This window comes from Mustela lutreola, chromosome 13 (assembly GCF_030435805.1).
Source record: "Mustela lutreola isolate mMusLut2 chromosome 13, mMusLut2.pri, whole genome shotgun sequence".
NCBI classification, from domain to species: domain Eukaryota; kingdom Metazoa; phylum Chordata; class Mammalia; order Carnivora; family Mustelidae; genus Mustela; species Mustela lutreola.
The window spans coordinates 53,941,618-54,229,975 of NC_081302.1; the positions used below are offsets into that span (position 1 = coordinate 53,941,618).

Sequence of the window (288,358 nt, forward strand, 5' to 3'; positions counted from 1 at the left end):
GGCAGCCCGTCCCCGGGAACGCCTGCTCGCGTCGGCCGGGCCGCCCGGTGCCCGTGACCACCCGGCGGCAGCTTTCGGTTCCGCGCCTTATAAGGCCTGACAGGGGGGTCACGTGCGTCCCGGGCCGCCCGCTGGGAGGTGGGGGCGGCGGGGGGAGGGGCGGGAAGCGGGGAGGAAAAGGGGAGGGAGCCGGGGGCGGAGGAAGGAGCGAGGGGCGGATTCTGTGGCCGTGGGAGGCGGTGGCAGCGGCGGCGGGGAGCGGACCGCTCGGAGCTGGACCGAGGACGAGGAGGTGGAGGAGGAGGAGGAGGAAGGGACCGGCGCGGGGGCGGGAGAGCGCAGCGCGGCGGAAGCCGGAGACGGCGGGAGGGCCGGTGGCTGGCCCCCGGCAGGAGCCGGGGCGGCGGCGGCGGCGGCGGCGGCGGCGGCCGAGAGGACCGCGGCGAGGGAAGCGCATCCAGCGGCCCCGGCTGCGGCGGCGGGGGCCCGGGTGCCCGCGCCCGGGGGGCCGGCGGGCGCGGGCGGCGCGATGGAGCCGCAGCACGTGCGCCCCGCGCCCGGCGCCCGCAGCCCGGCCTGGGAGGAACCGGTGGGTACAGCGCCCGCGCCCACCCCCTCCCACTTCTCCTCTGCTCCCCCCCGCCCGGGCCGGGTTCCGTTCAGGAAATGGCCCGGGATGAGGTCCCCAGCTGCTTCCCAGCCGGGGCAGCGCTTCCTCCGCCGCCCGGGCTCCTCCTCGCGCGCCGCCCGGAGCGCCTTTGTCCGGCCAGCCGAGGCGCTCCCGGAGGGGCCGCTGGTGAACCGCTGACGACGGCCCTCGGAGGACCGTTTCCTTTGCTTCATCGACTCCTCAACTTTTGACTTGATTTTAGAGCACGGAGGGTAGGAGGAGGGAGAGGAGAATCCCTGACTCTGGGGGCAGCGTGCGGGCTAGGAGGAGACAGCTCTAGCCTCCCGAGACCGCGCCCTGGCAGGCACCTGGGCGCACAGGTTCCCAAGGACCGCGGCGATCACAGGCTGCGGGCGGCTGGGACCCTGGAGCCACGCCTCCTGCTAGCGGCTACGGCCCCGGGGTTCAAGGGTTTTGCCCGGGATGAAGCGGGGAGCTAACCTCGATCTCATGCACATGCCACCCAGAGGCTGGGTCATTTCAGGGACCGAGAGGAGCGTGTGCGTGTGTTTTGCGTGTGTGAGGATAAGGAGGAAGAGATCGGGGGGCTTTGGATTTGTTCCCGCAAACTCCTCCAACTTCCTTCTCTCTTCCAACTCAGACAGTCAGAACCATCTCACATCCCTCCAGGGATTCTACCCCGGAATCCCCGTCTCACTCAGAGCTCTGTAATCCTGTGTGGGCTGCCTTTTCCTTGGCATCGAATTTTGGCTCTCCACGCCCTGCCTCGATGTTTGCTACTCCGTCCTGGTTGAAATTCTTGAACCTGTCTGGAAACCCTCGTCCAAAATTTCTGGCCTCACCCGTGTTCTGTTCAACATGTTCGGATGTTCTTTTCCCAGGGACTCTGCGTGTCTGCTCAGACTGGCCCTCTGCCTGTTAAGAGTTTCTAGGTCAGGTGTCAGGCTTGGTTCTCCTTTTTCTTTTCGAGTAGGTACACTCTAGGCTCCTTTGCCCAAATGCATTTCTCTGCCTCTTGTTTCCCGACCTTTCAAAAGTGTCCTTGGACTCTGACCCATCTGTATCTGCAGCTGTCTTTGCTTTTGCAAATTTGAACATGTTGTTAGGTTGCCCATCTGCTCCTATTTCTTCTATTGTGGTTATCACTGGGGATTAAATTGTTCTTGAAACTAAAACTACAATTCTGTTTTGAAGTTTAAATCAAAGATCACTGAGAACTAAATTCATTGACCTGGTTTTGTTACTTTTTTTTTTTTTTAAGCTTTAAACGTTCCTATATGAAGTCCCTTTTGAACCCAGATGCTTTAAGCCAACACCAATCACAGTGAAAAATGCCCTGTTATATAGTATTTTTCAGAACTACTTCATGCCTAGAAAAATAGAGAAAAAGTTTAATGTTGCCTTACTTCAGGTGACAAAAATGAAAGTGCTCGTTTATTTGCCTTTAAAACCAGAGCCCTAACAGAAATGTGTGAATGAACTGTGATGCTTTCTCCAGACTGCAGAACTCTCCTTAAAAAAATTGGTTTTATTTTCTTTAAACACTGAAGGCCTTTTTATTCACTCCACAGAGATTTTATCCCTCACCTACTGTGTTCCAGGACTTTTGGATATAGCAGTTAACCCAAACACGAATCCTTGCATCTTCACAGAGCATACATTCTTAACAGAATGCCTTGTTTCATATATGTTAAGAGTTGAAATTCAGACAGTTAAAAAAAAAATCTTCAGAGATCTCATGTATGTGGCACAAAATGATACTTTGACCAAGTGATTTTATTTGCAAACCTGTGGTCATATGGGTATGTCTAATTCTAAGAATTCTCATTTAAGTTCCTAAAAAAAGTGTAACCCAAGTTACTGAAAAGTGGCATAGACAAGAAACAAGGTGATAAATTGGGGGGGGGGGGGAGAATGCTTAAATGTTAATTTAAGTATTTGAATCGGAGGGAGGAAATATCAGCTTTGTCTAAACATGTTTTGAAAGGACACAAAATCCATCAAAATCAGGAATTCTGAACTTATCTTGGGTCAATGAGCCCTTTAAGAATCTAACCAGAGTTGGGGCACCTGGGTGGCTCAGTGGGTTAAAGAATCTAACCAAAGCTATGGCGTCTCTCCACACAACGTATCTATGCAACACGCATATAAGAATAATAATAAAATTTCAGGCGGGTCAGAATTCCTGAAGCCCAGTTGGCTAAGAACATCTGCTTTGACTAGGAGTCCATTTGGCAGTTATTGAAAATCTACTGTCTGATTTCAAATATCAAAAATTTTAATACTTTACCATAAAAGTATACTCCTTTATATTTATAATAAGAATATTTAATATTGAATAGGAAATATTCACAACACATAGACCCTGAATTATTCCTTATTGTGTATAAAGACATACCTATAAGGATTTATTCTCTTTGTTCTTTTTTGATGAAACCTAAAACATGATGATACGATTCTACCTAGAACTGTTCAGACAGATGAGTAAACATAATCTCAGGAACAGATGCTGAATAGTAGTAAAGAGAACAGAACTTCTGGCTTGCAATGTACCCATGTCTGGAGCTGAGGGTCAGCTACCGGGCTTCATGACATTCTTTGTATTTGGAGATAAAATGAAGTTATTGAGTTAAGTGAGGGCATTTAAATAAACAGTTAGTCTTATCATTACCCCAGCTAGGGCATCAGGCCTAAAAGAAGATAAATGTTAGCATTCGGGCTTCTGTGTATTTTCCTTAATACTAGCTTTGGGATGTAATCAAATCCGTGGGCAGAGAGGCATTACCTAAATTCCTAATCAATACAAAAATATTTTGGTGGTGGGAGGGAAGACATTTAGGGAAATAACCCTTACTCATAGATGATGTCCTAGGGTAGGGGTGGGGAGATGGGTAGCTTGAATTCCAGCCCAAACTCAGAAACTGTGGGAGTATTTACAAAGCAGACCTCAGACAGTGACACTAGGACATTAGGGTACATTTTACTTACTAAAACTTGTTTTTTATTTCCATATGGTTTTTATCTACTTGGCTTTGATGGAATGATTCAAAACTAATAGAAAATTAGCAAGGGAGGATTTTCAAAGGAAAAGGGGCCAAAATATAAATGATAGGTTACAAGCATATTTGTGCATTAGGCCTAGATGACAAAAGGTTTTTTGCCTCAGGTACAGGGATGCCCCTAGGTACATGTAGCTGCTATCATGATGAATCTAAAATCTCTTATTCAAGTAACAACCCAGAAAATTTTGATGGAGTAAAGTTTTGAATGTTAAATTTCAAATATATAACAGATAGTATATTGTGGAAGTAGTTATAAAGTTTGAATGAAAGCAGACCTGTACTTATTCAGCCTGCAGTGTTCTTTGCATGGTTCCCATTGACTAGGAGTATGAGTCCTAGAATGTTACTGTTTGAAAGTCCAACTTGGGTTTTTCAGTACACAAGTATAGAGTTCTACGTATTTGTGATATAGTGTTTAACATAAAAGCATAGACCATAAGGGACTTAAAGGTTGCAAATGGATATTAAACTTTTGTGTTATAGGTAATGATCAATAAGAAGACTATAATTTAAAATATCCATGTGAATATGTGAATGCTAATATTCACAAAGTTGGTATCAGAATGAGAATTGGCTGTAATTTATACATCTTCAGAGTAATAATTTTTCCTTCTTTAAATGGGGCAGAAAGCCCTATAAAGTAGAAACCTAATTTAGTGGTAGCTCCTATTTCCATTTCATCCCAAATGCAGTGTTTCCATGGCTTATGTCCAAGTTTTTAATAGCGTGTTTGTGATATGTTATGTACCAAACAAAGATTTCAGAGTAACTGTAATAAATACGTAAGACTCCTCTAAGAAATTATTTGAATAAAGTCTAAAAACACCAAGTAAGGTAAAAGTCAAGGGAATCTTGTAAATTGAAGAAATAATGTAATATGCCACATATTTGAAATTTGTTTCAGTTGCCATTCTGAGCTACATTAAAATGGTTGAAAATATGGCACTCTTGACATTGCTATTATATTTTTAGCAGAAATGAAGTGCATTGCAGGTATATGATATACAGATTGGATATTCATTCTGGAAACTTCTAATTTACAGATAAGAACTGAAAAGAATCTAATGGATCAGGTACTTTACATTAGGTATTACTTGAAACAGTCTCCTCAGAAGAGGTAATTAAAGAAAAGAGGGTTTTCATGAACTGCCTTTTGAGGGAAATGAAGTGACATTCCTTCATTTGCCTACACACTGTTTTCACTCTGAGCATTCTATGTGCTAGGGAAACTGTAGAGCAGGGATAATTTATTTAGCATGAGTAGGCTAAGACTGGCTGTGCTTTCAAAGTCACAACCAAGTTTTAGAACTCGTTATAGGAGTCTTTGAAGAGCAGGTACAACTGAGGTTAAGTTTTTAATGGAGTATAAATACCTTCACTTTGAGGTATTAATTGCCCAGCTCTTGCACATGAAACACTTCTAAGGTATCTTTCAGCAGTCAGTGTCTGAATCAGAATGAGAAATGTATTCAGCCCTCTTCTTCAGATCTCAGGATGGGCATGGGTGTTCAACAATGTGTTTCAGTTTAATCACTCTATCTGGACTCAGGAACATGTTACTATATAAAATTTGAAAGCCTAAAGTGTGAATACAAACATAATAATTGACAAACTAACTTTTGTTGCATGGTGTGCTGAAGTGAATAGAATATTAGCATAGTGATCACCTGATTTTGACTTTGGTCCTAACTCATGATTAGGGCCTCACCATCATTAAAGGAGAGGTCTGAACTGGGTTTATTCTTTCAAAAGGCCCTTTGCTAAGTGTTCTTATCTACACTGACAAACCATTGGACTCATCAGTGACCAGACAGGTTGGGCTGAAGGCCGTTACTTTGGTTATTTTTCTCTTAAAGAATTCCCTTCACAACAATATGTTCTATGTAGATCTAGAATCACATATTTACAAAACCACAAGGGCTCTTAAAAGTTTAATTTGCCTAGCTCCTTACCTTCCTAAAGAGGACAACAGAAGCTGGAGAAGTAGCTTCCATCAGTTAGTATTTCAAGGCAGCAATCTCCTGTCTTTGAAGATTCAAACAGGCACATTTTACATTTTAATCAGCAATGCGGATATATAGTATCGGGATTGAATATTGTTTCGTCTAACCTCTTCGAACTGTTAATTTTGACATAGCAATCAAATTAGTGTTGAGAGTAAGATTACAACTGAAAAGAAACAAAACTCCAATAGAATGCTAGTTTGGAGGACCCTTAAAGGTCATGTCAGCTGAAAAAGTAGAAGGTCATATCAACTGAAAAACTAGGAACGGGGACTGAAGGACACGAACACGCAGAAGAGATTAAGTGCTTTACTGAAGTGTGAAGAGTCTCCACTGTCTGGCGGGGACTTTTTGCCCTACTTAAAAACACAGCTAAGTTTAGAGTTCTCCGTGGATGACAAGAGGAATCTGTCATCTTAGTATCTTCTCCCCCAAGCCCTCCCACACCTACATGGGTTCTTTGGCGCTCAGCGTGCACACCCCGCCAAGAGGCTGCTGTTTCCAAGTGCCGGCTTAGCCCTCTCGCTGGGGGCGAGTTGTGAGCGGTGGCCGCAGCCTGTTGATCGCATTTCCTCCCGCTCTGGTCCGGGTTAGGGAGTGGCTCTCCCAGGACCTCCAGTGTTTTCGTGCTCGGGCAAGGGTGTTCACATGGTCTCGGTGCATTGTTTTCTTCCAGGCAGTCTCGGCGGGCGCTTCAGTTTAGACATTTATTTTGCATTCTGTGGTCTCGGGCCGTGTGTACTCTCTTGTTTCTGCGCTCTCTCCACGCCCTTCCCAGTTTCCTGTTAGCCAAAGGGATCGCTCTTTCTGAACGAAAAGTTCTCAGAGCGGAGTGGAACCTCCCGGAAAATGCTCTTCTCTTCCGTGTGCGCCGGATGGCGGTGGGGGTGGGCCAGAAACTAAGCGCCGCGGTCGGGATTGCTGAGAGGACCCAAACCCCGAGGCAGAGGCGGGAGAGGTACGGTTCAGCCGAGATGCGCTGAGGGGTCGTGAGACAGACGAGGGGCAGCGCCCAGCCATCTGGGGAGGCGGAACTGCTTTGATTCAGTGGGAACTGTGCGGCGAGGCCCAAGGTTCTGGAGAGATTCTAGGTCTGGGGGTGGCAGGGTGTACCCAAGGGAGCCGGGAGGAAGCTGTAGGTTCCCTTTCTACTCCAGGGGCCGTCCTTGCCCTGTGAGCCAAGGGAGGGAGCTTAGCCCCTGCCCGACTCGCGCGGCTGGGCTGCGGAGGTTTCCTGCCCACCCCCTATCCCCCCGGTCCATCCTAGGGACCCCAGGCTCCCGGGGGAAGTAGTAGGTCGCCCCGGTCCCTCTGTCACTCCCATCCTCTCTACCCGTGCAGGTCGTATTCTGGGTCAGGAACCCCGTAACATCCCGAGGCTGGGCACACAGGGGTCCCAAGCGGGCGGGGGTCCGCGTCTCCTGTGCCCCACTGCCCTCGCTGCTCTGGAGCTGGGTAGAGGGGCTTGGAGGGCCGCGGCTGGGAGGGCGTCTGATGCCCCGCGCCCCTTCGCCTGCGGGGGCGGCTGGGGGAGCGGAAGATGGCGGCTGCGGCCCGGCGCGGGGCTCTGGGCCCGGCTCGGACCGAGCGCACCCACTGACCGCCGCTGCCGCCCCCGCCGGGCGGTGCTGTGTCCCCACAGGAGTCGGAAAGGATGGCCGGGGCCAGCGGTCAGCACCACCCTCCGGGCGCCGCGGGAGGAGCGGCCGCCGGAGCCGGCGCTGCGGTCACCCCCGCCGCTGCGTCGGCGGGGCCCGGAGACGATTCCTCTGACAGCGAAGCGGAGCAAGAGGGACCCCAGAAACTGATCCGCAAAGTGTCCACCTCGGGGCAGATCCGGACCAAGGTGAGGCGAGCCCTCGGGCAGCGCGGAAGGCGGGAGGCTTCGGGGCGGGGAAGAGGAGCGAGGGCGCCTGGGGTGCTCTGAGCGCACGCCGGAGATCCCGGGAACGTGGGGCGCAAGGTGAGGGCGGGGCCTGACCCGGGGGCGGGGCCGGCGGGAGCTGGACCGCCGCGCGGCGGGAAGGGATTCCCGGGCCGGCACCGGAGGCCGCCAGGGTGGGCTCCCCGGGGCTGGCGGCTGCGTTGGGGGAGCAGGGAACGAGCGGCTCGGCGGGAGCGTGGGAAAATGTTGAAGCGCTCTGGAGAGTTCCCACCCAGGGAACTTAAAAGGACTGTTTTATTTTTTTGTCCTCCCTGAGTGCGGTGGTTGGGTGGAGTATGTGCCTTGCATAGGGAGCCCGGTGCAGGCCGACCAGCCAGAGATGCAAAACGCGCCCCCCCTTCCCTTCCCGTGGGCAGCCGCTGTCTCCTCCCCAGGACCACTCTGAAAGGATGGGTGGGGAGATGACAGCAGACAGCCGCCTTACCTCCCGCTGCCATTTGGAAGGCAGAAGTCCAGGCGCGACGCCTGTGTAAATGATGCTGGCGGTTGAACACCCTGCGTGACACATCAGCAAGCCAGGCTTTTGAGTAGTGGGTTCCTGCTCAGCGCGGGGTTCAGATCTTAACAGCCACGGTTATCTTAACGAAGATTAACCGCCTTGTGTAATATGTGCTGTTACTCGTGTGTCTGTAGCAGATGCTTTTGAGAGCTCAAAGTTGAAGAGTTTTAAATAGATCTTGGGCATATACGTAGGAAATGCTTACCACACTGAAGGGTTATTTATATTTTAAAGTTTTCATCGTACTTTAAAACACATCGTACTTTTGAAGTCTGTTAATCACTGGGGTACTTTAAGGAGGTTATTTGAAGAGAACCAATGAAATTACTGGGCTTGTGTGCTCTCATTAAAAGTAAATCTGTAAAAGTTAATTTTATACTTAGTTTTATGAGAATTCGTTTTTTAAGATCAATGGACTCCTATGAGAGTAGAACTTTTATTACATGTTTATGAAATCATGTTTTTTTTTAAGCCTGTATCCTTATTTTCTAGAATAAATAGAGGTAAGCACATGCAAGTGGTAACAAGATGCCCTTAGCAAAGAGTCAAAGATTGCTTCTGTCATTTTTTTAACTGCCCACTGTAACTAATTTTAATAGTGACATTTCTTCATTTAATAAAAACCGTGATAACTTAAGGATTTGGATTTAATATGTTTTTAGAAGATTAAGGCTAAACAAGATAGTGACTTTCTTTTTTTTTTTAAAGATTTTATTTATTTATTTGACAGAGAGATCACAAGTAGGCAGAGAGGCAGGCAGAGAGAGAGAGAGAGAGAGAGAGGAGGAAGCAGGCTTCCCGCTGAGCAGAGAGCCAGACTGGGACTGGATCCCAGGACCCTGAGATCGTGACCTGAGCTGAAGGCAGCGGCTCAACCCACTGAGCCACCCAGGCGCCCCAAGATAGTGACTTTCTAACAGTGCCTTTAACATCTGAAATCTCAATTTTAAAAAAGTTCATGAAACTGTGTTACTAGTGAACAAAATGGCAGGTTTAAAAAGTGGCATAGTTTTTAGATTCTTATGCAATGGTTAAAATTCCATGCAAAACGTATCAAAATTTACCAGTACATTTATAATGCTTGAAAGAAAATTTGGAGATGGCTCTAATTTGAATTAAGTTAAAGAACAAATTTGAGGGGGTACAATTAAAATTTGTAGGTCTCATGAATTCATGGTAATAGCTAAGTTTATATATTTTAAATTTTATATTATCTATGGTTTGGGGTAAGGCATGTTTTTAAGACTAAGAATAAATTTTTAAAGTTCATTTATTATTGGTTTTCCATTTAGCTTTCTAATAAAAATATTTAGCACAGGTTTTTTTCCCCCATGATTAGAGATAGTGATCATTAAATGAAATATTTCTTAAATTTCACAAGATGTATTGAATTTCAGAAGTCCTGCATTTTATACTAACTCATACAAGTGCATGTAACTTCATCAGCATTTTCATACATGAACAGCTGAGATCCAGGCCTAAAACTCCTGAGTCGGGTGAGCCTCAGCCTTTCTGTGTGCCCCTCCCACCTCCATCCAGACTGTATATATATGCTACAGATTTCATCAGTTACATCTCTTTATCACACATATTGATTCTCAGGGAAGAGAGCTAGTGCAGTAAGAGGATTAATAAAGTGAGAACTGCTAAATACAATACTGGTTCCTAGCCTGTATTAAATTTCCTAAATTTAATACCAGTTCAATTATGGTCCAGGTAAGAGTTAAGGGAGAAGATCTTTTAGAAAAAGACTGTGCTTGCTTGATCATCTCCACAGATGTCTAGAGGAGAATGAGACCAGGACTAGCCCAAGAGCTAGTGGGTTTTGAGACAGAAAGCAGTTCTGGGACCCTTAGGTGGCTCAGTTGGTTAAGCCTCTGGCTCTTGATTTGCACTCAATGTGGAAGTGATCTCAGGGTCATGAGATGGGATGTGATCTCAGGGTCATGAGATCCAGCCCTGTGTAGGGCTCAGCACTCAGTACGGAGTCTGCTGGAGATTCTCTCTCTCCTTCTTCCTTTGCTCCTACCCTGCTCATGCACGCGTGCTCTCTAAATAAATAAATAAATCTTTAAAAAAGAAATAAAAATATTTATTAACTGAATAATGTATATATTATACAGTTATATATAATGCTTCATATATATAGGTATTATTAAAACATGTTATTTATTTTGGTTTCCTTTAAGAGCCTTATGATCATGAAGTTGTCTGGTTAGTTTAAGGTTTGGGATTAAAAAGGCCACCAAAGTAATTACCTTATTTAAAGTGTTCTTTGTTGTAAATGCTGGTTTGTGTTTTAAATAATTTGAATAATCTTAAACTAATTGTGGCATGTGGAGAGTATCCAGGTACTTCTTAACTGAAATAAGTATCGTGCGCCCGTAATAAGATATTGAACAGTGTGAGAGGCTATTCAGTGATGGGAGGGTATTCTGTGAAAAGTCAAATCTCCCTCTCACTCCAGACCTTCTAGTCTCCATCGCAGAGGCAATTGTTGGCATTTTTCTTGGTATACTTCCAGAAAATGTCTATGAATGTACATATGTTTCTTTAAAAAGTACAAGTGGGAACATTCTGTGCACAATGCTGTGTCTTGTTTGGAGTTTGAATATCATCATTTCCCTAATGGTGTGTACACATCTACCTCATTCTTTTTAATGGTGGGGAAGTATTCCATTATGGTAGGTTGAACTACATGAATTTGTGAGGTCAGTAGGTCAGAAATGGTCAAGAGTAGGTCAAAAATGGCCAAGGGCCTGGGAGGTCTGGGAAATGGGAAGACGTTGTTGAAAAGGTGCAAACGTTCAATTCTAGAATGAATAAGTTCTGGGAATCTAATGGGCAGCATAGTGACTATAGCTAACAATACTGTATTGTATCCTTGAAATTTGCTGAGAATAGATCTTAAGCATTCCTACTTTTTAAAGAAGATTTTGTTTATTTATTTATTAGAAAGAGAGAGAGAGGAAAGAGAGAGAGAGCTGGGGGGGGGTAGAGGGAGAAGGGAGAGAGAATCTTGAGCAGACTCGCCACTGGGCACAGAGCCCGACTTGGGGAGATCACGACCTGAGTCAAAATCAAGAGTCAGATGCTTAACTGACTGAGCCTCCCAGGCACCCCTAGATTTAAAGCATCCTTAAACACGAGCACAAGCACACACACATTAATTGAGGTGCTTGCTGGTTATGTTAATTAACCTAATTGTGGTAATTATTTCACATTATGTATGTCTATCAAATTATTACATTGTATACTTTAAATATAATTTTGTTTGTCAATTATATCTCCACAAAGCTGGGAAGAAGTGGTTGAATGTGGGAAATTTCATATGGTTCGGCCTAACCTGATAGATTATCATTTAATTACCTCATTCTTTATGGACCTTCTCTGTGGAAGTTCTCTATGGTTATTTTAGGACAACACTAATCTCAGTTTTGTTTATTTGTTTTGCAGTGGAGATGATGACTTTATTTATTTATTTTTATTTTTTTGACGGGAAGTTGGATTTATTGGTGGGCATGAATTTGACGGGAGGGGGTAGTGCCAAGGTTCTCAGGAGTGCAGAGCCTTCCATTTGTCCAAGGGATCATAGTTAGGGATGTATTTGACCCCACAGCCATCTGGGATAAGCCGCTTTTCAGCCATGTCTTCAAATTAATCCACATTGAACTTAGTAAAGCCCCACTTCTTAGAGATGTGGCTCTTCTGGCGGCCAGGGAACTTGAACTTGGCCCTGTGTAAGGCCTCAATGACATGCTCCTTGTTCTGCATCTTGGTACGGATGGACATGATGACTTGGCCAATGTGGACCCTGGCTATTGTGCCCTGGGGCTTTCCAAAGGTACCCTGCATACCTACCTGCAACCTAAATTGGAAATAGCCATGAGGTCAGACCCCGCATCCACCCAAAGGGCTGTCTCTAAGGTCCCTTAGGGCAATCCATATAATCAACAGGCTGCATATACTACCGAGCAGGCTAATTATGATGACTTTTAAAGTAAAAAATAAGACTGGCATGCTTTTTCTTTTTTTTTTAAAGATTTTATTTATTTATTTATTTGACAGAGATACACAGAGCGAGAGAGGGAATACAAGCAAGGGGAGTGGGAGAGGAAGAAGCAGGCTTCCTGCCGTACAGGGAGCCCGATATGGGGCTCGATCCCAGGATGCTGGGATCATGACCTGAGCCGAAGGCAGAGGCTTAACCCACTGAGCCACCCAGGAGCCCCAAGACTGGCATGCTTTTAAAATTAATCTGATTTAATAATGAAATTCTCCCATACATTTTAGTATCCTCCTCACATCCCCACTTTGTATACTCTTTGTTCTCCTTTTCATTTTTTTCTTGTTTCTTTGCCCTTGTTGTGTACTATTTTTTTCACTTTTTCCTTTCTCTGTATCAGCTAAGTAGAATTTTGGGTAGTCTCAGCTAGCTACTTGGGTGTTAAACAGTAGATAATTTTATGGCTGACTCCGTTTCCCCAAAGGAAACAAAAATTCTTTACTTAAAAAAGTGGAAATGGTGCCGATGTGAGAAAGCCAATGGGAGCTATAATTCATTCCATCTCGTCCTCTCTCCTTATTGTTAGCTCTTATTCCTAATTCTTAGTTCTATCTTAAGGAGGAGGTTGATTTTACATTCAGATTTACCATTAGAGAAAATTTTGCAGATATTTGTTAAGGACAAGACTTTCTGAAACAGCATTAATATAAACTCAGACCACCTTGGTTTTGAACATGAATGTGAAAGAAGCTTGTTTTGTGCGCTTTTTTTTGCCCGATGGATACTGTTGGCCCATGAATACAGGGACTGGCTGGAGGATTCTCGGTCAGATTTGCAGACTGAGATTGTTCAACCATCGTAAGCCACATGGTATCAACAAAGGAGCCATCTCTGACTTTTTCTGACAATGACTCATCTCCGCCAAGGTCTTAAAGCTTCATGTGTCAAAAATATCTCCTAATTAGGTTTACTGTGCTCTCATTGATCTGGCATTTCTATGTATTCTTACAGTTAATTTGGAATACTGATGGGTCTTTCTTTTTATGGGTCTCTAAATTTAGGTAACACATACCTAACCCCCTAAATGATATTCGGAACTTTGCAACATTATATCTGGGTTAAGACATTTCTTTAAGCACAGTAACAAAATAGTCATCACAATCTTCAGTTTGTACCTCGGTTTTACTTTAACATGAAAGTTGTATAAATAAATTCTTGTGCCTTTATGGTAAGGCACTATATGGAAATATTGATTTGTATTTTTCCCTGCTTAATGAGATGCAGTTGGTGCAACTAAAACATTATCTTTCACCGTAACTGTAGTTAGAGTAGTCTAGGGAAGAAATGCTCAGCATTTTTCAAATTGTAGGTGGGAGCCCATTAGTGGGCCATGATAGTTTACACCAACATTCGAAACAGACAGAATAGATTAGAAACTATTACTCAAAACTTTTAACCATAATTCTGAATGGAATTTTTGGATGGGGTAGTGATCCAAATATGAGGAGAAGCAGAAACATGGCCAGAAGATTGTTAAGAAATGAGAATAAAATAATATTGATAGGTTTTTTGTACAGAAGCTCAATATGATATGAGAGGCGAGTAGGAATGTTAGTATTTTGCCAGGTGTGAGCAGGAAGGTATTTTGAATAATAAGAATAATTAACATTCATCTAGGGCAGAACTTGGTGAACTTTTTCTGTAGAGGTTCAGAGAGTAAAGTCTTAAGCTTTGTGGGACATGAAATCTATGTCAAAATTACTCAGCTCTACCGTTGTCATGTGAAAGCAGCCATAGATAATCCTTTTTTTTTTTTTCCCGAAGATTTTATTTATTTATTTGACAGAGAGATCACAAGTAGGCAGGGAGGCAGGCAGAGAGAGAGGGGGAAGCAGGCTCCCTGCTGAGAAGAGAGCCCGATGGAGGGCTTGATCCCAGGACTCTGGGATCATGACCCAAGCTGAAGGCAGAGGCTTAACCCACTGAGCCACCCTGGCGCCCCATCCATTGACAATCCTTAAGTGAATAAGTGGTGTGGTAACACTTTAAGGACATGAAATTTGAATTTCATATAGTTTTCAGGTATTAACAAATACTCTTTATCTTCTTTTTTTTTTTTTTTTTTAAAGCCATTTGAACTTGTGAAAACCTTCGTAACTGATGGGCTATACAAAATCAGGTAGCCAGAACATGGCCCATACATTTGGCTGGTGGGCCATAGTTTTCTTTTCTTTTCTTTTCTTTTTTTTTTTAAGATTTTTATTTATTTGACAGACAGACCACAAGTGGGCAGAGAGGCAGGCAAAAAGAGAGGAGGAGGAGGCAGGCTCCCTGCTGAGTGATCGATGTGAGGCTCGATCCCAGGACCCTGGGATCATGACCTGAGCCGAAGGCAGAGGCTTTAACCACTGAGCCACCCAGGCGCCCCGGGCCATAGTTTTCTGACCCCTGTTCTAGATGGTGGAAAACGGTACAGTTTGGTTTGCAACGCACTGCAAAGTTAAGGTGCTGCTCAATGCTCTCGGCATTTAAGGGACCAAATAAAGCTAGATTTCAATCCATTTAAAAATCTCATCTTTGTAGAACATTTTATTTTTAGCTTGGTTTGCGTCTTTGCTTCCATTTTAATGTGAACTAAATATAGACTGGAAACTCTGAGTCCTGGTACAGTTAATACATGGTATAACAGCTTTCTTTCCATTTTGATTACAAGTTAAACATGATATTCCATTATTAAAGATAAGAGACACAATAAATAATTTACTAAACCTTTACATCTAACTGAAGATGCCTAATTTGAAAGTATCTAAATTTAGAAAGCTCTTGCTTAGTTTAAGGTTGCATGTTTGCTGTTGTGGTAGGAGTGACAAAAGGTTATATGACACGACCATTGTCAACCACCCAGGGCTCCTTTCTGTTTCCAGGGGACAGGGTTTCACTCCTATTGGATGTGTTAGGCTTTCCTTACTCAGGAAATGTGTTTACAAGCAAAGGTTTTAATTAAAGAGAGTTTGTTTTATATCTAAGAACAGACCTTCAAAAAAGGCCGTAACATGTTAGTACATTATTTTCCCTTGGCAAATTTGTGTGGTTTTGCTGGGTATCGCGTATATTTCTCCATGAATATTTAGTCACTTGGAACACTTATATTTTTGATTTGGTTAAGTGGCTTAAAATGACCAGTAACCGTTATTGATAACAGTCTTAATTTAGGATTCAGTGCTCGTTGTTTCTGCTTCAGGTAGTCTTTTTTTTTTCAAATGAACGTATATGGTAATAATCTCCCCTCCCCATGCTCTTTGTTATGAGGATATTTGGAAGACTATTAGGCTCTTGTTTTATACCAAAAAAATATGATTAACTTTATCATGCATGGAGTTGGAATTTCTAACCTTCTCCCTGTGCCGTTTGAGTCCCATGACTTTTTCAGACCACCAACATGTGATTTACTATAATAAATCTTTATGTATAGGCTTGGGGCATTTATGTCAGAAATTTTAAAATACATTTCTACTTAGCATTTTATTGTTTACAGAGCAGTTTCTGTAACTGAATGAACTGAATAAACAGGAGCTTATGTAACAGTTCTGCAAAATTACCTAAATTTTACAAATCATAAATCCAAGACTCAGTTTGGTATCTGCTGAGTAAATGGCAGGCTGGAACTCAAAAGCGAGAATTTGTTACCATTATTCCCTGGCACAGTGGACCCAATGGTAGGTTCCAGACTCCTTTTTGCAGGAGTTCCATCAGCGTTTCGGTTTGAAGCCTTACCTCTACAGGGTACAGGCACGGATGGGGGCCGGCTGTCTCCACTTCCCTTCCCCACTCCACGCTTCCCCTGTCCCTGCCCTTCTCCTCTCTCTATCCCTTCCTCCCCCTTCCTGCCCTGCCCTTCATCCGTCTTTTTAGTCTGTAAGTATATCTCTCACCAAGGTTATGGATTTTATAATGTCTTTTTGCATCCGAATCCCACATTTGTTGTGACACGTTTAAGAGTGTGTGTTTGCAAAGTAAATTTCTGAATAAAACATTTCAGCTGAAATTTCTCCTGATTTTAATTCCTGTTAGCAAAATCGTGGAATCACTTTGAAAAACATCTTTAGAAGGACTAAGTTAGAAGAAATGCTTTTAGGTAGCTAACTCTTCAAGTAGGCTTTCAAAGAAAACTGTTAGTTTCACTTCCATAAGGTAAGATGCTATTTTTAAAAGGTCATGATATAGTGTTAAAAAGAATTATATAAGGTAATTTTTCATGTGGCCCATTAAAACACAGTTGAGGAAAAGGTATACATAGAATTTATTTTTAACTAGTTAAGAGATGAAAATGACATTTGGGGTGCCATTTTCTCCATCTACCTATTTTATTTAAAAGAGAAATTTTGCCAAGCTGTATACCTGAGCAGGCATACTGTTTTGATTTGGATTACTTATGTAAACTCATAGAGTACTTTAAAGTTACAACAGAGGTGCGTGGATGACTCAGTCAGTTAAGTTACTGATTCAGGTCATAGTCTCAGGGTCATGAGTTTGAGCCCTGCTTTAGGCTCAGCACTGAGTGTGGAGCCTGCTTCCGATTCTCTCTCTCCCTCTCCCTAGGCCATGTTCATTCTTGCTCTCTCTCTAAAAAAAAAAATTATAATATTAAAGTAATGTTATAATATAATGTTAGATATCATTAATATATAATAAATATAAATTTTATATATGCTTACATATATAAATACATATAATGTGTATTATAGATGCTATATGAACATAGTATATAATTATAATGTTCTGTGAACATGTTATATGCATGTTACATATATGAACATATCTCTGTAATTTGTGAAGCAGAATGGCAAAGCAAGCAGCCCTGAATCCAGTGTAAGAACCAGGATATTTCCAGGCCCCTATATCGACCCGGTTGCTCCTTCTCTTTTTTATTCCTTTGTTGCCCCTCAGTTCATTCAAAAAGATATGTATGGTGTTTCCAAGCACCTTCATAGGTGCTGGGGATTGAGCAATAAACAAAATAGACAAAAACCTCTGCCTTCTTGGAGTTCACATTGTAATGCAGGCAGAAGTTATAAACTCATAAATATGTAAACTGTGTCACATATTAGGAGGTAGGAAGTGCTGTAGAGAAAAAACATGAGTGGGGGTGGGGTTGGAAGGGGAAAGGTCTTCCTGAGAAGGTGACATCTGAGCAAAGATCTTGAGGGAATGGATCACGGACTTCTGAGGGAAAAGCAATGTAGGCAAAAGGAACAGCAGATGCAAAGATCAAGAGACAGAAGCTGTGATAAGGAGAGGGATCAGTGCGACTGAAGTTGGGGGTGGTGGGAGTCAGGGGAAGCAGGGAGAAAGTTGGAAGTAGGTAAACATTGTCAATAGTAAAGTGGTACTATAGAGAAGAGTTCTTAGCTTGGGGTTCATGCATTCCATAGCATGGATGGGCTTTGGAGGGCTCCCCGCATTTTATATCTGTATATACACCCCTCAGAAGACTGAAACCATTGATTTGTAAAAGGGAATTGCAGGACGGACCATAAATGATGGATGAAAAAAAATACACATAACACTGTAACCAAGAGTTGTTGTGGCCATTTGAAGACATGCTACAGTGGGGGGTGGGTTCAGTGAAATGAATCATCTTGAGTGGGATAGGATAGCAAAGTTCCTTTCAGGAGTTAGTAGTATTGGGTTTGTATCTTGGCTCTTTCGGGTCCTACTAGGGGACCTTAGTCATGTTACTTAATGTGACAGAGAATGCTGTGCCCATCAGGTTCTATTTCTACTGTTCTTCCTGGTCCTCTGTTGGACTTCGTTTCCCCCTGCAGATAGGTGGGGTTACGTGACTGAGTTCAGGCCAGGGAAATATGGATGAGAGTGACGTTTGTTGTTTGGCTTCTGAAGCGTTTTATGGGACTCTGTGTTTTGTCTCTTCTCTCACCTGCCATCTAGATGTAGATTATCTAGTGAGAGGAGCTTGGATCCTTGAATGGAGCCTCTTTGCTTCTGTCCCTAAACCTCACTGGTCACATTGGATGGTGACACTAGAAGGAAATAGACCTTTACTGTGTTAAGCCTCTGAGATTTGGGCATTGTTTGCTGTATCAGTTAGCATACTGTGACCAATATAGTTCATTTCTGTGAAGGCCAGGGTTCTCATTTACGGAAGGGATATAGTGATTTTTGCCTCATAGGGTAAGTAGGTAATGAAAGATAAAGAAATACACCATATGCTTCTATATCCTTGATTTTTATAATTATTTTTTAAAATTAAAAAAAATTATTTTTGAAAATTGATATAAAATCTGGATAACTCAATTATTCACAATACATGTATTTCCTAAATAACTTAATCAGTAGGGTATATAGACTGCTGTTCTTTGTTGGCTTTTTAAAAGACTTGATAAAACTATTATGTTCTATAGACCATTATTTTATCATTAAAAATAAAATGTCACATCTGGGTGGCTCAGTGGGTTAAAGCCTCTGCCTTAAGCTCAGGTCATGATCTCAGGGTCCTGGGATTGAGCCTCCCATCAGGCTCTCTGCTCAGCAGGGAGCCTGCTTCCCCCTCTCTCTCTCCGCCTGCTTCTCTGCCTACTTGTGATCTCTGTCTGTCAAATAAATAAATAGAATCTTAAAATAAAGTAAAATAAAATGTCTTTGCTACCATAAAGGGCCTTATGGATGTGTGAAAACTCACATTGCAGGAGCAATGAGGGTAAGCTTACCCTACGTGATGATTTTAGCTAGGGTTAGTCTTGTTTCTAGAGTAATGTTATGTTATACATGTCTTATGAAAAAATCCTGTAGTAGGAATGAGTGACCACTTAGAATTGATAGTGGAAATAATTGGCCTGGTAGGCTTTTAGGTGCTTTTGTGGCCAAGTCTACTTTACCCTGGAATGTTCTTCCACACTCTCCCTGTCTCCTTAAGTCCTATTTACTCCTCAGTGCACACAATCTGGCTTTTGCCCCAATCATTTTATGACAACGTCTTTTGCAAAGGTCACTACCACCTAATTGCTAAAAAATCCGGTGGTCTCCTTTTAGTTTTCACTCAACTGTATTTTGTGCCAGTTTTGATGCTGTTGACCATTTTTCTCACATCTTTCCCTTTTGTTTTCAAGGTTTGAATTTGTCTTATCTTTCTTATTAGCTTTTTACTGCCTGTCCGTCTCTAGCCCTGACTCCTTTGGCTAATGCTAAATGTTTTTGTTTCCTAGGATTCTTACTCTAAGTCTGTTTGCCTCTGTCTTAGTTAATGTGATCGATTCGATTAGACTTGTCCTACCAGCTGTACCAGTCTTTGCCTAGCCTGTGTTCTTTCCTGAGACCTGGACCTGTATCTCCTTTGCCTACGAGTGCTGACTCTAGTTAGAGACCTCTAGCCATCTCAGTCTTGACATTCTCAAACCCAACAGGTATGTTCACGGTCACCGCACCTACGAGGCACATTTTGCTTCACTACTTTTATATCCTAAAGGATTTGCCTTGTAGTTAACTTTGACTGTTTATCTTGCTGATCATCTTCATTAACTCATTTGCTGTCCATAAAAATGCATTCAGAGTCTACTGCGGCTGGCAGGGCTCCATATGGGGCAACACAGCCCCCTTCCTCATGGAGCTCAGTCAGCAGTCACCAAGTGTAGTCAGTTCTGTTTTGTTATATGTTACCTCATTTAATCTTCATAACAAAGCTGTTAAGTAGGTAGGTATAACTATTATATTCGTTTTAGAAATGAGGAATCCAAGGATTAGAAAGTAACTTGGAGGTTGCACAGCTCTCCAGGGACTGGTCTGATGCCTGGTTTCAATCTATGATGATATACTGTCCCTTTGTCTACTGGGTGTGTTTGTTGTGAATTCATCCATTTCCTTTTTTTTCTATTGCTACTTACCCTAACTTCATTAGACCTGCAAAATTTATCACTTCGATGTTTACAGTGGATTTCCTTTTTGGTCCACTGCCAGAGTTCTCTCTAAGAGAGGGACATATGATCATAACACATTTTGTATGAATCTTAGACATTGCCCATTGCTAGCGGAATAAAGTCTAAATTTCTTAGCATAGCTTAGTAGGTCTTTCTCAGTTTGATAGTAAAATAACGTAAAAAATCCTACTTATTAGATCTTACATTCTATCAAAGGAGTAGTTAATACCCATATAAACAAATGTATGAAGATGTTCCTAAGCATAATGAAGGAAAATAAGACAGAGTAAAGGGGGAGGGAGTGATGGGGTGTGGTATATGTGTGTGTGGATAGTATTTGGGTTGACTAGGTCCAGGAAGGACTCTCTTGGGTGAAGTGATTTTGAACAGAGATCTGAATGAAGTGACATGAACTATGCAGATATCTGGTGTTGGAACGTACCAGGCAGAGTCAGGGCCCTGGTATTCCAGTTGTGTTTTCTGTCACTGTCAAACTTTTCTCTGTTCCCAAAGTAAGGCAGGTACTGTTGTATCTCCACGTGTTTTCATGTCATATTCCGTCAACCCAAAATGTTCCTTTTCCCCCCTATTTCTCTGCCTGATTTATTTATCTATTTATTTAATTTTTTAAAAAAGATTTTATTTATTTATTTGAGAGAGAGAGAGAGAAAGCAGGAGCATGGAGAGGGGCAGAGGGAGAAGCAGGCTCCCCGCTGAGCAGGGAGATTATGACCTGAGATTATGACCTGAGCCAAAGGTAGACGCTTAACCAACTGAACTACCCAAGTGCCCCTGCCTGATTTATTTCTATGTACTATTATTTCCCAACATTTCTGAAAACATTTGAAGTGATTTATGTTCAATATTGTGTATCAAGCTTAGGTAAAATATAGATAGGACTATGAGACCAAGAATGTTAGTAGGTTAGTCTATAAAGCAGAGTGTCTGTGTCCTTCCTATCTACCTACCTATCTATCTATCTATCTACCATCTATCTATTGTTAAAGATGACTTATTAATTTGTCCCCAAGCTTCCTGGTAGCCAAAGCAACAAGATCATTTACAAAATTTTATTGTCAGAGAAAAAAATGTTTTTCTAGGTCCCAAAGGAAATGTGTCTGTCTGTTAGTCGTCCATGTTGGGGGGGTGGTCACTGAAGGATGAAGTTGATGCTTCCATCACCAATATGTGGGGCAGGATGGGATCTCATGCAAACCTGATCTGGAAGCAGAATCATTTATCTGGAGGGTGCAGTAGATTCGGAAGGAGGTGCTTTTGGGAAGCTCTTTTCTGATTATTTCAGTTTTCTTCATGGAATAAGAAGCTAGATCATCCCCTGAGAATAAGATGGGGGGAGAGGATCTTAGAGATCTGGGAGAGAGGAAAAGGTGTGTAATAGGAGAATTAAATAGGAGAATAGGAGAATGGAGTAGGCATGCAGGGTAAATATCAGGAGGCATTTTAGGCACACCTGAGGCAGGTGACCATGAATTGAAGATAAACACTGTCACCCTGGCTGTGGGACCATGTTCAACTACATGGCTGTAGGCACAGAATAAATAGAGAACTGGGTTAAATCAGGGTTATGATTTGGTTAAATAAGTATGGCAGAGCAAGAGGGGATAGGGAGATTGAGGGTTGACACAGGGGAGGGTTTACAATGACAAGCTCTGGGATTTATGTTGGGTAAAGAATGAGCACTCGAGGTGTCTTCAGAAGTGACTATGGGACCAAATAGCTAAGGAAGGGTAAAAGAGAAAATCATTGCAAAGAATTAAATTTAGGCACTCAAATTAAAGAGGAAGAGAGAAAGAAAACAAAGTCTACTAAAAAACTGTAGAGTTCTGGGGCACCTGGGTGGCTCAGTGGGTTAAGCCGCTGCCTTCGGCTCAGGTCATGATCTCAGGGTCCTGGGATCGAGTCCCGCATTGGGCTCTCTGCTCAGCAGGGAGCCTGCTTCCCTGTCTCTCTCTCTGCCTGCCTCTCCGTCTACTTGTGATTTCTCTCTGTCAAATAAATAAATAAATAAAAATCTTTAAAAAAAAAAAACTGTAGAGTTCGAATTCTTTTATTTAAAATTTTTTAAGAGAGGGAGGTGGGAGGGGTAGAGGAAGAAGGAGAGAGAGAATCTTAAGCAGGCTCCATGCTCAGTGCAGGGCTGGACTAGGGGCTCAGTTTCACAACCCTGAGATCATGACCTGAGCCAAAATCAAAGTCAGACACTTAACTGACTGAGCCACCCAGGTAGCCCTAGTTTTAATTATTTTAAGTATGCTTTACAGATGCATTAATAATAGGTTTTGCTAGGGGAAATCTCTGGATCATGTATGTATAGCTGAGGTCTCTTCATTAGTAAAACACAAAGAATATTTTACTCAGAACATGAGAATAGTTCCTCAAAGAAATAAATGGATCTGGGTTGGAATTTAAAACAACAACAATATACAAATGAAAACTTAACGTGCATTAAGTAACACATGAGTCCTAATTCTAGTCCTTACTGGTTAAGTCAGGACCCTCTCCAAGTTTGAGTTTTCTCATATTTAAATTCTCATAAGGTTCTTGTGAGGATTGAAGAGATACAGTCCTTAGCTCAGTGCCTGGCACACAGGAAGTGGCAATAAATGTTAGCCACATAGTCAAGAATCTTGAGGGGCACCTGGGTGGCTCAGTCAGTTAAGTGTCTGCCTTGGGCTCAGGTTGTGATCCCAGGGTCCTGGGATTGAGCGGGGAGCCTGCTTCTCCTCTGCTCATGATCTCTCACTCTCTCTTTCTTGCTTTCAAATAAATATATAAATAAATTAAATCTTAAAAAAAGAAAAAAAGGATCTTGAGGTGAAGGGCACTCTTTCTGAAAGGTGCTTTTGTACTTAGAAGTATGCAAGGGAGCGAGTTGCCGGTGAAATCTTCAGTCATAGTGAAAATCCCTGTGCGTAGCCTGCCTTTGGCAGGCCCAGAGTCTAAGCTGCGTAATTGTAAGCCTTTTTGAAGGTTGATAAGGGGATGGAGACGTTCTCATAGATCTAGCTAAGACTCTACAGTAGGAAGGGAAGAATGTTGAAAGAAATTCAACTTTTCCCTGGTAACACTGTTACCTCAACATCATCTATATATATCACGACAGTTCTAAATTATTACTGTTCAAGCATTCATGGTCCTTCCCCTCCTCCTCTTCCTCCTCCTCTTCTTCTTTTTTAAGATTTTATTTTTATATAATCTCTGCACACAACATGGGACTTGAACTCACAACCCCAAGATCAAGAGTTGCATGCTCTACCAACTGAACCAGCCAGAATCCCCTCCCCTTCTCTTCTTAAAGAGGAAGCATTCTAACACATTCCATCAGTTCCTTCATTCTCCTTTGTTATGGAATATGATGGTGGATTTAATGAGGGGGCAGGAAAATGCTCATTCTGTGACATTATTCCCTTCAGGATCCCAGTATGTGTGGTGTAATTGAGAAGCTGGAATGAACAGGGGAAGTCACATGCTCTGACTTTCCTGTCAAGGCAAACTGTGAACATGCATGAGACATTCCCTGGGAAATATTTAGATGAAGGGGAAGGACTTGCTCCCACATGAGCAAGTAAGAGAAACAGAAGTACAATATGGATTATGGTCATCACTGTGACCCCATGTATACCTATAGGCTGATAAGGCCTAGGAACTTGAGGTGTAGTTTAATTAACCATCTATATAGTTCGAGCACATGATATATAAAACATTTAAGTTATAAAGCAGTTGGACACTCATGTTCATAGCAGCATTATTCACAAGAGCCAAAAAGTAGAAGCAACTCCAATGTCCATTGACCGTCGAATAAAAACAAAACAAAACATGGGATATACATGCGATTGGCTCAAAAAAGGAAAGAATTCTGACACCTGCTACAACATGGATAAACTTTGAGGACATTATGCTAAGTAAAATAAACCAGCTACAAAAGAACGTGTGATTTCACTTAGATGAGGTCCTGAAAGTAGTCAATTTCAGAAATACAGAAAGCAGGACGGTGGTTGCCAGAGGCTTGAGGGGGATCAGGGAAGGGGGAGTTAGTGTTTAATGGGTACAGAGCTTCAGTTTTGCAAGCTGAAAACAATTCTGTGGTTGGATAGTGGCTATGGTTGCACAGCCATGGGAATGTACTTAATGCTAGTGACCTGCATACTTAAACATGGTTAAGATGGTAAGTTTTATGTTAAGGGCATTCTACCATAGTTAAAAGCAATGATAAAGTAGGCTTCATAGGAATGGCCCACTGTAAACTCAAATAGTATTACAAGATTTTTTTAGTGCGATAAAAATGAAAAATAAGTTTAAGACATGCAGAATATCAGGAAAACAATGGAAACATCAAGAAAACTGAAACTTTGCTGAGATGCAGAATGAATCTGGATGAATGCTCCAAGTTTTATCAAGTTTACTTTTCAAATTTACATAATTACAAATACATTTGCTATTTGAATTTGGGCTAACTCACTAAAATGATCTAAAAGGTGTTAAAATAATATATGTCGAAAAGGAAGAGTAACAAGGGGTACCTAGCCAAGCAGATGTCATTAAAGTAACAAAGCTACAAAAATAATGAATGTGGCTTTGATATGGGAATAAATTGAAAGATAAATGGAACAGAATAAAATGTTCAGAAACTTACCTATAAATAAATAAGAATATAGTTTATAATAATGGTAATATTTCAAGTGGGGGGAAAATGTATTACTCAATAATTCCTCTTAAGGCAACTGGTTCACCATTTAGTCAAAAAAATTGGAAGCCCGATTCTTACCTCACATTATGGGCTACATACTTTCTAGATAGGATAAAGATCAAATTTACAATAAACAAATTGTAAAAGTACTAGAATAAATATAGGTAAGTAATTGCATAGTATCAGGCTTGGAAAGAATTTTAAAATGTGACACTAAAGAAGAGAATATAAAGTGAGAGCTTGTGGAATTCTGACATATTGAAACTCACCATAAACTAAGTGACAAGGCGGGGCACCTGGGTGGCTTAGTTGGTTGGGCATCTGCCTTTGGCTTGGGTCTTGGTCCCCGGGTCCTGGGATTGGGCCCCTGCATCGGGCTCCCTGCTCCCCTCTCCCTCTCCCACTGCTTGTGTTCCCTCTCTCTCTGTGTCTCTCTCTGTCAAATTAATAAAATTTAAAAAAAAAAAAAACAACAACAAAGTGACAAGGCAAATAATTTCTCAAACCTCTTCAGTGTTTAGCCAGAAAGATTATTTCTCATTTTTTGTTTATGATACAAATGTCCAATAATAAGGAACTGCTTAAATTAATTATGCTGTATCTATATAAAAAATTCCATCAGGTATGTGGCACCTTTCGGGCAGTTGACGTTCAGTAGATACTAAGAGTGTAGATAGGTGAACAAATTAACTTTAGCATCATCTTGACATGGAAGGTACTCCCATATATGGGCAGAAGAGGAGATTGTAGTATGTATAGACTCTGGGCCTCAGGAAGGGACATATCAGAGACATAGTGGTTTCTCACTATATTATAGAATTATGAGTATTTGCTCTTTTCTTATTTCTTTATTTTTATTTTAATTCCAGTTAGTTACCATACGGTATTATATTAATTTCAGGTGTACAGTACAGTGAGTCAGCACTTCCATACAATACCCTGTGCTCATCTCAACAAGTACACTCCTTAATCCCCATCACTTATTTAACTCATCAGTTTGTTTTCTGTAATTAAGTCTGTTTCTTGATTTTTCTCTTTCTCTCTTATTTTTTCCCTTTGCTTGCTTGCTTTGTTTCTTAAATTCCACATATGAGTGAAATCATGTAGTATATATCTTTCTGAGATTTTGCTTAGCGTTGTTCTCTCTAGTTTCACCCATGTCATTGCAAATGACAAGATTCTAATCTTTTTTATGGTTGAATAATAACATATATATAACATAATATATAACATATATAAAATGTAACAAAATATAAATAAAATAAAAGTAAAATAAGTATATAATATTTATATTAAAATAAAAAAGGTAAATAATAAAATAAAAAATAAAATAAAAATAAATAATAATAAAATATAAAACATAATATATAACATATATAAAATATTATATATATATCACATCTTTATCCATTCATTTACCCATTATTTATCCATTATAAAATATTATACATATGTATATCTCATATCTTCTTTATCCATTTACCAATCAATGGACACTTGGGCTACTTACATTTCTTGGCTATATTATAAATGATGCCCCCAATAAACACAGGGGTGCATATATCCCTTCGAGTTAGTGTTCTTGTATTCTTTGAGTAAATACTCTGTGATTGTTGGATCATGAGTCACTTCTATTTTAACTTTTTGAGGAACCACTGTACTGTTTTCCACATTGGCTGCACCAGTTTGCATTCCCACCAACAGTGCATGAGGGTTCCTTTTTCTCCGCATTCTCACCAACACCTGTTGCTTCTAGTATTATTGACTTTAGCCATTCTGACAGGTATGGGGTGATATCTCATTGTAGTTTTGATTTGCATTTCCCTGATGATAAGTGCTGATGAGCATCTTTGCATGTGTCTGTTGGCCATCTGGATGTCTTCTTTGCAGAAATGACTATTCATGTCTTCTGCCTATTTTTAAGTTGGATTATTTGGTTTTTTTGGTGTTGAGTTGCATAACATTTTTATTGGATGCTAACCCTTTATCAGATATATCATTTGCAAACATCTCCTCCCATTCCATAGGTTTTCTTTTAGTTTTGTTGATTGTTTCCTTTGCTGTGCAGAAGATTTTTATTTTCATGTAGTCCCAACAGTTTATTTTTGTTTTTGTTTCCTTTGCCTCAGGAGACATACCTAGAAAGAAGTTGCTACGGCCAATGTCAAAGAAGTTACTGCCCATGTTCTCTTCTAAGATTTTTATGGTTTCAGGTCTCACACTTAGGTCTTTAATGCATTTTGAATTTATTTTAGTGTATGGTGTAAAAAAAAGTGGTCCGTTTTCATTCTTTTGTATGTTGGTGTCCAGTTTCCCAGCACCACGTGTTGAAGAAACCGTCTTTTTCTTATTGGGTATTAATTGACCGTGTAGTTGTGGGTTCATCTCCGGGTTTTCTATTCTGTTCTATTGATCTAGGTGTCTATTTTTGTACCAGTACCATACTGTTTTGATGACTGTAACTTTGTAGTGTAACTTTAAGTCCAGAATTGTGAGGCCTCCAGCTTTGCTTTTGTTTTTCAAGATTGATTTGGCTATTTGGGGTTTTTTGTGGTTCCATACAAATTTTAGGATTGTCTGTTCTAAATCTGTGAAAAGTGCTGTTGGTATTTTGGTAGGAATTGCATTTAATGTATAGATTGCTTTGGTTACTATAGATATTTTATCAGTATTTGTTCTTCCAATCCATGAGCATGGAATGTCTTTCTGTTTCTTTATGTTGTCTTCAGATCCTTTCATCAATGTTTTACAGATTTCAGCGTACTGGTCTTTCACCTCATTGGTCATGTTTACTCCTGTGTATCTTATTATTTTTGGTGGTATTGTAAATGGGATTGTTTCCTTAATTTCTCTTTCTGCTGCTTCATTATTGGTGTGTAGAAATGCAACAGATTGTTGGATGTTGATTTTGTATCCTGTAAATCTACTGAATTAATCAGTTCTAGCGTTTTTTTGGTAAAGTCTCTTAGATTTTCATGATATAGACTATAATGTCATTGGTAGATGGTGCAAGTTTTACTCCTTCCTTGACAATATGGATGCCTTTCATTTCTTTCTGTTGTCTGATTGGTGTGGCTAGGACTCCAGTGCTTTGTTGAATAGAAGTGGTGGGAGTGCACATCCTTGTCTTATTCCTGACCTTAGGGTGAAAGCACTCAGTTTTTCCTCATTAAGGATGCAAGCTGTAGATTTTTCATAGATGGCCTTTATGATGTTGATGTATGCTCCCTCTAAACCTACTTTGTTGAGGGTTTTTCTTGTTTATTTCTATTTTCAGTTCTGTTTTACAGGTTACCTGTTGGCTTTTGCAGTAAGAAAAACCTTTAGTTTTTAAATTTGGATTTATCTCATTACAGAAAAATGCAAAGAGAAATTTTGAATTTTTTACACCAAAGGAATTCAAATACCAATGTCTTTGTATTAATAAAACATCTGATAATTAGGTGGTATACTTCATATTTATAGAGGTGGATTAAACATTTCTGTAGGAATAGTCCAAGATAGATGGTATCACCCACCTAGACTATACATTATTTTTTCTGATTCCATATAAAGGAATAATCAAATAATAATTCAATAATTTATCATTTGTATAAAGGCAAAAACAAAAAATACTCCCTACTGGTATGATCTGTATTTATTGATGTGATTATTATTAGGATGTTATTGAGATGTTAGAAGCTGAAAGTCTATATAACCTAATTTTTCTAAAAAGTAAAAGGTTAAATATTGATAATAAAACCAGTAGCCTCTAAGACAGATTGTTGAAATTTGCCATATTTGTAAATAGAATAATATGGTTTATAAGCTGAACTTACCTTCAGACTGACTTTGGTTTTTAATTTGTTTCTTTAATAAATTAAATATTAATGTAAAAATCTTTATAATGAAAAGCCTTGGCTCTTGGTAACATTTCTAAAACTTAACTGGACAAAAGTTTTTAGTAAACTGGAATGTATTACTACTACTATTACTGCATAACTATTACTATTAGTAATGTATTGATGGAATACTAACAGGAACTAGTTTGATAAAATGTACCTCTTCTGTGACACATTCTGTTCTTTCAGCCCCTGGAACTGTATCAGCACATCTACTAGAAATTTTTTTGTATGCAAAAAACCATTGGAATGTATTTTGACACAATAGGACAAGATATATGACCCCAGCCAGTGATGATATATGTCCCATGACCAATAGTGAAATGCTGCTTTTGCATCACTGTGAGGTTAGAAGTCATACCTTCTGATGTTCAGCATTATTTAGTGCAGCTTGCTGGTGCTATTGTGTGACACAGCACAACATTTAATACAGTTCTTCACACAAGAAACAATGCTACATGCATATGCTTAACATTGTTTTGGGTGGATCCTCCTTATTCACGGATTCTGTATTTGCTAATTCATTTGTAACTCCAAAATCAGTACTTGCCGTGCTTTTGTGGTCACTGGTGGACATGTGTAGAGTGGGGAAAAATCTGAGTTGCTGCATGAACTTGTCACCAGCTGGGGTTGATCCAGGTGACTGTCTGTCTTCCCCCATAGTAGATAAGTGACCTTTTTGTGGTCTGTTTATGGAGACGGTTTTCACATTTTTATGCTCTCTGGTGGTGATCTTGCTGTTTAAAACTGGCCCCAAGCCTAGTCCTGAAATGCTTTCTAGAGTTTGTAAAATTAAGAAGGTCATACGTGCCTTAAGGAATAAATTGTTATCTAAGCTTTCTTGAAGTGTGAGTTCAAGTGCTATTGGCATGGGTTCAATGTTAGTGGATCAACAACAGATACTAAACAGGGTGTAAAACAGGGCTAGGTATTGATTAGTTGATGGAAAGGCTCACAAGAACTTAGCCCTGCATTTCCCCTAGGAGTTTTGGTTCAGTACTCACTAATTCAGTATTCACAGAGACTTTTTTTAGTTTCTTGAGTTTTGGGGTATCTTTTTATTGTTGTTCTATTCAGGTTTTTGTTTTTGTTTTGTTTTTTTAAGATTTTATTTCTTTTTGGGACGCCTGGGTGGCTCAGTTGGTTAAGCAGCTGCCTTCGGCTCAGGTCATGATCCCAGCGTCCTGGGTTCGAGTCCCACATCGGGCTCCTTGCTCAGCAGGGAGCCTGCTTCTCCCTCTGTCTCTGCCTGCCATTCTGTCTGCCTGTGCTCGCTCTCGCTCCCTCTCTCTCTCTGACAAATAAATAAAATCTTTAAAAAAAAAAAAAAAAAAAAAGATTTTATTTCTTTTTTTGACAGAGAGAGACACAGTGAGATTGGGAACACAAGCAGGGGAAGTGGGGGAGGAAGAAGCAGACTTCTGGCTGAGCAGGGAGCCCAATGCAGGGCTTGATCCCAGTACCCTGATATCATGACCTGAGCCAAAGGCAGATGCTTCATGACTGAGCCATCCAGGTGCCCTCAGTTTTGTTTTATTTAAATAATTATATTGAATCTCCCTGATGGCTAGTGATGATGAACATTTTTTCATGTGTCTGATAACCATTTGTGTGTCTTCATTGGAGAATGTCTGTTCATATCTTCTGCCCAATTTTTATGTGATTGTCTATTTTGTGTGTGTTGAGTTTGAGGAGCTCTTTATAGATCCTGGATATCAACCTTTTGTCTGTACTGTCATTAACAAATATCTTCTCCCATTCCGTGGGTTGCCTCTTTGTTTTGTTGACTGTTTCCTTTGCTGTGCAGGAGATTTTGATCTTGATGAAGTCCCAAAAGTTCATTTTTGCTTTTGTTTCCTTTGCCTTTGGAGACATATCTTGAAAGAAGTTGCTGTGGCTGATATCGAAGAGATTACTGCCTATGTTCTCCTCTAGGATTCTGATGGATTCCTGTCTCACACTGAGGTCTTTTATCCATTTTGAGTTTATCTTTGTGTACAGTGTAAGAGAATGGTCGAGTTTCATTCTTCTACATATAGTGCCCAGTTTTCCCAGCACCATTTATTGAAGAGACTGTCTTTTTTCCACTGTATATTTTTTCCTGTTTTGTCGAAGATTATTTGACATAGAGTTGAGGGTCCATATCTGGGCTCTCTACTCTGTTCCACTGGTCTATGTGTCTGTTTTTATGCCAGTACCATGCTGTCTTGGTGATCACAGCTTTGTAGTAAAGCTTGAAATCAGGTAATGTGATGCCCCTAGTTTTGTTTTGAGATATAATGGCATAAAATACTATGTTAACTTTAGATATGCAACATAATGGTTCAATATCTATAGATATTGCAAAATGATCACAGTAAGTGTGGTTGGTGTCCATCACCATACATAGTTACAAATATTTTATTCTTGTGATGAGGACTTTTAAGATTTACTCTACTAGCAAGTTTCAAATATGCAATTTAGTATTATTAACTACAATCACCCTGCTGTATATTATATACCCATGACTTATTTATTTTATAGCTGGATGTTTGTACCTTTGGACCCCTTTTACCCATTTTATAATCCCCCCCCATAACCCCACCCCAGCCTTTGGCACCTGTCTGTTTCTTGTATCTACAAGTCTGGGGATTTTGTTACTGTATTTCTTAGTTTCCACATATAAATGGGATCATATGGTATTTGTTGCTTTTCTCTGTCTGACCTTTCACTTAGCATAAGGCCCTCAAGTTCCATCCATGTTGTCACAAATGGCAAGATTTCTTTCATTTTTTAATGGCTGAGTAATATTGCATTGTATGTACATATACCACATCTTCTTTATCTCTTCATCCACTGATGGACATCTAGGTTGTTTCCATGTTTTGGCTATTGTAAGTCAGGCTGCAGTGAACATGGAGCTGGGTGTATCTTTTTGAGTTAGTGTTTTCATTTTCTTCAGATTAAATACCAAGAAGTGAAATTTCTGGATCATATGGTAGTTCTATTTTTATTTTTTTGAGGAACCTCTGTGTTTTACGTAGTGACTGCACCATGTTATAGTCCCATCACAACTTCACCAAAAAAAGGTTATTGGGCTTTTTTTTTTTTCCTTTTTGATAATGGCTATTCTAACAGATAGGAGATGATATCTCATTGTGCTTTTGATTTGCATTTTCCTGATGTTTGTGATGTTGCACACCTTTTCACATACCTGCTGGCTATGTGTAGGTCTTCTTTGAAAAAATGTCTATTTTGTTTGTTTGTTTTGATATTGAGTTTCTTGAGTTCTTTATATATTTTGGACATAAACTCCATATCAAATGTATGATTTGCAACTGTTTTTCATTTTTCATTTTTCTGCCTTTTCATTTTGTTAATGATTTCCTTGACTCTACAGATAGTTTTTAGTTTGATCTAGTCCCATTTGGTTCTTTTTGCTCCTGTTGCATTTGTTTTTGGTGTCAGCCTCCCAAAAATAATCGCCAAGACCGATGTCAAGGAACTGACCATCAGGGAATTTTCTTTTAAGAGTTTTATGGTTTTAGGTCTTACATTCAAGTCTTTAATTGATTTTGGGTTAATTTTTATGTATGTTGTAAGGAAATGGTCCAGTTTCATTTTTTTTTTACATGTGGTTGTTCAGGTTTTTTAGCAACATTTACTGAAGAGATTGTCCTCTCCTCAGCGGATATTCATGGCTCCTTTGTTGTAAATCAATTGACCAAATGTGTGTGGGTTTACTTCTGGGCTCTCTATTCTGTTCCATTGATCTGTGTGTCTGTTTTTATGCCAGTACCATACGGTTTTGCTTGCTATAGTTTTGTAATATAGTTTGGAAGCAGGGAGCATGATGCCTCCAGCTTTCTTCTTTCTCTAGGTTGCCTTGGCTTTATGGTATCATTTGTTGCTCCCGCAACAAGTTTATAGAGCATAGCTACTGAGAATAATAGCAATCGTCTGTATATGAAACTATTTCAAAGGAAAAATAACATTGATTTCTAAGTTTTTCTTTTCAAAGAAGACTAAAACGGTCTGTAAAATTCAATTTAGGAAATGATTCTACAAGAAAACATCTATTAAAAGACTTAACTTTGTTGAGTTTCTTCTTTTTATTCGTCAGGAGAAAAGAGTTATCAAAGACTTTTAAATACTTTTTATTATTCATGAAAGCAGAGTCAATATTTGAGTTGAAACCAATCACTTCCGAACCCATCAAATCAGAATAGTATACCCCAAAATCTGTTCTGTCAGAAGAGAAACTAGTTTAAGTTTTGATTTCAAATCGTTTAAAAAAAATTTTTTTGATGGTAGAACACAGAATTACCCATTTCATTAAGATGACCCATTTTTCCCTACACCAAACACATATTTGACTTTGAGATAATCTGTTCATGTGATAGAAAAAATGGCTTTTATCCCAGAAAGACCATAAAAGCTTGAAATGACAAATAGATTCCATTTTGTGTTTGTGAACACCAACAATTTACATTAGTTCTTAATCTTTGGGTTTAATTATTAATTATTGCTACAATTGATCCAACAATTAATAATACATTTCTTGCTTCTGTGTTGATTTAATTTAAAAGGAACAGCTCTGAGATGAGAGATATTCTTAGAGACAGAAGGATGTGGTTTACTTTTATTTTTATCAGTTACATTTATTTCCTTTTCCCTGTTGTAATCACTCTTCTGGGATCACCATTCACTGAGTTTATGAAATAGATTCCCAAAATGATCTTTAAAAATAGGGGCTGTATTTTGCTTCTAGGCATTCATATTGCTTAATGTCTGAATTATTTAAAAAAAACACCTTGTTATGAGGTCTCTTTCCATATGAAGTTTATATTTGAAGAATTAATAAGCAGGTATGTTGAAATGCTGATTTAATACAATTGCTCTTACCTTTGAGGCAGTAAAGTGTTGTGGTTAAGAACATGGGCTTTGGTTTTTGAGAAAGATCTAGTCTTAAATTCCATTTGTCTAACTTACTGTCTAGGTGACATAGTGGGAATTTACTTAATCTCTCTAAAGCAGACTGACCTGTAGAATTGGGAAAATAGTACTCCCTACCTTACAGAGTTTTGAGGATTTAAATGAGATACTATGAGTATTAGAGAATGGTTGGAACATAACTGATACTCAGTAGAGGTCAGTTATATTAATATTAAAAGAAATAGATAATATACCATAGCAAGTTTGATGATTAAAATAAAATCAGCATCTAAAAAAAATTTTACTCTGTAATGGTCAAAGGAAAAAAGTTTACCTTGCAAGGAAACATAGATTTGCTCATTGTCATCAGATAATGGCAACTCATTAGTTCTGCTTAAAGTAATTTCTAAATTTACTGGATTGTGAAATCTCATTATGAAAGCATTGATAGGGCAGTGTCTTTTTGGAGTTTTGTTTATTTCAACAACTTACAGAACATAGTGTTTTTAACCAATGACTTTTTAAACAAAGGAAAAGGTCTCTTTAACTAATAAGATTCCCTTCCTTTCCGCAGATGTCCCTTCAGTGAGACCTGCCCCAGGAATGCTTTCCAAAATTGCAGATCTCTACTCAAGGCTGGCATGCTTCAGTTTCTTTCCTTTTTTCCTTTCCCCTCATCACTGGTCACCATCCTATACCTATATAGTATGTTTAATTCTCTATTGTCCTTCTTCTAACACTAGAATAAAAAGTCCCTGGGGGCAGGGATATTTGGTTTTCCCCCTGCTCTATCTCCAGTACCTAGAATACTGCCTTTTAGAAAGTTATTGCCTAAAAAGTCTTTGTTGAATGAATAAGGGAACCGTTCTAGTTTTGAGAAATTCTTTTATATATTTTAGTTGTGGTGGTACTATTCATCCTTCCCTTCAAAATCTCTGTGATAGGAATAACTCAATTTTAGACTAGTATCCTGCCCAATAGATACTCAGTATTTTATGTAACAAGGTATGCAGCTTGCTAATACGCTAATACTTTTTCTTTGCCACTTATTAAGGATTCATTCTGTGCTGGGGATATAAGATTAGTAGAAAACAGTCCCTTCTTGTAGGGGATTGGATGGGCAGACACCTTGTATACAAATATATGTGGTAATGGATGCAGGCTGTAAAAGAGGCAAGCATAGAGGGCGCTGGTTGCTTGCGGGCAGATGGGAAGACTTCCCGGGAAGGCCATATTGAACTGAGCCTTGAAGAATGAGTACAGGAAGTCAGGCCCCAGGGAAGAAATGCATCCTGGCAAGATTCAACTGCACAATGGCTTTTTCTTCTGGTCCTCTGCTATATGAGTACTTTGCTACCCTCACTTTAAAACATACTTTTCTGTGTGTGTCCACTGGATTCAGTGAACTTTTTTTCAGTTGTTCTTATAGAAATTACCACGACACTTTGATTAGACTGTCTACAACAGGAAAGACTAATCAGAAAATTTAGAAAGTTCTGTTTATACTTTATTATGGCCTAATACATGTTTTGGAAGTAATGATTTTTCTTTTCATTATAGTTGTTATGGTCTTAAGGTACGTAGAAAACAATCACAGTTGAAGGGTGCTGATTTATCTTCCTTTTTTGTGTTTTGGACATAGGAGATTATTACTGAGTTAAGTGTGTTCTCTAAGGAGTAATGAAGCCATATTAAGTAATTCTTCAGAATCTGATTTTTGCCATGATTACACCTTATTATTCTTAGTTTCATGTCTTCGATAAGGTCACCACATTTACCAAAACTTCATCCTGAGGATGGTTAAAGTTCAGCTGTCTCACTCAAAAATCAGCTGTGAAAAGCACTAGATTTTATCTGCCCTTTCTTCTTTTCATAAATTAAACAAAGGAAATATTGGCAAACTCTTTATTTATTGTGACATATTAAAATAAGTATTAAGATGACCCTGGAAGCAGTCCATATTTTGAAAAGGGGGAAAAAAAGGCATCTCTGCCCTACCTTGGCATATGAACCATAACGTATCTGTGTATCCACTAACTCAGGTCATGTTCCAAACAGGCTGTCTCCACTACCCATCCATCTACTGTCCCCCTAACACCCTGAATATAGGTACTATTTATGCACTGGAATTACAAAGATTAATAAAACACATCTTTGTATTAACTATTCACTATCTGGTATAGTTTTCTCATGTTGAATAATACTGAAAAAGTTCTAATAAATGCATGGTTTGATTTAACAGAACAAGTTGTGAAAAACGAAATAGCACATTGGATAGTAGATGCCACACTGGAAAGGAGTGGTAGCTGGTACTCTGTTTCATATCCAACAGTAGAGCAATAGTGCATCATAATGGATCTTTCCTGGGTTTTTAAGGCATAGGGACCCTTCTGCCTCTTACATGTACTGGTTGTATGCCAGTAGGTGAGTTAATGAATATCTTCAAGCCTCAGTTTTCTCATTTTCAAATTAAGATGAGTAGATCACTCCATGGAGTTGTTACAAGGATTAAATGGAATAAGATGGGAAAGTGAGCTTCAGCTCGCAGCATGTCTCTTTTGAACTCTTTCCTGCATTAGATCCTATTTCTGCAATTGGTTACGCTGATGTTACATTTACTAGTGGTGTTCGAAAGTGTGGCACTCCAGTTTGGCAACACATCTAGAATATTCATTTTCAGGCTGGCAGGTTTGTAGTGGTTATGCTGTGACATTGTTTCTCACTGTTCTAAAGCAAAAGAATTTTATAGCTAAAATATTTACTTGATCATAGAAGTGTATCTCTTGGGGCTGAGGACATCAATGAAAGTGAGATCTAAGTGTAAAAGTGCAGTAAGTACTTGGCTGACCTTCCACGCTCATTCTTTTTGCACCCTTGTTAATCTGTAAATAAGATCCTGTCATTCTTGTCCCTTAATTTGTAAATCTTGCAGAAGTCCCTTTGAAATTGGGCCCATAACACATCTGTCAACTAGTCTGCATTGCTTCTGCCTGCTGTTTAGACTACCTGCATGTTATTTATTAATGTCTGTGGGTTGCTGGAGCCACTCACTGAAATTTAGGGAGGGGCGATGCGAAGCTGGGGACTCTTTTGGTCCTCTTGCAGTGCTGGCTGTTCATTTGATCGCTGTGGTTACCCCAAGAGCACCTGCTGCTACTGTCCCTGAAGCTTCTTTCTATTGTTTTCTATTTTCGGGATGCTGTCTACATTTTTTACTCACTGTCACCTCGGATCCACCGGCAGTAGCTATTTCTGTCCTTGGATTTGTATGCTCCTAATTGAAGCTCCCTATTTTTCTTTTTGAAGGCTCTCCATCTCTTGAACAATTTTAGACAACGTACAATACAGCCAGCTTTGAATCTTCTAACATAATAGCTTTTTCCTTTTAACATGAGCCCACGTTCAGTGGGATTCCATTTTTCACTTTGGATCATCACACGTAATCCTCTTATAACCTTTCTCTGGAAATTGCAGATGGTGTTTGTAAATATTGCATGCATGGTTTTTTGTAAATAAACTTCTCAAAATTTAGTCTGTGATTTAAAAACAAAACAAAACAAGTCTCTAGCCTCTAAGACATAACTTAAAAAAATTACTTGACTGGTAAAATTATTATTCATGCTCTTGAGAGGAAGATAGTTCAATCTTTCATTGGCCCGTAGAATAAAAGTATTACTGCTGTAGACCCCATGTGTCTCCCCCAAGTTCATATGTTGAAACCTGATTCTCAGTGTGATGGTATTTGGAGATGGGACCTTTGGGAGGGGCTTAGGTAGGAAGGGTGGAGCCCTCATGAATAAGGTTAGCGCCTTTATAAAAGAGGCTCTAGAGAGCTCCCTCACTGCTGCCCCTCTGCCGTGTGAGAACTTGGTAAAAATATATCCATTATGAACCGGGAAGCCTGCCATCACTAGACACCGAATCTGCCAGTGCTCTGATGTTAGACTTCCCAGCCTCTGTTGTTTATAAGCTCCCCCAGTTTATGGTATTTTGTTAGAGTAGCATGAAAGGAATAAGACAATTACTATATAGCAAAAAGAATTCCATGCTTATATTTGGATGTATAATCTGTGCTAACGTAGTAGTTTATTTTCTGTTCCCTGTCATGGAAACTTTCTGCACTGGCCTTTTGGACAATGACCAGCTGGAGAAAGAAGAGGAATATCAACCTCCAGCATAAAGCTGGAAGGGGAAAGACATAATATTTATATCAGTAAAGTGTTTTGTAAGAAAACATGATGACTTTTTTTACTGCTCATTTTCTAGAAATCTTACTGCTATTCATGCTGAGCGTACCCAGGCTTTCTCTGATGGTGACTCTATTTCTGTTTTCTGTGACCATAACATTTTAACATATAATGTTGAGAATTTGATTATCTTTTCATAAGTAAGTTATACCTCTTTTCTAAGAATTTGTAAGCAACAGAATATTGGTTTAAAGTATGTGCCATTTGGGGGCGCCTGGGTGGGTCAGTGGGTTAAAAAACTCTGCCTTAGGCTCAGGTCATGATCTCAGGGTCCTGGGATGGAGCCATGCACCGGGCTCTCTGCTCAGCGGGGAGCCTGCTTTCTCCCCCTCTCTGCCTTCTTCTCTGCCTTCCTTTCTTCCTGCCTCTCTGCCAACTTGTGATCTCTCTCTCTCTCTCTGTCAAATAAATAAATAAAATCTTAAAAAAAAAAATAAAGTATGTGCCATTTGGATGTGACAGTATGGTTCCTCCAAGGAAAACAGCTAAGTCCTGCTAATTAAAGGAAATTGAGGGGCACCTGGTTGGCTCAGTTGGTTAAGCAGCTGCCTTCAGCTCAGGTCATGTATCCAGGGTCCTGGGATGGAGTCCTGCATTGGGCTTCTTGGTCAGTGGAGAGCCTACTTCTCCCTGTGCCTGCTGCTCTCCCTGCTTGTGCTTTTTCTCTCACTCTCTGACAAATAAATAAAATCTTAAAAAAAAAAAAGGTTGATAATAGCTCTAGTTTCTGTAGTATTGGCAAAGAAGCTATTGGTATTAGATTGTTTTCTGTGTATGTGTGTTTGTAGTTTTTTTTTTTTTTTTTTTTTTTTTGGTGGCTTCTAGCTTAAGACTTTTATTCTGGGGTGCCTGGGTGGCTCAGTGGGTTAAAGCCTCTGCCTTCGGCTCCAGTCATGTTCCCAGGGTCCTGGGATCGAGCCCTGCATCGGGCTCTCTGCTCAGCAGGAGCCTTCTTCTCCCCCTCTCTCTCTGCCTGCCTCTCTGCCTACTTGTGATCTCTGTCTGTCAAATAAATAAATAAAATCTTAAAAAAAAAAATGCTGCATTCTTTGCAGTTTTTTTTTTAAAAAAAGGAAAAGACTTTTATTCTGTTAAAAGTTCTCAAAGTTTTTTCTTCCTTTTATACAATATAGAATTATGCACCACTTTCTCTTTCTCCACAGTGTTTATTCACTCCCTTTGGCAACTCAGTTCAGATCTTCTTGGTGCTTTTAAATTGCTTGTATTTGCAATAATCCCTCCACTTGACCATTTAATAAATTCAGTAACATAGCCATTGAGAAACTGAACAGTGTATAGACAGACTTCAGTATTCTGCCCGTATTGTGAATTGAACATGTCTAAAAATAATGACTATTTTTTTTATGTAGTTTAACTTACCATTTTATTAATACTTAAAAAGATGATGTTACAGACTTCAGCTTAGGGAAAGTCTATGGTTAGGGCCTTTAAAAGCTTGCATGGATCTTTACTATTGATTATTACTGGTGGCACTTGGCTTTATGTTTCAATACTGAAAGAACGAAATCATTTACTCAAGAAATAAAAAGGTATTTTAATATTCATACAAGGAATGATATATGAGTTTCTGAAAATTGTTTATTTGAAACAGTTGAAATTGGAAAGCAACTTTTCACTGTCCTTGGCCCTGTCCTTGAACTTTTATCTAACTAATGGAAATGTTATGGTGGTTTAGGTCATCCTATTTAGAAATATCTTAGGGTACTTTGACTTTTGCTTCAAGGCACTCATCTGCTGTTATGGCTAAAGGAAATAGAAAGTCCTGCTGACCGTCCAGATTTAAATGTTATTTAGTTCTATTTCAACCAGATCCGATTAGGATAAAAATATCTAGCTATAGTATGGGCTACAAGGGTAGTTTGGGATTATTGCATCTGGATCCTAAGTGGTTTTCCTGATTTCAGCCTTGGTTCCCTATAATCCTATTTCTACTCTACAGCTAAAATGAGATACTTATTTCTTTAAAGGAGAAATATTTGGGGGGAAAGGAATTTAGAAAGTAAAAGGGAATAGCCTTTCATATGCTACCATCCAGAATGCAACACCATAAACGTTTTGTCGTGTTTGCTTCCATATTTTTTATTTGCTTGAACGAAAATCACTGAATTGTTTTTGCAAAAATAAATATAATAACTGCTATTGTAAAGAATCAAAAAAGTGCTGTATCCTCAAGGTTTCAATGCAGTAAACAAAACATTCTGGGTATTTTAAATAGAGAGAGATTTAATTCTAGGAATAGGGGCCTCACCAAATTCCCCAGAGGTTGGGGGAGTACAAATCAGAGGCCACCAGTGGACTGTCCATGTTCTGGTGCCATCCAGGGGTCAGGAGGCTGACTCTGTTCCTGGAAACACATCTTTTGCTGTCACAGCTGTCTCTTACCTGCAAATACTTTCAAGAATGGCTCATGGATATATATTTTTTCATTCTTTTGGTTTGAGAATGTCTGTCTCTTGTCAATATACACGAATAATTTGGTTGAATGTCATATTCTTGAGTCCCAGTCCCATTTTCCTTCCCTCCAAATTTTGTTCCATTGTCTTCTGACTTTTTTATTTTGGAAAAATCTGAGAACAGCCTGATTTTTCCACATTGCCTTTTCTAGTGATTCTTTCTTTATCCTTGAAGTTAAATAATGGCTTAGTTTTCCCTATACCTAAATAGAACAACTATTATTTAATCATGTAATTTAGATTTCTTTATCCTCACCTATTGGTGCTCTCTATCTTTATGTTTTTTGACATAGCACATCCCATATAATAGCTAATGTTTCTCAGATCAAATGTAAGAAGATTAAGGAAGACTTTTAACTTTTCAGTTCCACATTTAGTTTAGACCTTATGAGATGCTGGGTTTCTCACCGTATTGGTGGATGAGCAGTTTTTGAATGACATGAGTTTCTGTCCTCTAGAATAGAAGGTTGGAATGGGTGACCCTTAAGTTCCTTCCTAGCCTGGATAGTCCTTAATTAGTACTTTTTGACTTCCAGTATTAGCCCATACCTGGCAGTTTCATCATATTCCGGTGAAATCCTTTGGTAATTATGTTTGATGTAATAAAAATGAATGAACTAATTCCAGTTCTTGAAAATCATTTAAAAATGAATTTCTGGATCAACTCATCTTTCAGAAATTTCCTTTAAGAGTTTTAGATTCTGGGAAGACTCCTGAACTTGATGATTGTTGTTCATGCTGGATCTGCAGTACTAAGTTGTAACAGAATCTTTTATTTCTTCCCACCCTACATTGTTTTTTTGAAGTCTGAAAGCTCCAGATTTGTGAGCATTTTCTATTAAGTAGACCCATTTTGGTTATTACTTAAATTTTCCTCAGAAAATTTTATTCCCAAGTGTTTTATCTGAATTTTATATATTATAGCTTTATGTAAGATTTTATTTGGGGAAAAAAAAATGGCTTTCTTGAATTGAACAGCTTAGTACCATGAATCTAGTTCATATCCCTTTACAATGAGCAAACTAGGAATCAGTGAAGTAGCCAAGGATTAGGAACAGCCTGTTCCTAATTGTTATGCTTCTTAAGCCACATAGTGCTGGAAAACAAAAGCTCAAATCATTCTTCATTAAAAATTTGTCATTTTATATACATATCTTTAAATTCTAGACATATATATATTTTAAATAATGACTATAGTATTTGCCAAATGGATTTTCTAATTTAATCATTCTTTCTGTATTTATTAGTTGCCATTCTACTAAGGAAATACTTTCTCTTCTTTCCATCTGTTTTTAAATTTATTTTTGTGTATGTCAGTATGGACTCATGACTTCCTATTGTGCTCGATGGGGTCTGTGCCATTACTGTTACTTATTTCCATGCCTGAATTCTTAGATCTTCCAATAGGAGCTCTCTCAGGTTAGTTTCTCTATTCTTCTGATATGTCCACATCATTCTTAAGCACTTCTCTACTTTCTGGCATAATGAAATATCCTAGAGTTATGTTCTTTCCTTTCCCTAGCCTTGAAATAAGCCCTTTCTGCAAGAAGGCCTAAGTTCCTTTAAAAGGAGCATAGAATTTAGAAATCAAGATCTGAGTATTAGTGGCAGTTTACATCATACTTATTTCTATATCTCTTCCTATTGAAAACCATAGTGTCACTCTGGTATTCTTAATTTCAGTCCAGCACTACAAGTTTTGTTCAGGTTTTCTCCCTTTTCGGAGAATGGGAAACCTGGCTCCCATTATCCTAAGTATATTTACTTAATAGATCAGTGACATTTTTAAGACTCTTTCACTTAGCAGATGATACTTTATATGGAGAACCCAAAAGACTCCACCCCCATACTACTAGAACTCATACAGCAATTCAGTAATGTGGCAGGATACAAAATCAATGTACAGAAATCTGTTGCTTTCTTATACACTAACAATGAAAATACAGAAAGGGAAATTAGAGAATCGATTCCATTTACTATAGCACCAAGAACCATAAGATACCTTGGAATAAACTTAATCAAAGAGGTGAAGGATCTGTACTCGAGGAACTACAGAACATTCATGAAAGAAATTGAAGAAGACACAAAAAGATTGGAAGACCATTCCATGCTCATGGATCGGAAGAATAAACATTGTTAAAATGTCTATACTGGGGACGCCTGGGTGGCTCAGTTGGTTGAGCCGCTGCTTTCGGCTCAGGTCATGATTCCAAGGTCCTGGGATCGAGTCCCACATCGGGCTCCTTGCTCGGTGGGGAGCCTGCTTCTCTCGTCGCTGCCTCTGCCTGCCTCTCTGCCTGCTTGTGTGTACTCTCTATCTCTGGCAAATAAATAAAAATCTTTAAAAAAAAAATGTCTATACTGCCTAGAGCAATCTATACTTTCAGTGCCATCCCGATCAAAATTTCACCAGCATTTTTCAAAGAGCTGGAACAAACAGTTCTAAAATTTGTATGGAACAGGAAGAGACCCCTAATTGCTAAGGAAATGTTGAAAAAGAAAAACAAAACTGGAGGCATCACGTTGCCTGATTTCAAGCTTTACTACAAAGCAGTGATAACCAAGACAGCATGATACTGGTACAAAAACAGACACATAGACCAGTGGAACAGAGTAGAGAGCCCAGATATGGACCTGCAACTCTATGGTCAACTAATCTTCAACAAAGCAGAAAAAAATATACAGTGGAAAAAAGAGAGTCTCTTCAAAAAATGGTGCTGGGAAAATTGGACAGCTATGTGTAGTAGAATGAAACTCGACCATTCTCTTACACCATACACAAAGATAGACTTGAAATAAAAGACCTCAACATGAGGCAGGACTCCATCAAAATCCTAGAGGAGAACATAGGCTGTAACCTCTTCGCCATCGGCCACAGCAACTTCTTTCAAGATGCTTCTCCAAAGGCAAAGGAAACAAAAGCGAAAATGAACTTTTGGGACTTCATCAAGATCAAAGCTTCTGCACGGCAAAGGAAATGGTCAACAAAACAAAGAGACAACCCACAGAATGGGAAAAGATACTCACAAATGACAGTACATACAAAGGGCTGATATCTAAGATTTATAAAGAACTCCTCAAACTCAGCACACACAAAACAGATAATCACATCAGAAAATGGGCAGAAGACATGAACAAACATTTCTCCAAAGAAGACATACAAATGGCTAATGACACATGAAAAAATGTTCATCATCATTAGCCATCAGGGAGATTCAAATCAAAATGACATTGAGATACCACCTTACACCAGTTAGAATAGCCAAAATTAACAAGACAGTAAACAAGTGTTGGAGAGGATGTGGAAAAATGGGAACCCTCTTACACTGTTGGTGGGAATGCAAGTTGGTGCAGCCACTTTGGAAAACAATGTGGAGATTCCTTAAGAAATTAAAAATAGAGTTACCCCGGGGCGCCTGGGTGGCACTGTGGGTTAAGCCTCTACCTTCGGCTCAGGTCATGATCCCAGGATCCTGGGATCAAGCCCCGCATCGGGCTCTCTGCTCAGCAGGGAGCCTGCTTCCTCCAATCTCTCTCTGCCTGCCTCTCTGCCTACTTGTGATCTCTATCAAATAAATAAATAAAATCTTTAAAAAAAAATAGAGTTACCCCATTACTCTGCAATTGCACTACTGGGTATTTACCCCAAAGATACAGATGTAGTGAAAAGAAGGGCCATCTGTACCCCAATGTTCAGTCGCCAACTGTGGGAAGAACCAAGATGCCCTTCAACGGATGAATGGATAAAGAAGATATGGTCCATATATACAATGGAATATTATGCCTCCATCAGAAGGGATGAATACTCAACTTTTGTATCAACATGGACGGGACTGGAAGAGATTATGCTTATGAAATAAGTCAAGTGGAGAGAGTCAGTTATCATAAGGTTTCAATTACTTGTGGAGCATAAGAAATAACACAGAGGACACTGGAAGATGGAGAGGAGAAGGGAGTTGGGGGAAATTGGAGGGGGAGACAAACCATGAGAGACTGTGGGCTCTGAGAAACAAACTGAGGGTTTTGGAGGGGAGAGAGGTGAGGGGATGGGTGAGCCTGGTGGTGGTTATTATGGAGGGTGCATATTGCGTGGAGCACTGGGTATGGTGCATAAACGATGAATTTTGGAACACTGAAAAAAATTAAAAAAAAAAAAAAAAGACACTGGTTTCCCTGGACTCACAGTACCATCTCACCTAGTGTTTTTGCTGCTGCCTGGCAGGGGGCACCCTCTGGGAGGGGTTTGGGAACCGGCCTTGCCCCGCTCAGGGACTCCCCAGCAGAGGTTAGGCAGGGTGGTTAGCTCACTTGCCTGCAGTGGCCAGGGTACAGATAGTGCCCAGCGCTCTCCCCTATAGGGTATTCTGTGGTCTCTATGGCTGCCCAGAGCAAGATTGAGAATCCGTGGCTGGCACATGAACCCGCCCTCTTCTTTTTGCAGACCCCATTTCCTTTCCTCACTTAATTCTTTACTCTTGCTGCCTTGGGCTCGCTGTTTTCTAGGGTGTCTGAGCTAGGTAGGTAAGATAGACAGCTTTCTGTGTCTTTAAAAGCTAAGGAAAATATTGAAAACAAAACAAGAAAAAAAAAAAAGAGAGAGAGAGAGAGAACCAGAAAGTGGGAGAAATTAAAAACAAACCAGAAACCTGTTATGTTTTTTCAAGAATTATACCAAGTAAGAAATAAAGCCGGAGTTAAGTGTTACACCCAGCTTTAAGGAGCATCAAGGACACAGAGGGAAACAGCCTGGGCCCTCCAGATAAATGCAGTGACCACAGCAGAGGACCAAATACAAGAGCAGATTAAGGTGAAGCCATTTTAGGAACTGATACCCAAATTTTAGCAATGATCTTTACGTAGTGATAGATCTCCTTGACACCCATACTTATGTAAATATATTAATATAAAAAAAGACATTTATACATATGTGAACTTTATATGTTTATAAATGTTTGCACCAAAATGATTTAAGAAGTAAGAAAAAAATTTTGTATTATTTATTCGCAGGTATATCTTAGAAGTTCTTTGCGGTTTTATTGCTGTCCAAACAGAAACAGTACAATCTGTTCTTTTTTTCTTTGCTACCACATTGTAGGAAATGATCCCATCTGCTATTCAGTGTTGTATATAAGAGTGCTTGCGTGTTTTTAGTTTAGGTGTAAATATTTAAAACTACCAGGATTTTTTTCAGGAAGTTATTCACAATAGCCTCATTCATCTTAAAGGGTTTTACTATTTAAAAAAAGTTGATACTAATGTTAGCTTTATACGGTCATAAGAAGATGTAGTTACCTTGAAAAATATATGTTACTGTATTTGAGTTTTAACATAGTAGGGGATTGCCTATATTCTTTTCACTTTGAGCAAACATTAAAATAACCTTTATGGTTATATTTGACCCAACCAATATATTCTTAGAATAAATTTTACAGTTAACAATATCCTGTATAGGCTCTGGAGAGATAGCTAAGGATTCGATTTGTTTATTTCTCAAACTAGTAGTTTAAACATGCTAGATTTCTGTTTCCTGCAATATACCTATAATAATTTGGGTTGGTAGCAAAATGATGGGACTTTATATTTGCCTAGGTTCTGAGTATAACAGAGAAGTATTGCAAACAGATGTTTGTGGTCAAAGTAATCCTGTATTCTTAACCCAGTGAAAATTTTCATAATGCTTGCTCTTTGTTAATATAAAATAACCTTCAATCCCATAAATGGATATTGTGTAAGCACTCTGGACTTCTGTTTACTATTTTTGCTCATGGTACTTTATCCTGCTATTTTTATCCCTACTTTTAAATATCCAGTAGTCATCCATTTTGAGCTAGTGATCCATTTTATGAATTTTACATATGATGCAACATAAGGAAAAAAATACAAATTTAGGTTATATTAGTGGATGTGGTAGGCTGAAATGATGAAAGTGTTAGCTGAGACAGGCTCTGTCACAAACTGAAAAATAGCTGGTGTATACTGACCAACATTATATTTATAAAGCATATGGGACCTTTGAGACTATAACAACTATTTGTAAATCAGTATTACATTTCATATTTGTAAAACATATATGAACAAAATAGTCTCAAAAATTCTCTTCTTACATCCTCTACTCCCTCAAAATAATGGACATCCTTCCTCCATAACCTTCCCAGGATGGCCATGGCTCCATGGAACACGCTTTGAGATGTATTGATATAGGGCAAAGTACAGTGATTGTGATCTGGAGCTTGTGGCAATAGATAGTTTGAAAGTTCTGACTGTTCTCAAAATAGAAGCAATGAGGCTGTTAGGATGCAGTGAACATCTTGAAATGTTAAAAGAAATGATCAAAGATGGAAGTTTTGCAGCAGAGCTGTCTTTTATATGTATGGAATGGATGTTTTGGGGGAAAAATGTAAAGTAAAACTAACATTTTCAAAGAAATGAAACAGTGCCAGGATTTAAGATTGTGAAACAGAGTTGTATGCTTTTTGGGGGATTTTTTGAGGCTAGCGAAGGCAGAGTTTTTAAATTGTTTCTATTCTTGAAAAATCCAGATATCTGGTTACTAGATATATCTAAAGTCCATAGTTTGAGTTATGCCTTTCCTGTATAAATTTCTGTGACACTTAAGAAATAACTTTCCAAAGACATTGACTACACACTATGTGTATGTGTGATGTCTGTATCTTTATCTCACCCATTAGACTTTCAGCTTGTTAAAAGAACAATAAGAACAATGACAGTTTATGCATCTTTGTATCAACCTTAATGCCTAAAACATTGCCCTAGATATAGTCAGATAGTCAATAAATGTTTATTAATGAATGAATAAGTGGAAGAATCTCTCCTGCCATTTCTCTTACTTTGCAGTCTCCACAGTATTGAAATACAAAGATAGGACTGAAAACTACAATAACTTTGTTGTTACACAGTCAACCAGAAGATTGCTGTTTTACTTTTCTTTCTTTTTTTTTTTTTAAAGATTTTATTTATTTATTCGACAGACAGAAATCACAAGTAGGCAGAAAGGCACGCAGAGAGAGAGGAGGGGAAGCAGGCTCCCTGCTGAGCAGTTAGCCCGATGCAGGGCTTGAACCCAGGACCCTGGGATCACGACCTGAGCTGAAAGCAGAGGCTTTAACCCACTGAGCCACACAGGTGCCCCTGTAGTTTTACTTTTCAATGTTTGTATCCACTGAGGAAAGAGTTGTTCTAATATATATTTTCCCAACTATAATTTTCTACCTGAAGCAACCATTAGTTATCGTATGTTCCTTTTTTTTTTTTTTTAAGATATAATTATTTGAAAGAGAGAGACAGAGCAATCAGGGGTAGAGGGAGAGGGAGACAGACAGACTCCCACTGAGCATGGAGCCTGATATGGGGCTCCATCCCAGGACCCTGAGACCATGACCTGAGTCAAAATCAAGAGTCAGATGCTTTACTGACTGAGTCCCCCAGGCTCCCCTATAGTAGGTTCTTTTAAAATTGGTTTGATACAAACAGATGTTTAAAGAGATGAAAAATTAGACAACAATGAGAAAATAGTTTGCCTTCTGCCATGATGGAGTAACAGAGACTATCTGCCTTAAATAACCATACTAAATAGTGGTTTTTAGATAATAGATAGCACATGTCAGTGATCCCTTAGAGAAAGGGGGAGGATGGGCTGTGTGGAAATCAAGATGTGAGCCCTATGATTGCTCCAACTTAATGCCTAAAGAGAGTTTCCAGACCACAGTGCTGGTGGGGGGGGGGGGACCCAAAGAATGTTCTTTATTCTTGCTAAGTTGATGAAGTAGAATTCAGAGTTTGAGGAGGGGTTAGAATTTGTGTGGAAAAATACTGAAGAGGTGAGAGCTGCACAGAGAAAAAGCTGTAGAGATCTGTTGAATCCTCCTGAGTTTTTGGTGCAGAACTAGTCATTGCCTGTATAGGAGAATACTATCTGAGGAAAGAAATACCAGAAAGGAGTAGGCAAAACAATTTTCAGAGCTCATACAGAGCTGAGTAGCTCTGTATAAACTACTCATACACAGTAGTTATTTTCTCACTGGAGAGAGTGAAAGATGTGAACATCAGATGTTCTGAACATAAAGAACATCAGGTAGAATCATCAGAAGGATATTGCCTCAGTAATGGAGACTAGCCCTAAGCTTTAGGTTATTCTGGTCATGCCATAATAAAGCTAACAAGTCAGGCTCAAATTAATTTATTTGTGTTCTACTATAAAGCCCAATGATAGTTAAAGGAATACAATGAATTCCAGATCTCAGTGACACAATTCATAATCACCAACATCTAATAAAAAATTATGAGGCATACAAAAGCTGGAAAATTGGACCTTTAAACAGGAGAAAAAGTAATAGAAACTGAATTACATATGGAAGAGATGATAGAGTTAGCCAATAATCATTAAAACAATTATTATAAGTATACTTCATTTGTTTAAGGAGGTACAGGAAAACATGAGCATGATGAGAAGAGGAATGGAAAATACAAAAAAGGACTCACATTCAACTTCTGGTATGAGAAATACAATATCTTAAATGAAAAAGATACCAAGTGGGCTTAACAACAGATTAGATACTGTAGAAGAAAAGATTAGTGAATTTGAAGATCCAGCCTTAAATATCTCATACAAATCAAAGTAAAAAATTGATGCTTTGCTCATTTTTTTTTCAATGAGCTGTGGGATAACATCACACCTAAAACACATGTATAATTGGAATCCCAATAGGAGAGCAAGAAAGAAGAGAAACGGAGAATGTATTCGAAGAAACAATGGCCACAATTTTTCCAAATTTGATGAAAACTAAATGTACGGATCCAGGAAGCTCAATCAACCCCAAGCAGAAGAATCATAAAGAAAATGGCACCAAGACACATTAAGATAAACTTGCTAAAAACCAGTGGCATGGAGAAAATCCTAAAAGCAGCCAGAGAAAAAAGACAAATTATATGTGGAACAAAGAAAAGTGTCACAGCAGAACTCAACAGAAACCATGGTAGCCAGAAGACAATGGAGTGACATCTTTAAATTGCTGAAAGGAAAAACCTGTTAATCTAGAATTATATGCCCAGAAAAAATATTTTTCAAAACTGATGGTAAAAGGAAGACTTTCAGACAAATAAATACTGAGAAAATTCATTACCAAGACACCTACAGTGAAAGAAATATTAAAGGAAGCTCTCAGAGTGCCTGGGTGGCTCAGTCAGTAAAGCAGCTGCCTTCAGCTCAGGTCATGACCCCAGAGCCCTGGGATGGAGCCATGCGTCGGGCTCCCTTCTTGACAGGGAGTCTACTTCTCCCTCAGCCCCTTTTATCCCTACTCATTTTCACTTGCACTCTTCTGTCTCTCAAATAAATAAATAAAATCATAAAAAAAAAATAATAAAGGAAGCTTTCCAAGCAAAAGAAAAATAGGATCAGAAAAAACTAATAGTGTGTTGTGGAGCTTATAACATATGTGGAAAAAAAAGAAATGTAAGATATCAGAAATGAGAGGGGATTGGAGGGAACTGGATGCTTACTATTATGAGATTCTTTTTTTTTTAATTGAAGATTTTTATTTCTTTATTTTAGAGACAGAGAGAGAATCAGGGGTGGGGGGAGGCACACAGGGAAGGGAAAAAAGCAGAGTCTCTGCTGAGTAGAGAGCCCACCACAGGCCTCATCCCAAGACCCTGAGATAATGATCTGAGCTGAAATCAAGAGTTGAATGCTCAGCTGACTTGACCCACCCAGGCATCCCAAACCATTGTGGGATTTTTACACTGAACATGAAAAGAAATTGAGTGTGCACTGATAAAGATGTATATAGTAAACAATAGAGAAGCCACTTTAAAAAATACAAAACACTGAGCAACAGACACATAGGGACTCCTGGGTGGCTCAGTTGGTTAAGCTGCTGCCTTCAGCTCAGGTAATGATCCCAGGGTCCTAGGATCGAGTCCCACATGGGGCTCCTTGCTCAGTGGGGAGTCTGCTTCTCCTTCTGCCTCTGCCTGCCACTCTGTCTGCTTGTGCTCTCTCTCTCTGACAAATAAATAAGTAAGATCTTTTTAAAAAGATCTTTAAAAAAAAAGTAACAGACACATAACCAATAAGCCAATAACAGAGATTAAATTGAATGCTAAAAAAGATATTCATTTAATTTCAAAGAAGGCAAGAAAAAAGAAGGAAAAGTGGCAAAGGACAGGCGAGACCAATCAAAACAAATAGGAAGATGGTAGATTTAAACCTAATCATATTGATAATGACATTAAATGTAAATGTTCTAAATACTCTCTTTTGGTTACTGGATAAATAAGCACAGTCCAATTATTCACTGTTAGAAACCTGCTTTAAATATAAAGATACAAATATGTGAAATGTAAAAGAACGGGAGAAGATGTACCATGCAAATATTAATCAAAAGATGGCTAGAGGTGTTATATTAATATCAGACAAAATAGACTTGAGAACAAGGGCTGTTATAAGGGGTAAAAGGTACTTATAATAAAGTGGTCCATTCATTAAGAAGATCTAAAACTCCTAAATGTGTATGGAGTTAATAACAGGTTTAAAATAAATGAAACAAAAACGAATCTGAATGGAGAAATGGCCAAATTTACAAATCTATTTAGAAATGTCAACACCCCTTTCCCAGTAACTGCTGGAACAAGTAGAAAACCATTAAGGATACTGTGACTTGACTTCCACTGTTCATCAACCTGATCTAACAGAAATTTGTAGAGCACTCCATCCAACAACAGTAGAATACCCATTCTTTTCAAATATATTTCCCAAGATAGACCATAGTCTGTATAATAGTCAAGTCACAATAAATGTAATATCTTGGGTTTTGACTGCTGTAACAAATTACGAAAAATGTAGTAGCTTAAAACAACACAATTTTATTCCCTTACAGTTCTGGAGGTCTTACGTCCAGAATGGGTTTCACTGGGTTAAAATTAAAACTGTTGGCAAGGCTCTGCTCCTTCTGGAGGCTAGTCTAAAGGAGAATCTGTTTCCTTGCCTTTTCTAGCTTCTAGAAGCCATCCATAATGGCTGCAATGTTTGGGTGAGTTTTTACTCACAGTGCGATCTCTTTGATTCTGTTTTCGACTGCCCTCTTCCACTTAGAAGGACGCTTGTGATTATATAAGGCCCACCTTGATAATCTGGGATACTCTCTCCAGTTTAAGGTCAGCTGCTAAATAAATTTAATTCCATTTGAAATCTTAATTCCCCTTTGCCATGGAAGGTAACATATTTCCAGGTTCTGGCTGGTAATTAAATGTGAAACTTATTAAAGGGGAGCATTATTCCGCCTACTACATTTAAAATGATTGAGATCATGTTAAGTATATTTTCTGGCCACAAGGTAATTAAATTAGAAAAAAATATCAACACATTTGAGGGTCCACACTGTATCTTGGAAGCTAGGGCCATTGCTGGCACATAGCTGGAGTTGAACATGTATTTGTTAAGTGAATGAATGTTAAGTATTTAGTGAGATAATAAATGTTTCCTGAACCCAATACATTGAACAGATATCTTTGTGTGCTTTAGAAAGAAAGCTGTTTTATTTTTTTAAAGATTTTATTTATTTATTTATTTGAGAGAGAGAGAGAGCATGAGGTAGGGAGAGGAGCAAAGGGAGAGGGACAGCAGGCACTGCTCTGAGTGCGGAGCCCAAGGCAGGGTTCAGTCATGACCTGAGCCTCAGTGCGGAGGCCAACAAGGGGTTCAGTCGTGACCTGAGACAAAATCCAGAGTCGGATGCTTAACCCACTGAGTCACAGGTGCCCCCCCCCCAAATAATCTGTTTTAAATCATATGACTAAGTTAAAGGAAAAGGAAAAAATGCTATCTCTGTAAATACAAAAGAAATATTAAAAAAAATTCAGAACAGTCTTTAAAGATTTTATAAACAAATACACTTTATTTGCAAACATGGTATGCAAAAAGATGAACATTTTGAGAAAGAAGTTCCATGTACATTGCTGAACTTTAGCACATGTGCTGTTAAGCAAAACGCCCAGCATTAAGTCCTTAATATTCATTTTGGGAAAATATGAGCACAGATTTAATAGCACAGCACAGATTCAATAAATTAAGGTCACCTGACTCAGCCGTTCTTCTTACATTTAGAAAAAACCTGCCAGATTGTTACATTCTTGTATAACCTTCTTTGTCTTCCCACATTTCCACGGGTGGTTCATGATGTTGCAAAATGCTGTGAAACTGCAGTTCTAGTGTCTTCTAATGAGTGTCAGTTTTTCTCTGCTTCTTTCCCTAGACAGTAGGGCACAGTGGGAAGAGAGCAGGCTTGTCTTTGAGTTCTGTCACTTCACACTGCGCACGTCCCTTCAACGGTCAGACTTCATTTAGCTTATTTGTAAACTAGGCCAGTAATGCCTGGTTTGTTGTGTGGTCAGTAAAGGAAGGTACAGGAAAGCACCACAAAGACGTGGTAGGATATTGGTAAATTTCTTCAGTCATAATGATAAATCAATGTTTTTTGGTGAAAAAGCACTGGAGTTGAAATTTTGCCTCCTCCAGTTATCAGTTGTTTGAATGTGGGCAGGAGCCTTCTTCACTCTTCTGAAGTGAGTAACTAATACCTGCCGCATAAAGAATTATACCTACCTCATAAATTTTAAGAATTAAAGGTGACACGTAGGAAGCGTTCAGTAAACTTCAATTATAAAATGATTTTTTAAAGTACCTATAGACATGAAATCAACTCAAAATGGAATAAAGACTTGAACTTAAGATGTGAAATCATAAAACTTCTAGAAGAAAACATAGGTAGTAAACTCCTTGATGTTAGCCTTGGCTGTAATTTTTTTTATTAAATGCTGAAAGCAAGGCAACAAAAGCAAAAATAAATAAATGGAAATACATCACACTTGAAAAGCTCTGTACAGCAAAGGAAACCATCAACATAATGAAAAGGCATCCTACTGAGTGGGAAAGAACATTTTCAAATCATATATCTGATAAGGGGTTAATATCCAAAACATATATAAAACTCATACAGCTCAGTAGGAAAAAAGCCCAAACAATCTGATTGAAAAATGGCCAGAGGGATGGCGCCTGGGTGGCTCAGTAGGTTGAGCATCTGACTCCTGGTTTTGTCTCAGGACATGATCTCAGGGCCATGAGTGGAGCTTTGGGTCCACTTCTGTACTCAGCAGGGAGTCTGCTTCTCTTCCTCTCCTTCTGCCCCACCCCTGCTCACACACACACACACACACACACACACACACACTCACTCTCTGTCTCTCTCTCTGTCTCCCTAAAATCAATTAATCAATCAATCAATCAATCAGTCTTTTAAAAAGATGGGCAGAGGAATTGAATAGACATTTTCCCAAAGAATACATAGGAATGGCCAACAGGTGCATGAATAGGTACTCAAATCACTCATCAACAGGGGAATGCAAACGAAAAGCACAGTGAAATATCGCCTCACACCTGTTAGGAGGATGATTATAAAAAAGATAAGAGATAAGGAGCGTTGGTGAGGATGTGGCGAAATTGGAATTCTTGTGCACTGATGATGGGAATGTAAGATGGCGCAGCCGTTATGGGAAACAGTATATAGTTCCTCAAGAAATTAAAATAGAATTACCACGTGATCCAGCAATTTCACTGAAAGAACTGAAAGCAGGGTCTCAAGAATATTCATAGAGGTATTATTCACAGTAGCCAAAAGATGGAAACCCTCCAAATGTCAGTCAAGGAAGGAAATTCTAACACATGTGATAACATGGATAAACTCTGAAGACAGTATGTTCAGTGAAGTAAGCCAATCAGAAAAAGAAAAAAATTTTATGATTTCGCTTACATGAGCTACCTGGAGTCATTAAATTTCTAGACACAGAAAGTAAAGTGGTCGCCAGGGGCTGGGCGTGAGAAGAGGTTGGGGGATTGTTTAAAGGATGTAGAGTTTCAGTTTTGCAAGCTTGAAAAGAACTCTGGAGATTGGCTGTACGACAATGTAAGCGTAACTCTCCTGACCAAACTGTGCACTTAAAAATGGCTAAGACGGGGTGGGGGCACCTGGGTAGCTCAGTTGGTTAGCCAACTGCCTTCAGCTCAGATCATGATCCTGGAGTCCCTGGATTGAGTCCCACATAGGACTCCCTGCTCGGCGGGGGGTCTGCTTCTCCCTCTGACTCCTCCCCTCTCATTCTCTCTCTCTCTCAACTATATAAATAAAATCTTTTTTAAAAAAATGGCTAAGATGGTCAGTTCTGTGGTATGTGTATTTGACCCAAATTTTTTTAGAAAAACTTACAAAAATTGCATAAAGGTGCTTGTTAAAATAGTGCTCAGAAAGAACTGCTCTGATTTGGTTGTACTTCTAGATTTCAGGCAGCTTTAGAAATCAAAAATTGAGTCAGAAATGCTCAAAAGATGAATACCGTATTCTTCTTTAAATATACATTTCCAAATCATAGGGTAGAGTTGGGTTTGGAGATGTAGAATTTAGTGTGGGTCTGTGAAAAGCATCACAAAGTTCGTAGGGATTTGTCCTGATCTCTCTCTAGTAGGAGTTCTTTCCATTTTCATGGTTCATAAAGGGTTTGTATTTTTCCTTCCTGTTTCTCACAGGCCCGAATCTTGAGGGTCATGAGTCATGAACTGAGTGCTTTCAGCTGGATAGAGTTAAGGGATGCATATACAATGTGGTACCATGTCAGAATTTCTGGAAAAAGGAGATTTAAATTTTTGCACAAATGGCTGCCAGATTTCACGTTCAGAATTAACTTTGTTTTATGCAAAGCCCATATGTTGTGTTACGCAGTGTCAGAAAGACAGACTGATGGACAGATTCCCACCCCTGTATGTCATGCATCATAGCTACCACTCCTTTGTTTCCTTATAGGGTTTTAGCAATTGTGTTTTAACAGAAAAGCATAGAAAGGTAGCAGAAAGCAAAGAGATAGTGTGAAGTGTGCCAGTTGGCTCCCTGACTTGCAAAAGCCCTTGACATATAGGTAGAACACAGGGCAAAGTGGGGAGAAGGAGGGAAGTCTGGGGAGCAGGACATCACCGAAGGATGGGAAAGGGGCATGGAAGGACAAGCTGCTTTCCTAAGACACATCACCTGCTTCACAGTTGTTCTCTCTTTCAACTGTGAAAGATGTTAGTACAGTACTTTCTTACATACAGCAGCTGCTCAATAAATGCTGACTACTTTTACTGAGTGCTTCATAACTATGGGAGGAGCAAATTCAATGTTGGAGTTAGGAATTGTGTTTTTCACTTGCATTATTAGAACACTGATGATTAGTCATTTTTTATTACTCTGATTTTCTTCCATAGTCTCTCATTTCAGAGAAAAAGTTAAAGATACTTATTCTAGGTATCTGGGTGGCTCAGTCAGTTAAGCGTCTGCCTTCGGCTCAGGTCATGATCTCAGAGTCCTGGGATGGAGCCCCGCATCGGGCTCCCTACTCAGTGGGACGCCTGCTTCTCCCTCTCCTACTCCCCCTGCTTGTGTTCTCTCTCATGCTGTCTCTTTCTGACAAATAAATAAATAAAAATCTTTAAAAACAACAAAAAAGACATTCTGTTTTTCTTAGACCGAATTTAAAATTTTACTGTATTTCTGATGATCTACATATGAAAGTATTTATATCTATATATTGAACTTCCATAAAACAGTATTTGATTTGATCCCTGTGAATAACCATTGACCTAAATATTGTCATAATTAACATAGTTTAGTTAATTGACTGGTAACTATGTGTGGTTGGTAATCTGGTTTAAAAAATGTTATGTTTGTTTTATCCAAATTTCTGTCTAAATTTAGAGAGCAGAGCATTTGCAAATGTCCATTTGAAGTTATGTCATGTCCCTGTTGCATTTTCTTAATAGAGTTTTAAATTTTTTATTTTATGAATAATTTTGTTTTGGCTTATGTAAATCTAGTAGTTTTAGGTCAGAAGCAATTTTTGAGAGACTTCAAATTCAGCTCTGATTCCATTTATGTGGTAAACGTTTTACGATCATTCCAGACTGGCCTAGTTTATTCCATCAATGACTTTGAATAGTTTTTATTCAAAAAGTAATGCATTGCACATTCTGTGGTCCTTGGGTGAATTAGCAGGATACATAAAATTGCTGCCCAGCTGGGAGACAGTGTTCCTGGTACCTGCCCGAGGACTGTTTGAAAGGGGAGGTATCATTTGAGGTGGGGTGGAGGGAACCACATGGAAAAGAAGAATGTGCAAAGATTATTCAAGGACTCATGATGAGTCTGAGTACATAGGAGGAGAGGCTCCTGGGCAGGTGGGTTTCCATGTCTGAAGATGGTTCTGTTTTTCTATCACATAGGTTGGTGGTTTGGCTGAGTTTCGAATTCTACTTTGGAAGCCATTTTCCCCTCAGAACACTGAAGACATGGTTCCCCTATCTTGTAGTTTCCAGAAATGAGAAATTCTTTACAACTTGGATCTTTGATGCTTTGTGTGCCTTTCATCTCCTTTATTTTTGGAAGCTTCTGGGAAGTTCACTTTTCCTCAGGAATCTGAAACTTCACAGCAATATTCACATGGGTTTATTTTCATCCATTGTGTGGGCTTTTTGTATGCCCTTTCAGTTCTGAGAAATTGGCTTGAATTACCTCTTCTCTTTTGTTTTCTCTGTTCTTTTTTGGGGGGGAATTTTTATGAACTTGGTGCTAGACCTTCTCCACTTATCCCTCATCCCATTTTCCTCTTCCCCTTACCTATCCCATTTCCCAGCTTTTCATCTTTTCGTCCTGCTTTCTGGGAAATTTTCTCAACTCCATTTTCCATCTCTTCCACCAAATTTTCTGTCTCCTTAGATAGCTAGATAGACAGACAGACACATATACACATAATTCAATGCCACATTTTATAATAGACTTAAATGCTATGAAAGGTCACAGTAGAGGAAAATCCATCTTGGCCGACACACAACAAAGAGATGCTTCATCTCTGGACATCCTTTTGTAACAAAGGCTTATTTAAAACTCATCTTCTCATCCATACTGATTCACATAGCCATGGAGTTGTGAGTAACCGTAAAGATGCCGAGTTCACCAGTTCTTTCTCGGTTGATTCCAACCCACAGCTTCCCACTAAGTACTTGCCCTGTTTCTGCTTGCATATCACAGTGCTTGGGCAGCTCACTTATGTGTCTCCTTGTGCTAATGGCACTGCCGATTGTTCCATTCTCCTCTCTCTCTGCTTCACATTATCAAGCCTCATTGATTCTTCCTTTGCCATATGTCTCCAGTTCATCTATTCGTTCTAGCATCTCAATATGTTTATTTAAGCACCTAATATGTGCCTTGGCATGTGCAAAGTGCTGGGGCTGCATAAAAGTTCCTCAGGGAGCTGGTACCCCCTCATGGGCACAGTAGACATGGATTGAAGATTTCAGGAGAAAAGCAGACATGTTAGCAAAGTGTTTTGCAGAAGATCCTATGGATGGCATGGGGGTTGATGCCAAATCCATAGGGGGGAAGGCCTGATGCCATATAGGCATTGGGTGTAGGGTAATGTTGCTGGTATAGAAGGTGTTCTGGCCGAGGCGATTTTCACTGCACATGAAGCAGAGCTATAAACAAGGATGAAGGCTTGAAAGATACTTTACTCAGGGGCGCTTGGTGGCTCAATCCGTTAAGCATCTGACTCTCAGTCTTGGCTCATGATCAGGTCATGATCTCAGGGTCATGAGATCGAGCCCTGCATTGGACTCTGCACAGAACATGAAGCCTGCTTAAGATTCTCTCTCTCAAAACAGTATGGATTCCTCAATAAATTAAAAATAGAGCTACTCTATGACCCTGCAATTATACTAGTAGCTATTTACCCCAAAGATATAGATACAGTGAAAAGAAGGGCCATATGTACTCCAATGTTCATAGCAGCAGTGGCCACAATAGTAAAACTGTGGAAAGAGCCGAAATACCCCTTCAATAGATAAATGGATAGAGAAGATATGGTCCATACATACAATGGAGTATTACTCAGCCATCAGAAAGGATGAATACCCAACTTTTGCATCAACATGGATGGGACTGAAGGAGATTATGCCGAATGAAATAAGTCAAGCAGAGAAAATTATCAAAAGTATCAATTATCATACAATTTCACTTACTTGTGGAACATAAGGAATAACATGGAGGACATTAGGAGAAGGAAAGGAAAAGCTAAGGGGAGGGGAGATTGGAGGGAGAGAAGAACCATGAGAGACTGTGGACTCTGAGAAACAAACTGAGGATTTTAGAGGGGAGGGCCTTGGGGAGATGGGAGAGCCTAGTGATGGGTATTAAGGAAGGCACATGTTGCACGGAGCACAGGGTGTTATATGCAAACAATGAATCTTGAAACATTACATCAAAAACTAATGATGTATCATATGGGGACTAACAAAATGCAATAATAAAAGAAAGATTCTCTCCCTCTGTGTACAACCCCCACCAAAAAGATATTTTGCTCATTCATTCAACAGATATTTTTCGAGCACCAACCATGTGCCGAGTAATTGTTTTGCCACTGGATGCAGCAGTGAACCAAACATACAAAAATCAGATAGGAATATGAATTGTATAATCCTATAAAATAGAAGTATAATAACTAAGTAGATCGTATAGTCTATTTGAAGGGGATAGCTGTGATGGAAGCCAGCAAAGCAGGATGATGGGCATGGAGATCTTGAACCCTGACCTCTGGTTGAGTAATTTTCACAGTGTAGTTCAGAGAAGGCTGAGGGCTTCTTCCAGAGGTTGGTGAGCATTGACATTAACTACAAAACCACCAACACATACACTTACGCCACCATGGTAACTCCTGCTTGGAAAAAGCCTTGACTTTCAAACAGTTCCGTTCTGATTAATTGTCTTAGTAGCATATAATTTTATCCACTTAAACCTAAAGATGAATTGACTTTAGTAAAGCATCTCACCTACGTATTTGATACATTGAGAATCAATTGCTAATACAATTTGAAAACCACCTTGTAGACATTCAGTGTGACTTATTCTTGCATTATCCTAGCTGCCTTCTGCACCTTTAGATTTTCTCTTTCTAATCACTCTTGCATACCATTGCCAGAATTAGTTTTCTTAGAACACTGAAGTTCTTAATTAAATGCTTGAAACTAAACCCTGTGGAGGGGGAAAGCAAACCCAGATGTTACCTGTAGCCCTGCCACAAGATGCTCTGTGACCTTAAGCAAATCTTTGTGTTCTCATCTGTAAGTATTTTCTCTGCTCTAAATATTACCCCCATGATTCATTTCCCCCAGCTGTTAGTGGTCTTTATGATCTATCCCTAGTTTATGCACCCAGTCCCCATCCTGCCCTCATCCTCTCTGCTCTACCATGCTTTTTCTTTTCACTCCTGTCTTTTCCTTTCCCCCTTGTATACACCATTTGCTGATTAATTACTCTCTGCGTATGGCCATGCTATTTCCCCAAGCCAGACTGGGCTCTTTCCTTACCCCATTGAATTTAAATTCTTTAAAAATTGTCGTCTAGACTGATGGTCAAAGCAAAGTTCCTGGAAGAACACTGATGGTACCAAATGATGCAACTTTAACGTAGATTGAAAATTGGGAACAAACAATTTGATTTGTCTAGAACAGTGCTGTCGGGCACAATAGCCACTATCCATGTGTGGCTCCTTTAGTTAAAATCAACTAAAATTAAACGCAAGAAGAAATTTTGTCTTTCAGTGCATTTCAAAGTGCTCAGTAGCCTCTGTGGCTCATGGATGGACAATGTGGATTTAGAACATTTTCTATCACTGCAGAAAGTTCTATGGGGCAGCACTGGTCTAAAGGTTCACAGATGACTTGAAAATTGTTTCAGGGACATCTGGAGGAAGTGGTCAGAGGAAATGTTTGGTGAAGAAATAAAAGCAATGCGTTTAGACACTTGGTTCTAGAGATTTGACGGTGGCAAGAGGGAGAGACATAGGGGAAAAGGTAATGGCCAAGTAAACGGAGGTGGGTGGAAAAACATCATGTAGAAACAGAAGGACTGAATCTGTTACAGACATTGGAGGAAGAGTAAGTAGGAAGAGGCAGATATATTGGATAGTATGAAAAACAGTCGAAACTTATGTTGACATAAGTTTCACTGTGTTTTGATTTTGGCTGAAGCCCCAAAAGGTTGCATAGAAAACAGTAGGTGGCAATGATATCCACATTCCTAAGGAAGGTTTACACCCTTTTGCCCAATACCTTGAAGGTGTGCCTGAGGCAGAAGAGGCCAAGATGGACTGAAGGAAAGGAAAGGAATCCCTGCATTGCCCCTCTAGCTAAGTGAATGGGTTAGAAGGAGACCACTTGGCTCTTGTGACTTGATTTGTGCTCTCCTGGGGCTGTGAGGACCAGAACATGGACCAGAGACGTTTAGAGGTCAATGCTGGGGCTATACCTGCCTGGCCTCAGAATAGGAGGAAGGCTACAGTGGGAGCCTGCTGTGCCTTCACTAATCACAAGGTAGAGGGTCTGTCTTCCATGAACCATGAGAGGCCCTGGTGGTCTTTTTTAAAGAGTAGCTCCAGCCAAGTGCCCTTCCTGCCAGATATGGAGGCTGGAGGGCGCACAAACATTCGGAGTGATCAGGGCTAACCTTGAGCCTTGGGAGCTGCAGAAGAATGTTTCCAGAGGGAAAGTCTCTGCAGAACCCACAAAGAGGCCCCATTTGAGAAGTCAGACAATGTGCATAGGGAATTGAAGAAAGGAGCGGGCAGAGTCAAGAGAAGCCTGCTCTGTCTACAATAGCCTGGGCTGGGGTCAAGGAAAAACTTTAACTTTGAATAAAGTTTGGAGTTTGGGCTGGACATTCTACTCACTGAAATACAGTTCTTTTGGGACTAAAGGCTACCAGAGGACATTTAATTTTTGTACATGACTGGGATGGCTTTGGAATAGGTTTCATCATGACAATTAACAGGCTTCTGAATGGATTAAAGGGACTGAAGAAAAAGAATGTGGTTCTTGCTCTTGCTCTCAATAGAGCCCTGCCTGTCTGGGGCAATGGCTGAACTAATTTGGAGTTTGATGAGAGTACAGAATGTTTAGAAGAGCTTTTAGGAGATTGTGTTGAGAATTAATAAGGACTAAGTGTCAGAATAACCTGCAAAATGACCAGTTGAAGAGAGACAACAGGAATTTACTGCATCAGGCAAATGAAACTTTTGGTTCTGCTTCTGGGAGCAACTCCTTAGTTTGGGATAAGGGGGAGATTGTTAAATATTTATCTGGGGTTTATAGTCTTGATAATTTTAAGCCTCATGATTTTGTGGATTGTCATTTTGAAATCAGAGGAAAGTAAATGGAGAAAGCTATTTATTTACCCTAGCTGAGCTTTCTGCTGTTTGTGGTGGTTCCTGTGTCCTTTGATGCTCTTAGCGTGAGGGTAATTAAATTTGTTTTTTCAATTCATGATTGGGCTGGAGTGGTGTATTATCTCTACTTTATTTTTAGGATTGGTTCATTTATTATGTATATTCAATGGGGACTCTTGCTATACTTTACCAGCCAGGACGCCATCACCTGTAGGGAACAAAAAACCCTAAACCATACTGGCCTAAACATATGGAGAAGGGGCGGGCTCAGACCCCCTTCTCTCTATGATACTCCAGGTCTTGCCCTCCTCTTTGTGCTAGCTGTATCCTTAATACATGCCGGAATCAATTCCAGCTGTCAACAGAATTTCTCTTCAAGTCTACCAAAGGCCGCCCCCCCACACCCCTCAGGAGAACCCCGCTCACATCTCATTGGCCAGAATTGAGTCACAGCCTACCTCTGAACTCATTACTGCTGATAAGGGAAAAGGAATCCTCCTAGCAATTTATTAAACTATTCCGTAGGTACTTGCTAAAATGAGGAATAGCGTCAGTATCCCCTGAACATAGGACTTGCAGAGAAAGAGTGGATGTCTGAACCAAATCAGGGATCTGTTAGGAAGGAGGAAAAGAGAAATGAATGTTACATAGAGTTTTGTATCTATTCCTAGAATTATATATAATGACTAATTATAGATTAGATGGTAGGAACAGGGTGTATGTAGACTAGCAAATCTGCTGTGACAAAAGCCCCAAATTTTCTCTCACCATGAACAGTACAGAGGCATGTGGTCCAGAGCTGGTGGGGTAGTTCTAGCGTAGTTTGAATATTACAGCTGCCATGTTGTGATGGCTAAGAAACCCCCCAAATTCAGAGGTAAGGAAAACAAAGAGGTTTCACTCTTACATCACAGTGTGAGGCAATCTTGTGAGGTGAGGAGATATCTCTGCTACACTGGGCCATTCGGGATCCTTGTTCCTTCCATGTTGTTTCTTGGATGTTTCCCCAGGTTCATTGTCTGCATGGTTAAAGCTATGTCACCATTTCCAGGTTCTGGCCAGATAATGGCAAAGAGAACATAGAGGAGGTAGGCCCTGTATAGAGGCCTGGACCAGTGACAACCGGGTGGCTCAGTTGGTTGAGCGACTGCCCTCACCTCAGGTCATGATCCTAGAGTCCTGGGATTGAGTCCCGCTTCAGGCTCCCTCCTCAGCAAGGGGTCTGCTTATCCCTCTGACCTCCCCCCTCTCATGCTCTCTCTCTCTCAAATAAATAAATCTTTTTTAAAAAGTATATAAAGGCCAAAATAAATAAATAAATAAATAAATAAAGGCCATTACTTTCGCCCACATTCTGTCACAAGTTCTTAACTATAGGGGGACATGGAGTTGCAAAAAGCCTTGTGTCTGTGTGCCTTTGAACTGCTCTAACAAAGTATTAGAGACTAGATGGCATATTTACACCTTTATTTCTCAGTTCTGGAGGTTGGGAAGCCCAGGGTCAGGGCATTGGCAGATTCACTGTCTGGTGAGGGCCGGTTTCCTAGTTCACAGCTGGCCATCTTCTCCCTGTGTCCTAACATGGCAAAGGGGGTGAGGGAGCTCTTTGGAGTCTCTTTCATGAGGACACTATTTCCACTCATGAGGGCTCCGCCTTCATGACCCAGTCACCTCCCAAAGTCTCCACCTTCAAATACCATCCCACTGGGATTGGGTTTCAACACAGGGATTTGGGGGGAACACAAAAATTCATCCTGTCACACTTGAAAACTGTGGTTTCACCAGGCAGCTCCAAGGTTGCTCATGGCATCACCATTTCCAGCCAGCAGAAAGTGAGTTCAAACCCAGGTGAAGTGTCTTTAAGGAGATGACAAGTTGCACCCATTGCTTCTATTCACACACTCTTAGCCTAAACTCAGTCACATGGCCACATGCAAGGGAGGCCAGGAAATGGAGTGGTGCTAGAAGGCCAAGTATCAGGACAGGGGAATAATTGGTTACAGTGAGCTAACTACTAGTGGCTTCTCTCACACAAAGATTTCTCTCTGTTCTGCATAGGATCTTTCCATCTGGAGACTGTTTATTTACAAAGCAAAGTTCTGTTTAGTGCCTGAGGCCAACAGTCACCCATCATAACATTTCTGAGGTTGGTTACTTGCCATTCTTCCACTATAGGAAAAATCAATATTGGTAGTAAACCAGTATTAGCACAGCCATCGTGAATAGAAAAATTTCCAGAGGTGCTTTTAATTAAAAAATATGCATGATCTTGGCCTTTTAAAACAATTTGTGTGGCTGTGTGTGAGTGTATACATATGCATATAGTTTTAAACTCAATAACCTAAGATTGTAACATTTGATGTATAAAATAAAAAAGGAAAACAGCAGGCATTTCCTTGGAAGTAAGTGGTAAAAAAATTTTTTTTTGAAGCTCATTTGTACTTTTGTTTATGCCCCCATGAGGTGGCTGCTTGCTTTTTCATATGGAAAACTATTCTTTAACAGTTCTTTGGCTATTGTCCTAAATTTTTATATTCACCCTCTTACATGTTATTTTCAGATTTTGGGGGGGTCATACTTAAGGTTTATAAGTTGATGCATAGATTATACACACCTTTGAGATATAGACAAATTAAAATGAAATTAGTTGTTAAAAATCCTTCATAGAATCAATATGAAGCATGATATTCAATATATTATTAGTTCCTAGAAGGCAGACATTGTTATCTTTTTCTTTACTGTTCTAGCTCCAGTGCCTAGACTAGTTCTTGGCTTGCAATAGACAATAAATATATGTTAATGAATGAAAAGATATAGAAAATACAGTATATTCCATCGAACCTGATTTTTGCTTCTGCACTTCAGGAATTTGTATTTCTTAGGCATCTGGGTGAAGTAGTCTTTATTTGCCTCAAATAACAGAAAAAGGGCAGCAAGCGGTGAGTCTCCCCTGACTCTCTATGACCTCAGCAGACAGATTCTCTGTGTATTCAGAGAATTGTATATAATAAAGATAACACGTGTAATATGACCTAACAGGCATCCAAGACATCGGGACAGGTGATCGGGACAGGTAATTGGAGTGAAGGAAAGGAAGTGTTTCCTTCCATCCCAGCAGCAACAAAAGCATTCACTTTTTTCCGATAGTTTTCTCAAGTGAATTGGAGTGTGAGTAGAATGAGGAAACAAAATAATCTGGATCCTAGATGGACTTTTGATGGTTAGGGAGATAGTGTTAACCAGGGTGGGTAACTGGACCTGTTTTATGATTTATTTTCTTTTCATACTGTAATATATTTTTCAGAATTCATATGTCACTGACAGTATTGAAAATGGGAGAGATAAGCTTTTTAGAGTGAACATCATCTTAGCACATTGCTCTCCTCTGTGAATCCATTACCTTTTACAAATAGGGCTCTGTGAGGACTGAGCCCGTGGTATTGCCAATGAGTGAACTGCTTGGGTGACACATTTGGAAAGTGGAGTGTGAAGCCCTACATTTAAGGTGAGTCAATGAGAGGCAAGATCCTGGGTCTCTGGAAAGACTGACATGAAGTCCCCAAGATAGGAGGATGTGTGTTTTGTTCAGGTGGTGGTAGGTAGACCAATGTGCCTAGACCAGAAGCTACAGAGCTATAAGGAGAGAAATTGCACCAAGATAGGAGGATACAAAAGCAGAAAAGGTGTGGACAGTCAAGGGCCCTAAAAGCAAAGTTTTTGTTTTACTCTGTGGTTTAGGAGCAACCAACAAAGACTTTAGACAGGGAGGTAATAGGATGAGAGCTGTATCTTAAGAAAACAATTCTACGCAGAAGGAGTATGGATAATTAATTAGGAGGGAACAGTTTATGTCCATATGATTTTCTTTTATGAACAATAGGACACATGGGTTGGATTGCAGTGTCCAGTGGGGGCTGGCCCCAGTTGGCTAGCATCCCTTATTCCTCTACTCAGAGCAGCAAGAACTGTGAGGACACGCCCCGGCCAGGCCAGCAGGAGGGTTCGGCTTCTTGGTTTGGGTTTGGAGATCTTGAGTGTGGTGTTTCTCTGAGCCTGTTGTTTTTGATGATAGGAGAGTACCTGGTCTGCACTGGCTGGGGGACCCAAGACAGAAAGGTCCTGAGGTCCCTGTTTGGGCTTACAGACCTGGAGAACAAGAGGTATTTTGTTCATACCATATACCATGGTCCTTGGTGTTTTGTCCCTTTGGTTCCTACCAACATTCAGCAAAGACTTGTTTGAGAGATTTGCCTTGCCTCTTTAATGAGTTATTAAGAGTAGAGTTCTTTCCCACATCTGGTCCAAACTCACACTGGATCAGCAGGATCTTCTTAATGACAGGTTAGTGCTGGCAGTGGTCTGCCTCTTGTCTCCACAGTTCTTCCTCCAGTGCCAGTCCTGGTCACTTTGTAGGTGATCAGTGTTCATGTCTGGCTGAGAAATCGCAAAGTTACTACGATTGGGGCAGAGGTGGTAGGAGCAGAAAAGAAGACCAGGTTTTGCAAACGTGCTGATGGCACTCGGAAGGATTCAGGAGGAAGGGAGAAGAGATGAGAGTTTGGCGGTTTGGGGATTGTGTGCTTAGGGAAATAATACTGCTGCTAACAGATGGGGTCACAGGAAGAGGAACAGAGTTGCCGTGGGAAGGTGCTGCATTCAGTTTGAATTCTGGATGGGTGACTTTTACCCAGTGTTGTGTAGTTATTACCTGGAAGTTTCAGAATTAGAATCTAGGTTTCCGGAACCCGAGCAATGTTTTTTTTCCATTATACTAAGATGTATGTTACATGAAATGAAATGTACTTGTTGAGTTTCCAATGGTGGTAGCGTCTCCATGTGTGGATGTCAATAGGCAGCTGTAAAAGGAGTTAGAGTGAAAAACTGAGAATAAATGCAGACATTTGTTTTGGGAGTTATGCTATATTTAGAGGACATAATTGGAGCTATGCAAAAGGTAAGTTCACCCAGAGAGAGTTGGTATGTGGGATATTATTGGAAATAGCCATAAGGATGTTTCCTTGAAGAAAAAAAGAAATTATCTAGTAAGGCTGAGGAAAAAGAAAGAGGCAGCAAGGATATTCTTTTGTTTTGTTTTGTTTTGTTTTGTTTTGTTTATTTAAAGGAAGGTTTGTAGTAATAGAGAAGAAGGCATAGATCGTGAGCTAGGATGTAATGAACAGGTGAAAAAAAGTTTACTTTTTAAGATCAGACTTTCCCTCTCCAGTGGATGGAGAGGGAAAAATTAGATATGAAGACAGAGAATAGTTGAGTTTGGATCAATAAACTGATCATGAATGAGTAGCACTAGGGTGATGGGCATGGTGCTGGCTACTAGCCATACAAAGAAGTAAATGTGGTCTTGCCTTTGGGAATTCTGCTGCTACTAGAGGACAGGAGCAAGAATGACACAAGAAAAACTGATCTCCTGAGCGCTACGTGTCAGGAAATGTACTTTACATGCATTCAGTCATGTAGTCCAGAAGACAATCCTGTGAGGTATCTATTGTCATCATCATCCGCCTTGTGAAAGAGAGGAAGCTCAGGTGCAGTAACTTGCCCAACATCTTTTAACAACCAGTCAGCCAAGGAGCCATGATTTACACCCAGGTCATAGTACTGCACCTCTACACATCATGTAGAGATTATGTGAAGATTATTACATGTGAAGATTATTAAAGTACAATATAAAGAGAGACAGAAGAACAATGTACTAAAGTAGCACAGAGGAAGGGGGAGTTGAAGTTTTCTGGCAAGGGATGAAGTAGGGCAGGGAAGATCTCAGAGGGGGATGGGTCCCGATGAAGGAACTCACTGTCATGACCAAAATGTAGAACCCACGGTGGTATGAGGTGTGTATGTATGTGTTATTGTTTCACCTGGTAATTTACACAGCCTTCATCTCTCATCTTTTTCTTCCTAATCCTAATCACAGAGGACACTCACGTTTGATTTTATCCATTTCTGTGAACCTTCAGATTTTTTTTTTTTAAATCTGATAGGATGAACGGCAGATGTTTTTAAAAATCTGATAGGATAGGTAGCTGGGTTGAGTGTCAGATTTTTGGTTTCGGCTCAGGTCATGATCTCAGGGTTGTGAGATCGATCCCTGCATCAGGCTCCATGCTCAATGAGGAGTCTGCTTGAGAGTCCCTCTCTCTCTGCCTGCCCCTCCCCTACTCATGCTCTCTCACTCTCTCTCAAATAAATAAATAAGTCTTTACAGAAGATATGAGGAACTGGGTTATTCTTTGAGCAGTTATCAGTCCTGTCCATCAAAACCATCATTAAAATAATTTATGATTTGAATATAACATATATATATCTCTCTGCCTACCCACCTATCTGTTTATCTATGAGTTCAAAGAACTGGAAAAAAAATAAAAACAAAACAAAACACACAAAGAATTGGCAAAAATCAGAATTTCCTGCACATTGGGAACCCAAATTATCTCTGGAGAAGAACCAGAGAATTTGAGAGGCCGATTATTGAAGTTATAATTGAGACTCTAGAAAATAAGCAGATATTTTGCAGAGAATGGCTAATAGCCTTTTCTTTCTTTCTTTTTTCTTTTAAAGATTTTATTTATTTGACAGAGAGACATCACAAGTAGGCAGAAGCAGGCAGAGAGAGAGGGGGAAGCAGGCTCCCTGCTGAGCAGAGAGGCCAATGCGGGGCTCAATCCCAGGGCTCTAGGATCATGACCTGAGCAGAAGGAAGAGACTTTAACCCACTGAGCCACCCAGGCACCCCAATAACCCTTTCTGAGATAAGTTTATGTAGTAGATAGAGGACTCCTGGTTATATGTGGCTAGTTTAGCAGACCTGAGCTTCATCCCATTTCCCATCCCATTGTGGGCCATGCCACTGACCCCCAGCTTCTACCTCAGCCGAACGGCAGTCTTAAGACTGGGAACACCAGGGAGAGCACCAGTTTTGTCAGACTCAGGCCTGGCATGAGGTTGTCTGTTTTATATAATAGTTCCTAGTTTAGCAAATTAACATAGTGTTTAGTGGTTTATTTTAGGTCATATCAAAATGCCTGTACATCCAAATAGTTGTGTCATTGTGGCCTTGTGGGAAAGTGGTTACATCAGAACATCACGTGTGGGCAAAGAGATTATTCTTGGAAGTGAGGAGGGGTGTTTGATAAGGGAAGAACTAAATTCAGAATTGGAAAAGTAGATTTTTTTCTTAATCCCTTTTACAACACAGTGTTGCTATGTGCCAGTCACAGGTATAGACAAGGACTCATCTAACTGCCAAGAGGATTATTAGTGTTTTCTGTCTCTGAAAGAAAACCAGAGCATTAGGCATGACACCACTGCCACCCAGTGGTAATCTGTTGTAATTCACTGTATTTTATGAAGAAGGTATGTCTGTTGTTGATAGGGCAGGAGCATGTTGTACGTTCTCCTTTAAATAAAAGTGTAATAGCACTTTATAAAATCAGATATTTTAATTTCTTTAATAGTATTTAAAAAGTACATTTTTAAACTCCTTAAGAAGGAAAATCTTAAAAGTAGAGATAGAACTTCATTTTAGGAAAGAACAAATACAATGTCACAAAATAACTATGGTCTCAGGAAGGTTATTTATGTCTATAGATCTTCTCAAGAAAATTACGAACCAGTATAAGGGACAAAGTACTTTAGCAAGAACTGGATGGTTCATTGGTAAATAGGGTAATTATTTTTTTAAAAAGGCTTATTTATTAGAGAGAGAGCGCACAAGAGAGAGCAGAGAGAGAGCACAATAAGGGAAGGCAGCAGGTCAGACAAGGGGAGGAGACCCCGCTCTGACCAGGGAGCCCGATGCGGGACTCGATCCCAGGACCCCGGGATCATGACCCGAGCCGAAGGCAGATGCTTAACTGACGGGGCCACCCAAGTGCCCCTAAAGAGGGTGATTAGGATATGTTGGGTAACCTCCATGATTTTGCTTTAGAATGCATTAATTTACATTTAAATATAAGTGTCCAAAATATTAGCGTTTATAATATTTCAAGTAAAATAATGAAGATACTGTGAATATATTTTAAGTTTTCAGGAGGCTCAGTGGGAATGAGGACACTACAGCTTCCCCTTATGCTTCCTGTTGTGTGTGTTCCCTCAATGTCTTGAGGAGCAAAGCTTGTCACTTCTCAGGGTCTGTGCATGCTGCAGCGTAACTGGCTTTTATTCGCCATTTTGGATTTTTTCCTTTTTAGGTAGGAGCTGTGATGGAAAGCCTTTTCCATCATTGGACTGAACGCAGCAGAATGAAAAACTGCGATGCCAGAGACCCATTCTAGTGTTTTATGCCTCACTTGACTTGACAGCCACTTGTACGCACAGCGCTGGCATCTGTAAGCTTCCTGTGTCGGACGATGACCACACTACATTTTCCTCTCAACCTGTACATCTCAGACAGCCTGAATCAGAATGTGTGTGCATGTGTGTTACATTTAAAAGTAACTATTCTGGTAATAATTAAAAGACCCCAATGGAGGTTGCATATTTTTCTGAGAATACAAATGGATGAACAGTTTTCACAAACTTCTAGAATATTAAATGTCAAGGTTTTGTTGTATGGATACTTAATAGTCTGTTTAAACACACGTAATCATCTTGCCTCACCATTTTTAAACTGGATTTCAGGGAGCTGCGGGTTCCCTCTGAGGGATCCCTCTTCAAACCCAGAATGAGGAGGCTTAGCTGGTCCAGTTCTGGGTTACTTCTTCAAAGTACCTGGTGATATATCCTCAGATTATTCTGGTACCCCAAAACTGCTTGAGAACAACTGTTCCAGGTGGCAACTTATAAAAAGGTGTTGTTTCAACCAATTCCATTATCATTAAACACCGGTTCCAGAAGCCCACCTTCTGTCCATTCTTCTGTAAGCTGGGGTACCTCTCGCTAACTGCATTATCCTCTGGGTCCCGACTAAAACAGCTCCTCATTGTAACCACTACAGTTCCTCCGCCAGCATTTGCTTTCTTGGCAGGGTCAGGCTGGGGCCAGCATGGGTTTTGGGTGGTGGTGCAAGCTGGAGACATAGTAGGGAAAGGGGAGGGTAGACAGCTGAAGGACTCCTCTCTCGCCCCATTACCCAGCCCTTGGTAGTGTCCAGTGCAAATCCCAGCTTTTTATTCCTTACCATCCAATGCATATCAAATCTGTTTTGCCTCCGAATGATAGTTGAACAGAAACTGGTTTCTTGTGGGCAGCTAGCTCCCAGGAGGAGGAAGGGGAGGGCTGGAATGGGCATGCTCTGTTATTAAACCCACATTGCTCCCCTCACCTCCGCTGGAGCACAGCCAGTGCGGTGCAGGGAGGGCAGGGGGGACATGTGAATGGGGCTCCACACACAGAGAAAGACACATTTTAAGTGTAGAGTGTCTATACATTATTACTTAAATACTGTTTATGTGAGTGTTTACTAAGCTGACTGATGATAACAGTCACCAAGAGAGCTTTTGATACGTGTAGGGTTCTATGCCCTATCCCGGAATGATTGAATGAACAGATGAACAGAGGTTCTGAATGTCTGTAAAGTTTTCCATGTTGTTCAGATGACCAGCCAGATTTTAGAACAACTGGTATATTTAATAGAATATATGTATAATATATGTATATTTTAAAGATTTTATTATCTATGTATGTTTTATGTAATACACATATATTACATATATAGACATATATACACACATATATATGTGCAGAAACCAAACATTGGATGCTTAATGAACTCTGTCACCAGGTGCCCCATATATAGTCCTTTTCATAAAGAGGCTCAAATTTGTTCTTAAGGGAGTCAGAAATCTCTGGTTGGATAAAATTCAGAAGGGGAAAAGACGCAAGGCATGAAACCCAAAAAGGCCCAGAATCAAGATGAACTGAGGGATATTTTGGAAGCTGAGAGAAAAGCCAGGCTTGAAGCATTTTAACCCGTGGCTGACCAAAAGAGGTAGACTGACTGAACAGAGTGAGCTCTAATGGCCAACCTTCCAAAGCTGTGAGGAGAGAGGCTGCAGTCATTCAGTATAGCTTCTGGCATGTTTGTGGAGAAAACAGTTCTTATTTTATAATCACACAGAGAATATTTAGAAGGGCTAAAAAAAGAAAAAAGCAATGTTACAGTAGGAGAGACCCAATTCAGTGAGACTTGTGATAAAGATAGATTTGTAGTTTCAGAGACATTGGATCAAAAGAGTGATGGATTTGACCACCTTTCAAGACAAATTATGTAAGTTCAGCTGTTGGGTAAAATATGGCAGGATAGAAAGTCTCTTTTAAACAGTAGCCGATTTATACACCCTCCGGGTATATCTGCCTTGTCTGCCACCCAGAGACAATGTTAACGTAGATAAGAGAGATGGCATCCCTTAAGAATGATGAAAAAATATTTTTGTGGATAAAAACAGAATGGCTTTCAATTTAGGAAAAAATAATAAAAAGTAGAGTAGTCCATAACTAAAGGCTTATATTTGCTTCAAGGACATTTTCCAAGGAGAAAGTGATGGCCACAAAAGCTTCTCTGGTTCCAGCGGGAAGAATGCTGGCCAGGCTCCTGTCCAGGCTCTCCCTTAAGAGTGCAGGTTTCCTTGCTCCATTCACTCCCGTGTTCCTTGAATAAGGTTTAGGGGTGATTCTCCATGCAAGGAACTGTGATAAGTCACTCACAGGCTAGTTGGAAGATAGAGACATCAGTTCAATTAGTTCAGCTAATGAATTTTGAGGTTCCAGTGACTCCAAGGCACTTTCTAGCCGTAACTGGCTCTTCTTAGACTGACATTCTAAGTTGTAAAATAGTAATTTATAGTAGCTATAAATTCTGCTCCATTATTAAATACTAGCTCATGATTGCACTATGTTCTTAGGATTAATGTTGAGAAAACTTTATACATTTTGGGACCATACACCTTATGGGATGAAACACGGTCTTCATGGAAGTGGTTCCAAATCCACCGCTTGCCAGATACGTCACCAAGGTGACACTACATTTGCTTCTTCCTTTTTTTTTTTTTTTTTTTTTACATTTGCTTCTAAAAAATGGCTCAGATAAAGGTTAGGAGTACAGGATAGATCCGGAACCCTTAAAACAGTGATTTTCAGGAGAGGTGTTTTGGAAATGTGTGTTTGTGTGTGTGTGTGTGTGTGTGTGTGTGTGTGTGTGTGTTTTATTTTTTATTTTTTATTTTTTTTAAAGATTTTATTTATTTATTTGACGGAGAGATCACAAGTAGGCAGAGAGGCAGGCAGAGAGAGAGAGAGAGAGAGAGGAGGAAGCAGGCTCCCCGCTGAGTAGAGAGCCCAACGTGGGACTCGATCCCAGGACCTTGAGATCATGACCTGAGCCGAAGGCAGCGGCCCAACCCACTGAGCCACCCAGGCGCCCCTGTGTGTGTGTTTTAAATCATCCCCGTGCTTTTGGCATAGTGAGCCCTCCTAGCCAACAACCCTACAACATACCAGGGAGATCAAAACCTCAAAGAATTGTCCTCTATCATTTATGACTTTCAGATGTCCTCCAGGATATTATTATGGGCAAACATGATTTATAAACACCTGAGCTTAAAACCTAACTTCATGTAACACAAAATCTTAAAGCATTATTATAAGATATTTTCCAGGTTTATAACTACTGTGTGTAAAAAAGGGAGATTATAGTTTGTGTGTTTGTTTTGAGAAGGGGCAGAGGGAGAGAGAGAATCTTTAGCAGGCTCCATGCCCAGTGTGGAGCCCAATGTGGGGCTCCATCTCACAAGCCTGAGATCATAACCCAAGCCAAAATCAAGATTTGGATGCTTAACACTGAGCCACCCAGATGCCTCTATAGTTTGGCTTTTGATTATAACTTTATCAATCAGGAGCTATTTACAACTTCAGAAGATATGTCACTAGTGGCCACACTATTTACTCCGATATCATCTGGCATTTGAGGTTGGTGCATTAATGGAGGTTTTATGATAGATTTAGTCATCTCTTTCCTCTGTTATGTCCACTATTGTATTCATTTGCATATGGAAGTACACATTATCTATTATATATGACATTATATACATTATATATACACATTATATATTACTCTTTTAAAATGTCTCATTTATATTACACTTAGAATATTATATTAATTTTTTTTACTATTTTTAGGATTCATTTCATTAAGATTTTCACAAAATACAAAACTCAAACATAATTGTCTATGTCTACCACAAAATAAAATAGAGTAAGTGGTTAGTGCGCGCGCATGCGCGCGCACACACACACATACACACACACACAGAGTCTTTGATAACTTCTCTTTATGTAGGCATCAGGCCCTAGCTCAAGAGTGTTATCTCTTTATTTAACTGGTGTCAGTCCCACTTAAAACACCTTTTCCTACAAGTATGACCTGCTAAAATAGTACCTTACTTACAATACTTCATATGTATATAGCATTTGGGAGTTTATGAAAGGTATTTACACGTCATTCTGTTTCATCCCCAGAACTCTGAGGAATACGGGGCAGGTGATTTTATCCTCACTTTAGAGATGGGGAACTTAGGTTCATAGGTGTTGTTACTTTCATTTCTTCCTCGTTGTTTCCTGATTACTCAGTAAATTGATTCACATGTATTAATGATTTTCTTAATGTCAGGTTCTAGGACTATATTATAGCTCTACGGAGAGTGGAAAAATAAAAAAGATAAAAATTTTTAAAAATCCCCTTACCACATGATTCATGCTATAAATGACGTATGAGCAAAGTGCTGGGAGTGCAGGTCAGCTGTGATCGCGGTCTGAGCCTTGAAGGATGATGGGATGGGGCGGGAGTTATAAGAAGAAGCAGAAGACAACATTATGAGTAGAAGGAAGAGCTCTTGAAAGAGGCCAGACATGGGGAGGGATAGAGGGTTTGAGGAGTAGCAAATGCTTCTCTTCTACTCTGCTGTTAGGTGGATTTAGGAGGACTCCTGAAGGTTTAGCTATAAAAGAAGGTAGGTCACTTGAGGAAGGAGGAGTCTGTGTGCTCAGCTCACAAGGCTGGAGTTATACTATGGGTGATAGGAAACCACTGACTATTTTAAACCAGAGTTTGGCAGGATCCTGTCTGTTTTTCAGGGATAATTCTGTCCATAGTGGGAAGAATGGACCAATGGTGGGAAAAATTGATAGCATGAAGCATGAAGGACGTTTAAGGAACTGTTGATTTGAAGGGAGTTAAAGGAGCTTGAACTAAGGCAATGGCAGGAAGAGTGGAAAGGGATGGACTGAGGAAGGGAAACCTTTCTATAATAAATAATACTTATGATGGGGGCCAATGACAGTCAAGATAATATCTTGCCATGCTACATTTAAACATTTTTTTCATATTACATTTTTAAAGAATTGTATATTTTTTCATACCTACTGTCTCATGTGTCAATGTAGCACATGGTGACATACAGGTATTATTTCCAACTCAGAGATTGAAATCCATAAAACTAAAGAGGCTTACCATTAAAGAAAGTCAAATAGACTCACGATGTTAGAGGTTCTGTACAGACACCCAGGAAGGCATAGACAGCTTTCTGGGAGCTTATATAACAAAATGGATAAGGAAATATATGCCTCAAAGAAAGATTTTCTATTTGAGGGGTAGAGTTGACAGAAGTTAAGAGAGATGCAGCAGGGGTCTTGGGGCACCTGGCTGGCTCAGTCAGTGGAGTCCATGACTCTTGGTCTCAGGGTTGTAGGTTTGAGTCCCATTTGGGGTGTAGAGATTACTTCAAAATAAAATCTTTAAAAAAGAGAGAGAGAGATGAGAACGATGGTATGAAGACTCTCTTGACCCATGTCTTAGTCTGTTCAGGATCCTATAAGAAAAACACCATACATTTGTTTAAACAACAAATTCATTTCTCACAATTCTGGAGGCTGGGAAGTCCCAGTCAGGGCACCTGCTGATCTCGTGTAGTATGAGGTCTTGCTTCCTGGTTCAGCGATGGCAGTCATCTTGCTGTGTCCTTATGTGGCAGAAGGAACTCTCTGAGGTCTGTCTTATAAGGGCACATCCTGAAGGCCCTACCTCCTCATACCAAAAAATTGGGGGTTAGGATTTCAATTTTGGGAAGATACGCCAACATTCAGTCCATAACAACAAATTTCATTCCCATTCCTTAGAAGAGAAGTTAAGGGGGTCATGTTAGGACAAGAGGAGGAAAAGCTAGAGATTCTTCTGGAATTTTTGAAGACATCTGTAAAAGATGAGTCATCACTGATATTTCCATTTCACTATATCAAGCTTTTCACCACACCTATTTCGATGGCCAAAAAAAGTCAGCATGCGAAAATGTACATTTATCAGATAAATCAGGCAGTGACTGATTTTTCAAAAATTCTTAGCTTTGCAAAATGGCTCACTGAGTGACTATTAAAATTGTGTTCTCCTTGGGATGCTAAAGTAGTATTCCATCCAATAGGTTCAACTTGTGGCACACAAGTGCTTCTGAAATTGTAGGTGAAATCTTAGAGCAGTGTGTGTGTGTGTGTGTGTGTGTGTGTGTGTGTGTGATTATAAGAGAAATGACTTTTGTTTGAGCTATACAAGGAACATGAAATGAACAACTCTACAGCCTTAAGACATTAGATTATAGACCTCCTTTAAAAGCCAACTAGATAAGAGATTTTTCAACTTAAAGTTTATTTTATTGAAAAAATTTTTTTTCAAAACCAAGTTTTTCATTGAACTTTGTGTTTTTAACACCTGGAAACTGGGTTATTGGATTACAGTTAAGTCTTTATGGCTTTACTGACTTTTCATGAGTGTTGGGTAGTACTAACCCAATAGGCCAGTTAAATGTAAACATTTCTAAGCCTTTTCTTGATAGAGGGGAGAGTTTATCCCTTAGCCAAGAAATTGTGAAGAAAATAAAATTAAATTTTTGTACTTAATTTTAACAGGTTCTTTATCATAACTCTCTTATCATAACTTTCTTATATTAGTTCCTAACTTCAAATTGTTATTCTACTTGAACATCAACATTGAACATAATAAATATTATGATTTTAAAGAATGATTGCTTGTTTATCCACATAGTATACACAGTATTTGGAAATCTTTTTGGACCCACACATGTTTTTCTATGAACCATACTTTGATAATATGATTATATTTTCTAGAGCTGTTGCAAATTAATCATTTTTTTGTTATGCTCCTTCTTTTATATGAAGTGTTGTTTAACTAGTCATATATAAACAAGTTTATTTTGAGGATTTACTTTGATGTGAATAACTGCCTTCTAGTTAAATGTTTTAAATCCCATCTCTTAGAAGAAAGTAGCCTCAGAATGTTTTTTCTTTTTTTTTTTTAAGACTTTAAAATTAACCGTGTAACATTAAAAAGTTTGTAAATGCATGAAGATAAGGACTGCATCTTACACATCTTTGTATCCCCCACAGCCTCACACATTACAGATTAATTCATGCCTATGCAAGATTTAAAGAACATAAAGTGATATAGAAAAAAAAAAAAAACAGATGAGCTATTTGCTTTATTTATTTATTTTTTTTTACAGATTTTATTTATTTCTTTGACAGAGAGAAATCACAAGTAGATGGAGAGGCAGGCAGAGAGAGAGAGAGAGAGAGAGGGAAGCAGGCTCCCTGCTGAGCAGAGAGCCCGATGCGGGACTCGATCCCAGGACCCTGAGATCATGACCTGAGCTGAAGGCAGCGGCTTAACCCACTGAGCCACCCAGGCGCCCCAAGCTATTTGCTTTACAAGTGGCTATGTAAGGATCATCTCTAACGGAGCAATCGGGATAGACGGACATTCTCCTTTCCTCTTCCCATCTCTCCCCAACCTCTCACCCAAGGAGTGCACCCCACGGCACATACCCCTTTGTGCCTCGTACCTGCTGTTTTTATATGCATGAGAAGAAGCAGGCTCAGACCTGCTGAAGGCTGGAAAATATAAGGTCATATCCAGCCACTGGGTCCTGTTTTCTCATTCTTTCATTCTTTTAAAATACAAAGTTATCTGACATACTGTTTTACGTTTAGCTAAACGTTGCTCAGTAACATTTACAGAGGCCCTAAGGTGTTGGCCGGCGTGTTAGATGGTGTAGGATATTGTCTTTGCTCTGAGGAAGCGCAAAGCATGGCTGGACCATGTACATGGGACCCGATGCTCTCTGATGTCATAGATGCTGTTATACAGAGAGGATAAGGCACCTCAGAGGGACAGAGGTGGGGTGAGTGACTTCTTCTTCAGGGTCAGGGACACCAGAGGCAACGGCGTTGGATCTGAGCTGAGATGAAGAGGAGTTTTCAAGATGGGCCAGTTGACAAGAGGCCGTTTAGGGCTGAGGGAGGAGCATGGGGAGAGGGGCAGGTGACGAGATTGGAGAGATGATGCAGGGTCCTCTGTGGTACCTGTGGAAGTCTGGGCTTCCTGCTGCAGGGGGAAGAGAATGAAGCTGTGGTATCACATAATCAGGTTTTCATTTTGGAAAATCACTCTGATAACCAGGTGGGGGAGGAAGGAGGTTATTTGATGCTTCCCTTAGTGCTGATAGAATATAAATAGACCAAACATGAAGTTGTCTTCCTCATTGCCTTAAACAAAACTGTACAAAATCCCAATACTTTTAAGAACAAATGGTTTGTTCTTTGGGTAAGATATATTTTTATAGTATTTTAGTACTTTGTGTTTATAGTATTTTAATATTTTATAGTATTTCAGTACTTTGTGTTTAAGAATGACACCTCTCTCCCCGGGGTGACACCAGATACAACGCCACTCCCCCGTCCTCCTTTTCTCGGTCTCTCACGTCTAGCTGCCCAAGCCAACAGCTTAGACTTTTCCTTGGTCCTTCTCCTCTCTCTTTCCCTTGATCCCTGCCAGGAAGTCCAGTGGATTCTGCCTCCAGAATGACATCTCAAATTGCTCTACTTCTCTCTAACTCAGTGACGCCACAGCCTACGCTCGAGTCCTTGGGGTGTCCCTCCCCTGGACATTTCCCCATTCTCACTCTCTGCTTCAAACATTTCACTAGCTTTTTGCACTTAAAAAGCGAGCTCCCCATCGTGGCTGCCTCTCCGGGCTCTTTTCTCCCTTGACCTCATCTCCTGACGCTCTCCTCCTGCCCCAGCTGTTACTTGCCCTCACAGTGGCCTGCAAAGACTTCCTCTTTTCTTCCAAGAAGCTCTTAGAGTTTGGTGCCGGGCAATTACTCCACGAACTTAATAGCATAATGATATCATAATAATGACACTTTCTGCCATTTATTGAATGTTTTCTGTAACCCAGACAGTGTGCTAAGTGCTCTCCAGCCATTACCGTATAATTAAATTAGATGCAACAAGCTTGTGAAGTTGGTATTATTATTCCTGTATTTCAGGAGAGGAAACTGGGACAGATTGCTGAAGCAACTCGCCCTATTTTCAGTGTGTGGTGGAGTCTGGCTTGAAGTCTGTCTGTCTGACTCCAAATCGAGCTCTTCGGTATGAAGTTGCAAAAATATTTTGTTAGCGTTAAAAATTTACAGTTCCTGGAAGACAGTCTCAGAGCAAGCTAGGGGGAAACTCTCATTGACATTGAAAGTAAACGTTAATATAATTTGACTACCTTATTGGCGACAACACATTTTTCCCAAGATTTAAGTCTTGTTCATAATAGAAGATGGCATAATGTAGAAATTGGGAATAAACTCTGGAGTCAATCAGACATGAGTTTTAGTACCTGCTCTTCATTCATACAGATCTGAATTTCATGTATGCTTGATAATGCTTTTGGCACTTGAGATCATCAGTGGGCAATCCAGTAGGATAGATTTAAAATTTTGGTTCTGTGAGCCATTTTTGTCCTGGAAGCTCACCATCGCATTACTGCTCCTTTAGGAATTCAAAGTATCAATGTGAGCCCCCTTGACCCCATTCAAGGGGATCCGTTTGAGTCAGTCCCGTGGCATGTCTCCTAAGGACCATCTCAGAGGAAGACTGTACATTTAGTTTGCCATAAGTGCAGTTGCCTTCTTCCTTCCTTCCAATTAAAATGAAATGTTGAATTTAATTTTATTAGACATAATAAACCCAGGTAAAGTCTATTCTCATAGGGGTGGCACCATACATAATAAATGGCATAAACATAATAAACATGCATATTATATTATACATTGGAAGAGGAAAGTAAGACTTTTGTGTGAGGGAGTAAATAAGATGAGGGGACACTTGGAGATGACATTGTGGTATTGAATAAGAAGTCAGGGAGGTGCACCGAGAAGGTCAAAGACTTGAAGGAGGTGAAGGAGTTGGTCAGTGGGGTATCCAAGGGAAGAGCAGCCCAGGAGGAGAGAGTGGGTGGCGTCCAGACCTACATGCAGGGCCACTTGAAAGCAAAGTACCATGTGGACAGTCAGGACAAAGGGAGGGAGAGATGCTGCATGAGAGCAGGGGGTTCTACGTATCTTGTTCATAATGAAATGAACTTCATACATGAAGCACTCAGCAGAGGGTCTGGCCCAGAATCACAGAGTGCCTGCCTCCCTTCCCCAGTCACATCTCCTGCTGCTCCCTCACTGCAAACCCTACCCTGCATTTATAACTGGAAGTTCTTTGGAGAGTCCCCAAATACGCATGCTGTTTTAAACCTTTCTACTTTTGCACACACCTAAAATGGGCTTCTCCCTCCCTTGTCATTCTGATAAATGCCTTGTAGACCCACCCCAGGGGAGTCTCCTCTGGGAAGACTTCTTTGCCTCCCTGGGACAGAGCTGATGCTTCCTTCTCTGGACCACCATGCTTAGTGCTTTGACTATGTTTGTTACAATAACACATAGCTAAGGTTAACATTTAATGAGCACTTACTGTATGCCATGCGATAAGTCCTTTCTATGCTTTTGATGTATTCCTCATAATAAACCTATAAGGTATGTCACAGAGTCATCCCCATTTCCAGATGAAAAATAAAGGCATGAAGAAGTTCAATAACTTGCCTAAGATCATCCAGCCACTAAGTGGTGGCATCAAGAGGTCAACAGAAGGTTTCTGGCTCCAGAGCCCATGATCTTAATCATTATATTATATTGCCGCTCTATGTTTTCCACCATTTTTGAATACTTCCTATATACAAGGTGGGGTACACATCATGTGGAATCGTATTAGTTTGGTGCACATGCCTCCCGTATTACTTGTGACTACTTGAAGGATAGAGAACCATGTCAGATTTACCTTTGTTCATGAGGCTTTGCACATGTGCTCCCTTGGTTGGACAGAAAGAAGAAGACAATTTCTTGTGTAATTTCTGGGAAATCAATTATTGTGTAATTTCTGGGAAATGATATATAAAATATCGCTGGGATTGTGTCATTAATTCTGAATTTTATTTGGTTCTGAATTTCATTTTAATCATGTTGTTGGCCTTCTGTTTCTCCCCAGACCAGTATTAAAGAGGGACAGCTGTTGAAGCAAACCAGTTCCTTCCAAAGGTGGAAAAAGCGTTACTTCAAACTTCGAGGCCGTACACTTTATTATGCAAAGGACTCAAAGGTAATTTGGAAGAATATGACTCACAAATGCTTGAGGTTGTGGATGCATTAAAAGTTCTAGTTCTATGAGCTTTTCGTCTTGGTGCTCGGTAGAGGTTTACTGTTCTGTGCATTCGGTATTCATGTGTTCCAGCTTGGACCAAATCCCAAGGGAGCCTATTTAAGTCCATTTCATGAGGTCTATGGAGGATGATCCTCTGGGAAGGTTCTAGCATAGTATTCTTTCTTCCCTTCCTCTTTCCTTACAATTAAAGTAAAACATTAAATGTAACTTTATTAAATGTAATAAGCTGAAAATTTTGAGTTTCCCCTCTCTACCTTTTGCCTTCTACATCTTTCCCTGACCATGACAGAGAGTGATTTGCTAGAGTTGCTAAGAAGCTGTCCTCTGGTTTCAGATGAGGGATTGTATCCTACTTCCAGCACATTCCCCTGGAGCGGCTGCAGGCAGCTTGTGTTGTACGGAGTAGGCTTCAGTGAGATAACACACATGGTACCTGACACAAAACAATCATTCAGTTATGCTAGTAGTTAAGAATAAAAACCATAGTGAAGTAAAATCAAGGCTTTAAATAATTTTTATGTAACAGTTGAAAAAACCAAAAATGATGTGGTTTGGGAAGAAAACAATTAATAATGATGAGCTTCCATTTAAGACTGATAGCTGGGGCGCCTGGGTGGCTCAGTGGGTTAAGCCGCTGCCTTCGGCTCGGGTCATGATCTCAGGGTCCTGGGATCGAGTCCCGCATCGGGCTCTCTGCTCAGCGGGGATCCTGCTTCCTCCTCTCTCTCTCTGCCTGCCTCTCTGCCTACTTGTAATCTCTCCCTGTCAAATAAATAAATAAAATCTTTAAAAAAAAAAAAAAAAAAAAAAAAAGACTGATAGCTTAGTGTTCCTTCAAAAGTAAACATTAAGATTTCTGGCTACTGTATCAGTTGAATAATTGATAATTTCCCTATTTTAAAAAAAAATGTATGTTCCTGATATGATTAGTAGAGTTATATGCTGGGAGGTAAAATCAAATATGCAAACAAACGTAATTCTTAATTTATGCTGCCGTACAAGTAATAACCAAATAAAGTAATCTCATTTGAAAAGTCGTTATGGTCAAGGTTGTCCCTGATCTGGCTCCATGCTGCCTTTCTGCATTTGTCTCTCAGCAGCACCAAACACTTGACAGCCTTGGCCTTGCCCCATGATTACCATCTGCAAATGACCTTTCCCTCCATCTCTACTTGATGAAATTCCCTATTTTCCTTAAGATCCCCTCAAAAAGTCTTTATTCCATCATTCACAAGAGCAAGAGTTTGAATGTTTTCTGCAGGGGAAATGATCCGTGACCTTCCGTAGCATTCTGTAGTATTTCTTCCCTTGCATTTTCAATAGACCATCTTATATTATCATTAGTCATTATCTGTTTCTTCTCCTGCGCTAAATTAAAAATTCTTTCTGGTTGGGGAGCAAGTCTGATAGTCATATTGGTTGGAGTGAAGTGGACTTACATACCCCTCAACACCGCCAGGGATCTTGGGGGTGGTGTGGAAGTTATCAAAGGACCCATTTTCTTTCTTTTTTTTGGGTAAATTTATTTTTATTTAATTTTTATTTAAATTCAATTTAGTTAACGTATGCTATGTTATCAGTTTCAGAGGTAGAATTTAGTGATTCATCAGTTGCATATAACATCCAATGGTCATTATAAGTGCTCTTCTTAACGTCCATCACTCAATTAACCCATCCTGCCACCCACCTCCTCGGTAGCAACCCTCAGGTTGTTTCCTATAGTTAAGAGTCTCTTATGGTTTGTCTTCCTTTCTGATTTCATCTTATTTTATTTTTCCTTCCCTTCCCCTATGTTCATTTGTTTGGTTTCTTAATTTCCACATATAAATAAAATCATGGGGTATTTGTCTTTTGACTTATTTCACTTAGCGTAATACCCTCTAATTCTATCCACGTCATTGCAAAAGGTAAGATTTCATTCTTTTTGATGGCTGAGTAACATTCCATGGTATGTGTGTGTATACACAACACATCTTCTTTTAACATTCATCTGTCACTGGGCAGCTGCACTCTTTACATAGTTTGGCTGTTGTGGACATTGCTGCTGTAAACATTAGGATGCATGTGGAAGAGGCCCCTTTTCTGGAGTTTCTAAAGTTGCTTTGTTACCCCTGCCTTGCTGCAAGAACATCGAATGAGTGTGAACAATGACCAAATGACTGACAGTGGAAAGGATACATTTATTTAGTAGAATTTTCTGATCTCTAAATCGAATATTATTAAAGATTCCCTTTCTGTGGAGTTTTTATCACGGAAACTTTTTCATTGAAACCACTTTTAAGAGTATGAACGAAACATCATTTTATATTTGCAGAGCACACTCACCTTCTCATTCAAACTCATTTATGGATGAGGAAAATAAGTCTCAGAAAGTTTAGTAACTCACCACGATCCGAGCCAGGACTAGTTCTCATTTCTCACTTAGCAGATGTGGGAGTGATGACGTTGCCTCTGCCTTCCTGGCAAAGTTGTTCTAGGCTGTTGCCTGTCAAACGGTATAACTCTGTGTGTGTGTGTGTGTGAGTGTGTGCACGTACGTGTGTGCGTGTGCACGCATGTGTATGCACGCGCATGTGCACAACACACTAAGGAGGCTCCCGTAGATTATGCTTCTAGAGAGCAGGGAGCATTTTGCATTGAAACTCTGTGCCGTGGGGATCTTTGAAGACCTTGAAAGTTTGGGATTTATGAGTTAGTTGTACTTTGTGGTTTTACTCTTCCTAAGAAGATGTTGCAGAGGGCTCACTAACGACTTTTTCTTCATTTTCTATTCCTAATTCCTGACGTGGCTTCAGAGTCATGTCCTGATGGGGGGGGGAGAAATTATTGATGAGCATTGAGTTAGATTTTCATTTAATGTGTTTGTGTTCTTTTTCATTAACAGTCTCTGATATTCGATGAAGTTGACCTCTCAGATGCCAGTGTAGCTGAAGCAAGCACAAAAAATGCGAACAACAGTTTTACGGTATGGTTATATTCTGCTGAATTCCTTCTCAAAAGTTACAGAAGGACCTTTCCTAAGTGCGTACAGAGTGTCCTCTTCATTTACCAACCCTGTGTTGACTTACACATGTTGGAGTTCCTGCCGACACAGTAAACTTGATAAGTATGTTGTATACCCAGTACTGTTCATGATTGGGTCAAGAAGCCAACATATTAAATCTATTCTCTAAAAATATTTACAACATTTTCCATTTTAGGCCTTTTAATTTTAGTGCTTTAAAATTGTCACCTCTTTTAAATTTAATACTACAACGAATTCCATTGTTTTGGAATATTCAAGAAGTCTGTTTCTTACCTTCAATATTAAAAATAATGTTTTCCCTTCTCTTCTACTTTTCTCTGTTGCTGTGGTTCAGGTCTTCATTTAGTCTCATATAAGTGATTCATTTGATGGTTACTTAAGAGGTATCCTCTGTTCCAGCGGATTCTTTTCCAATTACAAATCACACTGCTGGAAAGACCTAACTGGCTCACTCTTGCCTGTCAAGTTAACAGCTGCAGCTCCGTCCTCGAGTCTTGTGAAATCATACCTCGGCATTCTAGCGTTACTGAGACCGTTCGTCCTCTGGTACCCCACCAGTCTGCCATTTCTGTCCGTGCCTGGGCTTTTCCCATTCCCCCTGGCTTGACTCATTTCTCCTCCTTCTCTGGCTGTTGAAATTCTACCAGTTCTTCAAAGCCAGTCTCAGATATCTCATTCTTCTCCTACTTCTTTCATTCAAAAAATACGATTTGAATCCCCACCATGGGCTAGGCACTTGCGCTAAGCACAAGAGATTCGGAGATGAATAAACAGATTGTTATTTCTCTCAAAATATTCGGAGTTCAGTGAAGTTCCTCCGGGGTAGTTTTTATAACCTCATATTCCCAGGTCCTCTAAGATGACTTGCTCCTGCTATGTTGTTGCCCCAGTCCACACTCCCAGCCCCTGTTTGAGAAGCCAGCACTGCTGACAGTGGTGCACTCTGTCCCATCTCCCAGGCTTGCCAGGGCGGGGAAGACAGACAGATAAACAAACACAGAGCAGTGCCATGATAGAGGTAAGCGCTGGTGGGGGGTAGGGGGTGGAGTGGGGGAGGAAGCAAATGCATTCGGATTTAGCCATATGGATTTACTGGCACGTGGGATAATCCTTGGTATCCCTCCCACCTCCCCAGGGAGCTTTTTGTTTGAGGAGAGGAAAACCAAGAATAGAATCCTGGGAAAATGTTAAAATTTAAAGTTTGACCAATCAAGACAGAGCATTCTGAAGTATAGAAGGAGTCTTGGGAGGCGATGATGTTAGGAAAAGCCTGTGGAAGATAGTTTTAGGACGGAAGTTGTTAAACATCAAATACTGTAGAGAGATCAAGTCAAAGAAGAAATGAGAAGCGTCTGTGGAATTTGTTAACTTGGAGGTCATTGGGTCACATTGACCGGAGTAACTTGCGGGAGAGTAGGGTGGGGTTGGCGTGCATTGGGCTTCCCTGAAGATCAGGTGGGAAGGCAGAGTAGCCGGGGTGGATTGCTTCTTTGAAAAGCTTGGCTGTTAGGAGAAGGAGAACAAGTATGATATTCAGGCTTCAAGAGAGTTTTGTTGAAACTGGTTTTGAGTGTGTCTGTATGAAGAGAGGAAAAAAGTTATTGGACTCAAAAGTTGAAGTGTCAGGAGAGAGAGGAGAATGGATGGAGCATGGGAGCCAGAGAGCATTTAGAGATAAGCACTGACCAGGAGACAGAAAGTTGATGGAGGTAGGTGTGCGCAGGAACCCTGTTTATTCCAAACCTGAATACTACTATTCTCTCAGTGAAATCGAAGCTGAGGTCATCTGCTAGGAGTCAGAGTTTATTTGGGTTTGGAGTAGCTTCTATAGAAAATGAGAATTGAAACTGGATAGGGACCTGGAGTAGATTCTGAGGTAGTAGTCTAGCAAAGACGGAGATCAGGTTTACTAATGTACCTAATTCCTATGCCTTTCACATTTTTTTTTAAGATGGGAAAAGAGAACAACAGCTAAATTGATCCAGGGTTGATGGTTTATAGGTCTTATTGGACAGAAAGACAAAGGCATTGTTGGATATTTGAGGGATCAGTAAGTCATCCATCTTCCCCTCTGTATTACAAGTTCTTGAGATAAAATGTAAGGAGTGAGGGACAGCTTATTTGTTGCTGAACAAGATTCAACAACCTCTAATTTCAGAGCTTCTGATAAATTGTTGGAGGCCTAATCAGAGTTTCTGATCAATTGTTGCTTCTTTTTCCTTCCTTACAAATGAAGGTAGGGTAGGCTGATGAACCACTTGCCTTCCCCGTGGGAGTGATCCATAGTCCTCTCCCCTCTGTGGAGACTCATGGGGGAGTGGGCAATAAGGGTTTCCCCTTGACAGGGATCTAGAATTAGTCTGATAGAGGGTTCCAAAATTGAAGATTTGAAGGATAGAACAATTTCAGATGAAGACCAGGTCTAAGGTATTGGTGTAGATAAAGGTAAAAGGAAGTGAAAAGCTTGGATTTGAGAGAAGTTATTCAAATCTTTTGAAGAACTCTTTCTTGGACCTCCATGTACATGCAGTCTCTCCTGTAGTGCCTTTCTTATTATAAAACTCACTATGTTCTGGGGCACCTAGGTGGCTCAGAGGGTTAAATCCTCTGTCTTCGGCTCAGGTCATGATCTCAGGGTCCTGGGATCAGAGCCCCACATGGGCTCTCTGCTCAGCAGGGAGCCTGCTTCCTCCCCTCCTCTGCCTGCTTCTCTGCCTACTTGTGCTGTCTGTCAAATAAATAAATAAAATCTTTAAAAAAAAAAAAAAGAACTCACTATGTTCTGCCTTGTACTTAATTAGGTACTTACATTTATTATAATCTCCTTGAAGACAGAAGACTCTGTCATATCATTTTACCTCAGAGTACCTTATCCGTATTTGTTGATTTAATTAATAAGATGAAAGTTTATTTTACACATGAGAAGACTTCTTGTTGAAATATTTTCAAGAGATTTATCCACTGAACCAGATATTATTTCTGAGGTTTGTTGGACTAGAAATGTGGAGACTAAAATATTAGGCAGATTGCTTAGAGTTTTACAGCAAATGAGTTTGGTAGAACTTTCTAGGGCATACAATAGAAGAAGGGATAGGCTTTTAACCAGTAATTGACAATCTTCCCTATCTTTAAATATTTAAATATCCTACCTTTCTGGATTGCATTGACTGCTATTGATACTGTTATTTTGGCTAGTTCATGTCAAAGGTTAATGGTATAGTTTAGTGGTATTATGACTAGAAAATACGGGAGTGGCCATATTCAACTTTGCTACAGCTATGCCTTGAAGTCCCTGAGGATGATATGTTGACAGGGAACAATAGTGAATGGAAAATCTGGGATTAGCAAATGGAAAATAGAAAAGCTATGCTTTGCCTGAAAACCCAGTCCCAAACTCTCTAGTAAAATGGTTTCAGGAGAGCTTGGCAGAAACTGACTTCACATAACATGGGATGTTACTCTGCATTGTTTCCACGCATTCTGTCAGAATGAGTGAGTAACTCAGGTTGGCTGAGCTTCAAGGAAGGGGATAGAGACACCATGAGGGTCACATCAAAGGATCTGTGGACATGGTTCAGACCTACCTACTCAGTGGTTACTTATCCTTCCTTGCACAGTCCTGTGCTTCCATCCCTGGAGTTAATAATTATCTTGTTGTTTTGGTTGTCAAAAATCACCTTGGGTACATATTAGTTTTCTATTGCTTTGTGACAAATTACCACAAACTTAGTGACTTAAAAACAACACCCATTTGTTATCTGACTGTTTCTGTTGGTCACACAGCATAACTGGGTTCTTCTCCTCCAGATCTCACAGTGTTGAAATAAACAGATTTTTTTTTAAAGATTTTTTAATTTATTTGACAGAGAGGCAAGCAGAGAGAGAGAGAGATGAGTAAGCAGGTTCCCTGCTGAGCAGAGAGCCCGATGTGGGACTCAATCCCAGGACCCTGAGATCATGACCTGAGCTGAAGTCAGAGGCTTAACCTACTAAGCCACCCAGGTGCCCCGAAATAAACAGATTTTTAAATAGAGATAGATATGTATACATACCACCACCCCACATCCATGCATATTTAATTACCTTGTATGGGGTGAATTTTGACCTCTGTTGGAGTTTTGGGTTTTATAGGTGTCTTCTACAACAGGCACCCCTGATGGCACCAACAAGACACTGAAAGCATTTTCCGTGCATTAGGTGTCAGTGGTGTGATCAGGGAATGGAAAAGGACAACCCCTGACAGCCTAGTTGGTATTTTATAAGCCTTCAGGATTCATTAATATTCATCCCTAATTTATGAGTGGTTTATGCTCCCCCATAGCCTTGTCTATGATTATGGCATCTATGATACATTCCTATTTTTTTTCCTTCATTTTTTGAATTATGCATTTCCTTTTTTATTTTACTGATTTCTGCATGATATTCTGGAGTTCTGTTTTTCACATCAACATTTTTATCTTTAACACACCTCTGTGCTGTAGGCAAATGTGTTCTTCTATTAGACTGGAGAAAAGAATTGATTTTTTTTTCCCCTTGGTCACACTGATGCGCCCTTTGGAAGGGTCCCAGCCCTCCTGATGCTTAATCCAGGGCTCTTCCTTTTCACACAGTGTTCTTTCCATCTGGTTAGTCTTTGCCTCTGTTCTGTCTCTCTTCTCACATCCACTTGCTCTCTTTGTCTCTTTCTCACTCATCGTGATGTGTACATCCCAGCTTTTTGTGACTTAGTCAGTTGCAGACCTTAGACCATGAAGTGAAATCAAATAGCATGGGTTTGTGTGCTGGCTTGGCCCTCTCTAGCTACCTGCCTTTGGACTAATTCATTAACCCCTGTGAATCCGTGTCCTCTGTAACTGAGGATCATAGTGGAACCTGTCCCATGGGGTTGTGATGATTTTAGGGCACTCTAATTCCCTAGCATCGTGATGGGCACATGGAGTTTAGTAAGTGCTAATAGCTGTTATTATCCTGAGGTTATCACCCCATCCCTTCACAGGTGATAGTCTATTGTCAATTCCTAATAAGTTGGGGGATTTTAAGGAAGAATATGGGTGAACTTCATCTCGAGAAAACTGTTCACCCTGCCTCTCTTTCAAAGGTGTGGTGAAGATTTATTTCCACTTTTATCTCATATTAATAGATGTTATGGGAAAAAGCCACCCTTCTGCGTTGAATGAAATGTCGATTGTAACTGGTTAGCCATTTGCACAGGCTAACGAAGAGCTTTCTTGGGAGTGGGGAGGGGAGGGGAGGGTCAAGCCCTGCAGCCTGGGCTCTGCCCTGGCCTCTCCTGCCGGTCCGCTCTCGGGCCTTTTTTTTTTTTTTCTAACTAAGAGTTTTTTTATTGAATGGAGAGGCGTCACAATCGCCATGGCATACGTTAGATTTTCAAAATGTGCTGTTCAAATAATTGTTTTCTTTAAATTTTAATGACAAGTAGGCTCAATCTTAAGTACATAGTCATCGTTTTTTTTTTTTTAAAGATTTTATTTATTTATTTGACAGATCAAGATTACAAGTAGGCAGAGAAGTAGGCAGAGAGAGAGGAAGGGAAGCAGGCCTCCTACTGAGCAGAGAGCCCGATGTGGGACTCGATCTCAGGACCCCGAGATCATGACCTGAGCCGAAGGCAGCGGCTTAACCCACTGAGCCACCCAGGCACCCCGTAGTCATCGTTTTTAAAGAAAGTATTGTATTGACACTGTCAGAACTTTTTATGGAAGTTTGTACAGAAAGCAATTTTTATTTTTTTTTAAAGATTTTATTTATTTATTTGACAGAGAGAAATTACAAGTACACTGAGAGGCAGGCAGAGAGAGAGAGAGAGAAGGAAGCAGGCTCCCTACTGAGCAGAGAGCCCGATGCGGGACTCGATCCCAGGACCCTGAGATCATGACCTGAGCCGAAGGCAGCGGCTTAACCCACTGAGCCACCCAGGCACCCCGAAAGCAATTTTTATTTTTAACTGGAAAAATATAGAGATAATTTATTTGGTTTATTTAACTACCCTTCACTTTTTTTTTTTTAAGATTTTATTTATTTGACAGAGAGACAGATCACAAGTAGGCAGAGAGGCAGGCAGAGAGAGAGGGAAGCTGAGCAGAGAGCATGATGCGGGGCTTGATCCCAGGATCCTGGGATCATGACCTGAACCAAAGGCAGAGGCTCAACCCACTGAGCCACCCAGGTGCCCCCTACCCTTCACATTTTTAATGAGTGATCTACGAGTGTACTTGGAATTTCACAGTGACTGTACACCCACGCTGGCTTACTCGACTGTGTGAAACACGGATACCACGTGGTAGCACTTATTTTTAGAGCTCGCCAAGCACTGGAACAGAGTCATTTTAGTTCAGGGTCACTTGCCGCAGTAGACACGACTGAAAGTTGATTAGCATTTGAGTTAATTTCTCCAGTGAAGTTTCAAAAAATATGCATAAAAACAAGAAAATAAAGAGAACATCCAGGACCTGGAATGCTGAAAATTATACATTCATAGTACAGTTGAAACGAATGGGCTGTGTTTTAATGGGAGGGGGAAAATGTTCTTTTTTTTTTTTTTTTAAAGATTTTATTTATTTATTTGACAGACAGAGGTCACAAGTAGGCAGAGAGGTAGGCAGAGAGAGAGGGGGGAGCAGGCTCCCCACTAAGCAGAGAGTCCGATGTGGGGCTCAATCCCAGGACCCCGAGATCATGACCTGAGCCAAAGGCAGAGGCTTAACCCACTGAGCCACCCAGGCACCCCGGGGGAAAATGTTCTTAAAGAACTCCTTTCTTTAATGTGTACTTTCTGTTTATTTTGTTTTTTTCCTTGGCTTCCTCTCTGTTCTTATAATTCAGTTCATCTTCTCTCTTAAGAGAAATACCACATCCTTTGAACCTAAGTGTCAGTTTACTTATATCCATTAGTATTTCAATCTTTAGTTACAAAGAAAGGGGTGAGATGTTATTTTCTCCTCATTTGTCAATTCACATCACAAAACAGGTGTTTAGATACTCATCTAAATAAATAATCCCTTAGATAAATAAGTTGCCTATTCTGATGGTAATATTTATTGTAACTATTATGTACCTCTTCTAAATGCTAATCATTCATTCTTTATATCAGTCCTATAAGATAGGTACTATCATACTCTCCGTTTTGTAGATGAGAGATCTGAAACAGAGAAGTTAACACCTAACACATGTACAAACTAGAATCTGAACCCATCTAGGTCATCTGACAGCAGTCTGTACTGGACCTCTCCACTATCCTACCTCTTTATTGTGAAGCTTTAAGTGAGTATGGCCCACATAGTTCTCCTCTAATTGTTCGTTATATTTCAGTTATCTTTTCTCCCTCAAGTCCATCACAGAATCTTGTCATATTACCAGGTACATAGTTAGCCCTGCTGGTCCTACTGCCAATTTAGAATACTACATTTTATTTGGGGTCCTTTATTTTTAATTGAAGTGTTGGTAAAGAGCTCACCGAGGACGGTAACCAATATTATACAAAGTCATGGGATTGATACCAGAGACCACTTTTTTATCTTCAAGATTTGGGGAAATCTGACATCTTTTTAATATTTGAGGGATTGTCAGGCATAAGAGGTGGTTTACAGGTTCTGTGTTACTTCAGGGTGCAGGACAAGATTCACAGTTGAATTCACAGAGGGACAATTTTAGCTCTGCATAAAAGAGAGCTTTCTAACTTGAGTCATCTGATAGAACAGGCCTTTTGTGATGTAATAGCTCTGTCCATTATTAGAAATCTCAAATTCTCGCATTCCCTATGAACTGGAAAAGGCTTTCAAGAACAGCGTTCTCAGAGCAGACTCAGGCTCACAATGCTGAAATGAATTTCTCAAGGTTGGATGGCTAATAGCTATGCATAGCTAGTGTGGAATTTGGAGCTCCCAGCTCTTGGGGTTTACTGAGAGTAGGTGAGGAATAGTGGATTTAGAGATTCCCTGGCCCTTTCCACACACTCTGTCATTCTACCACACAGCAAGAGCTAAGTGACCATCCTTTGAGATGCTGTTGGAGAGATCTTTGCATGGTGTGTGTGTATGTGGGAGGGAGTAAGGGGAGGTGGCAGAGACTGAAATTTCCTTGCAGACGCAGACTATCTTCCTCACCACTGGATCCCCAGGGCTAACACAAGACCTGGTACAGAGGGGAAAGCAATAAATATTTGTCAAACGCATGAAAGAATATGTCTTGTTGAATGAATGAATGTAAACTCTAGTGTTCCTTTGGGAGAAATTTGTCATTTCAAGATTTAGCCAGAGAGCACGGTTTCCTAATTTCCCCCAGTGAGGTTGGATTATAACATACCCATAATTACTTGTATTCTAGTTGAACTCTACGTCGTGACTCAGGTGATTTTTTAATCAACGACAAGTCTTACAAACATGATTCTTGCTGTGATTAATGGTTGTGGTGGTCTCCTAATTATTCCATGCCTGATCTTGGCAGACCACAGATTTTTTTATGTCTATGTTGGCTTAACTATTTTTTGGCACTCAAAAATCATACCACATTAATGAAATTTGAGTGGCTGTTTTGCTTCTTAAAATTGACTTATATGCAGTTCAGATGGCTTTATTCGATGAAAGCTAATAATTTATAAGTGGAGTTTGAAATTGGCATTCCTTTTTTTTCTAACTTGGACATCAGGCTTTTAGAAATGAAATAGCTGATCATTGTTTCCATAGGTATATCATGTTTATCTTTTCATTGAATGGTATAGCATCTTTTCCAAGAGTACACTTCTTAATGTTATGATAAGCTTCCTCAGACCAAAGTCCTAGGAAACAAACCATTGGTCCTTTTGTGGTTAGACTAAAATCTTGAGGTGCTCTATTTGCTGGGCTCATAATGCAAGAAAAACTGTCAAGACAAATCGGCTAATCCTTCTCCCTTTGGGGACCTTTGTAGAAATTTAGAGTTGTTGTTTTGTACAAGTGAAGTGTTGCTCATCAAAAATGTCTTAGGTTATACATGCCTTTTCAGGATGGATAAAAGCATATCCACCAGTAAGGACTGACAGAGATGGACTTCAACGTGCTGCTGAAAAAGAAAGATTTTAACCTGAGGTTAAATACAGTATGACCAAGATAGGCACTTCACAGGTTAGGTTGTAAAAAGAGTCTTGGGTTCATCAGTGCCTTCACTGCCCACATTATCCAGCGTTCCCAGAGGTGGTGAAAAGTACTGTTTATGTGTGCCAAAACATACGTACAAGGCTACTTACCCATTGTAATAGCATGAGATTGGAAATAACCTAAATGTGCAAGTTAGAGACTGGTTGAAATGAATTATGAACTATTTCACATAGTACAATGTTACACCACTATGAAAAAGAAGGAATTGGCTCCATATATAATAATACACATTGAACTCCAAATTGTATTCAGTGTGAAAAGCCAGATGTGGAACAGTGTGCATGTATAAAATGTTACTCAGTGTTTATTACTCTGTGTGAGGGTGGGGGTGGGGTGTTGTGTGTATGGGCCCACAGTCATGCATTTAAACCCTGAAAGATCACATATTTGTTGTATATGCAGAGACTATCTCTGAAGAGATACAGATAAGCTGACAGATATTTGCCTTTAGGAGGGAGCCTTGGTAGCTGGGGGGCAGACTTGGGAGGGAGATGTACTTTTCATCCTAAATACATTTAAAATTTTTTTGTTTGTGTCACAAATGCTCATTCCTTATTCAAAGAAAATTCTAAATGCTAAATGGGAGCCCTTTCTGGCAACTTCTTATCAGATGCATTTGACAAGAGTGATGGACTTAGCAGGAAGCCCAAGTTGGACACTGCTACAGTCCAAGGGAACCATTATAAGGGTATATCAGACCATCTGTAATGGGAGGGAAAGAAGTAATACATGAGGGATCTTGTGGGAAAGACTGGAAAGGTGTGGCTAACAGGAAGGGAGAAGAGAGAGGAGGAAGCTAATGTAGAGTTGTTGAATTTGGGGGGATTGCTATATAAATGATGCCTTTAATTAAGGGTAGAAAATGAGAATACAAGTAGGTTTATTGATAGTGAAAAAAAAAACATTGTGAACTAGACACTATGAATTTGAAATGATAGTAAGATACCCTGGTAATGTCTAGTAGGCAATTGAGAGATGCTTTAAAAACCTATTAAAATGGCTTAAAGGATTCCTTTAATGTCATTTCATGGCTCTTTTTAAAGTTTCTAGCATATTCAGATGTCTTCTGTATTCCTTAAGTATGATCATGGTGTAATGGAAAATTTAGGTTTTAGAAATGTTTTACTTTTGTGGTGACTGGTATAAACAAGATAATTGTTTTGTTTTGAACTTTCCCGTTACATATGTGTTCTGTACAAAGCAATTTACGGTTATAAACCAATAGAGCTTGTGCCAAGGGAATGAGGCTAATGCTTTGTTCCATTCTCTGGTACATTCTGAAAATATTAAATGAGTGGTAAAACTTCTGCTGTGTCCATTAACTAATACTCACCGCTAATTTACAGTAAGAGTGTATGTGGCAGCTTACATAAATCATTTCTAAAATCACTGTGATCCTTGTGATCCTTACAATTAATACTAAAAATACCCCTCTCATTATCCTGTGTACAATGTACACATAAGATACTATATATGATTATGCATATGACATGTGTATATATATCATACTATATATGATTATATATATCCTATCAATATTTTGTTTTCTAAAGGTTCCTGGTTTGCAGAGACCCGAGTTAGCACATTTATTATTGTTGCTGTTTTTATTATTAATTTACTAGCACCTTTTCTTGCTCATCTTTAAAGTATACACAAGTATATGTAGGATTTAAATACAACTGTACAGTTGCCCTGATTCTTTTTAAGAGGAGAAAAAGTGAGCAGCATGTGAAGGCTTTTCTGCCTATTCTTGTAGGGTAATGTCAGTAAATTCTTTACTATGCCTTCATTCTCTAGTAGAAGGCTAGGAATGCAGGCAGAATTTAGTTTCAAATCCTACGTGTGCTTTGTGACCTCTGGCAAATGACAAACCTTTCTGAGCCTTAGGTTCCTCAAGTGTAAAACGGGTTGCTACATTTGAGGTTGTGTAGACGCCGTAAGATTTTGTGCCTTCTATAAATCTTACTTATCTTCTATAAATAATATATTTTGTGTTTAGCGCACACAGGTCCTGGCGCGTTAAAATTACTCCGGAAGTGGTAATTCTTACTATTTTGGACTTGGAAGCTATTTCCATTCTAGATGTGAAAGCTGGAGTTGTCCCGACTTCTCCCTCATTGTCACACCTCACAACCACGTAGTCACCAAGTCCCATTAATTCTGTCTCCAAAAAACTATGGACTCTTTTTTGTGTGTCCTCTCTGCCCGCATCTTCGTGTCATGGTCTCATACACAGCAGCCCACTGCTGCCGTCACCTCATGGCCTGTCAGGCCGTTTCCAAAGGTTCATGAGTCTTCCTCTGGATATCAGTTGGTTAAGTGTCAGACTCTTGATTTCAGTCCAGGCCATGATCTCTGGGCCTGGGATCAAGCCCCTCAACGGGCTTAGTGGGGAGTCTGCCTGGGGATTCTGTCCCTCGCCCTCTGCCCCTCCTTATTCTCTCTCTGTCTCTCTCTCAAATAAATAAATAAATCTTAAAAAAAAAAAAAAAAAAAAAAAAAAAGAGTCTTCTCCCTTGGGACCCGACCACCAAGCTGACCCTCTGTACAACTGCCAGCCTCTGTCTAGAACGTGTGATTCCTGGCTCTTCCTAGCTGAAAACCCGTTAATGTGCTCTGTCCTGTAAGCCTCAGATCCATTCCTCTTAGCATGATAAAAGGTTTTCTGTGATTACCTCTCTGACTTTCCCTTGTTCTTCCACCGCTGGAGGCCAACTAATGCTACTCACAATACCCAGCCCTTATCTTGACCTTTCCTCCTTATGGGTTTGCATGCCCCTTTGTTTGCAGGATCCCTTCCTCCTCCCCCTTCTCCCTGGCTCCTTCCCCACAGAAATCTCCCTCCCCAAATCTCACTTGCCTCTCACCCTGACTTGCTTGAATATCACTTCCCGGAAAGCTTTCCCTGACTTTTGACCTCGCTTGGCTTCCTTTCACTGCATTCTAGGAGCTCCCTGGGGGCTGACAGGTAAATACAGGTTCAGATTTTGAAGGCGCTGGGAAGGTAAGCCGGGTGGGTTTGCAAGATGGCAGTAACCTACTGTCCCGGAATTAAGTTTACTTGTTTGTGTTCCTCATTGAACTGCAGGCTCCATGAGTACAAGGACTGGGTCTTTCCTCTCTGCGTCCCTGAGTTGCCACGTTGCTTGGCATAAAATAAGGCACTCTGTGCTTTCTAGTGAATGAATGAAAATTTGGTGCTGGAGTCAAAGAGTGTCAGTTTTAAACTATCACAGTAGGTATCACGATGTTGTAGCTCCTTTACCCCGTTGCGTTGGCCATCACTTAAGATTAATATGCTCTGCGCTAGAATTATGTTTGGCCTTTGCAATACAGTGGGGAAGCAGACACGAAGTGGGCAGACTCCGAAAAGGATCAAATGCTAATATCTAAGTGGACAGAAGTGCTATTGAGGTAAGAATAGCAGGTTGTGATGGAAAGTCAAAGTGGAAAACTTCTTACCCGAGATTATCAGAGAAAGCGAACTTCTTTTCAAGCACTTGGGCGCTGAACTTGAAGAGAAGCTTGGAAACTTCCCAAGTGAACTGAGTAGAATAACACAGCTGATTTGTGTAGACTGCCTTTCAGTTCTGAATTCTTCTATGTACTTCGGTGGTTGTGAAGTACGCTTGCTTTATATTGGCAGTCTAAATATTCATGGATTTTGGTCTGCTGTTAAAAGTCCTGAGTAGTAATTTTTACGCTTTTTTCAAAATATCAGTTTGGGGGGGTGGGTACCTGGGTGGCTCAGTTGGTTAAGCATCTGCCTTCAGCTCAGGTCACGATCCCAGCATCCTGGGACTGTGCCCTGCATTGGGCTTCCTGCTCAGTGGGGAGTCTGCTTCTCTTTCCCCTGTTTTTTTGCTCTTGTCCCCTTTCTCTCTCTCTCCCTCTCAAGTAAGTAAATAAAATCTTTAAAAAAATACCAATTTTGGTGAACCAAGTATGTTTTTAGTCATAGGGCATAGTTATAGCTATTATTACATATATAGTGAATTGAAATTATGGCTTAATTATTTTAAAAAATTTTACATACAATATTACTTTGTTATTGCTAATCTGCAACATTCTCTATCTTAATGCTTTTGTTTCATCTTGACAAAACTGTTTTTGCTGGCAGTTGATTTCTTAGAGCTACACATGGTATGTGTAAGGTTCTGTGGTCCACATAAAGGCAGCTGAGAAACAGGCCCAACTTGTCTGGTGTAACAGGGAAAAGAAGTGTGATTTGAAACCAGAAGACCTGACTGTGTACTCTGATTCTCCTACTTACCGAGTTTGCTTTTACCTATCAAGTGGGCCAGTTTATATGGAAGATTAAATGAGATAATATAGGTGATTCTACTGACAGCAAAGCACTTTGAAAGTGTGAGATACTGCAGGAGTAATCATTCTGCTTAATTATCAATATTAGAGGCCACTAAGTATCTTGTTTTTTCAAGATCTTCACTATTAATCATTTGGAAGAAATGTCATTGGTACCCATGGATAGTCATTAAGATATGAATATAGTAAGAAAATAAAGGACCATGTCATTGATTTACCAGTTCATTTTACAATATCAAAAGTTATAATTTTGCATTATATCTGTGATATGGGGGTGGTAAGCTGAATGATGGACCATAAAGATACTTACATTCTAATGTCTGTAACTGTGAATGTCACTTTATATGGCAAAAGGGACCTTGTAGTTTTGATTGTGTTAAGGATCTTGAGATAAGATTATCTGGGGCTATCGAGTCCACCTGGTATAATCACAGGGGCCCTTATAAGGAAGAGGCAGGAGGAATCAGGGAATATTTGACCAAGGAACTAGGAGGTTGACTTGATGCAAGGAAAGGAGCTTGAGCTCCAAGGAATACAGGCTGCAACTAGAAGGGAAAAAAGCAAGCAAACAGATTCTCTCCTATAGCCTCCAAAAACAATGCACCCCTTTGGACACCTTGACCCTAAACTTCTGACTGCCACAACTGTAAGAGGAATAATTTGTTACAGCAGCAATAGGAAACTAGTATGTTAGGGGCTGACCAAACATTGATAGCTACAGTTTGCTTGAATTCTTTTTTTTTTTTTTTTAAGATTTATTTATTCATTTATTTGACAGACCGAGATTACAAGTAGGCAAAGAGGCAGGCAGAGACAGAGGAGGAAGCTGTCTCCCCGCCAAGCAGAGAGCCCAATGCGGGGCTTGATCCCAGGACCCTGGGATCATGACCTGAGCCGAAGGCAGAGGCTTTAACCCACTGAGCCATCCAGGTGCCCCGTTTGTTTGAATTCTAAGAAACTTTTTGTTTTTCCCTAAGAAACTTTTAATACTGACTTGAATCCGAACCTAATTAGTCTTTGAAGAAATGGTGGTTTATTGTTATACATGGAACTTATCTATACAAATAATAGAATAGGATACCACAGTAAGCAACACAGAAAGCCTTTCTTGGTGGACTCCCTGGGGCTTTTGCCCCAGGTCCCTTTTCCAGGGAGAGCAGGATTGGGGAGCACAGCCTACAGAAAAGCTGTCTTTATCTTCTATGATTTCACTATATCCTTCTACCTTTGGTTCTTCAGTGAATCAGAGACTCTGAGAAGTCACAGTTAGGCCCATTACTCTGAAACAAAGTCTCATAGACAAGATAGTCCCAGAGGATGTTAAATAGATTGCTTTCTTTAACACTTTTCATTTAGATTCTAGGACTATATAAATTACACAGTGTTGAATTCAGTTGCTTATTTGAAAACTGGATTCTGCCAGCTTACATGCCTCTATTTTATTGTGTTAAATGCTTTTCAGTAAAATTTTGATTTTAGAGTATATTGGATTTTTATATTGAAATAAAGGGAAAAAATCACTTTTTAGATTGTGAGAGCCTATGAAAATACTGTGTGTATAGTGAGAACATTGGTACTTGACCTCATTGAAATCTGTGTTTCCTTTTTTCATGAAAACATATCAGAATTTATGTTTTATCTATATTTAATACTCTAAGGTAGTAAAAAACCAACATTAGTTTATAGAGGGAAATCAAATTAACATGGAAAATGACTTTGTTATGAAGCCATTATTCCTTAGTCAAGAAGTGGGTTTTGTGGCCTGCAAACCTAATCTTAAGCAGAATCATCGAAGCTCAAGAATTATGGAAGTGAGATTTGCATGGCTGTCTTCTGCTCTGACCATCCCACCCCATCTCACTCAGTGATCAGAAGACTCACGTCATTAGCTTCTGTGGACATTTGAGGTCATTTGGGCAAGGAGACCACATTACTCTCTTAATGTGAATTTGATACAGGAAAGGGCAGTTAAAGTTCAGAAATTTGGGTCCTGATGGGTGTGGTCTGTAAGCTGAGTTCGGGCCAAGGGGTTAAAAAGGGTCTACCTAAGAGAAGACTAAGACACCCAAATCTCTCAACTCTGTTCTTGTCCTTAGTTCCTTGAAGGGTTTTGCTTGTTCTCCAATAGTTGGGTACTTTTTTTTTTAATTGTGAAAAAGCCCACGTCCCTATTGCCCAGCTCCTACTACTATCTTGATGTTGCCAACACTTGCTTCATCTAGTCTGTCTTTCCCCTATTTTATCTAGAGTGTTTTAAAGCAGATCTTTCACATCGTTCTACTTGACCCCTCATTCTTCAGGAGCCATCCCTAAAAATATCATTGTCAGTTTTTAACTCTACTTCTTTCTCATTGTTCTCAAAGTCTGTGAAAGAGCTTTATGGAATTTCCTATAGCATCTCAATTCAGTATTTTACAGTGAAGGAATAATCCTTTGTTTTTATTTTTATTTTATTTTACTTGCTATAACAGTGCTGTTACTGATTTTTCTTTTTTCTTTATCTTTTTAAAAAGATTTTATTTATTATTTGACAGATAGAGGTCACAAGTAGGCAGAGAGGCAGGCAGAGAGAGGAGGGAAGCAGGCTCCCCGTTGAGCAGAGAGCCTGATACAGGGCTCGATTCCAGGACCCTGGGATCATGATCTGAGCAGAAGGCAGAGGCTTTAACACACTGAGCCACCAGGCATCCCTGTTACTGTTTTTTATTAACTCCTCATAACAGAAGCATATTAATGTATGGTAGACAACTCATTTCGCTTTTACATTTGTTTTTCCCCTTCAATATGTTGTAACAAAATTAATCCCATGCTTAATGTACAGAGATGATTGAAGAATCTATGAGATATGGCCTTTATGCCATAAGTCTGTAGTCAAGTATTCCTATAGATAAGAAGACAGACATTTTCTTGGCAAAGATGTTCTGCTCTTGCCCAAAGGTTTTTTTCCTTTCTATAATTAGTACATTTCTCAGAATAATAGTAATACATATTTACAAAAAAAAATTCCATCAGAATCTATTTTGTCAATACTTAACACTTTTTGGGGAATCTTTTCACAAGTGAGTAATGTTTCATATAATGCTATAGAAATCTCCATCAATTATTTATTCCAGAGTTTAGGTAATTACTTGATTTATAGTTTGATTTTTGAAATTAATATTATATATAAAGATGATAAATGACTTAAAATAAGCAGCATTGGGGTAGACTTCCTTGTGTCCTGACTAAATGCTTCCCTCTTTATTCTGAAAGTTGAGGCACATGTTTGATACCCCCAAGTCTACATTCCAGACATGCCACAAAGATCAGTAAGTCGTCTTCAGCTAGAATGACTCATCCATTGGAAAGGTGATCAGTCCGTCAAAACCAGAAGGATGGAATGACTTGCAAAGATCCTCTTTAACTCTCAGTGAAGGGTGTGTATGTGCATTTGTGTATAAATCTAAACATGGCTCGAAACAGATGTCTGAAAAGATTTGTAGATCTTTCTGAAAGAGACTAGGAAGACCTTAGTTCAACTTTAAAGCAATATGATTTAGAATCCTGTTGACATCGAACACTGCCTGCATAGCAGAATTTCTTTATAAATTCCAGCAGTAGATTAATAATGAGGCTCTCGAGTGTATATGAATTACCTGTCAACCTCAGTCTTATCATTTAGCCCATTACATCGTTATATGTTATTTGACATCATTTGAGATATTGTCAGGTTTGTGCTCCAAGATGTTGTGGAACTACTCTCTGCATGAGCACAGAATGCAGGTTCCACAGTGTTCACAGCTCTATGAAGAATGTTTAGGGTATTACAACAGTACAGTAAGGTCTCTCTTTTTTTTAAATTTATTTTATTTTATTTTTTTAAAGATTTTATTTATTTATTTGACAGACAGAGATCACAAGTTGGCAGAGAGACAGGCAGAGAGAGGAAGGGAAGCAGGCTTCCTGCTGAGCAGAGAGCCCGATGTGGGGCTCAATCCCAGGACCCTGGGATCATGATCCAAGCCAAAGGCAGAGGCTTTAACCCACTGAGCCACCAGGCACCCTGACTTTTTAATCTAAAATTCTGTTATTCAGTTGATTTGAATTATACTATCTGGCTCTTTCTTTGGTCTTGGTGCCAAAACCACATTTGTTGTGACACAGTACTTTTCTTAGTCTTCCATTAAAATTCAAACACCATTGGGACTAAATAGGCACTGAACCTTTATCATCTATAACACCTCAGAAAAAATCACTTTTAGATCTGCAGCTGTCATTTTTGGAAATAGATGGGACTTGAGGCGACTGGATGATAAAATAGGGAAGTATTGACCCCAGCGGGAAAAGGAGTCAGTCTGTGCAGGACTTGCAACCTCAGATGCCTCCCGGGGCCCCTTAGTGACCAAAGTGTATGAAATAGCCAGCAGAAGAAAATAGGTTTAAGAGCAATGTACATGTCTAAAATGATGGGTTTTAACTTCTTGTCATTATTGTGGTTTTACAACACAGCACTGCAGGGTTCCAACAGGATGGCCAAACAAAAACATCAGAGATGATCATTTTGGGGCCTCTGTTATACACACGCGGTGCGGTAGGTGGTAGACTCGTTCCGGTGGATCCCCCACTGAATACTGAATACTGTTAGGGACAGTTGAGGGCACTGGAAATTTGGGAACAAAAGGGTGCTGAAAAAGGAGATAAGGAGCTATGAAGATTAAGAGCACTTTCGTTCCATTCCTGAGACCAGATCCTGACTTAACTAATGGCAAAGTTGGATGCTTCTAGTACCTTCCATGATTAACACAGAGGCATGCATCAGAATCACCTGTGTGGCTTTGCCAGACTACAGAGTACATGAAATTATCCACGCCTCCCTCCAAACTAAGATTTCGATGTCCGCATCTGGTTTGGAGCATGGTTGGCTGTATTTTGGATAAATCCTTGACTTGATTTAGTCAAATCCTTGACTTGATTTAGGTCCACATAGCTGAGGACCTATGCTCTTGGATGTTGAGGTTCCCTGATTACCGTTTGAAATATGGGAGTAAGTATCTCTACTCTCAAAATAGTCACTAAGGAACTGCATTACAATTTGGCACATTTAAGTTGTCAGAGTGAATTATTTCATTTCATAAAATAAGAATAAAAAAATGCAATATATACATAATTTAAGAGCTGGTTGTAGATATATGAGGGAGGAGGAAGAAGTAGGTACTTTAAAACTGAGCTGTTGGCAACTTCAGATGTCGCAAACCTAGTGTTAAAAAGAGACATAATTACACCTGAATTGGCTTTGACAAAAGTCAAATTATATCCCACAAGTTATAATAAACACAAGCAATAAAAAATTGTTATGATGACAACTAAACTTTCTTTTTGTTCTGCTGTCCAAGAAAGGCTTCTTACTGCATATGAATTTTTATTTCAATCAAATAGTTCAGGTTTAATCACTAAAGATAAAAAAAATGTTGCATTTCATAGAAATGGAATCACACAATATGTGGTCTTTTGTAACTGGCTGTGTTCACTTAGCGTGTTTTCAAAGTTGCAATGTTGTCAGTCTCTCTTTTTTTTAATTCCTCGTATTTATTTAAATTTTTCCTTTTTTACTTTTGCAATTACATCTCTGGAAAGCAATACTTTTGAATTTCAAGTTTGGATATCAGGTTAACTTTGTAAATGCATTTGGATTAAAGAACTGATTTGATTTAAATAGATGAATTATGTAGTTGTTATCAAACATGGCATCAATTTTTTTTTATGTCAAACCTCGTTTTATTTTTTTAATTAGAAAATTGTTTCCATTAATTTTTTTTATCTGGGTGTGGGTGTGTTTGAAACACAATGTTGCAGTAGTTTCAGGTGCACATTGTAGTGATTGGACAAGTTTTTATATTATGCTGTGTTCACCACCAGTGTCGCTCCCATCTGTCACTGTACAGTAGCACTATTACAGTGTCATTGACTGTGTTTCCTATGCTGTGCCTGTTATTCCCATGATTTACTTATTGCATAATCAGAGACAAAGTAGATTCATTGTTGCCAGTGGCTGGGGGTAGGGCCAGATTTGGAGGAAATTGGGGAGTTACTGTTAAGGAGGTTCATTTTTGGGGTTGTGAAAATGTTCTGAAACAGATGATGGTGATGGTTGTATAATGCTGTATATACACCAAGAACCATCGAATTGTATGATTTAAGCAGATGAATCAAATTAGTATTGTGCCTTACATCTCAATAAAGCTGATCTTAAAAAATAAAAAAAAGTAAAAATGTATATAGTTTACTTTTTTAAAGATTTTTATATATTTATTAGGGGGGGGGGGGAAGAGAGGGAGAAGCAGACTCTCCAAGCAGGAAGCCTGACATGGAGCTTGATCCCAGGACACCAAGATCATGACCTGAGCCAAAGGCAGACGCTTAACTGCCTGAGGCACCCAGGTGCTCCTGAAATATATACATAGTTCCCAAAAAAGGACTGCCATAGGGCAAATATGATTAGTTTGTTGTAAAGAACTTTAGATCAGAAATAAGAATTTTCTAATGGAAAAAGTTGTTGGACATTTCAGATTACCACAGAAGTTTTCAGAGTTTCCTTCATTGCAGAATCAAAAATCTGAGTTAAAAGAAGGAACTGTCTGTTGGAATAGTTAAAGCGTGGTACCCTACTAGAGATGGCATGCCCAGCTCTTCAGTATTGTGCAGGGATCTGATGTGTTTCGCTTTGGTAAGCCGTCTACCATCTTATATTCCCGCTGTGGGTGAGATGAATTGCTGTGCAGTTAAGGGGGGATGGTTTTTTTCCTCATGTTTGTTGACATTTTCCCAGTACCTTCTAAGGAGCAGCTGAGCATTATTCCCCTTTTGGTGTGTTCTAGTCAGTGACTATTTTGTTGGCAAAATGGCTCCAGTTCATGTTTTGTTTTTTTTTTAAGATTTTATTTATGTATTTGATGGAGAGATACAGTGAGAGCAGGAACACAAGCAGGGTGAATGGAAGAGGGAGAAGCAGGCTTTCCTGCTGAGCAGGGAGCCCCATGCAGGGTTCGATCCCAGGACCCTGGGATCATGATCTGAGCCAAAGGCAGATGCCTAATGTCCCAGGCATCCCAAACTCATGTTATTTTGACTATGGACACACTTTTAAAAGATAGATATAAATCTGTACGTGTATACACAATTTCTGTCAGCACCAAGAACTGAGATGCTAATATTTACAGAGCTTTGGCTTTCTTACACTGTCCCGAATGTGTTCCGTAGATTGTCTCACTCACCCATACCACACTCCGTAGAGCTGGGAGTTAGTGCCTTCTTCTCACTTAGCAGGTACCACACCGAGGCTCAGAGAGTGGAGGGAACATTGTTCACAGCCACACAAGTGAGAAAGGCTGCTGTTGGTCCTCATTCAAAGTGGGCTTAAATCCAGAGTGGAAGCACTGAATCTCTTTGCTGTTGCATTAGTGGCTTCTAATTGGGAATTTGCAGATTAGCAATTCCTGTAATCCACTGGGTTCTAGAAACATCCATCATTTTTTAAGTTCTAACAGTGTTGTGGGGAACAGCAAAATATCTTTAGGGCATTGGTTCACAAGCGTACCTAAATTTTGCAATTATCTGGAAGTTAGAAAAAATAAAACCAGTGCCTGGGTCCCACCCTCCTCTGTTCTGAGTTAATCAGTATGATTGTGGCCCTGACATTGGGATTTTTAAAATTCTCCCAGGTGATTCTAATGGGCAGCCAACTTTAAGAATTCCTGCTTTGAAACAACGCAGAGTTTTAAGTTCTGAATTCCCATCCTTTTGTTAGTTAAAAAATAAAAATTAAATAGTTATGTTTCATTACAATAGTACAACAAATTTGCTTTAGAAACCATAGACAAACTAAAAACATTATAATTATCTGTAATCCCTTCACTAAAAGATGACCAGTTCAGTATTTATGTTTTTTTCCTGTGCATGTTTATGTACTTAAAGTCTTCACTATAATGTTACTCATCTATAGAATTTTATATATTTAATGCCAGATTGTCTCCTGTTTTATGTAACTGTATGCTTTACCAGACTGAGAAATTCTCAATTCTTATACACATGTATTAGTGTTGTTGGATTAATACTTACAGACCAGTAACTCTCCAATGGGTCAATATGTCTATTAATGGGGAGTTTGGATATTATTTGAGTCAGCATTTAGGAAACTGATTTAGATGTCTCTCCTTTGTGCTCATCTTATACAGCTCTTTTCTGGACAAGCAAACCTTGGTTTACTTCCCTGTCTCTCTTCTAGATTACTGAGACAAAGCCCCTGTGGTTTGGGGCCCGGGGCTCTAGCATACCGTACATGCTCAGGAAATGCTGGAGTTTTCAGAACTGAGGTCGAAGTGGTGGTTATAGTCTGAAAACTAATGACTGAAATAAGTTCAGATGTGCCTGAAAAAAATTTGGGGGGGATGTTGGGGTGGTGGAGAGAGAGGGTAAGAGTCAGGACAGGGGCTAGAGGACACGTGAAGATAGGTAAGCTGCAGATCCTTCAAGAAAGGTAAAAAGTAAAAAAATAAAATAAAATCAAAAGAAGGCAAAAAGTCCTCTAGACTTCCTGGCCTTGGCTCCACTACCCACCCCGCCAGCCCCTGCCCCTGCTGAGTCTCAGAGAGCTCCCCCTCGGACTAGCCCCCTCCCCACACCTCTTATCTTTCCACTCCCCCCCCCCCCCCACCCTACTCAGCTGTCCTAATAAAAAGGCTGAGTATATTGAGACTTTCAGAATAAGAGCCAAATAATTTCCAGAGTTTGCTGCTTCCCAAATATTTTCCTAGTAAAGATTTGGAGGAGAAACCCCTGTAGTGTGATGGGGTTCAGTTAGGGTACAACCGAAGCTTATCAGCTAATAACTGTGACTGTCCCATTTTTTCCTACACAGGTGGAGGTTGAGGGAGAATTTAAATAAAAGGTGGGGAGAGGGCTCAGAGCTCTGGTAGGCTGGTTTGAGATTACCCCAGAAGAAAGGGCCAAACTGGGAGACCTTACAGGTTTACTTGGTGAACAGCCTTGTCATCAACTGGGCCCAGACAACTTCAGCCTGCTGGAGGAGGTATTTTTGAAGATTTTATTTATTTATTTGATAGAAAGAGAAAGAGAGAGAGAGAGAGAGATCATGAGTAGGCAGAGCAGTAGGCAGAGAAAGAGGGGGAAACAGGCTCCCTGCTGAGCAGAAAGCCTGTTGTGGGGCTTGATGTGGGGCTCGATCCCAGGACCCTGAGATCATGACCTGAGCCAAAGGCAGAGGCTTAACCCAGTGAGCCACCCAGGTGCTCCTGGAGGATGTATTTTTGATACTGAAGGCATAAAGCCAGACATCTCTGCATCACATGATTTACAAAGGATTTTTCTTTTTCATACAGACTTCTTATAATGTAACTATAATCAGTAGATTTCTTAATCATACTCAATCACAAGACCGGTAAATCAAAATTACTTATAAGTTCTTTTTGGCTCTTAAAACACCTTTTGTGTTATGATCTTTATTTGCTCATTATTGACCGCTTTTTAAAGCATGTTTTTGTTAAAAAGGAGAAATTACAAAAGTACATCTTTTACTTCCTTAGCAAATAAGATGCATGCATGATTTATGTTGCTGAATTATTTTTAGGATTGAGGCATTTATATAGCTTCAAAAGCTATAAGAAAAATTCAAAGCTATTTCCCTATTCTTCTTTCTCCCTTTTTTATTGAATTCACAGTGACTTTTAAAGAACATAAAGACATTAAACATCTTGCTTTACTTTGAATTCAATGATAAACAAAATCAAAGGATAAAATAACAAGCCTGATTTATTTATCTGAATAATGTGTGTCTCACTATAAGGTTATAACGAAAGCGGGGAATCCTTAGAGTCACATCACGTAGTATAGCAAATTAAAAATAAATAAATAAATCAATAATCAATAAATAAATAAATAAATAAAATATGCTAGCGGTGATATTTATTCAGATAAGTATCAGATTTATTCAGTCAGTCCAGTAAAACTGGGAGGTTTCTGGAGTGCCCGGCCGGTTGTCAGAGCCAGGAGAGTATTATGATTTAATGCTGTCTTTTCTGCTGCATTTGATGAGCTGTCCTAGAAAAACATTTTGAAGCAATAAAGCATCCATTTGGCTCCTAAGTAATGAGGGAGGCAGTGCTCTTTCATTAACTATTTATTCAGGAAGAAAAGTGACCAACTGCTAATAAGCTTTATCCAAAGAGGGTGGTGGAAAACAGGAGAAAATGCAGAAGTGAGGTTCTGTTCAATTTCATATGCAATTAACAAACACCCAAAGCTAAGCGGTTGGTGCTCCTCCTCCATGTGACTTCTGGCTGGCTGTATTTAAGTGCAAGTGCCTGTCAGACGCATGAAAGGCCCCTGGGTTTAAGGAAGGATTGTGCCGTCTACACCAAAGACAAAAAGAAAGGAGGCGATGAGCGGTGAGTAGCTAAGAGGAGGCTGATCTCTGTAGTTCTGAACAATGGGCTTATTTCCTAAGATGAACAGTAGTGATTGAGGCTTGCAGAGTTGCTCCTTTTGTTTTTAGATGATTACTGCTTTTTTAGGACTTGAGACATCTGCTCCATAATGCAGTATGTAGACGATCACTTGATCGAATGGCTTCTAATTTGAGAAAATTTCTTATTGGCTATGTAAGTAAGTATATGACTTGTTATTTAGAGAGAGTTTTGAGGTAGGCATGTAAAGTTCGCTCGTCTTCCACAGGTAAATATAGGGCCCCTTCTTTGCAGTGAATGCGTAGGATTTAGCAACTTCAGGATTACACCGAGAATACTGTATTCACACATAAATAGAGGCTCCTTTCAAGTCATTTCAGAATCTCACTTTTGAAGCGCAATCTTCATTTCACTTGCTTAAGCCTTTTAATACAATTAATTTACATTCTTTAGTGACATGATGAAAAGATGAAAGTCACAGTTCTCTTCTTCCCTTAACGCCAACTGAAAGACTTTTAGGTTAATTCTTCTGCCCTGCTCTCACTAAAAAGTAGTAGTAGTTCTATTCAATGGGGGAAACACCCTTCCTATTTAAATCATATTAAAATAGACAACGGAAAGGATATGTAAATCCAGCATTATTTAATAACAGAATATTCCTGATATTATCACAAACTGATTATGAATTATTCAATATTGCATTCCTTTGGTTTTCAGTTTTTTGAATTTCCATATTGAAAACTGTGTCTGAATTCTAAGTTTACTATGAATTATTCTGAAGTATATTTAAAAATCAGTTTTCAACATACATTCCATGAGATAGGAGTACATTGTTTATTCGTGTTCACAGCCTTTGGTACGGGGCGAAAAAAGCCTCAGTAAGGGGGATGATACTAGAGACAAGAAACGCCTCCTTGGCATTTTTCTTTCCTAGCCCCCATTGTATCGTACTTAGAGAACTAAACTCTTTTATGTTACAGAGACTCTTACTGTCTTCACCAAGGAAATGAAGACTACAAGATTAGAAATGGAATTTCCTCGTACGATTGATTGCTAGGTTTTACAATAATCTGTCTTGTTGGTTATTCACAATCATTTACAATAATCTGTCTTGTTGGTTATTCACAATCATTAGATCGAATTACCCCTTTCAGATAATCACTCCATTCAGAAGACTGATGCTGTGTGCTGAGAACAGGAAGGAGATGGAGGACTGGATGAGCTCACTGAAGTCTGTACAGACCAGAGAACCTTACGAGGTAAAGTAGCATCTTTTCCCGGCACCTTCTGTTCTTGGAGAAGGAAAGTCATTCGAATATAGCTAAAGCTATATTCTGCAAAGAAAAGTATGTGCAGATTCATCAAGCAACCTGCTTCCATCTGATGTTGACCTTTTAAAATTTTTAACTTAAAGTGTTTCCATTTTAAAAAGTACACATTTGAAATTTTAATCCTAACTAAGTGCATCCCTGAGGTTCACTGTCTGTCGTCTTGTTCTCTTGGTTGGCAAATCTGTGCTCACGTCTCGTTTCTAGGTGGCCCAGTTTAACGTGGAACATTTCTCAGGGATGCATAACTGGTACGCCTGCTCCCACGCGCGACCCACTTTCTGTAACGTGTGCAGAGAGAGTCTTTCTGGAGTCACCTCCCATGGCCTGTCCTGTGAAGGTACTGTAGCCCGGGGCCTGCCTTCTCCCTCACCACTGACCACACTGGGAACACGCTGCCAGCCTAGCAGAGAAATGTGCCCCCTGCAAGCCAATTCCCGTGGGTGGAAGCAGGAGCTGGGAGCACCTCAATGGGAACGTAGCATTAAGATTTTACCGTAGCTTCAAGTGGAGCTCGACGCACATAGGACCAGCTTGGGAAATGTTTTTGCTGAGGGAAGGATGAATACAAATCACTGGGAAGGAAGTATAAATCAAAATGTAGCATTGCATGTCTGAGGAACTAGCGCCTGCTGCTTAAAAATCGTCTTTAGACTGTATCCGTCTTTCTGGTTTTCTGGTCTTCTTTTTCTGTTCCGACTGATTATGAGGACAAAACTTTCAGTGAGGACAGTACAGGCTCTTTGACAGAATTTCCTATTGTTATTTCTGTTTCATTGTTTTAAATGTTTTCTTTTATTTCATTTAATGTTTAATTGAATGGATGCCATCCTTTTTAATTTCTTGAAAGTTTTTTGAAAATAAGCCTAGGGCTGTTGTTTTCATTATAGGATTTATGGGTGGTGATGGTGGTGGTGGTTTTTTAATAAAAAAGCAGTGACCAACAGAAGCAAATATACTAATACCAAGAGAAACCTCATAACTTCTTCGACTTATTTAATTCCATACCTCAGTGATCACACTACTGTGTACTACTTTCTGAACTAGATCTAATACTAATATTAGCTTTTTTCTCTAATATAAAAAAATCTGCATTTTGAACATAACTTTACTAGACTCCATAATGAAATAGTAATAGAGTCCCAGCTTTCGTTCACTTTAAGGTAGCTCCACGTTTTGACTTTCGTTTCCTGATCTGCAAACCAGGGATAATAGTCATTTATATTCACAGATGCTATGAAAATTAAATAGGAGAATATATCTGCAAGGAAACTACTTTTCTAGTCAAATAAATTGTGGAAGGTTGTAACTTTGCTCTGTAAGAAATCCGTCAAGTAAATAACTACAGATTGTGTCATGGCCCAAGGCATTAAAATTTGTGAAAATGAACATTTGGAAGGGACATTACACATTGTTTTTGTTTTTGTTTTTTTAAGATTTAAAGAGTGGTTGCAAACGAGATGTAATTGCCCTTTATGACTTTAATAATCTACAAGGGTTCCTGTGGCTCTGAGTTACTCTTACCAAGTGTAATACTCTGAGGTGTTACTTTGAAGGTCTTTTTAGTTGCCTCCTAGTCTCCCATTCCAAAAATCCTAAAAAATGTATCAGATCTGAGATACTCTCTGGTACCGGTACCCTACTGATTTGATTTATGCATTATTAGATATATTTAGTTGTTTGTATATTGAGTTTAAACTGGGATGACTAAGTATTTTTCCAAATCTTTTAAAAGAAAAATGAAAATTGTATTAACTGATGAGAATAAGAAACTTAAGGTCTTTCAATAAATTTATCATTATTCTGTTAATAATGAAGTCTTCCTGACTGTTTAATGTCTCAGTTACTGTATTTTTGAATTACAGTTTCAGAAGAATATATGTTAGTCCTCATTTTCTCTGCTGATAAAAATTTTAAATACGTGGTGTCTTGCCCATTGGTATTGTTAGAACTGTAGCAAAAGGTTTTAAAAATCCCAAGGGTTTTATGAATGTATAAAGAAGTTTTTTTTTTTAATTTTATGAGAATGTGATTATTTAGGATCATTTTCTTATAATCCAAGTCATACTTAAGCTTTAGACATTCCCCGCAAATCTGAATAAACTCCTTGCTTGACAAAAACAAAAGACATAGGATGCAAGAGCCTTTAAAAGAAAAACAGAGATGCAAATACAAGAAAAATTCATTCCACAGTGAGTGAGTAACTTTGTATTGGAATGGAATTCAGTTTCTAGTGTGTGAAGCCATCACTAAATTTACTTAATCCTTCTGCCCTTGTTTTTCACAGGAAAACAAGCCTGTACTGATTTGTCTTCTGAGTTTGTGTTGATTAATTACTAAAACTGTTATTTTAAAGCCTTGTATATGTAAAATATAGGAGTGAAAAATAGACAGAAAATACTTTTCATAAATGATTCCCTAAATCAAGAACATCAGTAATAATTTCAGAGCCTATTTGTTCTTCACAGTTATTTAAATAGTAACTGAACAAAAAAGTTAAATGGTGATTTTTTTCTTTTTGATTCAATAGCATCAAATATGTTAACATAGGTACCTATGAATTTTTATCTTAGCCGCAACTGAACACTTTAAAAGATGCAATGTGGTAAACTGAAAATTGCAATTAAAAAATCATAATTTAGTGACATGTCAGCATATTTTTTTTAAGTTCTGTGTTTTAAGTAATAGCTTTGTAGGTCAGGGGAAAGTGCTTTATATAGAATAACTTCAGAATGGCCACCTAACAAAATTAAGGTGCCTATTAATCATTTCCATTCCTTAGTGACTGTAATCACAGAATAGTTTATTTTATTTTATTGTACGCTACATTAAGCACCTTTGCAATTTTCAAGACTCATTGCATGAAGCACTTTATTATTACAAGTGTGATTTTTATTTTTAATGAGCTATTTGATTTTTAATGGTAAAATTTTCAAAAAAAAAAAAAACCATGAAATCATTCCCTGTTGCTCTCTTTTATTTCCTCCTTTTCCTCTTAAAAAAAACCCTTATTGACTATTAATATCAAATACTTCGTTGTACCTGGGAATTAGTTGCAGATAAAACTAAAATTAGGACCACACTTTTGAGAAATACCGTAAGAGGTGAAAGACCTAGAGTTCCTAATTAGCCTCAGTTTTAAAATAGTCACTTGCATGGGAGCAAAAGGGAGCGGGTCATGCCAAAATTGTTTTTCGGACCAAGCTTACTTCCTTCGGTGCTCGCTCTTTACACATTTGTCTATCAACAATGAGATTCCATTGAAAAACTGGTTTATTGTCTATGAAGTCTGTGCTCGAGTCCCCAAGTCATTTATCACAAAAATAGTAGGATTTCCAGGAAAGAATTTGTCAAGGTACACAAAAGACCACTTAAATGAAACATTTCCAATGTCTAGACTAATATTTTTCAAGGAAAAACCGACTCCGCTTAAGTGACCTTTTGCATATCAGCTCCCCATGACATCATGAAGCATTTCATTTGTGTGCTACAGTAAATTGGGACTTTTTTTTTTTTAAGATTTTATTTATTTATTTGACAGAAACCTCAAGAGAGGGAACACAAGCAGGGAGAGTGGGAGAGGGAGAAGCAGGCTTCCCGCTGAGCAGGGAGCCCTGTGGGGCTTGACCCCAGGACCCTGAGATCATGACCTGAGCTGAAGGCAGACATTTAAGGACTGAGCCACCCACATGGCTATAAATTAGGATTATAATTTCAGACTTTTTAAATTAGGACTTTTTAAAACAATGGCATGTATTCTATCATTTCAAACCTGTTAAGGGTTTACAGTTAGAAGTGCAAAAATCATGTGAAAAAGAGCCACCTTCCATTAGCATTTAGGAGCAGTTACTTTTTCTGTTTCCACTGACACTATCTCTGCTTTTAAGTATCTGCGAAGTCAGAAACTGGTATAACATCCTTATTCACTAGTGCTTGGATAATTTGTATCCTTAAAAGGATGAAGTTTAGTAGTAGTAAAGTTCTGATTTTCATAAGTAAGGGTCCTTTTCCCAGATAACCTGTGGCTTACTTGTTTTTCATATATGAGCTGCTGCTTTCCTGGTTGTTTCCTCTTATTTCTCTCTTTTGTGTTTTTGATTTGGTATTTGTACAGATTATAAACTGATTATCCAAATAGGTCTCCTGAACATCTGACACCAACCATAGTTACAGAATTTTTTCCTTAGGATGAGAACTTTGAAGACTTACTCTTATAACAACTTTCAAATATTCGAAGCAGTGTCATTAACTGTACTCACCATGCTGTGCATTACATGCCCATGGCTTATTTTATAACCGGAAGTGTGTACCTTTTGATGCCCTTCACCCATTTGGCCCTACCCCTGCCTGGGAAGCCACCAAGGTGTTCTCTGTTTCTATGAGCTTGGTTTTTTTGTGGGTTTGTTGCTTTTACAGTCCACATATGAGTAAGATCATAAGGCATCTGTCTTTCTCTGACTTACTTCAACTTAGCTAAATATCCTCTAGATGCATTAATGATGTCTCAAATGATTCATTTATATGACTGAATAATAGTCCATTGTGTAGATACACATATGGATATCACATTTTCTTTTTTTTTTTAATTAATTAATTTTTTTCAGCATAACAGTATTCATTGTTTTTGCACCACACCCAGTGCTCCATGCAATCCATGCCCTCTCTAATACCCACCACCTGGTTTCCCCAACCTCCCACCCCCACGCTTTCAAAACCCTCAGATTGTTTTTTCAGAGTCCATAGTCTCTCATGATTCACCTCCCCTTCCAATTTCCCTCAACAACCTTCTCTTCTCCATCTCCCCTTGTCCTTCATGCTACTTGTATTGCTCCACAAATAAGTGAAACATATGATAATTGACCCTCTCTGCTTGACTTATTTCACTCAACATAATCTCTTCCAGTCCGGTCCATGTTGCTACAAAAGTTGGGTATTCATCCTTTCTGATGGAGGCATAATACTCCATAGTGTATATGGACCACATCTTCCTTATCCATTCATCCGTTGAAGGGCATCTTGGTTCTTTCCACAGTTTGGCGACCATGGCCATTGCTGCTATAAACATTGGGGTACATATGGCCCTTCTTTTCACTATGTCTGTATCTTTGGGGTAAATACCCAGTAGGATATCACATTTTCTTTATCTGTTTATCCACTGAGGGACACTTAGGTTGTTTCTGTATCTTGGATGTTACGGATAATGCCATAATAACATGAGTGTACAAATGTCTTTTTGAATTAATGATTTCATTTTCTTCAGATTAATACCCAGAAGTGGAATTTCTGGAATTGATAGTTCTATTTTTAATTTCTTGAGGATGCTCAGTACTGTTTTCCAGAGTGGCTGCACCAATTTGCATTCTCACCAATAGTGCACACGGGTTTCCTTTTCTTCAAATCCTTGCCAACACTTGTAATTTCTTGTCTTTTGGATAATGGCCATCCTAACAGGTGTAAGATGATATCTCATTGTGGTTTTGATTTGCATTTCCCTGATAATTAATGATATTGAGCATCTTGTCATGTGTCTGTTGGCCATCTATATGTCTTATTTAGAAAGATGTCTATTTAGATCCACTGCCCAATTTTTAAGTGGATTGCTTGGTTTTTGCTATTGACTTGTATGAGTTCTTTGTAAAATTTGAATGTTAACTCATTACCACATACATGATTTGCAAATATTTCTCCTGTTCAGTATGTTGACTTTCATTTTGTTGATGGCATTCTTTGTTGTGTCATAACTTTTAATTTAATGTAGTCCTGTTTGTTTATTTTTGTGTTGTTGTCTTTGCTTTTGGTGTCAGACCCAAAAAGATCATCACCAAGACTGATGTCAAGGAGCTAGCTGTTGGGGAGTTTTCTTCTAAGAGTTTTATGGTTTCAGGTCATATATTCAACTCTTTAATCCACTGTGAGTTAACTCTTGTATATGGTATAAGATAGGGCCTGGTTTTATCTTTTTGCACATAACTGTTCAATTTTCCCAACACAATTTAATGAAGAGACTGTTCTGTCTTCATTATATGTTCTTGGCCTCTTTGTCGTAAATTAATTGGCCGTATATATGTGGATTTAATTCTGGGCTCTCTCTTCTGTTCTATTGATCTATGTGTCTTTTTTTTTTTTTTTAAAGATTTATTTATTTATCTGACAGAAGGAGAGAGATCTCAAGTAGACAGAGCAGCAGGCAGAGGGGAGGGGGAAGCAGGTTCCCTGCTGAGCAGAGAGCCTGATGTGGGGCTCCATCCCAGGTCCCTGGGATCATGACCTGAGCCGAAGGCAGAGACTTAAACCACTGAGCCACTCAGGCACCACTATGTGTCTATTTTCATGCTAGTACCATACTGTTTTGATAACTGTGGCTTTGTCATATAGTTTCAAATTAGTGAGTATGATACCTTCCACTTTGTTCTTCTTTCTCAAGACTGCTTTGGCTGGCTATTCCGTCTTTTGTGGTTCCATAAAAATTTTTGAATTATTTGTTTTAGTTCTTTGAAAAATGCCATTGGAATTTTGACAGGGATTGCACTGAATAAGTATATTGCTTTGGGTACTATGGACATTTTCATAATATTAATTCTTCCAATTCATGAGCATGGGATATTTTCCCATTTATTTGTATCTTCAATTATTTTTCCTTCATGTCTTGTAAGTTTTAGTGTCTCTTTTTTAAGCTCCCTTTTGATAATATGGCTGGGCAGAATTAGTGATGGGTATAATGTACTACCTCTACATTATTTTCTTCTACATTATAATGTAATGATCTCAAACAGCAATACCTTTAAAAAACAATGCCATCTTTGTGACCTTTATCAACCTATTCCCCATGACTGGTTATTTTCTTGACATACTTGCATTTTAAATCTCCTCCAGATTATCCTGTTCTTTATCTTACTGATATTTTCAAATTTTTTATTTTTTATTTATTTATTTATTTATTTATTTGACAGAGAGAAATCACAAGTAGATAGAGAGGCAGGCAGAGAGAGAGAGGGAAGCAGGCTCTCCGCCGAGCAGAGAGCCTGATGCGGGACTCAATCCCAGGACTCTGAGATCATGACCTGAGCCGAAGGCAGCAGCCCAACCCACTGAGCCACCCAGGCACCCCAAATTTTTTATTTTAAATACATGTACTGAAAAATACAAATATTAGAGGAGTACAACTGGTAGGATTTTTTCACAAATTAATGGCATTTATGTAATCAACACCCAGATTAAGGAAAAGGGTGTTCCCAGCACCTCTGTATTACTGAATTTTATTTAATTCTGTTTGTGTGTATGTGTTTTCTCCTTTCTCCTAAAGAACTAGTTCTTTTGTATTTATTTCCTTTCTGTTTTGTGAGTGGAATCTAAGTAGCAATCTATAGATTGATAAAAGTGCTTCATAAATACATAACCACATGTATCATAAATACATGAATATCTTCTGAAAAGATATTTTCAGAAACCTTTAGTATTGTTGAAGAATAACTAAACTTTTTTAATTATTGTTTTTCTTCTTCCCCGACCCTTGAAATTCCATGCTGTGATTTCCGCTAATCATTGTTCCAAAAGTATATATTCATTTAGAAATGGTTAACTTTTTTTTTTTTTTTTTTAGTGTGTAAATTCAAAGCTCACAAAAGATGTGCAGTGAGGGCAACAAATAATTGCAAATGGACAACTCTAGCCTCCATAGGGAAGGACATCATAGAGGACGAGGATGGAGTAAGCTCAGTTCTGTCTTTGGTTTCTTCCCAGTACCTCCCTCTTATTGTTTGCCCTGTGGAAAATGACAGAGTTAAGTGGGAGTATTTACTAGTAGGACTAAATGGAAGGCTTTGGTTAGTTAGGAGTTTCTATTTCCAGTTAGATCCCCCGTAGTTTCCTTTAGCTCTTAAATTTTGAGGGAAATGCGAAGAGGGCTTGGCGATGATTGCTGCACTGGGCTGATGTTGGAGACCCTTACAGTAAAATATTCTTTAAGGCTGATCTCAGGTGTCTGTTCAGATATTCGCTCCTAAGACATTGGGGCCTCCTTTCCGCAGTGTGCCCTCTACCTTTAAAACCTTGTCTCCATGGCAACTTGCATACGCATCTCTGATAGCACTTTGTAATCACCTCATGATAATGCCTTGACCTTCACTGCTCCTCAGTTAGACTACAAATCCTGAAGGTCAGGGATATGGTCTTGCTTATTTTTGTATCCCTGTGGTACTCAGGTCATAATAGAGGGTCAATAAAAGTGGACTAAATGAATGGGTGCCACAAGTGATACTATCTTGATTCCATAGAATGAGAAATAATTGTAGACCTTCCCTAGAGTAAGAATGGTGCCCTACTGTCTTTAATTTGCCTGCTGTTTATTCTCGCTGCGTAGGTAGCTATGCCTCACCAATGGCTTGAGGGTAACTTGCCCGTGAGTGCCAAGTGTGCTGTCTGTGACAAAACGTGTGGGAGTGTTCTGCGTCTACAAGATTGGAAATGCCTTTGGTGTAAAACAATGGTGAGAATCTTTCCTAATTCCTTCATAATTTTTTTTAAATCTATGTAATTTAGGAGTAAAGAATTTATGGTCAAACAGAGCATGGTAGCATACATACCCACTGTAACATTCAACTTTTTCTGAACTATATTCCTTCCAGTCTGGTTACTTTTTAAATATACTTTTTGTAATGCCCTTGTCATCTGTTTTTTTTGTTTGTTTGTTTGTTTTTGTTGGTTTTTTTTTTTTTTTTTTTTTTTGTCTGAAGACCTTTTCCCCACAGTTTTGTTGTTTTTCATTATGCTATAGCCACATTTAATGGTTTAATATTTTTAGCCCTGTTTTACCACCTGTCGCACACAGAAAGCAACCAAATTTTGATTGACATGTGAAGTATAATTTCAGTACAACCCTGCACATGTTCTCTGACGGAACACCAAGTTCATTCAGCCATGCATAGGTATAATTGAAATTAGATTTTTTTTTAAAAGATTTTATTTATTTATCTGAGAGAGAGAGAGAGAACATGAGAGGTGAGGGTCAGAGGGAAAAGCAAACTCCCTGTTGAACAGAGAGCCTGAGTGGGACTCGATCCCAAGACTCTGAGATCATAACCCGAGCCGAAGACAGTCGTTTAACCAACTGAGCAACCTAGGCGTTCTGAAATTGGATTTTTATATTACATATATATTATATAGATACATGTTTTAAAACTTTCTCACATGTGCAAGAAAGCAGTGAGAAGTATGCATGGCATAACATGGAGGCAACAGCAAGGCATGGTCCTGTCTGTGCCAGACCACCTGAGGACTGGGCCCGAGGCTTCATGAGGGCAGTCAGAGAAGAAACTCCAAGGGTGGACTCAGGCCACTCAGAGGTTGGCGTGGTGCTCACCGTAATAGGGTGGGGAGGCAACAGCTGTGGGTGCTCATCTCTACACTAGGCGATGCCGTCCAACCGTAGCAGCGATTGCCTTGCATATGGCTGATTTGTTTGGTCTTGTGTTGAGTCTTGGAAGTCACTTCTCACCCACCCACTCCAAAAAAGGGTGGAAAAAATTTCTTTCAGTAAGTATGATGTAGATCCTCAAAGGAGAATGATGTGAGGTCGCTGGGTTGATTTCATAATCGGTGAGATTAATTCCATTTTTTTCCATGGGAAAAAGTAAGTCCTGCAGTTTTTCAGTTGAGCCTGATAGGTGATCTGTTTCCTTTTTTTTGTTTGTTTTGTTTTAAAGATTATTTATTTATTTGACAGACAGAGATCACAAGTAGGCAGAGAGGCAGGCAGAGAGAGAGGAGGAAGCAGGCTCCCTGCTGAGCAGAGAGCCCGAAGCGGGGCTCAATCCCAGGACCCTGGAATCATGACCTGAGCCGAAGGCAAAAGGCTGAGCCACCCCCACCCACACTGAGCCACCCAGGCACTCCTCCTTCTTATTTTAAATCAGACTTGATTCTATCCTCATGCTTTTATTATTCTTTATCAGTTACCCCTTTTGTCAGCTACAGGTGTTACTTCTAATTTCTCTGATGCCCCCTGTAATATAATATATAGACTGTCTTAGGTATGTCTTTGGAGTTTTGGTGACACTCTAACCCCTAAAACCCTCTTGTGACACAACCCCAGGGTCAAGAATCACACGCTTCCCAACTGAGCCAGCCAGGCACCCCAACATTCCTTATTTTATTTAATTTATTTATTTTTAAAGATTTTATTTATTTTTTCATTTAGAGAGAATGTGTGAGTGAGTTGGGGGGAGGGGCAGAAGGAGAGGAAGAGAGAGATGCTCAAGTAGACTCCCCACTGAGTGTGGGTCCCAACATGGGGCTCGATTTCTGGACTCCCGAGATCGTGACCTGAGCTGAAATCAAGAGTCAATGGACTGAGCCACCCAGGAGCCCTCCTGGCATTTCCTTGTTTTAAGAGTGCTTGCAGAGGCCTGTAAGATAAAAATATTATAAATAAATAAGAAAAATAAGTAAGTAAGTAAGTAAAGCACTCCCATAAATGATATTTTAAAACTTCATCCCACCTAAGATTTCTCTTCGGGGGTGGGGGCAGCCTCTGATGTGTGTGCCTACTGCTAATTTCATTAGTCTGTACATCTGTTTCTCTGCTTCTGGATCTTCGGCTGTTCTCTTTTTGAAAAGAAAGCAGACTATGTATGTGATCAGTTACTTGAGAAAGGTTTTATAGAAGTTGTCTCCACCTGCCGCGTGTAGGTCTCTACTTGTATTTTCTCAGTGGTTTTTCAACTTTGCTAACGTTCACAGGAGGAGTTCATTAGCTATTTTACTTGCTCACCCTACCCGCCCTTTTAAAAATTTCATGAACAGTGTAGAAGGGTGGATACCGAATGTGGAAGGGGGCATTCTGGAATGTCTTCTCCCTCTCTTTTCTGGCAGAGTTAGATATCACCTTATCATGAAGTCGTTCCTGCCCTGTACTCTGTCCGTCGGACATTCAGGCCACTGTCTGAATGGGCCGCTGTCACCTTGTCACCTCCTTCTCAGTCTTGTACTTCCTATACAATATCACTTACCTCTTCACACATTATTTTGTCTTTAAAATAATGAGTTTCTGACAGAATATCTAGTTTGTAAACTAGTCATGTAGTTTATTTTTTTTTTTTTAAGATTTTATTTATTTACTTGACAGAGAGATAGAGAACACAACTATGCAGAGAGGCAGGCAGAGGGAGAGGGAGAAGCAGACTCTTGGCTGAGCAGGGAGCCCAATGTGGGACTCGATCCCAGGACCCTGGGATCATGACCTGAGCTGAAGGCAGCTGCTTAACCAACTGAGCCATCCAGGCGCCCCCCAGTCACGTAGTTTAAACAGAGTAAAGTAAGACCATAGTTCCACAACTCTAACGAGTCCGTTTTTCCAGTTGTTGTCCAGTCTCTGAGTACACTTTTACCTTTTTATAAAAAGAGTGAAGATACGATTTTATCTTCTGCTTTTTTCATTTAACTTTGGTATCAATATTTTTGTTTTGCTCTGTAATTCTCATACTTTATTTTAAAGATTTTATTTACTTCTATTTGAGAGAGAGCATGAGAGGGGAGAAGGTCAGAAGGAGAAGCAGACTCCCCATGGAGCTGAGGGCCCAATGAGGGACTTGATCCTGGGACTTCGAGATCATGACCTGAACTGAAGGCAGTTGCTTAGCCAACTGAGACATCCAGGCGCCCAATTCTCATACTTTTAAAAAAATTCCTTTTAAACTTATCTGTGCATGCTTGTTTTTTTTTAATCCACTTAAGACGTTAATTCTTATAAATAATATTAGGGAACTATCCAAAATTAGGTCACCACATAAACAAGAATCACTAGTTAATTTCAGTTATTTTCTCAAAAGTTTTGATAAATAGGTGTTTAATTAAATATTTTATTAATTTTCTAAAAGGACTGATGAAATAAAGCTATATTAAATTTAAGTGCTTTATGAAATGTCTACTTTTACTGCTTAAAACATTTCCAGGCCCTTTAGGTAAGTACTTAAAGTATTGTAAGCTCCCTGGGTTCTACTTAGCAAGTTAGCCCTGCTCCTGTTCACAATAGTATCTTGAAACTTTGTTTCTATGAAGTTCAGGCATTTACTGAGTGCCTATGATATATATCACTTTCCAGGATAAGTGTCCAATAATAAGACCTTTTCCTTTTCTTTACAGAGCCAGACGAGAAAATAAGCATTCATGTATTTATACCTATAATAACATGAAAATGTTATATATAAAAAAAGGTGTGAAAAGAAAGTTATAAGACCACTGCAGAACGAGCAGACACATTACAAATTTTATTTTCACTAAGTTCTGTAAGAACATTACAAGGTAGAGGTCATCAGTTTCTTGATGGATGATGATATTAACAAGTACTAGTGAACTTCCCTCCTGTCTCTTCCTCTCCCTTCCTCCTCCCATTCATTCCTGCCTTCCTCTCCCCTCTCCCCTTTCTTCCTCTGCACTGTGTTCTCCTCTCTTCCTCTCTCCTCATCTTCACTAGGCATGTCTTGTCTTTTTTTTTTTTAAGTAATATCTACACCCAGTGTGGGGCTCGAACTTCCAACCCCAGGGTCAAGAGGCTCATGCTCTACCAACTGAACCAGCCTGATTCCACTCACCAGGCATTTCTCAATATACCCTACTTGCCTGTGATAATTATAAAAGTAGGCTATACAGACCAAATCAAATTCCCATCTCTACAATAATCAGACCGTTCTTTAGCATTAGAAGTATTGTGCCATGAATTACTGAATATTTTGTGATATAGTTGATCTTCATTGATCACTTCCTCAGATGCAATTTATGCCATAATAAAACATTGATGTGTTTTTATGATTCTTTAAAGTTTGTTTGTTTCTTATTAGGTACACACTGCCTGCAAAGATTTATACCATCCTGTGTGTCCCCTTGGCCAATGTAAAGTATCTGTCATACCTCCAATTGCACTGAATAGCACTGATTCTGATGGTATGTATCAGTAGTTTAAATATGTATATTCCTGGTGTATTAAATGTTGATTTGTATATTTACTTTCCTAGAACAAATTGAACTGTAATTGGTTATTCTGGTCAGTTTTTATATCAATCCATTTAAATTGCTGAACAGTACATTTAACTTCTAAAAGAACATTGTAGAATTAAAACTTAACATGGCTATTAATACACTGGTGAAATTACTAAACATAAGCCTTACAGATTTTACATTTCATCAAGTAAAATAAGATCATTATTCTATAACAAAATGCAATCCAAAGGTTAATTTTTGTGTATTCTTTTTTCCTTCTGTAATTGAAATCACCCATCAACATAGCTCTTTTTTTTAAAAAAAGATTTTATTTATTTATTTGACAGAGAGAGCTCACAAGTAGACAGAGAGGCAGGCAGAGAGAGAGAGGGAGGAAGCAGGCTCCCTGCTAAGCAGAGAGCCCGATGTGGGGCTTGATCCCAGGACCCTGGGATCATGACCTGAGCCAAAAGCGGAGGCTCTAACCCACTGAGCCACCCAGGTGCCCCCCATTAGCATAGATCTTATTAAAATCTGTTTTCCTATAATTTCCTTGGAGGAACTTATATTTCTATAAATTCCATCACTTTTTCCAGAATCTTACAACTTGTTTAAAGTGCGAAAGAACCCTGCCTTCCTTCTAAGCAAACCATATTACAAAAGGCTTTTACCATACGCTATTATTAAAGTTTTACATTAATAAAGTGCTTTATGATTTTCAGACTTTTTATGTTAATTATGCCGATAGATACTATAAATATAAGGATATAGGCTGCAAAAGATGTGATTTTTTTAAACCTGTGCTATTAACAGCCCTCCCCGTAAGCCCTGATAAATCAAGCTTCTATTATTTATGAAAATTTTAAAGTATTTTCTAAAGCCTCATGAAGGAGAAGTTAAAACATTTTATAATACTGACTATGAACATAAATTCTTTGACAAATGTGAACTTGGAGACTCATTGGTGTTAAGGTAGATGGTGTCTCTTCAATATTCTATGATTAATACTTTTACCCTCTTTGGTAGGATTTTTCATTATAGAGCATATTTTAAAAGATAAGTTCTATAGTCTTAGTATGTAAGTAAAACTTCTGTCCGTTTGGGGGGCTAAATTTTAATTTATTGTTCAAGCAATAAACAAGGTTCTTTATGAATTTATGTTCTTTTCTCTGAAGTTTTGTCGGTAGTAGTTTAAAACAGGCAGCCGTTCATATTGATCCTGTGTTGTGTGTTTTTTTACAGGTTTCTGTAGAGCGACATTTTCATTCTGTGTTAGTCCTCTACTGGTTTTTGTCAATTCTAAGAGTGGAGATAATCAGGGAGTAAAGTTCCTTCGTCGATTTAAACAGTTGCTAAATCCGGCTCAGGTGTTTGATTTAATGAATGGAGGTCCTCATTTAGGGTAATGATTATTAATAAATCTCATTGGAATGAAATAGCACTAAGCATGAAATATGTTTGATTTTTCAGTTTGTGAAGATTCTCGATTCATTGAGACATCTCTGTATTGATCTTCCCACTCTTCCCTTTTTTAAAGCTCTAATTCTAAATTTTAACTTCACCTTTTGATATTTATATAACTTCCTTATGTGCTGAAAACTCCAAAATTTGTTCAGAAAATGTTTTAGAATATATCCTGCCTCAAACAACACTAATGGTTTGCCTAGCTCTAAGAAAGATCAACTTGTGTAAATATAGAAATGCCCGGTAACTTTAGAAAATGATCTGCATGGAAGGCTAGCAGCATTGATTTTTATGTAACACAAACAATCAATTATTTAACCAAAGCCCAGACACCACTGTGGGTCTCAAGGATAGCTCCTCAAGGGCTTGAGACTCCATTCGTAAATGAATGACAAAAAACACTGGTGTTGATTGTTCTTTTCAGCTTTCTGGAATGTCCTCTAATTTACAATCTGAAAAAATTTTAAATTATTTTCAGTGAGGGAAAATATGCTTTATGGTACTTTTAATACATTTTTGGTGTGTGTATATGACTTTGTTGAGGAGGTGATATTGGATCACCTGAACCTGGGTTCTTGCAGCCTACTCCACTTTTCTCTTGGCTTCCACTGTCACCTTAAAGCAGGAACACAGATGTAAAAATGGAGATTTTAGATACATTGAAAAGGCCCTGGGTTTTTAATTTAATACTTTCCTGTCTTTTCTCTCACCTACCCTCAGTCTGGCTGTGTGCCTCTGTTCACTTCTCTTCGGGTTTGTTTCTTCTTTTTTTTTTTTTTTTTTTTTTTTTTTTTAAGATTATTTATTTATTTGCCAGTGATAGAGGGAGAGAAAGCGAGCAAGCACAGGCAGACAGAGAGGCAGGCAGAGGCAGAGGGAGAAGCAGGCTCCCCGCCCAGCAAGGAGCCCGATGTGGGACTCGATCCCAGGACACTGGGATCATGACCTGAGCCGAAGGCAGCCGCCCAACCAACTGAGCCACCCAGGCGTCCCTGTTTCTTCTTTTTTCTGTTGCCTTCTTGCCAAGTCTCAGGCCCTCTGGTCCTGTTGATGTTGGTCTTCATCCTTTCCCAATGCTCCCACCACCCCGCACCCCACCCCATGTCTCCTCGTACATGTCTTCCCCTTGTTTGGGTCTGGCATTTCCTCACCTGGCCTCACCTCTCAAGTGTGTCTCTTGCATCGCTGGTTAGCTGTGTCTCCCTTTCTAGCACATCTGTTTCATAATCCTTCACAGTTCCTATATTTTATTTTATATATGTATACTTTTCCCACCCATCCTTTATGATTCCAAGGAAGGTCCTTTGTGAAACTTCTTGAGATTGTCTTGACAGCATATTTTATAGGGTTTCCACAGTACTCGAGGTATACAAAGGTACATTCAGGAGATGGGATATGCCCAAAGTTAAGATGAAGGAAGAACAGAGGTAAAAGACTGACTCAGACTAGGGGACGAGGGGGAGGAAAAGCAAGTAGGTGTCCGAAAAGTGGTATGTCGGCAAGGTTTGGTGGATCCCTTTAGGAACTGACTTGAGTGTTAATAATATCAGTGCCCTAGATTCTCCACCCCCAGTTTGTAATATGCCATTCTTAAGGAAATCACATATCCTTGTAATGAGAAGGAAAAAAGTCACTACTCTTGCCATGTCTTATCACTTACCTTTCATTTTATTTTTTATTTCTTAAGATTTTATTTTATTTATTTGACACAGAGAGAGAGAGGTCACAAGCAGGCAGAGAAGCAGGTAGAGAGAGAGAGAAAGAGGAAATGGGCTCCCTACTGAACAGAGAGCCTGATGCGGGGATTGATCCCAGGACCCTGAGATCATGACCTGAGCAGAGGCTTAACCCACTGAGCCACCCAGGCACCCCACCTTTCATTTTCTTTCCTGGGTTCTACTTCTTTGTTTTCTCATTCCTCACTCCCCTTCCCTCCTAATTCTATCTCCATTTCTACTTATAATCCCCTTTCCTCTTAATGAGTAAGAAGTTTTCTCAAGTTAAAAATTGCACTTCCATCTTTATAGTATCATTAATGTGTATGTAAGCATTCTTATATTTGATCTGAACACAAATACCGATATATACAGAATAACAAAGAATTGGGGAAGATGATTTTTATTTATTTATATTAAAATAAAATACTTTTTGCTTTCAGTTTAAGATTATTCCAGAAGTTTGACAATTTCCGAATTCTTGTTTGTGGAGGAGATGGAAGTGTAGGTTGGGTCTTGTCAGAAATTGATAAGCTCAACTTGAATAAACAGGCAAGTACTAAATCTTTTCATGACTTGTTAACATGAATGTATACTAACCTGCTGACCAGAGGAGAGCAGAAGCATCGTGGCTCCTGTTTCTCATCTTGCCTGAGATCTCCTTGTTGTGCTCTCTTCCAGTGTCAGCTGGGAGTATTGCCTTTGGGTACAGGAAATGACCTTGCCCGGGTTCTAGGCTGGGGTGGTTCCTACGATGATGACACCCAACTTCCTCAAATTCTAGAGAAGCTGGAACGTGCCAGTACCAAAATGCTAGACAGGTAAAAGTGAATTTTCTTCTAACACTAGCCTGAAAATGGCCTACTGACATCATTTTTGGTAGCTGAAATTTTACAAACTATAAGCTCGATGAGGACAGAGACTTCCTGGTCTTACACACTCTTTTCACTCCTGAGGTCCTACTAACTTGCATAGTGTAAACACTCAATAAATATATTTTTGGGATGGATGGATAAATTGTAACAAAAACTGAGAAAACTAGTCTAATAAACCCACTGTTTTAAAAAATAGAACGTCCTGCTGATAGAGCACTTACTTTTCATTGTTGTTCCGGTCAGAAGACTTAAGCAGTTAATTTTGTGTGAGGGCTTTTGATGACTGTAATGGGTATGGCCCCATTGTCCTGTGGCTTCATTAAAGCTAAGGAAGATGTATAAACTTGAGATGTGTTAGACTATCTCTTCTTGATTATGCATATTAAAAATGAATTGAACCAACAAAGAACTAAATACTAAAAAGGACAATCCTTTCCCAGTGACTGGGAAATACTAAGAATACCATATCAAGGAATTACTACTATGTTTGTAGTATCCTTAATCACATCTCAACTTTTTTCTCTCTAAATGCTCCGTGAAATCACAGTATGTGTACCCTGAGTATTATAAAGAAGGTGAGTAGGATTGGGACCCAGTGAGTAGTAACCTGCCCTTCCCCCACCATAGGTAGAAGACAACTGTCAGAATATCATTATAAACTTAAGCTAGCATGAATCAAAACAACGTTAATAGGATTAGCCATCTGTGGAAATGTTCCCAAAAATAACAAAATCTCATCAGGGAGCCACCAATCTAATGTAATTACTCTAAAATGAGCTATAACCTAATTAATTGTAACCTTGCCCATCATAAGGTAATGTATAATGGTTGATTCCTTTGTTGACAGGATATTTAAAAAGAGCTGGACTATAGAGCTTCTGTCTGTGGTTATCCAAAACTATTCATGAGAGGAATACCCCCCTAGCTGGGGGATGTAAAGTGGATTCTGTCTCCAGGCTTTAAAAGAACCTGGAGGTGATTTCCAAATTCTGTGCTTACCAAACCACAAAAAAATGGCTTTTTTGCACAAATTTAAACACCATTCTCGCTGCATCCTAGGAAATACTGCTAGACATTTCCTCCACACTGGGTGTGTGCTTTTCCTTTGTATGTTAGAAAAATTAACTTCTCCAGGTGGTCCGCAGAGGAACAGTGCCCCCATGGTGAGAGTCTTTGATACAGACCTGCACACAACAAAAGAAGAGAAACATCAAAAGAGGCTGGAGAACCTACAACCATTATTAGAAACATAAGACTATTTCGTTCTGGTGTTGTCTTCACTAAGAATACTGTTGGGAAAGAACAGGTGGTAGAAGTCCCTGTTTAATATTATTTGAATTATAGAAGCTTTTTGTTTTTATCAGTTGATTTGATCCTCAAAACAACACTGTCAGGCAGCTAAGAACAACATTATTATGACGATTTTACAGAGATGAAAGTTGAGGCTTGTGGACTCAGTGAGAAGAATATTTTTTCATTTGGTATTTTTACTTTACTTAATTCATTTAATCAGCCCAACACATCTAATGCTGACTGGAATTATAATCTCCATCTTACAGGTAAAACGGCTGAAGAGAGTCACATAGCTAGTAAGTGGTAGAACTAACTGGCACTCTCTTCTGGAGTCCTGACTCTAGTTCTCAAGCTCTTTCCTCAGCACCGCACACTGTGTCCTCCTTAACATACACATGTGTCAGATAGAGCCCGACCTTCTGGCCTCTGACTTGGTTAGCTGGTCCCAGTATGCATCCTTTCTTCATTTGTCCCGCCACTTTCTCCTCTGTCTTTGGCTCCAGCCATTTTCTAACAAGGGAGGAGGCACAGCATGGAAGGTACAGCAAACTTAAGACGTTTGGATTTCTTTCCCATTTTTTTCACTGTCCTTCGACCAGAGGAGTATTTCAGCTATAAGGAACTTCACTTTCATGTTTCTTGTCGTGGTCTTCCCTCTTGGCTGTCTACAGAGTTTCATTATTTTATGTGTTTTCTGCACCAGGATATAAACTTCATTTGGAAAGTCTTTTTTTTTTTTTTTTTTTTTTTAAAGATTTTATTTATTAATTTGACAGAGAGAAATCACAAGTAGACAGAGAGGCAGCCAGAGAGAGAGAGAGGGAAGCAGGCTCTCTGCCGAGCAGAGAGCCCGATGCGGGACTCGATCCCAGGACTCTGAGATCATGACCTGAGCCGAAGGCAGCGGCTTAACCCACTGAGCCACCCAGGCGCCCCCATTTGGAAAGTCTTAATCAGCATTCTGTTTCCAGACCATGGAACACTGTCTGTCATTTTGAGATGTTCAATAGGTGTCCGTTGCATGAATGAATGAATGGCTTTTGGTGCTCTAATATCTATTCCTTGATAGTATATTCATGTCAAGAGTTAAGGAGTAGCTATAGATATTCAGTTTTTACATCCTAACATACAACCTATGGCTTTGGGGGAGATTTTCTGGCAATTTGGATTTTTATGTAAAGACTTAATAGTTTGAATGATACACTCAGCTCTGTTTAAATACTGAGGCTAATCTTGGGATTTTCCCCTAGGTTCTATTACTGGCTTCAGCCGTGATACTTTTTTGTATTTTAAGCTTTTCTTAAAATTCATATGTTACGGTACTGCTTTTATTATGCTTTGTGTCTTTATAAAATCGTAATTTCACATCCTATTACTGACAACAGTAATGTCCCTACCCACTGTTCTTCCCAAATTGTGAAATAATTTTAGATGAAGACTGGATTTATCTGGAGTTGATTGCTTTTAACACCAAGTGATTCAGTGTTTTGTTTGAAATTAATATTTACAGCTAATTGAAATAAATTTGCTTCAAGTGTTAAGAAGTTAATTATTATTTCTGTAGATTTTTTCTTCTCAACCCCATGCTTACTTTCTTACTTATTTTAAGAAGGGGTAGTTAGTTAATTTTCATTTAATGTGTGTATAAGCTGACTGGACAAGACTGGTTGGCACACAGAGAATGATTTCTCTTTCATTGGCACTATGCATTTGTTTAATCTGGGACATTGTTTTAGAACTTTGGGATGCGATCCATTAGTAACCTGTGAATCTAGTTAGTTACTTGCAGTTAACATTATTTAAGAAGTAAAAGAAGAAAGAAAAGTTAAAATGCATTGCATTAGTAAAGAAGAGAAAGTTTTGTTATATATGTGTATTTCTTACTGTGGGTCATGGCCTTTAAAAAGTTTGGGAGTCCCTAATCAGAAGATGGGTAAGATAGGGACTTGCAAAGTATGACTTCAGAATTTTATGAGATTACCAAAATTCCATTTCTTTCCTAATGTTTGGTTGTTTTAGGTACAATAAACCACAATTCATGCATATATGTGCACATGTATATACATGAGGTAAGAAAAAAGTCAGTTTATTAAATTTTAAAGGAATTTTAGACCAAAGATTTTTCTTCCTTCAGGTGGAGTATAATGACCTATGAACTCAAATTGCCACCAAAGGCTTCTCTACTCCCAGAACCTCCAGAAGCATCGGAAGAATTTTATGTAAGACTTTAACCCTTTGCCTCTTTATCATTTGGAAATAAGGGTGAATATCTTGAACAAATAAGAAAACTTAATAAGATATGGTAGCATGTTTGCTTAATTTTATGTTTTATTGTGCTGGGTATGGGCTCATAGACTACTTCTAGTCCTCTGCCCCAGAAGAAAGAATCCTTACAATTTAGGTTAGAGTCCTTCTAGGACGACTGTCCTGAGAGTGTGTACTTGGCCATATCACTCACTGCCACGGGCCTCCATTACTTTATCTGTAGAGCAAGTTCCTGATGTTGGGAGGAGTAAACACAGGACCCAATGTGTATAACGCGCCAGGCATGCGAGTTCCCTTCCCCCACCCTGATAGTTCTCCCTCACCATTCCACCTGCCTGCTTCCATTTACCAGCAGGGCTCTAGAGAAGGTCTGCTTCTAAAAAATACGGAAAATACAAAAATAATTGAAAAAATAATCTTACCTATAGCTCCTGTTAGCTTTTACTTATCTTCTGCTTTGGCCATAGACATCTGACTGACCAGTAGGTATTAGCTCAGCAATTTCCAAACACACCAGTGCTTGTGGGCAGAGTATTATATAATTTCTCTCTTCCTACTTTGCCTCTTCGTTGAGGATTCACCATTACAAGTTTCCCTGTGAAGCCTATTGGTCATGAGAAAACAGTGGAAGAAAGAGTGCTCACTTCATTCCTTCCCTGCTACAGACTGGTCATTACTCTAGTTCTTAGATGTTAAAGGTTGAGTGTTTTGACTAAACCTTAAAGCACTGGAGAATTGAAACAGATCCTAATTTTCAAAGGATTATCCTCTGACTGACAAACTGTTTGATCTATGATAACTTATTTTTCCCTCTAGGAAAATTCATCTATTTACAGTTGAAATCTCTGTTTTGTCATTAAGAAAATTATGAACATGTCAAAACTAAGGAAAGGAATGATAACTAGAAACGGGGCTATTCCTTAAAGAAACTAGTTGTAATTGAACACTTTTTTTAATCTATAAGTAACAAAAACTGCTTCTAAAAAATACGGAAAATACAAAAATAATTGAAAAAATAATCTTACCTATAGCCCCAACAAAGATAATTCCTATTAAAGATTAATATGTTTACTACTTTATTTTCAACAGTATTTTTATTTATAGTATTATTTTATCCAACTATAAATATAATACTTGTTCTTATAGAAACCAGTCTTTTTTCTTAATAGTATCTTTGTAAATGATATTAATTTTCTCCCCAGAGGGATGAAAGTGGGAATTCTTCTGTTCTATTTACTTTAGAGAGGTCTCTTTCCTAGACCCAGGTCTTTTACCTTTACAATAATAAAGGTAAACAATTTACTTTTATTACATATGTATAGTTGTTAAATATGAGATACAGTTGTAACTACATGGAAAAAATCTTTCTTTTAGTATAAAAAGGTTTTGAATAAGACTTAATTTACTTTTTTTTTTTTTTGTTAAAATACTGTATAACAAAGGGACGGCATGCCTTAAGTTTACAAGTTAAATGAATTTTGCATATCACTCCAACTAGTGGCCATGTGTCCTTTTTGCCTTTAAAACTATAATAAAAGCAAATTGAACCTTCCTTCTTAGGCTCAACCTAGTTCCCCAGCTTATATTTTTTTAAGTATTCATTTTAAATTCCCTTGTGCATGATTGTGAAATTATTATTTTTCCAGTTTTCCTTAAAAGGGCACAAATGTGGTTGAACTTCCTAATTATCTTATTAACTTAGTATTCCACTGGCATTGTAGAGTCGCAGAGCTTAAAGAATTATGACAGTTTTATTAATTCCTTATGGCCATAATTAAGTAATTCTGTTTGCTGTTATACTTTTTAAACCTAGGAAAAACAAGGATTCCATGATTCCTTTCAGTAACAATGGTTCTGTTAATACTCAATATTAGAAAACATGTTGCTTACATTTAACATGAAATCCCCTTGCCGTCATGCACTTTTCTCTTCTATCCCTTTGTGAATGAATATGTGTCCCCCCCCAGTGACATCATGCTCAGTTCATACCTGTCCTTACCTCAGGTGTCACCTGCTCCAAGAAAACATCCTTCATCCCCCGAGCCCTAGTACCCTTTCCTACTTCATGAGTTCAATGGCCCCTTCCATTATCCTGGTGCTATTGTACTGCCAAGACCAGGCAATGTGTTATTCATTCACCATTGCGTTGTCATCGGGTGTTGGGACTGGCACAAGGTGGACAATTAATAAACAATTCATAACGTCATTTTTTGGTCTAAATACCAAATGCTTTTGGAACTATGGGCATCTTGTCATCCAAGCCCTCTGGCCTTGTGTATTTCTTGGAAGCCCAATTCCCATCACATTCAGATTAGATTAAAAGCTTTTTGAGGCAAGAATCATCATTTTCATCTCTTTTGTATCATACCCCTGTCACACCGGTCTAGTGAGTCAGTAGCTGCTTATTTATTAATGGTAAGGTCATCAAAAAGAAGGTGTGAGCTGCAGTCTCTTCATCAGCTCCCTGAAAATGGGAGAGAATGGCTTCAAATCTCTGGAAATGAAATTCTTCCTATTCATGTGTTTTTAAATTTACTCTTATTGAAAGCTTCTCTCCCCTCAGTTCTTTCTGTTTCCTAGCTGTTTGGTTACAGCATGCTAAGATGTTATAACTTGATTTGTAAATTATATTTATTATTTCGTTCAAAGGGCTTTTAAGTTGTTAGGACATAAGTACTAATTAAGTTGTTTGTACTTAACTACCATTAGGGATTCCTTTTGGCCTCAGGGTACTGTGACAAAATCTCGACAGTAAGGATGCAATGAGACCAGAAAGTTGGAGAATCTCTGTTCTCGGGGGAGGGGCAGACAGTAAATGATCAGCTATGTTTAGGTTCTCTCCAGGGCATAATGGTTGCACAGAAGAGAAGATGTTTTGTCTAGCAAGCTCAGTGACATCTTTACAGAGGAGGTTGTACGTGAACTGGGTTTTTAGCACAAAAAAAGAGAAGTTGGAATTAGCCAGTTGAGAAAGAGCATGACATAGAACCTCATAGTAAGGACCTTGGTACATTTGGGGCCCTGCAGGTAATACTGTCGGGTCAGAGTGGGTGGTGCAAGGCAAGAGCATCAAAACACATGACAGGGAGAGAAGGAGGTTTCAAATCATGGAGAATCCTGGGAATTATGGAAGGTCTTGCATGTTAGCTGAAGACTTTTGGCTTTATCTGAAATGTAAGGGGGGGGAGATCCCCTCAGACATGAGAGATATAGTGTGATCATATTTGTGTTTTAGAAAAAAAAGAAAAATCAGTGTGCCAGGAAGTGGAGAATGGTTTGAAAGGAAGAGGAGAGACATCGGGATCCCAACTACCAGGCTATTATAATGATACACTTGAGAAATGACAAAATTTATATTTGACAAATACTGTTAACCAAAGACCAAGACTTGCTTGTGGGGGAAGGCAGCATGATGGGAAAAGCCACAGACCTGGCCCCTAAGTTTGTCTTTTCTTCATCAGCTGTGGGTCTTGAGCAAATCTCTCAACTCACCTGAGCCCAAGGCTCCTTGGCCTAAAACAGTACAATTAATGGGATAAATACATACAGAATATTTCATCACAGTGCCTGATACACAATTTAAAATAATCATTGTTACCTTAACTCCTTGACTCTAAGTGACTACATAATAAGTGACATCAATTATTTTATCTTCAGACAGAGAGGTTATTTATTTTTCCTCTGGGAGAGGTTTGTATTCTTTGCCTTTGGTTATTTTTAATGGACAAAAAGCTGGATTTTTACATGTACATTCAAATGGAATTAATGAGAGTTTAAAATATTTTCCCCTATCTTCTTAGGCTTTATGACCATGTATCCTGTAGGGAAAAGAAATAAAATTAATCTTTTTGAAAAATATTTTCCTTCATTGCTTTCTAAAAAGGTAATTTTCATTTTTCTGATCTTGACTGTAAAGAGGCAGCTTTTAATGTTTAGACTAGAAAATGAGCGAAATATATTTACGAGTGCACGCAATGTTGTGTGAGGCTTGAGGATCCTTCCCTCCTATCTTTCCCCATGAAGAAAGTAAGATCAAAATTCAAAAGACAGACATACTGATTAGCCACCGGTGGAACTGGATGGAAGTCGGGAATGAGATCTTTTGGGAAGATGCTAGTCAGGAAAGCTTTAAGGAGTGGAGGGTGTCACTGGATCTTCATTTCAATCTGAATAAACTGGTGTCAGTGGGTAAGAAGCAATGAAAGGACATCTGAGTAGGGCAGCAGAGCACGGGAGGCCAACTTGAATAGAGCAGGTGGTTTACACTGGAAATTTCTGAACTATAGGACATGGTATATATTTGAGGCAAACATTTGACGGAAGGCTCTGACTTGAGGCTGTTTAAATATTGTGCACATTTTTACTTATTAGGAAGATATGTTCTTTCAACAGAACATTAAATTTTGAGTCAAACAGAAAAGGGAACAGAGGACTTCCCGAGCATTTTGATTCCTTCCTTCTCCAATCTGTTTATTCACATGGTTGTAGGACAACGCATTCAGCATTCTAAAACTCTTCTTATTGAATTATTCAAACAGAAAAGTGCACAGATCATACATATGCTATTGGTAAGTTTCCACAAGCTAAATGGACCCATGTCATCAACACCCAGATCACGAGGCAGCATTACCTGCGCCCCATGAGCCCTCTGAAACCCCCTTCCATTCACCATCCCCAACTCCCACCCCCAGAAGAACTCTCTCAGTTTCTAAAAGCACAGATTATTTTTGTCTGTTTCTGTATTTATAAAAGGAATGCTTTTGTTAGCAACCCTTCTCTGAATCCATTCCATTCAAAAAGGAATTTTGTGGGATTCCTCCATCTTGTGGCGTAGTTGTAAATCACGCGTTCTCATTGCTCCACGATACTCTTTGCACAGATGTGCTACATTCTGTTATCCGTGCTACTGTTGAAGGAATGCTGCTGTGAATGTTTTCTAGCACGTGTCCTCTGGTGAACGCATATCGCGTTTTTTAGCGGTGTATATGTATGTAGAAATGGAATTGCTGGGTCCTATGCTGTATGCCCATGTTCAGCTTTCATAGACACTTAGCAGTGTTCTGGAGTGTTTTTATCAGCTCCTGCCTCCCACTGGCAGTGAGTGAGGGTTCTGTTGCTCCAGAACCTTGCCAGGGTTTCACACTTCCCAGGCGTAGTACTGTCTTTGCTTTCATTGTAGCTTTTCTGGTGGATACAGTGGACCATTGTGGTTACAGCTTGGGTTTGTAGAAACAAACCCAAGCTGATGGCTGATGAGGCTGATCACCTGTCATCGGTTGTGGCCTGTTGGTATTATCTTCTTCTTTAAATTTCTAGTCTTTTGCCCATTTTTCATTGACCATCTGGTGCCTTTTTATGCAGGTGCAGATGGGTTCTTTAGCTATTAAGCTATTCGACATTTTTTTTTTAATTTAATGGAGTTTATGGATTTTTTTTAAGACTCTAGATTAAGGAATTTCAGAAGCAAAAAGCCTTTTATAGAAAGGAAGTTTTATTTATTTTGTATGATGACTCTTTTGTATATTTCATTATAATCATCGCCCTGTGTCGTTTGTGTCCTGAATGGTCCCAGTTTAAAAGCAGTAATAACTGAGCGGTATAAATGCCAGAAACAATAATACAGTGTAGGTTTTTTTTGTTTTGTTTTCAGATGACAATTTATGAGGACTCCGTTGCAGCTCATCTTACAAAAATTCTCAATTCTGATGAACATGCTGTGGTCATATCATCTGCCAAGTGAGTGACAAAGTTGAAGCCATGAAATGGTTACGCGGTGAAAATGCTCACTCCTACCATTTATGTCAGTTTTTTGTGATTTTTTTCCCTCCCCAAAAATCCATGAAGTAGTTTACAGAATTAGATGTACTAAACTTGCATTTTTTTTTTAATCACTTTACCATCTTGTTTGCAGTGGAGTATATATTTAGAGGGGTTTTTTTGGATGCTTAATCTGAAATATTTTTATCAGAATAGTGCGATGTTTAGAGTTTAATCTAAGCTCCTATTTAAAGATGCATTCATATATTAACTAAATTGAATTTAAATTAAAAAATTAAAAATAAATAAATAAAATAAAGAAGAATTTATAATTAATTATAATATGAAAAACACATTTAACTATAATTTATTATTTCCATAAATACTACTCTTTAGGAATTATTTACATCAGGAAGGGGAAAATATTGAAGAGATTTTTCAAGATGACATCAGCATGTTTAAATCACATAATTATGTTTTAATTCAAAGTTGTCAGATTTTGGTTAAATTGATTCTGTACATGGAGCCAGAGCTACTTGATTTTATTATCCCAAATGTTGCGTGCCCAGAACTTAGAATTTTGTTCTAAAGCATCCTACACTGATGTCCTGAGACCTAGAAAGCCAACTAGAGGCAAGAGCAAAACCCACTGCAATTTTCAGCTGATAAGCAAGGGTAAAAGCATGCTTTACAATTCTCACTTAGCAAGGAAATATTACTCTTCTACAGAAAGAGGAGAAAAAGAAGAAGTAAAGAAAGAGAGTGAGGGATTAGGGAAGCAGTGGGGACAAAAATACACTGACTTTAGTATATTATATACTTACTTTGCAAAGAATCAAGGGAAGACAAGATAAATCATTATGAACAGATTTGCTTGTGACATAGTATAAACATAGTGACAATTGCTTTTGATGCCGTAAGCCCGAGGAATAGGAAACAGGGCTGGGCAATAGGAGGAGTTGAGCCGCTTAAGGCAGGGGTGCACCCTGGTTGTCCAGAGAGGTGGGGGGCAGACACGGTCTTCAATGCATACATAGCACTGCTGCTGGTTTTCTGTTGCTGTTGTCTGGTTGGATGTTCTCTGACGAATTGTGTTGCCTTGTGGCGAAATGTAGAAATCTCGTTTGTCCCAGGCCTCAGTACTCCCTGTTGTCTTCCTCATCTTGGGCCAAATTTATATACCAAAGTTATTCCTTAGGTACTTCCTAAATTACTTCTACAAAGAAGACATTTGCGTTTACCTTGCCCTGTGAGTCAGATGCTTTTTTTATACGGCATTTAGAAGATCTTGCTAGAAAAGAGGGAAAGCTGAAATGGAAACTTTTAAAAAGTATAATGAGCTATAAAAGAATTATTCTTTGATGCAGTTAAGTAAATATTGTATCTGGCCCCCTTTTATAGTTCGGATGTTAGCAAATCCATAGTATTAGCCTTCATGTGTTTAATGTGTTTGATTACTGCCTTCTATACATCTAACATATTTTTAATTGAGGGATAATTGACTTTTAACATTGTCTTTTGTGAAATAAGATCTTATGTAGAGTTGCGATATTCTAAAAATTAAAATTGTATTTTGTCATCATTAATAAATTGGACAGGATTAAATTATTAGTCATTTGTGAGAAAAATTAAGCTACAATTATAGATGACACCTACAGTTTTGTATTTGATACAGCTTCTAGTTATTTCTGTATCTTATTTCAACTCTTGAAGACAATTTCCTTACTGCCATGTAACTGAAATAAAATACAGAAATAATTGAAAGCTGCATCAAATATAGTCTAAGATTTGCACCAAAAAAATGTGAATTCTAAAGTAGAAGCTGACATATTATTTGTCTCTAATATCTCTAATGATTATTTGAACATGTAAAAAAATATATCTTACATTTCTAAATGAAATTTGAATCAAGTATTTGCAGAATCTTTGACGTATTTCTAGGAAACAGCTTGAACACCACTGGAGTAAATCACAACTTTGGACCAAATAGAAGTCATTCTGAGGTCCTAGCTGAGATTCAGCCATTTGCTAGCTTTGTGGCCTGTGTCTGTTTTATCAAGTGTAAGAGAGGAAAGCGTGCCTTTCCTTTCTCCCTCATGGAACTGTTAGGAGAATTAAGTTGAGTAATGAAATAAATACAGAATTTATAAACTACAGAATGCTATATTAAATTATGGTATCATCATCTCATGCTTTAATCAATTACATTCAAATTTTTTGTTTGACCTTGGCCTGGCTCTTTATCTAGGCTCTACTATTAGCTTTAGCTTTGGATTTCTCTTTGACTTGCTCATTTGCCTTGAAACAGATTCTATTCCACCCCTGGCCCCCTCTTGTCACTCATCTGTGCACCCAGACTGCTCAGCTGTCCTGCCTTTATAATCACAGTTTAAAATTTTAGGGGATTTGCCATAAAGAGGTACAAGAGAGAAAAAAGGACAAAATGTAGTAAATCTGTACTAGTAATATGGTATATTTTTAAGTTTAATTTTTGTTATGAACACTTTCAAACATTCATAAAAGTAGAGAGACTGATATAATGGTTTCCCACCATACCCATCACATGGCTTCAGTATTTATCAAAGTTTTGTCATCCACTCCCACTTTCTTCTGCTATAGTATCTCTAAGCAAACCCCAGAAATCATTTTATTCTATTTTCAGTGTATATACCTAATAATCTTGTTAAAAAGTCTAATACAATTAGTAATTCTCTGACTATCTATATACTCCATCCATATCCATTGTCCCTAGTTATCTCAAAGTTTGTTTTAAACAGTTGATTTTTTCAAATCAAAATCCAAACAAGGGGGTGCCTGGGTGGCTCAGTGGGTTAAAGCCTCTGCCTTCGGCTCAGGTCATGATCCCAGGGTCCTGTGATCAAGCCCCTCATCGGGCTCTCTGCTCAGCAGGGAGCCTGCTTCCCCCTTTCTCTCTCTCTGCCTGCCTCTCTGCCTACTTGTGATCTCTGTCAAATAAATAAAATCTTAAAAAAAAAAAATCCAAACAAGGTTCAGATATTGCATTTGGGTTATATGTCCCTTTAAGACTTGTAAAGTCTGTAATAGTTCTCCATGCTTAAAAAAAAATTTTATTAAGGCATGATAACATGAAAATTCTCAGTAGCTTAAGCTGTTTTAACTAATTTTAAAATGCTGAAAATACTGATGGAAAAGCTATATTCCATTAGCATAGCTAATATGTAGGTTAACTAATGTAGTTACTACGGGTTAACCAATATCATGTCAACAGTTCTTTGATTTTGAAATTTTGTCAGTTTGGTATGGTAACATGAGTTACCTTCTGAAAATCAGAAGCATTAGTTAGCAATTATAGGTCTCATTTACTAATAAAAATACAAAGTTATTAAGTAAATGCAATTTGTTTTGTAGACAAGACTTCTTAGAAAATGGCATCATTGGCCAGAAAAAATAATAAGATTGAAATGATTTCCATGGGATCACAGAATTTCAGACTTGTTATCTATGATAGAGATAATGTAGACAAACTCCCCCCCCACTTCCTCACTGAATAGATGAGGTAAGATATGTAGTTGTTAGAATGTTTCCTCAGAGCATAGAGATAGCTAAGAGTTTTTCTAGATTATGCATTGATACTTGTAAATCATTTCTGATTTAAATTTCTTAAATTTAAATTTCTGATTGTAACTTTTTTACATCATTTCAGATTCTCATAGGATGACCCCTGCCTGCCCATATGTGCATCTGTTTGGGCACCATTGCCATATTTTTCTTAGTGTAGTGTTTGCATATTTTACTGTCATTTGCCCCTATTTAAAAATAAGTGGGGGAAAACTGATAAATGAAGATACTGCCACTATTGATAAAAAGTATAGATCTCATGAATACAATATAATTGCGATGATAGAGGAAATCATTAAGCTTGCTAAATATGGACTTTTGTTATCTTCAACAGAATATTTGGGACAGTATCAACTGCATATTTGTGCTCAGCTTGTAAGGAAGAGAACAAAACTAAAGATATAAAATGCTTGGAAATATCTTGTCAAAATTATGGCTAATGTTGATTTAAGATATAATTAGGGATTAAAAATTTTTATAGCTCTGTGGGAAAATCCACATTCCACTTTCATTTATTTGATTTTTGCACATCTTTTCCAGATGTCTTTATGCACTAAATTAGAGAACTGTATCAGTTGAAGAATATCTTCCATGTTACCATAGCAAATACATCTTAAAATTGTTTTTCTGCAATTTGCAAGTTCCCAGGTGGTATGACTTTGAAATCATGCTATTTTTAGGTAGACATTTTATCTCAACTTCAAGAAATCTACATTCACTATTTAGGTATAGTAAAAAGTTCATTTCTCCAGAGTTTAATGTTTTACGTCTTCCAGAATTTGAAACTTATTGGATCCTAAGGTAAACCATTTCTTCTGATCCTTCCCACAACTTACATGGCAAGTCTTCTCTAACACAGAATCATACTCTGTTGCTTCAGTCTCCATCTGTCTGAGCAACATGGCACCTTTGTTGCCGCTTTCATTCCTAGGCTGATTGACCTACAGGCTCTGTCCCTAGGAGTTAGTAAAATACCAGAAAAAGTAGCTATGGTAATGTTATGGCATATGCAATTTTACAAATTTTACAGGAGAAAATTATGTCAAGACGTTATAATAATAGCAAGGAAAACATATCTTAGGGTTACATAAGGGGGGAGGACAGTGTCTCCTCTCCTTAGAGGTGGGACATCTGAAAGAGACTTTTAGTAAAGCTCATGGAAAAAATTTAGTGACAGCCTGCCTTAATATTTCAAGAAGTTTTGTAAAAGTAGTATACATGAACAACGAAGACAAAACTTGAGGTAAAGCACATGACTTCATCTCTAATAGTAAGCTGGAGTCTCTGGAGAAATGTGAATTAAAAAGTCAGCAAAGAGGTTGAAGGTTAGGAAATGTTACTTTTTGTCCAAGTGAAAATCTAGAAATGGTTGCCAAAAAATAGCAAAGAAAGCAAAGTTTATTAGGAATAATTCATAATTTATTTTTTAGATGATAAATGGGAAGGTTTGGATTGTGTGTGTGTGTGTGTGTATGTACCTAATGAATGGCTTAATGTCATAATACTTAAATATCTGGAAACATAATCAGTATGTCCCTCACATGCCAGAGAAAATTGCAAGTTTAATAGAAAAAATAATTGCTGGAATCTGCTTTTTTTTCCTTCAAATTTCTCAATCTGTATCCATAATAAAGAGAAATACTTTCATTTTAAAATCATCTGATTTTGTTTTCAAACTCACTATTAGCCCTTGCTACAAAAAGCTGATCACATGCCATTCTGTTGGGTTGTTTGTAATCCAACCCCAGTCCCTAAGGCTTTTGAAAGACAGATTTTAATTAGTGTTTAGGGTTTCAGATAATTTTTTCTTTTGATCTATTTCTCTTACAAAGAAACCAAATGTAATTAAAAGCAACAAACAAGTAAAACCATATATTGTTGACACTAACAAGATCTAAATTAAGTTAGTCTTGCGTATGACTGTACTGGTTACCTTAAGGAAAAAAACAAATGGATTTACGGAGAATGTAACTCAATTCAAGTGGCAGCTTGTTTACACAATCCCTTTCCTCTTCAGGAACAGTACACTTTCAAGATACCTGGATCATGAGCAGTAGAGTGACAGTGACAACATTAAGTGACAAATTTATCCTTTTTTTTTTTAACATTGCAAGTTCTGTTATGAAAATATGTAAGAGGCTGGAGATAATGCTTTTTTTTTTTTATTTTTAGTGATATAATATATGGCTTTTAAATTTAAAAAAATTTTTTTTAATGAACACCGGGTGTTAAATACACAACTAAGAAATTGTTACTACATCACAACCCAATGTTGGCTCACTGTACATAATGCCCTTTTTTTTTTTTAAAGATTTTATTTATTTATTTGACAGAGATCACAAGTAGGTAGAGAGGCAGGCAGAGAGAGGGAAGCAGGCTCCCTGCTGAGCAGAGAGCTCCATGTTGGGCTGGATCCCAGGACCCTGAGATCATGACCTGAGCTGAAGGCAGAGGCTTAACCCACTGAGCCACCCAGGCACCCCAATGCTTATATTTTTAATGAGATTTACAAATACTCTCCTCAAGAATTTAATTTAAATATTTGAGTAAGGCTTCTTGTGACCTTAAAGTGATGATCAGTTAAATTACACAGGACAGAGGTTTGTGGTTTTTTTTTTTTCATTTTATTTTATTTCTCTTCAGTGTTTCAGAATTCATTGTTTATGCACCACACCTAGTAGAGCAGAGTTTATTTATGTGCATTTCCATTTATCACTCAGAATGTCTGGAACTTACTAGTAGTATGTGTTACACAGCACATAGAAGTGTGGGTTTTTTATACAAATGGTACATATATACCTATGCTTTGACAGTTTGCCTAATTGTGCTTGTTTTTAAAATATATTTGTAAATCAAACCAAACCAGTCCATGGGGTTTACTGAATTGCACTTTCTTTTCCTCAAAGGATACTATGTGAAACTGTAAAGGACTTCGTTGCCAAAGTAGAGAAGGCCTATGAAAAAACGTTGGAAAACACCGTTGCCGCAGACGCCATGGCCAGTAAAGTAAGCGGGTCACCTTTAGGGCACACAAGTTTTTTACTGACAACATTGACACTGCCCGTGTTTCACAGCTAAATTGATCAAATGCCTTTCTTGCCAAAACATCTTAAATCAAGTGAAAAACTACTTTTGAATCAGATGTGAGGGATTGAAATATATTCTATTTTACGGTTACCCTTGAATGTGTAGGAAAACTGTACCACTGATACTGTCCGAAATCCTGAATTTTATAAACCAACTTGCTTTTCCCATGGATTGACATCCCCAAGGAGAGATGCTCAGCAGCGGGGTCACATGGGGGAAAATGCTGGGTGGCTGGTGTTCCAAAGGGGAGAGGAATGGCTTTCCACTTCCAGGCCAACTGGTCATCAGGCTCCCACCTAGTGTGGTTCTTCAGGTTCCCCAGGCATTATGGTCCTTGGCTCCTCTCAGGATACTGTTTCTTGCTTTGTCTTTTTCTTTATAGATTTTTCCCCCCTTTATGAGCTTTTGGAGGCCAAAGTAAGAACCTTAAAAGCTACTTTCTTTACTTTCATTTGTTCTTTGCCAGACATTCTTATAAAAGGTTTGGCTTTCTTGGGCTTGCAAAGGAATGCTCTCAGATGCTATGGATGGTGGCTTAATTGAGTGAAAGGAAAAGGAAATAGAAATGAACATACATTTGATGTTTTCAGCCTCTTTTTTTTTTTTTTATTTTTCTCTGTGGAGAGCTTCAGTAAACAGAAGACCTCTCTAGCCATATTTTTTTTTCCCTCTGAACTATTTCTAGAGGAGGAAAGGACAGGAATTGGAGTGGCAATCACAGGTGTATTAGGACATTCGTAGCATCAGTGTCAGCCCTCCGTGTTTCTTTACCCTTAGTCATTCAAGAGAAGCAGACAGAAATAAGGGCGGAGTGCATGTGTTTCTTTCTGCATCTTCTTCTTCTTCTTTACCCTTGTGCATTTTCCTTTTTGCTCTTTTTTTGAGCCAGTAAGCCTGTAGGCACCGTTCACCCCTTTCACAACCAAAGCTTTGAAGGAGAGCTTACCAAGAACTCAGACAGACCTGCAGTTTATGATGCTCAAAACGGTACCTTACGTCGATTACTTTAAAAAAAGTTTACACGATGTTTTATATAAGTATTGCCTAAGTTTTTTGTGGAATGTGTCACTTTGAAGTGAAGTGTTTGTTCTTTTAAGGAAAAATACCTATATAAAGATAATAGAGATTTTGTTTTATGGAAAAATAATTATATAAAGATGGGAGAGTTGAAATATTCTGGAAGCACACATAAAAATTTACATAATTGTGCTTTTTTTAAAAAATTATAAATTATTTTGTGTATAGGCTATCAAAAAGTATCCTCTATAATGGATAGCCAATTAATTGGTAAACATTAATATAGGCATCTTTCCTCTAACATCAGAAGTGATTCGCTCAAACTGTCCTTTTCCATTTCCACCCCGTGGAGATTCATTGCTGTATTTTTGTTTTCTTAGTGTTCGGTCCTAAATGAAAAGCTTGAACAACTGCTTCAAGCTTTGCACACAGATTCCCAGGCCACCCCCGTTCTCCCAGGCATTCACTCTCTCATCGTAGAAGAAGATACCGTGGAATCTTCCAGTGAAGAATCCTTGTGTGAAAGCAAAGAACAGCTCGTAGATGACCCTGCAAAACCTCCCTCCCAGAAAGCTGTCAAGCCAAAGGAAATAATGCTGCGGGCAAACAGTTTAAAGAAAGCTGTGAGACAAGTCATTGAAGAAGCTGGCAAGGGTACCCGTGAACAAGGTTGGCCTTTGAAGAAGTTAGCTGCATCCCCATCTTGTAAGCACAGTAGAATTTTCATATTGGTCAGACTGGACACACACACAAAATTTTCAGGCAGGACAGAAGATGAGGCCTTTAGAATGAAATTTGAACTAAGTCCTATTTGCTGTTTAAGTAGGATTCACATACGATGTTAATGTGAGGAATGACATATCAATGATACATAAAATAATATCTCAATGATAAAAATACACTGGAAACATGGATAATTAAGTTACAATTCTAAAATTTTAAATATCTTTTACCTAATGGGAACCTGTTGAGTTCTTAAAGAAAATCAAACCTGCAAACTACTTTGAAAATACTCTCTTAAATTCATTTCCTAAATGTTTATGTTGCTTTTTAAAGAGTCTATAAAGATTCCACCTGTATTTTAATTTTTTGTATGAATATAATGGATATACTTCTCTTCGAATTTTAGTAGTGGTCTAAAAGTTAACTTTAACATAAAAAATTAATATGCAAGAACACCTTATTCAGGTTGTAACTTATAGATGGACTTGTGTTTCATTCTCGAATTCTTTTATTTTTTTCTTCTGATAAAAAAGTAATGTTTACAATTTCAAGTATTTAGTTTGATAATCTCTAGTCCTTATGGTTATCACCCCCAAATTTATTATGTGAGTATTTGTGAATATGGAATTTCTTTTGCTTTAGGTTTCATTTTTCTTTTTAAGCGTATATTAATATTTATGGATTTTATTTTTACTTGTCCAAACACATTTCTCAGTTATGGATGACCAGAGTGTCCATCCCTGTGAGCCAGTTAGCCAGTCGTTCGATAATGACAGTACAGAAACAGATGAATCTAAAGAAGAGTCTAAAGACGATGACACAAGAGAGTCACTAACTGGTAAGAAAACTGTAATCCTTTTGGAATTAAATAGAATACAATTTTGCTTTTTGTTCTCAAAAGGCTTATCAGTTTGAAATAAACTTTTTAGTTTTATTTTTAACAAGGCTTTTCAGAAGGTAAAGCTTAGATAGTTATGAATACTAAAATAATAATGGTAACATTTAGGTGATTGTCAAATACTCCCACATCCCGCTTTATCATATAATCTGGAGATTATCATAATAAACTAAGGCTTATGGAACCAAACATGGCTAAGTATCTTAATTTTCCTGAGGAAAAGGGAAGAAACATCTAAATCAGCAGATTTTAATCTGTTTTTAGCCCATAGGTGCCTTAGAGAATTATGTGAAAACTGCACATTGAAGTGAAGTTTTGGGCACATTGTACATGCCCAAAGTTTGCCTTTTAAATAACTGAGCAGTCCTCTGGATTCCATTGATCAACCTGGATGGTTTGCTAATTCTTACTGCTAAATTAATCTTCAAAATCACTGGACATCTAATTACAACCCTATCTCTACTGAAATTACGTTTGCCAGGAAATTAATATGTAGTCACTTGAAGAACATTAATTATTCCTCTGCCTCTTAAGTTTGAAGATGAATTTATACTTTTAATAGTTCAGATTGTATAAGGGAATAATTATTAATTTACTAGAATAAAGAAAAGCAGAAATTAAAGGATAATGAGGCTGAGAAGATAATATGAAAATAATTGCATGGTACTAATGAAAAGTCAACACTGTTAACTCAGAACTGCAGTCGTTATGTTTCTGCTTCACTTTCATTACACATGCACTTGAGTGGATTGCTTAATTTCTCAACAGTTTCCTCATTTGTAACAAGGGGATAATGACATGCCTACTGGTTGTGAAGGTTAGAGTAGTTGATATATGTGGAGTGCCTAGAATAGTGTCTGGTGCCTTAGTGCTGGGAAGGAGCATTTGCTGTCATTCTCACTATTATTAGTGCTATTCCTCCCACTGCTGCTACTACTAATTATGTCAGCTTCAAAAGAATATCCCTTATTGTATGTAAAACTCTTAGAAACTTTCAATGTAGCCCTTACAGTCTTAACATGTCTGGCATACAACCAATGTGTACATATTGGACACCCATAGCCCTTTTAGACTTGAAATGTACTTATACCAGTATACAACTCAACTCTAACTTTATACCCTATAGACCTTAAAGGTCAGCCTGTAATCCTATACAGGCATATACTTTATAACCCTCTTGACAGATGGCCATTTAGCCTTTGGACCACTCGCTTTCCTTTTTTGGTTTGTTTTAGATATTTTATTTTATGTGTTTAAGTAATCTCTACATCCAGCGTGGAGCTCGAACTCATGACCCCAGGATCAAGAGTCTCAAGCTCTATGGACTGAGCCAGCTGGGCGCCCCACCATTCACTCTCACTACATCCCATTCTTAAAATCAGCTTTTATTGTCAGAAAGTTTTTCTTTACATTTAGCTTTATATTTTCCTCCTTCCATTTCTGCCGGTGAGCACACTAATTAATAAAGCTTCATGTATGATCATGATAACAGTCACAACTGCTGACTTTTGTGTGGTGCTATGTGAGTACCTTAAAAGCAGGCTCGTGTGGCATCCTGTCTTCTTCCCATAACTTAGTATCTTCTTTTCCACATTATCTCCTCAATTCTTCCACCAATTATTAACTCGATTCCAAACTTTTTAGTTTTCCTGGTTGCATTTAATTGGTCAATGCCATGACCCATTTTGAATGCAATCCACCTGATATTTCATACTCTAACACACCACACTGATAGCCATACACTACTTATTCTGGACATTTTTTTTTTTTAAAGACTTTATTTATTTATTTGACAGATAGAGATCACAAGTAGGCAGAGAGGCAGGCAGAGAGAGAGAGAGAGAAGCAGGCTTCCTGCTGAGCAGAGGGCCCGATGAGGGGCTCCATCCCAGGACCCTGGGATCATGACCTGAGCCGAAGGTGGAGGCTTAACCCACTGAGCCACCCAGGCGCCCCTGGACATTTTTTTATGTTAGAAGGATCACTCAAGATTTCTTCTTGGCATGAAGTAATATCTCCTCCTATTTTGTGCAAGTGATTTTTTAAACCTAATTAGAGTAGTACATGCTCATCCCTATGAACTTTTATCTTTTCGATTTGGAGCTGTCATTGCATCCTGTCAAAATCTTTTGAAGCTTGACTGTATCATCTCAAATTGACTTCATCTAGAATTTCATAAGCAGGACTTGTATGTCTTCACCCATTATAAAGCTGACTTTAGTAGGGCTGACAATGGGATTCTTACAGTATGCTGCTTGATCATTTCCATTAAGACAAGGCATGGTTTCTTTGGAGGATTGGTTTTCCAGCACTCATTGCTAATGGTTTTCCAGCCGGCTACCATCCCATCTTGCTATAGTCTCATGAACTGAACACTTCCATTGTAGTCTACAAAGAAAGCTAAAAAATAAAGGTAGGCAACTCTAGATACTAAAGTTGAAATAGTCATAAATTTACACACATTGCAACATTTGGTACCTTAATGTTGCAATATTTGTTCTTATTTTCTAGCTAGTAATCCGATTTAGTGGGAATCAGTAGTAATAGAAGTATTTCTGTATTAAATAATCATTACTTTTTGAAGAGGAATCATTATATGATTAAATTATGCAATAATTCATATGTCTGAGATGTACAGTGAGGTATATTAATATGATCGATGAGATGTTATGTTTAAGAAGAAACATGAAACATTAATTTAGTTACCATCAATGTTACATCAATCTCAGTCACTAGGACGCTCTCTGGTTTTTATAAGAGATGAATATCAAAAGGTTGTTTTTATTAGAAATTAGCTCCAGGTCTCTCATCTGTCAAAAAAAAGTGGCTGTCTGCTACTTTTCTTTAGTGCAACTGGACTGTTTTTGAAGAAAGAGAAGAGAGTGTAAGATTAATGTGGTTAGTTTGTAATTAGCCTTAGGGAGAGTGAAGGTAATTAAATTTTTAAGTATTTTTAAATTGAATTTGAGGAATACTGTTTTTTTATTTAAACACCTGCCAATAGCTCCTAAATTAGTTAAAGATACTATTTGCTCTCCATTACGTTGCTGTAGTTTAGACAGAATTAAATCATTTTTGTTGACTTTGAGAGTAATACTCCTTAGGAATAATCTTTTAAATGTATTGAACATTTTAAAGAATATGATAGACCTATCTGGGGCAAATTTTTGTTTTGAATATATAGTTAATTGAGAAGTTCAGGAAACTTATATTGGTTTTATTTGAAAAAAATACTATTTTTCCTTTTATGTATGGAAGACAATGTTAACTCACATTTCACGTATTAGCTCTGGGAATTAATTAATTACATTTGATCATTCACCCAACATTTATGGCAAAAGGATTACACTGGTGGTGTATATTTTAACACATATGTACCATTTTCAAAGATCATCAGGCTTCAGAATTTCTTTTTGTCTTTAAATATGGGTTGGACACATTCAAATTGTGAGCATTACTGACCTTTAGTTATGTAGGCCTATACTTTTTACTAATTTCTGTCTGTTTGAAATGATCTATCTGGATATCTACCTGTGGCCGAATCCCTCCAAACAGTAAATCTCAAAGAAAAAACAATGGTAAAAGAATAGGTAAACACAATGTAATATCTTTCAGTTCTGCTCGTTGATTTAAATACACATTAAATTATTTTTATGTCCTGAATATATTAGGGCTTGCTTATTCTTATAACTTTATCATTACCTTTTTTTTTTTCTTTTTTAATTCATCGGGACTTTTCGCCAATAGTTAAAGCTGCACCTGCACCTCGGTCTCCAGATGGCCGGGCAAGTCGTTCCCAAGCTGACTCTGGCTCTGGTCCCACTGTGGCAGCTGGCAAAGAGAACCTCCCTGTGCTCAACACCAGAATAATCTGCCCAGGTAGTATAGAATCTGAAATATGGGGTATTTGTAAGCATTTCTGTAAAAATGTATTAAGTACTCATTTCTGTGCACTATAGAAATGTCTTCTTAGAGATAAATGTCCCTTTGGGAGAATGTTCTTGTCACTCTTACAACCAGATTCCAGATCCTTAGACTTGTGTGTGTGTGTGTGTTTAAATTATAAATAAGAAGGAAAGAAAGGGGGGGCGCCTGAGTGGCTCAGTGGGTTAGGCTGCTGCCTTCGGCTCAGGTCATGATCTCAGGGTCCTGGGATTGAATCCCGCATTGGGCTCTCTGCTCAGCAGGGGGCCTGCTTCCCTTTCTCTCTCTCTGCCTGCCTCTCTGCCTACTTGTGATCTCTCTCTGTCAAATAAATAAATAAAATCTTAAAAAAAAAAAAAAAAAAGAAGGAAAGAAAGGAAGTACTAAAATACATGTTTTGGGGCACTGCCCTGAGAAGTTTTAATTGAGTTATACTAGAATACAGCCCAGGAATCTGCATTTACAAGCACCCAGGGTAAATCTTATCTTATATTCTACTACCTCTTTGGTATCTCCATAGCTTTCCTCTTTGTCGTGAGCCACAAGACGTTCCGTCATTTTTAGACTAGTAACACTGCTTCCTTTTGGAATATCTGAGACATCCATTCCAGCTCCGATGAGATGAATTGACCTTGAGATTGGGTTAGTACTAGTGGAAAGCAAACAACATGTGCAGCTAGGGAGGAGGAAAATAGGGATGTCTCTGATGTCTCCTTAAACACCAGTTGTTTGACTTAGTGAAAACTCTCCAGATTTATTCCAGAGTTGATTGGACCCAAGTTATACCCTGAAAAGCAGTCTGTCCTACAAGTTCTTTTTAAAGGTGAATCACAATTCAGTAATGATAGTTGGAGACTTCATTATCATACTTACAGTAGTTGATAGAAGCAACTAGGTAAAAATCAACAGGGAAGTAGAAGACCTGAAAAACATATGAAACAAGCAGAGCTACAGAACCCTCCAGCCAACAACAGCAGAATATTCATTCTCAGTCTCGTACACATGGAACATTTTCCAGTATGGATCATAAATTAGGCCATCAAACAATTCTCAGTAAATTTAAAAGGTTTGAAATTATCAAAGGACAATTTTTGACCACAGTGGAATGAATTTAGAAATCCATAACAGAAAGAAAGTTTGGAAATGTACAAATATGTAGAACTATGTAGGTCAAAGAAAAAAAAAAGTCATGAGAGAAATCTTTAAATCCTTTGATGTGAATGAAAACAAAAATACAACACACCAGAACTTACTTGATGTAGCCAAGGAAGTGCTTACAGTGAAATTTAAAGCTGTAAATGCATATATTAAAAAGGTAGAAAGATCTCATAATCTAACTCTGTACCTTAATCAACTGGAAAAGGAAGAACAAGGATGCCCAAAGCAATTAGCAGGAAGGAAATAATCATATTGATGTGGAAATAAATGACATAGAGAATAGAAATCAATACAGAAAATCAATGAAACCAAAAGCTGATTCTGTGAACAGATTAACAAATTGACAAGCCTTTACTAGAGTGACCAAGGAAATGAAAGAGAAGATTTAAATTATTGAAATCAGGAATGATAGAGGAGAGATGTCACTAATGGCCTTACAGAAATAAGAAGGATTATCAGGGAAAATTATCAAATATTACATGCCAGCAAATTAGGTAACTTCAATGAAATGGACCAACTCCTGGAGACATGCAGACTACCAAAACTGATTCAAAAATGGAAGATCCACTACACGTATAACAAAATTTCCTGCAAAAAACAGGCCAGCATGAATAAAGTTTTAGTTAAGGAAGGTGAATAAGTTCTAGAGATCTGCCGTGTCCAACATTGTACTTATAATACTGCCTTGTACACTTAAAAATTTGTTAAGAGGATAGAGCTCATGTTAAGTGTTCTTAAGTGTTCACAATAGAATAAAAAGTAAAAACAAACAAAAACAAAAAGAAAAACAAAAAAAAAAATAAAAGGAAAGGAAAGAAAGAAATCTATCCCTAAGTCCTGGGCTCACCTAACTCATTTTTCTTTTCTAAAGGTTAACTGGTAAGCTCTCATCATTGGTCTACCTCTTAATGACCTTCAAATGAATTCATTTTACATTTTGGTCAGCTTTCCTATTTGCCCTAATAGTAAGGAGGAGTAGTTGGTCTGATCAACTGATAATCTGCCATCATCAAAATAGTGTGTTTACTTTTAGTTTTTGCAAATTCTGGGTTGTTGTGGCTTCCCATAAAACTTTGTTCTCTCGGGATTCCTAGGTGGCTCAGTCAGTTAAGTGTCTGAGGCTTGATTTTAGCTTGAGTCATGATCTCAGTGTTGTGAGATTGAGCCCTGCATTGGGCTCCATGTCCAACATGGATTCTCTCTTCTCTCCCTCTCTGTCTACCCCTCCCTACTGCACTCTCTGTCTCTAAAAACAACGAAAAAACAAAAACTAGTTTCTCTCGTAAGTCAAAAAGAACAAATGAATGGATAAAAGAAGGAAGGAAGGAAGGAAAGAAAGGAAGGAGGGAGGAAAGGAAGGGGAGACAATCCATAGGATAAGAGAAAACAGTTGTAAATGGCATACCCGATAAGGGTCGAGTATTCAGGATATAAAAAGAACTCTTAAGACTCAACAATGAAAAGACAAATACCCCAATTTAAAAAGGGGCAAAGGATCTGAGTAGACACTTTCCAAGAGAGATACACAGATGGCCAATATGCACATGAAAAGATGCTCACCATTATTAGTCATCAGGGTAATGCAAATCAAAACCACACTGAGATACCACTTTACCTTCCTGGGATGGCTATGATCAAAAAGGAGAGATAATAGCAAATATTGGCAAGGACATGGAAAAATTGGAACTTTCATACATTGCTGGTTGAAATAGGAAATTTGGAAAATCAGTTTGGCAGTTCCTCAAAGAATTAAACACAGAGTTAACATATAATCCAGCAAATTCCTAGTTATAGACCTATGAGAATTAATATACATGTCTACACAAAAACTTGCACGTAATGTTTATAGCAACATGACTCATCATAGCCACATAGAAGACAACCCAAGTAATTGTCAGTTGATGGAGAAACAAAATGTGCAATATGCAGACAGTGGACTATTATTCAGCCTTTAAAAAAGAACAAAGCACTGATAAATGCCGCATGATTGCCTCCTAGCATGTTATGCTAAGAGAGAGGCTTGACATAAAAAGCCACACATTACGTGATTACGTTTATATGAGATGTCCAGAATAGTCAAATCCATAGGGAAAGAAAGTAGGTTGGTGGTTTCCAGGCTCTGGGGATGTGGGAATGGGTAGAAAGGAAAAATGACTACCAACAGGTATGGAGTTTGTTTTGAGAGTAATAAAAAAATTTTCTAGGGACACCTGGGTGGCTTATTCGGTTAAGTGTCTGCCTTTGGCTCAGGTCATGATCCCAGAGTCCTGGGATCGAGTCCCCCATCAGGCTCCCAGCTCAGTGAGGAGTCTGCTTTTCCTTCTTCCTCTGCCTCTCCCCACCACTTGTGCACGCTCACTCTTTCTCTGTCAAATAAATAAATAAAATCTTAAAAAATATATTCTAAGTTAGATCATACTGATCATTGCACAACTTTGTATATATATACAAACAGCTGAATTATACACTTACTTAGAAGGTGAATTTTATGGTATGTATATAATATCTCCATGAAATATTAAAATAAAAAAGGTAAGGAAAGAAAGATAAGGAGCACGTTTGGTTCTGGAAAGGTCTCCATGTCTAGAGGTTATATCTATTTAAACCTGGAACCGTGGGATGACTTTCTGGGCTAAAGCTGTGAATATGGCTAACCTTAAAATATTATACTGTTCGGGGTGCCTGGGCAGTGAAGTCAGTTAGGTCTCCCACTCTTGGTTTGGCTCAGGGCATGACCTCAGGGTCGTGGGATGGAGCCCTGCGACGGGCTTCGCACTTAGGACAGAAAGTCCCTCTGCCTCTACCCCTTCCCCCATCCCCTGTGCTTGTTCTTGCTCCCTCTCCTTCTAAAATAAATGAAAAATAAAAGCTTAAAAAAAAGAAAATATTATACTTTTCTTTAGGGCAGCTGGAGTCTGGTTCTTCACATCTCCAAACTTCTTTTTTTCCTTACCAGAACATTTTTTTTTCATTTATTCACTTATTTAGAGATAAAAGAAACTGGCATGACTAAATATGCCATAACCCATTCAAAACTATGAAATTAAGCTATGAAGTAAAATTCATCTTGATTATTTGATAATCAGCTAGACTTTGAGGCTAAAATAAATAATAATCTTCTAAAAGAGCACACAGTGGAGGAAAGCAGTGTTTGCTCAAGGACTTTTTTCCTACTTTCCAATTGTTTCTCAATTACATATTTTTCCTCATTCTTCTTTCCTTTTTGTTGTTCACTTAGGCCCATATTACTCTATCGTCTTTCTCAGAGTTTAATGCTTCTAGAGTCAGTAATTAGTTGGGTAGATGATATCTTTGAACATTGTAACTACTCAGTAGAAAACTAACTAGTTGTTGAATTAAGCTTGAAGTTTTACATATTTAGAGGTAAGATAAATGCTTCATTTTTTATGTTCAAACACTGTGTTTTTCTAAAACTCATAAATATCTGTGTTTAAAATTTTGGATTTACTCTTGACACCAACAGAGTTTTGTGTATGTCAGTTAATTTTTTTTCCAATGATTTTATTTATTGGAAAGAGAGACAGAGAAAGAATGGGGTAAGGGGTGGGTAGGGGCAGAGAGAGAGGGAGAAGGACAAGCAGACTCCCACTGAGCAGGGAGCCCAGTGCAGGGCTTGAACCCAGAACCCTGAGATCATGACCTGAGCCGAAGGCAGATGCTTAACCGACTCACCCACGCAGGCACCCCTGTGTTAATATTTTTAATTGAAACTATTATTATCTATGCTTTGAGAGTATGGACATGGTAACTCTGTGACATTCTTGGTAATTCACTTTTTATTGTAAATTCCATATAGACTACCACTTCATTTGCTATAACAAAGGAAGTAATATTTATTTGTTGAAGTTCTAGAATCACTAGAATGGTAAATGAGAAGCTGTTACAAAGAAACTCTTATTTGGGTCTTCATCTGCTGCATTTTTATGACAACATATAGATCCTAAGAAGGCTCAAAAATCTTAAAATTACCAGTGTCATAGTTCTTACTTTTGGCTAATGAGAAGAGCAGACACTGAAAAACCAGGCTTTGGGGGTAAGGTGCCTGAGACCAGGCCTGAAAACAATGCATTGGCTCTTTCTCTGTCTTTTTCTTAACATGTGATCCTGTATGTATTTATTTTTCTGGCCAGGTTTAAGAGCAGGACTAGCTGCCTCCATCGCTGGGAGTTCTATAATCAACAAAATGTTACTAGCAAATATTGATCCTTTCGGTGCAACGCCATTTATCGACCCTGATCCAGATTCAGTGTAAGAAAATAGTTTTGTAAATATCTTGTTTTGGCTTTTCTTGTTTCTGCTTTATACTAATGGTAACAGTGTCAGTGCATTACAAGAAGTTTGGCTCCCCATACAAAAAGGGTCATCAGAAAATTCCAAAAGTTGATATAATGATGAGTACATCGATGCATTGGAAACACAGTGGTTTTCATGATCTGTTCCGGAGGTAGGTCCTGTCCAGCCCCTGGTCTCGGATAACAACACTATGGCAAAATGAGACACAGCTATATTCACTTTTCCCTAGAACAGCATATTCATCGGCACCTTCATAATGATATTTTTGCTATTCCTTTTTCCTCCTTTCTTCTTGGTCTTGCCAAATCACTCATCTTTCCCCAACCAGCTTGTATTTTTATTTACTTCAAGAAGCTTCTTGGTCCACATGGATCTCTTCCCTTCTTAAAACTACCATTTTTTTTGGAAGTTCAATATGAACTTTTACTTCTGTATTTAATTATACTTTTGTTATATCTCATTTCTCTAATGACAGTCTTCAAAAACAGTAAACATCTTTGTACTTTCCAAAGAAGCCTGAAGAGTGGACTGGACCTGGTCATTTTACCACTCAGTGAATATTTGTCCATTGATAAGAGTACAAGTGGAGAGAAATTTCCTTGCACCTGACTGCAAGGCCCTCCTATTTGTATGTTTGGTGAGGGGCTTACAAAGGAAGCAGAACGAAGGTTTTATTACAATTAATAGAAAAGCATTACCATGACTCTGTCTCTGCTTTGCCTTGCTTACTATCCCTTTATATATTATGTATGAAAAATGACATATATGTACTGGGCTTGTACACATGGCATACGAATAGGAAATAATTCCTGCTAAGTTTTAGTCTCATCTATAAGGCATGGAAGCTTAAATGCTTTTAAGTGCTATTTTGTGTGCAAATTGTAATTGTTGTAATGAATCTGAAGTTGACTTTTATGTACTTTTCCTTATTATCACAGAGATGGATATTCAGAAAAATGTGTCATGAACAATTACTTTGGGATTGGATTAGATGCAAAAATTTCATTAGAATTTAATAATAAGAGAGAGGAGCACCCTGAAAAATGCAGGTAATTTTGGTAATAGTAATAATGTTATTACATAGAGGTAATTCCACTTTAATTTCATTTATTAGCTATTTTGCTTGCTCTGCCTTTAAAGAGTAAATCAGTAATAGCCATTGAATTGTCTGCCAATATTTATTTCAGGAGCCGAACTAAAAACTTGATGTGGTATGGAGTCCTTGGAACCCGGGAGTTGTTACAGAGATCATACAAGAATTTAGAACAGAGGGTTCAGCTTGAGGTAGGTTCATCTTGAAGTAAGGATAGTTCAGATTATCTTACTTAGAAAAATAATGACATTTGAGGAGCTGATTTGGTCTCTGTGACTCTTCAAGTATTTAAACACCCATTGGAGGTGATTATCGACTTTATACTAAAGGAGGTGGAGACACTGGCTGTGGATGACATATGAGTTATCATTATCATTAGCTCCTGAAATGTGGATGGTTCTGTAGCATCGTGGTGCTCCCTGAGAAGGTGGAGCTAGGAGAGAACATTTAGAGGAGAGCATTTCTAACGAATTTTCACAGATTTTCTCATTTACGTTTACAAATTCGGACCCAATTCTATGATGCCTGACATTTCACAAATCCCTGAGAAAAATTCATAGCATATAGACTCTTTTGAGTCTGTGTATTTGTTCCAGTTCTTACAATAGTAAAATAAAAAGAGATTTTGAGCATTTAAATTTTTTAGTAGTTTTTACTAATGTAAGGAGGAAATTAAGGATGGCAAAGGTTTTTAAATCTCCTTCACTAATAGGAGAAACAAGATTGGGGGCATGGCTGTGAAAAGTCTAATTTCTGTGAATTTTATTTTCTTTCCCTCTTGGTCCCATATTCATAGTTGATCCTGATACACATGTCTTTCCTATCTTGTATCTTTTTATAACCAGATATCTTTAATTTAAGGAAAATCCTATGTACAGAAAAGTGTGCAAATCTTAAGTCCTCAGCTCATTAAATTAAACAGAGCGTTATTATTTTAGGTGTTACCTAGACTACAGAATTGCCTAGCTCATTCATTATCAACTAAACGTCCAAGTAAAGATAAACTCATTATGCCTTCCACTCTGGAGCACATGAACATGATCAGCTGGTTTGGTTTATCCTCGCTGAGAAATTAAGATGGATGTTACTGGCGTATCTTCCATTTCCTTTAAGTTAGTTATATGTTTTAAACTGCTTGTTCTAAAGCACACAAAGATACAGATTCAGAAAAAGTTTATTAATCTACTCAATATTTAATGTTTGCTCATTTTAATAAATACACAGTGAGCCTTAGCTGTGTGCCAGGAATGGCCCTAGGTGCTAGGACAGAGTATAGACCTTCGAATGTATTTTCATGGAAAAAAAGAGAAAATATAAAAAATGCACGAGGGAATATAACCAAGTGTAAAATATTCTGTTATCTAAAATGGTTGAAAATTGGATTTTCATTTGTTCTACAGTTTAGAGATCATTTCAATCAGGCATTAAAATGCAAGTTTTATAAAGTTATGTTAATTACTTTTTATTGTAAGAATTAATGAAACTATAGCATCTGTTGTATGTATGACCTCTGCAAGCTCTCCTCTTTTAAAATGAAGGAGTAAACCTCCTACTCAGGAAGAATTTGCTTACCTGTCATGTATAATTACTCACCAGCCAGAGGACATTTTTTTCCCTATCTAATTGGTAATTTTTATTTTCATTGAAGTTGATTAATGAGAAGACACGGAGTATAAGATACTTCCCGACATTCATGGCTTTTCTTTTTTTTTTAATTTTTAATATTTTATAAACATATAATATATTTTTATCCCCAGTGGTACAGGTCTGTGAATCACCAGTTTTACACACTTCACAGCACTCACCATAGCACATACCCTCCCCAATGTCCATAATCCCACCCCCTTCTCCCAAACCCCCTCCCCCCAGCAGTCCTCAGTTTGTTTTGTGAGATCTTAAGAGTCACTTATGGTTTGTCTCCCTCCCAAACCCATCTTGTTTCATTTATCCTTCTCCTCCCCCCTTAACCCCCTATGTTGCATCTCCACTTCCTTATATCAGGGAGATCATATGATAGTTGTCTTTCTCCACTTGTCTTACTTCGCTAAGCATGATACCCTCTAGTTTCATCCACGTTGTCGCAAATGGCAAGATTTCATTTCTTTTGATGGCTGCGTAGTATTCTATTTTGTATATATATATACCACATCTTCTTGATCCATTCATCTGTTGGTGGACATCTAGATTCTTTCTATAGTTTGTCTATTGTGGACATTGCTGCTGTAAACATTCAGGTGCACGTGCCCCTTTGGATCACTACATTTGTATCTTTAGGGTAAATACCCAGTAGTGCAATTGCTGGGTCATTCATGGTTTTTCTTTTCTTAGTTTTGGTTCTATCTGAGAAACCCAGCTTTGAGATTGGTCAGCCAACAGTTAGTTACAGAGCAGGAGTGCAGTTCCAGGAGTTGAGAGACCAGCTAGATGAGGTGGTTAGGACCCAGAAGCCCTCCCTGAACCTGCTTGCAAAAGGACTTGACATGAGCACAAAGGTGACCATGATGCAAGGGAGAATATTGTAAGTGATCTGAAAAAAACTCCAGAAAAGTACGGCCTGATTTTGACAGAAAGAAGAGGTAAAATGTTATCTTAAGTCGGTTTTCTGTAATGACTTCTGCCATAGGAATGTATATGCTTCAGATTTTTTAAATTAGAAAAACAAAAGAAAGGTAATGTGTAGGAATATATTTGCAGGAAAAGCAAACATTGCCAATACACTTCCCACTGTCATCCTTTGTCTTGGGTGTTCGAGTGGCTTCCCAGCTAGCAGTTTTGCTCTCTTTATCTAACCTCTAAGATTTTTACCTTACAGTGTGATGGGCAGTATATTCCTCTCCCCAGTCTGCAAGGAATAGCAGTGTTGAACATTCCCAGCTATGCAGGAGGCACTAACTTTTGGGGTGGAACTAAAGAGGATGATGTAAGTATTTTCTTTTACCTTCCAGATGCTAGAGACTGCCCACATTCCTTGGCCCATGGCCCCTTCCTCCATCTCCAAGGCCCACAAAGGAAGCCTGAATCTCCCACTGCATCATTCTGATATCCCCAACTGCCCTTCTCTTCCACTTTCAGTGTCTTTTGTGGTTACATTGGGCCCAGTATGTCATCTAGGATAATCTCTCCTTCTCAAGGTCCCTCCTGTAATGACCTCGGCAAAGTCTGTTTTGTCACGTAAAGTAACATTCATAACCTCAGCAGATTAGGACATGGACATTTGGGGAGTGGGAAGGGGGAATTGATATTATTCTGCTTACCAAAATACCTTCTGTACTTTTTAACTTTCTAAGTTTGTGTCTGTTACTATTATTTTTATCTTTAGAAATGTTAAGAGGGCTCATTGGGCCTTTGAAATTTAGTGCTGTGTTTTGACAGGAAAGTCGAAAAAAGGAAAAACACAACCTAGCAAATGTAATAAATGTTTTAAAAATAATAAAATGAAAGAGAAGGAACAATTGTTAAGATCTACATAACAATAAAAAAAAAGGATTATCACAGTCTTTGAAGAATCACATGTAAGGAAAGATAGCCCCATTTATTTCAGGCTTATAATGCAAGAGCTCCCACTGGCCCATTTTTTCAGAGTCCTTGAATGAGCAGACAGAGTTTAGAGTATAACATAAATTGGAATATATTTGCGATTTTCATTATGTGAATGTATTTTAATCTTACTGAACTATAAAACTTAGTTAGCAGCTAATTTTTTTCTCAGCCTGTAACTACTCTTAAATATTTTAAAGGGAAGAAATCAGTGAGATCGGGGCGCCTGGGTGGCTCAGTGGGTTAAGCCGCTGCCTTCGGCTCAGGTCATGGTCTCAGGGTCCTGGGATCGAGTCCTGCATCGGGCTCTCTGCTCAGCAGGGAGCCTGCTTCCTCCTCTCTCTCTCTGCCTGCCTCTCTGCCTACTTGTAATCTCTCTCCGTCAAATAAATAAATAAAATCTTAAAAAAAGAAAAGAAAAGAAATCAGTGAGATAAAGATAAATAAAGCTAACAGCACCTACTAGGTAATCAGATAGTGTTCTCAGAACTTCACATTTATTACTATCAACCACAGTTTTAATCTAAATTTTACCAGTGAAGAAACTGACATTAAGTTCACACAGGAAGTAGCAGAGATGGGATTTTAAACCATGCACTCTGCTTACAGAAATGATAAGAAATCATCAATGTTTGCAAATTCATGTCCTGATATTTTCAATGAAAATTTTAATTGGAATATTACTTGATACTGAACAATTTTTTACTATTTTCCTAAATTTTTGTTTTAATATGTATATTACAGAGTTTACATTGCTGATATGCCACTTCATGTAAACCTTAACCTCATCAGGGGAAATGTAATGCAGTGTTTCCTTTCAGATATTTGCTGCACCATCATTTGATGACAAGATCCTGGAAGTCGTTGCAATATTTGATAGCATGCAAATGGCAGTTTCAAGGGTCATTAAACTGCAGCATCATCGAATAGCCCAGGTTTGTTTTCTCTGATCAAACCTAACTTTGCAGATTAGAGGACTGGGGAAGCTATTCCAAAGGACTCCTGCACTGTCTATTCATCTATAAAATGTTAACTTTCTTGTCATGTCAGTTGTTACTATGTCATGATAATTGGAAAAATATACATTCCATTCCACTGAAATGGACTAAACGTCAGGCTTGAATGCAGATTGTCAGTTTCTCAGGATGATTTTTTTTCTAAAATGGATCATTTTATTTCAGTGCCGAACGGTAAAAATCACTATATTTGGCGATGAGGGAGTCCCAGTGCAGGTGGATGGTGAAGCATGGGTTCAGCCTCCAGGAATTATCAAAATTGTGCACAAAAACAGAGCTCAGATGCTAACAAGGGACAGGGTATGTAAAAACATATACAAATATTCTTCTAGATTTTTATCAAGCCTCTTAAAATTACTAAACTGTGGGGGCACCTGGGTGGCTTGGTCGGTTAAGTGTCTGACTCTTGATCTCAGCTCAAGTCTTGATCTCAAGGTTGTAAGTTTAAGCCTGCATTGGACTCCACACTGGGTATGGAGCTTACTAAAAAAAATTCAGTTGTTATGGAAAATAGAAACCAAGGAAAAATACTTAAATTGCCTCGCAAATCTAACGTTTAGGTCATTGTGGTTTTAAATATGAACAAGTATTTAGTTTTTTAACAATTTAATAGACTAGGGACACCTGGGTGGCTCAGACGGTTAAGTAACCAACTCTTAGTTTCTGCTCAAGTCATGATCTCAGGATTGTGAGATTGAGGCCCACATAGGGATCCACACTGAGCATGGAGCCTGCTTGGGATTCTCTCTCCTTTCCCCACTTTCCCCAACCTGGCTCATATGAGCACATGCGTGCACTCTCTCTCTCTTAAAAAAAAAAAAAAGTTAATAGTTTATATTTTTATTATTTTTTAGGTTTACAGAGAAATTGACCAGAAAATACAGAGAATTCTAATTCTATTCCCACATATCTCCTTACCTCACTAATATCCAATCCCTTATTATTAACATCTTATATTAGTATGGTATATTTATTATAGTTGATGAGCCAGTATTGATAATTATTGATTAATTAATGTCATAGGTTACTCTTCATGTTGTACATGTTATAGTTTTTAAGAAATATATAATCACTTATAGCCACCATGATAGTATGCTACAGGCTAGTTTCACTACCCTCAAAATTCCTTCTGTCCCACCTAGCCATCATTCCCTCTCTTACCTCAACACCTGTCTCCATACTTTTGCCTTTTCCAGTATATTTTTTTTTAAAGATTTTATTTATTTATTTGACAGACAGAGATCACAAGTAGGCAGAGAGGCAGGCAGATAGAGAGGAAGTGAAGCAGGCCCCCTGCTGAGCAGAGAGCCCACCGTGGGACTCGATCCAAGGACCCTGAGATCATGACCCGAGCTGAAGGCAGCGGCTTAACCCACTGAGCCACCCAGGCGCCCCTCCAGTATATGTTTTAATTAAGATCAAAGACTGCCACTATCCATCTTGATCTTGTCTATTATGCCTTTCAAGTACAGATTGAAGCCTAAATTGAAGTTGTCTTTTAAAAAACTTTTCAGTGATACCCTCCTCATCACTGATTACATTACTTATTTGTTATGATAACACTGGAAAACTTTAAAAATAGCTTTCCTGTATCTTAAGATTTCTTTAATGAAGCTTCAGATTAGGGGAAAAATAAAAAAGCAGTCATTTCTTGTAACATTTAAATACACTCTTATGTATGGGTCTCGGAGTTCCAAACTAACAGTTCCTTGCAACATTGTTGTTAAATAGGCGTTTGAAAGCACGCTGAAATCTTGGGAGGATAAACAAAAGTGTGATTCCGGTAAACCAGTTCTTCGAACCCATTTGTACATCCAGCATGCTGTTGACTTGGCAACAGAAGAAGTGTCCCAGATGCAGCTCTGCTCCCAGGCCGCAGAGGAGCTCATTACTAGGTAGGGTGGTTCTGCTTGCTGCAGGCGAGAACAACTCTGGTCTTGACCAGGTTTGTTTTTTAGTTTTGATCAGTAATGTCCATCGTTGGGACTATCTAAAAGAGATACATTTACTCTCCTACCTCATTTGTTGCCTCATTTATGCCTCAATTAAACCCTCTCCAACACACACACACACACACACACACACACACACTCCTGTGTTCTCTGCAGAACAGACTTTGGACTTCCTGAAACCCGGTGGAGAGCTTGGCTAACTTACCCTACCACACGGTGCTCTTTTCTGTTACTGTTTATTTTCCCAGTTTTACACGGTCCTTGTGCTCTATTACTTATGTATATTTTACCTTATAATTATTAATTAAATGCTTCTGGAATGTAGAAGGAAATATAAATATTAAGCCCTGCTCCCAAGGAAATTTAGGTGGGAAAAGTCTGAGAACCAGTTTCCAAAGACATATCTAGAGATTGGGAGACCGACCACATAGGAGTTCATTCTAGTAGACAGAAAGGGAAGAGATGAAAACACAAGTTCCAGGAGCGTGAAACAGATAAAAATCACGATGACCCAGGAGTCAACTTTATTGGGGGAAGGGAGGCCAACCATGGACAAGTTTCTTATCCCTTCTTCACCTAAATCTTCTCTACCAAATGGAGATAGTAAGAGGTACTCTGTAGGTCATTGTGAAAGCTAAATGAGACCCACCACATAAAGAACTTAATAGCACATCACAACGGACATATATAGTGTTCTGTGAATGGTAGCTATTATAGTCTTTCCACTTTCATCTGGTCACTGATAAAGATGTTGAAAAAGAAAAGAAGGAAAACAAAGCTCTTTAAATATTTGTTGGAGGGCACCTGGGTGGCTGAGTTGGTTAAGGGACTGTCTTCGGCTCAGGTCATGATCCTGGAGTCCCAGGATCAAGTCCCTCATCGGGCTCCCTGCTGAGTGGGGAGTCTGCTTCTCCCTCTGTCCGTCCCCCCTTCATGCTCTCTCAAATAAATAAATAAAATCTTAAATAAATACATAAATATTTGTTGGAAACCTAAAATGTCCTAGATGTTAGAGATATGAGAGAAAAGATTTGAACTTCCTACTGCTAGAGACCCCAACATTAAGAATTAGAATAAAGTATGATAACTCAAGATACTGAGTGGCTTAGAAGCAAGGTAAGAGAATATGAGTATTTAGTTAGTTAAATGCATAAAACTGCATTATTTTACATCTCAGCCTTTCATCACAGAGAGATCCGTTTTAGGGTAATATAAACAACTTCTGTGGACTCCCAATTTGCAGGGTTTTGGGGTTTTTTGTTTTGTTTTGTTTTGTTTTGTTTTTGCTTTTCCAGCTTTATTGAAGAATAATTGACAAAATCACATATATATGTATATAAGGTCTACAAATGATAATATGATATATGTATACATTATAAAACAATTACCATAATCAATCTAACTAATAACCTATGGAGAATAGCATGGAAGATTTTTCAAAAAATTAAAAATAGAACTACAGCATTTTCTTGAAATCAAAATATACTATCTGTATTATCTCCCTTGAAATCAAATATACTTCCTAAATTAACTTCCTGTCAACTAACCAAATAACTTTATCAAGAAAAGGGAAGTGAAGGTTGGCCAGACCTGCTTTTGGTCAACCTAATTTGGTTCCCCATATGTGTTGTTGTTGTTATTTCTAATTTGCAAGAGATGAAAATCAGGCTTACTCATCTACTTTCAGAACTTACTCATTCAGTATTCAACAAATAATTTTGAATCTCTTCTGCATGCCAACCACCATATTCAGCAGTGGGGGGCACCAAAATGGCTGGGTTGTAGTCCTCTTCTTAATTTGTGGACAGGATGGTAAGAGAGAAAGTGTGGCTAGAGTGCCATCACAGGGCTCAGTAGGGCGCTGTGGATGGATACACACAGGAGGCCAAGAATGCAAAGGAGGGCTGCCTGAAAAAAGTGATCTTAGCCAAGCCCTGATGGGAGAGTAAGAGAAGGAACATTCTCAACATGGGAACAAGCTTGGGCAGAGGTCCAGAGGAGTGTGAATGGAGTACTTTTAGGAAATCTCAGGGAACTGGGGATGGCATGGTATATGTGAGAGAGGAGGAAATGTGGTTGGAGAAGGGAGGAGGGGCCAGGTCTTATCCAGATGCTTCTGGAAGCAATGTGTAGCATTGTTTGCAAGATAACAAAGCAAGGGCAGGGTAAATGCTCTTAGGATGGTCCTGATAGGAAATGATGGACTGAGGTAGTAGAGATGGAAAGAAGAGAGACTTAAGATTAATTATGATCTAAAATTGTTGAATGGCCTGAATTAGGAGACAGGATGACCCTCAGGTTCTAGTGAATGGATGGATGGACTGTGGAACCTTTGATGGAACCATAGGATTCAGGAGGGAAAGTAGAGTTGAGAGGAAAAATGAAAGGGTCCATGTTGAACTTCCAGAATTTAACCTACATTAGAAATATTTAGGAGGAGGGGCACCTGGGTGGCTCAGTCAATTAAGCATCTGACTCTTGGTTTCTGTTCACGTTATGACATCAGGGTTATGAAAAAGAGGCTCACATTAGGCTCCGCACTCAGCAGGAGTCTACCTCTGCACCATCCCCTCCCCTGACTCATGAACACATGTTCTCTCTTTCTCTCAAATAAATGAATAAATCTTAAACAAAAAAAGAGAGAGAGACCTGGGAGGAAATTTTAGTGGGCAATTGGAAATGTTGTTCTGAAATTGATTTATTTCTTTTCCTTTTTTTGAAAATTAGAATAACATTTACCCACCTGCATTCTTCTGATAAGTAACACATTCTTTATGATTTCTCAAGGTTATCAGTAGAAATATTTGAGATGACATTTGCAAATGTCTTTGTGGCTTGGATACCATTTGTATGATCTTGAGGAATTAAGCACTCTCGTACTTTCCTGTTGACTCAACAATACAGGCCTAGTCTCTTTTCTTGTTTTACTCTTTCTAGTGCAAAGATCATTCTCCTTATAGATGTTAGAAGCAAAAAGGATTTGCATAGATTTGCCTTCTTGCTCATCCTCCAACTTTCCATCATTTTCCAGCAATCGGTGGAACTTGTCCTCCTTTTTTCTTCTTTGGCCTTAGTGTCCTCCAGGATCCTGTCTGTTCGGTACAACAGACTTTGGAACTGTGATAGACATAGATTCAAATCCTGGCTCTATGACTTCTTAGCTTTGCATATTTACCGAATCCCTCAAGATCTTCATCTATAAAGTGGAGAAAATTAATCACAGCTACCTTTTAAGTTGTGAATATTAAATTAGATAATGTATGTAAAGCACCTAGCGTACAGATGATAACTATGGCCATGTTCTTCCCCTACTTTGTTTTATTTGTTCCTGGTTGAAGTTGCAATGAATAAAAGATGAAAAAAAAAAAAAAGATGAAGTTTCTGCTCTGCCCCATCTCACTTGCCAGTGATACTTTAAAATGAAGTGTTGCTGTATTTTTTTCTTCCAAAATGTACCTTAGTGTGTTTCTCTGTGATTCTAAGCTTAACTTTTCCTATAAAGATTTTGGGTTTTACATTCTTTGTTACAGCAGGGTCTGAATTTTATAAACCTGTGCTTTGTTATTCATAATTGAGCTGAACCCATTTTAAAATAGTCCCTATTTTTTTTTTTAAACGACTTGTCTCATTCTCCCATTTCTACACTTGCGGAAAATCAGCAATGCTCAAATTTTTTTTTGTTCACCTGCCTCATTTTTGCTTTCAGGATCTGTGACGCAGCCACAATCCATTGTCTCTTGGAACAAGAGCTGGCCCATGCTGTGAATGCATGCTCCCACGCCCTAAATAAAGCCAACCCACGCTTCCCAGAGGTGAGGCGCTCGTGGTAAATTCTCATTCCACAGATTGTTATGTATTACATGTATATTTTGATGCGATAACATGGGCCATGCCCTTTGAAACAGCTCTGGACAGTCTATAGGAGTGTCTGCCAGAAGCTTGTGAAAACTTTGTGGCCATGTTTTTATTTTTCTTTTCCTGCCATTTTCCCATTCCATTCCTTTAAAGTCTCTTCCTTGTTTCCACATTTCTCTTTCAATCACTCGACGCCTTGCCATCTTCCTTGCACTCCTTCTCCTTCAAGCTGCCGCCATCCCTCCTTGTTCTTTCTGTCACCTTCTCCCCTGCACCTTGATGTAGGGCAAACCATATACCACGTGTTTTATTAGAGGTGCTCATTCATTGTCGAGGCTGTGTACAGAAGTTATTCCCACTTCATTTTGTTCTATGAAACTGGTAAAGTAGGTAAACTTCTTAATGTAGATGCTGCAATTTTGTAACTTCTATAATTTTTTTAAGGTGGGTGTTAAAAATAAAAAAGGAAAGAATACAATTCTTTTGAAGTGTGATACATGGTACAAGGCTGTGGCTTAGAGAAACCTGGTGATAACGTTATACACCCAGTGCTCTATGCAATCCGTGCCCTCCTTAATACCCACCACCTGGCTCCCCCAGCCTCCCACCCCTCACCCTTTCAAAACCCTCAGATTGTTTTTCAGGGTCCATAGTCTCTCATGGTTCACCTCCCCTTCCATTTGTGGGATTCCTCAAGAAATTAAAAATAGAGCTTCCCTATGACCCTGCAATTGTACTCCTGGGTAGTTACCCAAAAGATACAGATGTAGTGAAAAGAAGGGCCATCTGTACCCCAATGTTCATAGCAGCAATGGCCACGGTCGCCAAACTGTGGAAAGAACCAAGAAGCCCTTCAACGGACGTTTGGATAAGGAAGATGTAGTCCATATACACTATGGAATATTATGCCTCCATCAGAAAGGATGAATACCCAACTTTTGTAGCAACATGGACGGGACTGGAAGAGATTATGCTGAGTGAAATAAGTCAAGCAGAGAGAGTCAAGTATCATATGGTTTCACTTATTCTTTTAATTATTCAATGGAAGTTACCTAAATTAATTCATAAGTGCTAATCCTCAAGGTGAAAGTCTAAAAAACACGCCGGCCGGAACTTCTGAGAATGAAAGTCAGTGGAAAGAACTGAGTGTGATCTGAAAATACCCCATTATCTGATACGGCATCATTTTCTTTGACTGAACAGTTTTGTGGGGACATGTGTATGTGGTTGCGAGTATCCACACGTTTGTGTGTGGGAGATAGGGGCCTATCAGAGCACTACTTTGGTTCTGAGATGTAAGGATTTGAAGAAATAACCCTGTGAACAAATACGAGTGTGAAATCATTCAGTTATAATAGTATTGGAGTTGAGTTGTAAAAATACATGTGATGTGAATTTATGGGAAGAATGAAATGTTAAGTATTTGCTGATGATTGAATCCCAACCTAATCCAGAACTACTTGTCTTTGATGTGTTGTTTTTTTTTCTAGAGTCTTACGAGAGACACTGCCACGGAAATAGCCATCAATGTGAAGGCACTTTATAATGAAACAGAATCTTTGCTAGTGGGCAGGGTCCCTTTGGTAAGGAAGAGATGACTGGTAACACAATGGTGACCCGTGTGTGGGCCTTGGCTTTGTTCATACATTCATTCCTCGGATTCTAATTTAGAGCAGCCTCCTGGCTTCCATCCTTGGGGCTTCCCTTTTACCTGGCTTTTGCCTTCCAGAAAATGCCTGGCTACCCCAGGGAGTTATGATTTGGGCTAACGGGGGTAGAAGTCTCCTCTCACAGATGCCACCAGGTTGTCATGCAGTCCTGTTCTCCCCAGTCAGCTTTGAGAGACTTGAACTTTCTGCAGTGTAGCAGGCATTCCTTTGGAGCTCATTACTTCCTGGTGGCAGAGAAGTAGAGGAAATCATCGGCTTTGTTCCCAAAATTAACATTTGAAATATGATTGATGCAGTGCTTAGCTTTACTGAAAGGGCAACACTGGATGTTTCAAGAACTAAATTCTCAAGAGCTAGCCTTATCTCTAGATTAACTCAGATCGGTGCTGGAAATGAAGCTTTGGGCAGGTCTGAATCTGACCACGTTCCGTGGACCTCAAGTGCTAGAAGTCCACAGATGTCCAGTTTGCTTTGCCCAGAGTCTGCCTTGTCAGCCTTTTATTCTCTCACTGGTTTCAAAAGTTCTAGAATATGGGGTCCTCTCGCCACCTAGCGTTCAACTGTGGGTTTTTCACATGCGCTGCTGTCACTGTGTAGAAAGCCTGATGATTTATGATGCATTTAGCTATTTTCCTCTTCCTTGTCACGATTCTGATGAACTAGTCCGTGATGATCTTACAACTTTCCTCTTGACTGTAGTTTTCTCTCTGGCTTTGGAAAATAGACGCCTAAATTAAAGTGGTAGTAAAAGTCATAGTATCTGGCATAGTGGGAAAATGGGAGGTGTGTCACAGTCTAGTGAACGAAGTAACTGTGCTGGGAGTTTCTGTTCGATTGGAGTCCAGAAGGGCACCATCCTTGGAGCATCTTTCATCATCTGAAAAGAGAAGCTTCAGGGATGAATGACATCCCTGGCTCTTACCATCTCCAGAGGAAGCTGAAGAACAACTTCCTCAGGGCAGGACGTGGCTGCCTCTGCTATGGCCAGAAAGAAAACTTTCAGGAAGACACATTGGTTATATTTTTGATAAAACCAGTGGAATATTTTGCCAATTCTTGGCACTTCTGTTATCAACCAGAATCTTCTTGTTGCTCTTCTAAAATTGGTCCAGTGAAATCCAGTGAGCTGTGACTTTGATCCCCCTTTTTAGGTGAAGGACATGTATATTTTGTCTTATTTGAAATATAAAAGATATGTTTTACATATATGACAACAACTAGAAACATAACTTGTTCTATATTTTAGTTCTCTCCACTGAAAGCACCTACTGAGTGTTAGTTGATTAATATTTACCAATTATATTATGTTCTTATAGAAGGACCATGCGCACACTCTTAGTCATTTTGATCTACTTCTGTCATTGTCAAATATGAGTGTTTAGTTTAAAATGTATACGAGTGAATTTTTTCAAAACCTTTGACCATATTGACATCATAACACAGTGTCAATCATATCTGAGATAAACTAAGCTTTACACTTTATTTTGCTTCTAGAATGAGTATGCAATACCATGTTATCAATTTTATAAGATATATATTCTTAGACTCAAAGGAAAGTGGTAAATTTTACATGACAAGCTGGAGAATCTCCATATTTTTCTTAACTACTAGAAATGGTAAATACCTTGAATAACCGAGAAGAAAAAAAGAACGACCATAATAAATAACAGTGACGATTTCACTGAACGTTCATTTTAAAGTTCTATGAATCTATATGTAGATGCTCGACAATCTTAAAGTAAATTTTGAAAGGATTGGTTTGCTGGAATAGACCATAGAAATAATCTAGTCACTCTACTGTTTGTTAAGGAAGAAACTAAGACTCCTACCATTGGTCAGCCTTCCCTTGGTTGTTGGCTTAGTGACAAAGCCAGGACCAGAAGGCAGTCACCTCCCTTCCTGTTCTACACGTAACAGTGTTTATTTCACCTTTACTATTGAATTTCTAAGTGCTTTTTAATAGCTGCATCAAATAAGTGGATAGTTCTTATAAATGACCAGTTAAATTCCCCTTAAAGTTTCCAAACCCTCTCTCAGATTGCAAACCATTGGGCATTTTGCTCTTGCCCTGATTTTTACAACAGCTTTTTTTGTTTGTTTGAGATTTGTGGGGGGGTTTTTTCCCCCTTAAACTTATTATTTTAATTCTCTGGGAGATTTCTGTGCCAAGCATTTCTTATGATGTGACATGTTTTTGACTGTTTTTTAAAAATAGTATTATTTGCTTACATAGCGACCTATGGAAATTGGAAGGATTTTTGCCACAAAGAAGTAGAATAGTGAGACAAGCAGGCAGAGTGGGTGGATGGATGCATGGATTGGAAGGGAGGGAGAGAGGAAAGAATTTACAAAAAAGAAAGAAAGAAAACCACCAAAAGCAATACTTTTTTTCTGTGACATTATTGAAGTCACACTACCTACTTGTATTATCTTTGAAAAGTATGGATAAATCTGTCCAGATTTTTAAAAAGTGAGCTCAATATAAAATAATCTGTTCTTTCTTTCCCATATTCCTTTTTTCTTTTTTTTAAAAGATTTTATATATTTATTTGACAGAGAGAGAGCACGCACAAGTAGGCAGAGCAGCAGACAGAGGGAGAGGGAGAAACAGACTCCCCCCTGAGCAGGGAGCCCTATGCGGGGCTAGATCGCAGAACCCTGGGATCATGACCTAAGCTGAAGGCAGTTGCTTAACCTACTGAGCCACCCAGGCACCCCTCTATATTCCTTTATCTTACTAACAATAACCTAGACTAGCCTCATAAGAGATGAGGATGTTCGTTGTCAAAGTAAAACGAATTTCTTCTGTTTGAGATTGGTCACTGAGCCTTGTTTTATTTTGTTTTTTGAAATCTGCTGGTAAACAGCAGTTAGAATCCCCACATGAGGAGCGTGTTTCTAATGCCTTACATTCCGTGGAGGTGGAGCTGCAGAAGTTAACGGAGATTCCGTGGCTTTACTATATCTTACACCCAAACGAAGACGCGGTATGTAAAATGTGTCCCACTCCTCTATAAATGCAGACTTTGTGACAATAGAATTTGAAAAAGAGATATTCAAGGGAGAATAAATTTCGAGCACCACTTTCAAATGTGCTGCTCTTGACCAGGCGAGCAAAGGCTTTTCCGTGAACAAAAGTGTCTCACAGGCTTCAGTCCATTTTCAGGAGTATGTAGCATCATGGTCTCTAATTTTTAACAAGTCACCACTCCAACAGTGTGTTGTGTTCATAACCTATTCCTGTGCTGGCTTTAAGATCGGAGTGAGGTTTCCTTCTCTTCACGTCCTGAGCAAATCCCTTTCTTGCCCCACTCGAACAGGAGCCCCCCATGGATTGCACCAAGAGAAACAGCAGAAGCACAGTCTTTCGGATCGTGCCAAAGTTTAAAAAGGAAAAGGTTCAGAAGCAGAAGACAAGTTCACAGCCTGGTAGGTGATCCGCACTGGAAGGGAAAGTAGAACCCTGTGCAAAAGATAACTTATTAAAGCCATGTCACCGAGGCGATAAAAACGTTCTGGAATTATTTGTGGCAACCCCTGCACGTTATGGAGGTACTAAATGCACTGGATTGTACACCATAGGATGGTTAGAATGGTGAATTTTATTTTATGTTCATTTTACCACAATAAAGCAAATCCTGTCCCACCTAAAGTAATCCACCCAAACGGTAGGGGTCTATAGTAATGAAGTACACAAGAAAACAAGGTGGGCGCTGGTTTGCTTCTATCCGTTTCGTGGACATCCATGCATCTGTTGAGACGGTCCTTTGTCTCTCGTAACATCGGTGTATAATTTCTTTTTCTCCTTCAGAGTTTGAAGTCTACATCCCTTTGATAAAAGGAATGTAGAAACTTTCAGTTACTCCTTTAACTTGCTAAATAGACTTTTCTACCTAAAGTTACACATTGCCTTTCTCCTGTTCCAAGGACTTACTGCACCTTTTCCACCCCTAAGTCATCACAGTCTACAGTGACACTTGCATTCTCAAGCAAAGATTAAACTGCTTTTGGTGTTTTTTGTCTGGTTCCCTTTCCCCCTTGCCCTAGAAATTACTTTTAATGCGACAGTGTTGCCGAGGCCCCTGCAAGTTCTGTGTACATGGCGACAGGTGCCTTTCACAATCCAGTCACTTTATTATCCTTCCAAGTGAGCTAGCTCCTTTGAAAAAGTGATCTAGTTTTTGACAATTGTAGAGCAGCTGTTGAAGGGCATTTTAAAATCAAATATGGCATTTTATTTTATTTTATTTTTTAAAGATTTTACTTATTTATTTGTCAGAGAGAGAGAGAAAGAGAGCACAAGCAGGGGGAGTGGCAGGCAGAGGGAGTAGTAGGCTCCCTGCTGAGCAAGGAGCCCGGTGTGGGACTGAATCCCAGGACCCTGAGATCATGACCTGAGCTGAAGGCAGAGGCTTAACCGACTAAGCCACCCAGGCATCCCCAAATACAGCATTTTACAACCAAATAAATTTGAATTAAGCTAATCAATGTTGAATAAAATGTATAAAACAATGATACATATTGAAAAATAACAGTGCAACTCCTCTTAGCAGTATTGACAGTTTCCAGAGGACCTTAAAGTGAGCTAACAACACATTTAGTGCTATCCTTGTTAATAATTAAAATCAATGAAGTCATTACTTGAATTCAGCCGCACCTGGAGTAAAATTCAGAAGCCCATGTCAGATTTTCAATTTTCATTAGCACTTGTAGCTAATTCAATTATAACTGATTTCATATGCAGTCTTAAGGAAATCATCAGAGTGTATTTGGATCGCGGACTGTTGATCCTAATCATGAGACGTACATATTTTATTTGGATTGTGTGGTGTGGGTGGCTTGGAGAGGAAATTGAGCTGAAGGTAAAGGCACCCATGCACATCAGTGAATGTCTCTGCATAGTCGGATCTCTGTGTGGATGGAGAGTCTGTAACCTGCATGGGGGAAAAAGTGAAATTGGGGTTTCGTGGAAATGACACCTTTAACCTTTCCCTCTGCTGGCACTGCAGCTGTACTCTGTTTTGCATCTTCTTTGGCCAACCTTTGCTTTGTAATGCATTGAGCATGTAGAAATTATGGGGGTTTTGCTCTTAACTTTGGTAGTTCAAAAATGGGGCACAGAGGAAGTTGCTGCTTGGCTGGAGCTGCTCAGTTTGGGAGAGTACAGAGAAATCTTCATCCGTCATGACATCAGAGGGGCTGAACTTTTGCATCTGGAAAGGCGAGATCTTAAGGTATTTCCTTTGTGCTACTCTTCTGCTTTTGAAAATTTCCCTGCAAAACAGAATGCTCTCTCCTGCTCCTCTTTTGTTATATGCTTATAGCTTGGCTTATGTCCTGTGTCCTGCAAACGGGCAGTAATCTAATATGCATTGTCCTGTGGTCGGCGTTCTTTGTGTGCTTTTTAAACAAGAATGTCAACAGTGTTGCCCGATCAAGTATCATTCTCTGATTATTACAGCTAAAGCTTAGCATGAAGTTAATCATTTTTTTCTCTGCATCCATTGTATGGCTATCCCTGTGCTAATATTTCCAAATAACCCATGTTTCCATCAGCTCATTTTATTGGATCAGCATGAAAGGTGATCACTGTTGCTGAAAATGACCAAAAAAACTAATAAAAGGTTAACCACTAAAAATCAATTCAAAATACCAGTAACAAAGTTTTCCTAATATGTGGAACTGGGTAAGAAACTCACAGCGGTGGCAATTGAGAGTCCTGTGATTTTGTTGTGTTTCTGACTGCCCTTTCAGAGCTCCCGTGAAAAACGAGACCATAAGTTCAAATACATTCCCTGGGAGCTACTGTTATGATTGAATTATTCTCAAAAAGAAATGTATTATTTTCTTTAGTAAATGAAGTAAAAAATCACGCTTCACTTTTGCTAGAAGGTGGCAGAGAGCCTATTTGTCATTTACTGCAGAGAAAGAAAATAATTAATTCACGGTCTGCAGCAGTTCCCTTTTATTTTCTTGGGTGGACACACAACATGGCCAAAGTAGACTATTCTATCCCAAGGTTCCGAGTAGAATTTTCTTATGTTGAATTTTCTTACCAAACAATGCCATTTTTAAAATTCCAAGGTAATTTTAAATAAGTACGTAAGTAATAAGCAAGTTACAAAGTCTTTAATCTATGTTGGAGTGATCCCTTTCCTGTAGGCCAAGTTCTGAACTGCACAGGATTAGGATACAGTGATTTCCTAACAAATTCATGAACTGTTGGTGCCTTTATCTACAAATATGCTAGCAGAGATCTTGGAGCAATTAATGGGTAATATATAGGATTTTATAAAGCAGAGTCATACAGTCTTAGCACATTAAAAGCGGACACCACATCTACCTAAACATTTTTAACCAGAATAATAAAATAATAGATTAATTAATTACCCCAGTTGAGAGTCCCAAATCTGGGAAATAGAAAAATATACAGGGCTAGATTTCCTAGAGTAGAGGTTGACTTCAAAGCTTGGAATAAGTGCACACACACAAAAAAGGAAATGTAAGGGGTCATTACATCTAACATATTATGTAACGTCTTATATCCTTGTCAGGCAGCTACTGAATAGCTATCTTAAATTTATTGAATAGCGTAATATATTACGCCAGTCTCTCTAGGAGCTTACATTTAATTTGCCACAAATAAGCATAAATTCCAGGGAAAGACTGAGTGTGTGTGAGAATAAATAATTATATATGTATATATTACATATGTACACACAACCACAAACATACACATAACACACACACATATACAACGAGTAAGGCAGGAAGGCAGATATTCGCAGTTTGGCAAAACAAAGCTCATACACATAGGAGGTCAAAGTTGGAGTGATAGGACTTGGCTGGAGGAAAGAGTATGAGTAAAAAGGAAATGGGTAAGAATTATTTTTGTAAACTTTCTCTTTAGCTTTATCATGGGACTTATTGTTCTGCTTTATTTTTACTTTTAATGCAAATTACATCCCTTACCTTAAAACTTTTCTTTCAGAAATTTGCATTGACATAATCCTTTTTAACTCTTTTCCTTCCAAAATGGGGCTTTGGAGAATGAAAAACAAAATTATCTGGGAAGCGCCTGCTTTAGAGCAAAGCCATGAGGGGAGCAAATGAGCTTCCCCTTGACCTCTGGCTGTAGCTGTAAGAGGGAGCAGACTCTTCGGAATGAACTCTTTAAGTCTTATTAGAGGATCTCCTACTCCCTGTGTAACCTTATCCACTCCCACTGCTGCAAATATGGTCCATGAATACGTCTGTGGTTCACAGGTTTGTACCCCCAGCCCCGACCTCAATTTGGAAACTTTAGGATTTTATTACCAACTCCACTTGATAGTTGCTTGTCACACAGGGAGGGTTCTGCGGATATCTTAGTAAAATCACCCCTCTCTCCCTCCAGGCTCTCAAGCCAGAGAAGCCCATGGTCATACTCAGCACCTTCCTCTTCCTTATCCTTGTCGCCTAACTCAGTAAGCCTAGCACTGAGCCAGGTTTCTAGACTGCATCCGTTTCTCTCTCGGCTTTCCACACACCAGGGCACCGCTTGCCTGTGTGAGGCCAGGGTTCCTAACTGGACTTTCCGCTGCTACCCGCGCTCTCTCTAGCCCATTACCCACATGGCAGTCAGAGTGATCTCTTAGCATCAGATCACCTTTCCCACTTCTACTGGAATAGAGACTTGCATCTTTGGGAGGTCTACACGAGACTGCCCATTTATGGAAACTGCTGTGGAATCACTGGCCCCTTGCTGGGCTGTACCCCATCCACACTGGCCATGTTCCATTTGCCTGAAAATACTAGACTCTTCCTCACCTTTAGAGGTGCCCCCTGCTATAGCATGTGTCTCCCACTACCCGCCACATGGCTATCTCCTGCTCACATCTTAGCTGTTACTTTCTTACAGCAAGACAACTAGAGGTAGCAATGTGACAATGTAAAGGTGGGAAAGGAAAAATATTTCTAAGGTGCTTTAGGAAATAAAGAAACTTCTTGTATTATTCTCCCTCCAGGAAGACAGTAGCCAAAAGTGAGAAGCACCAAAGACAATGGCAAAGATGCAATGGTTTTGTTTGTGTGGTTGGTTTTTGTTTTTCTTTCCATTTGGAAAGTGGCATATCTGTGCCTAGAAAGGTAACTGAAACAAAGCATGTTTCTGCAAAATTAGACCTGTTCATCCAAAGAAAGAAAAGGCACATAATAAAGAATCTGATAAAAATAAATTAAAAAAACGGTAACAGATGTCACGGCCATAACTTTATCACAATATAACTCCTAGAAGTCATGAAGGTATTGAACTCAAAATAAAAAAAATATAGCTAGATGTTAGTGTAATTCTGTGGAAAACATTCATCTTATTACACCAAAATGGTAATTCTGAGTAGAGTCTGCTTCCAGCAAAGAAGTTTTTTATTCTTGAAAATAAAACGTGCATATGGCCTGAAGTAGAATATTTAGTATTAAATGTATTTCTTCATCAGATAATTGTTATCACAAAGCAGAAAGAGTATTAAAATATCCCACTCAAATAAATGCAACCGCAAATGCATTTATATTTCAGAGTTAAATAGCAGACCGCCGGCTCACTTTCTTTAGGATTTGGCCTTGCTTTGAAGTTCGCTATGTTAGCATAACTCAGGAAACACACAGTTCCTTGCCTTCAGATTGATTATGAATGACCTGGTGTCCGATGAGAAAATACTTTTTCAGGGTCAGTTGCATATTGTAAAAATGTGACCCAGAAATTATCTCAAGCTTGACAGGAGCACTTGCTATGTAGAAAGAGTATTTTTCAGAAAGATTCAGAATTGTCAGTAGAAAAAAAGAATTGTCAGTAGCTTCGCTGCTATAGAATCAAAGAGCCCATAAAGTATATGGAAGAGAGAGAGAATGGGGGTGTGCACATGCTTACAATCGTCTCATCTACTTCATGTAAAGCTTAAAAATAAATAATGCTTGGGGTGCCTGGGTGGCTCAGTGGGTTAAGCCTCTGCCTTTGGCTCAGGTCATAGTAGGGTCCTGGGATAGAGCCCCGCATCGGGCTCTCTGCTTGGCAGGGAGCCTGCCTCCCCTTTTCTCTCTGCCTGCCTCTCTGCCTACTTGTGATCTCTCTCTGTCAAATGAATAAATAAAATCCTTTAAAAAAAAAAAAACAATGCTCTTTGCTTATGGAGTAGGACGGATATTTGGAGTATCATCTCAGACACATAATTTTGTGGTACCTCGTAATCTTGTTTTTGAGGCTGCTTTGGAAGCCATCTTTTTGCTATTTTTTTTTTTTTTAAGAATTTATTTGAGAGAGAGAGAACATGAGAGGGGAGAGGTCAAAAGGAGAAGCTGACTCCCCGCTGAGCAGAGATTCCCGATGCGGAACTCGATCCTGGGACTCCAGGATCATGACCTGAGCTGAAGTCAGTTGCTTAACCAAATAAGCCACCCACGTGTCCCTTTTTGCTAATTTTCAAATATTTCAAGCCCTCTGTTTTATATACCAAATTGGTTTGACTTCACATATTAGCCAATCAGTTGTGCCTGTTAACCTTAAAGAAACTTTAGGGCTCGGGGGACTTCACCCTTTCTTTCAGTTTTTCGGGTCGTGAATATCACCACTGTCTTGTATACCTCTCCTTCATTCCTGCAGCAAGGATTTATTTGCCAAGAGCCTGCTGTGCGCTGTACATTCTGGAATCATCCTCCCTCTCTGAAAACTAACTATTGAATTCATGGCCCTTTAAAGGAAGACAGTTCTGTAAGAAACAAGGAGGGTTCTGAGGGAAAGGAGCCACAAATGTTCTGAGGAAAAGCATCAACCCACAGTTAGCCAGGTTGAAGTAATTTCTTATACTTTTGTCTCGCAAAGTAGAAAGAATATTTAAACAGTCCACTCAAATCAAAGACTCTAAATGTAACCATAGATGCACTGACGTTCCAAATTTAGGTGATGGCCACTGATCTCTGTCTTTAGGATTAGGCTTTACTTTCAAGTACTATTTTAGGAAGAAAGTGTGTGGTTGCCGTAAGACTAGTTGCAGCGGCCCTGATGTCCTCTGTCACTGTTCTCTGAGATCCCAAAAGGACCTGTGTTTTGAAAAAGAAGAAGCAGAAGAAAAAGGAGACCCAAATTTTGACTCTATTGTGTATAATTTCTGAGACTGTTACATTTCAGGGTTAGTGTAGGATGTGATTTTTTTTTTAACTTGTTCATAATTTTTCAATGTCAGGTTAGTTTCACTTTATAAACTGATTTTCATAGCTTATACTTCCTAAGTCATTGAATATAAACAATGCTAATTACGCTATTTGCTAATTAAATATTTAATCCCCAGTTTTCTCTTGTCAGTAAACGTCTTTCTTTTCCTTCTCCTTCTGTTTTTTTTCTTACCTTTTCTTTTTTTCTTTTTCTTTTCTTTTCTTTTTTTTTTTTTTTTTAGGACCTGGGGATAACGAAAGTGGGTCATATGAAGCGAATTCTCCAGGGAATTAAAGAGCTTGGAAGGAGCCCTCCCCAGGCTGAGTTGTAATCATATTGGTGCTATTCCTTGGAAGGGAAGTTATTGCTACTTAATACAAAGCTCTTAGAAGCAATGGTCTGTTTCTGTACTTTTCTGCCTGGAAAGCAAGTACCAGGGAAGCACCTCTATGGCTTGATATCTTGCTGTGGGTGAAAATTTTCATTTGAGGTAATGGGAAATATTTTTGTGCCAAAAACATATACATTCCACGAAGCCATTTACTTATTGTGCAAACTTGACGTGTTCAGATATGCTCATCTTAGTAAGGAGGTGGGAAGAATCCGAGATAATTGCGTGGTCTGAAGGGTGGAAACGTTTAGTTACATTGTACTTTCCTGAAACTTGGTCAGATGAAATGTCCTTACCATATGACTGCATAACAATATGTGGCTAAAACTTCTAGTTTTCATTATTGGAGGCATTGGCTTCTTCCTTAAAAATCACTGGTTAGGAGACTAAGATATACATTAGTTTGTGTTTTGAATGCTAGATTGGGTGTCAACTGAGATTTCTAGCATTCAGTGGTCAGGGAACATGGTTGAAACCCCTCAAATATTATGAATGAATGCAGATCTTAATGCACGGCATTCCTGCCTGACTGGTCTTTCTTTTTCTTGCATGTCACATGTAATATCGTAAAACTTAGCTTTAATGTCAGCTTTAATGGAATTTAATTTATTATTACCGAAGTTACCTTTTTGTTGGTTCAAGGCACTTTTCTGTTCTTTGATGGGGGCTTTTGGATAAATATTCTGTATTTAAGAATTTGTGAACATGTGTCTGTGCCATAATCAACAAATGATACACATTTTATGCAAGCCAATTCAATGTCACTCTATCATCAACAGTAGACATGCGCATTAAGAAACTCTGGATATTTTTATAAAATTACATGTTTTGTTGCTGAACTAAAAGCTTATTATAGCTTCCTAAACCAAAATTCCCATATTTTGTTATTCTTTTGGTTTAATTTAGTATTTATTTAATACTCTGTTTGCATTTATAATATAGTGAGCTATTGACATCCAGGAGTTTCCCCGAGGCCTCAACTGGGATTCATATACTGATTGGTCACCCAGACTTACCTGCTAGCTAGAGTAACTACTGATAAAACTTCTCAATGAGAGATTTAAATTTTTAAATTTTTTCTTAAGGGCTTTATATTATTATTATTATTATTATTATATTATTATTATTATCTCACTTAATTCTTATATCAAGTAGATAGCATTTTCCTTTTCCTAAACCACAGTACTTCAGTGTAAGCTTATTAGGAGTCAACCTTACAATTACCAAATCTTTGAAAGCCAAAGGCATACATGTCAAAAAGTCATAAAAATATCCTTAAACAATCTTTCTTTAAACATTATATACCAAAAATTAATTGTAATATTTAAAAATCTTCTATATAAGAGAAGAAAACAGGGTATTGACCCAGTGGTGACAATTTTCATGAAGTAGCCTTCTAAGTAGGTGCTCAATAGAAAAACATACACACCCATGTACATATACGTTTCTACGTGTCTATACACACATGCATGTACATTCACACTTACGTATGCATCATCTTGAAATATTCTCTCATTGATATTTTCTGGACAATTATTTGTCACATGCCTAATGAGAAATATTATTGAGAAAGCATTTAAAAATGAACACTGTCAAGCATAGAATTTCATTATAGCAAAGGAGTTTAAATATTTGACACTTTAGTCTTATTTATAAATTGGGCATTTAAGTACCAGCAAAATCACAAAATTTTGATATCTTAAAAATAAATGAGCCTGGTGGGTTCCTGACCAAATGTGTCTGACTATATGTTTTACCTAAGTTGTGAATAAATGGAAATTTCCCAAAGGGAATTACATCAAGTAGCGTGAAAGAGTCAGAAGCTACTCATTTAATATTATAATGTTACCCACACTTAGGAAATCAAAGAGCTTCTTTTATAGTCTTCACCTCTCCAGCCCCTGAAGGTATCCTGCTTTTCTAGGCATTTCCCTATGAAATTAAAATGGAGATGCCAGCTGTCAGATCAAGATCCCTATCCAGCTCTACCAAAAAAAGAAAAGTAGGGGCAAAGAGGCAAGGAACTCCTGAGAATAATTAATTAATATAAAAATCTTTACTGATTTTCATTCACCCAAAATACCCCTTTGCCACTAGAAAAGATTTAAGCTATTACACATTCAGAATTTGAGAGTAAGATGAAGATAATTAAATTTTTTGTTTGATGCTGATCTTTTTACTCATAGGTAATAACTCTTATCTATGCTGTAAAACCTCAATTAATGGACTCTTTAACTAGAATTTTCTTGCAAATGGCTTTTGGATGAGGGAAATCCTTTAAGATGACAATTTTGGTATCTTTTTTGTTGTTGTTAAATAAGAGAAATTTTTCCTGTATGCTTTGTCTGTGCATGATGGATGTAGGACCCAGATGACCTTATTCATATCTGTTGGCCAAGATGGTGTCCTCAGAGCCTCCCTAGGTGCCCATTAGCATCAAAGAGGAGCCAGCTTATAGTAGATGTGGCTAAGAATAAAAAGTAGGAAGAACTGCTCTCTGGAATCTGATCACAGCTCAGGGGAGTGCAGGTGGGGCCTCTGTACCTTGATCCATTCGTAAGCTGAGCTGAAAAGCTTAACCCTGCTCCCAGTTGCCTGCTGTAACTGCCATTCCACTGCTAGGCTCTCCCAAACCTGGATAATTTGGAAGGGATGAAGGGGAATCACAGCCCAGCCAACATCCACTCCCTTACAGTCTTATTTTCCTGAGGAAGAATTTGAGACAGATGTGCATGTGTGTGTGTGTATACATATATATATGTGTGTGTGTATATATTTTTTTTAAGATTTTTTTTTTAAGTAATCTCCACACCCAACGTGGAGCTTGAGCTCACAACCCCAAGACCAAGAGTCCCATGCTCTACTGACTGAGCCAGTCAGTAAAACATGGGACTTCCAAGAAGGAAAAGGACAGGGTCAGGCCTAAGTAAAATTTCGAAGTGTGCACCCCGCCCCCCCCACACTTTTTTTCCCCTTCAGTATTACTCCACCTCCCTTCTCACCTCCTGGCTTCCCGTCTCCCACATGGCCGTACTGTGACGGTTGCTCAAATCCTCACTGCCATCTGCTACCCTTTCTTCATCAACTCCCCAGCCAGAAAATGACCCCTTTCATCTCTCCCCACTCAAGTGCCCATTATGGGTCATCTGAGCAAAATGTTAGAGAACAATTTAAAGAAACGAACTTTACAGTTTGCGTTTCATAAAAGGAAACCTGGTAATCTAAATAAATTGGTGGGTTGGATAATTTGGAGACTGTGATATAGATCACTCTGGCTGAGATGAGATGATCTGTGAATGTCCAGACCTGTGTTGTCCGATCTTGTAGGGACTAGCCACATGCGGCAGTTTCAGTTTACATTGATTTAATTAGAAAGTTAGTTTCTCAAATGCACCAGCCACATTTCAAGTGCTCAGTCACTATGATAGACAGTACAGATGTTGAACATTTCCATCACTGCAAAAATTCTACTGACAGCACTGCTCTAGATCATTGCTACTCAGATGTGGTCCATGGACCAGCAGCATAACACCTGGGAGCTTAGAGAAATGCACTCTCAGGTCCATTCTGGACCTACCAAATATCAATCTTCTTTTAAACAAGATTTGTCAGTGATCAGCGTGGGCCTAGCCACATTTTAACTCTCCCAGCTATTAAGGATTTGAGTTCTTCAAAAAGCCCGTAGAATAGCTCATTCCCCAACCCACCACTTCCTAGAAATGCCAGAAATGAGTTTTAACTCCTTCATCACCTTCACTGAGTTTTCTTCTCAATGTTTTTTCCTGATTCTGGTTCTAGATAAACCCTGCCTACCCATGGGTTTTATTTTGGTAGCTAAGGTAAAATAGGAGATTGGCTGACCAACACAGCTGGCCCCTCTCCAGCTCCCCATGTCACAGTTGAGTCACTAACAATCCACTTCTGCTCAGTTTCTTGCTCATGTGGCATTCTCATTTGTTCACAACTTAAGTCACAGGGAACATTTCAGAAGAGTATGTACCGAGATAAGTGAAGACCGGGTCAGTCTCCTACAACTTGTACATTTCACTTTCTCTTATCACTAGATTATCTTGTTGACATAGTTCATACTTGAGGATACAGATAGCACATGCACACAAAATGAGTAACGAGGTGTGGGAAAAAAAAAAAAAAAAGAAAGAGCCAAAATGAGTGCAAGTAAACTGAACATGTCATCAAAGCCCTCAAAGAGGGCACATTTTGCTGGACTTTTTTTCTTATTATGCCAAGTTGTTTTGATTTTTCAGACACTTAATTCTGTAAAGTAGTGTCTACGATATATCATATTTTTGATCCTTAAAATACAAATTATTTAATTCTCTAATAAGATCTTTCCCAGTGATTTATTGTCAATACTTAATCATTTTTACATACTGATATCATTTACCAGAACATTACTGCCTAGAGATTCTTTAGCTAATCTTAAGGAATAAAGAGGGCACTACTTTAGTCCTAATAGGAGTTATTTTTAACAGGATCAAGAAAGAATATATTCATGCAAAGCTATGACTTAGAAAATTACAGTGGAAATCTCTATATACATCATTTATGAAGTAAATTATCTATTCTGTCAGACTGGGCTGAGATACAGTGGACTTTCACATTATACAGATATGAATTCTTAAAGGATAGAGTTTTTCGCTGAGCTCCATAACCGTCACATCTCTCAGCCTTGACCATTAGGATTTCTCCTTCCCTCTCCAGGCAGGATGAACTCACCCTGCATTTTTCAGATTCAAACTAGGTAAATTGGTTCAGTGTGTGATAATAATCCAAGTGGCAGTTTTAAAACACCAAGTTTTTATAATCAGTTGAAAGGACTGAACCGTGAAGATTCTTCACATACTAACTACTGTTCAATGGCATAACCTCCCTGGCAGTTCCCACGGTGCTTGGCAGCCACTGTTCCTCCCTCTCTGGCTTGCCTCCACCCAGTATCATGGGGCCTGGGACCTGTTTGTCTCTGCTAGGCATCTCCCCCAGTGACTTTTGTATAATGATCTCTCTGTCAAATGGTAATACAATGCCTTCGCAGTAGGATGCCTTCCTAAAGAAACAACCAAAACTTCAAAAAGGCAATGAATATTAGTTTTTTTAATACCCAAAGCATTCTTTACCTTTATTATTGCTTCTTTTTATTATTGTCTCCAAATTTCGTTTAGAGACATTTCTGTGGGCAGAAAAAACTTTATTAAAGGTTTATCATTACAGAGAACAGAGAGATAAAAGACAGCTGGACTGTATGGATTTGTATACTTCTTTCTGTTATTTTCAGGAAAATAAGTTTGATAGCAACTGAAACTGCACTAAACTCAGTTACAGTGTTTTAGATAAAAACCCATATTGCTACTGTAGATGAACAGACTGATTCCCCTTATGTAACTAAGCTATTCTATTTACACATCTTTATATTTTATCTCTTAATTTTTGATACACACCCAAGCTTAGATTGGAAAAACGGATACCAAGCCACTACTTAAAAGCTATAAAAGCTCCACATAAAATATTTCATTTTAGCTACAAGTTATTCATTGCATAGGAATTTATAAATAGTCCGGGTATTTCATAGGAACTGCATTTCAAGAGTAAATTAATCTTATCTAAAAACATAGGGATACTTTTAAGATGCATTAAGATAAGTTCCATATTCAGTTGATGATACCATTGAAGTAGGATAATGCAGTTAGATAAACAAGCTAAAAAGAAAAAAGAATATATTTTGTGGTCCTTACTGTTTGCACTATTGTTTACCACAGCTTAGCCATATCTGTTTGTATATTCTAAGTATTAAGCTGATATGTAGCTGAAGATTTCTTACAGTTCTGGTAACTGGTAACTAGTGCTGTGAAAGATTTTGGTATTGTAACCTTCCCAGTTTTGTGAGTTATATATTGTATATTGAAGATGACTAATAAATTGGAGTAATATATTTATCTAGAGCTGGGAAAATATGATAATTATTTTCAAGTCTTCAAATAAGTTGTATGGAATTTGTTTCTTCCTCTCAAGTGAGATACAAGTCTCACTTTTATGTCAAAATGTCTATTTATACAACAGGTTTCTCCTTTTACTGGTTTTATTAATTTTCATATTAAAATTTTTCTTATCTTTTGATACCACAATAATTATCATGCTGGTTATTCAGACTGCCAAGATGTATTTTAGTTTGCGGGAATTTTGGCAGACAAAATATTTAATAACAAACCAGCTTTGTATATTTTGTGGCTTTGGGGGCAAGAATTTTACCTTCGAAACTCTATATGAGGCAGTGCTGATATTAACAAAGTCAATGATAAGACAGTATTACTTGTGATCATCAGTAGAAGGTTTTCTCAAGTTGTATAAATCAGTGCATTTATTTATTATGTTGTGAAATTTAATCTTTATGCAAAATGCATATTCTAGCTCTTTTCTTTGTTACTGCTGTTGCTTAGAGTGTAATAGGTCTGTTAATGATTTACTTATGTACTTGAAGTACTCATTTCTGTCAAACAGATGCCCAGTTTTTTTCCTTGTTAAAAAAAAAGGTAATCTTTTTTACCATCATCAATAACTAAATAGTAATAGGGATTTGTTAAAAAAATAACTTGCCTATTTAAAATAAATACAGAAAAGGGCATAATGCCAAAATGAAATCAGCAGTATTAAGAATTTAATATAACCAAGGGATTCACTGTGCCATATTTTCTCAATATATATTTTATCTTCAAGTCAGAACTATTTTTGTGATAAACTTTCTGTTTTGCTTGTAAAAGAGATCTCAGTGATTGTATGCTATTACACTGACTATTCTAACACTGACCCCTGAGATTCACCAACTTCTAGGGCCCAGCTTTAGATTCCAGGGTGTGCATTTTTAAGGCATGTTTGCATTTGACTGGTCTACTTTACAAATAGTAACCTTGATAGATAATGCTTTATTTGTTTCTGTCAGTTAAATCTGTGGGACTTGAATTTGAGTTTTGAGTTACTTTTGTTTTTAAAAGTATTCTTTGTTCAACCCTTTAAAAAACTAGAAATTTAAAACACAAGGGCATAACCTCCCACAGGGAATAAAGTCAGGTGTTTTTAGGAAGAAAAAAAATGTCCTGACGTAATGTGAGGCAATGTTGTACACGAAAAGAACCGATTTAACAGGTCGCAAATTCAACCATTTATGGTTTTACGGTGTGAGCAATGGGTAAACTGTGAACTGCTTAAGATCTATAGTAGGAGATTAAGAATTAATTTGCTATAGTTTTAAAGAGAGTTTTGTGTTAATTTTACTGTTGCACAAGCAATTATTGAAGGCAGGAAAAAATAAGAGAAACATCATATTGAAATATGGAAACATCATAAAGTAAAGGGAGCTCGAGCTGGTAATTTGGCCAAGATTTGGAATGGGTAGTTTGAACATAGATATTTTCCACCTTATTTCATAGAAATGCAGAACATGTGTGAGATGAATGGTAGGCACAATACCACAAAACCCAAAAAAGTCACAGTAGTCCAGTCTGAGACTGGACCTTTGTGGTATCAAAATAGCCAGTGAATTCAGGGAGCTCATTCTATGGTGGCAGGTTAGAAGTCCGTGAAGAAGGCAGTTTGGATGACCTCATCGTTTGTGTTTATCACATGAAGCAAATTTCTGTGCTTTGTCAACTTCGTGATTGACAAAAATTAATTGTCAAAATTAATGGTATTGTAAATAGCTGAATCACATGATTCTGGAGTCGGAAATGTGGTTTAGATTTATTTGGTTCTATAACTGACTGTGACACTGGCTCACTGTGTCTTTTCTCCAAACTGTGTATGTTTTGGTGTTTCAACATTCCCAATTAGAAACGGCACACAATATTATGAATTTTAAGTACTTGGTAATTTTTCTTTTACAGCAGAAATTATGTATGTGAGAATCATGTTTAAATTTGCCAATTCTTTCCAGCTGTCGTTTGATATACAAAGGACTTCCAAAGCTATAGTATGAAAATTTAAAGTCCAAACTAAATCCCTGATGTTCAGTTTGCAAGGAAAGTGAAGTTACATTAATACTGTCCATACCAGAGTAAGTTATGGGAACTTTCATCTCTGTACTATAGGTTCATATTATTCATTCACTCCCACTTCTAAAATCTTCCAAAATATAGAGAAATTTTGTTTTTTCTACACTCAACCCAAACAACTATTTTATAGTAGCATATACTTTTTTTTTTTCCAAATGAGATCTTCATGTCTTATCTTAGATTAATTCCCGAAAGAGCAAAGTGTCTCCTTATATCAGTGGTTACCAAAATGAAGTACAGGACTTTCTTGTTTTACCCTGTGATGTCACTTACTCTCTGTACTAAGTGAATTCTGAATGTTTCCCCTGCTGTTTGGTCTGAAGCTGGGTCATTTGCTTCCATTCTTTGGCTGCCCAATGGAGCTCCTTTATGCAAATTACCTTCCCAACTTCCTGTAAGGAAACTAGGGATTGTTTTCATTGTTACCATTATGGAAATCTGAGTACAGTTAAAGGGGAAAAATCAGAATAGTTTTGTTAAAATTATTAAACATGGGATGAATACTGACTTTTATTTTTTTTACCTGACATTTGAATTCAGTCACTGACTGATACTGAAAAATTTTGTTCCTAAATCTGGTATTTATTATGGCATACTATCATAACTCGAAGCTCCTGTTACATCCCCTCCCCCTAAAAATGTTGAAACGATGAGAGGGTGTTAGCTGCACAATAGAGGGAAAAACCAGAATCAGAACTCGTCTGCAAGGGATTTTGATCTGTCTCCATGCTACAACCTAGTTTTCAAGAAGACAGGTCTCTAAATGGTGATTCCAGAATGATTTGGTACAGTGACAGGAAGAAATTATTTTCTGGGTATTTGGTTCTCATGATGACCTGGTATGCAGATGATTCTAGTATAATTCAAGTAATTTTCAAATTCAATTCAATTCAATTGTAACTTTTATTAGATCCTACTATGTTTACAAATCTCAGTCCTGCAACAGGCTTCTAATATACATGATGATAGGGAGGCAAGAATTGCAAACCTAAAGCTCTTTTCGTTTCTTCACCTTCCTTTACTTGAAAAGCTTTCAGAAAGCTTGTGAGAGGGGACAGTTTTCATAGCAACATGACGTGATTATGTGTCTCTGCCAAGAAACTCATAAACCAAAATATGGAACAAAGCTATGGCTTAACCCCAATCTCGGTTTTGGATGGTATAAGCAAAAGCATTTCATATATGAAAGTTTTCTCAGTGTTTATGCAGTGGCATATCTCATGGTCTGTCCATCTCAAAAGTTGAATTGGCATTTTATGTTCTATTTCTAATTGTTAAGTGAAGCGATAGTCCCGGTGCTTCAGTCAGCCGTCGGTCAGTGATTTTTCTCTCCGGTGCTTTTGCCACAGTTTTTAGCAACCAGTTCATGTTGCAACTAGTTCATGTTGCACGTGGTCCATGGAGTGATCGTTCTAAAACACATGTCACTTTGTCGTTCCTTTGCTAAAAATTCTTACATAGGTTCTCCTGTTTATAGAGGAACCTAAGTCCTTAGCATGACAGATAAGGGGCTCTCTGGCTTTGCCTATCCTACGCTTTTAGCATCCTCAGCTACCATTTCCTCTAGAGACATTTGGTAATTCAGGAATTTTAAGCTACTCCCAATTCATTGCCTTGGCATAATCACTTGCCAGAGATCGATGCTTTCAAAACTCCGTTCAGATTTAACCTTCTCTGAAGTTCTACCTGACAACTCGTCCCCAGCCAGAGTTAAGTATTCCGTTCATGCTCCATAGCACCTTGAAACTTTCTGTTAAAATAACATCACATTTCAATAATCTGTCTATGCCTGCCTTTCTACCCTGCTCTCTGAATTTCTCTTTGTAGTCTCAGTGAGGAGTTAGCATGTCATAGGACTTCAGTCAATGTTTTTGAAGGACTGAAGGTAGGAGAGCACCTGAACTTCTTTGTATTTTTAAACTTTTACAAATGCAAGCTTAAACAACCGTGAGTCACGTAAGGGGGTGTGTATTCACGAGCAGGTCGGCATGCACACACTCTGGGCAAGCCAGCGGAGGATGAATGTCAAGAGAGAGGGATTGTTTGGGAAAGGAGAATCGTCCATTTGCTTTAAATCAGAAATATTTACCAAATCTGAATTTTTGTTTCTACAAATGAGACTTAGAAAATTTCCACATTACTGTGAAATTCTTGTTTATAATGCACAAATATGCCCTAAAGATTACCTTTCTCCTTTGCAGACACATTCAGTGTTCACAGTTATTTAAAACACATACATTGGTCACCTATACAAAATAAGGTTTCAGAAAGAATCAAAACCAATAATGAAGGTGAAATTTTCTCAAAAGTAATAGTTACCCAGAGATACAGGCTGAATTTGTGTGATTGCAGGTCATTTGTAGCTAATGATTATTTCATTTTTTTATAATGCAATGTTAGGTAGCTTGTCTGTACTGTTATCAACCCTTATAGAACATAAAGACTAAAATCTAAAACCTAACAGTTTGTTTTTCTTTTTTTTTTTTTTTTTTTTTTTTTTTTTTTTTTTTTTTTTTTTTTTTAAAGATTTTATTTATTTATTTGACAGAGAGAAATCACAAGTAGATGGAGAGGCAGGCAGAGAGAGAGAGAGAGGGAAACAGGCTCCCCGCTGAGCAGAGAGCCCGATGCGGGACTCGATCCCAGGACCCTGAGATCATGACCCGAGCCGAAGGCAGCGGCTCAACCCACTGAGCCACCCAGGCGCCCAACAGTTTGTTTTTCTATCACGATTCTATGAATCTTTCCCCGTGGTCCCAAATCATGATAAAGTTCAACACAAAAAGTTCTTCGTAGTTAACAATGTCTAAAAATGAAATAAATAGTAATAAAAAGTGTATGTCATTAAATTAAATGCCCTCTTCCTTTGCTCACTTGAGAGACATTTTTCTACCTGCTCTATACTTGGCACTTAATTAGATGCTGGAAAAACAATAAAGTTTGTCTTCAGAATTATTTTCTACAGCCTAGGAAATTAGGTGGGGACAGATTTTAAACCAAATATTTCTCTGGTGACTTCAGAGTAGCCTTGTTCCTCCCAAAAAATTAATCAAATTCTATGTCATAAAGAATTGTTCCCGTTTTTATGTCCAGTTTTTACACAAACACAATGTTTGACCATCACTTTGTCAAGTACATCTCTTCATCAATCTGTAGAACCCTGTTTCCACAACCATATGTGCTATGTGTGGTCCAAGAGACTAACAGACTTGTCAAACAAGGGTTAAATTTCAAGTCCATTTTAGGAAGGTGCATATCCTTATTAATGCCACATACACCAAAATATATAAGGTATGCGTTGTAAACCCACAGCAGAGGGGAAAAATTAAAAAGTTATGCTTTCTGGTATACTTCAAAGACTCTGCTTGAAGTTATGGATTGGTATTTCCATGTCATTTATTTTTAATGGGGAGTGGGGAGTACTAATATTTAGCAGGTAGCATACTTATCTGAGAATATAGTAAATACACAACTAGTGTTTGTATGCCTTGGTGTCCTGATATAGATGAGAGAAAACAAAAACATTTGAGTCATAAAAAAATTAATTTATCTGAATATTTATTGATGGTTAGGCAATAGGGTTCCTTTATGCAAATGGAAAAATTCTTTATCTTTATTTTCGGTAAGTGTGGAAAAAACCTTACTTGTATGTGTATTTACATTTTGATGGGCATATTTTGAAGTCATTCTTTTCATCAGTATCAAGTATCAACCATTTCTTTGTTCTCTAGCAAAAGGGAATTCTTACTTTGATACAACTTTACTCTTTGTTCGATATTATAAAAGGTCCACAAAAGAAGGTGGCTCAGAAGGCTGAGCACTTAATTTCACCTTTCAATGAAGATAATCAGTAATTATTTGCCTCCTATTTACCATCATGTTGAAAACCTAACAGTAGAGCTCCTTTTGTCCCTTACATTTCAAAAGATAATTTTAATCTAGCCTTTGCCCTATTATTTATCATTAAGAATTTACTACATTTTGGTAGTTGGTTTTGAAACTTTTACTTGTATCTGAAAGATGCAGATCATATCTATTTATTACACAATGGGCTCTGTTTGCTGCAGAAAAGAGTGAAACTTTTAACTGCTTAGCACACTTGCCAGTGAAATATACCTGACAGAGCAGAGGTTATAACTTTGGCTCTAATTACTTTTAATAATGGTAAGAAAATGTGTTTTGTTTGTTTACATGCTGTTTACAATGGCATAATTTTTTAAATATATACAATTGAGATATTTATTGCATACTATTTTAAAGATGTTTTATGTGTTTTCACCTTTGGAATATATTGTTACAGTTACTTATACAGATAATTTGGGTGGCTTTGTTAATGTAGCTAGTAATTTTTATGACTACTAAGTGACCAGTTTTCCGTGCCTTTTATTGTGGGATGCATGATTATGTATTTATTGTACGGAAGTCACTGATGTGTGTATTTTTGTACTTTGCTGAGAGTAATGGTTGATCTCGATGTACATGATGATGAGAGATGCCTTTCCCAAAGGGCACTGCCTTGAGATAGTCCTTCTCAAATAAAAAAAAGAATGCATTTGGAAAATGTGTGAAGCCTACTTTTTTGTGGCAGGAAACCTTAGTTTTTTAATTACACTTTTTATTTTGAGATCATTGTAGATTCACATACAGTTGTATGAAAAAAATACAGAGAGGGATCGTGTGTCCCTTTTACACATTTCCTCCCCATGATAACATCCAGCAAACTGAGAGCACAATATCACAACCAGGATGTTGACATTGACAGAGTCCAGATGCTGGACAGTTCTCTCACTCCAAAGCCACACCAGGATCCTTTGGGTTGCCCTTTATAGCCACACCCACTTCCCTTCTGCCTTTGTCCTCTCCTTAACCCTAGCAACCACTCATCTCTCTCCATTTCTGTAATTTTGTCATTTCATTTTGTATTAGTGGAATCATACAGTATTTGACTTTTTTTTTCTACTCAGCCTAATTCCCTGGAGATGAGTCCGAATTATTGCATGGAACAATAGTACGGTTCTTTTGTTGCTGCATAATACCCATGTGGTGGGGGAATTCTTAATGGTAAAACATAATTTAATTTACCCTTATAGCAAATGAGTCCTTGATGTTCACCAATAAGCCCTTGTTAACCAAATGGATGGCAGGTGCTGTCTCCAGTAGTAAGGATCTATGACCAGCTCTTTGAGATTGCTGTCTCGTGAGGAAAAAAGATTATTGGAACAGAGTGATGTGCACTGGTAAAAGAAAAATACATCACCAAGTGTGTGGGGAGCACGGAGGAAGGGAATGTGTAATGGAGGCTTTGGGGCACCTTCCTGAATAGGGGACATTGAGTTGGATTTTAAAGCTGTTAGTGAAATATGTGTGTAAGAAAGGCAGAGGTAACAACGCAAGGGACAGCAAAATGGGATGGCAGGTCCAGCTTGGTGTTGCTGAAGCATGAAGGGAGAGCAGCAAGAGACAAGATGGAACTTGAGCAGTGATTTGGATTTGAGACCTGGACAGATCAGTGGCCTCTGTGGGGTAGGATTGACCTGCCAAGGGCTGAAGACGGAGATCAGCTTGAGGCTGTAGAAAAGGTCTAGGCGAGAGGCGGTGAGGGTCTTCTCTAGGGTGGTTTTAGTGGAGCTGGCAAGGAGGGAACAGATCTGACAAATACTAATGCATAAATGGCCTGCACAGGCAGACTGTCTGTGGATGAAGGAGGAAGAAGGAAGGAACCCAGGTTTCTACCAACTAGAAGGGAAAACAGCAAGGTCAAATTCAGATTCAGACTTCATGGGTTTGAGATGACTGGAGGATGTCTATTAAGATCTATGACAATATTAGAGAGTGGTGTGGGAAGGAAATAGAGATCTGGGAGCCCTTGTCAGGTGGGTTGAAGGCATTAGAGAAGATGAAAGTGTCCTTAAAGATACTTAGGAAGTCAGAACAAAGACCTGTGGTGTGGGACTCAGACCTCTGAGGAGGGAGCGAGATCCATCAGATGTGCCTCTCGAAGATGGGTTTGGTGGGACTGGCTCTGGGAGTTCCAGAAGAAGAAACTGGAGAATAGGACCAGCCGCCTCTGCCAGGGAGACGGGTGGTGTCCAGGACACATCAGCAGCAACGGGGAGTAAAACAAGAAAAGTGAGTCCTTCCTCCTGCCTTCTGTTGCCCTCTTGTGCCCCCATTGGCAGAATGGGTGGGAAATAAGCTGACAGATGTGGAGTGCCATTTGTACTGTGGATCCGGAAACCCAGCGTCCCAGGGCATAGCATCGAAGGGTATATTTGGAGCCAAGACCTACCAGTCCAGTAAGTGGCCTCTAAAGCTGGTGAAGCACTCTTCTTGAAGGACAACACTCGGGCACCGGAGGCGGGGCTCAGTGGTTTAAACATCTGCCTTCAGCTCAGGTCATGGTCCTGGGGTCCTGGAGTGGAGCCCTGCATGGGGCTTCCTGTTCCTTGAGGCGTCTGCTTCTCCTTCTTCCTCTGCCCGTCCATCTGCTCGTGCTCTCCCTCTCACTCTCTTTCAAATAAATTAATAAAATCTTAAAAAAAAAAAAATACTCATCACTTTCAGTGAAAAGTGGGGCAAGAAGCTGAAAGATTCTTAGTTTGAAAAAGAACATTCAAAATAAATAAAATCTTAAAAAAAAGAAAAGAAAAAGAAAATTCAGGGATAGGGAGTGGGGGTAGATGTAGGAATATAAGAGCTTGTATGTAAGAACTGTCTTCAAATCTTTGAAGGACTCTCCAGAAAGACTGGGTTTGCACTCGTCCTAAGTAAGAGAAGGGAGATTGACAAGAAAAATGCTACATCTAGAGATGCGCTGAACTGTCTCACAGCATGTGTTCCCTTTTGAGAGAAGAGTTCAAACACAGGCTGCAGGAATGCAAACTCCACTTGGGAAGATAATTTGTTCATCAGTGTGACCCAGTGCATGGAACAGTACTCAGCACATGGTGTGTGCACAGTATCTATTTGTTGACTAGGTCATAAGTAATTCAGACAACAGATCAGAAGACCAGAACACCTCAGGGTCCCTTTCAATCTTGCAACTGCTTATACATAAAGGAAAAATATGCAGGGTCCTAACCAAATTAGGAAACAAAGGAACTGGAGTTTAAAAGCTCTGCAAAAGCTTATCATCTAACATTCGGTTTCAGAGCAACCGAAATTTTATGCATCTCCATGGTGACCTGAGGCACAGCTTGATTCTGAAGGGCTTTCTGAATCATCGTATTAAATTACTTTCACTTTAATATGCAAATTATATTTCACTTTACACTAACTCTTTTTTTTTTTTTTTAAAGATTTTATTTATTTATTTGACAGAGAGAGATCACAAGTAGGCAGAGAGGCAGGCAGAGAGAGAGAGGAGGAGGAAGCAGACTCCCCGCTGAGCAGAGAGCCCGATGCGGGACTCGATCCCAGGACCCTGAGACCATGACCTGAGCCGAAGGCAGCGGCCCAACCCACTGAGCCACCCAGGCGCCCTACACTAACTCTTTTTAAAGAAGTAATGTGTTATATAACTATCCTTCTTGATTAATCAGAAAGCCCCTTTCCTAATCTTGGCAGCCAGTTGTTCATAGGCCATCTTAGTCCTTTTGGGGCTGCTATAACAATGCACGGATTTTGAACAACAGACATTTATTTCTTACTGTTCTGGAGGTCAGGAAGTCCCAGGATTGGGACAGGGCACTGTGAAATTCGGCTTCTGGTAAAAACCCACTTTCTGGCCAGAAATGACCATCTTCTGTGCTCACTTGGCAGGAAGGTCCAGGGCAGGAAGGTCCAGTGAGCTCTCTGGTGTCTCCTAATCCCATTCCTGAGGCCTGCACTCTCATGACCTAGTCACCTCCCAAAGTCCCCACTGCCTAATACATTGGGGGTTAGGATTTCCACCAACATTCAGACCATAGCATAGTGCTAGCAAATTAGAATTTTCACCAGGAAATCTAAACACAGATTATTATTATTATCATATATAATATTAGTATAATATAATAATATGTCTTATTATTATTCATTATTAATTTTAGAAATCAGAGTTGTCCCAGTAGTCCAAGAAGTTGAATCTCACCTTTCCTTCCCTTGCCCTGGCCCCAGTGTGTGTCTCTCTTGGTCCCTGTGCCCCCCGTGGTGCATTCGCAAAATGTGACCACCAGTGCTATGGTTGGTAATGTTCAGGAGCTAGTCTTATGGTGGGCATGGGAGTACCAACCACAAAAATGAGAGGCGGCAGATAAAAAAGAGTAGCATCCTAGCCCCGTATAGTACTTCTTAGTTTGAGGGACTACATTTACTCCTCATAACAACCCCATAAATTTAGTATTCACCCCATTTCAACATCTTCACATGCTGCACACAACTTCGTTGGTTCTCCTTCTAGCAATGAATGACATTTTGGACAAATATGGATATTGAGCACAACCCTTCCTTAAAGGAGTGACACTGATTTGCCAAGTAGGAAGCAGCCCCAAGAAGCATAGTGAGTAAGAAAAGCACGTTTGCTGCAAATCTCCTGTCCCGCCCAGACCTCCCTCCCACCCACATTCATGTTGCACAAGCACCATGGAAACTGAAAGTCCACAAATGAAAGGAACCTCAGATAATACTGTTTAAATTTTTCAGAATTTTTGGGCTGCTACCCACAGTAAGAAATACATATTCCCCATTATACATCAATATATGTAAACATACACACATACAAACATATGTATATACCTTAGTAGATTTACTATAACAGCACTTATTTACCTGCAATGTATTTTAATATATTTTTTTAAGATTTTATTTATTTATTTGACAAAGATCACAAGTAGGCAGAGAAGCAGGGACAGAGAGAGGAAGGGAAGCAGGCCCCCTGCTGAGCAGAGAGCCCGATGCGGGACTCGATCCCAGGACCCTGGGATCATGACTCGAGCCAAAGGCAGTGGCCCAACCCGCTGAGCCACCCAGGCGCCCTTTTAATATATATTTTTTAAATACTGATTGCTACCTGTTGAAATGATGTTGGAGCTCATTAATGAGAGGGTAAGCAAACTTTTTCTGTAAAGGGTCACACTAAGTAGTTTTTTTTTTTTTTTTTAAAGATTTTATTTATTTATTTGACAGACAGAAATCACAGGTAGGCAAAGAGGCAGGCAGAGAGAGAGGAAGGGAAGCAGGCTCCCCGCTGAGCAGAGATACTAATGCGGGGCTCGATCCCAGGACCCTGAGACCATGACCTGAGCCGAAGGCAGAGGCCTTAACCCACCGAGCCACCCAGGTGCCCCACACTAAGTAGTTTTGACTTCGTGAGCCATATGGCCTCTCTGTCAGGTGCACTCAAATCTGCCTCTGTAGGGGGAAAGCAGAGATGGTTAGCACAGCTGTGTTCCAATAAAATGTTCTTTACAGAAACAGTAGCCCAACCCCTGCTCTAACAGAGCCGAGCCCACAGTTCCAAAAATGCAGCACTAGTTCAACAACATCCAATGCTCAGCTGACTGCTTGAGAATCATCTGGAAAGCATATTAAACAATGTCCAGGACCTACCCCTGTCCTACAGACCTACAGTCTGAGGAGTCAGGGTATCCCTCTGATCACCCTCCCTCGCAGACTCTTACCTGCGGCCAGGTTGGGAATCACTGAGCTGATCCAACCTCTCTGTTCACCATCTAACAAAAATAAAGGCAAGCTTGAAAGGCCAAGTTCTGGGCTCCAAGCAAATTGCCAACGAGTTTCAAGAACCCAGGCCTTATGAAACGGGGACTCACCATGTGCAGTTAAGTTGGAAATTAATAAGAAATCTGAAACAGGACATGAAATTTATCTCGTAATTTGTTCAATACATATGCCTGCAGAAATTCAACCACACTGATAACCAATTAGAGTCAGAAGCCAATGCCCATTAAACTGATAAGAATATTAGACATCTCAGGGGCGCCTGGGTGGCTCAGTGGGTTAAAGCCTCTGCCTTTGGCTTGGGTCACGATCCCAGGTCCTGTGACAGAGCCCTGCGTCGGGCTCTCTGCACAGCAGGGAGCCTGCTTCCCCTCTCTCTCTGCACCTGCCTCTCTGCCTACTTGTGATCTCTGTCTGTCAAATAAATAAATAAAATCTTGGGGAAAAAAAAGAATATTAGACATCTCAAGGCTCCTCTAAAAGTTTGTTCAGCCCAAAGGCATAAATGACTAAAAGCTCATTACTCCACGATGACAATTTTTCAACCAATAAGAAACACTAATATGTAACACTCGAATTAGCCTAATTATAATTTGATGAGCTATGCAATTTCAACTGGAAATCAAATTACTAAAGCACATCAGCTGAGTTGAAAGTGATTATAGCATGTTGGCAATATGTTTTACTTTTTTTTGGCCTGAAGTAATTTTTAAATTTAAAAGTAAAATTCAGTTTCTATTTTCATCAGGATAAATTATCTTGACATACACTTACCATGTGGACTTAAATATACTGAAACAATATGAATAAAAACAAAATGAGTATAAATAAGCACAAGCAAAAATTTGAAGTTAAATGCTAAGATTAGTGTATTAATTCACTGTAGACTCTGTGAACCCTGACCTATATTCATATTTATAGCTGCTTCTGTTTGTTCTGCAATCTCTGATAACTTTAATTACAGAGTATTTTAGTTATTAACTAAAGTCTTGTCTTTCTGCTGTATATTGAGTATGAATGAAAGGAAAGCTTCCAAACCCTCCCTTCCTTTGCTGGGGTTTTTTTCATCCTTTTCCATTTCATTCTTTCCTGTCTGCACATACAACACACACACACACACACACACACACACACACAAACTATACTCTAAATTACATCCTTACTCTCCTACCTACCTCTACTACCAACTCCACGTCTTCTCTACCTGTCAAGCTCCTGTTTATCCGTCAAGTCTCAGCTTAAGAAATCTCCCACTGGAACCTTCTAAAATCTGCCAAGACCAACTTAGACATTCTGGTCTCTGTTCCTATTACATTTTGTTCCTATTGCATACCTTGACAAGAGACATCACATTGCATCGTAATTATTAATGCAACTCTCTTCCCTCTAAATTATCTGTTTCTTAAGAACAAGAGAATATATATTATTCATCTAGTCTCCATTGCATTGCCCAAAGCTTGGCTCCTAGCTGGTCTTCAAAAAACGTCTGTTGAATGAGTGAAGAGAAGATCTTACTCGCAATATTTTGTTAAAAAACACTTATGTCTATATATTTTTTAAGATTTTATTTATTTATTTGGCAGAGAGAGAGGGAACACAAGCAGGGGGAGAGCGAGAGGAAGAAGCAGCCTTCCTGCTGAGTAGGGAGCCCAATGTGCGCCTCGATCCCAGGACCCTGGGATCATGACCTGAGCCAAAGGTAGCCACTTAATGACTGAGCCACCCAGGTGCCTGTCTTATGTCTATGTTCTTAACTGACATTTCATTGTCCTTGTTTAGTTTGGGATTCAGTTTAACAGTAACTCGTGAGTTGAAGGAGTATTTCCTCTTTTCTATTCTGTGAAGGAATTTGTGTAAGAGCAGAGTTGTCTGTTCTTTGAATGTATGATGGAATTATCTATAAAGCTGTCTAGGCACAGCTTTATTACTTCCTCCTATTTTGGGGGAGGGGTTTGTTCGGTTTTCATTTTCTGACTTCTTAGGTTTGATGCTTAGTATATCCTCTTTATTTTTAATAAAATCATGTAAAATTATCAGTTTTCCTCTAAGTACTACTTTAGCTACATTCCACACAGAATTTTTCTTCCCTCCCTCCTCTCCTCCTCCTCCTTTTCTTCTTCTTCTAAAAAAGGGATCTTGTATGGGTTTAAGATGATCATCTATTTGTCTAGAAATCCAGGGGATAAGTTCAATCACATCAGGGAAGTGAATGTGCTGGAACTCAGGACAGGATTCTGACCCACATTAGGAAACAGAGGCAAAATCCCATTCAGACCAACAACCCAGCATGGTAGAAATGACAGAGCTGGAGTTCAGTGGAGAAATCCTGTGCATGCTCAGACTAGAGAGCAAATGCCCCAAACAGTCAACTTGCAATTGCATACTAATTCCGTGTGATAAGCCTTCCAGTGGGCAGAGATCCATGTCCTGCTCAGGATTGAATGGGCAAGACTGGGCTTGCTGGAGAAGGTCTCACGCATCCCACAACTTTATTTATTTATTTATTTATTTATAAGATTTTTATTTATTTGACAGAGATCACAAGCAGGCAGAGAGGCAGGCAGAGAGAGAGGAAGGGAAGCCAGCTCCCTGCTGAACAGAGAGCCCCACATGGGGCTCGATCCTAGGACCCTGGGATCATGACCTGAGCCTAAGGCAGAGGCTTTAACCCACTGAGCCACACAGGCGCCCCTCCCACAACTTTTAATGCATAGTTTCATTATTACCCAATTTCAAACATTTAATAGTTTGCTTTAAGATCTTTTTTATTTGATTCACAAGATTTTGTGTTTTAAAGGCAGCTTTCTACCCTGGAGGTGGTGTAGTCATAACACATGGGATGGATTCATTTTTGATTCACTCTTACAGTGATTCACTCCTACATTCTCCCTGCCCCACCCCCGTAAGCCAAAAATGCCTTTTGGAATTTAGCTTAATGGAGGAGTGCGGATTTCCTATTAGACTCCCTACCTGGGGTGGGTTCAAGTTTGACTGTCTTGCTCCAAGATCCATATGCGCCATGAAAATAACAGCTCAGTTTAGCCATTTTGGCAAATGGCCTCAAATAAAATCTGATTCAATGGCAGGCTTAACTCTCTAGGTTTTTGCCTTCATTTTATTTCTTTTTTCTTGCCTTCATTTAAATTTTATGCAGAACTTTCAGTTATTTACAAAGGGAAGGTTGAACCAAATCTGCACTACCCAACACTGTGACCACTAGCTATGTGTAGCTATAGAACACTTGAAATGGGGCTCGTCTGAATTTAGATATACACATCAGATTTTGCAACTTAATACAAAAAATAATGAAAATCTCTCAATAATAGTTCTTACTTTAGTTAAATATTGAAATGATAATGCTTTGATTATGTTGGGTTAAAGAAAATATATTATGGAGTTAATTTTGCAGGTTCTTCCCGACTCTTAATATTGTTACCACAAAATTTTAAAATTATGTACATAGCTTGCATTAGATTTCTTCAAACTGTTGTTGAATGAAAGAATAAGCAAGTTGCTAAATATACCACATGATACCATTTATCTAAAAATTTCAAACACTCAAATAGTTTGTATTGTTTATAGATTCAGACATATATAGCAAAAGTATAAAAACATTAATGATAACGACATGCATCAGTTTCAGGATGGTGGCTTCCTATGGAGAGAAAGGAAGAAGAAAAGATAGTGAGAATAAAGCTTTAGATGGGACATTTTGCTTCTTCAAATACAATCTGTTATATTATTTTCAGTTTGCTTTAAATGTTTCACAGGTTAAAACTAGCATTCACATTGTGATTCCATGTTCTCTCTGCAAAACAACCCTGAACGAGGCTTTAGGATTTATCCTTACTTCAAAACTTCTTTAGGACACACAAAATATCCTAGTTTTGACTCTGATCTTATGCCCCAAGTCTAATAACTTAGTTTCCTTATTCATAGGTTGTAATTCTTCTCATTTGATTGAACTGGAGGTCCGTGGTAACTGAGGTATTAATAGGGGATTAGAGGCCTCCCTTGTTTTGACCATTTTTCTTCCCCAACTCATGTCCCACTCTTACACCCATATGGCTAGAGACCATTTCACTTCTTTTTTTTTTTTTTTTTTTTTTTAAAGATTTTATTTATTTATTTATTTGACAGAGAGAAATCACAAGTAGATGGAGAGGCAGGCAGAGAGAGAGAGGGAAGCAGGCTTCCTGCTGAGCAGAGAGCCCGATGTGGGACTCGATCCCAGGACCCTGAGATCATGACCTGAGCCGAAGGCAGCAGCTTAACCCACTGAGCCACCCAGGCGCCCACCATTTCACTTCTTGATATACTTTCTTAGTGCTTGCCAGTTGTCAGCCAGGATTGTTGAGTGTCTCTTGAGCCTAGATTCCCCAATGTTGTATTCTGTCTGCCTTTGGATCACCTCTTATACTTGGTATTGGATTTTTTTGACACCTGCTGCATTCATGAACTATTTTTTGGATATGAAATTCTGAGCTCCAGGCTGGATTTCCTCCCAGCTCTGTAGCCCCAAACCTGTCCCAACCTAGTGGATGAGTGTAATAGAGAGCCCCACTAAGAGTGATGAAATTTTACAGCTCTCAGCACTTGCTAAGCTTTCAGACTTCCTTCCTAACCTGTGTCAGACTGATCAAATTAAACACTCGAGATCCAGACCCTCAAAATAGAAGCCCATTTATTAGAACACAGCTGTCTCTCTTTACTTTCCCTCACTCCTCAGCTTAGAGATAAAAGTACTCCTTAGAAATACAACCCTCTGTCTTAGACATGACCAGGGCATCATGAGTCCTTTAAACGTGCACCAAGGCATATTCCCAAACTACTTGCCTTGTGAAATACAACATCTGTAAGCAATGCTTTGCCTTAGGTCTCCTGAATAGTTCTGCCTCGGAACAGCTTGGCTCTTCTGCTATCTGAGGATTCCTCTCTGACTCTACTTAGATGGGCTTCTTGCTTCTTCCTAGGACTCATCATTCATTGTCCTTTTAGAGACTTCTACAGCTCTTGTTCGATTTAGCTTCTTTAGCAAATGGACCACACCCAACCTGAAGCCCCATTATCTTCAAATCTATGGACTCTGACCCCAGACCCTCACTGTATTTTGTGCTCATTCCTCAGGCAGGCAAATGAGAAGAGAGAATTAAAAGATAGAGCTGAGCAACAGAGATGTGTCTGTGGCCAGATTCTGTCACAGACAGGAAAAAGCAAAAAGTCCTTGCCTGCCTTCAAGAGGCACAGCTGTCAAATCAGTTGTATAGAAGCCAAAGTGATGGGTGGAGGAGGAGCCAGGCAGAGTCAGCCTAGAGAAAAGTATCCTATGAAGGTTTCCTGCCACATGATTTTTCAAGAATTCTCAGGGGGTGTCAGATCCTTGGAGATAGAAGGTGAGGCCACCTCCTTTAAGGGGACTGACCTTTTCTAGGGGCCAGATGGTGATAGAAATCCCAGCGTTACAGGTCTCTGCCTCATCTCTGCAGGGTGGTGGCCATGGTCTCCAGATGGCAGGCAGAGATGAGGTGACAGCCTCTTTTGCTCTTATTTCATTTTTTAAAGTACTGTTGCTGGTTTTTTTCCCCAGTGCATCCATGAATTTAGTATGACATGAACTATATATTTCTAAATATCCTTTGTTAGTATGAAGGGTAAGAGCTGAATTGGGCAAAATGGAGAGGCTAATGAATTTGAGAACTGTAGAATCTGAGAGCATTTGGAAGCTAGAGTTCTAGGTCACCAATATGATAGCTATAATGCTGAGACAGTAAAAAGGGTGCTCCGCAGCTCAGTGAAAGTCTTCAGAGAGAGAAATTATAAAGATGTGACTGAGACTAGTAGCAGACAGTAGGGATGTCCTGGGGTCCAATGCTGATATATCCTTTTGAGGTCACTATGGCTCCCTTGAGAAAGCCTGTCAGCTATCCTTTGTGGCTTAGAATTTCTCCACATATTCTACAATCACAAACACTAATGAAGAGAAGAAAGCTCAAGAAGTTCCTTAGTTAGAAAATGTAGCTCATGCACATTTGGTATTCTGAGATAACAGTGGATGACATGAGTTAGATGGTGGAAAGGAGAAACAACCAGTTGGTTATCTTGGTAGTGGGGAGAGTGGGGCTGAAGATAATAGCTTTAGGGTTTGGCTGGTTATTTCTGTCCAGTTAGCCATCTGGGTAGTATCCTGGCCCTGGCCCATTTTGACCTGGCCAGGTAAAGAAGAGACTCTGTCTATGGCAGGATATAAATGTCATTATAATTTATTTTCTAAACAGATATTTTTGATAAAGAGGTGCGAACAATAGGTAAAAACTGTGAGTGTACCAGGATTGTATGTGATTGTACCAGATAAAAATAGGATATAAAGCTGCCCTGAATATAAATACAGGGGAGTCTCCAGACCAGATTAATCTTGTTGATGCCTTTGTGGAGGCAAAAGATGACCAACACGAGTATCCCAATGGCTTCTGGCATAGGTGGAAGTGAGCCAGCCACTTGTTGGAACCGCCATGAAGTTGGTTTAATATTACTGAAAGGCAGGGAGCTTAGTGAGGAAATCCATTATGAAAGTGGCCCAGGGGAACTGAATGCTTGGCAGGGGCACAGGGAGCCTTTGGCTTCTCCCAGCAGGTATTTGTTCTTGCGTATAGTTGTACATCATAACATTCCATCACTTTCAATTTTGACCTGCAGTCATCAAGTCATGAGTCAAGGAATGGTGCACCTGGGTGGCTCAGTCGGTTGAACTTCTGACTCTTGATTTCAGCTTAGGTCTTGGGTTGTAAGATTAAGCCCCATGTGGGGCTCTGTGCTCAGTGTGGAGTCTGCTTGGGATTCTCTCTCACCCTCTGCCTCTTCCTCCACCCATGCTCGCTCACTTGCGCACTCTCTCTCTCAATATAAAATAAATAAATAAATCTTAAAAAAAATAAGTCACGAGTCAAGGAAAAAAAATAGACCCTTAAGTTGGCCGAAGTGAACAAGTGAACAGAGGACAAAATTCATGGTAATCTTCTATGACATGTAGGTGATTTGAGAGAAACCTCTCTTTGAGGGCAAGAGGAGGTTCTACCTGGCCTTTTCATATGCTACTTGCCATTTCTGGATGAGGGACAAGAAGTCCAATACAAACTGGAACAGAGAATGGAACATTGTGGTGTCACAAAACCCTGTTCCCAAGGGAGATGGTGAATCAGATTATTGAAAACAAGGAGAGGACACATTTGCCATGTCCTGGCAGGAGGGACTGATGGATTCTGTACAGTATCTAAGAAACAAGTGTTATTTCTGGAGAAAGAGTTGCCTCTTTGCAAAATGGCATTGTCCAGTCACATTTTAATGAGAGGATGTTCTAGCAGAAAACAGCATTGACTTTACTGAGACCAGGTAAAATGCAAGCACTTTAGCGTATCTGGTGTGGAGAGGTAATAATGATTAAGAATCAAATAGGATGGGGTGCCTGGCTGGCTCAGTTGGAAGAGCATGCAACTCTTGATCTTGAGGTCATGAGTTTGAGTTCCACATTTGATATAGAGATTACTAAATAATAATAATGATAATAATAATAATAATAGTAATAAACTTTTAAAAAATTGGTAACACAATGGACATTTCAGCAGCCTTCAACTGAGGACTTCAGTTCCTCCTGGAACTTAGTTGAGAATTCTTAAAATTACATAAAGAGTACAGCAGAAGAAGAACTGTTTATGATAACTTTAAAAGTTATGAAAAAAGACAGGCAAATATTAAAGTCTGAATGGCACAGGATTTGAAACCAAAACCCAAGCAGCACCTTATAAAATGTTGACTTCTGTTTCCCATAAAAGAATGACATTTCCTCAAGCCAGACACAAAGATTCATCAGACTTTATTTTACGGCACACCTATTTTCATCAGGAGTTTATATGGCAATTTCAAAATAGCTACTGAGCAGCTAAAAGAGAGAGAGAAAATTATAGCCCATTAAACTGTTAAATAGAAGTTCTGTAGGAATCTTGTTACACCTATTATACTATGTCTATAGGTGTGTTGTTTCAAGATAACAAGATCTTTGTAAGAATCTTATTACAGCAACTGATAAGGATAGCAACCTGTATCATCAAATGTGAGGTAAGGACACACTTTCACAAGAAGAATTTTAAAATCAATTTAGAGGTAGGAGTAGAATATGAAAAAGAGATTAGGACCTTAAATATTTGGGCTCTCAAAGGGTGTTTTAAAAATAAATTGTATAGATGCTAAGAAATTTGATACCCACTGTTCAAAAAGATAACCTTTTTCATTTTAAGCCAATGCTGATTATTTCCCCCTTGGATACTTGAACCCAAATTCACATCCTTTCCTCTGGAAGAACAAAAGCCTAAGATGTTTTTTGTAGCCTTTCAACTGGAGTTTATTCTATCCCTGTGAGTTTTCCCTTCTCCTGGTGAAATCCACACAGGTTCAGTTTAACCTATTCATATTTTCTAGTCCCCTCCCCTCTGGTCACATTTCAGATGGTGAATGCAGATGTGGACTGAACAAGCTTAAGGAGGGCTACCTCTTTTGTTCTCTTTTGTTCTGCAAGCATCCTGGCTTTCATGTGGCCTAAGGTTGCACTTCTTGCTGTGTTTTGGCAGCCACATACTACAGAGAAAGGAGATCGTCCTAACCATGAAATGACGTAGGCCAGTGAAGCAGAAACCAGAGGTAGTCAGCTATGTGAGAGCTCAAGAGGACTGGCTCCGAGGAAACCAACTCTGCCCTGCACAAGGTTGCCTGCTGACATCACAAGTTCCATTGTGGGGAATGGGAGCCAATTTGTTCCAGGATGTTCCAATTTGTATCCCAGGAAATATACATATAAATACAAATAAGAATCAACATTAGCATGGGGCTACACTACACCTCTCTAACATAGTTTAAGGGCTTAAAACATCAAGTAGAAGACGGATTCCCTAAAGCCCAGGAAGGATTCAAGGTATCTTGAAAGTTCTGCTACTTTACAGCCTAGATTCTTATCACAGCGTTTAATGCTTCCTGACCCATAAGTAGGCATGCAATATTTATGCTCCGCATGAGTTGAGTATTACCTACTTTTAAAGATCTAATCACAGGACATTTCTGTTGAATTTCATGTGAGTTAACTAATAAATAGACATTCTTATCTGCATGTTAATGTTTCATTTGAAAAGCAAAGCAGCCAAACAATGAGGAATGAGAGACCTTGGAACAGCTTGTTCTAGGATCTTTGTTATCTTGTTATAAGTTTAAGACAATATTCAAAGTACTTCCCTTGCCTTTTGGATACCTAAACCAGGGGAAGTTATCTAATATCTTTTTTTAAGTAGTAAGCATGTATGCCATTGGCTTACACGAAAAGGAAGTGTATTTCACCTTTGCAAAGACATTTCTCTGAAGTTGTGTATAATATTTTTTTGTCAATTAAAGCAGTTACAATTTACTTATATTAAAGGCTTTTGAAATGTTCAATTACATTTCTGCTTCTTTGAATTAGAAATGTCTGCAACATAAGTTTGTTTGTTTTTTTTAAAATTTATTTAAGTGATCTCTACACCCAATATAGGGCTTGAACTAAGGACTTCTGGGTCATGAGTGAAAGAGTCACAACTCCTCCAACTACAGGTCACAGGCACCCTATAACATAAGCTTTTTTATAAAACTTTGTGCTTCTTCTTATTTTGTTTTGTTTTTTAGATTTTATTTATTTATTTGACACAAAGAGACAGTAAGAGAGGGAATACAAGCAGGGGGAGTGGGAGAAGGAGAAGATTCCCCACTGTGCAGGGAACCCAACGCAGGGCTCGATCCTAGGACCCTCAAATCATGACCTGAGCTGAAGGCTAAGATTTTATTTATTTATTTGACAGAGAGAAATCACAAGTAGATGGAGAGGCAGGCAGAGAGAGAGAGAGGGAAGCAGGCTCTCTGCTGAGCAGAGAGCCCGATGCGGGACTCGAACCCAGGACTCTGAGATCATGACCTGAGCCGAAGGCAGTGGCTTAACCCACTGAGCCACCCAGGCGCCCTGTACCAACAATTTGAAGTCAGTAGGACAGTGATATCATTAGGACTCTTTTGTGAAGTAATTACATTTATGCATGATTGTTTCTGAATTTCAGACAATAATATATTACATTTTCTTAAAATACAGCACATCTGTATTTTACTTATTGGAAGTTAAGTCAGTAATTTTAGCTATGACTATGATGATTTAAATCAGAAGACTTGTTCTATTTGAGCATGAATTTAAAAAGCATTCAAATTTATTTTGCTAATTCAGAAGTCTTTAATTTGGAGTGGCACTTCTGAATTATCATCTGTACTATTTGCTAATAACTATAGTTGTGATTTTAGAAGTCACTGGGCATTTAATGAAGACCTGCGATATATGAAACCATCACTTCATATCATGTTATAATGGTTGAGATATGCTTTTGTCCTTCAAGAGATTCACTACAAAAGAATTTGGTAAAGTATGTTAGGAAGTTAGGAAGAATATCAGACCCCACTATAATATACATACTTTTAAGACGAAGGCATTATGAGATAACTTATCTTTTACATTTAAAAAGCATTTTTACATGATTAAATGACTAATGAAATTATAATGTCCACATTTTTCCACTTTCAGAATGTTTTACATTAGCTTATTAAATAATGTAAGCATCCTCCAAAAAAGGTGGTCTGCCCCATTATCTTTTCCTGTATTGCCCCTCGTTCTGCAGCAGGAGTGTGTATGGATTTATCATCACAAAAGAAAAAACCAAAATCCAAAAACTGAGCATTGTGACAAAAAGACTCCACTTCCCTCTCTTACAAGAACTGCCAGCTGGGGCCATCACTCAGGCAGGAAACAGGAATTCAGCGAGAGGGGCAAAGGGAGACTCAAGTTTTCCAACAGGAAGCGACATGGAATCTGCTTCTGGCTGTCAGAGATTGCTTGTGTAAAGCTCCTGGGGAAAGATGATGCCTGCCTTTGTAGTCGAAAGGTCATTAGGGGGGATTAAGCCGAAAGGCTAGCTTTGTGTAGCATGCTTAGTTCCACTGATAGGTAGAACCAGACAACCAGCTAATTTTAGTCTGAACTATGGCATTTAGTGCTCCAACATGATCTAGAACAAATCATTCAAACTTGCTGTTCAAACAGAACATTCATAATTCTTTCATGGGTATATAACCCAAGTGTCTTGGCTCCATTAGACTATGTAAACAAATGAAAGTAACATTTCTATTAAATAGCAAAATTACTTTGGAGGAGATACTACCAACTTGATTACTAGAAATTAGCTCACTAAAATGTTCCCTGGGGACATGTGAGATGTTCCCCAGCACAGTTTTAGGTGCACTTAGACAGAGCCTGTGTTCTCTGACTTGTCACACTGGTGCCTTGGCTCCCTAGTACACCACTGTTTTTTCTCTCTCCACACACCCTTCTGTAGAGAGCACGGGCTCCTACACCATCCCAGGCATAGAACAGGCCTGCCATTAAACCCCCTTGCCACAGAGCAGATTTGATTTATAAGATTTATCAAGACTTTACTGAAGATTCCTAAGGTTAGAAAATGATTAAAGGAAATAATTTAGGTGATATAAAGAAACTTTCTTTCCCACTTCATTAAGTGGACCGTCTCCAGAGCTGCGAAGTGGGGCAGAAATCAGGAAGCTTTTCTAGAATGAAGGGAAACAAACAAACAAACAAACAAGGACAAGAACAAGAAAAATAGAAAATATCTTACTGGCTGGGGCCACATAGTCAACTTTGTTCGGAGCTGAGAAAGAACAAAGAAATAAGGATAGAGCCCAGAGTTGGCTTTGTCTGGGGGCTTGGCTGACCAGATATACTGTCATTTTGGTCTTGTGGAACATTTACATAGACAGGAAAGTTATTTAAGTTTTGGTTTGCCGAGGTGGTACCCTGGGCATGAGCAGTGCCATCTTGGGCCTAGAAATTTATTTGAACTGCTTAGCAAGGGAGAGAAAAATAGAACATGGAGTAAGCTATGAGGATACCTCCCTTCCTCTTTTCTTTTTTTCCTTTCCTTCCATTCCTCCTTCCTTCTTTCCTTCCTTCCAACAAACAGCTATTAAGTAACTAATAACACTATGTGCCAGGCATGTGGAAGTAAAAACAGATGTGGTTCTGATGAAGTCCCAAAACCTAAGTCAGGTTCGGTGGGGTGAGGAGGTTCGGAGCCGACGACTAAAGAAAGAATTCTTAAGACGTCGTTGGTGCAAAAGGTGATTTATTAGAGCACGGGGACAGGGCCCGTGGGCAGGCAGAGATGCGGCTGCCCCCCCCCCCCCCGGGTTGTGAGGGGTGGTTGGTTATATACGCAGGAGTTGGGTAGGTGAGGACAAAGGGTTATTGGGGCAAAGAATACTATCAGGATATTGAAGGCTTAGTTACTATTAAGTAAAGACAATTGGGGCGCCTGGGTGGCTCAGTGGATTAAGCTGCTGCCTTCGGCTCAGGTCATGATCTCAGGGTCCTGGGATCGAGCCCCGCATCGGGCTTTCTGCTCAGCAGGGAACCTGCTTCCCCCTCTGTCTCTGCTTGCCTCTCTGCCTACTTGTGATCTCTCTCTCTGTCAAATAAAATAAATAAAATTAAAAAAAAAAAAAAAAAAAAAAAAAAAGTAAAGACAATTGAGAGTCTCCTGGTGGAATGTTACATTCCTGCCATCAAACATCCTTGTTAATGAGATTTAGGTTTAGAAGAAATTTAACTTTATTTGCTTTTCCTTCTACCTCCGCCTCCTTCGGTTTTTATGGAGGGGAGGATGACATTAGGCTTGAGAAACTGAGTTCTGTGTCTTTGGAATTTGGGCTATTGATAAGGTAACTTCTTTGTTTGTAAATCTCAAGGATATTTGCAAACCAAGGGAGACTCCTGTCTTGTAGGATTGTGATCTTAGCAAGTTAACTATTTATCATTTTATGGCAGTCAGGGGTGCCTGAGGAATGCTACACCTATGGAGGGGAGCGGATGGAAGGGGGGGGGGGGTGCAAGGCGCCAGCTCTTGCTTTGTCCTCAGCCAGCCTCCTGCTCCCTCATCAGTTCCTGCTCATGGATTCTATGAGGGAAAAGAATAGGGAAAGACCAAATAATCAATCAAATAAAGATCATTATAAGCTGATAAATGCATTGAAGAAAAAGTAGAGTCCAGATGGGGAAGAGCTTACCTAGTCTGGGGATTTAGGACAAGAGTTCTTAAGGAAAAGAGAATACAGCTGAATGCTGAAGGAGACACAGGCATCCAGAGGCTCAAGGGGTAGACAGAGGAAGACACTGATGCTGAAGGAAAACCTCCTGGAAAGGCTCCAAAGCAGAGAGGGTCTGGCCCTATTTTGAGAAAGTGAAAGAAAGACTTTCTGAGAGGGAGAACTAATAGCAGAATAGAGTAATGTAGATCACAGTTGGAATCATAAGACACCACCTAAGTTTTTTAAACAGGAGTGACACTGTCAGATAGGAGCTTCCCAAGAAGAAATGCCAGCCCTGTGGGGAGAGAGCACGTACTTCAAATAGCAGGCACGAAAGACAAAGCTAGGAGCGAAGTAACTGTGCTGGGAAAGGAAATATGGATTTTGTAAACTAGATAAATTTTATTTTCAAGTATTAAAAAAGAATGATCAACATCCCCACAAAGCTTGTATACAAATGCTCAAAGCAGCATTATTCATAATAGCCAAAAAATGGAAACAATCCACAGGTCTATTAATGGATAAAAGGATAAATAAAACGCACGTTACCTATACAATGGCATCATCATTTGGCAATAAGAAGAAATGAAATACTGACATAAGCTATATGCATGACCCTTGAAAACATTATGCTAAGTGAATGGAGACACCAATGACTACATGTTGTGTAATTCCATATATATGAAATGTCCAGAATAAGCAAATGTATAGACATAAAGTAGATTAGTGGTTGCTCAGGGCTGGGTGTGAGGTGGGGGATTGACTGCTAATAGGTATGGAGTTTCTTTTAGGGGAAACAAAACTATTCTAAAATTAAATTTTTGTGATGATTGCACAACTCCAGGAATATACCAAAACATATTGAATTGCCCACTTTAAAAATGGTGAATTATATGGTATGTGGATTATATCTCAATAAAGCTGTTAAAACAGAAAGTAATTTTAAAGAGAATCCAGGCACTAGGGACATCTGTAGAAATGCATTTCAATCCTAAATTTCTCTTGCTTCATATTCATTGTACTCCAAATAATTGTAGTTACAAAAGACACCACAATGACTGTCTTGCTAGGGTGAGTTGGGAGGATTTATGGCTCTATTAATACATGTTAGAATGATAGAATTGAGCCCATTGTTCATCTAAATTAGCAGTACCAAGCAGCTGTTTCGGTTAATCATTATGAGGACTGCAAACAGAACTGAAAAGAGCACTCCCATTTTTTTCAGCATTAAAAAAAAAGGTCTTAATTTGCTAAAATAATGCCTTTTCTCTTTTTAGCATTTTTCCTTTTGAAAAGTAACCCCAAAATGTTTCTTGAAATCTTATTTTCATTAGAATTAAAATGTTAGCTTAACTTTAAAATGTTACCTCCGATCCTTGAATTATTTTCTATTTCTTCAATCTTGATGGGGAATATGTGAACCATTATTTATTAAATACTACTTAGATTCAAAATAGCTACAGGGAATATGAGGTTGAGCAGGTGGCAATGCTTCCGTTTTCACACTTTGAAAGGGCCAAGGTTTCTTAGGGAAGCATTCCTGGTATCTGTATTAACCAGTCTCATAGTTCCTCAGCTGGTGTGTACGTGTGTGTGTGTGTGTGTGTGTGTGTGTGTGCAAGCGCAGGCACATCCAATTTCATTTGGCTTGTGCTGCTGACTCTCAGATTTTACAAAAATTTCATTTCCCTTTCCAGCTTCCGTCTTACTGGTGCCTGCATGCCAAAGTGTAATTCAAGCTTAACCACTCCATGTGTAGGCTAGTTAAATTGTCTTGTTTTATGTATGAGGAATCTGACACTCAGGAATGATAAGGAACCTTGATTTGGTTGCTTTACCAGTTAATGAGAGGTCTTCCAGTTGGAATTTGTCCCCTGATTTCTGTTTCTTGTAGGGAGACATTTTCAGTTTTCTAGCCTTCAACCTCTGTCTTTTAAAATTTTATACTTAGAAATAAATATCTGCACTGAACATCACTTTATGTTGTTTTTTTTTTTTTTCCTCTAGAACCAACTTTGGGAATAGACAGAAGAGGTGGTTATCTGAGTGGTGTATGTGGAGGGAAAAAATCAAAGGTGACTTTCCTTTTGGGAAGTTCATTCTCCCAAGTAACAAAAAAATTTCCATTTATCTCTCTTACTGTAATTAAATAGCAGTACCTGAAGATGTATCCAGATGTTTTTAACAAAAGGGAGCAAACATCACCAGGGCTCTGACCTAATGGATTCTAGAAAAGCAATGTCAAGGTCATTGGAAATTAAGCCTTTCAGGATTTTGGCTCTCTTGGACTATAAATCTTAATCTCTTTGCTTCCTCTGTGACCTTCTTAAAATCAATTTTCTGCAGGGGAGAGCTTTAAACACAAAAGGGTAAAGCGTAGATGTCTCTTCCCTCTTCAGAATTTTCCGAAGATTTCCCCTGCATTTAAATTCCCAACTATTACTTTCTTAGCTTACAAAGTCTTGCAGGCTGTGGCCCATGTTTGTTTTCTTCTCCAGGTTTGTTTCTTCTTAACTGTCTCATATTTTCCCCTTCCAAGCCAATTTAAGGCCTCTGACTTAGCTGTTTCCTTTGCCTGGGATGCCCTTCCCTCTGAGGTTTGCAAGCCTGTTATGCAAATCACTCCCTAAGTATCTCCCCCAAAGTTCCGCCCCTCAAGCAGCCACCCAATCACAATCACTATCGCATCATTTACTGTATTTTCCTTGCATTGAGCTTGACGCCAACAAACATTTCTTCTTTCACCCCTCCTCCCCATAAGCACTCTAGAACCTAGACTCACTTGTCATCATCACTGCTCAATCGACGGCCTGGAGTAGTGTCTAACATTTGTAGCAGCTCAACAAAAATTTGTTGAATGAAGACGTGAACGTACGAATGCACCCGTTGTTCCCTGCCCCCCTCCCCCCCAAACAGTACAAAACTCATAATGAGGATAAACTTCAAAAGGTCTTTCTCATCTATCGGGTATTTCCACCCTTGACTAGATGTCCGTGGGGAGACTGTACACCTTGATTGGGTTAGGCCTTACGATTCTAAATGTAAATAATCACACATTAGCTTATCGTCTGGGGCTTGGTTTCTCCATGACCAATACTTTACTTCCTGATTGCAATACCGCGTGAATTGGTAAGGGTGAGCACTAGGGCCCGGAGATCCCTTGATGCTAATTGTTGAGGTTTGGATGGGGCGGTCGGCCTGGTGCGCTGTGAGTGGTCCTCCCTAGAGATGCTGGGGAGAAGGGGCGGAGCTACCCCAAAGGATGAGCCTTCCTTGGGCCGTCAGATCTGACGGGCCTGCCGCTTTGGAAAGAGCCCTGGCAGTCGGAAGACAGCAAAGCTAGCCTGTGGCGAAGAAGCCCAGCAGACCCCAGGCGGTAAGACCAAGGGGTCCAAAGAAAGAAAGGAGATAGGGCCTGAAACCAAACCTGCCGGGCCAGCCAACGCTTGGATATTTTGCCAGAGGAAAGGGTTAAACCGTTTCCAAGGTAACGGATCAGGAAGCGCGCAAGACGTTCGCCGCAGGTTCGTAGGTCAGCCAGGCGTTTAAAGCTCCCACGGCTGAGCAGATTCTGGCCAATAGAGAGGCCGGCTGCCCGTCACGTGACGCGCGGGGCCGATCCGCTAGCTGCCCCAGAGCACGTGGGAAGGTTTTTCCTGCTCCTTTCATTTTTTAAAAGCCCACCCACTTTTGCGCGGGCTTGGTCACAGAGTTCTTCTCGCGAGATGTGCCGCAACTTCTCGCGAGAGTGAGTGGGAGGCGTGGGGACTAGGTGGTGGTGCTGACTGGAACTGCGGCGGCGGAAGCCGGGGGTGGGCAGTCTGGGGGCGGGCCGCGGGGAGGGGAGGGGGGGGAGGGCCGGGGGCCGGTGCGGGAGGGGGCGCCCGCCTGCTCAGCGGCTCGCGCGACTGGTCGTTGCGGGCCGGTGATATGCCTGTGAGCTGCGGAGCCTGCGGCCCCCAGGTGAGGCGGCTGCGGATCCGCCCGCAGCATAAGCCGCGCGTTGGCCGGGGTGGCGGCGTGGTGCGGGGCCGCGGTCGGTGGAGCGGTCGGTCCCCTGGTGCCCCAGCCTCTCCGCCGGCCCGCAGTCCCTGCTCTGATTTCGGGGCTGCCCAGAGCTGCGCTTTGGCTCGGGGGTGGGAGGAGGGCGGCAGGAGCTGGACGGTGGAAGGAAGCCCGCAGCACCGGGCCTGGGGGGAGGGGGTGTCCTCGGGCTCGAGACGGGTCCCTTGGGGTCCAGAGTGTGGTGGCGGAGTTGCGGCCCCTTTGAATGACAAGCTCAGTTCCCATCCCCAGGACGGTCTTCAGAGCCGGGTATCTTCGGTGCGTCGCGGAGCGTGTGCTTAGTTTGTGTTGGTGGTGCGCGCACCGGAGCTTATGCCGGAGGAGGACGTTGCACTTTGTCCCCGAGCAGCATCCTTCGCTGTCAGAACCCCAGAGCCGTGGAACCAGGCGCAACCCAAATCTTGAGACAGAAACGGAAGGCGTCAAGCAGAGCTCCTCGGAATGTTGGTGTTTGGATTTGCTGTCACATTTTCTCTGGGGCTGTTTGTTGTTAATGGTTAAATGCTGGCCATCCATATCCTGAATGGATTGGGTATACTTTTATCATACCAGGCACCTACTCTGCTTTGCACGAAAATAGTGGATGTGACCGAAGTATTAAACACGTTCGTAAAATGGCAATGGTAGTGGAGTCTAAACCATGGCAGTGGTATAGCTTGGTAGCAATTCTGCTTTCCGTCTCTTCCAAAATCTTACTAAACTGGAAGTGGTTTAGGCTTAAGATGTTAAGAAAATTTCAGGCCAAGAAATACAGTTGACACGTACCTAATGGCTTTAGTGCAAAAACCAGAGTTAAAAATTCTAGTTCTCTTTTCAGCCTTGTAATTATTCAGTCCCTCGCAAAACGTGTAAGGTTTTCTTGGCTTCTTCCCACCGTGTGAGGGATGTTATAGTTATATTGACTGACACTGATTTTGGCATGTCTGGAGATACTCAGAACGTACAGAGTACTCAAAATATAAGGTACTCAGTAATGCAAGGATTGTTTTAATGTCTTGTTTGTGATTTTAGAGTAATTGGCAACACAGTTCCTGGCATGAATAGTGTCAGTTAAAATAGTGCATTTTAATGAACCCTTTTAAACATCTGGTTACCTTTTTTGAGTAGTACCATGGTTTTTCTTACTTTCTTGTGTTCCTTCTGGCAGAAATACCCAGGGTTGACAGTGAATTTCACTGTTAGTTGTGGCTGTGAGTAGCAGAGCAATTTATGAGAGATCAAAGAATGTAAGGCAGTCAGAACAAATGGATTCCCAGGCTGAATTGGTAACTAGTGATTAGTGGATGTACCCCGATAACTGCAGTATTTCTAAGGGCCTAGAAGTATACTTCTAGGCAAGTGATATTTCTGAGTTGTTGAGGATAGGGGACTTGCCGAAGACCCTGAACCCACTGTAAGAGCTTCTTTAGTTTCTAAATTCTAGGATAAATCTAGAATCTTAATAAATAAATAAATAAATAAATAAATAAATCCTCCTTTACCTTTAGAGGCTAGCAGAAGGATAGTACATTAAAAATTTTTTTTTTAATTCCAGAAATTTACTATCTTGTAAAAGAAATCAAGCCAGATGTTACACTATACGTCATTTTTAGGGAAATTTCCACTTATTTAAATAGGCAGTGGAGTTCTGTTACATTCTCGAAGAAAATGTGGAAAACTTAGGGAATATCTTTTTGAGAATGGGCAAAAGAGACTGGTCTAGATTTTAAAAGTTCCCTACCATTCCATCTTGGCAAACTGATTTTCAGGGAGAGCAAAATAGAATTTTTTGTTAGTCTTATATTATAGCCTTTTGGTAAGGATTTCAAGCTTTTAGCATGTAGATATTTGTCGGTTTTGTCTTGCTTTTGAAAAATAATTGAAGGGGGGGTGCCTCGCTGGCTCAGTTGGTGGAGCATATGACTCTTGATTTTGGGATTGTAAGTTTGAGCCCCACATTGGGTGTAGAAATTTCTTAAAAATAAAATCTTTAAACAAGAAAAGTAATGAAATAGTTTTAAGTAGGATAATTATTTAGCTAAGCCGAATGTATTCTTTTTCTGTTAGGTGGCCTGCACTTTAGTAATAACGTCAACCACTTGGAGGGAGGAAAGGTGGGACAGGTCAGGAAAAGAGCTACACTTAGTTTCAGCTTGACTTAAGGGTGTATCAACTGGTAAGGTAGGGAAAGGAAAGAAAAATACTCTATCAGTTTCGAAACAGACTAAAAGGATCTGAATGTCTTTATTCTGCTGCTCATATTTGCATATACAACGTCATTTTATTGTTAAATACTTACCAAATAGAGTAAAGGTGGTTGAAGTGTATAGAGGCTGAACAGGTTAAAAGGTGAAAAGTTAACATTTATTCTGAGAATGTTTCATGAGAAAAAAATTAAGTGGCATGGTCGTCTGGAATAGATGGGATGTAACTTGAATGAAAATGAGGCAAAATATAGAGTTTGGGCTTTGGAGTAAGGCAGACTACTACTTAATTTAGATGAGCCTCCATTTCCTCACCCCTGATGGTGAAGAGTCAAATACCTTAAAGTTATTTTGAAGCACATAGTGGCTGCTTATTCAGTCTTTTTCCTTTGACCTCTTTTAATGGCTTTAAGATTATTTGGCTGCAAGAGTCAGAAATCCATTTGAATGAACTTAGTTTAAAAAAAGCATTTGTCATAATAGTCGGAGGACTGCCTCTGAAGTCCATTGCATGAAGTCCAGCTCAGGATCCTGGGAACTAGAAAAATTTCTAGGCAGTTAGTTACTGTTCCAGTAACTATGGGAGCCCATGGTCTTGTCTCTGCTACTCTGGACTCTATCTGTTCCAATTTCTTTTAAATTGGCTCTCTTTAAAGCTCTTGGTTCTTACCTCCCTCTGACTTCGGTTTGCATGAAACTTTGCTTTGCTGTGGTGGCAGCTCACTTTGTGTTTGCAGCATGCTTCTCAACAGGTGTCTCCATATCTTCATTCTGAATTTCTGAAAAGATAGTCCTTGGCCCAGGTATCAACTAGTGTGGTCCCTGTGGCTGAGGATGGAGGAAGATGGGAATGGGAAAATGGATGAGAAAGAGGTATAGGTGTGCCTCAGTTTGTACTTTTCTTTTAAGATTAAAAAGAAGTTATTTATTTGAGAGAGAAAGCAGAGTGAGTTGAGAGAACGCCAGTGGGGTGCAAGGACAGAGGGAGAAGCCGACTCCCTGCTTAGCAGGGAGCCCAGCATCTTGACCTGAGCGGAAGGTAGACACTTAACCACTTAACCGACTGAGCCACCCAGGTGCCCCCAGTTTGTACTTTTTTAGACTGGGAACTTACTGCAAGTTCCTAACAGAGGGGACAGACAGGGAGGAAATGTACTTTGTACTCTAATGTACTCTGGTGTACTTTAACATCCTGCCGTTTGAGTCCCCCCCCCCCCCCCCCCCCCGTACTACACTGAACGTGCTTTCGGTAATGATCTCCTTCAAGACAGAATATTCTAGGTTTGTAAGTTAAGGTGAATTATGTAAGCATTTTGTGCCTCAGTCTCTTTATATGTAAGATGGGTGTAACAACACCAACTTCTGTTGTGAGAAATGTGAATTCTGGGGGTGCCTGGGTGGCTCAGTTGGTTAAGCCTCTGTCTTCAACTCAGGTCATGATCTCAGGGTCCTGGGATTGAGCCCCTCATCAGGCTCTCTGCTCAGCGGTGAAGAGTCAAATACCTTAAAGTTATTTTGAAGCACATAGTGGCTGCTTATTCAGTCTTTTTCCTTTGCTTTTTCCTTTTGCTTCTCTGCCTACTTGTGATGTCTCTCTCTCTCTCTCTCAAATAAAAAAAAAATCTTAAAAAAAAACGTGAATTCTGTTTAACAGCAATTAAGCAGTGCCTGACTGGCACAGTATAATGATGTGGTGTTACTTCTACTGACTGTGTCCTGTGATTGAGATTCCTGCAGCATTCAGAGATGGAAGAATATCATCTCTACCCTTAGGAGTTTGGGAGTTTAATACTGACCATTCCAGACATAAAACTATTTCTTGTTTCCAGTGATACTAAATCTTTTAATCTCTACTTTTCCTGCTTTTCCAGCTGCCCTATATTTGTGGTATTTGCTTACCTGCCCAGCAACCCTTTATCATGGTTGTCCTCTTACATTTTCTTGATCTTCTGTTCTTTCCTAGTCTGTAGGATCAGCGTTCAAGTTCTGTATGTATAGATGGTTCCTAGAATAACAACTGTAGCTCTGACCACATCCAACTAAATGTATGTATTTTAGGTGCCTTTTGATACTACGTTAACATTAAACGCTATCTTCAATTACCCTGTAATTGGCAAAGGCTCCACTTTTCTTCCAGCTCCCCAAGCTTGAAACCTCAAAATTATCTTTCACACTCTTCTTTCTTTTTTATGCTTTATATATCCCATCAGTTAATAGGTTTTGCATAGGCTTTTAGGAATGCCTCATAGGTACCAAGCACTGGACCACTGGCAAAGCAGACCCATTCACTCATTCCTGCTGCTGGCAGAGTAGGGTAGAGCTTTATTACTATTTGCAGGAGCTACTTAAATGTCTTTTCAACAGTATATTCTTTGATTTATAATGTCGTAGATGCCACTGATAAAGAGATGTTTTCCTGGGTTAAAATTCTGAACATATTTTTTGTTAAAATAATCTTGTACTTGGGGATTTAATAGAAGATTAACAATATTACTTAAACTTCTAAGCCATGTATTCACTTTGAAAAGCACAGCCTGAAGATTTTAGGGTTTTTTCTTTTTTTTAAAGCTGTATTTATTGTTGATATATATGAAACTAGAGAAGCAAGGATCTTAATAGGTAATCATTTAGGTCATAAACAAATTAGTCTTTTTTTATGATTGATTATTGTTTTGAGAGAAAACTAATAACTGTTAGCTGTGGTATTTTTAGATTTTATGTCAAACGGCAAGTCTCTTCCTAAGCAAGAAGCAAACATTTGAATTCCTGCTGTATCAATTCCTGCTTTATCAGGTCCTGTTTGTACATATATTATGTAATTGCATTCTTATAACAGTCTGTGAAGATGAGCCTTAGCTTCCTGATTTTGCAGAAACGGGAGATAGCATCACCTTTGTGCCACTGTTTTCCTATGAGGTATTATTCTGGTTTTGTTTTGTTTTTTTTTCAATGGTTGCTCTAGGGTTTATGAGATAACTTTAACTTATAAATATCATTTTTTTGTATACTGTAGGAACAGCATTTTTTAAAACTCTAGCCCACCACATTGTGTGCTTTATTTTGTCATGCCTTTTACTTGTGTATGTTGTAAACCCCATTATATGCTGTTATTATTTTGGTTTAAATAGTTATTTTTTAAATAGATAAATAAGGAGAAAATATCTCTATAAAATATCTTTTGTATTACCCTCATATTTACCCTTTCAAGCATTCTAAATTCCTTGTTTAGGTTCAGACATCCATCTGGTGTTGTTTTTCTCTTGCCTATTATTCTAGTGGTGGTTGGCTGGTGATGAATTCTCACAGCTTTTTTCATTTAAATAAACTTATTTTTCTTTGATTTTTGAAAGATATTCTCATTGGGTATAGATATCTCAGATGACAATTTTTTAAAAAAAATTACTTATTTGAGAGAGAGAGAAAGAGAACACATGCACGAGCGAGGGGAGGGATAGAAGAGAGGGAGAGAGAAAGCCTCAAGCAGACTCCCTGCTGAGCACAGAGCCCTATGTGGGCCAGGACCCTAGATGAAATCTAACCCATGACTTGAGCCGAAATCAAGAGCAGGACACTCAACTGACTGAGCCACCCAGACACCCCATTAAGTTGACACTTTTTTGAGCTGTTGCTCAATTATTTATGGCCCAGCATAGTTTCTGCCAAGAAGTCTGTTGTCTTTCTTTGTTCCTTTGTATGTGATGTCTACTTTTCTCTCTTGTTTCTTTTAAGGTTTTTCTGTCACTAGTTTGCAGAAACTGTGTTATGATGTACCTTGGTGTGGTTTTCTTTTTGTTTACTTTTTTAGGGTTTGTTGATGTCCCTTGCATCTGTCAGTTTACGGTTTTCATCAACTTCTGGAAATTCTGAGCCATTTTGTTTTCATGCAGTGCTCCTCTCCCCCTCATTTTTGGGGATTCCAATTACTTTTCACAATCACTGAGGCTGCTTTGTTTGTGGGTTTCTTCTCTCTGTGCTTCATTCTGGATAGCTTCTATTGTTACATCTTTTAAGTTCACATTCTCTTGCTGCTGTCTAATCTGCTGTTGATTGTACCCAGTATGTATTTTATTTTAGATTTATTTTTATCTCTAGAAGTTTGGTCTGGCCCTCATATTTTCTGTTTCTCTCCTTATGACTGTGTTTTCTTCTTGCTTGAGTATACGGAACATATTTGTAATATAGTTTTAACATCTTTTCTGTTCATTCCATCATCTTTGTCATTTCTGGATCTGTACTTAATGATGTTTTTCTTCCTGGTTATGGGTCATATTTTTCTCCTCCACTGGTAATTTTTGGCTGTGTGCTAGCCATTGAGTTTTATGCTGTTGCTTGCTTGATTTTGTTGAATTTTTTTTTTAAGAGTGTTGCACAGTAGGGGTTCATAGGTTATTTGGAACCTGTTGGATTGTGTTGAGGATTGCCTTTAAGCTTTGTTAGGGTGACTACAGAACAGCCTCTGGTGTAGTGCTATGGAGGCCATCCTTTGCCTGACATATTACAAGGTTTTTCCCACTCAGGTTGGTGGAAGTGCAGATTATTCCGAGCCCTGTCTGGCTCCAGGTATTGTTTGGCCTGCTGCTCTTTGGTAGGTAATTATTCCCCCAACCTCTGTTACTTGGCACAGATCAGTTTCTGACCAAGGACCCTAGAAGAACCCGTCTGCAATTCTCTGATGCTTTCAGTCTTTGTGAGCTCTCTCTCCAGTGAACTGCCCTGCAAATTCTAGTCTTCGTGGCCTTCCCAGACTCTGATCTCTCTGTCTCTGCAACTTGGTGAGACTGCTTGGCTTTCTTCTCTCTGTGCTGTGACCTGGAAATAACCAGGAGCTAGTGTTACCCTTCTTTTAGCTGTCATAGGCCTGAGTTACCTGTTGTCTGATATCTGAAAACTCATGTTTCATATATTTTTCCCTACTTTGTTGTGTTTATATATAACAGAATATTAATTTTTAACACTTGACCATTTGAAATTTGGCCAACATGTTTATGGAGAATTTATTATAAATATGTTATCAAATACTATAGAATTAGAAATTCTTGGAAACTTTTATATTTTCACAAATAATTCATTAAATGTAGAAATATGTGTGTAAGCATTTAAAGGTATACTTTCTTTTTAAAAGACTTTTTATTTTATTAATTCAGTAGATGTTTGACTGCCTTCCATGTTAGAATACAAATACAATAAAACATTTTTGTCCTCAAGGAATTCACAAAAGGAAGGAAGCATGCAAACAATGGCACCAAAGGAGTAAAGGACAAACCACTCTGGGACCATAAAGGATGTGGCTACTGTTTGGGCAAAGAGGGATAGATGAGATGTACCAGGTCTTCCTCAAGAAGGGAAGTCCTTGAACTGATCTATGAAGAGTAAGTAGCAGTTCAGCTGGTGAAAGAGAGGGGAGATTGGCAGGAAGTTTAGGAGGGATTGGGGATTGACTAGATACGGTAATCTGTATGCATTGAGGGAAAAGCTAGTTTCCAGCTTGGCCTGATGGCTCAGTTGGTTTACTGGCTCTTACTAATGGAATATAGAAGAAGATTGTTTAGAGAGAAAGTTTTATTCAATTTTTGGACATTCTGATTTAGGAGTAACTGGGATATTTAGTCAGAAATATCTGATAGAAAATTGGACCAATGGGGGGCGCCTGGATGGCTCATGTCATAATTATGGAGTCCTGGATTGAGTCCCAGAGTCCCATATCTGGCTTCTTGCTCAGCAAGGGGTCTGCTTCTCCCTCTGACCTTCCCCCTCTCATGTTTGTTCTTTCTTATTCTTTCTCTCTCTTTCAAATAAATAAATAAAATCTTTAAACAAAAAAAAAGAAAAAAGAGAATTGGACCAAGGAACTGAAACTTAGGTGCAGGAACTGAACTAGAGTTAGGTATGAGGGAGTTATTTGCACAGTTAAAACCAAAGGTAGAGATTAACTATCCTTGGAAAACTAAGTAGAATGAGTTCCACGAAGGACAAGGATGGTGGGTAGAAATGTTAGCATTTGAGTAACAACTTGTGAAAAAATTTAGGGAAAGAGACTAATGTAATGGCTAGAGAGATAAGGTGTTTCTCAATCAGAAACTAGAGACGGTACTCGTTAAAGATGGAGATTTCAGGGTTCCATGTAGACCTGAATCTAGATCGTTGGGGGTGAGAGGGGTATTAGAAATAAGCTGATCCACATGTGTACTGAAGTTTGAGAACCAGTGACATAGGAAGAGAGTCAAGATAGGTTAAGAGTGTTGGTAGAAGACAAGGAAGGTGTTTGAGAGACTCCTTGGCTTGGTTAACTTATGCTATAAAAAGGTCAGGAAATAGATGTCAACTTGAAAATTTCTTAGGCCCGAAGAGAGTGGCAAAGACTTGTATTTGTTTTCTGATTATGAAAGAACTTATGCACATCCAGAGAAATAAAACTCTTTTAATTGTGTTTACCCAGGTAAAAAACAATGTTTATACCCATTTCATAGATGTCTGTTTTTACATTGCTTACATAAATACACACTTGTAGTCATATAGATTTTATAAAAAAATGGGATACTCTGAACATGTGGAAGCTTGTCTTCTTTTACTTAACAGTGTATCATCTTCCCATACTATAGTTATATGACATTTCATAATATTAAAAAAGTCCCAGCATGCATGACCACTGTCATAAGTTTAGTCTATATCCACTATAGGATCTTCTAGACATGTACAAATATACACACAGGGTGGCATGTGCATGTAATTATTTTTTAAAGCCATGCAAGGAGCACATACTGTGTACACTGTTCTGCAACTTGCTTCTTAACCTTAATATTTTATGGACATGCTGTCACATCACTGTGTATTGATCTAAATCCAACAGCTGGTAATAATCAGTCATACAAATGTAGTATGATTTATTTGAATCGATGGACTTCTAGATTATTTTTAGTTTTTTTTTGTTTTGTTTTGTTTTAGTGAACATTCTTTCACATATATCTTCATGAATTTTGTGCAAGTATATATGTAGAATAAATTTTAGGAAAGGAAATCACAGGATCCAAGATAAGTGTAATTTATTCAAAGTGTCCCATATGTCTGTTTTCTATACTCTCTATAATTGTTTCTCTAATGCTTTCATCTGTTTTTATCCTGTGATGTTTCTTAAGACTTCGTTGGCGTTTCAGTATTTTAAGCAATATCCATTCTGCTTTTTGGTTGTTTCTAAGGGGATTTCATTTATTTCATGGTATTTTAATTTTTTAATTTATTATTTATTTGTTTAGTTTTAAAGATTTTATTTGTTTATTTGAGGGAGGGAGAGAGAGTGCATGCACACACAAGCAAGGGAAGAGGCAGAGGGAGAGGGACAAGCACACTTCCCACTGAGCAGGAGTTCAATATCGGATTCGATTCCAGGACCCTGAGATCATGACCTGAGCCGAAGTCAGATGCTTAACTGACGGAGCCACTCAAGGGCCCCTATTTCATGGTGTTGTTTTTATATGCTGTATTTTTTTTTAAAAAAAGATTTTATTTATTTATTTGACAAACAGAGATCACAAGTAGGCAGAGAGGCAGGCAGAGAGAGAGGAGGAAGCAGGCTCCCTGCTGAGCAGAGAGCCCGATGTGGGACTCGATCCCAGGACCCTGAGATCATGACTGGAGCTGAAGGCAGAGGCTTTAACCCACTGAGCCACCCAGGTGCCCCTATATGCTGTACTTTTATTGAGCTCCTCTACCAGCTTTCTTTTCAGTTGTTTGCCTTGTCTATCTATACTTCTGTCTCTGATCTTTCAAAAGAATGATCTAGTTTCATTTTAATTTTCTTGACTGTAAAAAAACACACTTAGTTATTCCCATAACAAGGGAATCTTGTTTGTTTACCTATAACAGGGCACAAATCAAAAAAGCATTTAGTGGGAAGTTTATTATCATAACACAAAGGTGTTTAGGGGAAAATACTGTAGTTTTGCCCCTCTTGTGAAGTCTGTTTGAAACTACATTCTCTCTCATTATGTAAGATGGTGAAGTAACCCTGCTCTGTTGGTCTTTCTTCCCTGTTTGTCTTTGCTTCATTTCCAAAGATCCGCTTTACCCGAGTATGAGTCATACCATCTCAGGTTGGATTCACTTGAATGGACTGTCGCAAAGATTATTCTCTTGATAGATTTTTCCCTTTGTGAGATAGTATTTTACTTATGTGTTTAAGACAAAGGGATGGAGTAGGACTCAAAATGAGTGAAGATATAGAACTAAATATAGTTTCTTTCTTATTAATATAAATTCTGATGTACCATTCTGAAAATAGATAATAGGAGTTTTGGGTGGCATGATAATATTCATCTGGATTTTTTCTTTCTTTCTTTAGTGTATATGTATTTTTTTTTTGTGTGTGTGTGTGTGTGTTTTTAGTGTTCCTTCATAGGTCTATTGAATGTTGGGTTCCATTTGCGTTAGTACTCAACTGTGAAGAGAGTGTTCTCTCTAGGTCTGCTGTTCAGGAGTATTGTCGGTAGAGCACTGGGGTAACTAGAGGCGTCACATCCAGACAGGATGTTGTCTCTGAGCACCCTGGCCGCCCCCAGCCTCCTTGTCACTCTTGTGTTTCAGGGGCATGGCTTGTCACAGCAGCTTTCTGTGACCAGCTCATCTAGATAATTGGCCCGCTTCTCTTCTGAGTCAGTGTGTAATCTTTCCTCCTGTGGACTTGAGTTAGCAGCTGCAAAGGCGATTGCTGTTTCCCATCTCTTTCCCCGATTTCACCCTTTCAGTAGTCAGAAAGTGAAGATGCTTTGTGTGTGCTGCTTCTCCGCCCTTCAGTGTTGTTTTGAATGCGATCGCATCATGGGGAACCCCATCCGGGTTATTCAGTCACTCTCCTGTTTCTGGCACCTAGAAGGCTGCTCATTTCTATTATAAAGTGTGATGAACCGCTTTTCAAACCTATACACACTCCAGAGGAGCCATTAGAAGCCTGGGTGTTAGAGTTTGGTTTGGATTTGAATCTCAGCTCTACTGCTCACTGTGTGGGTCTGGGCGAATCGCCTAACTTCCCCAGGCCTCAGTTTGTCTCATTGTAAATCTGGAATACCATTCTTCCCATCCTGAGGATTACATGAGACGTTCGCATAAATCCCTTAGCAAAGCACTTGGTGCTTTATAAGCTCTCGTTTGGATCCTAGATGCTTCAGGATCATTACTTTCTTTGATGAATTCCCAGAAGGAGAATTACTATTTTATAGCAGAGGAAGATTTTCGAGGTTGGATCTGTATTACACAGTTGCCCACATGGAAGGTGCCGTTTGATTCAGCTGCTGCGTTAGAGAATTCTGCTTTTCTGGAACCCTTGTGTTGGCTTTTGTATTTTACAAGCTTTCTGTAACGTTTAAGGCAAGTCCCTTTGCCTCTCAGGATTTCTAACAGTTGAAGAGAACTCTGTGGGGAAAAAGGAGAGAGTTGGCCTGGGAAAAATAAAAAGATTACTGTCTTTCTTTGGCCACATAAACTTTTATATTTATACCTTGTTTTGAGAATTTGACCCCTTGATCACTTTGATCCATAAGTAAATATTTTAGCTTTTCTTTTACTTACGATGTATAGTTTCTGAAGTACCTCCCGTAAATTATTTTCCATTTGATTCTTACGGTAAACATCTCCAGAAAGTAAGTTGATATCTATCTACTTTGAGGAAAGAGATCCAGAGATACTGCAATTTACCTAGAGGAAACAAAGCTAATGAGAGGTAGAATAGGGACACAAATGGTACTCTTCTGAGAACTGGTATATTGTTCTTTATCTTGTGCTGTTGGAGCCTCCCTTGCCTTTTTCACAAACCTGCTTCAATCCTTGTCAATCACATTTTATTGTTAAGGAGACAACTAGAATTAATTCTGGTTCAGAATAGGATATCATCATAATTCTTTGTTAAAAATTACAATCTAGAAATCTCTAGAGGGAGGTGCGTATGTGTGGATGCATGTATATACACTTCAGTTTTCTCTCTACGGTGAAAGAATATAAAATTAGAACTCCACCAACATTTAATTGGTTTGCCTTCCTGATGGAAAGTAGGTTCACGTTTGGTTTTGCGTATGTATCTCTTCATAGTGTAAATTTATATTAATCAGATGTTTTAAAAACCTCAACTGGGTTATTTTTGGTAAGGCCAATTTGGTTGAAACCCGTTCTTAAATTTTATTCATTCAGATTTTTGAGTTATTTAGTGATTTCGAATTCAGTTCCTATTCTCATTCTTTACTATAGTGAAATACTTGCCTTCCAAGTCTCTGAGCCCAAGAGGGCTGTATTGCTTTGTTCTCCTTGTATCCATAGCATGAGCACAAGTAGATTTTGAATGGGCAAGGTACTGTGATTAGATGTGAATACTGGGTACTTAATGCCCAAGTTGATTTAAACTTTCAAAGGTACTTTTTAAATACATTGATAAAAAGTTTAAGTCCTTAATTTTAGAGTTTCTTCCAAGGTCTCTGTGTATATGTTTGTCTCTGTATCTGTGTGTGTGCATGCGCATGTACGTGTGCATGTGTTTTAAGTACTCTTAATCATTTAACTTGGATGTTTTTTGAACTCTAGTCATTGGTGCTCTTAAGATTCCTAAATAAGGAGTTTGTTATTGTTTATGGGGTTTTATTTGATAAATACAGATTTCGTAGTCTCATTTGCATATTATCAAATCTTTCTGCCCAGGAAATAAGGAGTGGAGCATTCACACATTCACAGAGACCCTAGGGTTCGAGTACCTTTTGGGAAGCAAGAAGGCTGGGATTCTTTTGTGATATTCATTATTTTAGATTTTAAAACGATTTCCAAAGATTTCTTATTAAGACATTCATGTACTTTCTTATTTGTAAAAAGCGAGACAAAACAAAACACAAAGGCAGTGAGATTCAATAAATAAGGGCAAACTGCTTAAAATAATTTTTTATGTCTCAGAATTTTAAGGTTTTTATTTTTAAATGACTGAATTTAAAGAAGTTATTTTAGGACAGAATGTCTGCCTGAATCACTAAAATCAGTAAATTAGTTGTTTTCTTTTAATATGTTTTCCTTAGGTATTTTATGGATTAATTCTTCATTGATTACATACAACAGCAATATAGTTATGGCGACCTTCCAGACTTTGAGAAACAGTCACATGAAGACTAGAACATCTGTCAGAAGAGTAAGTTCACTGTATTAGATTCCTTTCAATGATAGTTTTAATAAAAATGTGGATCATTTTTTAAAATCTTGTTAATAAGCAGCTGTATGATATTCTTGTTTTCAAATGAATCTTAATATTGTAATTAATAATATTAGTAAGACTGGCATATATGAAAATAGTGATATGAAGTAAATAAACTTTATTTCCCAAAGATGACAGTGCCTCCCTATTTCTGCTCAGCAGATAGTTTTCTGTCATCTCAAAATCTCCCCCTCTTTTAACAATAGAAGCAACAGGTATGAATTTTCTTATGTACCTTTACCCCCAGATATTGCCTTTTATTCATTTGTTCATTCAGCAAATAAAAATTTGAGTGTTTATTTTATTCTAGGCCCTGTGCTAGGTACTGGTTCTGTGCTAGGTACTGGATAATTAGCAAATTAAATATGATTTCTGATCCTCTTTCTAGTCTGAGGAAGAACCCTCTCTTAAGAGAATTTGGTTACCCTTCCATTTCTTGACCTCTTTTTTCTAACATTTTATTATGAAAAATTTCAAGCATACAGACAGTTAAAATCATAGTACTCCTAAACATAAACTTGCGTACCAACACACATATTCAAAGGTTACTAATACAGCGACCCTTGAGAAATGGGGGGTTAAGGGTGCCAATCCCCTGTGCAGCTGAAGATCCATGTGTAAGTTTTGGCTCCCCAAAAACTTTACCACTAATAGCCTGATTAGATTCAGGTTAAACATTTTCAGCAAGAATACTGTATAGGATGATGTTAGGATAGAATTTCAGGTTTTCCTGTGATCATTGATGCAAGAATTGCTCAGTTGATGAGAGTAGTAATGCTGCCAGAAATGTCCATATTAAAAGTGTGTTTTCCGGGGTGCCTGGGTGGCTCAGTGCGTTAAAGCCTCTGCCTTCGTCTCAGGTCATGATCCCGAGGTCCTGGGATCGAGCGCGGTGTCTGGCTCTCTGCTCCGCAGGGAGCCTGTTTCCTCCCCTCTTTCTCTCTGCCTGCCTCTCTGCCTACTTGTGATCTCTTTCTCTCTCTCTGTCGAATAAATAAAATCTTTAAGAAAAAAAAGCGTGTTTTCCATTTTCTAGTTATTAAATAATTTATGAGATGATACTTGCTGTGTGTAAATACCTTGTTTTTTCCAGCAACTTTTTTTTTTTTTTTAAAGATTTTATTTATTTATTTGACAGAGAGAGATCACAAGTAGGCAGAGAGGCAGGCAAAGAGAGAGAGGAGGGAGCAGGCTCCCCACTTGAGCAGAAAGCCCGATGTGGGGCTCGATCCCAGGACCCTGGGATCATGACCTTGAGCCGAAGGCAGAGGCTTTAATCCACTGAGCCACCCAGGCACCCCTTCCAGCAACTTTTTATCTAATATTTTTGGTATCCTTGATGACTCTTTCCTGAATCTGTTATTTCCTAAAAGCTGCGAAATGAAGATTTTCCTAATGCTATCATTCTTTTTACATTTATTAGCTAGAATTCTTAAAAGCCTTCCCTCATTAATCTTAATGAGCTACAGTATCTCCCATAAAGCTTGGATAAATGCCTTTGAATTACCAATTTTCAGATTAATAATTTGGTGGAATAAACAAGTGAGTTTATTTCCATTCATTTGCTCATTTGTATTGTTCTGGATTCATGGATTTTAAAAATTCTATGTTTTACAGTCTTTTATTTATTTATAGTTATTTATTCACTTAAGTTGCTCAAGGGGTCTCAGACATCGTCCCTCTAAGCTGGTGCCTATATCCTTTTGTATTAGGTTCTTAATTCTTTGATTGCTTGCCTACTTTCTAGTATAACAAATTAACCCAGTTTCACCTTCTACTTTCCCTTTCTCAGACTTGGAATTGGCTTTTCTCCAAAGAACCCCTTCTAGTATTTAGAAACCAGGTACTTTGGGTACTAGGAGTGCCCATTGCTCCTTCAGTGTCGTGAATTTATATGAATAGTTTAGGTTCAGATTTCATATTTTTTTAATTTCTTTTTGAGTTGTTTGTATCTCAGCCTAAAAACCTCCACTCATTAATGAAAACAGAATCATTTAAAATTTAGAATATTTTTAAGCCTGCAGAGAAGTTGAGAAGAGAAATCCGTTCAATGAACACTATACATACCCCTCACTTAGGTTCATCGTCAGTTAACATTTTGCCATTACCATGCTATTTGTGTGTATACAAACACATGTGTGCACGTGTACATACACGCACGCATCTACATAAACACTTCCCTTTTGAGACCACGTGAGAATTGGCTGCAGACATCTCTTAAGAACATCAGCATCGTTACCGCTCCTCAGAAAAATTGTTAGTTCAGTAACATCATCTAACATGCATTTCATATACAAATTTCCCTAATTGTCTCAAATATCTTTGTTATTTTTACCTTGCTGTTCATCTAGGATCTAGTCAAGATTCATGCTTTATTTGGGTATTGTGTTTCTTTCATCTCCACCCAGTATCACCAAATATCACCAACATAAAGACATGTATCCTTTATAATTGGTACAATTAATAAGTAATATGTAGAGTGATGCCTGGAGAGAGTGAGCATCCTGTTGCTCAGTAGCTTTGAACCCAGTGATATGGATACATTGATAATCTTTCCCTAAATCAGTAATTACATTGGGATTTACAAATGGCATTTATAAATTTTGTCATCCTGTCCATATTTGTCATTCAGCATTCTTATGTAAACAAGTGTTCTTCCCCCATCCTTTTATCTGTCTCTTTAATAGATTCGTAGGTTAAAAAAAAATCCAGTTATTATAATTCATTACCATTTTTATTCTTTTGATGCCTAAATTCCAGTGGGAATTCCTTCAGGTTGGCCTCCATTTTCTTTTCTTTTTTTTTTAAATTTTAATTCTAGTACAGTTAATGTACAGTGGTGTATTAGTTTCAGCTATACAATACAGTGATTCAGCACTTCTATACATTACTCAGTGTTCATTACAGTAAATGTACCCTTAATCCCCTTCACCTGTTCCTGCTGTGTTCTTTTGAAATGACCCCTTTAGTTCCTGAGCACTTCCTTGCTTTGTCACAATTAAGATGCCCCACCCAGATGGCATACTTTCTCTGCCTCCAGCCTGGAACCAACCATTTTCCCAGGAGCTCTAATTCGTTTTATTGGCAAAATGGTATTTAGAAACCAAAATCTGGGTGCATTACTACTGAGGGTCATTACTTCTGTGATGTTTCAGTGGAAAAATGTAGTAGTTTAAAGAATGTTTTTAATGTGTTTAAGGAATCATGAGTTTATATTGATAATTCATATTCAAATTTAATATTATATTTTTTTCTTTACTGCTTTGGTTTTTTATGTATCTTGTCTTTTAAACCAAAGAGTTTCACTAACTTCTTTTTAAATTAGCAAACATTTGTTGAGTTCATATCCTACAGTATGTGAGGTAATGAAATCTAAGGAAACAAACTGAATCAAATATAGTCTCTGGCTCAATAATTTGGTTTAATGGTAGGAAAGACCAATATATACAAAAACAGAAATGGTAGTATGTTGTGATGTGGATTAAATGATCTCAGTGTATAGATAGTACAGTAGAAACTTTGATTTATTATGACTGAGGGGTGGGAAAATCTTCACAGGTCTTGGGCTTGGTAGAGTTTCTACCGGGAAAGATTAGGAAATCAGGACATTTCTAATAGAAGAGCAGATCAGTAGATCAATAGAAGGAGAATAAGGTAGAATGAAATTAATGTTCTCTTTATGTCTGACTGTAATACTTATTGTTTTCTTTATGTAATTTTTTTCCTCCCTCTATTCCTTTATGTTTGTGACCTCTCCCCTACCAAGTTCTGAAAACCTTCCCTCCTTTTATCATATAGCTGCTTCAGGAACCCTGAAAAGTCTTAGCTCAGGTTGTTATCTCTTTTTTCCATCTCCACCTTCGTTATGAGAGTAATCACTTTTGTTAGCATGCTTATTACAGCGTCTACATCACCTTCCTCCTTATATAGTTGCTGCTTCTGTTCTGCCATTGACTTGGAAATCAGGTATGCAGTCTGTTGGGTTTTAGTGTGGAGTAAGAGTAAATGAACCCAGAGTGAGGGCCTCATGAGCTTCTGGTAGGTCGAATGCCTGGGCTGTGATGTGTGTGTTTTGAGCAGGTGGAATTCTACATGATTAAGCCCTATGCTGGTTCTTTCTCTCAGCTCATTTGAGGTCTGTATATATTCACAGGTGCCAAATGAATATTAATTGGAGATTTAGTGACTCTGCATTTAAAAATAGAATATCTCCAAGATCTTTCACCTTGTCTTAGAATTAAATAAATTAAGAATATCTTTTATTTTCAGAGCTTCAGTGAAGATGTGTTCCAGTCTGTCAAGTCTTTATTACAGAGTGAGAAGGAACTATGCAGTATATCAGCAGAGGATTGCTTAAAGCAGGATGAACATGCCAATTTGACTGAGGTTTGACATAATACTTTCAATATCTCTTCCTACTGAAACAGTGTATTTTCATGCTTCTTTGTAAAGCTGCGCCATCTGTTTTTAAATTGCCTAAAATCTGTATGTATTAATACATGTATGAGAAGTACTTGTTTTAAATATTGGCTAACATAGTTGTCTTAGTGTATTATAGTGAGCACGTTTAATTTAGTGGATAGGCATTGTTGGTCACAGTCATGGACATACAGCACTATATTAGATGATTCCTGCTATAGTCAGTAAATTGATACTTTAATACTAAAATTTTTACTCTTAAACATGAATTGTATCTATATATTTTTAAAGATTTTATTTATTTGACAGAGATGGCAAGAGAGGGAATACAAGCAGGGGGAGTGGGAGAGAGAGAAGTAGGATTCCTGCTGAGCAGGAAGCCCGGTGCGGGTCTTGATCTCAGGACCCTGAGATCATGACCTGAGCCCATGGCAGATGCTTAACAACCGAGCCGCTGAGATGTCATATACTGTTTTCTTTATGCATTTTTTTTTTTTGGTTTTTATTTTCTTGATTATTTAAATTCAGTACTTTGATACAAAATGAAAAAGTAGTGATAAAAGTACTTGGAAATTAACATATTTACTACTCAGGATATAGTACTTGCTCAACTATTTCTGTGCAACATCAGTGTTTCCAGTCCTTGGACTTACTACTATGAAAAGAAGTACATTTTTTCCTGTAATATAGCCACAGTCCCATCAATATATTCATTCAGCAAATAAGAGAAGTAAGGTATTAGGCTGTTCAAGCTCAAAAGTGCTAAGTATATTAGTTGAAAAAAAAATTTTTTTTTTTTGAAACCAAGGATCTAATTAAAAAAAATTGAGTATTTTTATTTTGAGGAAGGATTTTCTTTCATCTTTCTTGTGAAACTATATTTGAAGTAGTTCCAGAGGTATGGTGAGCAGACCCTTCAGGCTACAGTGTTCTCTGACCTGAGCCTTTTCCTTTTGTGTCAGCTAATTTCGGTGGCTCTTGACATTATCTTCTCTGTTATCCCTTCTGCTTTACTTTAGTAAAGCTGAGCCTCTCTTAATCTCCTCTGTTGTTGCCAAGTATGACAGGTCTCCTGTGTCCTTCTGCCCTCAGACAATTTTCCAGCCTGTATATCTCCAGCTGCTTACGTAGTGCCTTTCCGAGCCCACATTCTTTGGTGAGGCCTTCCTCGATCAATGGGAAATATAAAACTACTGGCATCTTCAAAACTGCTTGTCAGCTTATTTTCTCTTTTGTATTCAGTAAAAGGAAACTTGAAAGAATAGAAGGAATTTCTGTCTCACTTGAGGGTATGCATATCTCTTAAGTGTTTTGTGAAGAAAAGGAAGAAGTTTGTTTTTGAGCTTCTTTGTCATGGACTGTCTGTGATGTGCAAGGCACTTTCCTCCACGTTTTTGATTAACCCTTACAATGTGGAAGAGGAGTTGTATTGCTCCAAGGTTTACAGATGAGGAGACTGGCTCCTAGAGCCTAAAAGTTTACCTAGAGACCTGGAAATTAACTGTAGCACTTTTGGGAAATGATGAACATAATTAGAATAACGATCCTGGGTTAATGCAATATTCTGACTTGTTTGTGAGTCATCAGAAAGAGATCAAAAGTATAGTCAGTGTTTCTTTATATTTTAACTATGCTGCTTTCCCTTAATTCTTGAGAATTGATTTTCCACATTGCTATAATTTAAGTATTTCGTATTTTTAGTCACAGTACTTGCTTAGTTGACAGTTTACCATTTTGTCTTCAAATAGAAGATTTTCTTCCTATGATGTCAAAGACATAAAGGGAATATAAATTTTAAAAATAATACTTTTGGGGGGTTACAAAAGTGGTACATGATGCTTTTAGAAAAAGAAGAAATATTGCAAGTATCAAAAAGAAAATGCCTATCAGGGGTGCCTGGGTAGTTCCATAGGTTAAGCTCAGGGGTCCTGGGATTGGGCTCCTTGCTCAGCAGGGAGCCGGCTCCCCTTGCTTGTGTGTGCTTGCGCGCTGTGTCACATTCTCTCTCTCTCTCCCTCTCTCTGACAAATAAATAAACAAAACCTTAAAAACAAAACAAAACAAAACATGTCTATCATTAATCTTATGAATTAGGGGCAAGAAACATGAAAAGAAGAAACATGAATTAGGGAGAAGAAACATGAAAAAAGTAGGAAAAAATAACATCACTTATAATTCCATCATCTAGAATTAATCGCTGCTTATAGCTTGGTGTATTGCCTTCCAGTACTATTTTTCATGCGTATGTTTTTAAAAATAAGGTTGAAATTGTGTGCATATCTTGTATCATTTTTGTCTGTAACTTGTCCTTTTTACTATTTTATTTTAAAATGTGACTTTTTTTTCATGCCGTTAGATATTCTTTTAGAAATTTAATTTATATAAACTCCTGTAGAGAAATCCCTATATAAGGATGTTGAAGGAAATAAGTGATAATATCATAGGAAGTCAATAAGGAGTCTTGGGGACATACCCCAGAAAGCCTTCCTGAGGAGGTGACATTAAGTTGGATCTTGTATGAGGAGGAGCAAGGTGTGTAAGCATCCAAGGTCTAGAGACACAGGTTGTGGGGGCGTTACTGCATAACAGTAACAAACTGGGCATGTTCTAGACCCAGAAAGGGGGCCCATGTGTATGAATAAATGTGAGGGAAAGTTGAAATTCTGGCTAACCCAGAGCCTGGGGGCCTTGGTTAGGACTTATAGTGGGAAGCATGGAAAGGTTTTGACAGGGGAGTGCCATGATTATTACTGAGACCAGGTGGAACAGGACCATCATGCAGATGAGAAGTGGGGGCAGGGTGTGTGGAGAGAGGGAGATATTACAGGAGATAGGTTTGTGGAGTAGAATTGATTGAACTTGTTAATGAAGTGGATGTGGGGGAGGTTGAAGAGCTGCATTATGGAACCAAATCTTTGGTGAAAAACCTTTGTGATGATTTTGAAAAAACAAATCATTTTGTCCAAGACAGCCAGCATTTAAAAAATGTATTTATTTCTAATTGAGGTATAATTGACATGTAACCTATTTGTTTCAGCTGCACTACGTGATGCTTCAACATTTGTATGTAACAGTCAGCATTTAATGTTTTCTGTGCTTTTATCTGTATCTCCGCTCTGTCAATAATCTAATTGTGATAAGACTTAAAAAACTCAAATTAATGGAGCTTTATTCCTTATTCAGGTCACATTTCTAGGTTTTAATGAAGAAACAGATGCTGCTCATATTCAGGTATGGTCAATTTATTGAACTGGAAAAGACCATGGAGATTATTTGGAACAGATTTTGAGATCATGAAATTTGCCTGATTAGCCCCAAATTTACACTAAACTCTTCTGTTAAATCATTCCTATTTAAAGCTAAAAGATGACTCTTGAGTGTGCTTTGGACATTTTCACTTTTAGCATTTTCAGAGTATTCTTGTTACAGAAAGTAGTTTTAGGTTAGGAGACCACAGAAGTAATTTATCTGAGAAGGTTGCCAACCACAAGCTAACTTTCCTCCATTCTGTGCATAATGTAGAAAATGAGACTTTTTTTTTATATTTTTTTTCAATTTGGATGGTCTTCCTAATCTGACTTCATCAAATCATTATATTTTTAACTGAGATAGAGTTCAATTTAAAAGGTGAAATTTGTAAAGAATAATGATTGACCAGTACAAAATTTTTAGCCTGATTTAGGCAGGTGTTTACACAGAAACTGGTAGTTGAGATTATGATCAGCAAAGGAGAGTTCACAGTTATATAAAGAAGGTTGAAGCTTGTGTAGATGTGGTAGGCATCTTTTTTCCCCCCTACCTTGTGCTGCTGCTTAATATTTGTGATTGCCATGTTTTTTCCTTTTATGGCAGTTAAGTGTCTCCCAAAAGAAAAAGTAATACTGTTCATTTCTTTATGAATAATATCTGTCAGGTGATAATGAAAATTGCTGTGTGTCTTGATTGTGCCCTTGCCTGAAGGAAACTATTTAGACAGAAGGCATAAGAGAAGATATATTCCTGAGAACATAAGGCTGCAAAGAGAAGTGTTCCAGTGTATTTCTCTTAGTCTACTTCCTCTTTAAGAATTATTGATAAAGTCATATTTATAAAGGAAAGTACTCTAGGTGGGGTCAAAGACATTAATTCTTTCACTGGGTAAAGTCTTTACATAAAAAGGGCAAATGAGAAAAAAAAATGTTTCCTTAATATCTTCACAAAATATTCAGCCAGAGTTTAATATGATACTTTGGTGAGGAAAGGCATAAAAATAGATATGTATTTTACAAATATAAAAACTTAAGCTCCAAGAAGCACATTCTACTGGGGAGAATCCCTGTATGTGGGAAATATTCCATGATTAACTTGAAGATTGCAGGTTGACATTTGCAGCTAAAAACTATTAAAAGTCTAGTTGTCATGGATGTATGAGGTACCATGTAAAAATACTTTAGAGTTTGATGTCAGTATTTTAAAAGGCTATAGAAATAGCAGGTATTAAAATATTTTAGTACATTTTATTTTTGAGTTAAAAAATTACTCACGATAAACTACATATGTTAACTATTTTGAACTGAAAGTATATTAACCAGTAGATCTTAGGTTTTTTTTTTTTTTTTTTTTTTTTTTTTTTAAAGATTTTATTTATTTATTTGACAGAGAGAGATCACAAGTAGGCAGAGAGGCAGGCAGAGAGAGAGAGGAGGAAGCAGGCTCACTGCTGAGCAGAGAGCCCGATGTGGGACTCGATCCCAGGACCCTGAGATCATGACCTGAGCCGAAGGCAGCGGCTTAACCCACTGAGCCACCCAGGCGCCCAGATCTTAGGTTTTTGAATAAGGCTCACATTATAGGCATCTAAACAAAAGTGTTATTTATTGTATTTCTTTTTTAAATTAGGATTTAGCTGCAGTTTCTTTGGAACTTCCAGATCTTCTGAATTCACTGCACTTCTGCAGTCTAAATGAAAATGAAATTATTTGTATGAAGGATATAAGTAAATCATCAGATACAAACAGTGGTCCTCTAAGTCAGGTAACTTTTATATATCATTTCTAATGTGTTTTTCAGGGCAAATTTTACAGTGACATTTGACGAAGAATGTTAAACTCTTAAATGCTTGAGGTTTTTTTTAATGCTATCTCAAGGAAATATGATTTGTGAAAAACAGAACTCAGGAAGCTTTGAAATCACTAAAGGATAGAGTCATTTGGACCATAGCTTTAAATTAGATTTTTTTCATGTGTGAAGTTCCCTAAATGATATGCAAGTGCATATTAATGAATTTTTTTCCTGAAAATTCATTTATGGATTTCTTGAATTTCTTCTACCTTTGGTTAAACTATAGAATCTTTCCCCCTTTTATGGCTAGTTCTAAATTTATATGAATATTGCATTCAGTGTTTTAGAGGACATAGTTTAACTTGTTTTCTGTTAAAAAACAATTCATTATAAAGTTGACTTCTCCCCATTTCAGACAGTTAGTTTTAAAACATTCAGCCTTTAGTTCTTTAGTAAGTATTATTTTGTTGATAATGTGTCAAAGAAAAGTACTTTGCATGTTTTACCTCCTAAAAATTGAATCAGTAGGTTTAAAGTTTGGGTTACTTATTCCAAGTATAAAAGACTACTGTGTTCATTATGAGGTCTACAGGTAAAAGTAGAACTGCTTACCTCATTTTCTTCATTATGCTTTTCATTTATATTTACTTTGATTTGTTTGCTAGGATTACAAGATGTGATTAGCTATTATATTTGATTTCCACCTTTTTTCACTAAGTCATATGTCAGTATTTGCATTTTTAAGGGTAATATGTATGGCAAAAAAACTGATGATTTCTATTTTTAATCAGAGCTCTAAACATTACTATAAAATTGTAATACTAGGGATATTTAGGTGAAAGGAGGGGAAGATTCTTTTATGATAGAAGGGAATGTGGTGTCCTGCTGGAAGCTACTGGAAAATGGGATACAAAAATAGAATAGAACCTGGTTCCTACCCTCTAGCAGTTTACATTGTAGTTGGTGAGCTCAGTTAATGAACAAGGAAACTCAAGAGGCTGTATAATAATATTGGAAGACATGCCAGAGATATGAATTGTAAGTTCCGTAACATTTTGGGAGATAGGACAGGTGGAATTTGAGTAGCAATGAGAAAAAGATTGGGAGAAAAAGAATGGGAGGTGAGAAATGTTGTAGAGAATCAATGAAGAAAAGAATTTAACAATACAAATCAGGGAGCCTCTTGGGATGCATGCATTTCTTTTTTTTCCCCTCAGATTGTGTTATTTCTAGGCTTCACTTCCAGATAATATGCTTTAAATGTATAATGTGTTTTGAAAGTTGAATTATATTTATCATCTTTCATCTTCCCCAAGAGTCAGCATTCTGGAATGCTCTGTGTCATGAGAGTGTCACCTACGTTGCCAAGACTCAGAATTGATTTCATCTTTAGTCTCCTAAGTAAATATGCTACTGGTATAAGATATACCTTGGACACGTACTTGCATCAGAAGCGCCAACTTGAGACTGCTAAGGAAGATGATGATGACACCAATCAGTCCGTGTCTTCCATAGAGGATGACTTTGTCACTGCTTTTGAGCACTTAGAGGAAGAAGAGACCTCAAAGCCATGCAATGATGGTTTGTTCTTTTCTAAACTTTTTCTTGAAAAGGGAAATTAAAGTTTAGCATTCAGTCTTAAAAGTTTTCAGGCTGAGCTGTTCAATTAGAAATTAGATGCAATTTAAACATTTTAACTTTATTTTTTTTGGTTATGCAAGAAATTCATTCTCTTGTGATTTTTAAGTTCATTGTTATCTGGTTCTTGGTTTTGTTATTTCTGTTCTTATTTTGGTCGTCCTGTTCAAGCACTGTTCACCTCAGTACATTAAGTATTTGGACCATGCTGGGTTCAAATTTGAGAAGAGTTACCTGGTAGAGAGACCGCATTAGTGTTTCTAACACATAGGACAAGAAGCTAACCATTTCATAGACCAGGTATTCCTAGATGTCAGGTAAAATGAAATTATTTTAATAAAAGGTATATTTGCTCTCAAATATGATTTGGGGTAAATCTGGTAAACCACATAGTGTAGAAGGCATGTTACAAATAAATATTTCATGCTTAAAGTCTACTTATTCCCACTGATATAATTTAATTTTTAAAAGATTCTGCTCACGAATAATTTGATCATTTTATTCTTTTTTCTACAGGAATAAATATTACCGCACTAAAGAGCCAGTGTGATGCTGCTTCTCAGACTTCTTCTGGTCACCAGGTAGAAACCCATGATTTAAGGATTCTCGTCAGCTCTGGGAGGCAGAAGTCATTGGCTAAACCTTCAACTTCCTTAATAAATATTCTGGGACATAAAGAACTACCTTCTGTGAAAACTTCAGTGACTACATTAATTACTGAGCCGTGGATCCAAAAGAGTTTCTATAGGTCATGTAATGCTTCAGATAAAGGTGGTAATGCACAGAAAACGTTTTTGTCTTCTTCGCCTGCCTACTCTTCTGAATCTGAATGCTCCAGTCCAAGTCCTGTTATTTTCTTGGATGAAGAGGGTTATCAGAAAAGTTTAAAAGCAAAACTTGAGTTACCTAAAATTCCTGTGATGAAAGATGATATAGAGGATTCGGACTCAGAAGTGAGTGAATTTTTTGATAGTTTTGATCAGTTTGATGAACTTGAGCCAACTTTAGAGACGTCCTGTCCTTTTCCAAAAGATCCTGTCCTAGGAAAGACATCACAAAAGAAAGGACACAAACATGAAAAATCTTGCTCTGTAACCACTGCAATGAATCCTCAAAAATTCAAGTTTGATCGTCCAGTCCTCCCGGCTAATGTTAGGAAGCCAACTCCTCGTAAGCCAGAATCCCCTTACAGCAACCTGTGTGATGCTCCAGATTCACCACGCCCAGTGAAGGCATCAGGGGAGGACAGCGGCTTGTTTAGCCCTGTTCGATCCTCTGCCTTTAGTCCTCTTGGAGGCTGTCCTCCTGCTGAGTGTTTTTGCCAAACAGATATCAGTGGAGCTCGGCTTCATGAGAGTCATGATTCTCTTTATTACACCTATGAGGATTATGCCCATAGCATTTCATGTGAGGTGCTCAGCTCTGTTCTTCATACCCAGCACCCTGACATAACCCCAGACACGAAGAGTATTAAAAAAGGAGAAAATAAAACCATAGCTCTGAAGAGCGAAAGCCTTGAGCCAAAAAGTAAATCTAACAATAAATCCTTGATGATTAAAGATAGCATTCAGAAATTTGCATCTGATCTTGTGGAAAAAAGTTTGGGCAGTGCATTTAAAGACTTACAGAAGGGAGTCTCTTCATGTACCAACGCGTTGTGTCATTTAGCCATCAAATTGACGTCCTCCATTTTTCAGGTGGCATTTAATGAACTGAGAAGGCAGTGTGCGTTTTCACTGAGAGAACGTGCCATCAGCGGGCTGGCTAATTTTTTGGTGAGTGAAGCTTTAGCAAGTGCTTTACAGGATTTACAATACGTAAAAAAGCAGATATTCACTAACACGGTTGCTAGGTTTGCTGCAGATCTTGCCGAAGAGCTTGTTTTTGAAGGCATCATGGAAGTGTGTCAGTTTTCCTATCCTCCAACACCCGCATCTCCACAGTGGTGGTCGTCAGACTGTGAGGACAGAGTAGTGAAGTCCTATGCAAAAGACTTATCTGAGTCTGTTATACAGGAAGCATTTATTGAGCTTTCGCAAGTTGATGTGACCTTCACGACCAAGGCAGCAGTTAGTGTTTCTACAGATAACATAAAGTGTGTGAGCACAGAAAATTTAATGCCATCGACACAGACTTCCATGTTTTCCCCTGCTTGGAACAATCAGACCGTAACAGTGACAAGACCCATGCAGGACTATAAAAAGGAGTACACAGTACAGCAGGCCTTGTTTTGTACATCTGGAGTTGTTACTTCCATACCAGTGCCCTTGGCAGGAAGTGCCCTTCTCCCATACCAGATTTCATCTAACATATATCAGGCGAAGTCTCTTCGGTCATCTGATGATAGTAATTTGAATGGCGATTTTACCCAGACACATGTCACCACAAAAAGCAAAGAAGAGGAAGTAGCATGTCTCAGAAATATTTGTTTACCCTCAGACTACAATCCAGGTAACCAGAAAGAATTTAAACCAACTAATGATGATATCGAAATACAGAGCTCTTCAAAATTAACAAGTGATCCTGTGATTATTAGCAACTTTTCCACCTCAGTGGTGCACACGATTGTAAATGAAACATTAGAGTCAATGACATCCTTCAAAGATACAAAAACCATTGATGAACACACAGATTGTGTAACTATAGCAGTAAAGGGAAAACCCCTTCCCTTCCACTCTGATCAAGGAACACTGCAACAGAGCGAAGCTAGCAATGAGGACTTGTTTGCCGATCATTTATCTAAAACTATTATTAAACATTCCATAGATAAAAGCCAATCAACCATCCCAAGTGTAGATAAAAATGCCGGACCCAAAGAAAGCTTGTTTGTTTCCAGAGAAGAGTCACAGTTGACCTTGGAAAAGTTCCCCAAATTTCTTGATGCTCAAGATCACTTAACCCACTGTTCACTTTCAGCAGGAAAGGATTGTGCTCCCAAATGTAAATGTTCTTCGGCTCATGGCTCTTCTGTAGAGACATTCCCACCATGTCCAACAACTGCTGGTCAAAAACCCAATCTGAAGGAAGCTGCTAAAGACAAACCTGTGACAAAGCATAATGTGAATAATACAGCACTTGAGCACTTGTCTTTTGGGCAAGAGCACCCTTTTCCTCATTCACATACTTTCTCGTCCACAGTGCTTCCATGTGTAGATGGTTTGCATGTGGAAGACAAACAGAAAATTAGAGACGGAAATGTAATACCTGATACTCCTCCCTCCACTCCTCTCGTACCATCCCGGGCTGGTTCTGAATGGGATATCAAGAAGTTAACCAAAAAACTCAAGGGGGAATTAGCAAAAGAATTTGCACCTGCTACACCTCCCTCTACACCACACAACTCATCTGTGGGCAGTTTGTCTGAAAATGAACAAAATACCATAGAAAAAGAAGAGTTCATGTTGAAACTCATGCGATCTCTTTCAGAAGAAGTTGAAAGTAGTGAAGATGAAGGGCATCCGGAAGTGGATGTGAAGCCTGAGCACTCAGGGAAGAAAGTTCAGTTTGCAGAATTGTTAGCTACCCACATTGTCTCTCTTGCCACGGAAATGGCGGCTTCCCACCTGGATAATAAAGTCATTCAAGAACCCAGGGTGAAAAGCCCTTGCTTAAATGCACAAAGTCGAAGCAGCGTGTCACCTACCGTTTTCAATCGCTCGGAGGAAAATTTACAAACATTACACAATTTTGCGGGTGATCTGGCAGCGGAAGTCATTACGGAAGCTGAGAAGATAGCAAAAGTTAGAAGTTGTGTGCTTTTCAGGCAAAGAAAGAATAGTTGTTACATTGACGGTGGCCGAGATGATCGATCAGAAGAGAAGCTGGATAGAGAGGCTGTAGCCCACTCAAGAGAAGTGGAACCATTCATTCTTTCGTTACCACCAGGCTCCTGTATGTCCGGTCTGACCTACAAGTATCCCAGCTGTGAAAGCGTGACAGATGAGTATGCAGGTCACATTATCCAAGTGCTGAAACAGGAAGGCGGCAATAGTGAGTTGTTAATGGACCAGTATGCCAACAGACTTGCTTATCGGTCTGTTAAGTCAGGATTGCAAGAAGCCGCTAAGACAGCCAAAATGAAGTGCAGCTCAAGAATGTTCCCCATGCAGAGCTCACAGGTGAAGACCAAGAACGAACTGTTCATATTCTTGAATAAAGAACACCACCGAGAAGCAGATAAAGAACGGCCAAGTAAAAGAAACGGAGGTTACCTTTGTAAAAATCAAACTGGTGAGTGGACGCAGGACACACATAAAAATGAGTGCTCTGAACTGTATAGTTTTTCAGCTTCTCTTGCTCACAGCATAACAAGAGATGTTACAAAAGAGCTGACAGCGTCTGCAGGTGGCTTGCCAAAATCCTTAACAGATTCTTGCCTTTATGAAAAGTCTGGACGTGATGAAGACCCCGAGTCTCACATCGAGCCAGAATTTCTTCAGTCTCTTCAGCCTTCCTCACAAAGTCACAGATTTTACCACAGTACGGGCAGCTTAAGTGGGTCTGGTTATGGAGAGAATGTTGTTCAAGCTATAGAGCAGTATGCCAAGAAGGTAGTGGATGACACTTTAGGGCTCAGTTTAGGATCCACAGTTTTCCATGGGTCTGAGTCCACAAAAGCAGCCGATAGGGTCACTTATGCAGAAAAGTTGTTACCTCTTACAGACCAAGCTTGCAGATACTGTGACCGTAAAGAACTACACGATTGCACTGGAAATTCATCTCTGCACACTTCCAGACAGGATTCACTTGCTCGTAGTAAGCCAGTTTCTAATTCAAAACTTAGCAACATCTGTCAGGAATCTAGAATTTTCCATCTTGATGTCCCACAAATTCATGTTGGTCTCGATAAGAAGACAGTGCTTGCTGAAAAGATCGTTGCGGAAGCTATTGAGAAAGCAGAGAGAGAGCTGAGCAATACCAGCTTGACGGCTGATAGCGGAATTGGACAAGATGGCGTTAGCTTTGCTGAGAGCCTTACCACAGAAATAATGACGTCAGCAATGACGAATGTTGGATGTGCAGTCAGCAGGTGAGTTTCAGATTCCTTCTGAGTTTTTACGATAAAAGTTAAACTCGATCAAATGTGCTTAGGTCCTGTTAAGAAAGGTGCAATTATTTTTAACCCCAGGTTAACAAAAACATTTTCCCTACTACATTTGTGTGGGGTTTCATATCCCATACGTTACTCTCCATCTCTATTGTCTCATTATCCCCCCAACAGCCCTTTGAGGGAAGGCGGTAACCATTTCCTGAACTAGAAGAGGAGGCTTAGGGAGGATAGTCGTATTGCCCCCGTTCGCAGAGCTGGGAAGTAAGTAAAGCTGGACTGAAGAAACACCAGAGAGTTGTAGATGGCAAATGTAGAGTGTTAACCGTGATCATTAACTGCTCTGAGATTAAAATTTTTTTGTTATGGTGTTTTCTTTCCCTTCACAAAGGTAAGTTTTCTTATAAAGAGCATAATTTAACCAAACTGCTGTGAGGAGGAAAGCTTTAAAAATTCTCCAAAGATTTCCATGACTGCTGTCACTTCTCTTGATGCGTTCCAGTCCAAGTTCTTTCCGATGGTCTCCCAATGTCCTGTTCTTCAGTAGCTGTGCCTTGCGCTCGGGGATTCCAACCAACACCTTAGTTTAACTGTTTTTCCCCCCTGGAAAGCATCAGAACCAACTTGTGTTGTTAGTTTGTAGGATTTTGTTAGTTCCACTGGACAGAGAAAGTTCCTAGAGTTGAGGTGGAATTTAACAGAGTCACAGGATTCCTCAGATTTTTTAGTAGCTTTTGTCAAAGCCGTGGCAAGGACTGCCTCTCTTCTTAGCCATCTTAAAATAAGGAGATGGAGTTTGGCCAGGACTCTGGAGGCCAGTTGTTCCATGGTATCCTCTTGTAATGTTTCTGGTGAACCAAAGGAGGTCTCTTTTTGCTCTAATTGTGTAGCCTTCTTTCTCCTAGAGCAGGGGTTGGCAGACTATAACCCACAGGCCAAATCTGGCCTCTGTTGGTTTGTTTTTTATTGTCCATGAGCTAAGAATGGTTTTTACATTTCCTCAGTGGTTGATAAATCAAAAGAATACTATTTTGTGACATGTGAAAATTATATGAAATTCAAATATTAATGTTCATAAATAAAGTTATATTGGAACACAGCTGTGCTCATTCATTGATGTATTGTCTATGGCTGCTTTTATGCTTTAATGGCAGAGGTGAGTAGCTGAAGTAGAGACATGGCCAACAATGCCTGTTTTCTCTTTGCCCCCCCCCCTTTTTTAAAAGATTTTATTTATTTATTTGACAGAGAGTGAGAGAGAGCATGAGAGGGAAGAGACACAGAGGAAGAAGCAGACTCCCCATTAAGCAAGAAGCCCAATGCAGGACTCGATCCTAGGACTCTGGGATCATGACATGAGCCAAAGGCAGCTGCTTAACCAACTGAGCCACCCAGGCACCCCTGTTTGACCCTTTATATAGTAAACATTTGCAGACCTGTATTTTCTTTGTCACAACTCCCTGTCAGTTCTTAATATGATGGTAGACATATAATAAGTGGTAAGTAAATACATGAATGAATAAGTGCTAGTAAACTAGGCCTTTCCATAGCTGAAGCAACCTTCTTCAAGCAGAACTGGCCTCAGGCTATTTTAACTTTTTCTCCCTGTGCCTCCCCTAAGGCCCTGGGAGGAAAAGAGACTCTCCCCTGGATTAGACTCTCTAAGATATCCCTCCCAGGCCTGGCTCATGCCGGTGTTATTGAAGCTCCATATTTTCACTTTTTCTTCTTAATCCCTTGGGTGAGTAAGTAGGCCTCAAGTATTCCTACAAGCTAGTGCTGTTCTGGTCCAACTTTCTACCAAGGCCAGTAGAATATTACTTTGTAGTTCTTTTCCCATTTCTCTTCTTAACAATTGTGTAGGGTTCCGTAAATGCTGATTATGAAGAGCTGGCTCTAGTTCGCGCAGGGTCCTGTTTCCCATTTTCTATTTCTGAAGTTTAAATGGTTTGCCTTTCAGGCTTTAGAGGGATTTGTTCAGATGGATTATTTTTAAGGGTTTCATTTGGCGTCCCCTTTCTTGTAAATGTTTGATTCATGAAAATAACCATAAATATTTTACAAAGCTGTAATGTACAGAAGGGTGGTATGTGGGTGGTATGTGAGTGTCAAATGGGGAATTATATGGGAGTTTATTTTTAGCAGAGCAAACATCTGAACTGTATTCTGAGCCAGAATAACCCAGCAGTCATTAAAACTCTTCTCTGGACCTCATCTAGTGGGTCATTTCAGCCAAAAAACCATTAGATTTCAGCACATTCCAGAAAGTGATAAACATTATTAAAAGAACAAAGTTGAGCTCTGTTACGGCTCAAAACTATAATGTGCCTGTCCAGGATAATTCTGGTTGCTGTATCTTAAATATAAAATGAGGATAGCCCCAGAGAGGGGTAGGGCAGTTCAGGACTTATTCTGGGCACTGGGGATACAGAAATAAGTAAAATAATAAAAAATATATGTTCTCTGGAGCTTATGGTAGAATAAGACAAGTAAAATAGCCGTGTGTGCCACCACTCAGAGCTAAGTGCTTTGGAGGAAAACTGAAGCAAATATGGGAGGTGTGGGGGGAGGGTGGGGGTAGGGGGAGCAGGTGGGGATGGTTTACAGTTTTGAATAGGTAGAGGGGGAAGCAACACTGACAAAATAATGTTTGAGCGAAAGCCAAAGATGAATAAGTCACATGGGAATTGGGGCGGAGAGTTCCAGGCAAAGGGGTAGGATCCTGTGTGTTGGGGAAGGCGCACAGTGGCAGGCGTGGCTGCAATGAGTAGACTGGGGAGAGTAATAGGTGGGACACGATGGAGACGAGGAGAAGGTATCATATCAGCAGATTATGTTAAAAGGATTTGAACCCTCACTCTGATTGGTGTGAGCCGCTAGAAGATTTTGATCACAAGGCTAACATTTTTACTCTTCATCTTTGAAAGTATTTTAAACTGCAATGTCGAGAATTAAATACAGAGGGACAGTTATAGTAATTGAATAGTGACTGTCCTTTCTTGTGAAGATGGAATAAAAATATAAATGTCTCTTTTTCATTGAGAAAAAAATAAGGGTTATGATCCTATGCTCAAAATCTTAAAGAGGTTTTGGCTAGTTTGACTCTAGGCCTGATTGACAGTACTAGAATTCTTTGAACTACTGATTTTGTTCTTAAAGCCAGAAGGAGCTTCCTCTCAGTACAGATTAAAGTACTGTCTTACAAAGTAGGTGATAAACAGCAATTTGTGCTCTTCTGTAGTGGTCCCAGTTGAAACTATGAATTGCTTTAAAGAGAATTTAGAAAATAGAGCATTTGGGATGGATCTGTAATTGATACAGCTCAGTTGACTTGGAAAGTAGTGTACTTTCCTTCAAAGTCTCATTATTAGCAGACACGAAGGGTTGGATGGGCCACGGGTGTGGCTGTGAATGTCAATTCTTGTTTTTGTAATCTTTATCATCAAAGTGATAGTCTTAGAATTCAGAATCTGATGACTTTGGATTGATTTTTTTTTTCCTTTTTGCCCTCCCTCCCTCTCTTCCTTCTTTTTTTTTTTTTTTCCTTCTCTTCAGTCCAAAAGAAATAGAGTTTCAGTCAACTGAGTCTTTTGGCAGCCAGCAGATGAATCTCAGTATTGGTGAAGATAGCACTGGCAGCTGGTCCAATTTAAGTTTCGAAGATGAGCATCAGGATGAAAGTAGCAGTTTTCATCACCTAAGTGAAAGGTAACTAAAATTGTGCATGTGATTGCATAGTTCAGGTCCTCAGACCTCAGAAGTAAATTTAGACTGGGTGTTTAAAAATCATGAATCTGAAAATCTTTCATTATTTGTGGAATGTATTTTATTCTCCATAATGTGGTTCTAATGGTTTTTCACATTTATCAGGTACAATGATTAACCAAGCTAAGCTTCTTCAGGTGTGCCAGTAGTTGATATGAAAAATATTGCATACATTTGATTTTTTACCCTTAGGATTTTCCTGGACTTTTGTATTTCTCACTTTTTAAAGAGGGTACCTCTTTTCTTTAGAGGGTGAGAAAAAAGACAGTGATCTTTAAAAGGTATCTAAATGATCGTGTAATTTTTTTGTTATTAGTGAAAGTAATATCTTTTTTGGGAAGGATTTCTCACTTACCCTGCTATTCAGGAACAAAATGACCTGGAGCATTCATATTTGAATGACTGAAAATATATAAATTCCTTATAAAGATACGGTTTGGTACAGCAGAAGGCACTTACCTCATCTATAACTTGTCTTAGTTTATTTTGTTTATAATACCAGCCTCCGCATATTTTATTCTGATATATTTGTCTCATATTCTTAACTCTCTAAAGGCATTCCTGACTAAATTATAAAATGCCATAAATTTTTATCCACATTAATTGATAATTGGAAATAATAAATGCCATCCAGGGCTGAGTCTAGGGAGAGGAAAGGCTTCTTAGTTTCAGGCTCTGGAAAGGACCCTGTGAGGCTTCAGTAGAACAGAACCCTTGGAAATGACTTACCAAGAGGAGGATGTAAGAAAATGGGTTTTCACCTGTTAGAGCACATCATCTCAGAGCATTTTGTCTGATGTTTAGATTAACTAGTAGTATTAATGTTTTATAAAACATCTATTTTGTCATAGTTTCTTAAAATGCTATATGTAAACCATCAATACATCTTAAAATCTGGGTCCAAAGACCGTCTTTAAAACTGGTAGTGGGAAGTAGGGGTGATATCACAAACATCTTTTGGCCCTTTCCATAGAATGTTAACACTTAAATTCTTCTCTCGTCTTGGAGAAACACAGGTTTCTAGAATTTCAGTAAGGGTTGACATTGCTGTTTAGGAAATCCTGGTGTTAAAATGGGTGAACCAGGGTTCATGGTGGGTGGCATTAAGGGGCCTGTAGCCAGTTGAACAGCTCTGTGGAAAATGTTGTTTGATTGGATGACTGTGTCCTTGGTTCTGTCCTCTTTAGCATTTTATTAGTAACAGAGAAGAAGTAATCCCCCTGCCCCGCCCACCCCATCTGCGGTTTTGCTTTCTGTGGTTTCAGTTACCCATGGTCAGTCGAGGTCCAGAAGCAGATGACCCTCCTTCTGACGTGTTGTCAGAAGGGCACTTGTTGCCCAGCACTATGTCACTGGGCCTGTGTCATTCCCCTCACTTCATCTCATCATATAGGCATTTTATCATCTCACATCATCACAAGGATGGTAAGTACATACAAGAAGATACTTTAAGAGAGACCGACCACATTCACATAACTTGTATTACAGTATAATGTTATAATTGCTCTTTTATTATTAGTTTTTATTGTTAACCTCTTACTAGTGCCTAATTTATAAATTAAACTTCATCATAGGTATGTATGTAAAGAGAAAAACATAGTATATGTAGGTTTCGGTACTATCCATGGTTTCCAGGCATCCACTGTGGGCCTTGGAATGCATCCTCTGCAGATAAGTAGGGGCTTCTGTGCTCTTTATTGTGAATGACTTAAAACAGAGATGAAAAGATCATCTCATTAACAGAACTAAGTTTCAAAAAGACCAAATCAGGCGGAGACTAAAAGAATTATGTTTAACATGTTTAACATGGATAAATGCATTTGGTTCAGAAAATTAACTGAATTCAGGTTGGGGAATAACTTGGCTTCACAGCATTTTGTCAGAAAAACACCTGTACTAATTGAACACAGTAATTAATAAGAATGATTATGCTATGTGGTTATGGAGGTTCAAGCACAAAGAAAAAGAGTAGGACTTATCCAAGGTTGGTGGTATGCTTGTTGAACATACAGTTTCTAGAGGGATTAAGATTAAGAGAGATTAAGATTCAGTAGGTCACTGGAGGTCCCAAGAATCTCAGATGATTTTAATGCAGGTGCTTCAGCAACCACACGTAAGATACATGGCTGCACATGTTTTGTCTTTTGATGACATCTGCTGTAGGAACTGTAATTTTCTGGTACAGAGATCAGATAAGAGATAAAGGACTTCAGTGGTTTGGACACTTCATGTGTTTTTAACTCCCAAGTGAGAAGTTTAGTAGGGGGCAGCAGTTAAAAAAGAAATAATAATTTCAGAGTTTCACAGGTGTTTATGAAGAGTGTATAGTTATTTGATCTGAAAGAGACTTGGTCTGTGTATGCGTATCTCAAGTATTTCAAGCCGTCTGTGAATTTTTTAGAAGTTATGTAGTAGATTAGGTAAGAGATGAGACCAGGTTTACAGAATTTTTGAGATAATATTTACGAGATATGTCAAAATCGATAGTAGTCTTCATGTGACTGAAAACCATGATAAAGAGTCTTACTTAGCCTTTGGGATGCCTGGGTGGCTCAGTGGGTTAAGCCTCTGCCTTCGGCTCAGGTCATGATCTCAGGGTCCTGGGATTGAGCCCTACATCAGGCTCTCTGCTCAGCAGGGAGCTTACTTCCCCCTCTCTCCCTGCCTGCCTCTCTGCCTACTTATATAAAATCTAAAAAAAAAAAAAAAAAAGAGTCCTAGCCTTTGACCCCCACTGGCTTGAGGTACACCTGCTCTAGACCTAGGAAATAGAAAAAGGTGGAAAATACATAGATAGGAAATAGGAAAAGATTTAAAAGAAAATGATGGAAGCAAGGCAGTGTTCAAGAATGAAATAGGAAAAAAAAAAAAGAATAAAATAGGAACACTGGTAAGTGAAGAAATTAAGTTATTTTATGTCTGGTTAATGGAGGATGAGGAGGATGATTGTACTTCCCAGTTTGCCTGGAACAGTCCGGATTTGCTTCTGCTGCTCTGGTGTAATTAATGGTGACTTTTTTCATTTCCGAAAGTGTCCTGGCTAAATGAGGAATTATATGGGCACCCTAGTTAGTGGTGACGTTTTATAAATAACTGACTTGAAATCTGACCCATTTTGAGGGACAAAAGGAAGTGGGGGGGGATGAGGTTAAGGGAGGGAGTTTGAATCTTTTGTCTTCACGTTTTTTAGGCGTTATTTCTTTGCATTTTCACCTAAACTTGATAGATTTTGATGATTAATTAAAAGGAATCATTATTGTTGTCAGCGTATGGGTTAGAATTTTAATTTTGTAATATTTTTCTCTGCTTAGAAAATTATTTTATTAATAAGGGTTCTGTTAATAAAGATAAATGCAATGTTTGAGAGCCTCGGTTTTTCCTTTCTGTTTGGCTCACAGCTGTCTGACCATTCTGTATTTCTATGTTTTCCCATCTTTGATCCATCTGATAGCAGGCTATATAGGCAAAACTCTGGCTGTTTTCATGGTTTTATAATAGAGCTATATTTGTTGGAATGTAGGTTGAAAAGTCACTCCTCAGTTTTAATTTTTCTAACCAAGTGTAGTTTGTGACAGCTTGCTAGTGCCAGAGGAAATACAGATATGTAAATTATTGAAATTGCTTGGAAACTCCAGAACTTTTAAAATAATCATCCTTTTTTTGTAACCCTGTCAACATTTACTGATGCACAGAAGATGATTTTGTGTTAATTCAGTTTTTAGAACCAGAATTTTGGTTTATGTACATATTAATTTTTATAATTGCCTAGCCTAATGTGGGGGAAATATAAGCTGCTTATCACTGCAAACTAATGTGCCTACTAATTATTTTAATGACTAGAATTTTAAATTGCATGTTTAGGTTATAGTCTGAAAATTTAAGTTTAGTTTTGTTTCCGAACATAGTCGCTTTTTGTTTCTTCCTGCTTTGCCGCAGTTTTAGAATATAGTTGCTTTCTTCTTTTGATTCGGTACTTTAAGAAGGTATCTGTGTGGCATTAGTGACTGGCCCACCAGACAGATATGTTAAGCCTTGGTTACTCAATATTCTGAAGAAAATATATGTTATTTGCCGCCTACTAATGTATGAAATGAAAGTAATTGACATAATAAGAGTATTTTGAAATCATAAAACATCTTTTCTCCAAGTAGTTAGAAAAGGTCTATTTGGGACTATGTTTTGCTGCCTGTCATTTCATTCCCACTCCCAAACCCATCAGTGTTTGCGTTGTCTAAAGAGCTGAGAGAAATGTTAACCTGTGGTCTTTTTAAAAATTTTACCCAAACTGAAGAATATTGCCTTTTTACAAATGATATCCCAAGATTTGCCATAGATGTTAATCATTGAAACTTCTTACTTCACGCATTCATTTACTGTCCTAAAAGTCATTCTGTTGTGTTCATATGTAAAATAAATATAAATTGAGAATAGTTTTCCTGATCTATGGAGGTCAAGTAAGCAAACTCCTAAATGTCCGAAGCCGCCAGTAGCAGTGACGGTCTCTCTACCTCTGCGGATGCCCCACTCTGCTGGGCAGCTTCCCAGCCTCCCACTTATCACCAACAGAAGCTGTTCCAAGGATAAACCGAGGACTTCTTTACTATTCATTTTCTGGTTCAGCTCTGTTCTTTTCTTCTTCTGGCAGTAATGGTAACAGCAGTAGCTGGAGCAGTCTTGGTTTAGAAGGAGATTTGTATGAGGACAATTTATCCTTTCCAACATCAGACAGGTTGGTCCAGTCCAGAAACTTAAAAACTGATGAGTCTTTCACACTAATGCATGATGTCATATTCTTAAAAGAACGTGGGTTACAGTGCCAATATGTATCAATCTGCTTTTCTCCTATGTTTGGACATGATTCTGCTCGATAATTTACATCTAATCAAAAACTTCAATTATGCTGAGACAAGACTGACCTCTAATTGCAAAATATGTTCCATCTATGCATGTATTGCTCTGCTTGCTATTTTTCATCCTACCAATTATTATCTCATTAAAAAGAGCTTGCTTCCTACAGGATTTCTGGTTTTTGTTGTTGTTTTTATATGTAATTTTATTTCATATATAAGGAGAGTAGGAAAAATGTATTTTTACTGCATTAAAAATATGTGCATGGCATCAGTAGAGGAATTAATAAATAATTATTTATGGCATTCTATGATAATTCACATGCTGTGTTATCCAAAATTAAACTAGTAGAATATTTTAGCTTTAAATTATTTGAAAATAAATTTTATCATGAAATTACTTGGCGTTCTCTATCACGGTAAGGTAGAACTTCTTGGTTATTGATGACCTGTCTAGGCATCATTTACAATTCAGATTTTAACATGAAATGGTGTGAGAAGCAAAGCTTCCTTTTTTTTTATTGTCATCTCTTCCCTTTTTAAATATCATATATCATATTGTAACATTCATTCTTCTCCACATTTTAAGAATTGGTTTTAATACCATTATTAATTAAAGCTTTTCTTTTTTTAACTGCTTCTGCTCTTTATTCGAAAAGTGATGGGCCAGATGATAAAGACGAAGATCATGAGGATGATGGAGAAGGTAATTGACAGTTTGTTTTTCAAAGTGTTTGAATGTTTTTTTGTTCAGTTTCCTAGAAGGGTCTTCCCCTTGTGCGTTTTCATCACTGAGGCTCCAGGTTATTACAATCAGGGTATTCACATTACAAATCAGGAAATTGTTGAACTAGTAAATCCAGCGGCAAGTCCTTTGTTGAACTATTTGTACCATTTGATTGCTAAACTAATGAAGTGCCCATTGGTATAAAGACTGAATCATTCAGTGATTTGAGAGGGAAATTTATGATAATCTCTCTATAATTATCTTTTTCTAAACATAAAACCCTTACATTTTAAGATATAATTTATTATAATTATGGCGTGTGTTCTAGTTTTTTCTTCCAAACTTATAACCTCTCAAATTAGTGTTTAATGTTGATCTTATATAAATTAGTAAGTAAAAAAATTAAAAGATACTTAAAAATTGGTTCTTCCCTCTCTCATTTCTGTTCCTAAACTCATAAATATACATATTTGAAGAAAATATTTAATTCTTCTTTTGAAGAACATAATTCCAAATATATAAATACTAGATGCCTTTGGTCAGAGTGTTCTGGACCATGCTTTGTAATCCTTAATTCAAATATTAGAAGGTCTGCATGAATGTAGAAATTTTCCCTATTGAAGCTGAATTTTCATTGTATTTAGATGGCTTATTTTTTATTATGTAAATACCAATAATATACTTCTATAGAGTGGCATCTAAAAATATTCATACTGTTTGAGATTTTGTTTTTGAGCTAGTGCTTTTTTTTCCCCCATCATTTCTTTGAAGTGGACAAACAGAAAATTGCCCAAATGAATTTCTCAAAATGTACTTTATAACACCTGAGTGACCGATGAGTTTTATCGCCAATTATACCTTTCTTATTTAGGGAAATCATATACTGGTTTCTGAGTTAAAATCCTCAGACTTAAGGTGATAATTTTTTAGTTCCAATATTTCTGCTAAGTAGACTTTCTTTTTTTTTTTTTTTAAGTAAACATTCTTCATATAGGACTTCTAGAAGTAGATTTTTGTCATCAGATATGAAGTAGGGGTGGGGCAATATTCTTAGAGTGACAGATAAGCTAGGTAATATTTGTTTTCTTTTTGTCGACTAAAAGAGTGTTGACTTTGTCTAGGAAAGTTGTGTCCCTTTTCCAAATAATACCTGTGAGCAAAGTTGTTCCAAAGACTGTACATGGTGTAAATGCATGTGGTGAGTATTTTCTCCAATGAACTAGTCATTACTTAACTGACTTTACTGAGGGACAATTAAGAGAAAAGAAAATAAAAGTTTATATAAATATGAATTGATTTAAAAATTTTTTTTGGCACTAGCAGACTCTTTAGGATTTCTTTTGTGAGTAGATAGAAATCAGATGAACTGTATGAAGATACATGTCACTTCCCCACTTTCGAGATCATAGTCATCTCTTGTTATATAGAAAATTGGCCAGCTTTGAAATTTGTTAAATTAGGAATTGGTAAAGTAGGAGAGATTGATAAGAGGTTTATGGAAAGATTCAGAGATATGGAAATCCTAAGACAATAAACCTCATTTCATTGTATTTTCAGTTGCAGGAGGTCAGCCACTTGCCTTTTCCCTGGTGTTGAGTGACCTCTCCTAGGCCAGGCAGCCAGGAGTCCCCTGAACTGAGAAACCCAGTAATTCAGAGAAGTCTCGGGTGACTTGGCTTCCAACCCTGTGACCGCTGCAGGATTTACAAGATGGCCCAGAGACCATGTTTGGTTTCATAGTGCACCAGACCCATTTTTGATTGAGAGTCAGTGGGGGGTGAGGGGGGAGAAGGCAGTACATTTATCTGAAGAGAATGACGTGGATCTGCTTTCTAAGCGAAAAAATTAGGGACCAACACAGATCCTAAAAATGATTAGTAGTGGTCTAGAATGCCCTGCAAGTTGTAAAAAAAGAATCAGAGACATTGGCCAACAAATTTCCATGACTGGTACAAATTGGCATGATGTCTGCCAGCAGGCCGGCTGCTCACCTCTTGTGTGTCAGAGCTCTTCCTTGTTTCAGCTCTGCCTTTTGCTCAGCCATTATTAAGCAGGAATGTTAAACACATGATATCGGTCCACATCATTAGTTTTATAGTCAACAGGGATTCATCCTTCTTTATGTTGAGAACAGAATGTTCATAAAAAAAAGAAATGAAACTCGAGAGCAGTATCTTATTTATAAAGCGGTATACCAGAAAATTCCCCGGTCTGGCTTTTGGGTGGTGGGTAGCTGCATGTGACATTTTTACCCCTCTCTTGCCTCAAGAATGAAGTGATTAAGAGCGTGGAGCCAGACCATGTGTTCATTACCTGGCTCAGCCATTTCCCCATTGTTAGACTCTGGATCTCTCTCTGCCTCATGTCCCTCACCTGTGACACGGAGATGATGGTAGTTCTGGCTTCACAGGATGGGTGTGAGGGTTCTAGGAGTTTGTATATAGGAAGAGCTTAGAACAATACTTACAATGTTTGTGGAATCTGTTACTTCTCTTAGTTCAAGAAGCTTCAAGTCCATTTAATGTATTTATTTATTTGAGATTTTTATATGAGATTTATATTTGGATTGTAATCATAGCCTTACAGTTTTGTTTTCTCTTTCTTTACCTGTGGACTGTATTTGACACAAATTATGCATTTATAGTACTTGATATTCAGTGCCTCAAAATACAGTTTTGTATTTGTGCTCTTGTTAGATGATCAATGTTATTCCTGTGTTGTAGAGTTATGGTGCCCTTTCAAATAAATGTTTCAGTTGATATTAAGGTGTGGATAAGAAAAGACAGATTTTTTTCCCCCCAGCTTTGATTGGAATCTTAAGAAATGGAAAATATTTCTCTATCCTTGGAAACCAGAGTATTGAGAGTTCAGTTGATGAGTTTCACTGTATATTGTTTAAATGTAAATATTAGGTTTGGGGCAAGACAGAAAGATCCTGCTCATTACAAATACCGACATGGAGCCGTGTGCAGTAGACCCCCAGCTGAGGGTTATTCTTCAGTGGCTCGTTGCTTCTGAGGCCGAAGTGGCAGAACTTTACCTTCATGACTCTGCAAAGAAGGAATTCATACAAGTAAGTACCTGCCTTATGGGGTGGTTGTAAGGACATGTTTAACCATATATGATGTTCTGTGTCACATGGTTGATCTAGTAAGATGCGCCTTGATAGCAGAGTGGGTAAGTGCTTATGCGGTAAAGTCTCATAGTGGGTCCGGACGTCAGCTCCGCCACTCTAGTAGTCTAAGCTTGGGTGGGCTCGCTAGTCAGTTTCCTCATCTGCACTGTGAAAATGAATAGAGCAGTTTAAAGGTTTGTGAGGAGTAAACATAATACTGTAAAAAAAAAAAAAGCTTGATCTAGTGCCTGGCACATTCCAAGTACTCAGAGTTAGATGCGATGACTAGGCACGTGTGCCTATGAAAGGATTAAGTTAATCTTTTTAAAACTTGATTCATAATTATGCCTGGTAATTAGTATGCCTCTTACTTTGTTATTTGTTAATCCAGTCTTATCAATGGGAGAAACTAGCATACTCAAAAGCCAGTGAGGCTTTGAGCATCTTATAAGGGACCATGGACTACTTTGAATATTTTGTAGGATTCTAACAATAGAACATTCAGATTCAATGCACTAATAGGGTGTTTTTATTGAGAACTTAACTGTGTGCCAAGCACCTTATATTGGTCAAGGTTTGTATTTTATAGGGGCGCCTGGGTGGCTCAATTGGTTAAGCAACTGCTTTCAGCTTAGGTCATGATCCTGGAGTTCCGGGGTCGAGTCCCACATGGGGCTCCCTGCTCAGCAGGGAGTGTGCTTCTCTCTCCGACCCTCACTACTCTCACACTCTTTCTCTCTCAAATAAATAAATAAAGTCTTAAAAAAAAAAAAAAGATTTGCATTTTATAGTCTTAAGGTTTTTGTCCCAGAATCTTCCTTATCAGAATTTTGATTAATTTTATTATAAGACATAAAATAGTTCAATGAATAACCAGTATAAATTTATCTATAACAGAAAAGGAATAGTCCAGTTTCTTGATTCCTGGTTCAGAGTTTCAAAGATACTGTTGAAAGAAGTATGTGAAAAAGATATTCAGTAAAAATAACTTCTTTTTTGGAATTTGTTGTTTGTATTTCCTTGGACTTTTTGGATTTTTCTGGCTTATGTTTCTGTTTGGGGGCAAAAGGAGAAAATAAGAGAAAGTGATCCTCAAGAAATGAGCTGTCAAAGAGAAGGAGGTGGTAGGAAAGGTGTTAGCACTCACTGGAGGGAGGCTGACATTTTCGTCATTTAGTCTTGAATAAACTGAGGGCTAAGGAAGAGCTCAGAGGTGAACATGAGCATAATGGTGCTTGGTGCCACCACTGGAGATCCACATCCCCAAGTAAAGCAGGAAAACATTTTGGAAATTCCTCAACCAGTTAAACCTAGCATTATCATGTAAGCTAGCAATTCCACTCCTAGGTATATACCCAAGAGCAGTGAAAACGTTATGTCCACAGCAACATTCCTCATAGTAGGCCAGAAGTAGAAACATCCTAGATTGGATAAATAGAATGTGGTTTTATCTTTGCAGTGGAGTACTATTAGTCACTGAAAAGGAAGGAAGTGCATACGTGCTACACCGTGGAGGAATCTTGAAGTCACATTAGGAGAAAGAAATGTCACCAGAGACCATACGTTTTATGTTGACATTTATATGAAATGGCCCAAATGGGCAAACCTCTAGAGACTGTAGTAGATTAGTAATTGCCTAGAGTTGAGGGGTTTGGGAAAATGGGGAGTGTTTACTAACAGGTAGAGCTTTCCTTTTGGCGTGGCAAATATGCTCTAACAGTGATGATAGTGATGGTTGCATTTAGGTCAGTGACTATTACTAAAAACCATTGACTAAGGACACTTCAAATGGATGAATCGTATGGTCTGTGAGTTGTATCTCTTTAAGGCTGTATTTAACAAGACTAAGCATATTTATATTACAAAATTAAAGTAGTTTTTATAGAACTAAATAGAAAAAAAATGAAGAATGTTCTGATTCTGGTGACAATGGAGCTTATTTAAACCGTTGTTTATTTACTTTTTTTTTAAATTGAGTTGTTACTGAAATAATAACATTATATTAGTTTCATGTATACAACATGATTTGATAATTGGATATATTGTGAAATGATCACCACAATATTTATTTACTCTTTTGGTGAGTTTTTGTTGAAACATCAACATTTCTTAACTTAGCTGTATTTCCAATTGAGGTCAGAGTGTGTATTTCAGAAAAAAGCCACATTGCATATAGTGGAAGGAAAAATCCACATCCTTCTGTCAAGATGGACATTATCTTTATTATTTGATGTTCCTAATTGAGGGTGTGACAGATGGATTTAGGTCAAGAATTTTGTGCAGAAATGGAGGCTCTACTCCCACACAGACTCTCAGGTGGGGGAGGTTTGTGCAGTTCTGTTTTCAACAATTCCAAGGGTCATTCTCTGGAGGAGCTGTATTTATTAGGGGCAGGAAGGAAAAATGCTTAATTTGCTCAGAGGGATGGTAATTTAGGGGAGAAGACCTTGTTATACAATTGGGAAAGAATATTTTACTGCAGACAACGAGAGAATTACAGTTCTCTCATATTAAAAATAAGCATGGAACTTTGTTGTCAGGAGATTGTTTTTGGTTAACGTGGGACATGCCTTTCCTTCTCCCCAGCTCTCCCGACGATTACAAGAGAAGGGATGGAAGGTGGGGGACGTCCTGCAGGCCGTGTTGCGGTACTACGAAGTGCGGGAGAAGCCTGGCGCCCAGGAGAGCTGCCAGTCCCTGTTTGACTGGCTCTTGGAAAACGCGTAGTACAGCCCTGCAGCTGGTACAGTCTACCTTCTGGGGAGAGGAAGAAGCAGTGACAGATGCAGAGGGTAAACTTTGAATATGAACACTGATAGTGAACTGGGAGGGAAATAGAGCTTTTTCTGCACACTCAGCCATCCCACGTTGTATATAGTTCATACTTTTGTAATCTTTGTCAGATATTACCTTCATCACTATTCTCTACACCTGTGTAGTGTGTTAAGACCCTAAGAACATTGATTTGAATGAAGGAAGGTGTGACCCTGAGGTTTTCAGGAACATTGACTGACAGCATTCTTTTTTGTATCCAAATCGTGCTGCTACAGCCCACACTGAGGTGGCTGAGGGGAGGCTCCAAGGCCAGACTTCTCATTCTGCTCCTTTGCAAAACATGCTATTCTGTTGAGAACTAACCTGACAAAAGAGCTTTGAGGTCAATGGGTCCCCCCCCGCCATAAAATTTCTCTCTTATATTTAGAAGTCAATTTTATTTTCATAGCTCAGCTATCAGTAGCTTTTTGAATCCCCCAAAATATTTAATTTCCTAGAAACATACTAGTATTTTAGGTTTGTATAAATACCATCAATGATAGTTTCCCCAGCCTTTCAGCAAATGACATTATTTGCTAATGTTACCAATCCATCTGGCATGAAATTTGTGTGTGTGTATGTGTGTGTAAGGGAGTACTTTAACCTTGCCTAGTGGGTTTTTGTGCCCTTTTTTATTTTACTGTTTTCTTGGTTAGAAACCCACTGTTGACGTCTAAAAGGTGCTTTAAAATAAAATGTCTATAAAGATTGTGCAGTAAGAATTTTTATTTCTTTTTTTGACTATTTTGGGTCCCTAATTTATCCTATAAATGAAAAAAAGAAAAGGTGCAAAACTTTAAATTTTAAAAATTAATATTAATACGGAAATACATTTAAAGAAGCCCAGTAATGATTTTCATCGTCAGATTTTTGAAGGAAAAAAAACACACACACAAAACTCTCTGCTTAACAAGGATAAGTTTTTTCTAGAAAACCGGGATTCCCGGCTCTCCTTTTCCCCCCAATAAAATGGTATCTGCTCTATTTTGTAAAGTCGCCTGACATGAGTTTTTTGGGCTCCATGTTTTCTACTGCTTTGTCTTTAGAAACCACAAGTTGACTTGAATAGAGGACCAGACTCTGTCTTGGTTTTTCATGTGAGGGTATGTCCGTGTAAATTTTTGGTTCTCCATTAGCATAAATCTAGAGTAAAGTCACTTTTTGTTGGGGACTTTGGTTTTGCTCCATTACATTTTCTTTTTTCCTGAGCACTGACTGTTCTGGAAGCTGCACAAAGTGTAGAATACCTAGCATCCAGCTAGGGGCAAGGAATAAGCTCTTACATTAATTTGAATTAATCATTATGGTAGAGAAATGTATTTTATAAAGAGAGAGTAAAATTTGCCTTTTAGGAAAAATGCCAAAAGTACATAAATAGTTTAAGGTTTTAGCATAAACTTTGGTTTTTCTCAATTTAAAATAAAGAAATAGAGCAAGCCTTAAACATAAATTTTCCCAAAGTTTCTTCAAGTATTTTTTAAGGTGGAAAAATGCAGGAGATCAATAGATATATTGATATATAATTCACTAAATATAGCCAGAATGGTTTCTGTCTTTAGCTTCTCAGAACTTGAGATGCAGCAGCACTGGACTGGGTTTGTACACGCTAGGAACTGGGTTTTTGATTAGAACATGGATTATTAAGTTTAGATTAAATTTTCACAAGTATATAACTATCAAGTTGTGTTTAGTAACTTCGATACATGTATGGATTTGATTAACAACAAATTGAGTTCTGAATTTCTTTTAAACTAAAGTGAAAATATATTCATTTTGTAAAACTTTCTGTGCTTGAAAATGTTTTGTTTCTATCTCTTATGGTAATAATCATTTTGAAGTAAGATTTTCCTCCTATCCTTGTTTTCTCTGCATTTACCTGGAGCTGTGCGGGACTCAGAGTTCCTTTATGTAGCCACAATGTAATGACAGACCAGTATTTAGGTGTTAGCATGTGTGTGAGAATTCTAATGGAACTCTACCCTTGTATCAGTTTAGGGGCGTAGAGGAAAATATTAAGTATTGGCACATGTGAAAAGAAGCGGGAGTAAAGCTCCTTATATGGAGAGAAGTATCTTAATCAAGGACAGTTTAAACATACTTTCTTCAGAGGCACTTTGTGATTATTCCAAAGACATCTTATGTCTGTTTGGTTGCTTGGTTTGTTGAGAGGACCACCCTCCCCCACCCCCGTCTCATTTTATTACAAATCTCCTTGACATATTTATATTATAACATTGTAATCTTGCCGTTCTGTGCATTTTGGCCCTTATGAAATTACCATATTGTGATGTGTTATGCATTGAGTTGAATTCTCTGTTTACCAATTTCAGAACCTTTGAAGTATTTGGGAAAGAAAGTGAATGAGGCCTCTGATAAGGGTTTTTTTTTTTTTTTTTTTTAGAACATTATTTTCGACTGAAATGTAGCAATTCTTTCATATTCTTCTTTTCCCAAGCCAAGTTTAAATACATTTATATTTTGGAGATTATTAATGTTGATTTTGAAAGTATTTCCTGATTTATACAAAATGAATGATTCATTTATAAATCACAGATGAAAATTAAAATCTCTATTGGGATGGTTGATAGAATTTAATGGAGTAATAAAACCTTTAAGAGTATTCACTCAGTGAATACGTGTGATAACATCTTTATACTTTGAAAAATGTTCCACTTACCCTTTCAGATATTTGATGTGAGTTAATTCAATTCATAATACTTCCATTTTGCTTAAATAAGGGTTTTGTGTTGCTGGTAGGAGACTTTAATTACCTATTAAATGTACCATGTATAAAGTGAAAGATCATTTATCCACATGGCTTTGACATCAGTGCACATTTCCTAAATGCAAATCTTAACCCTGACTCATCATTGGAGTCCAGACTCAAGATGTCTTCTTAGTTAATTATTTAGCTAATAATATTCTTTCATGGTTAACTATCAATTTCCCATCAGTATGTTGCTTTAAATTCTGTATTTCTCAAAAGAAACTTTCCACAGTTTAAAAAATATACGCATCCCCACTCAGGGTATAGGAAAAATACATTTCCATTTAAAACCCTGCCCATCTGTCACCAGCATAAGACAGTTAGAGCTTCAGTGGGAATTCTGTGATTATACTAAAGTGGAATGCATTTTTTTCCCATTTTTAGCAAAAGACCCGACTTGCATTTACTCACTTACTGTATCTCTGCTCTGAAGATGCAGGTGCAGTGTTGGTCACTCTTGTCACTTTATTTATTTATTATTATTATTATTTTTTTTTACCATCCATGTACATTCCTTTCACATGGTAGAACTATAGCTCTAGAAGTTCATTGTTTTGTTTTTGTTGTAATGTCTGAATACTATTTAATACCAGGTTTTAATATTACTGGATTTGCTAACTTTGGTTACTTGTGCAGTGTTTAAAGTAATTTCACATTCTTGTTTAATATATATATATATATATATATATATATATATAGCCAAAGCAGCTTTGAGTAATTGCAGCTGTTTATTTGTGCAGAATTACTACATTATGATATTGTATAACAGTAACTTTTTTTGGCTTTTCTGTCCTTTGATATGTTCATTTACCAAAATACAAACTCCAGGATGCACTATACTTTTGTTTTTGCAGTGGCTCAAAATAAACATTTCAGAAATTACCTTTGTAATCATTTGCAATTAATTGTTCTTTTATCTTTTATGAGTTGTTTGTCTGTGATCTTTCCTCTCCCAAACTAAGAATTCTCCAATAAACGTAAGAGATGCCTGGCCTCGGTTTCCTTCTCTAGTATCTTTTAACTACTTTGTCCTGAACTAAACAAAGGCATAGAAATGGAACTGATGATCTCTGTGCTTCTCAAGTGGTTTCCGTGAACTAGGGAAGCTAGGTATTTTTAACCAAACGCTGGATTCTAGCTATATATTTAGGTGCCTCTCAATGCTGAATGCTGATGGGAGTGACCTGAAACGCTGTCTGCCCAGTCTGTTTTGCATTTGAGTGCCAGGTAGAATATTATGGTTGCATGTTGGGAAATTGTTCTAGTCTGGATGCAGCACTCCCTGCAGAGGCTGTAGAGAGCATCTGTACCTCCGTCATGCCACGTAGCATCGGGCACTTAACAGTTAGGTGCTGATTGTTTATTGCTGATGGAATATGACTTGTCTTAAGTAGATAAACCCCAGTAATTAGGCACTGATATTCTAGCTTTTGTAAATTTTTTAAAATACTAGGAAATAAAGGAAAAGTGGCTTGGGTATGGTGGATCCCAGTCCACCAAGAAAACAATTCAAAAATGCTGAGAAAAGGTAAGCAAGATGCCTTAGCCTGGAATTCCACAAGGAAAAAGGACTCAAGGAACACGAAGTTGTGACAAATGGCCTTTGAACAATTTTGCACATTGGGATCGTTTGCCATCTGTGTCTCAGCTGGGATAGCAAGGATGAGGGACGGGGCTTGAAGAGTCAGCTTAGATTTTTCACAGTGTGAAAGATGGAGAAAAGTCACATACCCAAGGAGGAATATGCTGTTGGTGCTATTGTGCAAAAAGGGGAAGAGTAAAAAAACAAAACAAACAAACAAACAAAAAAACTAAGCTTTTGTAGCATTGCATTTATAGTGAGAACAATGAATGTGTGAAGCTCCCTCATTGGGAATGGCAGTAGCATTCTTTTCTTCTTCCTTGTAGGTTTTGTAATCACCTGGTTTTGTGCTTCAGGGTCTTCTGCTTATTTTTTTTTTTTAAGATTTTATTTATTTATTTGACAGATCACAGGTAGGCAGAGAGGCAGGCAGAGAGAGAAGGAGAAGCAGGTTCCCTGCTGAGCAGAGAGCTCAATGCAGGGCTCGATCTCAGGACCCTGAGACCATGACCCAAGCTGAAAGCAGAGGCTTAACCCACTGAGCCACCCAGGTGCCCCTGTCTTCTGCCCATTTCTTGATTGGATTATTTGTTCTTTGGGTGTTGAGTTTGATAAGTTCTTTATAGATTTTGGATACTAGCCCTTTATCTGATATGTCATTTGCAAATATCTTCTCCCATTTGTTGGCTGTCTTTTGGTTTTGTTGATTATTCTTTTGCTGTGCAAAAGCTTTTGAGCTTGATGAAGTCCCAGTAGTTCTATTTTTGCCCTTGCTTCCCTTGCCTTTGGGAATGTTTCTAGGAAGAAGTTGCTGTGGCTGAGGTCGAAGAGGTTGCTTGCCTGTGTTCTCCTCGAGGATTTTGATGAATTCCTTTCTCATATTGAGGACTTTCATCCATTTGGAGTCTTATTTTTGTGTGTGGTGTAAGGAAATGGTCCAGTTTCATTCTTCTGCATGTAGCTATCCAGTTTTCCCAACACCATTTGTTGAAGAGACACTCTTTTTTCCACTGGACATTCTTTCCTGCTTTGTCGAAGATTAGTTGACCATAGAGTTGAGGGTCTATTTCTGGGCTCTCTATTCTGTTCCATTGATCAATGTGTCTGTTTTTGTGCCAGTACCGTACGGTCTTGATGATTACAGCTTTGTAATAGAGCTTGAAGTCAGGAATTATGATGCCACCAACTTTGGTTTTCTTTTTTAACATTCCTCTGGCTATTTGAGGTCTTTTCTGGTTCCATATAAATTTTAGGATAATATTTGTTTCATTTCTTTGAAAAAAATTGATGGTATTTTGATAGGGATTGCATTAAATATGTAGCTTGCTTCAAGTAGTATAGACATTTTCACAGTATTTGTTCTTCCAATTCATGAGCATGGAACGTTTTTCCATTTCTTTGGGTCTTCCTTCATGAGTACTTTATAGTTTTCTGAGTACAGATATTTTTGCCTCTTTGGTTAGGTTTATTCCTACATATCTTATGGTTTGGGGTGCAATTGTAAATGGGATTGACTCCTTAGTTTCTCTTTCTTCTGTCTTGCTGTTGGTATATAGAAATGCAACTGATTTCTGTGCATTGATTTTATATCCTGATACTTTACTGAATTCCTGTATGAGTTCTGGAAGTTTTAGAGTGGAGTCTTTTGGGTTTTCCACATAAAGTCATATATGCAAAGAATGAGAGTCTGACTTATTCTTTGCTGATTTGGATGCCTTTAATTACTTTTTGTTGTCTGGTTGCTGAGGCTAGGACTTGCAGAACTATGTTAAATAGCAGTGGTGATAGTGGACATCCCTGCTGTGTTCCTGACTTAGGGGAAAAGCTCCCAGTTTTTACCTATTGAGAATGATATTTACCATGGGTGTTTCATAGATGGCTTTTATGATATTGAGGTATGCACCCTCTATCCCTACACTGTGGAGAGTTTTGATCAGGAAAGGATGCTGTACTTTGTCAAATGTTTTTTCAGCATCTATTGACAGTATCATATGGTTCTTGTTCTTTCTTTTATTAATGTATCACATTGATTTGCAGATGTTGAACCAAACTTGCGGCCCAGGAATAAATCCCACTTGGTCGCGAATAATCCTTTTAATGTACTGTGGGATCCTATTGGCTAGTATTTTTGTGAGAATTTTTGCATCCATGTTCATCAAGGATATTGCTCTGTAATTCTCCTTTTTGATGGGATCTTTGTCTGGTTTTGGGTCAAGGTAACACTGGCCCCATAAAATGGGGAGTTTGGAAGTTTTCCTTCCATTTCTATTTTTTGGAACAGTTTCAGGAGAATCGATATTAATTCTTCTTTAAATGTTTGGTAGAATTTCCCTGAGAAGCCATCTGGCCCTGGGCTCTTGTTTTTTGGGAGATTTTTGATGACTGCTTCAATCTCCTTACTGGTTATGGGTCTGTTCACATTTTCTATTTCTTTCTGGTTCAGTTTTGGTAGTTTATATGTCTCTAAGAATGCATCCATTTCTTCCATATTGTTAAATTTGCTGGTGTATAGTTTCTCATAATTTGCTCTTATAATTGTTAATATTTCTTTGGTGTTGGTTGTGATCTCCTCTTTCATTGGTGATTTTATTAATTTGGGTCATTTCCCTCTCTCTCTCTCTCTCTTTTGATAAGTCTGGCTTAGGATTTATCAATCATATTAATTCTTTCAAAGAACCAGCTCCTACTTTGTTTGATCTGTTCTACTGTTCTTTTGGTTTCTATTTCATTGATTTCTGCTCTGATCTTTATTTCTCTTCTCCTGCTGGGTTTAGGCTTTTTTTTTCTTGTTTTCTTGTTTCTTGAGAAAGGCTTGTATTGCTATATGCTTTCCTCTCAGGACCGCCTTTGCTGTGTCCCAAAGATTTTGAACAGTTGTGTTTTCATTGTCATTTGTTTCATGAATTTTTTAAATTCTTCTTTAATTTCCTGGTTGGCCTATTCATTCTTTAGTAGGATGCTCTTTAGCCTCCATGTATTTGAGTTCTTTCCAACTTTCCTCTTATGGTTGAGTTCTAGTTTCAAAGCATTGTGGACTGAAAATAAGCAGGGAATGGTTGCAATCTTTGGGTGCTAGTTGAAATCTGATTTGCGACCCAGGATGTCATCTATTCTGGAGAATGTTCCATATGCACTGGAGAAGAATGTGCATTCTATTGCCTTGTGATGGAATGTTCTGAATATATCTGTGATGTCCATCTTGTTCAGTGTGTCACTTACAGCCTTTATTTCCTTTTTGAGCTTTTGCTTAGATGATCTGTCCATTTCAGTGGGGGGGGGTGTTAAAATCCCCTATTATTACTGTATTATTGTCAATGTGTTAATTGTTTTATATAATTGGCTACTCCCATGTTAGGGGCAAAAATATTTAAAATTGTTAGATCTTTTGGGGGGATAGGCCCTTTAAGTATGATATAGTGTCCTTCCTCATCTCTTACTATAGTCTTTTGCTTAAAATCTAATTGATCTGGTATAAGGATTACCACCCCCATTTTCTTTTGATGTCCATTAGCATGGTAAATTTTTGTCTACCCTCTCACTTTAAATCTGGAGGTGTTTTTGGGTCTAAACTGAGTTTTTTGCAGACAGCATATCACTGGATCTTGGTTTTTAATTCATTCTGAACCCTGTATCATCTACGGCCATACCAGCCTGAACACACCCGATCTTATCTGATACCCTTTGTCTTTTGATTGGGGCATTTAGCCCATTTACATTCTGGGTAACTATTGAAAGATATGAATTTAGTGCCATTGTATTGCTTATGAGGTGACTGTTACTGTATATTGTCTCTGTTCCTTTCCGTCTTTTACTTTTAGGCTCTCTTTGCTTAGAGGACACCTTTCAATATTTCCTGTAGGGCTGGTTTGGAGTTTGCAAATTCTTTTAGTTTTCGTTTGTCCTGGAAGCTTTTTATCTCTCCTTCTACTTTCAATGACAGCCTAGCTGGATATAGTATCCTTGGCTGCATAGTTTTCTCATTTAGTGCTCTGAATATATTATGCTAGTTCTTTCTGGCCTGCCAGGTCTCTGTGGATAAATCTGCTGCCAATCTAATATTTTTACCATTGTATGTTACAGACTTCTTTTCCCAGGCTGCTTTCAGGATTTTCTCTTTGTCGCTAAGACTTGTAAATTTTACTATTAGGTGATGGGGTGTGGACCTATTCTTGTTGATTTTGAGGGGGGTTCTCTGTGCCTCCTGGATTTTTATGCTTGTTCCCTTTGCCAAATTAGGGAAATTCTCTGCTATAATTTGTTGCCATTTGCCTTCTGCCCCCCTCTCTCTTCTTCTTCTGGGATCCCAATTATTCTAATATTGTTTCATCTTATGGTATCACTTGAATTCTCCCCTTGTGATCCAGTAGCTGTTTGTCTCTCTTTTTCTCAGCCTCTTTATTCTCCATCATTTGGTCTTCTATATCACTAATTTTGTCTTCTGCCTCATTTATCCTAGCAGTAAGAGCCTTCACTTTTTATTGCACCTCTCTAATAGCTTTTTTGATTTCAACTTGGTTAGATTTTCATTCTTTTATTTCTCCAGAAAGGGCTTTTATTTATCCAGAAAGGGATTATTTATTATATTGCATGCTTTTTTCGAGCCCAGCTAGCACCTTGATCATCATCATTCTGCACTCTAGTTCTGACATATTACTTATGTCTGTATTGATTAAGTTCCTAGCCATTGGTACTGCTTCTTGTTCTTTTTTTGAGGTGAGTTTTTCTGCCTTGTCATTTTATCCAGATAAGAATAGATGAATGAGAGAACAAAATACTAAAAGGGTAACAACGACCCCAGAAAAATACTACAAGGGTAACACTAACCAAATCAGAAGAGTCCCAAAACTGAGGGGGAAGGGGAAGAAAGGAGGAAAAAAAAGAAAGAAAGAAAGGGAAAAAAAAATATATATATGTATATATTAGACTGGTGAAGAGAACAGAGCCACACATTTGATTTGGGGTGTATTTTGCTCTAATACCTGGGAAACTGCCTCCCAAAATTTTTAAGAAAGAAAAACTTATATGTATACAAAAATAAGGGCAAACACAATGAAGGGATGGAATATGACTGTGAAAATGTAAATTTAAAAAGATTCTAAAAAAGGAATTGATAATATAAGAAGTTGGTTGAAAAAAGAAAAAAAGAGAAAAGAATATGATCAGGCTGGAGGCTAGAACAAAGCTATTTGTTAGATTTACGGTATATTTTGATCTATTAGAAGAAACTGTATCCCAATAATTTAAGGAAAGAAAAACCTATATGTATACAAAAAATAAGGTCAAATACAATGAAGGGATAGAATATGACTATAACAATGAAATTAAAAATCTTTTAAAAAGGTATTGATAAGATATAATAGTTTAAAGATGCTAAAATAAGAAAGAAAAAATTTAAAAAATAGAATAAGAAATAAAATTTCAAAAATTTAACATCAAAAGACTAAAGAATCATGGGGGAAAAGCCATGAATTCCTGTAATTCTGAAGTTTCGCAGTTCTCATTGATTGGTGAACTTGGTCTTGGCTGGATGCTCTTATTGATCTTCTGAGGGAGGGGCCTATTGCAGTGATTCTTTAATGTCTTTGCCCAAGGCAGAATTGCACCACCCTTGCCAGGGACTGGGCTAAGTACCCGCTTGGGTTGGCTCTCAGGAGCTTTTGTTTCCTGAACGGTTTCCGTAGAACTTTGGAGGATGGGAATGAAAATGGTGGCCTCCCAATCTCCGGCTGGAGGACCCGAGAGCTCAGGGGCTCCACTCCTCAGTGCACCCTCAGAGAAAAGCAGTGAATCCCTCCCGCCTCCCTGGTCTCTGGCCGCGCTCCGTGCTCACCCAGCCTGTGACCGAGTGTTTCTATCTCTGACGCACGGCCCCGTTTGGAGTCTTCAAACCCAGCAGGTTCCTGCAGTCTTCTCCTGCTACACTCCTCCCAGAGAAGGAAGGGGAGTCTTTCCAGATATGCTGCTTTTGGGGTCTCTGCTCAAAGAGCAGTGTCCGACTGTGCCATAGATCACAGTTAAAGGTAACCCTGAGCTGAGAGCACACTCCTCGGCTCTGTCTCTGTAGCCGGCTTCCCCGCTCTAATACCTGGGATCTCTACCACATTCAGACACCCCTGATCTTTCTGTGACCCCAAGGGTCCTGAGACCACACTGTTTCCGTGAGGGCTCCACTCCCCCCCCACCCCCCCCCCCCCACCCCCGCTTAGCCTCTGGAGTGATGTCCCTCCATGGAGCAGACTTCTGAAAGTTCCAATTTTGTGCTCCGCTGCTCCACTGCTTGCCTGGAGCTGGCCTCTACCCCCATGGTCTATCTTCCCATTTGTTGCCTTGGATTCACTTCTCCACATGTCCTACCTTCTGGAAAGTTGTTGATTTTCTGTTCCTAGAATTGCTGCTCTTTTTCTCTTTCATCTCCTGTTGAGTTTGTAGGTGTTCAGAATGGTTTGATAACTAGCCGAATTCCTGGGACCTGATGATATTTAAGCCTCCTACTCCTCCACCATCCTTGCATTTCTGCATTTCCTTTTTCAATAGAATTGTTAGATAGAATTGTTGCTAGTAGGGCTGGTATATTAGAATACCAGAGACCTAGTATCTGGGTTTTAACGAGGCATTTTCTCTGGAGAAAGGAATGAACAATTGCAGATTCTTGGCTTTCTGAGAATGGGTTCCCAAAGATTTGTAATTAATAGGTCAGTGTCTACCTACAGGATTGGCCTAGGTCATCTGATATGTAGCTGGTTTATACTGCCTTGGGTGAAGATTGTGTTGGAGTATACTGACCAGGGGAGCTTGTTGAAGAGTACTGGGAGCATTACCTGGTAACTATTTTGAAGGATAATATTCAAACAATTGCAAATAAACTAGGACAAGGAACTTCTGAATCTGTTTTTTTGTTGTTGTTGTTTGTTTTTTTTTGTTTGTTTGTTTGTTTGTTTTTACCCTTCTGTCCTTGTGACTGAACCTTGACTTGACATTTTCCTCCAAAGGTGGAAGGTTCTATGTTTACACACTTTCACAAATTGAATATTTTGAGCTCAAATATTTTCCTCCAAATACTATATTTTAATGACTTGCTAAATGTAAACTTAGTTCTTTCCCAGTTACATAAATTCTATGAACCAGGAACTGAGACTTAGAGAACCCATAAGTGCTTATAAGGATGGTGGACTTGTGCAGAGTCAGAACAAGGCTGCCAGGAAAAAAAAAAAAAAAAGAGAGAGAGAGAATCTGCTAGAATTACATCTGAAATTAACCTCATCTCCTTTTCTGTTTATAATATGGGTAGTTGTGGGACGAGGTGGCATGGATTTTGGGGAAATTGAAATGTTCTGATAATTGCTTTTCCAATTTCTTTTTTAAGATTTTTTAAATTTATTCATTTGACAGAGATCACGAGTAGGCTGAGAGTCAGGCAGAGAGAGAGGAAGGGAAGCAGGCTCCCTGCTAAGCAGAGAGCCCAATGCGGGGCTCAATTCCAGGACACTGAGACCATGACCTGAGCTGAAGGCAGAGGCCTTTAACCCACTGAGCCACCCAGGCACCCCACTTTTCCAACTTCTAAGTCTATGTCTTTGAGTCATCTCAGAAGCCATGGCTTCCAGGAGGGGTCCCTGGTTAAATGGCAGAGTCTGCAGTTGTCACAGAGTTAGGGAGATAACACACAGTATGTTAATGAGTCCGATCCCCCAAGGCCTCAGTAGGCCCAAATGGCTAAGTGCTCTGGTAAGGCAAGAGGTCTGTGTAAGTACAGGGTAGTGGGAGATGGGAGACCCTCAAGGCTTCCATCAGAATGCTAAGAGGCTGCAGGGAAAGTAAGCCATTGCCAGCACCCTTGAGAGTGGAATGTGTTTGAATGGGAAAAAAGCCCTATAATGTTAGTCCCTGCCTTTATGGGGTTTATTATTTAAAAGAAGAGTCTAAATGAGTAATTATAAAGATAACTCTTTTGAGTTTTAAGGGTGGTGAGAGCCTGAAACAGGAGCCTAATTGGGCTTCCCTAAGGATGTGCCACCAAAGCCATCAGCTAGGTTTAGGGAGTCGGGTAGCTGGGGGAACCAACCAGGCAAAGGGAGTCAGGTGGCTGGGGGAGGCCGAGAGCTTCTTTGGTAGAACAAACAAACACCTTGAGGAGAGAAGGCCTGTGGCATATCTGAAGAACCAAAGACCAGTTTAGCTAGAACCTGAGCAGTTGTGACGTATCTTGAAAACTACATAGAACTCTTAGCTAGCTCTCACTCAGATGCTTAAAGAGTGTTTGTAGTTTTGTGTATTGCAACAATGGGAGTTTAGTCTACTGTAGCAGTTGGATTGAAATCCGTGGCATGATGGGCGATAGTCTTGCTTGACCCTTTGCTTTTTAGTCTGTGCCTGGAGTATTGGGTTGAGTCCCAGATACAATCTTACAAAGGACAGAGATCAAGTGAACCATCCACATCCATGACCATTGAATGCTGAAGCAGCTGAGCAAGGGTACATTTGAGTTTCCACTGAAAGAAAAGAGGCTACTTGGCCTGGAGAAGGAAAGTGGGGTGTGGGGTGACCTCAAAAGCATTTTTAAACATATAGAGGGCTGTCAGTGGACACAGATTGAAATTTGTGACCCTAGAAGACCAGGTAAGGATGTATGGGGGTAGAAATTAGCAGATTTCCTCTTGCTCTCCAAAAATTAAAGCTGTGTAACAATGGACTAGACCCTTTCCATGAAAAAGAGTGCACTTGTCCTTGGAGATGCCTGCTGTGCTGGCTGGTCACTTTTTCAAGTTTTGATAAGAAATCCAAACTGCTCCTAATTTGGGAGTAGGTGACCTGCTTTCCCATACATGACTTAATTTTTCCCATGGCAGTTTAGGGAAGTTTGGGAAGTCAGCTCTAGGGTTAAAAGAGCTTGATTTAAATATCACAGTTCTGCCATTTGCAACTTCTCTGTTTGATCTAGAGGAAAGTCTTGGGATGGTGGGATTTTCCTCCAGAGGGGATTTTCATTTGCTTCTGACAGGTACCTGGGGGCACAGCTAGTCTTGGAGCTCCTGAATTTAAATTCAAGCCTTGACTTTTCTGACTAAATCAGGTAGCTGGAAATTGTGCTGCACCTGCAGGCCAGGGCCTCTGTGCGAAGTGTGCAGCCTACCAGCGTTCCAACTTAGAGAAGGGGGTGAGTTTTTGAGAATCGCTTTGTTGGACAGGGAGGAGAGAATTGACTTTTGCCTTTCTAAAGCCCCACAAGGCTGCCAAAATATTACTCTGTATCACAGTTTTTCTTCAGGTTTGGCAAATTGTCCTAGGATAGAAAAATGATGTTGGGGGCCGAGTTTATGGCTGGGGTTCTTTGCTTTTGCTAGATTTTGACCCATTGATTCCTCAAAATCCTGTGAGCTGTTTGATGCCTTCAAGAGCCTGTTTTGATATTTTATCCAATTCTTTCTCCCAGGTAAACTGCTCATAATATTTTAATTTACATGTAGTACTTGAATTTTTTTTTTTTTTTTTTTTTTTTTTTTTGCTATTCCCATGTGCTTGACCTTTGACACCTCTTTTATTTATTTATTTATTTGCCAGTACTTTTATTTATCTTTTTTCAAAGGGTCATAAATGCAAATGACATTAAATTCCAACAGTGACAAGTCCTTCTTATAGCTCCAGTCACTAGGCAGCCTTCCTAGAGACATCCACCTTACCAGTTTCTGTTGGGCAGCAATTGTGCTAAATAGAATGCTTCAGCACTTGGATTGGCTGTTGTGACCTGTTGTTGGATGTTAATTGGAAAGTGTCAGAAACCAGGAAATGGTTACCATGAAAGTCAAGTTAGAGGTTACTCCTGGGGCAGAGGGATATCTACAGGAGGCTAATGTGTCAATAATACTCTAGTTCTTGCCTTGAATTCTGGTTAAACTGTTCCTATAAATTTGTGCAATTCTGTGTATACATCTCGTTTAACACGTATGTGTGTGCGCATGCACACATATACGTTTAAAAAAAACATAACTGCAGAGGTGCTTGGGTGGCTCAGTCCGTTAAGTATCTGACTCTTGATTTTGGCTCAGGTCATGATCTCAGGTTCATTAGATCGAGCCTGGCCTTGGGCTCCATGCTGGAAGTGGATCCTGCTTCAGACTCTCTTTCTCCTATCCCTTCACCCCCACCCCCGCCACGCACACCCTCTCCCTCACTCTCAAAATAAATAAATTAAAAAAATAATAATAATAAATAAAATAATTAATTAAAAAATAAAAAGCTGCAAAAACAACTAGAGAACACAGTGATTACCTGCAAAACAGCAGCTTGATTCATAACAAGTCAACGGTTCTGAGAGAAACTGAAAGATAATAGAATGATATCTTCAAGTGCTGGTTAAAGTCAGATCTAGAATTTCACAACTTCTCAACTATTTTCCAAGAGGGAGCATAAAATTAAGGTAATTTCTGATAGCCCAGTAGAATTTACAGGTAACTTATGTGTGCCGAGAAAAACTACTGCTGAATACACCACTTCCGTAAGAAGGATATTGGATGCTATGGGAACAGTGAAGAAGCAATGTTTCAAATAATAATTAAAATTTAAAAATGAAAGCAGGAAGGAGCAACCGCCCAAATGCAATACTCTTCTTATAATAATTTCCACTTATTCTCTATTGTCAGCTCTCCATGTCATTGAATCCAGATATCCACGTTGTCATTATTATTCCTATTTTTTGTGTGAGAAAAGTCAGGCTCAGAGGAGTTAAGTGTCTCCCCAGCAGGCACAGTGCTAATGCCCAGGTCTTCCAGGCTCCGGTTCTACTTGTTACCTTACACTGTGTCACCATATTTAAAAACCAAAATGTAGACAGTGACAAAATCACCTGTAATAACACCTAGAAACAACAACTATTTACACTGGCCTATTTCCTTCCGGTTTTTCTCCCATACATATATTTTATACAATTGGGATTTCTTTCATTTCATAAATACTTGCCAAAACCTTATTTTTTTTTTTCTTTTTTAAATTCCATATTCACCTTTGGGCTTTTCAAGTTTGGTGGTCGATGAATCTTTCCACTCTGTTGTCTAGAAATAACTTAACCAGAACTCTTTGGTCTGACTGATACATATAATGTTGTATTTTCTTTATGTTCCTATTATATGGTGCTGCTTTGAGCCAAAGTTAGGACAACTGACAGTCTTTACAATGTAAGTATTGTAGATCTTTTGAGAAGGACAGTGTGCAAAAAGGATCTCTGGTTGGCTTCCAGAAACCAGGTAGAATTATCTGTTATCTCAGCTTGACTGATTTCCCCCTTTCCAGCCTTCACTTTTTTTTTTTTTTAAGATTATTTATTTAGTTTTTTGAGAGAGAGAGAGCATGAACTGGGGGAGTGGCAGGCAGAGGGAAAAGACAGGGTCTCCACTGAGCAGGGAACAGATTGCAGGACTCGATCCCAGGACCCTGGGATCATGACCTGAACCTAAGGCAGACTCTTAACTGACTGAGCCACGTAGGTCCCCCTCCCACCTTCACTCTTACTTCACCCATCAGCATTGACAGCAATAAAGGGTATTCCATGCATGGTTTCATGTCCCTTAGAACATGAGAAGAAAGAGTTATAGAAAGGACAGATGTCCTTTCCCAGGTCTAGGTCCCTTTCTTCAATTGGCTGGTGGCTTTTCCCTTTTGCCCTCTTATCATTTCATACAAAGTGCTTCATAGGTCCTGTCCTATAATAAGCACCTAATAGATGTTATCAGTTTTAAAAATCATTCTGATTTTATAACTTCTGAGTTCCGCTAGAAATGCCAGATGGTCTGGGTGGAGATTGCTTGTAAGGGTGAGAAGGAGAGGCTTAGGAAAGCTGTTTCCCAGTGAGTTCATTGTGCAAAAACATATATATTAAATATAACCAAATGATAAGCGAGAAAGATGGACAGATTTCTTAGAACAAAGGCATAGATGATGATGCAACCGTGGAAGAGACAGAGCACACAACCAGGGAACCTAGAAGAAGGAGGCAAAGGATTTATACAGTACAAACAAAGTAGGGCATTTAGGGAAACAAAGTGTAAGAATAAAAGGTAGAGGTCGAATTTTTCCTTTTTGCAATTCAATATTCAATTCTTGTTCAAGGGCATGTCTACCATCTTTAAGGAGGTCTACACAGGCTCCTAACTGAAAGTATACAGGCCTATTTAGAGAGGTTATACTTTAAGTTATCACCCCAATTTATGATTTTTTGTAATGATATTATTTCTGCCAACCCTTGTGTAAGGCAGTGGGGGAACACATGTGACAAAAACTTCTATCTTTTTCTTGATAAGGAGACGTCAGTGTTTAATGTAATCAAACTCTGGGATATTAAGAGAAGTAAGAACATGAAATATACATATGGTAATAGTACGTGTGGTGGAAAGAGGCAATGGAGAGAAGAAAATGTGCCAAGAGTACCCCCTTGTACTTTCATTTTCACCCATATTTAGTATTATTGCTTTTACTTTCCCCCAAATTCAGTATTTTAAATATCTTCCCTCTTGGGATGGTGGTAAAGTGGTTTTGGGTTTTGGCAGAATGGGATGGAGAAAATCTAAGTTTCTTGCTGCTCCAGAGAATTGTGAGCATGAATGTAGAACTTTGTTCCCAAGAAGGGTGAATGGAACAGTACCGCAGCATGGGCCAAACTGGCTGGAGATGAGGTGGGAATGTGTGCACCTCAGAGCATGCCGGGGGAACAACTGAGAAGAGCTGAGCAGAAGACAGATCCCACCACATCAAAGTAATGGTTATCTCCAGTTACCATGCGTAGTCAAGCAATTCCATACCTTCCTCGAAATTACTGCAGATGCTGCCTACAGCTAGAGACTATGCTGGATATCTAGGAAGTGGAAGAAAAACACCTGCATTCAAATCTAAATATCTTCAGAATACTTAGAATTGACCATGATTCAGTTTTCTGCCATCATACAGATGGAGCTAGAATTAGAAACTAAGGTATCAATAAGAAAGCAATTCTATTTTTTAGGCCCCTGAATCGGAGGATTTAAAATTTCATACAACCAATACCTCCTTCAGAAATGATGTTTCAGGGGTACCTGGGCAGCTCACTTGGTTAAGCATCTTTCGGTTTTGGCTCAGGTCACCATCTCAGGGTCCTGAGATTGAGCCCCAGTGTCTGGCTCTCCGCTCAGCAGGGAGCCTGCATTTCCATCTCCCACTGCCCCTCCCCCTGCTTGTGTTCTCTCTCTAAAGTAAATAAATCCTTTTTTTTTTCTTTTTTTAAAAGAATTGGCTCACATGTTATGAAGGCTGGCAAATTCAAAATATGCAGGTTAGGCAACAGGCTGGAGACCCAGGGAAGAGCCAATGACATAACTTGTATCTGAAGGCAGTCTGCTAGACAAATTCCCTCTTTCTTGGGGGTCTTTGGTCTGTTTTCTCTTAAAACTTTTTAACTGAGGGGCGCCTGGGTGACTCAGTGGGTTAAGCCACTGCCTTCGGCTCGGGTCATGATCTCAGGGTCCTGGGATCGAGCCCCACATTGGGCTCTCTGCTCAGCAGGGAGCCTGCTTCCCCCTCTCTCTCTGCCTGCCTCTCTGCCTGCTTGTGATCTCTCTCTCTGTCAAATAAAAAAAAAAAACAAAACCAGAAATCCCCCCCCTTTTAACTGATTAGGCGAGGCCCACCCATGCCATGAGAATAATCTTCTTTATTCGCCATCTACTGATTTAAAATGTTAATCTCATCTGAAAAATACCTTTATAGTAACCCCCAGATGGTTCCAACCATATATCAGGCACTGTGGCCTAGCCACTTCAGCACATAAAATTAACCATCACACCTAGCTTTGGGACCTGGTCAAAGTAAAGACCCCACAGGCTTATTCCCACAGTATAAAAGTGAAATTGGGAGGGTGGAAAAGAATCACAGCTCTTCGGAGCACCCTGGGGATTGGAAGAAAACTAACCTGTTCAAGATGTTAGTATTATCAAGCACAGAATATAAAGTAGTTTTGTTAGATACATAGAGGGAAGCTTAAGTATGAACAGGGAATGTCTCCACAGCCACTAGGATGGTATAATTAACAAAGGTGGACAATACCCAGTGTGGGCAAAGATGTGGAGAAATTGGGGCTTTTACACTGCTGGTGGAAATTGAAAATGATGCAGCCACTTGAAAAAGTTTGGCAGTTCCTCAAAAAAGTAAAATAGTTACCATATGAGCCAATAATTCCACTCCTAAAGATATACCTAAGACACCTGAAAACACATCTGCAGAAAATCTTGTACATGAATGTTTATAACATTATTCATAATGGCCCCGAGGTGGAAGGGGCCCAGATGTCAATCAACTGATAGATACAGAGAATGTGGTCTGTCCACATCGTGGAGGACTATTTAGCCATTAAAAGGAATGAAGTGGGGATATAAGCTACAACATGGATGAACCTTTAAAGCAGAGTGCTGTGTAAGCAGACACAAGAGGCCACGTGTTACTGGATTCCATTTATACGTAATACCCAGAATAAGCACATCAACAGTGACAAAATAGAGTAGTGATTGCCAGGGACTGGGGGCTGGAGAAAAGGAGAGTGACTGTTTAATGGGTACTAGGTTCCTTTGGTGTGATGAACGTGTTCATGGTCGTACAACTCTCTGAAGATCTTAAAGTCCAATGAATTTGCACCTTTTAAAAAGGATGAATTTTGTGCTAGGAAATTATATTTCAATAAATCTTATGAAAAATGAGCAGAGAACCAATAAATTTATTATACATATACATATATAGATATATATTTTTTAAGTAGGCTCCATACCTAGTGTGAGGCTTGAACTCAGGATCCTGAGATCAGGACATGAGCTGAGATCAAGAGTCAGGTGCTTAATGCTTAATGGGCTTAATGGGCTTAATGGTGCTTAATGGGCTGAGCCACCCAGGCACCCTGAGAAATTATTTCAAAAGCAAACTTCTAAAAATGAAAACTTGAAATGAGAAAACAGTGGTTGAGTTTAATGGCTGATTAGACATAGCTGAGAGAGAATTAGTGAATTGGAAAAAATTCTCCAGAATACAGTATAGAAAAACAAAGACAGGATGCATGAGAGAAAGTTTAGTGCCACTGAAGCAAAGGAGAACTAGCACATGTAATAATTGCAGAAGGAGAAGAGGGAGAAAATAGGGTAGAATTAATATCTGAAAAGAAATTTGCTGGAAATTTTCTAGAAATGACAGAAGAACCATCTACAGATTTAAGAAACATAACAACTCTGAAGCAGAAACAACACACAGTAAGTTTTCTAGGAAGAGCTGTACACATATTTGTTTACTTTTTGAGATTATTAAATAATCAAGCTAAAATGTCCAGAACAATCAGCAAGAGATTATATAAATTACATATATTCAGACCAGCAGAGAAAAAAATAGAAGTCAAGAAAAGATAGAAGAAGAAACAGAAGCAGACCAAGAATTAGCACAAAATAAGATGATAGATCTAATGCCTGCTTTCCTCTTCCCTTATAGGAGTTCCTAGGACCAGACCCCCCACCATGAATTTCCTACACAGGAATATTCGAATCTGTTACCAGAGCAACCTGATTTGTGAAACTGGTACAATGGCTCTGGAAAAGGACTGAATATTACCTAGTTAAGTTGGACTTGTGTGCGTCCTATATCACAACAATTTTATCATTAGGAAAAAACCTCTAGAGATAATCTTGTGTACATAGGCCAAGGGATATGCGCAACGGTCACCAGTAGACTGGATGAATAAATCATGTTATGGGCATCCTATGGAATCTTTAAAAAAGATTTTATTTATTTATTTGACAGAGAGGGAGCAGAGCGGCAGGCAGAGGGAGAGGGAGAAGCAAACTCCCCACTGAGCAGAGAGCCCAACGCAGGGCTTGATCCCAGGACCCTGAGATCACGACTTGAGCTGAAGGCAGATGCTTAACTGACTGAGCCACCCAGGGGCCTCGCATCCAGTAGAATTTTATAAAACATCAGCAAAAGCTCACAGCTATACACATCAATATGGGTGCATTGCAAAAACGTTAACAGCAAAAAAAGCAAGTCACAGAAGAATACAAGAAAGTGAATCTATTTAGATAAAGTTAAAAAACAGACAAAATCATATACTATGTCATTTTATATACATACACACATATATATACACACACATATATATATACACACACATATATATACACACACATATACATACACACACATATACAAACATATACACATATCCCTTTGGAGTCATACATAACTATAAAAATACAAAGGAAAAATTAATAAAAAATTCAGAACAAGGATTTGAATGTGGCAATTGGGAAATTTTGGAAACAGAGGTTTCCAAAAGCACCAGTCATATTCCATTTATGAGTGGTGAGTCCCTGGATGTTCAAACTTATTTCCTTCAAATTATACACATCCTTGATATAATATTAATGTGTGTATGTTCCACAATGATAAAAATTCACTTAAAATAAATTACTCAACAAAATTCATTCAAAGGAGGCTCTGGAGTACCTTAAAGATAGTTTCTAGAAATGTTGAAAAAAAACTTTGAAGAGAAATGATATGTGAGCACAAACTGAGGATTAAGGAAAAAAAACAACACTTTTCTGGGCTTCCTGAAATGCCCACCTTCCTGCCTCCTCACCCTGAGAAGGTATACAACCTGGGTTTTCTGTCTGCCTGCGTTTGAAAGTTGGGGTGGGTTGGGGTGAGGGAGGAGACCGCTGTCTATGGAGGCAGTCAAAAGGAAGCTGTTACCATTGCCTGTCTCATCTCTGGGTCTGTCTTGGATGTCCCAGGCTATATTCCTACATGTGGATTCCCAACCCATCCCCTAACAGAAGCTTCATTATCCACACTTGCAGAGGGACTGGATCAGAGGAAGATGCTAGAGGGAGGTGGGCAGAGGAGGCAAGGATGCTTTAAACCAGAGTCTTCAGCAGGAGTCCATCCCGGGGGGGGGGGGGGGGGGAAGGATGCCGGTTAGCCAAGAGAATGTTGCAAAGGGTAGAGCTGCAGCACGGCCGGCCATTGTGGTCCCCAGCCATGAATGGGAAAATACTAGCCTCCTGGGACACTGTCCTGTGATTCAGGCTGAAGAAATAGGACCTGCAACACTTGAAACAGGACCACAGCGCTGCAGTGGTCTAAGGCGGTCATCCTTGGTCCCCAGGCACCCCACAAGCCGACTGGACTGGTCAGAGAACTGCAGGGCTGGACGCAGTGCCCTTCCACAGAGGATAACATAACACAGCCTCTCCCACGGGGTTCACACAGGGCAGTGATCAAAACCAGCCAGGGGCATACAGCATTGTATGACAATGAGAGGGAGCCTTTGCAAAGGGAACTCAGGAGCTCAGACTCAGAAGATCCGCTCTGCTCTCTTAAAGCTGCAGTGTTCCTTTGAGCCTCAAGGTGGTACAGCAGCACAGTCTACGGCGGGCGAAAATCTGAAGTTAAGCTTTGCGAAAAGCTTCCTTGGGCACAATTAGCCTGACTGCTTGAACCATCTCTCAGTCTTGCAGGCATTCCTTGTTCCAGCTGGCCTGGCTCCTAATCCTAATCTAGCCTCACTCGCAAGGTCTTTTCTTGCTGGTCCATCCTCTTTGAGCCCCAGCCAGAACCTGGATCATTTTCTCAATTCTTAGGTCACTTCTGCCCAGGTTTGCCCCCCCCCCCCCCCCCCCCAGTTTCAGGTCAGAATGGTTACCCTGTGATCCTGGGGCCTGTCCTCCCAACCCAGAGTGTGCTGGGCACATAGGAGACATGCGCCCATGGGGATCGCCAGACAGTCATATCCTGCTTGGCTGGGCAGACTGCAGACGCTCCCCACCAGCGGTCCTGTGTGCTCAGGCCACCCCCTTCCTTCTTACCTTACCCATTCCCACCCACCTCGGTCACTCCTCATGAGCTTTTAGGGAACTTTCTATTAGCATTTCATCATGTCTATGCCATTTAAAATCAGCGTTCATTCTAGGTGTACTCTAAAAACCACTCCCGATACAGTCTCTGTTCAAAATGGTGCCTTACCAATACGGTCTGCACCTGCCATCACTTCTTATCCCCTTACATTCTATTATTGAAATATCACTCGATTTTTCTTCTCAGCCCTTTTTCCATCTGAGAGAAGCAAGTATTTATCACCTGTTGGGCCCCCAGAGTGTAAGCTCCCTTAGAGCTGGGACTTCACCAGTTTTGTCTTCTCCCGTGTCCTCAGCCCTAGAACCATATCTGGCCGACAGTGGGCACTCAGCCAGCGTTTGCTGAATGAAGGGGTGGATGGGTGGACTGATGGGCAGGGATTGGCCCTTCCCAACAAGTCAGTGGCAAAAGCAGTGTATTAGGAGTTTGCAGTCTAGAGTTGAGTCACATGTCACTTGCAGGACTTGGAGCAAGTTGCTTGATCTCCCAGTGTGGCCTGTTTCCTAATCTGTAAAAGGACTTCATGATCGGACGTGCTCTCCGGCCTTGATGGTTTTGGTTTTATGAAAATGCTTCCAAAGGAGCCAAGGCCATAAACTAGGTGGCAAGCGTCATGCATTCTTGGTAGGAAACTACTGCAAATACTAACCTAGCATCAAAAGATGCACTTATATATGTGCATAAACACATAATTGTTTCATAATCCTAAAGTCTTTAAAAGATAATTTTCCTAAGAAAATCTTGTATGTATTGGCCTTTGCCTGTATTCCCATTTTGGTCTCTGGCTCCACGTATTAAGGATTCTGATTTTTCTGACAAAGCTTCTTTTTCCAAATTTTCATTCCCCATTTGGGATTTTACTATGTTATTTCTTCTCATTAGTAATTTCCAATTATCTAGAGTTGAGAGTATCCTATAGTAGACACACCTATAGTTTCCTGATTTTGGAAAATTAGTAACATTACTTTGGGAAGGATGGCATGCTCTTAGTGTGCTTCCAACATGGTAAGTAGGTTTTTAATAATAATATTATTATTATTATTAATAAATAAGAATAAATAATATTGATACTAATATTATTATTATTATTATTAACTTTGGATAAAAAACTATCACCTTATACCATGATTTTCCTCTTAGTACTTGGCTGTGGTTGTTTGGTAGAATTGCCACATCTAGAAAACCTTAAAATACTTTTTGAATGAGTGGTCAGTGACATGTGAGAGAAAATATTCATATCTTGAGGGTAGAACTTCATGAAAGTGGTTCTTTCTTATTCAAGGGAAGAACTCTAAATGAGCTGTAGGACAAAAGGCAGTGCCTTTCCAGTACCTTGATGGATTCTCCCAAGTTCCCAACTTTCAATGTCTATTCTTCTCTCTTTATAATAAAAAACAAAAACAAAAACAAAAAAAGTGATAACCAAAATAGGCAAAACAATGGCCCTCCCAAATATGTCCAAGTCCCTATCCTCAGAACCTGAGAATTTTTTACTTTACATGGCAAAAGGGACTTTGTAGATATGATAAAGTTAAGGACCTGAAGATAGGGAGATTACCTTGAATTATCCAGGTGGGTCCAATCTAATCTTCTGAAGGTGAGAGATTCTTATCTAGCTGTAATCAGAGGAAGATGTGAGTGGAGAGGAAGAGTTAGAGAAGGGCCACATAGCTGGCTTTGAGGATGGAAGAAGGGGCCAAGAGCCCACAAGAGAGTAGGCAGCCTCTAGCAGCTGGAAAAGGCGAGGAAATGGATTCTCCCTTGACATCTTCCAAAGGGATGTGGTCCTGAAGACACTGAGGTTAGCCCAACGAGACCCATGTCAGACTTCTGATCTAAAGAACAGTAAGATTATGAAATCTGTGTTGTGTTATACCACTAAACATGTAGTAATTTGTTACAGCAGCAATAGGAAACCGATACGTTACCTTCTTGTTTGAATGAAAACTTTGAGCTCCCCGGAGGAAAAGAAGAGAGGCCAGGCCTAGTGTCTAGAGCTGAGCCACCACTACATGGGGCCACGGAGCACTTGAAATGTGACTAGTTCAAGTTGAGGTGTACTCTAAGTGTAGAGTCACATAGATTTCAAAGATGTAGCATGGGGGAAAAAAAAAACCCTCATTAACAATTTATTCATTCAGTTACATGTTGGAATGCATGATTTTAGGTATATTTATTTAAATGAAATATTATTCACCTGTTCTTTTTTAACTTCTAAAAATATGACCAATCAAAAATTTCAACTACATTACATGTATCTGTGGCCCACGTTATACTCCGATTGGCCAGCGCTGCTATGAAATGTCACTGAAGGGCAGAGGGGGCTGATTTCAGGGCAGAGAGTTCTCTAGCCAAGTGGGGAGCTGTGATGAGAATCACCAGGGAGAGGCTTCCAAGAGCAAAGGTCAAGTTTTCTTGTGCCTTCCTTCCTGTCCTGGACTGAAAGAGAGGCTGTCCTATGGGTCTTTATATACTCGGCACCAAGCAGAGTGACTGGCAGAGGCTCCATATTTGTTTGCTGAGCACACATTTGATGTTGCTGACCTTAGGAGGTGTTCTGATGAGGCACAGCAAGACGATATGCTTGTCCTGAACAATAGTCCTGACAGAACTAGAAACTATGGTCTCACAGAAAACAGGATGCAATGAACAGCTTTTTCCCATTTTGACCAGTCTTTGTTGCCCAGCCTTACCTCTGGACAGAGCTAGTTAACATCTGCAGGGAAGAAAGACATCAAAATGACTTAGAAACCAAACGGCAGGCTCAGCGTCCGAGCTCAAAAATCAAGAAGCATTCCATGGAGTGATTTCTATCCAACGTATTTCTTATTTCAGTGGCAATTTCTCAGTAATGCAGAGATAAATGGCCTAAGCTTAGAATTAGGAGACAAATTCTTCATCTGAACTTCTGGGTCTTCTCTGATTTGCCTCATGATCAACTTAGCTGCCCTGTGGTTTCCTCCAACGTGCCTGCGTGAAGAGGTACGTGCTTGTATTTATCAGTACAGAGCCCTGGAAGGATAATTTAGTGGCTCTAGTTAGAAATAATTTAAAAAAAAAAAATACCACGAATAATTTGCCTCAGAGACAAATGACTATGGCACAGGATTTGGGTCACTGATCTGTTGCTTGGCTGCAGGCCTGACTTTGACATTTGCGGGATCATTCGTGGTTCAACAGTTATCACGGGCCCCACCTAACCATATTTTGAGTATCCAGCATGGTTATATGCAGTAAATGTTGCGGGTTATTTTTCCCTGTATGATGTCATTCGCTTAACTGAAATGAACTTCATGCCATTAAAAATGGGGAAATACAATTGATTTCAATGCCATTTGAGTCTGTTTTGAGGTATTGTGGACGGAAATATCCTGGTTACTGGGTTGGGATGATTCATGTAGCAGAACAGTCTGGGGAATAAACTTTATCTTGTCCTTGTCTTTATTTTTGTTTTCTATATGGAAACTAATAATTTGAGGTTGGCAACGTGGATTTGGGCTGAATTTCCTCAATGAATTATTTTCCATGGTTCTCTACTTCAGACCAACAATCTCCATCCCTACGCTGTTCTCCAAAGGCAGGCCTACACATGGGCCGTCTGCAGGGCGACAAGCCTGTCAGCCACCAGTCAGCCCTTCTCCGAGGTGGGTGAGGCTCAAAATTCACTGCATTTTCATCAAAAACAGAGGGTCACAATTTATTTCCAGGAGCCCAAATGTGAGTTAGTAATGACAGTGTTGTCAGTAGAGACTGTTGCCTGGTACACAGGCCGAGCTCATTAGTCTGACCCCGATGCTGGGCCATGGGGTGTGTGACCAGCGAGAAAGTACCGACAGTCTGGCAATTGAAGACAGACTGGGCTCATGTTCACAGCCCCGCTCACAGAGCTGTCTTCAGCAGACTGCAGGGCTGGTTGGTTGCACACATGCACACACACACACACACACACACAGAGGCAGAATTATGTTTTTCCTGATGCTTCAAGAAAGTCTGTAAGTTAAGACAAATGATACCGCCTGGCAGTGACTGACCATCCCGTTACTGGGAAAACGCACAGGCATAGGAAATGAATAACATGGCGGCCAAAAAACCAGCCTATGTTCATAAAGAGGTCAAGGCTTGGAGAAAATAATAAAGACACAATCCAACTATGTCCTAATAACCTCTAACCACCTATTCTAATGCGATGGGTAAGATTTATAATACCCATCTATGTTTATCCTCTTCAACTAAACCATTTTAATGGTCCCAAGTCTCTGGTTTGAAACTGAAGACCACTCATTAGTTACAGTTATGTTTCTTTTAGTTCACTAAATACAGACTAAATGTCTTAGAGTTCTGGAGAATACCAGTAGCCCATGTACTATGACGAAGCACGGTTGGATCCAGCTTTGAAGATGTGCATGTCACATCCCCTCCCCTGCTCCTCACGTGATGAGTGAATAGCTTTTGTCCATGTAATGTCATGTTCCGTTGAAGAGCCACTGGAAGCCCTGTCTTTATTTCCCTTTTATTTCCTTTATTTTGCTAGCTTGCAGAGGCCGTGGCACAGTCTGTTATCATGATCACTGTTCAAAGCTTATCTTTGTGGATGCGATTATACTTGGGGGTTGTCAAAACCTGAGAAAATGTGGCCTTTGGTGAATGGCCACAGAATAATATGACATTTTCAGATCGGCCCAGCACCGGGAATGCTACTCACGTGCCGAGCAGATACGAAGCAGTTCTTTTTGTCCTGGAAGCCACCGACATTCCCGTGTAGAGAGAGGTAGACAGTTCAGGGGCCATCCGTTTTTCTGCTTAAACAGATGTCTCTGGATTGTAGCGTTTCAACAAACCGTGTAGGCAGCTGCAGTGGAATCATCTGCTTCGCCTGCTATCCCAGTTGATGAGTCTCACACTAGACCTACTGGATTACAGCCTCTGGGGATGGGGCAGCCAGCAATCCCAGCTGCTTTATTTTTTTTGTTTGTTTGTTTGTTATTGTAGTTGTTGTTTTTAGAGAGAGAGAGCACGAAAGAGTGATAACAGGGGAAGAGGGGCAGAGAGAGAGAGAGAGAATCTTAAGAAGGCTCCATGCCCAGTAGGGAGCGTGGCTCTATCTTATGACCCTGAGATCATGACCTGACCCGAAATCAAGAGTCGGACACTTAACCAACTGCGCCACCAGGCACCCTGCCCCCTGGCCTCCTCCAATTCCTTTTTTTTAAAAAAAGATTTTATTTATTATTTGATACAGAGAGAGAGATCACAAGTAGGCAGAGAGGCAGACGGGGGTATGGGGGAAGCAGGCTCCCAGCTGAGCAGAGAGCCCGATGCAAGGCTTGATCCCAGGACCCTGAGACCATGACCTGAGCCAAAGACAGAGGCTTAACCCACTGAGCCACCCAGGCGCCCCTCCAATTGCTTTAAATGACTTTTTCATTTTAAAACTATTTCAGAAGAGTTTTAGATTTACAAAAAAGTTGCGAAGTTGAGAGGTTCCATTCATAACACACCCAGTTTTCCTCATCAGTATCTTGTAGGAGTGTGGTACATTTGTTGTAATTATGAACCAGCACTGACACATTATGAACTAAAGTCCACACTTTATTCGCATTGTGCCCTTTTTCTATTACAAGGTCCTATCCAGGGTCCCACATTATGTTGAATTGTCATATAGATATCACCTCAGATTCTTGTTTTTTATGACCTTTGAGGGTTTTGAGGAGTTCAAGAGAGGTTTTTTTTTTTAGAATGTTTCTCAATTGGGATTTGTTTGATGTTTTTCTTCCGGTGAGACTAGGGTTCTGGGTTTCTGGAAGGAAGACCACAGAGGTAAAGTGCCCTTCTTGTCACATCACCTCATGGGTTTGTACTATCAACATGACTCACTGTTGATGGTAACCTTGAGCCCCTGACAGAGATGGTTTTGATAGATTTGTCCACTGTAAAGTTGCTCTCATTTCTCTTCTTTGTGCACTGTACTCTTTGCAAGGAAGTCATTGTGGGTAACCCACACTAAAGGGTGTGGGGAGTTATTGTCCACCTTGATGGGGAGAGGAGCTGCAGAACCGTTCGGAATTCTTCCACATGGGAGATTTGTTGATTCAGTCATTTGTTTACCTCAGTATGGACTCAAGGATACTGGGTTATAAACCAATACTACTTTTGACCAAATTACTCCAGCTTAGTCCATGGGGAACAATTTCAGTTGGCTCCTGTATCCCTTAGTACTCACTGTATCCCTTTGTTATATCCCCATTGTTGTGGGGTTTTTTTCTGGCACTCTGGGACTTTCTGCCCCTGAAAGATGCACCAAGAATTTACATCTTCACCAGGCTCCAACACATTCTAAAATCCAAGATTTATTGTTTTCAGCCATCAAAACCAGAAGTTTCCAAATGGCCTGGTTATTGGTGGATGTGGGACAAAGTCATTTTAAAAAAACTAATAGGATTACTTGTATCCTCAACATCTCTCTCAATTTATTCTATAACATCTATAACCAAGGCATGTACAAAGAAGCCGTTATTCAAGCCCAGTCAAGAGTCAAGGACTTATCTGGGGAGAATCATCCCTAAAGAAAGTTTCCAGGGAGCTGCAGGGATCCTCAGCCACAGGCACAAATCTGGGTGAGGGCAGCCGTTGCCCTGAGTTAGCCCAGTCCCTGTAAGAGAGGATCTAGAACCATCTCGGCTGCTTCTTTGGGACTTTCTGGTGACTTCCATGAGAGGGAAGGTCAGAACAGACCTGTGGACAGCAAACCCAGTGGCTGGCTGTAGACTGGGGCAGAGTCATCCTTTAGGGAGGGGTTGTGTGAGGGAACAGTGGGACTATGGGTGAGTCCGTGCTGTGGGAATGGGAAGGGAGGGACTCTGAGTTTGCTTAGGACATCAAAAGTGTGTGTGTGTGTGTGTCCATGTGGACTTGCACACATGTAAGGAAAAATTTCTTCCACCTACCTTCGTCACTGTCATTTGACCTTTTATCCCTGGATTAGACTGAGAGCCAGTTGCTGCAGAATGGGTACGCTGTGTGGACACATCAAATCTTTGGGTGTACGTCTAGTATTCACCTATTTTTTTTTTAAAGATTTTGTTTGTTTGAGAGAGAGAGAATGAGCACGAGCAGGAGGAGGGGCAGAGGGAGAGAGAGAATGATCGACCAGACTCCCCACTGAGCGAGGAGCCCAACGTTGGGCTCCATCTCAGGACCGACCTGAGCTGAAGGCAGATGCTTCACGGACTGAGCCACCCAGGTGCCCTGAGTACTCGCTTCAGATTTTTTTTTTTTTTAAAGATTTTACTTTTTTATCTGACAGATTTTACTTTTTTATCTGACAGAGAGAGTGAGAGGGGGAATACAAGTGGAGAGAGGGAGAAGCAGGCCCCCCTGTCAAGCAGGGAGCTAGATGCGGGATTCAATCTCAGGACCCTGGGATCATGACCTGAGCCAAAGGCAGACGCTCAATGACTGAGCCATCCAGGCGCCCCTTGCTTCAAATTCTTGTTAATCTGCCACAGTGATGACGAAAACGCAACCTAGGCACACAGAACCATCGCAGCAGGAAGGTAACCAGCCCCTGCTTTTCTTGGCTCTTCCTTGGTTTCCATATTTGCCTTGGCTCCTCTGCAGTGGCTGAACATCTGTTCACCTTCTCAGAATGCTGCTGGTAGTGTTTTTAATCAGCGGTAACAACACGTGACATGGAGTCCTTGACAGGAGGGCATTCTAAACGGCTGAATGCCTGATGTCACGGCTGGGAGTTCCTGACCTGTTGCTATTACACATACCCCCATATTGTCCATTTTGATTCTTCTTTTCCCTCTTTACCCAAATGCCGCTCCTCCTGCCCCCCTCCTCCTGCGCACATCCCCCCCCCCTCCCCCCGCGCTATGGAGGACAAGTCAGGACTTCCTGCAGCTGATCCTCCTCTGGCAGGCTACACCGCCGGCAACAGCCACGCTTCAGGTATGATTCTTGGCACACTTCTACTGCATTCTGGAAACACTGGCGGGCATTAGCGCTGCCACCACTATTGATTACTTTTATTGGAGATTGGGGATGTTGTATATTGTCTCGCAGGGCTTTTTCCCCCATCT

General features: G+C 39.0%; 2 protein-coding genes and 1 non-coding gene across 15 annotated transcripts; 2 read left to right on the top strand and 1 right to left on the bottom strand.

Moving 5' to 3' along the window:
• The first annotated feature begins 221 nt into the window (after positions 1–221).
• DGKH (diacylglycerol kinase eta) lies at positions 222–205,330 on the top strand. Of its 9 annotated transcripts, none has more exons than XM_059144622.1 (31): positions 222–292; positions 7,339–7,542; positions 81,003–81,113; positions 84,061–84,141; positions 109,291–109,395; positions 109,672–109,804; positions 117,065–117,171; positions 117,824–117,949; positions 122,298–122,400; positions 123,679–123,838; positions 126,059–126,167; positions 126,297–126,436; positions 129,918–130,002; positions 135,699–135,784; positions 142,312–142,411; positions 143,890–144,214; positions 144,948–145,070; positions 148,878–149,009; positions 154,364–154,481; positions 155,465–155,575; positions 155,714–155,810; positions 158,432–158,539; positions 159,978–160,091; positions 160,338–160,472; positions 161,904–162,067; positions 165,831–165,936; positions 167,470–167,562; positions 170,517–170,636; positions 170,970–171,078; positions 172,753–172,883; positions 178,074–184,876. In XM_059144622.1, exons 2-31 carry the CDS (start codon positions 7,351–7,353, stop codon positions 178,161–178,163), a joined length of 3,714 nt encoding a protein of 1,237 aa, XP_059000605.1. In that variant the 5' UTR covers positions 222–292; positions 7,339–7,350; the 3' UTR covers positions 178,164–184,876. The 9 variants fall into 9 exon arrangements, with proteins under 9 accessions (XP_059000605.1, XP_059000603.1, XP_059000606.1 ...); XM_059144620.1 differs by lacking the exon at positions 222–292 and adding an exon at positions 319–589 and having other exon boundaries at positions 143,890–144,178; XM_059144619.1 differs by lacking the exon at positions 222–292 and adding an exon at positions 320–589.
• On the bottom strand, positions 12,055–12,182 carry LOC131814217 (small nucleolar RNA SNORA70). The gene has a single exon (XR_009347208.1). It is a non-coding gene; the product is annotated as a small nucleolar RNA SNORA70 (small nucleolar RNA).
• Positions 205,331–212,400: 7,070 nt separating the features above from the next.
• AKAP11 (A-kinase anchoring protein 11) lies at positions 212,401–261,777 on the top strand. Of its 5 annotated transcripts, XM_059143817.1 has the most exons (13): positions 212,984–213,109; positions 220,600–220,763; positions 226,434–226,543; positions 230,876–230,992; positions 234,209–234,256; positions 235,904–236,038; positions 237,382–237,646; positions 238,220–242,732; positions 246,306–246,458; positions 251,161–251,244; positions 252,022–252,068; positions 255,002–255,162; positions 257,791–261,777. In XM_059143817.1, the coding sequence occupies exons 2-13, from the start codon at positions 220,757–220,759 to the stop codon at positions 257,929–257,931; spliced, it is 5,781 nt and encodes a 1,926-aa protein (XP_058999800.1). In that variant the 5' UTR covers positions 212,984–213,109; positions 220,600–220,756; the 3' UTR covers positions 257,932–261,777. The 5 variants fall into 5 exon arrangements, with proteins under 5 accessions (XP_058999802.1, XP_058999805.1, XP_058999800.1 ...); XM_059143819.1 differs by lacking the exons at positions 212,984–213,109; positions 220,600–220,763 and adding an exon at positions 212,401–212,522; XM_059143821.1 differs by lacking the exon at positions 251,161–251,244.
• Positions 261,778–288,358: the final 26,581 nt, after the last annotated feature.

Bases quoted from the DNA above. Each gene is read 5' to 3' on its own strand.
- DGKH (XM_059144619.1), top strand. From the start codon at position 530: ATGGAGCCGCAGCACGTGCGCCCCGCGCCCGGCGCCCGCAGCCCGGCC. The intron at 126,437-129,917 runs GTAAAAGTGAAT...TTCTTCCTTCAG, and splicing joins AGTACCAAAATGCTAGACAG to GTGGAGTATAATGACCTATG. The intron at 170,637-170,969 runs GTATGTAAAATG...CCACTCGAACAG, and splicing joins TACACCCAAACGAAGACGCG to GAGCCCCCCATGGATTGCAC.
- AKAP11 (XM_059143817.1), top strand. The intron at 236,039-237,381 runs GTAACTTTTATA...ATCTTCCCCAAG, and splicing joins ACAGTGGTCCTCTAAGTCAG to AGTCAGCATTCTGGAATGCT. The intron at 242,733-246,305 runs GTGAGTTTCAGA...CCTTCTCTTCAG, and splicing joins GTTGGATGTGCAGTCAGCAG to TCCAAAAGAAATAGAGTTTC.